At 39.1% G+C, this 242,118-nt stretch overlaps 14 protein-coding genes across 20 annotated transcripts; 12 read left to right on the top strand and 2 right to left on the bottom strand.

The window, feature by feature from the left end:
- Positions 1-2,095: 2,095 nt before the first annotated feature.
- LOC101741298 (treacle protein) lies at positions 2,096-49,618 on the top strand. 3 transcript variants are annotated; one of them, XM_062675015.1, is made up of 27 exons: positions 2,096-2,399; positions 18,444-18,549; positions 21,988-22,187; positions 23,621-23,729; positions 24,013-24,121; positions 24,303-24,422; positions 26,215-26,347; positions 28,567-28,645; positions 29,791-29,932; positions 30,506-30,611; positions 31,404-31,530; positions 32,441-32,555; positions 33,195-33,407; positions 33,929-34,055; positions 34,274-34,336; positions 34,541-34,653; positions 35,491-35,600; positions 36,629-36,729; positions 37,232-37,376; positions 38,711-38,890; positions 39,786-39,980; positions 40,525-40,696; positions 40,989-41,092; positions 41,575-41,601; positions 42,513-42,592; positions 44,613-48,021; positions 48,386-49,618. In XM_062675015.1, the coding sequence occupies exons 2-27, from the start codon at positions 18,449-18,451 to the stop codon at positions 48,444-48,446; spliced, it is 6,441 nt and encodes a 2,146-aa protein (XP_062530999.1). In that variant the 5' UTR covers positions 2,096-2,399; positions 18,444-18,448; the 3' UTR covers positions 48,447-49,618. The 3 variants fall into 3 exon arrangements, with proteins under 3 accessions (XP_062530999.1, XP_021203890.2, XP_037874685.1); XM_021348215.3 differs by having other exon boundaries at positions 33,186-33,407; XM_038018757.2 differs by lacking the exon at positions 41,575-41,601 and having other exon boundaries at positions 33,186-33,407.
- An 845-nt stretch (positions 49,619-50,463) lies between these two features.
- Positions 50,464-62,311, bottom strand: LOC101739960 (dipeptidyl peptidase 3). 2 transcript variants are annotated; one of them, XM_004926466.5, is made up of 14 exons: positions 62,188-62,311; positions 61,779-61,900; positions 61,188-61,340; positions 60,258-60,485; positions 59,245-59,371; positions 57,876-58,164; positions 57,545-57,798; positions 56,315-56,457; positions 55,211-55,322; positions 54,316-54,448; positions 53,375-53,498; positions 52,252-52,399; positions 51,279-51,452; positions 50,464-50,663 (listed from the first exon to the last, which is right to left on the bottom strand). In XM_004926466.5, the coding sequence occupies exons 2-14, from the start codon at positions 61,896-61,898 to the stop codon at positions 50,503-50,505; spliced, it is 2,166 nt and encodes a 721-aa protein (XP_004926523.1). In that variant the 5' UTR covers positions 61,899-61,900; positions 62,188-62,311; the 3' UTR covers positions 50,464-50,502. The 2 variants fall into 2 exon arrangements, with proteins under 2 accessions (XP_004926523.1, XP_004926522.1); XM_004926465.4 differs by having other exon boundaries at positions 61,989-62,303.
- A 1,973-nt stretch (positions 62,312-64,284) lies between these two features.
- On the top strand, positions 64,285-92,699 carry LOC101741434 (rho GTPase-activating protein 39). Its single transcript, XM_038018823.2, has 22 exons — positions 64,285-64,429; positions 64,616-64,706; positions 66,546-66,638; positions 66,826-66,954; positions 68,122-68,255; positions 69,017-69,140; positions 69,797-69,902; positions 72,988-73,097; positions 73,933-74,031; positions 74,732-74,868; positions 76,023-76,178; positions 77,107-77,249; positions 78,316-78,435; positions 78,947-79,102; positions 81,487-81,767; positions 82,235-82,411; positions 83,189-83,394; positions 84,262-84,454; positions 84,960-85,091; positions 85,394-85,634; positions 86,453-86,607; positions 87,310-92,699. Exons 1-22 carry the CDS (start codon positions 64,416-64,418, stop codon positions 87,532-87,534), a joined length of 3,222 nt encoding a protein of 1,073 aa, XP_037874751.1. The 5' UTR covers positions 64,285-64,415; the 3' UTR covers positions 87,535-92,699.
- Positions 92,700-92,993: 294 nt separating this feature from the next.
- Positions 92,994-95,995, top strand: LOC100862779 (putative gustatory receptor 28a). The gene is made up of 4 exons (XM_012690655.4): positions 92,994-94,028; positions 94,112-94,180; positions 94,681-94,770; positions 95,310-95,995. The coding sequence occupies exons 1-4, from the start codon at positions 93,018-93,020 to the stop codon at positions 95,370-95,372; spliced, it is 1,233 nt and encodes a 410-aa protein (XP_012546109.1). The 5' UTR covers positions 92,994-93,017; the 3' UTR covers positions 95,373-95,995.
- A 5,813-nt stretch (positions 95,996-101,808) lies between these two features.
- Positions 101,809-109,810, top strand: LOC101737133 (putative gustatory receptor 28a). The gene is made up of 6 exons (XM_062675099.1): positions 101,809-101,835; positions 103,348-104,358; positions 105,744-105,812; positions 107,281-107,370; positions 108,510-108,587; positions 109,748-109,810. Exons 1-6 carry the CDS (start codon positions 101,809-101,811, stop codon positions 109,808-109,810), a joined length of 1,338 nt encoding a protein of 445 aa, XP_062531083.1.
- Positions 109,811-115,212: 5,402 nt separating this feature from the next.
- Positions 115,213-131,202, top strand: LOC101745455 (cytochrome P450 4C1). The gene is made up of 10 exons (XM_038018716.2): positions 115,213-115,572; positions 117,700-117,789; positions 120,855-120,965; positions 121,512-121,697; positions 122,369-122,565; positions 124,622-124,694; positions 125,136-125,337; positions 126,238-126,389; positions 129,062-129,247; positions 129,492-131,202. Exons 1-10 carry the CDS (start codon positions 115,416-115,418, stop codon positions 129,668-129,670), a joined length of 1,533 nt encoding a protein of 510 aa, XP_037874644.1. The 5' UTR covers positions 115,213-115,415; the 3' UTR covers positions 129,671-131,202.
- A 102-nt stretch (positions 131,203-131,304) lies between these two features.
- Positions 131,305-137,385, top strand: Gr67 (gustatory receptor 67). Of its 2 annotated transcripts, XM_062674826.1 has the most exons (3): positions 131,305-132,437; positions 133,465-133,533; positions 137,323-137,385. In XM_062674826.1, the coding sequence occupies exons 1-3, from the start codon at positions 131,397-131,399 to the stop codon at positions 137,383-137,385; spliced, it is 1,173 nt and encodes a 390-aa protein (XP_062530810.1). In that variant the 5' UTR covers positions 131,305-131,396.
- A 12,086-nt stretch (positions 137,386-149,471) lies between these two features.
- On the top strand, positions 149,472-165,412 carry LOC101741719 (cytochrome P450 4C1). Its single transcript, XM_038018717.2, has 10 exons — positions 149,472-149,690; positions 151,817-151,906; positions 154,971-155,081; positions 155,343-155,528; positions 156,210-156,406; positions 158,771-158,843; positions 159,284-159,485; positions 160,388-160,539; positions 163,463-163,648; positions 163,893-165,412. Exons 1-10 carry the CDS (start codon positions 149,534-149,536, stop codon positions 164,072-164,074), a joined length of 1,536 nt encoding a protein of 511 aa, XP_037874645.1. The 5' UTR covers positions 149,472-149,533; the 3' UTR covers positions 164,075-165,412.
- A 156-nt stretch (positions 165,413-165,568) lies between these two features.
- On the top strand, positions 165,569-172,879 carry LOC119630266 (putative gustatory receptor 28a). Its single transcript, XM_038019069.2, has 4 exons — positions 165,569-166,649; positions 167,683-167,751; positions 169,645-169,734; positions 172,817-172,879. Exons 1-4 carry the CDS (start codon positions 165,609-165,611, stop codon positions 172,877-172,879), a joined length of 1,263 nt encoding a protein of 420 aa, XP_037874997.2. The 5' UTR covers positions 165,569-165,608.
- Positions 172,880-175,928: 3,049 nt separating this feature from the next.
- On the top strand, positions 175,929-183,856 carry LOC110385252 (cytochrome P450 4C1). The gene is made up of 7 exons (XM_062675098.1): positions 175,929-176,007; positions 179,595-179,635; positions 179,752-179,821; positions 180,531-180,732; positions 181,684-181,835; positions 182,808-182,993; positions 183,221-183,856. The coding sequence occupies exons 1-7, from the start codon at positions 175,929-175,931 to the stop codon at positions 183,394-183,396; spliced, it is 906 nt and encodes a 301-aa protein (XP_062531082.1). The 3' UTR covers positions 183,397-183,856.
- Positions 183,857-187,893: 4,037 nt separating this feature from the next.
- On the top strand, positions 187,894-199,251 carry LOC101741867 (cytochrome P450 4V2). The gene is made up of 10 exons (XM_004926478.5): positions 187,894-188,146; positions 188,639-188,728; positions 190,759-190,869; positions 193,843-194,028; positions 194,574-194,770; positions 195,385-195,454; positions 196,762-196,963; positions 197,496-197,647; positions 198,394-198,579; positions 198,804-199,251. Exons 1-10 carry the CDS (start codon positions 187,990-187,992, stop codon positions 198,977-198,979), a joined length of 1,527 nt encoding a protein of 508 aa, XP_004926535.1. The 5' UTR covers positions 187,894-187,989; the 3' UTR covers positions 198,980-199,251.
- Positions 199,252-203,401: 4,150 nt separating this feature from the next.
- On the bottom strand, positions 203,402-208,519 carry LOC119630238 (uncharacterized). Its single transcript, XM_038018940.2, has 3 exons — positions 207,716-208,519; positions 206,675-206,737; positions 203,402-204,285 (listed from the first exon to the last, which is right to left on the bottom strand). Exons 1-3 carry the CDS (start codon positions 208,038-208,040, stop codon positions 203,402-203,404), a joined length of 1,272 nt encoding a protein of 423 aa, XP_037874868.1. The 5' UTR covers positions 208,041-208,519.
- Positions 208,520-213,060: 4,541 nt separating this feature from the next.
- On the top strand, positions 213,061-225,261 carry LOC101740190 (cytochrome P450 4V2). The gene is made up of 10 exons (XM_004926467.5): positions 213,061-213,314; positions 213,426-213,515; positions 215,216-215,326; positions 216,064-216,249; positions 219,267-219,463; positions 220,153-220,222; positions 222,773-222,974; positions 223,307-223,458; positions 224,234-224,419; positions 224,644-225,261. The coding sequence occupies exons 1-10, from the start codon at positions 213,158-213,160 to the stop codon at positions 224,817-224,819; spliced, it is 1,527 nt and encodes a 508-aa protein (XP_004926524.1). The 5' UTR covers positions 213,061-213,157; the 3' UTR covers positions 224,820-225,261.
- A 9,194-nt stretch (positions 225,262-234,455) lies between these two features.
- Positions 234,456-241,614, top strand: LOC101742018 (cytochrome P450 4C1). Of its 3 annotated transcripts, none has more exons than XM_062675013.1 (11): positions 234,456-234,734; positions 235,318-235,421; positions 235,566-235,655; positions 237,575-237,685; positions 237,967-238,152; positions 238,310-238,506; positions 238,988-239,057; positions 239,548-239,749; positions 240,295-240,446; positions 240,636-240,821; positions 241,055-241,614. In XM_062675013.1, exons 2-11 carry the CDS (start codon positions 235,334-235,336, stop codon positions 241,228-241,230), a joined length of 1,458 nt encoding a protein of 485 aa, XP_062530997.1. In that variant the 5' UTR covers positions 234,456-234,734; positions 235,318-235,333; the 3' UTR covers positions 241,231-241,614. The 3 variants fall into 3 exon arrangements, with proteins under 3 accessions (XP_062530997.1, XP_062530998.1, XP_037875026.1); XM_062675014.1 differs by having other exon boundaries at positions 234,456-234,757; XM_038019098.2 differs by lacking the exon at positions 234,456-234,734 and having other exon boundaries at positions 235,091-235,421.
- Positions 241,615-242,118: the final 504 nt, after the last annotated feature.

Genomic DNA, 242,118 nt, shown 5'->3' with positions numbered 1-242,118 from the left:
GATGTTTCACATCTGCCAGGCGTCCCGTGACGGCTCACATTTCTTTTAATCACTATGTATGTACAATTTTGAGCTATTTAGTAAAATTTACACTTTAATTACTTGAAAAACGTAAGATTCTATGTTACATTGATAAACAAAAAAATACAAATCGAAATATTCTACTACTTTTTTTTTTTTTTTTTTTTTTTTCCTACCTAAGCTGATAGCCCTGGCGGCTATTTCAGCGTAACCTAACTTTAGTAGGTGAGCTCACGGGGCTCAAACCTGACGATGTTGCTAACACGAACCCTAGCAAGAGTCGTGCTTCGCAGAATCTACCACCGGATCGGAAGCGCGACCCACTGAGAAGATCCGGCGAGAAACTCAGTGGGCTGTGTCTGAGAGTTAATTTACTCGTCGAGCCGTTCGTCGCAAGCGACGGGTTCGACGAGAACGGTGACCGGTGCTTGAAGTACCTAAAAGCACCGTTAGTGGATCAGGAGGATCCGAGATGACGTGTTTAGGGCGACGTCGACTGCTTTCCATTCTGTCCGCAGGATCGGGAATGTAGTTACCGGCGGCCACGATGAGAGGGTTCTCGTGTCGTGCCGCTTTATCGAAGTGGCGCATGGACGCCGACTGAAGATACTTACTGATGGACTCTAAGTCCAGGTCGTCATGGAGGTCGACGTTCCTGACGAACCACGGGGCTCCGACGGCTATCCTGCAAAAACGGGATTGAATAATTTGAAAGGATTTTAAGTGTATGCGGGCCGCGTGAGCGAACACTACACTTGCATAGGTCATGACGGGGCGTATGCAAGTTTTGTAGAGTGTCACCTTATTTCTAAGGGACATTTTACTTCGCCTACATATCATCGGGTAGAGACGTCCTAGGATGAAGGCGGCACGATCGCGTACCGTCTTGATGTGGGGGCGGAATGTCATCCTACTGTCGAGGGTGACGCCTAAATATTTGACCTTCGGGGCCCACGGTATGGGCTGGTCGAACATCGTGATTGGGCGAACGGCGGGGGCGGGGGTATTGACGCGCCTAGTCGGGAGGGGGATGCTCAGCGTGGTGTTCGGAGGGCGACCCCTTTTGAAGAGCACCGCTGTGCTTTTCGTGGGGTTAATGTCGATGCGCCACTTCCGGAACCACTGTCCCATGGTGGTAGCCGCGGTCTGAAGTCGTCGATGAAGCAACGCCTTCTTCCTACACGAGTAGTAGATGGCGGTGTCATCGGCGAAGAGCGCCAGATGGGTCTCCGGAGACCGGGGTATATCGTTGATATACAAACTGAATAGTAACGGGGAGAGGGCGGAGCCTTGCGGGACTCCGGCTGTGACGTGACGGGGCCGGGAACGCGTTCCCTCGACTCGATATCGGAACGATTCTACTACTAGCGACCCGCCCTCGCTTCGCTTCGGAAACATTAAAACACACATGAAACAAAAAATAAAAAATAAAAAAATAAATAAATAAAGTAGCCTATGTTCATCAGGGACAATGTCAGCTTCTAATGTAAAAAGAATTTTTCAAATCGGTCCAGTAGTTTCGGAGCCTATTCGAAACAAACAAACAAACAAATCTTTCCTCTTTATAATATTAGTATAGATATAGATAAGTAACAACCAAATAAGTTAATATTTAATAAGACATCTACAATGTTTTGAGAATTTGAGAAAGTTGTAGAATATTCTTTAAATTATACGCATAGATGCCTATTTATTGCTATTTTAAGATAGCTTATATACCTGAGTTACTTAGGGATAATTTTAGGCCATCAAAAGGTATTTCATATAGAAGTATGGAAGGGGCTTTAAATCCTATCTTTCATATTTAGAACAACTACGTATTTTCGCATGTTTCTTGCAATCTTTATGATTTATGGATTTGTAATTTTTTCAGCCCTGGTCAATAGGGGTTTGCTCGTGGCCTTAGAATATAATTACACACAACTTGTCAGTTGTCAACGTTTTTGCCTTTTCGACTTCTTTTAAAGTTCTATGCTAGCGTCACCTGTTGAGTTACCTCTGTATTATTTGTATGCGCCATCTATGAAGAGGCTATGAATATAAAAAGATGAAAAAAAGATGTCGTTAGTAGTTCTAAAGTGAAAGTCTCGATGTATTTTCTAAAAATAACACCAGAGTTCGTTCCAAGCGCTATATTTAGTTTTTAGACATTTGACAAAAAAGATGGCAGCGAGTGCTGACTGCTGTGACTGCTGTCCTTCGGTTATATTGCGAAAATGGCGCATTTTGTGATATTTTCACACAAAAATATAATTTTAAGTGCAAATTTGTGTAGTGCTGCATTGTGATGAAGTGTTATTATACATGAATGACAGTGAACTCGTGTGTAAATAAGACAGCGACTTTCTTCTGGATATTGGATTACACATAAAATAAAGGTATTTATGCCTCCTACGCAGAAATCATTGCATGTTTAAGTGTTTTTATGTGAACATAGCTATTTTATGTCAGAAGAAGGTTTCGGGAAATATAGTATCGCATAAAATATTACATAAGAACGTCAACTTATGAACGTGGTTGTTGGTGTGGTGTCCGGGAACTTTAATAGAGAGGCATATGTTATTTTCATATATCGGAAAGTATTCTTAGTGTACCGAGTCAGTGTTATAAGTATTCCACAATACGTAGCTTCGATATCTCGGGTGCCTGTATGACATCAGCAGGCAATGCCCAGTGCTGTAAACTGCTGAATTATGATTCATCCGGCGGTGTTACCACCACCTCTAAATACGGGCGCACTATGCTTCAAATTTAATTAGAAAGTATAATGAAAACAATGTATAAAATAGGTCAGCAAACTGTAATGATAAACATTAAGGTGTCTCTTACCCACACATGACCTTTTTCCACTGGTACATAGCTTAAAACAAAGGAAAACTACATAACTACGATTAAATTCCTAAATTTACCTGTTTGAAGTTATACAAGAATTTTTTAAATCAATTTATAGCTTAAGTATTACATTTTATTTCAGAATCTATATTAATCAACGAGTTAATAAGTTCAGTTCTCAGTTCAGACTAAATGTTTTAAATTTTCACATTAAAATTTCTCATTGATTACTTGAATAATAAATTCACTCATCATACCCTTGTGTACATGAATAATTGAAAAAAATGATGATTTTAATTTATAAAAAAAATATAAGAAGAAAAACAAATATTTTTCTTAATCAATTAAATTAACACAATAAAAAATATTACTTCAATGTATCATGGTAAATTTGTCTAAATACAGAATATTGTAAAATCACAAATTTACTGAGGGATTCAGTAAATTTTCATGTTATGTACTCAAAGAATAGGAGTATATTTAGAGTACTAAAATAAATCTGAAAGTAGGTCTGCTGTTTTTCTCAGTAGATAAACATTACATGCAACTAAATGTAATATTGGGTCAAGTTGAATTGTTCTGAAAATGGTTTTGGTTTGTAAAGTTAAATACACATCTAGAATGCATGGGTTTTAAAAATAGTAATTCTTAACTTGAGTACCTTATATAAAACTATGTAATGTGACATATTCTGTCATAACACAATTAACACATTTGTTCACATAGTCAAACATAGGCACCCTCTATAAATATGTGGTCTAAGACTTGGTTCAAACCAGGAGTCGAAATAATGTTTCTAAGTAACCAACCTAACATGTGTAACACACATTCATAAACTAATGGGAAAGTACAAAGTCAAAACTGCAATATGTATTTATAATTTGTGTAATAATGAGTAAGGTGGATTTATTTGAATTGTTAAGGAGATCATCCAATGTCTTTGTGGAGTTTCATCAATCACAATTTAGGGCAATGGATCTTTGATGAGAACAGAGCCTGTACAAAAGATAATTGTAGTATTTTCTTCAGTTTTTACCATCACTGCTAAATTTAATTGCACTGCATCAATATTGTATTAAAAAATACTATTATCCGTTATCTGGTGAATCTCTTAGTCACCTTTCATAACACCCACGACAAGAAATAGAAATGATGCTATTCTAGGTTGATACCACTCAGCTAATGATCATATAGGAGTTCATATGAAGCTGTCATTTACATTGGGTGGATTTTATTTTGGTGGTTTCTTGCCGTGGTACCAGACAAACAATGACTTTATCTATGATAAACACATGAACAGCGAAAAAAAAAACTAGATTTTGTATCTAATGTCTAAATAAAATCTTCATCAATTTCGGTACAAAAAAAATTTTTTTTTCCCTACCTATTCACTGGTAGCCTAGTGGACTATTCCAGCTATATTCCAGACTGGTATATGAGCTCACGGGCTCAACCTGAGAGTATTCGCTAACACCAGCCTTAGCAAGAGCAGTGCTTTGCAGAATCTACCACTGGATATTATGTTATCTACAAAAATAGTTTGAGTCCGCACGGGTAGGTACCTCCGCCCCGCCTATTTCTGCCGTGAAGCAGTAATGCGTTTCGGTTTGTAGGGTGGGGCAGCCGTTGTAACTATACTGAGACCTTAGAACTTATATCTCAAGGTGTGTGGCGCATTTACGCTGTAGATGTCTATGGGCTCCAGTAACCACTTAACACCAGGTGGGCTGTGAGCTCGTCCACACATCTAAGCAATAAAAAAAAAATATTAAGATAAGAAATATTTGTTACAATGATTCACTCTTACAGCCATTTATTTATTTGGAGATTTTCTAAAGTCGTTGAACTAAAATAGATGGCTAAAATGAAATTGTGTACACAGCTTTCTTCTTTGTGGAAAATGTTCAGAGTAATGTTTTAATTCATAAACCAGACAGCATTACTTACATACTTAATAAAATGGTTTTTTGTTAGGTTAGGTTTTAATATTAGAATGATCTTATGAAGAAACTGCAAGCACATGTATAGATACAATAGAACAGTATTTGATGATAAACAAACAGTTGCATAGAAAAAAATAAATAATCAGGATAAAAGAATGTACAAAAATACTGAAAATTATTTAATTCCATTAGTCAAATGAGAAACATAAAAACCACCAGTAATTATGCAAATTCGATTAACTCTGTATCTATGATAAGGGAGAAGATAAAGAAGACTCAAAACTTGTATGTTTTTTCTGAGTAAGTGATCCACGGTTTTTTAAATTACTTTTTTCGATAGCTACAGCTACAGGCTTAATATTTATTACACGATATTATCCTTTCATTGTGGTAGTCATTCGTGAACATGTCCTAGGTACGCACTTCCAGAGAAAATTTTGTGCTTGTCCCTGGGATTCGAACCTAGGCATAGTCGCATCGCACCATTCAAGTACACCGGATCTGTCTATCTTTAGACTCCGATGGCCCCTCCTTAATTAATTGCGATCGTAATTAAAAACTAAAAATAATGAAATACGTACTCAACAAATGTTCACGATTGACTTCCACGGTGAAGGAATAACATCGTGCAATAAAAATCAAAACCCGCAAAATTATAATTTGCGTAATCACTGGTGGTAGGACCTCTTGGGAGTCCGCACGGGTAGGTACCACCACCCCGCTTATTTCCGCCGTGAAGCAGTAATGCGTTTCGGTTCGAAGGGTGCGGTAGCCGTTGTAACTATACCTGAGATCTTAGAACTTATATCTCGAGGTGGGTGGCGCATTTACGTTGTAGATGTCTATGGGCTCCAGTAACCACTTAACACCAGGTGGGCTGTGAGCTCGTCCATCCATCTAAGCAATAAAAAAAAAAAAAAAAATGTAAAGTAAACAATTAGTCTGAAATATAGGAGATAGTAACTGTATTCAAAAATATAGTTTATCTATCTATATCTATATATATAAAAATGAAACCCGTTTTCCGTTGTCACGACATAACATGAAAACGGCTTGACCGATTTGGCTAATTTTTGGTCTTAAATTATTTGTGGAAGTCCAGAGAAGGTTTAAAAGGTGGATAAATATCAAAATGCTCGGAATTAAATAAAAATAACAATTTTGTTTTTCCTTTGATGTGTCCCCCGTCGGACGGATTCCTTTTGTTTGTTTTATGTTTATTTTATACAAAAGTTTAGGTCTTTTATTTATCGATTGAGGCAGTAGGAAGTCTGCCGGGTCAGCTAGTATTATATAAAAATGAATTGCTGTTCGGTAGTCTCGCTAAAACTCGAGATCGACTGGACCGATTTGGCTAATTTTGCTCTTGAAATATTTGTGGAGGTCGAGAGAAGGTTTAAAAGGTTAGATAAATGTGAAAATGTTCGGAATTAAATAAAAATAACAATTTTGTTTTTCCTTTGATGTGTCCCCCGTCGGACGGATTCCTTTTGTTTGGCACTACGAAGTCTGCCGAGTCAGCTATTATATAATAAAAAATCTTTGGAATACAATTATTTAAAATGTACAGTTTTATGTAAGATTTAATAATTTTACAAAATGTTTCAAGATTGTTACGAGTGATTGACTATACTATAATACTGAGAGTTGAACTCCTATTTCAAGGAGGGTAACCACTGGTAACCACTTAACAACAGGCGGGCCAGGAGCTCGTAAGAAAAAAAAAAGACCATGAGAACAAAAAAAATATGTAAATATTAAGAAAAGGTAACCCTGACGAGCTTAAAGCGTAAGACTCCTGTGCTATCTGCGTGTTTTGTTAGTTATACTAGATCGAATGGTATGAAACGTTTCAAGCGAATCGCGGGCAACATAAAGAAATTTCTTAAATCTGGCTTACATCCAATACAATACTGTCTTCTCTCATAAGATTGACAGTACGCGCAATACGACATGATTCCAATGTTTGTTTCAATATCAAAGTATTTGTTGACCCATTTCGTGAACATCGCAACGCATTCAATAAAATGTTTACGGGTGGAATTAAGGCTTGTCAATTGGATTGTACTTAAACTGGATTCGGAATTTCGTATATTTACAATGAATATCAAATTATCCGACATACGTGTTCTATATAAATTAGTACGTTAATATATACGTTTCAAAAACTATTACAGTTTTCGTGTAATAGTTACTGGTGGTAGGACCTCTTGTGAGTTACTGGTGGTAGGACCTTGAGTCCGCGCGGATAGGTACCACCGCCTGCCCATTTCTGCCGTGAAGCAGTAATGCGTTTCGGTTTGAGGGGTGGGGCAGCCGTTGTAACTATACTGAGACCTTAGAGGGCTCCAGTAACCACTTAACACCAGGTGGGCTGTGAGCTCGTCCACCCATCTAAGCAATAAAAAAAATCGTAGTTCACGGACTGAGGTCAAAATAGTAAACGTAGTTTTAATTATGTCTGCGACTCGCGAAAGCCGAAAGAAGTACTACATTTTAATTCTGTAAGCAGTTTAAACTGTCAAAATCGTAAAATAAACAATAAAACAAGAGCTTGATTATTTTTGATAAATTTCTAATTGATATTTTGATTATTTAAAAAACTTTAAATAATGTCTCAGTAACAAATTTACTGAAAATTAAGTAGTGGTTTTGGCTTGAGAAACCCAACTCTACACCATCTATCTTTCCAGATTTGTGCACTTTCATAGACGCAAAAAAGTTAATAAGCCAATAAAGTTAATAATCATAGTTTTATACACGAAATATACTAAAATAAAAAAATTAGATAATTCACTCCCAAAAACCTCAATTTTTCAGTTTGTTTTCGTAGTGTTGCGAGTAAACATAAGTATATTAAATTTCTAGTACAGACAGAAGACGGTGAGATATCAACTAATATATTATATTGTTCCACATACAATTAAATATGCCAGCTAACTCTGGTTATAACCCCCCTTCGTCTAGTATAAATACTTCTCCAGTACTGACAAGTAATCATTTTGTACTATATTTTATACGGACACATACACTATACGTATAATTTTTTTTTAACCAACACCTAAAATAGTTTATCCATCCATCCACCCAGGTTATTTAATTTGTAAATGAACCAAACCAAAAACTCTACAAGGTAATGTACATAAGAATAACTTTATGTCTGAAATTATTAAATTTAGATTGAGGAAATCATATCCACGTATTGCAAATTTGTAAATAAGAATGTTTGAATGTATAGAAATAAGACTGTTTAAAAGACAACATAAATGGACTTGTCATTAACTTGAACAATCGCTGAATAATTGCAGTTGATTGTTTAAGTTTGATTTGTAGGATTAACCTTGTTTATTATTTATTCATATCAATTATATCAATATAATATTTGTAATTGTGGCAAGTTTTTATTTCAAAGAGTATAACCAAATTGTCTGATAAAGAAAAAAAAATATGGCATTTAATGGAGGAGTATTAGGAGTAGTTCGAAAATACCGTAAGCGCATACCTTTAGATTTGTATTATTCATGAAAAATACACGACAAATTGTGACGTGACACGTGGCAAATTCATGTAATTGTGTAATTTCGCGACAAAAATTCATATCTGCCGAAATGAAGTCTGTATCAGTGTTACAATATTTTTAGCAACGGCTTAATAATTTGAATAAATAAAAAAAAAATACAAAAGTGGGTTGGAACGATCGACACAGAATATTAAATCTAAGACAAGTGAACGCTGCGCGCGCTTCCAGCAAAAGTGATCCGAGGTGGCGTGATGTCCCCGCTGGTCGGTCGGTTGCCCCTCCAGATGACGAGTTGCCCCTCCAGATGACGTCACGAGTCCACGTGAGTGCTCGTCGTCAATGGCTCCGCCCATCGACTTTGACTTAAGAGGAAGTCGCCTCTAATACGGCCTCTCCTGACTGGTGGACGTCCACGTTCACCTCGATGTCATGACGGTCTTCAATCTCTGACGATGCAGGACTCACTGTGTGCACAGCGTTGCTATCGGGGTGTTCTATGATATCGTCATAGAAATAGATTGTTTGCATTACAATCATGATTTTGGTACCATGAACCATTAGTAAAAGTTAGTAGTTCTTGTGAGCATTTTACATCACATTTCAGTGTGTTCATGTATAGTAGGCTCTTGTTGAGTTACGTTAGATGTACTGACGACACGGCACTGTTACCATATCGGGTGTATAATATACTGTGAGAGTAAAGTCTGGTTGACATGGCCAAGTTAACATGTCAAGCTAATACACTCGTAACGTGAACTGCGTTACCACGTCACACCTTTACGTGAACTTTGTTACCACGTCATAACATATACGTGAACTAGGTTACCACGGTACAACATCTACGTGAACTATGTTACCACGTAAATCTCTGCGTGAACTATGTTACCACGTTACAACATCTACGTGAACTATGTTACCACGTAAACCTCTGCGTGAACTATGTTACCACGTTACAACATCTACGTGAACTACGTTACCACGTAAATCTCTGCGTGAACTATGTTACCACGTTACAACATCTACGTGAACTATGTTACCACGTAAATCTCTGCGTGAACTATGTTACCACGTTACAACATCTACGTGAACTATGTTACCACGTAAATCTCTGCGTGAACTATGTTACCACGTAAATCTCTGCGTGAACTATGTTACCACGGTACAACATCTACGTGAACTATGTTACCACGTAAATCTAAAGGCATGCAGTCAACCCCAAGAATGTTTGACATTACGCGTCACTGGTGACTCAACTAGTGCCTGAACCCTACGAGGACTCGGCCTAACCTGACCTCCACCAAAAATTAAATCAACTCGTGAATCTGTAGACTAGCGTTCGCGAGTCAACCAGAGGGCCCATTATGCCCCGTATCATTATTAAAGTTCCGAGTTTGTCAGTCAGACCTCTGACCATCTTAATACAGAGCAACGATCTCCTGGCGCACTCGACGTATGAGGCAAAGCAATCTGATGCTAATTGCATAGCATTATAAAGAATATTGGCATACTCTAACTTTCGCGGACACAACGGCTTAAAGTCTTTTACGAAGTTACCCCACGTCCGGTCACTAGACAATCACACGTGTAACCAAGTACGCTCATCACTCTTAAGACAGCCCAAAACTCGTGACAAATACTCAGTGCCTTCCCAGTTAAGGATCTAGTCCATTCTACTTCCTTACACAATGTGTCTATGTATTGCACGGCAGGGTAAAACTTAGAAATAAAGTAACCATGAGCTCGATCTGAATTTACGAATCTAAAGGATTCGGTTAACTTCCGTGCTGATGTGGTAGTTGCCTTTTTATTGTCACAACGCGTGGTGGAACTATTTTACATCTATTCTCAAACGCGGGTACAATCGACACGGCGATGGAACAACACGGCGTCCCGTTTGCATGATCACCGACCTGGACAGTCGAACTGTTGTCTAATTGACGTATTGATGGAGTGTGCCGACTAGTAACATTTTGAACCCTTCGAATGTTATTTCCACCCATCGAGACTGAGCATTCAGTCTCCAGCATGTTCTATCGCGTCAATAAAAATAGACCGTAAGGTCGGTTGTGATAAAGTCGTTGAGCTAGTTACTTGGTGATTTATTACATTTCATAAGAGGGTATCCGACAAAAAAAATCTACTTCGCACCAAGAATCGATATCATTAACGCTGGGGTCAAAATTAGAAATATAAAAATGGTTCGACCTTACTTTGGACAGTGCACTTAATGCTCCGATGATCCTGTCTGTAGCGTCGTACGCGCGGGACTCTGACGGCGGCGGTGATGTGATTCCCAACGCCACCACGGGTCCGGCGCCACCACCGTCCGCGGTCGAGGGACGTGCGTCTTCTATCTGCGACCCTAGCGGGCTCGACTCACGCGCAACGTTCACATTTGAGTTTTAAGCAATTAAACGCGCCAATATTATTCTCCAATATTGGTCTCGAACATTCGGCGAATGCGAGCGTCCTCCTACCCTGCTTCCAGTTACACGTATATCGGTCATTACGTTGTTAATTTAATGCAAATTTTAAAAATAAACTGTACGCCAGGATAACCCAAAAGCGGATAGGGCACAAGCCCTATCCCACTTCTGATTTTAGCAACGGCTTAATAATTTGAATAAATAAAAAAAAAATACAAAAGTGGGTTGGAACGATCGACACAGAATATTAAATCTAAGACAAGTGAACGCTGCGCGCGCTTCCAGCAAAAGTGATCCGAGGTGGCGTGATGTCCCCGCTGGTCGGTCGGTTGCCCCTCCAGATGACGAGTTGCCCCTCCAGATGACGTCACGAGTCCACGTGAGTGCTCGTCGTCAATGGCTCCGCCCATCGACTTTGACTTAAGAGGAAGTCGCCTCTAATAATATGTATATCACCATAATTTACATGGTTAACCTTTTTTCCCTGTCTAATCACTCGTATCCTAAGGGGCTATTCCATCTACGCGCGGATTGGTATATAAGCTCCCGAGGCTCAACCTGGAAGGACTTGCCAACACTATCTCAAACAAGAGCAATGCTTTGTTGAATCTACCATCTGTGAAAACCCATGAATGCGACCCACTGTGAAGATTCTTTGGGAAACTTAGTGGGCTGTGTCTGGAGACTGGGTTGCCTGTCGAATTGTCTCATTCGACGAGTTCGAGAATAATGATAACTGGTGCTTGGAGTATCTAAAAGCACCGATAGTGGATCAGGAGGATCCAATAGGACGTGTGTGGTTAACTATAATACGTATAACGCTGCACCGGCCTACCCATATAGATGATATAAAAGCAACCGGCTGACCGGGGTTCGTACCCAGCATGTATCGATCATAACTCTCGCTTTAATACCAAGAATACAATATGTTCCACGCTCGTATGATTTAAGACAAAATGCAGTGTTGAGTCAGTATCATGGAATTATATTCTATTTTTGTTTCATACAACGATACCGTGTTCTAGACTCTGCCAAATTATAAACTTTTACGACAAAAATATTCTCTCAAAACTGCGTCATTTTACTTGTTTGCGTTAATGCAACATAGACAAATCGCCGCCTATATTATTAAGCTTTTTAGTGTATAGTATAGCTTTTAAGTGCCGCAAAGTACCAGCGCATAAATACAAAGTCCGGTAACATTTTAATTCTAGCTGAATTACACAAAGCAATAGCGCAAGGCTATTGTTCTTTTGCCTAAGCTATGTTATATAATTATAAGCGAAGGGGGATTGAAAAAAACAACTTCGAGTTATAAAAAACTGTATTTAGTTTTGCTTTTCATATTGAGCGGTGTTTCTGCAAGCAGTGTTATTGACCTCGATGTCGCATTATAAAGAAGCGTGAAAACGACACAGCTTGGTAAAGAGATACATACTAAATTACAAATGAAGAAAGATCACGTACAACGACCATCCCATCGACATAGGAGTCGCTTCAAAATATCTACGACACGCCTGGTTCGTGTTTAAGAACCTCACTATAGTGATCACTCTCGAGTTCCGATATTCTTTTGATGTTTCCAGACTTCCTCCTAAGCAGTCGCAGAATATCTGTACTAATATATAAATCTACAGTGGTTTTTACGGATTTTCCATTATAACTACTGAACCATGCATCCGATTGACTTAAAACTTGGTATTCATGTAGAAAATACATGTACTTAATGGATAGGCTCATATTTATATGAGTGTTGGACTCCCTAATAATAATGACAATAAATAATAATGTTAATTTTAAATGCCCAGCGAAGTGGACGGATACAGCTAGTTTAATTATAAAGTTGCGTTATACCAATATATATTGTGACAGGTTGACGAAATCGAATCGACAGTTTTGGGTTGAGGGTAGTCTTAAAACTTTTAGAGGTAGTGAATTTCCGGCGTTGTTTGTTCTGAAGCCTAAAGTTAAACTAGATAAGGGTATGACTAGCGGCTAGACCACTAGGTTTAGGTTCAATTACCATATTTTAAAATTGTTTTGAAAATATCGCTTATTGTTACGTTTTAATATTTTGCGACCCGAAAAATGTTGCTTGGGCCTAAACCGCCTGAATCTAAATGTATAATACATTACTGATTATGATTCCTTATTACTTAAAATATAAGTATTTTTTACAAAAACGTTGTTTGATGAATCTGATTTGTAAATAGTAAGCTCCGTAGTCCGTAGAGGCAAGTGCGAATAGTTGATTGGAGGTTATTCAACTGTTTGAGGACCGAAATAGCGTCGATCGCTGCCGCACGTTCTGTGTCCACGGATCGCGGGCTGATGACGCTCGCACCATGTCGTACCAGTGCCGGACGACTAGCTTCCGGGATACACTTTGAATTGAACCACCGCTATAACGTAAATGATTAGTAACACTCAAACTAAGAATATTTACCATTTGATCGTTCAATTGAATGAGGATCTTTTTTCGTACTTTTCACTCAGTTCTTAAAAGGGTTAAATAGTTCTTTGATGCTTCGTTTCTTCTATATACGAATTTACGAAGTTACGGCATAATCGTCAACAATAATGAAAAAAACCATCTTAATCTTTAAGAACCCAATAGTACATATTTAAAATAGAAAACCACTAATATATGACTTAGCGCATCTGCATGGTTCGTAATGTATTAAACAAAATATTTTATGCCGTGACTAGTTACATCTATTATTGTAAAACTTTGCCAATAAAAATAAAAATACATCGATTATCGTAACGTCAAAATGTTACTGATGATCGTATTTGTGGTCGTCTTTATGTGATTACGGCTGCGGTCTCCTGGTTCCGTGCCGGGCGGAGACGGCGGCGGAGCGGCTGCAATGCTCCTCGCTGTCGAGAGTCGAGGTTGAGGGGTGGGCGCGCGCACGAATCGCGATATTTATAGAGGCGCCGAGACGCCGGCCCCACACTATCCCACATGTTAATTGGCTACATGGGCCGCATTTTTCTCTCAGCGTGACCGTTCTCGCTCACACGATGCCGGCTAATGCCATCGGAGCGGATGCTTCCGACCGACAAACATTGACATCCAATGTAACTGCCCTAGTTTTTGATTCGGTTAAAGCAAGGACAATGCCGGCTTACACGTTTCTGTGTTACACGTGAAAATAGTCACGATGACAGTTCAAGATTATATGAACCATTAACGAAAAGCAGCACATTAACTTTTTCAGTTCTGAAGGAACGAAAGATTAATATCAAAATTTTGTAAAAAAAAACAGTATCTTCCGGCAACCTGAGTTTTAACTTTCTACGGAAAACTTTTTATTGGTGCTGATGGTGACTGAACTTACGGTTACTAAAGCCTACAGATAAATGTCGCTAACCTGACCTGAAACCGCTGAGACAAAGTTGGAATCTCAATTTAATATATAAGACTGAAAATCGAACGTATGACAATAGCACAAAAATAGCAGGATGTTATTACGAGTACCAATACGCGAGGACTGTTACCAGTAATTACGCAGTTGGCGTTTTATCTGCCTGTCTTTGATCGTATTATTACCAAATTAAGATTAAACCAAACATAATAAAAATCAATGAAATACTTCGGTCCCAAATCATATTTCGAGATATCGAGAATGTCAAAGGGAAGATCTTTCACCAAGTGGGTGATATTGCTTGGTAGACCAACGAGCGACGATTTGGATGTTGTAATTCGGAACTTGTATGGATGCAAGGTTGGGGAGCGATCCTCCTAAGAGGTCCCCGCGCGTAGGGTGCGCATGGGGTATGTAGGTCCGCAGACGTTGGGAGCGGACCGGCGGCCCTAGGAATGGAAATTAGGGCCTACTCCTAAATGACTCCTGGACTCTCGCCCAAGCGTCCGATCCCCCCCGAGGTCAAAACCCAGGTGAAGTAAGAGAATTACCGCGGCAAAAACTTGAAACAGACATCGCAGCTCACCCAAGGACGACCGGCTGACGGAGCCTTCGAGGCTAATCGAAATTGCCCGACCAGTCAATCTTTTTTCAAAGATTTTTTTCCGAACTCTTTTTATTTGAAATACTTGTAGATAATGTACAGTTACTTTCCGAAAAGGCTTTTGAGTTCTTCAGGATAGAAAAAGTCTTGACCGATCGTCAAATATATATTTTTTATGTGAAGTAGATATAGGCCATATTTTTAGTATCGAATTTAGCCCCGGTAACAACCGTTTGGCAATTGCAGATCTCTGGTAAAATGGTAAAAAGCTGCTGCACATTCTCTGATGAATTCTTAGATGACTAAAGAAAAACAACTCTCTAATTTTCGATAATGCCAACAATCAACATCATTTTAAGGCGCGAATACATTTTGGCAAATAAAAAATTACTTACATATAAAGTTTGAAAAAAGAAAGAAATGATACTTCAGATATACCTAAAAGTTGAAGAAAAGAAGAAAATAATTGAAACTACAATTTTATCGAGTCGCCAAGGTGAATGAAAATAACAGGAATGAGACGAGAACGATGAGTCAATGTCAAATAGTGAGATCTGAATTGTTTTGTGGTATTGTTCGAGATATGCTTAGAGACTAAAGATCTGGAGCTGGGTATTTTTCAGCGAGAATTAGTTGCCAAACATCGACGTCATTGATTTAAAATTATATACATAGTCAGTTCAGGGAAAATTAATCATTAAGGTCTGCTCTATGTGCATTATTCCTGGATTTTAGAGCAATTCGTTCTCTCTATTACTCCGTAGCAGTGTGTGTCTTCTTCCCTTCTTTTTCTTATATTAAGTACTAGTCATAAGAAATGATGCAAGCTACCAATTTCGTATTAATTTCATACCCGATCCTGTGGACCGAATGGTAAACAGTCTACGTGGCCCTAAACACGTCATTATGGATCCTCTCGATCCATTAACGGTGCTTTTAGGTACCTCAAGCACCGGTCACCGTCCTCGCCAAACCCTTCGCTTGCGACGAAGGGCTCAACGAGTAAATGAACCCATAGACACAGCCCACTGAGTTTCTCGCCGGATCTTCTCAGTGGATCGCGTTTCCGATTCGGTGGTAGATTCTGCGAAGCACTGCTCTTGCTTGGGCCAGTGCTATCAACACTCCGGTTTGAGCCCCGTGATCTCACCTACACGTCAAGGCGAAGCTGAAATAGCCTCTCAAGGCTAAGGAGAATAAAAAAAGTATCAATGCTATTCATGCTATTCCGTTTAATCCCACCTACAGATCCAGGCTGTGTTGTAGTGGTGCAGGCATAGATAAACGCTTAGATGGGCCGTGATCTCGGAAAATATGTATAAACATCCTAATATTAAATTTCAAAAACTATCATTGAATTTAATCTCGTGCCATGTATTCAATGAGTAAAACTAAACTGTTAAACTGAAAATACAACTTGGCCTCGTATACCGACGAGGCCGCTTACAAACCAGAGATCATGGTTGCATGGTTAATAATTATAACCAATGACCATGGATAATAATTCAGTATATCATTCTAATCTACACGAACATAGTGTCCAAGGTGGAGGTTTTATTAACTTACTTATCTCGAAATTAGAGACATAAGATCCAAGGGTCGTAAGGCCATCAAAACAATGCCAAAGAAAAACTGATTTCAAATTTCGAAATTAATTATTTCAATGTCTCATTCATTGCCTTTAATATGTAATTAAGACAAGCTACCATTGAATGGACATATTAGGACAAGTTTTAGTTTAGTTTGCAATCTATACTTATTTTATATTTTCCAAAACGAACTTAAATTATTAAACATAACTACGTAATATATTTTATTTAAGAAAATGTTTGACCGGTTCGTCTTCCGTGCGTTCGTGTTCAACCGTGTAAGTTGAAACTACATTATTATAGTTTTTTTTTGCATTTGAAACCACAGTCGATCTTTTGCACGTCATTTTTTTTTATTTTCACGGAGTTTAGCTCAACGAAGCGTAGCGTTATTTAATTAGTTTTGTATGAAAATGAGGTATTGCGAGTAAAATGGACAACAGGATATTGAAATCGACAATAACAGTTCTGTAATTGTACATGCATTAAGTTAATGATAGTTTTTTTTTTTTTTTTTGCGACAGTTTTATTTCAATTCTTTTCGTGTATTGGGCCTCACTAGTCGACTTGCATTGCACGACGATTTCTATGATATTCAAGTTGAGCGATCATATAATGGTTACAATACAATACTAAAATGGCATACCTACTTTTTTTAGTATAATGTTTCTTGGTTCTTAGTAGAGTGGGCGAGACATATATTAATAAAGCTCTAAAATCAGAGTCGAGAAATGAAGTCGATTAATTAATTGATCAAAAGCTGACTAACATCTTTCTTTGTATTTTTAATGATTCCTGGTTATTTTCAGAAATAATTTGGTGTTTGACTTTTCCCCGAAGAACTTTGATTTTAGTTGGAGATCGTTGTGCTACTTTAAGTTTTGTGCTATGAACGTGGCTGAGTATTTTCGTCAACCGACTGAAAATGTAGGCGGTTTTACGACGATTTTATCTAGTTTTGCGAATCTGCAAATCAAACATAATTACATTCAGTTTAGTTTTGAAATTCCTGTATCTAAGCGTTGACAGTATCCAAAAGTAGATAGCAGACTTGTCATAGATAGAAAGTCACGGACCACATAGCATCACAACGTGAATGGTGACCTCTACCTTGAGAGAGAAGTCGAAGCTTCAATTGCATTGTAAAATGGCTGACTGCATTGCGATCAAAATAGGCTGAATAGTGGTACCTATTAGAGTAACAGAGTACCATTAGTAAATTCTGGTTGGGAATCGCCCATTTTTCGGCGCATCCCTTAGTCGCCTTTTGCTATACCTTCCTACTTTAAAATACGGGGTGGTGCTATTCCATGACGATACTACATTGTCTGGAATAGTCATAGCAATATCAATAGGCTGTATTGGCCATAACTTCGAAAACCTAAGATAATACTATAATGTGTGAGATTCATGGCAAAAATAGATAGTAAAAGATTTCTTGTCGTCGAGATTATTTCTAAAAAAAAACTTTAATTTCACTTTCGCATCTGTTCCGATGGAAAGTTGCCTTCCCACGTGCCTAAGGTTTCAATTAGACCGTTTGATTGTTTGTTCTCGTAATGAATAATAATGTATCTCGTACATTCTACCAGCCTCAACCTCCGCGGCACTGATTAGCATTCACCCTTGTTACATTAAATTAATGAACAGGTGAGGTCCCTGTTGGCGTGAAAACTGTATCGTTTGCCAGTTTATATACAAGCTTGTCTGATGGACGATGACACCTACTCCGACACTCGCTGCTCGGCAACGTTTAATATCTGAGAGAGCTCTTCCAAATTCGAAAAATATGCGATGATTCCCGAAATTTGGGATATGTTTTTTTTTATTTTTTTTGCTCGTGAATAAAAATATTATGCGTGTTTCGCCATGTGTTTTGAACAGAGCGCGTACGATTACATTTTTTTTATGTTTTTTTTAAAAAAGACATGTTTTTAAATCGTGTGTAGATAATTCGTAATCTGATCACGAACTCTCACTCAAGGCAGATATTTGAGTTTATGCAATGAATAAATTGTAAACTTTTCGTAAGAATCAACAATTAACGAACACTGTTTATTTTATCCTTTCCTTTATAAATAATTTATGAATGAATAATTTATTCTATGTAAGTGAATGTCTAACTTGTTTGTTGCAGTCACAATGGTAGTGGGCGAAAATAAGCGCACCGCCAATATCATGGACGGGATCGAAAACACCGGCGACGTGCGTATGCACGACCACCGGCTGAGGCTCAAACAAAGGTAACTGACATATAATACATATGTATATTGTTTAAAGATATACTTCCTGAAAACTATAGCGGTCGAACCCCCGAGTACGCCTACCCGTCCTCGTTATGAGGCAAAACTCTGGGCCAAAAGAAATCTGACACAAAAAATTCGGCAAACGTATATAAGTATTTTACTTTTATAGATTAAAACGTGAACGCCGTTGCCAGCCTTGAGTGGCCGAAATCTCAGTTCCACTAAGTCAGCGACCCTTCTGCCCCTCAGACCGGAACACATGATGTCCAAATTTTCTTAAGAGTTGTGTTAATGTCCAGATAGGAATTCTGAGTAGGAGTGAAGATTGTAGAATGTACTTAAAACGAGAAGGCCATAGTCGTGGCCTCTGGCGAGATTAGCTAATAAATATTGTTTTCCGTTTATGTTAAGGTGGCCTCTTAGTATGTTATCTTGTATATTTTGAACTAATTTTTAATTCTTGTGAAATCAAAATGCTATCAGATTTCCACTACGATTTACTTTCTAAACTCAACACAACTTTGGCCAATAACTAAGCGTTGTAGCAATAAAATAACGCTGTCTATTAAAGTGTAGGTGGTAAAATAATGATACCTGTAAATTATTTTCGCCTCAAATAGAACTATTTACATTCAGCGGGATTTGTTTGCATTGAAAGTAAGACACTCGTGCAATCGATGGATAGGAGACGACGCCGCCGTCGGCCTTTTTAAACAATATTATTTTAGAAGCACACCGAGCTACGCCTCTGCGTTTGTGTGGATACGTGATGGCAGTGACGTCATCAACCAATGACCGACATTAAGGTGTCGGATCATTCACCTTCCTACACTCGATTTTTCGGAAGTCGTAGGAGGAAAGGTTGATTGTTACATCATTTTAGATTTTAACTTGGGTGTCAATTGAATATTGATTCGTATGTTTGATACTGACTACTATATTCGATAAATTTAGAAGCGGAAATGAAATAATCTACGTTTTCACGAAAATTATGAAAGTATTCATCGGTCGTCATTTTTAAAAATAAAATGGTATATGTAAAATAAAACTTTTGGGCCCGATGTACACTTTCCCACTACGCGTCTGTCAATTCAGTGCTCCCGTTTTTGTAGATATTTTCGTGCTCAACATAATGTCGAAATGGTAACATGACCTGAAATATCACAACAGAAAAGTTTTGTAAATCAATCATACCTACATAGTCTTTGATTAATGTCTGACGGCTGGTGAATGTGACCCTGTGTTTGTATGTTACCAAATTCCTGATTTACAATAGCCATGCGATATCAGTTTGTGCGCGTGGGTAAAGTTCGATGTTATTTTTTTGGTACAATTCATACGAGTTTTTGGTTTAAAAGCCCTAAGCTAGAACCTAGCTAGGTTCTCTTCATTTCTATTAGGTGCACAGAGGTGTATTCCAAGTACCCTAAAGATGCTAACTCCGATCGAGAATCAAAGTGTATGCCTTACACCAGCAGTCGGGTCAATAACCAACATTGACCAACGAGGTGATGTAGTATTTAGGCATCACGGCAGCTTACGCAAAGAAGATTACTTAACGAAAAATCTTCTCTTTGTAAAAAGGAACACAAACTATCAAGTTCCTTATAGTTTTAATGTAAAGTCATGCGGGTAGGTACGACTGTTCTGTTGGTATCTGCTGCAATTACATTACGGTTTGAATACGGCAATCTTTCTAAATACACTTCAAATTACATATTATTTCTGCTCGCGTCTTAAAAATAGGACTTCGATTAGATCTTGAGGTTCACTTGACATCTGGAACGTTCCTTCCTAATATCAGTATTCATAAGACGATGCAAAGTTGCAACAATAACTCTCATTTTACATTCGAATTGTGTGTTAAGAGAACTAAGATACATTTTCAAATAAAAAACGCTTTGAGTTCGTAACATAAAACCGTGTCAGGAAAACGTGTGAATACGTTAGCATGACGCATTGATTTTCTTAAATGTTTTGAACCTCGACGCTAATCTTTCATGTAAACTGTACAGTTTTAGTCGCGATGACTTTATATATTAGCGTTCAAATCGATTTAATTTAGCAAGTCCTTTTCATTTCGTTGCTGATTCATAATACTATTGAGTATATTGTTTGATATGTATGCCTGATACTACCAAGTGCATTTGCTGCATAGTAGTCAGTAACTACAAAAGTGTAATAATAGTTACAATCCTTAATGTACTTACTAGTTTAAGCACGTGTTATTAGCGAATACGCCGTCTGCTCGTTATATGCTAAAAATACCTTAAATACGATATAATCAGGAATAGACATCTACAGTCAAACCTGGGTAAGTGAGAACTGGATAAGTGAGAAAACTCTATAAGTGAGAGTAATAGCCAGGACCCGTAATTTGAAGCTCCCAAAACCTCTATTAGCGAGAAACAGAAACCTCTGTAAGAGAGAGTCGTTTTTCCCTCATGGACCTCCGTAAGTGAGACTGCTACTTATCTATACCTCTATAAGCGACAGTCGAGCTTTATTTATTTTTATTATTTCAGAGGAACAAATGACAAAATAAATTACAAATTTAACATCTGCTATTTTATGACTCATTCTTAACTTTTGTGAAACTTCCTTCCATTGTTTTTGTATTGTTTTCTCGTCAATATTGAACCTTTTCTATTTCGTGGAACTAAATAACGTTGTTATTTTATCGCATTCTTTTCGAATGGACACGTGTACCTGTGTACCGTCCTGTTTTTCAGACTTACTCAGTTTATCGTTAATTAATTGCGAAGGAAAGTTCTGTTCTGCATTATGTCAAAACGAAAAATTAAAGTACTGTCATTAAGTGATAAACTTAAAATAGTGAATGCGTTTGAATCCCGAAAATCGCGAAATGAAATTCAGAGGGAGGGAGCATTAGCGAGAAACTCGGGTTAGTGAGAAACCTCTATAAGCGAGAATGAGATTGTGCTCCCTTGAACACTCGCTTATCCAGGTTTGACTGTATATGTTTACTAGCATATACTAGCCAACGTACAAGCTTAAACGCAACTGTGAGCAATGACGAGGGCTTCACTGTGCAAACATATACGACAAAAAAAACCACACACAAAGACACACACACACACCCACACACACACACACACACACACACACACACACACACACACACACACACACAAAGACACAAACACACAAACACACACACACACAAACACACACACACACACAAACACACACACACACACACACACACACACTTATTGGTATGCGCCTGATCTAAGACCTTCTGCAGTATGAGCATAAGCGCGAAAGATTTCTTTGACGCAAGATTTATTTTCTTGGAAATCAAAAAGAGAAATACCGAAACATTTCTGGAAACTTCCGTTATTCATATTTACGGCTAACTTTACGTAGTGTATCAAGCTAAAAGTTGTTCTTAAACCTAAATGTGTTCCACAGATTTGACATAGTAAGAAAATTAGGACAAGGCACGTACGGCAAGGTGCAGCTCGGTATCAACAAGAAGACCGGTCAGGAAGTGGCCATTAAGACAATAAAGAAATGCAAGATCGAATCTGAAGCGGATCTGATTCGTATAAGAAGAGAAGTACAGATCATGTCGTCGGTCAGACATCCAAACATTGTACATATCTATGAAGGTACGGGAATGTAATTTTATTGGTCGTAGAACATTCCGCCACAGATTGTTATTGTATGAAGCGCTTTATTTAACAGTTGTTTACCTGTGGCTGATTTAATCATATTTTAGCGACGACTAGCGCGGATCGGAAGTACAATCTGATTTAGAAGATTAGACCTTATTCAAATAGAACAGTAGCGTACAGTTTATGTCAATATCAGTTAGGACATTTACAATAGTTTCTTAGAATTGAGGAATTGCTCGTGGCTCAAGTGATCTTGCAATTTCACCAAGAGTTTTCTAACTATTCTAAATCAAATTAGGTGAACAATTGGCATATATATTCACTTTCATTCTAAAAAGTTTATGAAAATGTAAAATTATAGTGTATGGATCAATTCTAAGCACAAAAATAAAGACAGTAACAATCGTATGCTTCTTAGAATTCACGCGACTGATGCTGTGTTTACGACTCGTTAAGTGCACTACGGTTCAAAGAACTTTATCAAGGAGGATTGGATATTTTTATTACAAACAAATTTTCACCTAAGCCACGCTTCTGATTCAATAGATTATATTGTTACTATTGTTTGGATCATTAAAGTTTTTTCGGGATATAAAAAAGGGCATTTTAAAAGTACTGCAAATGTAACCGTTCCCTTGTTATGTTGCTCGTCTGTCGTCAATTTCTATAATAACCTAAACTTTCGGCGTATGATTCTGCTATGAAATTGTTATTTTTAGTAAAAGAAATAGAACGGTCGATTTAATTTGAAATTAGAGCTTTATATTTAGGTGCATTAACATTTCAAATTCTGTCAAGTCTGGAACTATTATTTGCATATTGATTGGTGATAAGTGTAAATATTCGTGAATCACTGAGGTTTTTGTCTGTTCATTGACCCTACGATCATTTACTGTAAGCCAATACCGACCAAATAATCACAAAAAAATCGTTTCACAGTCTTCGCGCTACCGTCTTTATTTCACTAAACGCTATTAGCAGAATTGTGTAGCACATTTTGAGGCCCGCGCGGGCCAATGCCTACCGTCCCATTGCCTTATTATATTACTGTAGTGATATGCAGCACAGAACACAACACTTGGTATCGAGTGATCAACGAGACATTGATGGAGAAATTGAAATGTGAATGACGTCACCCATCTTTAAACATGAGATTAAAGTCTCCAATCTATAATTTAACTGATGAACCGCCCTTCAATCTGGAAACGTATGATCGTATTGTGGGGAAGTTCGTATCTAGGGATGCTAGCGTACTGTTTGAAATCCTACCACAGGTGTTAATGTTATAATTTTTTGTTGTTATTGTTTCTTTTGATACTGATTGAACTGTGATTCGAATTTTAATTTGGATTTATTATGTTTTTTTTTATCTTAGCCAGCTTGAATGTAAAGTGGCCTTAAATAAAATTAATCCTTGACATTTACAGTATTCGAAAACAGTGAAAAAATGATCCTAGTGATGGAATACTGTTCCGGTGGCGAACTGTACGATTATCTCAGTCAGAGGAAAGTGTTACAAGAGGATGAAGCCCGAAGGTGTGTGACATTCTTTAATAAGTAAATGCTTGTGAAAAACTGTTAGTTCTACTAGTTATTGGGATATACTTCAGCAAATTAAGTAAAACTAGTTTCTCGGTTTTCCGGATATAATGTCATTTCAGATACAGATCCTTCAATAAAGATCATATTGACTTATATGTCGCAATATCCGCCTACTGCTGGCAGCTATGTTGTTGTCTGCACTGACGACGACTAAAAGCCGTGATCTTCTTGTCTTATGATTATTATTATTGTTTATAATTTTTCTTTTCTTTAACAGGCTTTTCAGACAAATCGCCACTGCGGTGTATTACTGTCACATTCACAAAATCTGTCACAGAGATTTGAAATTAGAAAACGTATTGTTAGACGATACTGGAAGCGCTAAGGTACGTCCAGAGTAATCGCATTTGATTAACATAACCCACGATTTTTTCATATTGTTTCAAATATTTTGTCGGTTGTGGATTGTGAGTAGCTCAGAAACAAATGAATGAGTCAATCTGAGTGTTTGGGTTCTCGTCGTGATTGTGCTCTTTATTCATTTTACGATTCGTTAAATTATTTCAGATCGCGGACTTTGGTTTGTCGAACGTTTTCAAAGAAACGTCTCTGCTGTCCACGTTCTGCGGGTCACCTCTGTACGCGTCTCCTGAAATCGTCAAAGGAACACCTTATATCGGGCCCGAGGTAACATTTCGTTCTTATCGCGATAAACGAGCTATAATTATTTTTTTATTGCTTAGATGGGTGGACGATCTCACAGCCCACCTGGTGTTAAGTGGTTACTGGAGCCCATAGACATCCACAATGTAAATGCGCCACCATCCTTGAGATATAAGTTCTAAGGTCTCAAGTAGAGTCATAACGGCTGCCCCACCCTTCAAATCGCAACTCATTACTGCTTCACGGCAGAAATAGGCAGGGTGGTGGTACCCACCCGTGCGGACTCACAAGAGGTCCTGCTACCAGTAATTACGCAAATTATAATTTTGCGGGTTTGATTTTTATTACACGATGTTATTCCTTCACCGTGGAAAGCAATCGTGAAAAATTGGTACCCGCCTAAGATTCGAATACCGGTGCATCGCTCAACACGAATGCACCAGACGTCTTATCCGTTAGGCCACGACGACTTCAAAATGACTTTCCATGTATGTTGGCATAGTATTATATGACAAATCGCGGCTTTACATTCCGAAAACATATTTAAAATCCCGTCTGAAATACGGAACCGGGCTAGTGTTATCAAGGTCACCAGGTTAGAACCCCGTGAGCTATTCGTTCAGTGAATCTAGTATAATCCCTCGAGGTCACTGGAATAGGTAGGAAAAAAAACGGCAGCAGTAGCAGCTAGTAACGTGACCTTTTTAGTGGTAATTTATGGGATGCTATATCACGCTGGGAGATGAGGGCGATTAAATACGTATGAAGTTCAATCCCAATCGAAACAGAACTTGGAATCCACACGTTTCCCAACTATGTCCTGTCCTAATATCGTGAAAACAGTACATTTCGTCGTCTTCTCTCTAAAATATATTTTAGTTCACTAGATTCAGATTAGAGCTACTAACGCTCTTTTATAATTCTAATAAAATCACAACCTACGTGAAAACGTGAACACAAAAATAGAATCGATGACAAACTTTGAATATTCTCCAAAAGTATTCTTGATGTACAGATAAATATCATTTCATAAATTAATTTTGTTGGATAGTTTGCAATTAAGAAACTAATATTTATTCGGCTTCCGCGAGTCGGAGGCATGTTTAAAAATTACTTTAACGATTGAATTGAAATGAAGTCTGAAATAATAAATGCGATACTCAACCGTAAAATGAGTGTTAAATAAAAAATACATCGCACCTTTAGAATTAATTGCTGAGTGGTTTAATTCAAAATTCTTGTTTTTCGGTAAACGCCAAAAATGTAATTGAAGAATTATAATTTTGCAGTTTGGATTTTAATACTTTAAGCCTTAAAGCGCATACCTTAAAGTTTAAGGGTATACGCTTGAATTGAAAATGACGGAAATTGTACTTTTGACCTTTTCTAAATAAAATTTAATTTTTAATTTCAAAATGTTTATTTAATTTTTATATTTTAATTTAAAAAAATATATTTTGTAAACTCTTAAAATATATGTTTATAAGTCGTTGAAAATATAAAACTTATTTTCTTATTTTTTTTAGCCACTTCAATCTTAAAGGTGCGACATTTCTTTATTACAATGCTCGAAGCAGTCAGATGACTTTAATAACCTTATTATCACATATTTACAATTTGTCCTGTTCAATCAATGATACTAATATTAGTATCGTCCGTTTATATATACGGAGGTTTTAAACAAGATGGTGACGTCATTAATGTTAGATACCAGCTTCGCGCATTAAAGCAATAAAAAAAAAAATAAGGGATATATTTTTAAGATCATTCGGTATATTGGTCCGATGTATAAATCAATCCTGTGTTTGTTGATCAGGTGGATTGCTGGTCTCTAGGCGTTCTCCTGTACACTCTAGTCTACGGAGCCATGCCGTTCGATGGCTCCAACTTCAAGCGGCTGGTCAGGCAAATCAGTAACGGAGACTATTACGAGCCCAGGAATCCTTCGAGTGAGTATCATGTTGTTAAATTATCACCAATAAATAGGGGTGGTTTAGTTTTAGCGACCTAGTTAGGGACTAGTTGGGAGGTTAATATTACAGTCAGTTGGATAGGAGCGAAACTGTTTTAGACGTAGCCGGTCTAAGAATCCGAGTCGGCGTCGTAATGGATAATCTGTGGTCGTCAGGTGAATCTGTGTCGATTGATGCGAATGTAACGTTGGAGGACTTTTTGGCGGAAACGCGAGGAGTGAAGTTGTGTTTGTTTTATTTTGTCTATTTAGTGTTTCTTCAGGTTTAAATGTGTAATAACGGTGGTTTATTAACTGTTTAGTATCTGTGAAAGTGCACAAATGTGGGAAAATGAAACAATGCCCTTGGACGTAACTTCTCGGGATCCTCCAAAAAGTTCACTGAAAAAATCTCAGTAAATGACCACAATTTCACTGAGATTATATTTCATCCCATATCATCTCATCTCATTTCAATTATCTTCATCCCAGTTGATTAATGTCTTGATTAATTAATCATCTTCATTTCATTTCACTCCATATTGTCATTTTTCATAAATATAAGAATATAAATTAAAATAAGACATGACTTAAAGGTCTTAGTTACCAGGTCATAAAATCCCTTAAAAAAATATAACGTTAGAAACAACCAGAATTATTGGTAATATCGTACACCCTAAGTACTAGCGTCTTCCCGCGAACCAATTTATACTCAGTTCCAATTTCAAATTGGTCTGAGGTGTATATAGGCGTTTTCTCTATAATTTATATGCATTTAGGTGTTACAAATTTAAAAGGTCGAAAACGAATTTGTCACATCAGAACCTTGATCCGAAAAAGAACTGAGTTAGTTGTCAAGAAGTTCGTTAATATCGAATTGAATAGTTTCTGATAGGAGTGGGTGATATAAATCGTATATAGATTCAATATCTATATATCGCACCAATATCGTTGAATCCGATATCGCCCCGCACGAAATCTATATATCGATATCAGCCGATACACGATATTGCTCGATGTGATGCGCATCGGCATATCGTACCGATTCGTGAATATCAGCGATATTCGTTTGGTTCGTATCGAATCGGCCAGAGTGAGTGAGCGCACGATAGGGATATCATGTGATGAATGAAACAGAAACAGGCATTATCCATACAATTGTAAACCTTATATTTAAGTCCATATGTCTGTAGATTATTCTTAGCGTATCAGCAGGATACAATTAAGGAAAGAAGTTTCAACTTTCGACCCTAACTTGAATGCAGTATAGCCTATTTGCATCGTTGAATTTAATTTCACGCGCTTTGACCTTGAACTAGAATTTTTGGACAAGTGTTTATAAATACTTAAAAGTTTTTTGTGTTTGATTTTTAAAGTACACATTTTTCTATTTTTAGTTGAATCCAAATAATTGAGTTTATTTCTTGTGTTTGTATTAAACTTTTGAAATCTACACTCTTTTGGTATATTTTGTAATTTTAAATTAAGACACAAAATACTAAAAACTGAAAATAATGTAGCCAGTCCTAAGCCTGGTAAAAGCATGAAGGAAAGTTTTTTTGATATTTTTATTTTCATGTTCTTTTTATTACTTTAAGATCATATTATAAATTGATATCAGAAAACCAACCGTATAACGTTGACTTAAATCTATATCTATTATGATATTATATCAGCGTATCGTTTCAAATCTCAAATATCATGAATCGAGAAAATCTACTAGCATCCATCAATATATAGATTCAGAAAATATATAGATTCAATATCCGATATTGATCCTCGATATATAGATACGATTCGATACGCGGCAAAACCGATATTACCCACTCCTAGTTTCTGAGTTCAAATTTTCGTAATATATCAGAAACTTGATATGGCCCGCGGTTTCACAAACGCTACATATGTTATTTAGAAAGCACGAAATCCGTTGAATTTTCCCAGTATGAAGAGTAACACTTTCTAGCCCAAAAACTACCATTTGTAGATTCTTTGAGAGGTAAAATCACGAAACGGTGAACGCACTGTCGTATTTATTATATTAGATATAACCGGTGTTGCCCGGGTCATGACGTTTACCATGATACAAAGTGTTTTGTGTAAATACACGTTATCTATAACATTTCATCTAAACTTTAGTTTTATAAAAGTATATAGTTTACATAGATTAGTATTATTGGTTTCAAGTAGCGATTTGTAACGTTATATGGTTTCATTCAGGTGCCTCGCCCTTAATCCGTGATATGCTCACGGTCGATCCTTTGAAACGTGCTGACATCGCCTACATATGTGATCATCCGTAAGTAATACAGTTAATTTAATTTTATATGTAGTAAAAAAGTGTACGTGGAGGGATGAGTGACGTCACTAGTGTGTTCAATAGAACACTAGTAAGATGAATGCCGAATAGATGGCAAGTTTAAAAATAATTATAATTGCATATGTTTTATATATAATATATAGGTACATATACATTCATTTTACTGTCTAAGGCTACCTACGTCACTGGTGCGACAGTACGAATGCGAATGACTAGGATGGAATACTATCAATGAAGTTCAATGAACTAATGAATGGATAGTAAAATAATGTGTCCATGATTTAAGTGAGATTTTTTACAATAAAAAAATGATAATAACTTTGCTATTTAAAGGTATTATGAGATTCTTTCGCCACACATATGATAATAATGTCTTCCCTAATATCGTTTTTTCGCATTAAAAGTGTATGATTTCGAAATTGAGTTAATATGCGGAATCACTTAGTATCACCAGTGTTTTTCTCATAAATACTGTCAAAAGAACGTAGTTTTTTTTTTGTTTACCTATATTTTGACTACTATTAACAAAATTAATACATAATTTTATCTTACTTGAAAAGACATTTAATGTATCTGGTAAAAAAAAAAAAAACAATTGCAAAGATGATTAATATTAAAAATATCACATGTTAAACCTTTAAAATACTCTCCTGTAAAATTAGTCATTTTTGAGATTATACAGCTTTAATGCGAGAAGACGATATGTCCTTAAAGTTTTTGTACTAGTTAAAAAATAATGGTGTATAATAAATCAACTTACGTCACCTGATCTTGTCTTGACCTTCTGTCGTATTGTGCATTTTCATTGAGCTATTTTCATATTGATAACCAAACCGGTCATCGTTTTCGTCGAACCCGTCGCTTGTGACGAAGGGCTCGACGAGTAAATTAACGCTCATATACGCCCACTGAGTTTCTCGCTGGATCTTCTCAGTGGGTCGCGTTTCCGATCCGGTGGTAGATTTTGGGAAGCACGGCTCTTGCTAGGGTTCGTGTTAGCAAGGTCGTCAGGTTTGAGCCCCGTGAGCTCACCTTCTAGTTAAGGCAACGCTGATATAGCCTCTAAAGGCTATCAGCTTAGGTAGGAAAAAAAGGAAAGAAAAAGATGAACAATTGTTGGACAGGTGGGTGAACACTGGCTGCGAGACGTCATGCCTGGAGATGGCTGAAGCGCTAGCCGCCGAAACTCCAGTGCGTTTGGATCTGCTGCTCTCGCTGGCTCCGGCTGCTCCTTCTAACTCCAACTCTGTTATGGTTCCGGCTGAGGTATCACAGCTATTCATATATCACTACATAGTATAAAACAAAGTCGCTTTCTCTTGCCCTTATATTCCTATATCCCTATGTATGCTTAAATCTTTTAAACTACGCAACAAATTTCGAAGCGGTTTTTTTAGTAGATAGAGTGATTGAAGAGAAAGGTTTATATGTATAATAACATCCATTAAATAGTGGAGAAATCAATAATAAATCACAGTTTCCGAAGCGAAGCGAGGGCGGGTCGCTAGTTTATTATGTATTGAACAAAAAGGTAATGGCTACTGACTGACCCCTAGGCAATAGGAAAAATAATACACACAATTAAAAATTGAATTGTTTCTCTTCATGTTTCTTTTAATTAATAAATTAATATTGCACATTAGTTCGCTCAATGTATGTTCCGAATACCAAAATTAAATATTAAAGTTGATGATTTTGAGCTTTGATTACAAGAATATTAATGGTTGTACTCTATTGTAGAAATAAAGTGTAAAATGATACGAAATACATATTGATTTTCCTACGTTGTGGTTCATGCACTGCTGACTACTTTCAGACTAATTTATTTTTATGTGTCAGGCCGAAATGGGTCCGGAAGAGAGCTGCACCGACCTGACAAGCTCGACGTCGATGGCCCTAGAGCCCAGCAATTCCGCTGAAAAGAGAATCCTTGAATTGGTTGCAGGTAGAAGATTCTTTATAAAAACTTACAGATTTTAAGCTTTAATTAATTTAATTTTTAAGCTAAGCTTTAAGCTTGGATGTGGTATTGTTTCTAAACATTTGACTATACAGTACCCGCCGATAAATATTGCACATCGTCCTTTCGAAAGAGACAATCGGCATTGTAGAGCGTCATCTCCGTCGCACTAAACACTAGCAGTCCGGTGTCCATTAAGACCTTGAACAGCCACTGACAAACGTCACATAGGTAGTGTGAGACAGAGATAATGCTCTACGAAAAAAAAGAAAACAAAAGAGGGACCTTCATTTAAAAATAACGTTATAACATTTTCATCTGGATTGGGTGTTTGAATGAGCCGACAATAATGAAGCACCAGCATGCGAGGTCTGTGTCTACCAGAAATTCGGCGCGCTTTAAAGTTTAATAGTCGATATGTCTGTATTATATAATGTTATATAACACAGGTACAATGTAAGTAGCGTTACCTAAACATTGAGACATGAAGTTGTTGAAGTCTCAATTAACTGTGTAACGGATGTCCTATTCGTAATAGATATAGTCTTCATGGTACTTAAAAGTGTTTTGTTAGTTAGATACCATATGATCGAAATTCAACCATTTTGATTGAATAATTATGTTATTTAATTTACTTAATTTTGCCTCTTGGTCTATATATTAAATAAATAAGAATAATAATACCGTTCGAAATCATTCATAAAATTTAGTATCTCTTGAGTGGTTAGTAAATAAGTGCAGTCCAAATAAGATGTTAATATCTTTGTAACGATATAGAGGGCGGTGAAGACGCAATAAAACCATCGCCGACGAGAACAATAGTTTCTGCAGGGGAGAACAAACGGAAATTGGAGCTCGCCATGTCTGCTAGTGGACTACAGCGGAAGAAAGAGAGAGTGCCGAGGTAAATATACTTTATGGAAAAATTATTATCAATAAACGAAAAATAAGAGAAATATATATTCGCGGTTCATTTACATCTTTAAATGATTCTAGTCTACCTGGTGACTGTCTGGAAAATATAGTTATATAGTAGCTGATAAGAGCGCCCAATGTGTTTAATGTTGCGCATTTATGTTGATTTTGTATTGGTGTTACAATAAAGCATACTCTACTCGAACTACAAATCGCTGGTAATTCAGATTAAAGAAAAATTCCGAAATGAATTTCCTGGCCTTCTAATCTTAATTCTAATCTTATCCTAATCCATAGACAAGACAAATGAAAAGATACGAAGAATCGTAATCGTAAAAAAGGTCAGGGCAAGCGGGCAGCGGCTCTCAACCTTTTTTTACTAAAGGACACACTGAGAGTCTTTCACCTAATGTAAGAGTTATTTCTTGTCTCAAACTATAAAACTTGGGATGTTCTATGGTATTCCCCGCGCGCAATTTCGTTTCTTTCTTGAAACGAGACTTTAGGTGTTTGTAGGACACGTGTTACAAACAATTACCATCGTTCAATGACCTTTGTACGATAACTAGTGATCTTCAGTAAATAAATTTTTTTTTTTATTGCTTAGATGGTTGGACGAGCTCACAGCCCACCTGGTGTTAAGTGGTTACTGGAGTCCATAGACATCTACAACGTAAATGCGCCAACCACCTTGAGATATACGTTCTAAGGTCTCAGCATAGTTACAACGACTGCCCCGCCCTTCAAACCGAAACGCATTACTGCTTTACGGCAGAAATAGGCAGGGCGGTGGTACCTACCCGTGCGGACACACAAGAGGTCCTATCACAAGTACATTCTTACCCCACTCATAAGATACAGAGCGTAGTGACTTTAGAAGATTGTTAATGTGCTCACAGCGCGGCAAGTATCGCGCCCCCCGGCGGCTCGGTGCCGGAGGAGAGCCCCGAGGCGCAGGACGCGGCCACCACGCCAACACCCCCCGACGAACCACCCCCACTCCTCGCTGACGAGGTAAATTAATTTTTAATACGCTTTGATTAGCTTCAGACGTATGTCTGCTTGTATAGGAATCTTTGAACATTATTTTGACCCCCTTCAAAACGTCGGATTAACTCGAAATTTGGTATACTTAATAACGACTGATGACAATTCAATATAAAAAAAATAATGAAAAAAAATATATTGAAAACCTTGAAATTCAACTAAAAAATGAAAAATAAATAATAGTTTACAAAAACTAACAAAATACGCTTTTATAGAAAATCCAACTAAAAAATAGAAAATAAAATTTGAATAAATTTGTATTAAAAATAGTGTAAGAAAAAATGATTTTATTGTAAAAAAAGCGTGGGCTGCATGATATCAGTAGTACGCTTTTCTACAATAAAATCATTTTAAACTATTTTTAAATCAAATTTATAAAATTTTATTTTCTATTTTTTAGTTGGATTTTCTATAAAAGCGTATTTTGTTCGTTTTTTAAACTATTATTTATTGTTTAAAAGATCAACTAAAATTTTGTCGGTTTTTCCCTCAACCAGCAGTCACTTTTGAGCTGAGTTCAATGCTGCATCCAGACCTGGCTCATTCAGGAATAATTATAAAATATAAATTAATCAGGTCGTAAACTTATGTTTTCAGTCGGTACAGCCATCGCTGAAGTCTTCGGCCACCATGACGATAACGCCCACACCAGTAGAGCTCGTAAAAGACCTGACCAAGGAGATCATCAGGGACGCTCCGAAAGACGAAGAGAAGGACAAGTCTGGGGCGAGGCCACGGGTCGTCATCAAGAAAAAACCTTCACCGACTAAAACGGTTGAAGAGAAACCCCCGCCGCCTGACACTGTTGAAGAGCTCAAGGTTTGCAATATAAATCTTTGCACTATATTTAGAAGTACAACTTGCTCGTTTCTTCTTTTTTTCTCGTTTTTGTCAAACGAATTGGGAATTGAGGAATTGTTTGAGATGATACCATCATCTCTTTTTTACCATCGCACCGCCCGCCACCAAAGTAGAGTTCATCCATACTACCTGGAGTCACTGCGGTCATCCACAGTGCGTTTCCAGAGATTTTTTTTGCCACGTACCATCCGGCTATGGAATGAGCTCCCCACCACGGTGTTTCCCGAGCGCTATGACATGTCCTTCTTCAAACGAGGCTTGTGGAGAGTATTAAGCGGTAGGCAGCGGCTTGGCTCTGCCCCTGGCATTGCTGAAGTCCATAGGTGACGGTAACCACTCACCATCAGGTGGGCCGTATGCTCGTCTACCTACAAGGGCAATAAAACTAAAAATAAATTGTGCTATAACAAATCGGTTCTAATTTATCCAATGTTACAAAAGTAACCTGAAATATGATGAACACCTTGTTATTTTACTAGTTAGCGGAACAAGAGGAGCCGAAGTCAAACGCAGTAGCGTCGGCGGCCGACAAACTCACTTCTCTGAGCATCGCGCAGCAACCTGCGAACCAAGCTCCCGCTAAACCTAAGAAACTCTCAATACCAGGTCTGTTTGTTAAAGCTTATGGTAAACATTAGTTTAAGACTATGCTGAGTATGATCTGTACTCAGTACTTTTGATAGCGCTACTTGACGAGTGTCTTCTTGTCGTCTTGTGTATATTCTTAAAATTATAGTTAGTGTATGTAATTCAGATTTTTAACATTTTATTTATTATTTGTTGATTGATAAATGGTTAAAATCAGTTGTATGTTCGTTTGGCAGGTGGAAATGTCGGTAACTTCAAGGAACAATTCGAGAAACGGGCGAATTCTGTATCAAAGCCAGGTACTTTATAATTATTTTGCGATTAAAAAATTCTACCCACCTTTTAGTAAATCCATTTAAAAATATTCTTCACGCGATAAAGTCCGTTCGTACCGAGCGACGAGGACACGATACTGCAGGTCTCTCATATGAATCCAGCATTGAATGAGCCAGTCTTCTCGACCAGCTCTGTACTCATTAACTATAAAGCAAATTCATTTACAGTGGTATCGAAGATCGCCAAGCCCAAAGCTCAAAGTGAAGACCGCGAGCTTTCGAACAAAACTTCAGACAATGGCACTGTTCGACTGCAACAGATCGGAATTGAACCTGCACCGGTAAACATTACTACTCTGTCCTTGCCAGACCACTAGTTCCAGTTGCAAACTTATATTGAATTTGTCTAGTGTAATTAAAACGATAAATCACAGTAAAATGACTTCAATTCGGTTCAATCAGTTCTATATCAAGAATTTTGCTAAACATTTTATTTACAAAAAAACATAAATTGTGCCGGTCGCCGTCCTCGCGAAAGCCGTCGCTTGCGAGTAAGGGCTCGACGAGTAAATTAACCCACAGACACAGCCCACTGAGTTTCTCGCCGGATCTTCTCAGTGGGTCGCGTTTCCGATCCGGTGGTAGATTCTGCGAAGCACGACTCTTGCTAGGGCCAGTGTTAGCAACATCCCCGGTCTGAGCCCCGTGAGCTCACCTACACATCAAGGAGAATCTGAAATAGTTTCTCAATGCTTTCAGTTAGGTAGGAAAAAAAAGTGATACAAGCTGATTAATGAAACAGCAAGAAATACACTAAACGCATTACTGTCAATCAAATATAACTCGTAGTATAATTGAGGCCGTCACCACCCATAATTCATATTTATGCTTATGTATAGCGATTTATTTAAAACATAATAAATTTTGATGCAAAATCGTCCCATCCCTAGTTTCAATCCATAGATAACAGATGACTTTGTAAACATTATTTTATCGCGTATTTTTTTTTTGCCTACGAAGTATTGTACAGGTAAATTCGAACCTCATTATCTCCATACTAAATATGGTAAACTTAGGCCGTTTGCGCTGACGGCCTCGATTATGCTTAGTTGTCCAGCTAACAACTAGTATAAGGTTAGTGTCAATAATTGTATAGCTTACCCTATTGTGTGTTTCAGTCTCCGATCGAGCTGGAAATGAATCGGGGCGGCGTGAAGAAAACCGAGAGCGAACCGACACACGGCGCGGCCGCGGTCGACCCCTCCGTGCTCCTCAGCGACGCTAGACGGTACGCCGCCTCCAGATATCACTTATATATCACTGGTGGTAGGACCTCTTGTGAGTCCGCACGGGTAGATACCACCACCCCGTCTATTTCTGCCGTGAAGCAGTAATGCGTTTCGGTTCGAAGGGTGGGGTAGCCGTTGTAACTATACTGAGACCTTAGAACTTATATCTCGAGGTGGGTGGCGCATTTCCGTTGTAGATGTTTATGGGGTCCAGTAACCACTTAACATCAGGTGGGCTGTGAGATCGTCCACCCATTTAAGCAATAAAAAAAAAAATAACTATCTATAAAAAAAATCTAGATTTTTGCATCTAAGCAATAAATAAATAAAAACGAATATCCCAATATACATTCGAAAAGGCAATCAACTTGATGCATTGACCCCTGTCATGGACGTCAATAATTTCAAATAATTGTAAATAGACATGCTTTAACAAAAACCGACTTCAAATAGAAAAAAAAGATATTCCAAAACAAATTAATATACACTAAAAACAATAATCAGCGAAATCGGTTTCATCTACTTGTCGCGCACGTACTTAATGCAAATTTAAGACTTATATGGTTTTCTCATGGATACCATTATCAGAACAGGACTAAATTTAAATGGGACAACACGGGATTCTAATAAAAAAGGAATCACCAAAATCAATTCACCCAGTAAAAATTATGAGGTAACAAATATTTAAAAAAAATATGCAGTCGAATTGAGAAGCTCCTTCTTTTTTGAAGTCGGTTAAAAAGGGGATGAAAGGTAGCTGCTACATCATCGCTGCTGACCACTCAAATATCTCTTGGCCATAACTCGTTTGAGAACGGATGTGTTCTAATCTAGGGAAATACAATTTATAGTAGGGACTTTATTTTAAAATTTATCTTTGCGTTATGTGCCGTGATTTTTTTTTAGTTATGTGGTGTTACTATTTCATTAAATATTAAGTTCTTTGTTAATGAAAATAGGATCAAGGCAAAATCGTATGAGATCTTGTGAATTTATACGATTTTTTTTCTTTCTTGTATTCATACAGAAGTCTCCAGAATTCCATGGCGAAGCTTGTGGAAGAGAAAACAGGAGAGGAGAGTCGTCGTCGGGCTGCGCGCGATATTATATCGTCCGCCATCCGCACAGGTTAGACTTTTGATGACAAGATTTACAATAATAATAATATCTATACAAACTACGACCTAGGGGTAAAATCAAAAGTTCTTCCACCGAATGCGGGCCATTCCACAAGATGAACAGGTTGAGAATGAGCTGCTACCTCAAATATAAGACTATATTACTAGTATTATTTAAGTGTGGTTTTACCATAAACAAATTAAATATTTTCAATTTATTACATTAATATAATGTTATTTAAAAAACGAAAAGACGACAATAATTTTTAACTCTGTAAATAAAGAAAGTTCATTCAAAAAAACTTACCCTAAGCTTAAACAAAAAGAATCATAATGCCTGTTTTAACACGAAAAAATCACCCGCTTCGTTTTTCGGGAAAGCCGTTATAACTGTTTTGTTATTACTATTAATACTGTTCGTTTTTTTGGTGTGGGGTGACTTAATCAAGTGTGGCAGTAAAAATAATATTAGAAAGTTCTCTGAATATTTATTATTCACGTGTGTAATACAGGCAAGCCTCCGGTGCCTTACGGGCGCTCGTCGTCGGCGGGCGTGGCGTCGCTGGTGTCGCCGCCCGGCACCCCGCCCGCCGCCGCCGCCCCCGCGCGCCTCTTCCGCACCGAGGCGCACCACCAGGTCGAGGATCATCGCAACAGGTACTACACACGCCATACGCGGTATTTTTTTTAGGGATTTTACGACCTGGTAACCAAGACCTTTAAGTCATGTCTTATTTTAATTTATATTCCCATTTTTATGAAAAATGATAATATGGAGTGAAATTAAATGAAATGAAATGAGATGATATGAGATGAAATATAATCTCAGTAAAATGGTGGTCATTTACTAAAAAAAATTCAGAAGTCTTTTTGGAGGATCCCGAGAAGTTACGTTCAGCGGCTTTGTTTCATTTTCCCACATTTGTGCACTTTCACAGATAGTAAACAGTTAATAAACCACCGCTATCACACATTTAAACCTGAAGAAACACTAAATAGACAAAAAAAACAAATCACACAACTTCACTCCTCGCGTTCCCGCCACAAGTATTCTGTCCCATTCTCTCGCAAGCTAAATCCTATGCGTATTTTTTTTTTCTTATCACCATTTTGCCAAAGAACTACTAAATTCTAATCATTCGAACAAAATGTTAACTAATTTTTATAAGCATTTAAAATTTAGCTAAGGCGCATATCTCTCGTTATTCATCCAATATGGACTTTTTACGACAAATAGTCGTACCAAATTTAGTAAACGAATCTAGATTTCCAAGTACGTTACTTTGTCGATTAAGTTACCAATCTCAGAGTTTCTAGTTTAATGACGCAATCATCTGTAATAATGTATGTTGAGCTAAAGCAAAAATTTATAGTTTGTTCAGAAATAAAGAGGCAATAATTTATAATTCATAAAATGCATGTTAGAAATTTTCATTTTTCAGAAACACACTCGTCTATGTCACAAGTTTGTGTTTTCCGTAGTTCAGTGAGATAAGCCCCATAAATATTTAAAAAATAATACAATAGAACGAAAACGTGTCCCGTTAAACACGAGGTTCACAATATACATTTGATAGAAGCGTCTGTTGTCAGTTGAATTTAATAAACATTAGTCTAGAGCGGATTTAAATTATTAATTATGGTAGGTTGGCTGAGTATCTCGAAATATGACGGATCGAAGCTTATTGACACACGCCTGTATTGAAATTATTTGAATTCGATTTTATTTGAACTAATTCATGAATAATAAATTAATAAATCTGAATAACAAATAATAAAAACGATTTCGAATAAAATTCGCTTCATAAGGCCTATAGTAAATAGAACAATACTGTAGGATGACGATTAGGAAGGATGAGGTTGTTTGGAAATTGTATTAATGCAAAATGATTAAAATGACGTTAGCGCCACTATTCAGGTTTCTAACATTTAATTTCTACTCTATTATATGACACTGTCTCAATGTGATTAACAAGGATTAATAATTTCAGGGGTGTATCGGTGGAACGTATTATCCCGATTCAAGTGTCGCCGGACGAGCCTCCTACCTCTCCACCCCCCGCCCCGCCCGCGCACCACACACCTCACACCCCCTCTACGCCGTCGGCCCCCACCACACCCTCTGCCCCACGTCCCGCACCACGAGCTACCACTCCTCAAACACCACTCAGGTACTTATAAAGTTTTCATTCAATTAAATATATAGAACTCTTTATTAAGAAACCACAAATCTATATATATAAAAATGAATTGCTGTTCGTTAGTCTCGCTAAAACTTGAGAACGGCTGGACCGATTTGGCTAATTTTGGTCTTAAATTATTTGTGGAAGTCCAGAGAAGGTTTAAAAGGTAGATAAATATGAAAATGTTCGGAATTAAATAAAAATAACAATTTTGTTTTCCTTTGATGTGTCCCCCGTCGGACGGATTCCTTTTGTTTGTTTTAAGTATATTTATTAATTGAGGCACTACGAAGTCTGCCGGGTCAGCTAGTAAATGAATAAATTTAAAAACTTTGGCAATAAAAATATGTATAAGAAATGAATGAATGAATGAAAATTCTTTATTGCACAAAATGTTATACAAAGGCGAACTTAACGCCATGCAGGCATTCTCTTCCAGTTAACTCTCGTTGATGAAGTGAAAGATTCAAGAAGTGCGTAGCTGTGATAAAGTTAATACATGGCGATCATTTAAAGAATTATAGTAGACATGAGTAATATGAACACTGGGTGAACTAACGCAATCCTTACAGGTACACCATCCTGCCTCTTTCTGCCGAAGTCATACGTTTCGATTTAAAGAACGGGATAGCCGTTATTCTATGAGATTCAGACTTACACCTCGTATCTAGAGTTGGATATCGGCAATCACATTCTTTTGTCCATGGGACTCGTATCCACTTCACACCAGGGCAAAGAAACAGCGACCTTTTTCAGGTCATCATATACGTAAGATATTATTTAGCAATTGAAGTGGTTTCCAGAATTTATTCAATCAAAAAATTTGGTAATAAAAATTAGAATGCTTTGTTACTGATCTGGATAATAATTTGGTACAATTTAGGCGACTAGCATCAACCGAGTCCAACGTGAGCGAGGCCTGTTCGAGTCCAGGCGAGCCCATCAAGAAGTCAGCCCGGGAGTTCATCATCCCCATCGCGGTCGAGGGCAAGGGATACGTTACCCCGCGACAACGGAGCCTCGAACCGGAACAGTCGCAGACCCGACTGCCGCGGAACACCAAGACGCGCAGGCTCGGGTAACTACAACGTGACCATCATTATTTCTATCCTTATCACACTAGTGACATGTTACAATATATTGACTATGAATTGAGTATAATTTAAAATAAAATAAAATAAAACGGTGCGCGTGCAACTTGGTGCACGTGAATGAAGTGAAACGTCTTTTTCCAAGTGTATTATTGTGTTTTCTTCATGTTTCATCCTTATATCAGATTGCTACGACATCTTCAACATTTATATTATATATATTTTAAATTATAGATAGAAAAATATACCCGTGACGTCCAATATTTTAATGAAGTTTTTTTAAATACATCATTAAAATATTGGGCGCCACTCGTTGCTAACGCTCGCGCTGGCCTGTAACAGGTAGACTACGCGCATGCGTTCGAGTGCCACGCATTCACTCTCGCTCTGTCTCTTTCTAGTAAGGTAGCGTTACACGTTTAACGCAACCTTGTTGGAAGTCGCATTAAAAGTTTTACTTCAAAAAGAAATAATATGGTTTACAAAGATAATATGATTTAGAAAAAATTTGATTGTTCTTTGTATTTGCAGGAGCCTGGTGAGCGGCGGCGAGTCTGAGGAGGAGGACGAGTCCCACATGCATCGCCTGCGACCCAGCCGAGCCGCGCGGGCCGAGTCCGTCAGCTCTGGGGAGGAGGACGAGGAGGACGAGGGCTTCCATCTCCTCACCGCCGAGAACCTCTTCTCTACCCTACTGCACAGGGTAAAAACATTCATCTCAAGAGCTTTTAAATTACCAAAACATTTTATTTTTCAAACATGTAACATCAAAGAATATAAACAAACGTTTAAACAATTTCCTTTATAAACACTCCTTAGACTCCTTATGTTAGGTTATATAACTGCTCGACAAATCGAATTTTGCGATATTTTGTGTTAGTCTCCTGTCCCCCGCCCCTAAATTCCCCCCATACAAATCCTGAAATCCGTTACCCGATATGGTCATTCTAGTCCATCCCGGGTTATATAATACATAACTGTATATTTGTTTTCAGGTACGTGCCCTCACCCAGCGCTTGAACGGCGAGGAGGGTCCCGGTTTCCCGCAGCACACACACTCACTGTTCAATAACTTGCATCAGTCGCCGTTCTTCAACAGGTGAGATATTCGAACGCTGAATAATCGAGTGGCTTCACGTTTACACTAAACACTGACACGTTTTAATATGGAATAATTGTAAATAATACCGAGGTATTCCGTCTTAAAGACGCGAACAGTAAATTTTCCTACTCTGTATTTTTTTCCATTCGTTCATCATACGACTAAAATTCATTCAAAGCAGAGTTTCAAAGTTGATTTTTGTTTTGAGTTAATAAAATAATAAAGTTTCTTGTGGTTTTGCTTTTAATTGTTGCCGCTGTTTGAAGTCGAACCCCATTGTGTTTTTAAAACATTGATTCGACTTCACATGGGAAGCTCACTATTCATTTTACTCATCGTATAGGTACTTTATTAATTCAATAATCATTACTTTCTTGTTTCATTCATTTAATAATTGACACTGAACATGTTCAGAAAAACATTTAGATTTAAACTAAATTTATATATAATTTTTTTTTTTTTGTATTTTACGCATGCAGCCCCCACTTACCAAGGCGAAATTTGTTGTGAGTATAACTTGATTGTTTTTTTTTTCTCTACCGCTCAACTATAAATTTATTTAAAATATAAAGTAACTGTTTAAACTTGAGAAAAAAATTTTTCATAAGACGTCATAAAGTAGTGAGTGAATGACAACGAATGAATGAGATTCAAATTTGTTCAGTTTAAATTTATTTTGCAAGCAGCACTCATAGACATGTGGAAAGTGAAAGGAGTGTATCAGAAACGTAAGTTATAAATATTATTACGTATATGTCGATTTCTGTGCAATTATTTTTTATTCCAATTTTACTACAAAAAGCCGAAAACGTTTCTCATTGATTTTTTTAAAGATTTAAAATTAACTTACTAAGTATAAAAGTCAAATGATACAAGATTGTAGCGATCGATGATAATTATAGATATCAATGAAAAAGCAATCGACTAGCATTGTCTTTGACCTGTCAGTATTATTTATAAAACGAACTTATACAAAGGTGATGCTGTATGTTTCTACCTATTCCTGCCATGAAGCAGTAATGCGTTTCGGTTTATATAAGCATAATAATATTATGACTTGAATTCGGTCGACAGTAAAGCAATTAGTGTATTTACTTACTTCTGTATCATTAATCAACTTATATCACAATTTGTTGTTATTGTAAATAGAATGATTGCTAAAATTCTTGATGGTTCTTTATATGAATTGATTGAACCGCATTGAACTGTACTACTGCCGTTGTACTGTACTCATATCTGAATGCAGGTGGTGGCATTTACTTTGTAGACGTCTATGAGCTCCGGTAACCACTTAACATCAGGTGGACCGTGAGCTCGTTCACTCATCGAGGCAATAAAAAAGAAGGTTCGCCATTCACGTGTTTGATCCTGCATCTAACTATGAAGTAACTTGAATGATGTATGTTTCCATGTACAGACGGGAAGGCTGGGGCGCTCGGGACCTCCACGCCGACTTCGACTCCATGTTCAACAAGTCCCGGCAGTCGATGCCGCGAGGTGAGCTCACACGTGATCACACACGCTTACCGCACGCGGGGAAAACGTGGCCGATACACAGCACTGTTCGATATTAAATACTATGCACTCGCATTATATTATGTATCTCGTATACAGTTGAAGTTGTTAGTGGAACGGGAGTTTTTTTTATTTTTATTGCCATTAAGATACCAGTTTTGACTTATAAAGCTCCGTCTAAAGTAATGCTGTACATTCTATAGTCTTTCTGAGTACCTATCAGATCAGTTTTGTTGTATCTGGATGACAATTTAGATGTTGAATTAAATCTTCTCATATATCATCTGAAAATCCAATAAGTCGATCTAAAAATGATCGGATACTTGAATAATAGAGTTATGTAATAATGTTTACTTAAAATGTTACAGGTTTAAAAAAAAATTGTTTTTTCTTACATACAGCATGTTGCTATAACGAAATAACGAATTTTTACATTTCATTTAAAAAAGTTTAGATATCATTCGAAATCCGTATTATGGATACCGTTTATAGATATTAAATGTATGCAATTATAGCACCGCAAGTACACAGCTACCTCCGCTCAGCACGGGCTGCGAGACTCACAAGAAAGCTAGCTTCTGCGACTTAAAACAAATCAATTAACTATCCATCACCCATCACGCCGCGTCCGAGCGAGCGACCATCGCCATTAAACAGGTCGCGTCGTGTATTCGCGACGTTTTCCACCGGCCAACGTTTAACAAACAATGTTTGATAATGACTAATGACTCGAAACAGTCTGTTATATACATCGTGTGTTCAGTACATTAACATTTGTCTTTTTTTTTAATTTAATTAATCAAGTAACATTGTTTTTTTTCTCTTGCATTGTAGTGTTAATTTCGTATTCAAGTTGCATTCTTTGTGCAGGTGTTGACTTTCTCCTACCCGCTAACACTAGCAGGAAAATGTTGCGTTGCTCTGAGTTATGTTATTATAAATTACAGTTTTCCGTAGCTATTTGAAATTGCATGATTAGTAAACTATACAATACAAATTTCACATATCGCATCTCCAATGACGAAATCATTTCTGTACAGTAAGCAAAAAAGTAACACTTGTTTTTTTTTTCCAAAAAAATATAGTAATAACTATAATCTCGCCAGTTCGTTGACCGATTGACAGTTAATTAATTTGTTTAGAAAGTATATATTATTATATATAAAGCATAAATTCGTAGATAGTGGATGTGGTAGCGTTCGACGTGTGCTGGGAACACGTATGGACACGTATCAGTATCGGTAGAGATCATGTCACGAGTCATACGCTATTAGCTCGGTGAGCGCTCGGGCGAACAACTTACCTGCAGCCAGACCGCGGTCTGCGGGACGGGAGGGGAGGGGTAGTACTGCCGGGTGACGGGGAGGGGTCGGGCCAGGGAGCGGGGGGTAGCGGGGCTGCGGGGAGGAGCCAGAGAAGCGGTAGTGAGGTTGTGTTGGTGTGGTTGCAGTTGGGTTGCGCGTTACACTGCATGCTCCGACCAAATCTTCACTTCACAGCGGCACCAGCGCCAACCACAAATCTACCACAAACGCCACACAGGAATAGGTACTAAACTATGTTTATTTCTCTTCATTTATGTGTTTTGTGTTGAGCACCGTGCGCCGCGTCCGTTTGCCAGAATAGAGATGCCTCTATTATGTGAAATATCGCTGAAGTCATCGTTTAGTATGCATTCTGGTAATTCACCGTTCTTTCAAAAAGCAACATTTTAATGCATTCTTTTGTGATTTGGTTTTGCCTATTTAAAGCTTCCGTTTTAATCTAATTCGACTACCTAGCATTCGGCCCTCGTAGTTAACTATTAACTTTTAACCGTTCACCGCAACGTTCACATCGACATCCTAGTGTGTCTTTATGACACGTTTCTGATCAGTAAATTTAGTTGAAATTGAATTCACGCTCATAAAATTTAAAATGTAAAAGTATCACCCCTGTAAATACATCATCCCGGCGAGCGTTCTGCATGATCGAAACGTGTGTTTTTCGATTTAAATTTCAGGTAGCACTAAGAAGTCCAACAAACACCGAACGAAGGCTCCCCAAAACGAAGAAACGACCGAAGAGAGCGGCTTAGACCTTTCGGACCTCGACTTGAGCTCGATTGAGTTTTCGGAAAAGGAGATGCGCGCGCTGTCCGGTCTCACGCCGGCGCTGTCCCGCCGTCTGCAGCGGCAACTGCTCGCCCACCTGCCGCCCGCCGCCGCGCGCTCCCTCCGCCGCACGCTCTCTCTGTCCGCACCCGCCGCGCCCGCCGCGCCGCCCACGTACGCGCGCAGCCACTCCGCCGCCGAACACGATTCCGAGACGCGACCTCCACCAGAACCAGAACCCGAACCCGAACTAGGGGAGAAGCCGGCGGACGTCGCGCGGCCCCAGTCCTCGACGTTACCGCGGCCGCGACGGCGCTCCGTGTCGCGCGAGCCCACTCCGACCAGCCCTCCCGTCGCCGACCCGGAGCCGGACTCGGGCCGCCGCGACCGCCCGCTCCTCAGCAAGTACCTGTCATTGGACGAACCTTACGCGTCGGACGGCTGCAGCATTCTGTCGGATCCGAGCTACGTGGCGGCGTACGGGCCGGCTCCGCGCCGACACTCACTCCGCCTCACTGGAGACCAGCCCCGGAAGCGATACTCTAGATTCTTACGTTCTGATTTTTTCGATTCGCCGGCGGACGAGAGCGTTTACGTTAAACATAAAAAAGAGAAAGAAATGGAGACCCAAAAAATACTTCGAGAAATTCGAGAAAAGAGGAGATCGCAAGAGGTGACGTCCCCGAAAGAAGGGTACGATTTACCAGAGGCCTCTCTTTTGTCGCGAGAAGATTCCCTCGGGTCCCGAAAAAGTCTTTCACCTATTAGCGTGCTGTCAAACAAAGACCGCAGTAGGTCCGCAACTCCATTCTTCCCCATCCTGGACAACATTAAGGAAACCGCCGCCGACGCATCGTTAACATCGAGAACGCAAATTCCGGGTGACCTTAAGCAAAAACCTCGTTTTGATGAAACTTCAATTAGTAAAGAATCGAGACTGACTAGACCCAAGAGCTATCCCATCAAAACATTAGACTCGATTGATGAGCCAGATGAACATAAGGTATCGGAGAACATAGCTAACAAACAGAATGAAAGTGTAGATCGAACCGCTTCTAAAGAATCTAAACTTATCAGACCAAAGAGCTACCCCGCCGGCAGCCCGTCTCCCGAGAAAGTGTACATTAGTCGTAATTTAAAAAAAGACGAAACGAAAACTGTGAAGGACGAAGCACCTGCTGATTTGAAATCTGATGTGGAAGTCAGTTTTAGTATAACTTTGCCTAAAAAGGTAAAAACTGATCCTTCGACAAAGACAGAATCGGTCAGTAACAAACCTTTACAAATGAACGTTAACGCTGATGGTAAAGGGGCCACAACAGACGCGGCAAGTAGCCTGATTATAAAGAAGTATCAGGTAGTCAAGGAAGATAACGTTATTAATCCTGAAAGCAATGATAAAAAAGTGAAAAATGGCACTATTGTACCCAACGCCAGTTCAAATGAAGTTGCTGTTAAATTAGAAGATATAATCAAAAATAAATCATCGAACAATGTCCAAAAGGGGGACTCTAATAAATCGATTGAAAGTGATTCCGGTGAAAAGAAAACTACCACGAAGAAAAAGATAATACGGAAAGTTTCTTCGAAAACAAAGACTGATATTGCAAACAGCCAAGACACGGGTGAAGCTAAAACGACTACCGAAAAGAAAAAAGTTACCAAAAAAGTAAAAGAAAAATCTGATGAGGATTCCGTGAAAACCACTATTCCTAAGAAAAAATCTGTTCTGCAATCAATAGGTCATAAACTAGAGAAACTGACCACAAACAAATCTAGTTCTCCCGAGAAAACGGCGGACACCACTACAGCCAGTGATAAATTAAATCGTACAAAATTAAGTAGATTGCAACGAGAGCAGTCTGTGCCCGTGAGTGCCGAGCCTCCCAATGAATCCAACCTCATTAAAAGAGCAGTTACTTTGACCGATGTAGCGGCTTTAGACAGTCCAAATACAAATAACAAAACGACAGTCTCCAAGGTTTTGGGTCTGTTTAAAAAGTTCGAATCCAAAGATAAAACAAAACTTTTGGAATCATCGCAAAACAAAAAGTTGTTCGAAATTGATGAAAACGGTCACAATAACGACTCATTGAGTTCAACAGTCTCTGAAGCTATCGACAAACCGCGCCGGCCGACTTCCTTACTTCTGAACGGTCTGGGTCGCAAGAATAAATGTGTTCGAACGTCCAGCGACAGTGTTACTGCGCTGCCAACCGAAGACGACGATCAAACTGTACTTAAAAAAGAATACGACCCCAAACACAGAAACAGTTTAAAATTAGATTTCTCCAGATTGCCAAGAGTTAAAAAAATAGTTCCTACCAATCCTGTGATAGAACCGCAAATAATCAATTTTTCCTCGAACGACAACGAAACTGAGAAAAAGGATGCACATATGAAATACAACCTTCTCAACAAAGAGATTAGCACAAACGTTGACAACGCCAACACACTGAGCCGCAGTCGATCGAGAAGCAGGTCAACGGTTTCAAACTCTGATATTAAATCTGACAATAGCGGCGATATTAAATCGATATCCAAAAATCCAGCATCGCCCTCCGACAATAACACATCTTCTGTCCATCCGCTGCGTAGTACGGAATCTGTAACGCCAGAAACCGAGGACATCGTCGATAGAATACGACGAAAGAGTTTTTATTCGAGATTCAATGAAAAGAAGCAACGACGAAAAAGTAGTTTGGTCGGGCCCGGAGCCGCCGAGTACGATCCGATCGCTCGGATACACGCCGCCCCATCCGACAACAAGTACGACGCGTCGCCCTCCTCCCCGGCCGGCTACGATATATCCCCGGGACTCTCCATATCATCAGATCTATCTCCCTCCACGGACCGGTACAGATCGCTTCTCAGCGAAATGCCCGTCAGTCCTAGGAGTAGCCGATTTGATAGTAGCGGACTTAATGATAATAAAATTGATACGTACAGATCTCTCGACCGTAACGACTTTCGGAAATATCCGAGCAGTCGAAGTTACTTAGACTACGAACAGCCGCTGTCGTTTGGAGCTTCTAGATATTCCAGGACGAAATCGTTATTGGAGAACTCGGAGGGACCAGACGATGCCGCGCTCGCGCACTCGATCAGAGATCCGCATAAATACAACAGAACCCTGTCCATGTACTCGCCCGGCAACTATGCTACATATCGGCCCATGAGGACGCGTAATCCCGCGATCATGTTGAAAGAGAGCGAAAAAGAACCGAGCCCCGAAAACATACTGGATAAAATAAGACAGAGGAAAAAGATTTCGATCAGTGTGACCAGAAAACCCGACGAAAAGGAAACACTACCAAGGTGTGTATGTTTTTGTTTTAAATGTCACGTAAATAATTCTCTATAACTTCCGATAATAATACAGTTTACCATGTGCACGCTTCACGCTTTCTATTAAATTTTACCGCACTAATGCTTCGTCCTCAAAGTGTACATTGTCCGACGTTCATGTACAGCGGTCAAACGTTACAATCAGTATGTAGATAGCTTTAATAAATCACTCGACAATTTCGTACCACATCCAGGTCTTGATATCATTGTATACATTATTCAGAAACATATTCATGCGTAGTAGATTCATTCAATAAGCAGCACTTGCCGCGACACAGACAAGGACGATGACGTCACTATGTAAGTTATAATTCTGGTACGTATTTGTTTTCAGATCCATTGTCCCATCTAAAGGCGAAGGCGACGGTGCAGAATGCTCTGAGAAAGTTGGCTGAGAGGAACTATTGATTATAACGAAAAGTAATTTGATTTTTCGAGTTACTCAGCATTTGTTAGGATTCACTAAAATAAACACGAAACAAACCTTGTTCTTTTGATCATGAAGCCCATAGAGGTAGTTTGACTGTATCTATTGTAATCTTGCCAAAACCTAGATCTTAGACAAAACAAATTAATAATAGTCTCGTCACCGAATCGATGCTTATCATAAGACTGCAAGTCTGGAAGCAGAAGTATTGTTTAGAATCTCAACTGGAATTTAATAGGATTTGAAAGTATCTGAGATTTTTTATTATGAAATCTCACGATTAGAATGTAGCACGCGCATATTAATTTACGACGAATGTAGAATTAATCAATTATCTTTGTAAGCTTACTGACGCTAACTCGGGCTTGTTTCGATAGCTTTTTAAGCTGGACAAGTTTTTGTAATGACAAAGTAAATGTAATATTTTGCCGAGTGAACTTTTTTAGGTGTTTATTGTATATTGATTCTTACGTGCCTTTATAAAAACATAAGTGACTGGATTTGTTATAGTCCGCATTACATGGAAAGAGACAGAGTGACACAATTTTAGTGTTTGCACAAATACGTATTACTCAATTTTTTTATTATTATTATAATTTTTCATAGTTGTATTATTATTGTGTATTTACATTTTTTTTATGCGACAATTCAATTTTAAGTTTGAACGTTTATCTTAATTTAAAGTATTGAATGCTAAGTCAGATCGTAACAGTAATCGAATAGAAAGGTGCTTAGATTTCGTTAGGTTTAACTATTTGTAGTACTGACTCGTTATAGACTCACACAAGGTATGTATAGGATTGCGTTTGTCTACACTTTTAGCTAACTACGCCGTATTCGTTTCTCACGACCAGTATTCTGTATACAAAATTGTATAAGCGAATATATTTTTGCCTTTTCTGAATATCACAAAGAAAAGCCTAACAAAAAACCTTAGTGATTTTAAAAAGCAATGTTTTATGAATTTGTCGTTTATTTTGACTTATTTATTACATTTTTTTAGAATTCAAATTATTTATTGGTGTGTAATGATTTTAATATTTGTCTGTTAGTTCACACGTGACGTGATGACGATGTATGTTAAATATTCATTACACACGTTTTGTATTGAATGTGAATAATAAATTATATAGTTGCGAACGATGTCTTTTATTTTAAGAAATTTGACGATATATATTATCATTACACGAACCGAGTGTGGGCGACAATGTAATTGTTTTCATTTTTTATTTCTTTATCCCGGCTATTCTTGTATTTCGAATAGTTCTTGGCAGCATTCCCGTAGCGGCTTCGTCGTTGGAACCAGAGCAGTCTCGACTTCGTTTCATAAATAATCAAAACACAGTTTATCATGTGACATTATTATGGAATCAAAATAACGTTATTATTATTAATCGACCTCAAAAAAGGAGATTGTTCTCAATTTAACTGTTTTTTTCTTCTGTGTTACTTTAGAAGTTTTTATAGATGAAGCGATTTTAATGCTCCTTTTTTATTTGACAGTGGATGTTTTTCATTTGTCACATAAATTTTATCAATATCTGACCAGTAGTTTTTTGAGTTATGGTTAATAATTCATATATTATTGACATCGATCAGATCAATTTATTTTTATTAAAATATAAAATTTTATTGGTGTAGATGGGCAAACGCGCCTGTATCCCCCGTGGTGGTGTATACTCGATCCTAAAAACGTGTTATGAATTCTGTCACAGAGAAAGAAAGAAGTTTTAAGAAGTTTAGCTCAATAATCTACTAAATCACTATCACTACATAGTATAAAACAGTCGCTTTCTCTGTCCCTATATCCCTATGTATGCTTAAATCTTTAAAACTACGCAACGGATCTTGATGCGGTTTTTTTAATAGGTAGTGATTGAAGAGGAAGGTTTATATGTATAATAACATCCATTAAATAGTGGAGAAATCAATAATAAATTACAGTTCCGGAAGTGAAGCGAGGGCGGGTAGTAAAACATAAAAAATAGCATTACAATATTTATTACTAAACGTGGTCAATAAGTTCACGCAGCAGTTAAAGGTTCAAGATCAGCAAAATATTTGCTATTCTCTTTCGCTAACTTCTCCAGAATGTCGTCGACCTTCGTGTTGGGGAACCTGTCCACCCACGACGCGACCATGCCCTCAGCCGTCGCCGGGTAGCGCTTTAGCTCGACCGCGTCGCCTGGAATATATACATTATATATCAACTTTTTGTACGCCCATAACGGTAATATTCTGCATAAATATAGATGCCCGAATCATCAACTTTTGTATTATTGAAATAAAATAAAAAGATGGCACGGTTGTGATTTGAAATTTTATGAAATGATACCAACATACATCTATAGGACCTAGCTCGCGGGTGAATGAAATAAAATACTAAAGATTACTTCAATTGCGTGTGAATAGCACATGTTTTTTTAAATTTAAGGTCACCTGATTTTGCCGCCTACCGCATAATGTACGGCTCTACGATATATTTATCATTTCGCAACGTGCAGTAGGCTCACCAGTGCTCACAGTTTGTGAACTGTTGCCATTTTTACTGGGATATGGTTGACTTAATTAAACATACTGTGTTGCCTTAGTAACTCTGTTGGACTTGCTTCTTTTCTCTCGAAGAATGAAATAAAATCAAGTCTTAAGCTGTGTCGCCAAAATGTTTTGAAGACGTTTTTACAAACTAAGTAATCGTATGTTTTCAATGGATATTTCTTTACAAAGTACTTATTTTTGGATTGATTTTCTACTTACATCTATGTTGTGTGTACAGATTTTTTTTAATGAATAAAGTTACCCTTGTGGAAGGTGTTGGGCTGAACGAAGATGTTTCTAGGCTGTTTATGCATTAGAACGATATCTCTCCAGCGGCCCCAGGGCTCGTCGAGACTGCTGTACTTATTGAATAGTTTTTCGCCCGCACTAAAGTCACCGGTTGCCTTTATCGTTTGAAGTTTCACCAAGAAATCGCCTGCAAAAGATTACAAGAAATACACTTATGTATACTCAGTGTGAAGCGATCTAATGCGTGTTCTGTATTTGTGCCAGATTGTAGGTGAGTTAATGCGATGTTCGTATTTATCTGAAAGACATATTACATTTATGTATATACATTATATATTGTGTACGTACATATGTATTTACGGTCTATTACTCTGTCTTGGCTACAGTTAAATTTCAGGCATTTGGCTATTACGCCAATGTAATCCCATAAAATAAATCGCAAAGCAAAACCGCTTTATTAGTGTGGAGACGAGCTTACGCGGCAAATACTATGAACAAATCTAATAACTGCAATCGTACGGTGTAATGTAGAGTTATTGTATACTATTGTATTGTTATTATATCGTCGCTGTCAAACCAAAATCTGCTATGTGCAAAAAATCTATTTTGAATTAACGAGTAAAAACATTTTCGTATAAAATTTTATATGAAGGTGAATTTTTAAGAATCAAATGTAAGCTATAGATAAATATTAAAGCTATAATAGAGGCATAAGTTTTTTTTTATACGGTAGATAGGGCTGTGAACTATACGAAAAAGTCAAAAAGTAAAAATCTAAAATTGCACATAGCATATTTTGGTTTTCTCGCCGGATCTTCTCAGTGGGTCGCGTTTCCGATACGGTGGTAGATCCTGCGAAGCACGGCTCTTGCTAGGGTTCGTGTTAGCAACGTCATCAGGTTTGAGCCCCGTAATCTCATCTACTAGTTAAGGCGACGCTGATATAGCCTCTCAAAGCTATCACCTTAGGTAGGAAAAAAACCTACCAATGATCTTCTTGCCGTCGGTAGCGAGACGATCCTTTTGTAGCGTCAACAGGAGATTCTTCCCGGGCTCGGACTCCTCGACGGTGAGCAGGCCGCCCCCCTCCAGCTCCAACAGACGCATGATCACGAAACGTGCGCGGGCGTGCGCCTGGATATTAAATATTACAATTAACTTTACAATTTTTTTTATTGCTTAGGTGGGTGGAAGAGCTCACAGCCTACCTGGTGTTATGTGGTTACTGGAGCCCATAGACATTTACAACGCAAAGACGCCACCCACCTTGAGATATAAGTTCTAAGGTCTCAGTATAGTTTCAACGGCTGCCCCACCCTTCAAACCGAAACGCATCACTGCTTCACGGCAGAATATTTTGCTATTCGATAGTAATAATTTTAAGGATCTTTGTCACTCTTCTTCTCTGTTACACTGTTGACAGAGTGGAGCATTGGAACACTGGTCACCGACCTCGGAAGGGCTCGGCGAGTAAATGAACCCATAGACAGCCCACTGAGTTTCTCGTCGGATCTTCTCACTGGGTCGCGTTTCCAATCCGGTGGTAGATTCTGCGATGTACTGCTCTTGCTAGGGTTCGTGTTAGAAATACGTCAGGTTTGAGCCCCGAGAGCTCACCTACACATTAGGGTAGCGCTGATATAGCCTCTCAAGGCTATCAGCATAGGTAGGAAAAAAATGGAACTAATATTACAAGCTAACCTTCCCACAAATTCCCATGGGGTCGTATCAGAAGATGATCAGTCGTTTTAGTGATCGATTAGTGATTTAAACTCAGATTATATTATCGGAGGTTACGTCGAATTTGCTTAGCACAGTAAGAACAAGAGCAGACTAGTTCAGGGCCCACCTAATGTAGTACAAGGGCGCACAGACAGACATCACGAAAGTCGAAACTCTGAGATGTCAACAACTGCCCTACCCAACGAACCAGAACAAATATCTACTACACAAAAAATATGAAAAATTGTAATGGAAACCAGACAACATAAGTTCATCGATTAATGTAACATCTCTCAAACAATTACAGTTTGATTTGTCCAAACAAACATCACATCAACTAATTTTTAGTCACTTTTGTAATATATTTTTTTCATATAACACACTAACCTGCAACCAAGTCTTAGTGGAGGGTTGGTACATTTCGGTCGCCTTAGCGGCTCCGTTCCACAACAAGCTGAGCCAGTTAACGTATGTGACGTCTTCGGCTTCTTGTCCTTCGTACCCGAAAATTCTAGAAGGAACGACAAAAACTTAGTACCTTTAGTTTCTATAGTGAACCTTCTGTGATATTTAATGTCACTTCCAATTATAAGCTACCAGTTATTTACCGCCAAAACGGAATTGTCGCGGGATTGAGATCGACTAACAGAATTGAAGACATGAATGGATGACGGGTATATTTTGTTACAATTTGTTAATTTTGAGAAAACAGGCACCACATTTTTGTTACTTGTACTTTTTCTTCGTACGTAACTCCTTCATCACATGCAATTTCCAAAAATAGCCTTTAAACCCGGTGTTTTAAGGTCTAATATGGTTTATAATCACATACCTTCATTCAATGTAAAAACTCAAAAATCTTAAAAATTATACTTAGCCCTTTGATCCACTCACGTCTTCAATTAATGTATTAATTGCAATATATGTATTGCTATATTTTAAAAAATCCTGCTACTTATGGATGTAGTTTAAGCAATGAATGTATAATTAACAGAATGCGCATAACAAAACCGATACGCATTGAAACTAGAGTTTATTGTATTGTTCCTATATTGTTAAGGATTGGTCCAAGAAACAGCATTGACTTTTGAATGTAATGATACTATTTAAAAATGATGCTCCAGTTTCAAGGGTACATAGCTCAATTTTACCCGCCTCTATTGAAGCAGCTTCAGTATTGGCAGGACATGACATTGACAAGAATATTGGATGCTCTACTATTCTAATGACACCCTATGTTTACCAAAAAGTAGTATGTACCAAGATTTTCCCACTACTGGCAATACTAACGTTTACTAACAGGTATTGAATTGTAACTAGTAAATTACTTAAGTATCTCTGGTACCAAAGAGAGGTACAGTCCGACGGCTTCAGCGCGACACTCTTCGAAGGCGGACCCCAGGGTTGTGAACTTGCTGTCGTAGGTCTCACCTTCACTGTACCAAGATTCTATACCTTTATCTGCAACACACAAAAACAACATTACTAATATAATATGTATATTGATATAAAATATAGAGAAGGGAGCCCCGGTGAGGTGTGCGTTAGCGCCTCATAGTGCGGTCCACGGGCACGGCTCTCGCTTCCGCTCTCATTTGCACGTTATTGAGTTGGATAGCTGGTTAATAAATAACATGGTAGCGGCGTCATCATTACATTGTTTTATGCAAATGAATTAATGAGAATAAATCTTTGTATTAAATATTGTAATTTTAACACAATCATAGTTATAACGCTATATAGTTGTTTAATTCTATTCGGTGATATCGAAAGGACCAAAAATATATAGTTAGACGATGAGATAAGAGTTAACATAATTTATTCTCTGCTTATCAACAGATCTTTTTTAGTGGCAATTAATGACGAATTTTATCAATAAAAAATGGACATTTGCCAAAAAAAAATTTCAAATGTCATATCAATATAGCTTAAAAAATATATTTTTCATTCTAGTGATAGATACATCGTTATAATATTATATGTTTAATTAAAAAGTTTAATTAAAGTGAATATAGAATCTAGATCTTCAGTTGTCAGTGGTTAAGGAGAAAATTCAATAGCTTGGTGAACACTATTTTTAAATTCAATTAGATTTAATACAGTATCATTTTAAACTTCCAAGGTGAAAGTTTAATGTAGTGTTTTTGCCAAGTTTAAAGTTTATTATATGGATATTTTAATGAATTGAACTCGCACATAAAAAAATAAAATAAAAATAATTACCAGTCAGAGGGTTTTTGACTTTTTCTTTATCAAAATTGAACGTTCCATCTGCATTCTGTCGCAACAGCTTGCCGCTTCCGTGTCCTAATAGCTCGTGAAGTCCTACTTGAACCTGGTGGAACATACGATACGTCACTACAGAATTTAATTTCATATTATAATACAATATTTATTATTATACATTAATAATAAGAGTTGAGTCGTCGTGACCTAAAGGATAAAACGACCGGTGCATTCGTATGTAGCGATGCAACAGTGTTCGAATCCCGATGACAAGTACCAATTTTTCTAATCAAATACGTAATTAACAAATGTTCACGATTGACTTCCACGGTGAAGGAATAACATCGTGTAATAAAAATCAAACCCGCAAAATTATAATTTGCGTAATTACTGGTGGTAGGACCTCTTGTGAGTCCGCACGGGTAGGTACCCCCGCACTACCTATTTCGGCCGTGAAGCAGTAATGTGTTTCGGTTTGAAGGATGGAGCAGCCGTTATACTATACTGAGACATTAGAACTCATATCTCGAGGCGGCATTTACGTTGTAAATGCCTATGGGCTCCGGTAACCACTTAAAATCAGGTGGGCCGTGAGTTCGTCCACCAATCTAAGCAATAAATAAAAAAACATAGGAACGCGACTATGGCCTCCTCGTTTTAAGTACATTCTACAATCTTCACTCCTACTCAGAATTCCTATCTGGACATTAACACAACTCTTAAGAAAATTTGGACATCATGTGTTCCGGTTTGAGGGGCAGAAGGGTCGCTGACTTAGTGGAACTGAGATTTCGGCCACTCAAGGCTGGCAACGGTGTGTGTACTTATGTATGAACGTAAGTTTTCCTTATTTGGCGAAATCTTTACCAACTTTATAATAATAACTACTCTAAAAAATCATAATGCACACAAAATGTTAAATATTGATCTTTTTTTTTTCACAGTCAAACTATGCTCCTTCAGAACCAAGATACTCACGCCCACGAATTATCCAATAATCGAGACATTTTTCAAACGCTTTTTCCGGAACCGATTTCAGTTTTCACCGCGAATTCTCCTTTGTGTCTTAAAAGAAGTATTAGCTAAAAAAAAACCGCTCACCTCAAAGGCGGAAACTCTGTATTTCTCCAGTAGTTGCTTGTCGGCATCAGACAGGAACGGTATAGTGTACTCCTTGTACGCGGCGGGGATCACGTTGCCCAGAGACACGTTCTTGAAGCCTTCGTTTTGACGGATTTCGTCATCTGAAACAAGGACCAACGAGCTATTTTTCTATGCATTGTTAACTACCGTCAATTATTTTTTTTAAGAAATTCGTATGCCTGTAGTTTTATTAGAACTCTAATATTCAAGGAAGCTTCATCAATTTCAATAAATTTATAAGGAACTAGCTGTACCCGTCCGCTTCGCTGGGCATTTAAAATTAATATTATTATTTCTCACCCCCACAAAAATTGTCATCACGCCCCCACAACTAACTGGTGTAGGGAGTCCAAAACTCATATAAATATTAGCCTATCCATTAAGTACATGTATTTTCTGCATGGATACCAAGTTTCAAGTCAATCGGATGCACGGTTCAGTAGTCATAACGGAACATCCGTAAAAACCACTGTAGATTTATATATTAGTATAGATACATAAAATACGACGGAAAAGCATCAGTGACGTGACACTTTTTGGTTGATTTGATTTTTGAAATTTGTTAAACACACACATATATTATTAGGTTTACACAATCGAACTGGCTATTTGAAAAATTTAAAAACTCAGTTGCACACATCACTTCATCATGTAGGATGTCGTTTAGGGATAAAATAAGCGACGAGTTATTAGTGTAGCCTAAGTTCATATATTAATAATGCACTACATATGACAATACATGCGGTGGTCTGTTCAGTTTTTTCTGAAACTGTCGGAATTTATAATTTTTCATTTGTGATTTGAAATCTAAATTATAAAGATTTCACAAAATTAATAGATTTTTGTTATTTAATGTCCGGTTGCTAAAAGTGTGTAATACACGATTTTCTCTTCTCATAATAGAGTAAAGTCGTAAAATTCTTCAAAGTGCTAGAGCACTTTAAGCCATCCAGTCCAGTGGGTCTCAGTTGAAATAACAACAAAGTTCTATTATGTAAAACTACAAGTATCAACAAGTTAATGTCAGTTCTTGTTACGAATAGCTTGTACTTTCGGATTCTTGTTTTTCAAAGGCATAACTTATTCACAAATTTCGCCTTAAGCTTTCTATGACATATTGGCAATTTAATGATATTGTTAAATGATATAGTCGCTCGTCTGTCAGATTGAAAAAAAAAATAAACTCACAATTAGGAATATTGATTCCCGCAGGTATACCACTGCCGGAAAACGTTAGAACGTCCAGACTCGTGAAATCGGGTCGCAGGAACGAATCCTTTTCTAAGTCTTCACCCCAGGGCAACAGTTTAATGAACCTCTCAGCGCCATCGACGAGACTGCCGAACTTCTTGGACATCTCCTTGTTGACCATCGCCACGAAACCCTCGAACTCACCCCGCTGACCACTTGGATCACGATATGTCTCAATGAAACCTTGATATCTAAGAAAAAAAATAGATAAGCTACTTTGATAACAGCCGTAAAAATATCAAACAACATTTCCAAAACTCATACTCACGTCTCAATAATAGGTCCCTTATCTCTTATCCAAAATCTGCTTCCCTCTTTATGCTCACTAAGATCGCCTTCTTTAAAACTTTTAACATAATGCAAGAGCATGTTCTTCTCATTATCATTTGTTGCGTACTCCTGAGCTGTGGTTAGATGTTCGTTCACAATCTTCAGTAAGGGTGAGTAATCGCCGCGTGTCACTTGGAAATAAGCGCCTTTGTACGATTCTTTATCCATCGTTAGGGGTGGTTTTGACGATGTTTCGACGCTGGCAAGATGAATGGTGTATAGGGGTACTGAAATAAAATAATTTATTGAAATCAGTGAATCACAGATACATATAATTCATAATTTATTAACACAGTTAAAGTACTTTAGCTGTCGACAATTTCACCGTCGTCAACAGATCATAAGAACGCTAGAAATGTTTATAAGAAAAAAAATTTTTTTTTCAAACCCTTAATAACTTGTTAAATATAAGTATATTTATTTGTTTGTATGTAGCTGAATCTTTGAAAGCCCTTTTCATCTACTTCAAGACACCTTCTTAACTGGAAAATTTACACTCATCAAATGAACAAGGAAAATACAGCAATTACATATATATATGACTTTGTTACCGTACCCTTATACATTTCAACAGAATAATTATATAATAATATATATTTGTTGTTTTTAAACTACTGTACTGCGCTGTGGACCAAATTGCGCATCTAAACCATTCTCGAATCCACAACAAATACAAACGAATTCATCAATATTGGTCTAGCCATCTAGTGGGAATTCACTAACATACACACAGGCAGAAGAATTATATAAATTAAGACTAGCGGAGCCGCCAGACGTTGTCCTGCAAAAATTCATTCGAATCGATCCAGCCGTTTAGTTGCAGTATAGATAAATAACCTAGATACCGATTGCACCGCCATCTTCTGGGCTGATTTGTGAATCTAAGCCATCCAGGGCGCTACCCAAATGCATACAAAAAAATTCATCCAAATAGGTCAAGCGCTTCAGTGACACTCACGCGTACAGTACAATCTATCTTCTATCTATATACATATATAAAAATGAATTGCTGTTCGTTAGCCTCGCTAAAACTCGAGAATGGCTGGACTGATTTGACTAATTATGGTCTTGAATTATTTGTGGAAGTCCAGAGAAGGTTTTAAGGGAGATAAATATGAAAATGCTGGGAATTAAATAAAAATAACAATTTTGTTTATCCTTTTGGACAGATTCCTTTTGTTTGTTTTAAGTTTATTTTATACAAAAGTTTAGGTCTGTTATTTAGCAATTGAGGCACTACGAAGTCTGCCGGGTTAGCTACTTATATATATAAAGATATATCTATTGATGATATTAAGTGTACTTACAGCCGTCATCAGCAACAGTTTTGAACGTACGACAAATGTACGCCTCTATGAGTTTAGTTTTCATCCAATCGTTAACGAGATTCGAATCTTCTTCGGTACAGTTGCTTGAGAAATATGTTGTTACCCCCTGTTATTAATAATTATTTTAAAAATATTTCTACATAATCACTATGACAGTCTGATTATGGTTTAGTTAGGTGCCTAAGAAATATCCGATATAAATCAATAGATCCAGACAATTTTTCTCTCAGCAGTAAACTTGGGATTAAGACAGCCACTAGATAACAAGTCTAGTGTTGGTGATGTCAAGTGTGACTTATGTTTAACTTCATATGTAGTTTAAGTTAGGTGTTTTTTTTTTAATAATTAAAGTGACAGAAATCCACAACTTAGCAGTCAGACATCAATTACTAAATCGAACTGATTTAAAAACATAATTTAGCATATCTTTTATTTTGTAATTATATTTCTTTCATATGCGTTTTCATCACCGAAACCTTCCTAATTTCCTTTTGTTGAAATTTGTGTATTTTTATATGAATCCCTGCATAGTTTGGAATAACATTTAGATATATCCATAGATGGCACTGCAATCAGATTCAACATTTTTCAGAGCAGTCTGCTGGGTCCATTGAGGAGTTGTATCATTGCATTGTTGTTATTTTGAATACAAATATCTAATGTTGAATAGTGTGTTTAAGTAATAGATAAGGTTTGGTTTGATTGGTAGAAACTATGACAAAGTTAGTGACCACTATCATTATAGATAATAATTGGGCAATAAAAATGGTGGTGAAATTGCAATTTATAAACCACTTTTAAGTTACGCAATAAAAACATTAAATAAAAAGCAAAATATCCAAATTATTAATTAGTGTTCCTCTTATATGAAAAAAGGCACTTGTAAACAAAGTTTTATTGGATCAACAAATTGAAGCAATTTCTTTTGTGATTTATTGTACAAAAACACATAAGTTATGGTTTTAGGAAAAAAATATATGAATACTAATTACCTTATTAGCTAAACCAAGACTGGTTAATCTGGGTGCAAGCCCATAAATGGCATTTTTAGTATTTTGCCATAACTTTAGTATGTGCGTATTGTCATTTTCATATGCTTTAGATGCCTTTAAAATTAATTCTAATGATTCAGCTGGTAAATTTGGAATGAACTTTGTATCACCAAAACCTTTATAGTTACCGCTGTTGGCAAATAGACCTCCTGCATAGACGAGAAAAGCCTGTGAAAGATATACAGTTGCATATTGTATTATTATAACTTGATAATTATTAAATAAAGAAAGGTTTGCTTTTATTCTTATTGCAAGACCTCTAACATCTCTTAAGGAACAATACTGATCATAAGGTGACCGAACCCATGCCAAATGACAAATGCAAGCCAACTCTTTCTTAATTGATTATGAGTTTGAGTTAATTCACCCAGCTTTGCTTATGTGCTACCCTTGATAAAGTTTGGCTTCTATCCAAAATAATAGGCACCGGCTCAATTTGAGAGAATTTGCTAACAATAGACGTAAAAAGAGCAGTGCAGTGCTTCGCAGAATTTGTCACCGGATCGGAATCGCTACTCACTGAGAAGATTCTGTGAGAAACTCAGTGGGCTGTATCTATGGATTAGTTCACTCGTCGAACTCTTCGTCGTAATCGACAAGGGCGGTGACTGGTGCTTGACAGGCCCAAAGCACTGAGAGTGAATCCGGGGGATCCGCCAAGACATGTTTAGGATGATGACGGCTTTGTGCTGCCACATCACAGTCGGATAAGGTTGAGATGCATAATTTCTTTGACTTCACCAATATCTATTCTAATATTCAAGTCTTGATTTAACATTACTATACTGAATGTAAAGTATTTATTACTTACAGCCTTATAGTTGTACTGTCATTTTTATACTAATATCAAAATTATATATTTTAATTTACCTGAAAATCATCTTCAGATACACCAGATTTCAAAGCCGATTGTTTAAGATTCTCTAATGGCTCAGCCACAAAGACTCTATGCAGCAAGGAGAATATCTTTGGTGACTCAGGACTGGTCTGTACCAATACTATAAGTCCACCGTTCCATGCAGCCTGCAATAAATATTATTATCGGGTTACAATGCATTTTTTGCTATTGCTTAGATGGGCGGACGAGCTCACAGCCTACCTGGTTTTAAGTGGTTACTGGAGCCTTTAGACATCTGCAACGTAAATGCGCAGCCCACCTTGAAATTTAAGTTCTAAGGTCTCAAGTATAGTTACAATGGCTACCCCCCTTCAAACCGAAACGTATTACTGCTTTACGGCAGAAATAAGCGGGGCGGTGGTACTACTCGTGCGGACTCACTAGACGTCCTACAACCAGTATTGAATATATTAATTTCTTTCATATTAGTATTATTCTATGGAATTCATCTGACTAGTTCAAATATGAAAATGTCTTAAGGACAATAATTTTATTTCAAAAAAACAGTCGTATTAAGAACCTCCTCCTTTTTTGATGTCAATTAAAAAGTAATGTTCACTTACCTGACTCAAATAATGAGCATATAATTTCTCATTCGTTGTTAGATTATCAAAAGCCTGCGAACTATCCAACTCCACGAATCTTTGGTTATTTGGCAGTAAAAAATTTGACTTGTCTTCCATGACTGTGAACAATTTAAAAAAAAAAAAACTATACTAACCAAACAAGCAATGCATATTAATAAATATATACCTACTAAGAAAACTACTGACCATTAACTTTTTTCGGCTGAGTGATTTTATTTTGTTGTACACCTGAAGAACAAATTCTATGTTTTCCATTTAGTGAATCAGCAATTACAAGACGCCGGCATTTTGCAAGGTTAATAGTCAGATTCCGAATCATTGAACTTTTATGTTATAAATAAATAGCAAAACAAGTTAAATAACCTCGAATTTGTGTCGTACTTACTGATTTTTTACGTTCTTTGTGTACAATATTTTATTAATTTTTAACGTAAAACTTTGGCTATTCTGCTTGCCAACACAAATTGAGTGACAGTCATTTCACAGATACACATAATATTTAACAGATTTTTTTAAAGAGATTTTATGATCTGGTAACTTAGACCTTTAAGTCATGTCTTATTTTAATTTATAGATAATCATATTTTTATGAAAAATGATATTATGGAGTGAAATGAAATGAAGATGATTAATTTGAGACACTAATCAACTGGGGTGAAATTAAATGAAATGAATTGAGATGATATGGGATGAAATATAATCTCAGTAAAATTGTGGTCATTTACTAAGATTTTTTCAGTGGACTTTTTGGAGGATCCCGAGAAGTTACGTCCAGCAGCCACCAATAAACCACCATTATTACACATTTAAACCCGAAGAAACACTAAATAGACAAAATAAAACAAATCACACAACTTAACTCCTCGCGTTCCCGCCAAAAAGTCCTTTATCAAACAGACTTAGTAGACTGGCATAGAAAAAATATAGCAGAGAAAATTGTTCGAATTCATTCTTCAGCTGAATAGTTTTAGCCAATGCACAGATTAATATATCAGTTATGACAATGATCTCAAAATTTCCTCCGATTCGGATGCAAATAAAAATTGAATGAAAGCCGATCAGAGATTCCCAACTGATTTGAGCAATTTTTTCCAAAATGAACTGATACCTCAGATCCCCAAAGCCATATTACAATAAAACCCTATTTCTAGTTTCTCTCTATCTCTATTTTCGTTTAAGCCGACCTCTGGGAAAGTGATTTGGTGAGCATGTGTTGGCTGCGTATATCGGCTTAAAAAATGTACCTACCTGCCCACAAGACCTGATCTTCAGCCAAGTTCAATGTGAAGACATGGGATAGATTATATTTTTTGGCCGCGATGACTTAATTGTAAGTAAGTTAGTACTGTTTTTATTTTTACAATCAGTGGTTTCGTTTTTGCCATTGCCGGTCCCAAGCCCGGATGAGAAAAGAGGAGGGTTGGCGTCGGTATGCCACCTACCTAGTCGTAAAAAATATAAGGCCGAGCTACGGGCGGCGGTCAACTAACCCGAAATAAGGCCTCAGTAGCCCAGAGGAACTAAATCGCCTCTAAAATTCTGCTATGGAAGGACGCGGGAACCCACCACTAGTAATTTTCCCAAGAAAACCTTTACGTATGAATGAGCTCTAATATTGATGTGAGGACGTTGGATTATCCGATTAACAACCGGCGTCAGTGGGTACCCGGGCCGACTGATGTGAAGTATGCTACCGAAGTTTCCATTGAGGTTTCTAGCCAGGCCTCATATGGAAGGAATGCTACTGGCCAGCACCAAGTCATCATGAACAAATTACCCATTCGGAAAGAACACCTCATTTCTACGTGGAACGTTCGAGGATTATTTAAAGGTCACGACCCTCAGAACTGAGGAATACGACGCACGCAGGAGGAGGAGAGGTTTCGTTTTAAATTTTAATTTTAGAGTGCAGACGTCACAACGAATTTTCGAGGAAGGCAACGGTTTTCTCAGTTCGATTCTCCCTGAAGAGCAACTATGATAGCTTGGTAATTGCTCGAATCTGATTTTGGAATATTTATGTTGATTATAATAACTGTCTTGATAAAATTGCATGGTGGGTGGCCTAAAAACTCATATGCTACTTGAAATAAACTATTAGGGAAATAAAGATTGCATTCGTGTTCTAGTAGTACCTATATTTAAAGCGAAAGTTAATAGTTTTAAGAAGTAAGTAGAGTATGTTGTTATGCGGTAAATACATACTATGTTCATGAATTTACTTTAAGAAATAAAAATATAAATTGCTTTGGCTAACTAAGAAAGTGCTACAAAATCCCTTGATTTGTCAAATTTGTATTTTTTTTTACGTACAGACGTTTAAAAAAACATCGCTTTTCTATGATAATAATGATACTTTGTAGCAAGTTGCGTTCATCTAGAGTTGATAGATAAAGAGATATTTTATTTTCACATTTTTTTCATATATTCATTATCTTGTGCCTAGTAATCGGATTATTTCATTTTTAGCCTGTGCTAGCAACCCTAATTCAATGAAGTAAACATTCAACATGGATGGTTTTGATTTCTTCGTTCCCGTGCTTTAGGTCCTATTCTAATTTGTTATAATGCTTAATTAAAATGAATTAAAACGTCATTGTTTAATTTAAGAAAATGTCTTCGGAGAGGTAACTCTTTTACTTATGTATCGTGTTAATGTTGATTAATAGCTTCCGATACCCCTAGTTTGAAAGTTGCAAAATCAATAAAGTGTACGGGAATCGCTAATGTCACGCCCTGAAACTGTGTCAGGTAGCTATTGCGGTGTGCTGTAACAGTGATAAAGTGTGTTTGTTGGCGATGTTTTATTCTAGGGTAGAATGGGTGGAGATAATCGAGCCGAAGACAAAGGAGCATATGTATGCTAACCTCACCACTGGGGAATGCGTCTGGGACCCACCTGAGGTAACACATATTTGATAAAAAAACGGTACCGGCAGTGTCACTTCCTGGATTGCAATTTAGCCGCAAACCGGCGCCTCAATGTTATTACTCAATTAATTCATATGCAAACAACTGCAACAGTTTATGAATGCTTATACCATTTGAAATATACAAGAAATTCAGTCAAACAAATGCCTAAGGAAGTGTAAAATAAGAATAGCTTATGTTGTGAAAGTACAGTACATAAATTAATTGTTATTAGATTGACTTTAATTAAAGAAATTGGTAAAAAAATATAAATTTTAATTGAAATCACCAAAAGCTGTTTTTGTTTTCACAATAATATTAAATAATAATGAAGAATTCTGACAGTGAACTTTTAATATTTGATAGGAATTGACAACTGGAATCAACTGGAGTTATTGCATCAATTATATTAGGAAATGGAAATGTTATTAAAACAATATAAATGAGATATTGGAACTGTGTTTCCACAAGTTATGATAATTGTATTCAATGATTTAAACTATTTTCACTCACATTTATTTCAGAATTTAAAGGCAGCACAAAGACAAATGTTGATAGTGATATTCATCATATTATTATGTGCTATGTAGTACTGTACACCCCTTACTTTTTTTCCTATTTATAGAGAAGTAGTTTTGCTAAAATTAACAAATCAAGTAATATTTTTGACATGCAAGTAAAATTGTGCAAAATTGTGTTTGTGCACAATTGTGTGAAACACTAAAATGATATATCTTCTTACCCTACTTGCCATATTCCCCAGATGTTGTGCTATATCATTATTTATTCTGTTCTTTGACACATGGTCTGGTCAATCAACAGTGGGCTTAGTGTGAGTTTTTTAACATTCTTGATAGTGCGAAAGTTAACTCGAATTTGTATGGAGTTGGAACGTTTGCCTACATTTGCCTCTAGTTCCAACTGTATTCAACTTGGAACTGTACTGAACTGTATTCTTTTACGCTATTGAGAATGTTAAAAAACTTACACTAAGCACACTGTTCCACTCATTTACAGACATCAAATAATGGTTTAATTTGTGGATAGTTTTAAAAGAACCCTTATTCCTTCGAGGTATACACCCTCTACCCGAAAGATAGGAATAAATTCTGACTAATTATGAGCAATATTTTCAAATATTCATGTGTAATTATTATTGCACAATCAATTTGCATTGTTATAAAAAAAAAAGTCCGAACCTATTTGTGGACCTTATTTAGTAGATTTGAGACTTTTAAAGTGATGACAGCAAATACTTAGTGCTCTTTATGTATTTTTATTTTATATTTTTATTGCCCTTGAAGGCAGACGAGCATATGTCCCACCTGATGGTGAGTGGTTACTGTCGTCCATGGACTTCAGCAATGCCAGGGGCAGAGCCAAGCTACTGCTTACTGTTAAAATATGCTCTAGTAACCCCTCACCACATGAGCTATGAGAATTTTAAAAATTAAGACTATGTTTCTGGTGTTTTAAGCGATTATTGTCCATACTTAATTCCATTAACATATCACAAATATGGATTGATTGAGTTCAAACCATTAGTTATTTGGTTGGCAATTTGAGTTTTCGTGACGATCGCTCAGAGGAGCAATTAAGTAAGCTAAAATAACTTCAAAACTGTTATGTTATTCAGAGCACCATAAATTATATTAGGTTGAGCGGGTTTGTGTTTGCCAATGCCAGGATTTTAATATATTGCCATTCCTTTAAAGTATTCTGTATCAAACATTGTCTCTGTGCTCCTTCCTCAATTGTGTTTTTTTAATTAAAAGTTCAGTTCATTTTCAGTTTTAGTGCTTGTTCATATGATTATAAAATGATACTTTTTAGGGAGTGAAAGTGAAACGCACCGACTCATCACAGTGGTGGGAGCTCTTTGACATCAATACACATAGATTTTATTACTATAATGCTTCAACACAGGTTTGTACAATGCAACATAGAAATAAATTTGATTATAATTTATTTCGAATATTCATCTCTTATTTATTAATTTATATTATTTATTAAAATGTGTCTTAAAAATTTTTTATCCAAGAATAATTGTAAAGAGAAAGCTGAAAATGAAATGTTTGATTAGTTTCTCCTAACAGCATTAATTATTTTACAGACAACTGTGTGGCATAGGCCAACTGATTGTGACATAATACCATTGGCGAAGCTTCAAACATTGAAACAAAACACGGACCCACAGAAAAGGCGAGAAACATCTACACAAACAACCCAATCTGCCCCACAGGTATTACTTAGACTAATTTATAGATATTGATTTGTAATACTAAAGAGTGAATACATATTTTGTCTAGAACAAGATTAACTCTTTGACAAATCAAACAAGAGTATGTATGTTGAAAGGTGTTAAAATGTAAATAAAAGCCAAATACAGCACTCTCAGTTTCAGCTTATGATCAGTATTATTAATATATTTCAATCATCTGTTATATCAGCTGGAACAGTTTATATTATAAGTATGTTGACTACATTGCAGCTGCTGTTGGATAATTGTTTGAGAAATAGGTAACTAGCTAACTAGGTCAGGATTCTCTAAGAACTTAGGTGCGTAATAGAATTTTATCTATGTTCACTAAACTGCTGTGATTAAAAAACGATTATAAATAAAGTGTTTCAAACATTATTTTATAATAATTTTCATTATTTTTATTTTTATAAAACAACTAGCGGCCCGCTCTGGCTCCGCTCGGGTCTTTAACAAAAATTACAACGATATTTGAGGTTCTTTTATGTTTTTAAAATAAAAGAACACTTATTGCGACATAACTATAATAGTTAGACATATGCTGTCGCGACACTTTTTATAAATAATAATGTGTTCTACAAAGTCGTAGTACATTATTTTATTCTATCATCACACACATAGCTTTCGCAGGGCACGTGATGTCAAGAATATTTCAGATACATTTTTTACACCCTGGGTTACATTATTGGAGTTTTAGTAAGGATCCCTAATTTTTTTCAAAAAAGATTACCTAATATGTTGTTCGGGAATAGTGTAGCTTCCAAACAGTGAAAGAATTTTTCAAATCGGTTCAGTAGTTTCGGAGGCTATTCAATACAAACAAAAAACCAAATCTTTCCTTTTTATAATATTAGTATAGATTAGTATAGATAATTACAAACACTTTATTTTTGTAAGATATGAATTTTATAAAGTTGATACAAATATAAAATTACTTTCATTAAGCCTGTAAATGAACTCAGAACCCTCGAGATTAGATCATTGCCGCCTCTCACTTAGAAACGTGATTTCCAAAACATGGTTGTATTGTAATTATCGGTACCTATCACTCTTCAAACTGGAATTCAAAACTATGGCGCAGAATCTTAAGTTAATCTTAAGTTTGGTAAAAGATAAGTGACATCATAGTAGTTTTAACTTTTTCGCCAGACGTCGTTGATAGAACCTACAAGCAGCAATGGAAACAGTACATCGGCAACCGCCAGCAAACTTTCACCTGGAAACCTGAAGATTGTTACACAGACGAGTCCCGTAAGGACGAGGCGAACTCATTACCATCATAGGTACCTATATTGTTTATTGAGCTTTAAATGCCCACTGCATTTAAATCTTGCATTGGAATTTGTTAGGTGTATCTCACAATACATACATTACATTATAAATTACTAGCGACCCGCCCTCGCTTCGCTTCGGAAACTAATTTATTATTGATTTCTCCACTATTTAATGGATGTTATTTTTAGGATTAGGATTAGGATTATTATACATATCGACGCTTGAAAGGCAATCGTGACTAAGCGACAATAACTGCTTTGTACATAAATGATAGGCAATAAGCATATTCGATGCGCAAAAAATATATATTTATAATTATGTTTATAATTAATATATATATACATATAAATATATATTATATAAACAAAATATATTTCTAGGTCTATTAAAATCATTTCAATCCTACACCTAGATTCGTTAAAATCGATTTTTTTTTCCGGTATTTCAACTTTAAATTAGTCTACTGTAAAGTTCACGCATTGTCGCTTTGTCACGTTTGCCTTTCAAGCGTCGATGTAAACCTTCCTCTTCAATCAATCACTCTATCACTCTATTTATTAAAAAAAACCGCATCACAATCCGTTGCGTAGTTTTAAAGATTTAAGCATACATAGGGATATAGGGACAGAGAAAGCGACTTTGTTTTATACTATGTAGTGATAATTGAACATTCATCGATTCATCAAGGTCAAAATTAATTTTGATATTGCTTTTAACCTTCAAATAGAGAACGTAATTTTTGAACGACTAATTATGTTTTCGTTCACAGGAATAGCGGTGAAAGCAGGCGTGGTAGGTTAAGTGAAGATGGTACGAGCCAAATATGCCGGCACACTGACTCCGGTCGGTCTTCCGACAGCAGCATCAGCAGTGCACAGCAGAGACGGAAACAGGTAAACCGACAAAACAGGCCTTGCTATTTTAAAGGTACGATACCAAAAAGTTGAGGTAAAGTAAGGCAGTGCGTACTCTAGTCAGTGAACATTGTGAATGCTGAGACTGTGATTTAAGTTTCTGGTACGTCACTAACTACTCACAGTAGTACCCCATAGACACAGTCCACTAAGTTTCTCGCCGGATCTTCTCAGTGGGTCGCGTTTCCGATCCGGTGGTAGATTCTGCTTTTGCTAGGGCCAGTGTTAGCAACACTCCGGTTTGAGCCCCGTGAGCTCACCTACACGTCAAGTAGAAGCTGAAATAGCCTCTCAAGACTATCAGCACAGGTAGGAAAAAAAATACAGTACATCCGGCTCCGGTAACCACTTAATACCAGGTGAGCTCGTTCACCCATCAAGGCAATAAATAAAAATAAATGCGTTGATTGAGGAGCTTAAAATTGCGTATGAATTCTTTTCGCCGTAGATCATCGTAATTGTAATTTCAACCTGATTAACTGTAACCTTTCCTGAGACAAACGGTGCTAAGTGTTAGACAGACAAGGGTTCCGTTGGTTACTTTTTGTGAAAGTTAAAACCTTACCCAATGAACCATAATAACAGGTAATAAGGTTCTTAATGCTGTACTTAATTGCATTTTTATTTTAAATTAGGAACTAAATGCGGCTGCCTGCAATCCTCCGATATGCACACCACAGTTAAGAAAACGTAGCAGCGCGACACCTGCTCACGAACCAGAGAAGTGGTCGCAACATTCAGGTATGTACGTGTACAACAGCTGATTTGTCGTACAACATTACGAGAACAATAATCGGAATAATAGGAAAGCTTAATGTAACAAGAAACAAGAATGTTTAATGGACAGTATTATACAATATAGTGACATTTTTGTGGGCACCCTAAATCTCTAGTGAATATTATTTGTATTTTGTAAATTTGATATGACATTGATAAAATTACATATGTTGTGTACTAAATGAAGAATTTTATTGTTATCAGAAAATGAAACATAAACTATACATCTGTTAAGGGTAGTTAGTAGTCATTGGTTAACCACAATCAATGACCTCTTATCATTGACAGGTTGATAAACGCGTTAAAAGTAAATGTGAAAGTTTAAGCATAGTATAATTGACGTTACAAAATGATTAATAGCCAATTCATGTTGAAATTACAACATGTTTGTTGATTCAAAACTTCGAACGAAAATTCGTTTCCTTAGCTGATGACATCTACTACCCAAAGGTTTTACTCATTTGGACGAATTGAGGGGGGTCTTATGATTTTAGTAATCATACTGTATGCGGATACGGTTCCCATATAGCTATAATACGGTACGACAGATGGAAGTTCTTAAGGTGTTAGTTGTTTTTGTTCCCCCGGGGTCTGCTTCAAATATCTGCAGACCGTCAAGTCTCACGTACTCCGCGTGCTCCCAAGGCGTGAAAATCGCGTATGAGGTTCGGCCTCATGCCCGAAAAAAAAAATTGTTCCGTAGACCGGCGTTCCAAATGGAGTCTGATGTAATTATTAATTACCAAAACTTGCCTGCATTTTTGCTGTTGTCTTGGAAGTCATCTATAGGTACATATAAATAAAATTGAAGTGTCTGTTTGTAATATTTAAATAACCGCTTTTTACTACATGCATATAAATATATATGCGGTACAGACACCAAAATATATTTTTTTATAATTTTTGTCTGTCTGTCTGTCTGTTTGTTCCGATTAATCTCTGAAACGGCTGGACCGATTTTGACGAGACTTTCACTAATAGGTAGCTGATGATATAAGGAGTAACTTTGGCTACTTTTTTAGACAAGCTTCGCCCTGCGGCGTCACCCGCGGTACGACTATAACCGCAGGACTTAGCTATCAATCATAAAATTTAATGCTTCCGAAGTGAAGCGAGGGCGGGTCGCTAGTCGCTAATATGATGACGACCGTGAACATCGCTGGTGAAGTACAAAAGTAATATCGAGTTTAGCTGAGCTGTGTTACCTGATGCTTACAGCGTATTTAATACATAATTTGTATAGATAAAGAAATGCAGTTTGCAATGTACCTAACTAACGTGTGCGCTGTTTGTACCGGTCATCGTTCTCGTCGAACCCGTCGCTTGCGACGAAGGGCTCGACGAGCGAATTAACCCACAGACACAGCCCATTGAGTTTCTCGCCGGATCTTCTCAGTGGGTCGCGTTTCTGATCCGGTGGTAGGTTCCGCGAAGCACAGCTCTTGGTAGGGTTCGTGTTAGCAACAACGTCAGACTTGAGCCCCGTGTGCTCACCTACTCGCCCGGTTACGCTGAAGTGATCTCTCAAGACCATCAGCTTAGGTAGGAAAAAAAGGCTCTTTATAAAACATTCGCTAAAACATCACAGAACATTACGAAACTGTTATCTCGAATTTTATCCCACAGTCACAAAGTACACTATGATTTCTTATCGCACGGCACCTGAATCACAATGATGTCACGCCCGCAGTAATCTAATGACTGAAATTTGATTTATCACTATACAGACTACATTGCATTCTTAAACATTGCTCCCTAAGTAGGTCTTGAACTTTGTTTAATGTAAAAAATTTTTATGGATACTCTGAGCTTATGGGTCTTTGCTTTAACCGTTTCAGTTTTTAATACAGGACTTTCTGACAGATTTAAGATTAGAAGAAAAAAAAGATTATAAGACGCCCAAAAGAAGTATTCAGGGACATTAAATAAAACTGGGCAAGCGTCTTAATGATGTCTCACTACTAAAAGTGAAAAGTCGTGTTAGGATGTACCTTTAACGGCAAAACACAATGTTTTTTTTTATTGAGTGTAAAGGGCGAATAAAAATGTCATACATATTATTATAAATTAATACGTGAAGCAAAAACTTTGTATCCATTTTTACGAAAATTGCGCGAACGGAGGAGTATAAAATTTTCCACACTTATAGAGAATATAGAGAAGTGCACAATGCTAATATTTTTTTAAAATAATGCATAAAAGATACATTAAATCAATAAAGAAAACATTACACACACTACATACCATGACAATGTATTTGACGCACACACGCATGCATATTATTTATTGTCAAACTTTTGTTCTTGACGTCTGTGGTCAAATTGAGAATAGATTAAATATTGTTTGTCTTTATTAATATTTTTTATAGTGTAGCCTTGGCGAAATTTGTGATTATAGAAGTATAAAATACAATCATAATAGTGTACAAACTTACAATTCCAATTAATTATAGTCGAATTTCGACTACTGCGGGATCTCTAGTACATATAAATTAATCAAACTTATTTTGGTGGAAAATTACTGGAACACGCTTTTACGATTTTCTAGAAGCGCACGGCTCACAACTAGGAATATAAATAAAATTGCTTACATACATGCGTTTGTCGAATGAAAGTTATTATTATCTAATCACATAACAATGTGAAAATTCCTAGCCTCCAAATTCATTCAATTCATTATGTTTTATTACACTTCACGTAATATTTACATTGGCGCATTTAATACCTAAGGCATTCTCTACCACTCAACCAAAAGTAATGCAGAGTAAATAATGGTAGGTCCATTGACATTTAACTTAAATTACAAATAGATGCATACCATACATAAGGGTAAATACATATACATATATACACAAATATATACACATATACATACATAAATGCATAAATGGTTTACACAGTATTTAAAGGATTAACAAAAACTTAATAAAATCATGACAATTCCGCTAACTTCTCCAACAGCATTGGCCGAACCCTTAACTTGATCACGCACTTGTCAGTAATGGTTTTCCTATTTCGAGATTTATCTATTCTGAATGTTTTAATTCCAGGTCTGAACAGAAGCGGCAGTTTTATATCGCCCCGTAAAGACGCGTCAGACGACTCGATGCACGAGAAATATTTCAAGTCAGTCGAGAGCACACCGTTGACGAGACGAAAGGTGAATATTCATTGCTCATATTCCAGCTTAAATTAGGTCCTAAAGCACAAAAATCAGAAGGATAAAAAAGCCGCTTGAAGACAACTGTCGCCTATGTCATTATTAGCTTTACAAATGCATAATAATATGTTGTTAATTTTTTGTCAACTCTTATTAACACAATTCACGTAACATACATTAAACTTTGAGGAAACTGAAAATTAAATTATACATGTCTAACATCGAACCTGACAAATCTTACTAAAGTAGGTACAAACCCGTGTCGTCATGAATGTGAGAGAATAATTGCTTGTGGTACTACAATTTGACTCCTGATGTCAATGAGCGAAGGTAATCGCTCACCATCAGGTGGGCCGTATGCTCGTCTGCCTACAACTTTAACAAAAAACATTTTCATTAAATACAATTAATGAAAGTATGTTGAGTTTTAGTATAGTGCTCAGTACTTGGTGCCATATTTAAACGTGCTAGTTTCAAAGTAATACTCAGCTGAACGAATAATCTTTTATATAATATTATATCGAGGGGTGAATTGGTTTAAGCGGCATTTCGCTTAATACGCAACGTTCATCTTTGTAACGAAAGGTTCGTTCTATTTGGTATTAGTATCAACAATTCGATTCCTTTAACTTCTTCTTCAACTTCAATTGTATTGACCCCATTCAAATAGTGGATTTTTTGTCATGATATTTTTTCTAAAATTTAGCTACAAATGTAAAAAAAAACTCCTGTAAAGTTGCAAAAATGTCGCTTAAACCAAATAATCTTTCACCCCTCCATATCTACTGTAATGTACCTACTTTGTTTTTCAATATTCTTGAAATGCTTGGTACAGTTGAAACAACAATCCGGTGGCGGCTCGTCATGTGATTCTGCGTCTCCTCAGAGCCCCAGCAGTCCATTGCAGAAACCACAGCCTACGCCATTTTTGCAGGTGACTTCTTCGATAACATTTTTAATGAGTGAGATCACAAAGTACAACGCTGTGTTGATTTTGTTAATTCTTAAAAAAAATGTAGAAACGTAATTTTTAATGAAACTTTGAATACTTTATTAAGACACGCTGTATACAGCGTTGTATACAGCGCTGTATACTTTCATAAAAGTGTTTACTTAGCCTTAGGTCAACGATCCTGTATGTGATCAATTATCAAATGAATTTTTAGACGTACTTTTTACATGTTAGTTCTTTACGTATGACGTTATTTAGGTTCAATTAGGCGATGACTGTTGGCTAATCATAGATCGTTTAATAATACAAAACTGTTAGCCATATATAAAACATTTTATACGATGTGATTGGTATCTAGAGGAGCGATATTATTAAATATGTGATTTAACCCGATCCATTAACGGTGCTTTTAGGTACCTCAAGCACTGATTACCGTCCTCACCGAAACCGTCGCTTGCGACGAAGGGCTCGACGAGTAAATTAACCCTATACTACTGCCTATTTCTGCCGTGAAGCAGTAATGCGTTTCGGTTTGAAGGGCTGGGCAGCCATACTGAGACCTTAGAACATATATCTCAAGGTGGGTGGCGCAATTATGTTGTAGTTGTCTATGGGCTTCAGTAACCACTTAACACCAGGTGGGCTGTAAAAAAAATGTTAATTGCTGTGTTAATGTTTCCAGACAACATCGGCTCGCCCCTCCCTGGTGTCGTCGATATCGCTGGCGACGGAGGCGGCGGGCGGCGCGTCGCGCGTACTGCACAGCCTGGAGCGGCCGCACCATCTGTCGCGACACTCCAGGGAGCGGTACTCTGATAGGTATGTAGCCTCTATGTCGTTGTGTTTAGAACATTTATAGCTTGGGGGCAAATAGTCGCCAACTCTGGTAGGAGTTAGTTACACTATATAACCCAGCGGTCGGGGAACTTTTTTAATTATTACCCCAAAATATTTTTGTGTAAGTTGATATTACCCCATGGCGAATAACAAAAAAAAAAACGAAATCGCTACTTTTTAGTATATATTATAGTATATATTATAGCACCCATGATAATTTGAAATCACAACGATTCTAAAGGAGTTTCACTTAAATATAAACTTTTTACTCACAAAAGTTTAATTTTTACCCCCAAAATTTTATTTTACTCCATTTGGTGTAACTTACCCCGGTTCCCCGACCGCTGATATAACCCGTCTTTCGGTTTCCATGTTTGAAAAAATGGTCTAGTATTGTCTAAATTACGTTTTGTCATGAATCTATGGCATTATGAAGAAATGGAGGGAAGGTTTGTTAAGGAGAATAAAATCTATGAATAGTGCAAATTACACATGTTTATGAAGACTTTAGAGTATAGTATGTGCAAAGGAATAAATAATTTAAATTATTAGAAGAGTATAGTGTAATGTGAACAGTGATACTGTTACGGCGGTAAGAGTAACGCCATCTATCGCCGAATAATCGAACGAATATCAAAGAATCTAGTAGCATCTAGAAAGCTCGAGAAGTACAACGCCATCTATTGTCAGATAGTCCGCTATCTGGCACAACACTCGAAATGTGTGGAATATTCTCGATAATTCTAGAGATGTGGTATCGGCTATAAAAGCGTTGCAGAGATGGCACGCAGTCAGTAATCGGAACTACTCGAAGCGAAACAGCGAACGGATCACCTGAAGCGAAGCGGAAGAAGGGAATTGAGAATTTGAAAGTGTTGTGAAGTGTTCTAAGTGTTGAATACAGCTTTAATTTAAACTTCGGTAGAATTTTATTTATCCCGAACCCCAGCGCGTAATAATACCATTATTTAATTTCTGTATTTATTATTCAATAATTATAATGATTGTCGATTATGAAATTAAAAACGTTTATAAAGTTCAGCCGTGAAGCAGTAGTAATGTCTAACGCGTTGCAAAAACATGTTACTTTCGTTCTTTTTATGTGTTATGTTTATATGAAAATTTGTATATTCCAGACATTTAGACAAGGATCGTTTGGCGGAACTGGAACGGATGGACCGCTATCCTGAGAAACAGGCCGTCTACAGCGTCGACAAACCCTTCAGACAAACCAGCTTAGATCTGCGGCACAATCCAGCGGCCAATTGGAATCCTTCAAGGGAGTTCACCAGGTACAAATTATAAGTTACCACTTATTTTGAAGCCCTCCTGCTATTCATTTGTTTTGAATGGATATGTATAACCACGTTTTTTGGTTTTATATTTTATTTTCTATTAGGACGTTTTGTAAGCATGCACGGGTAGCTACCGCCGATCTATCTATTTCTGCCGTGAAGCAGCTATGCGCTCAATCTGAAAGGTGGGACAGATAAACAATACAATTGAAACCTTGACCTTATGTCGGAAGTTGGGTGCGGGTATTCTCGATGCGATGTCTATGGGATCCGGTAACAACTCTAGACCAGGTGGGCCGTGAACGCATTCAGTGTTATGCCCCCAAAAAAAACCCCATTTCTTATTTTTACTTTCGCAAACCCCATTTCGGGACACACCAGTAACTGCATACCTATAACTAATTGTTTAAACACTTTGCCGTCCGCCAACACCACAGTGGTGTCGTGAGCATCTTTTGCATTCTGTTAGTGTTTTGGTAAGGTAACAATAAGCTACACATTGTATTTATTTAGGTATGTGTATCTTGAAAATTTTTCTGAAAGTAACGAACAGCGTTGAGAACTTATGAGAACTAATGATGAGATTAGTAAAAGTTAACAATTTGTAATTATCCGATAATGTCGAGAACAGCCTGCGACAAGCCAAGTAATCGGAATTAATTACAAGACATGCGGACGGCAAGGTCTTAATAAATAAACAGTTAACTTTTCTGTTGTAAATTTAAAAAAAAAACCTGATTGTAAACTGCGGTATCGTTTTGAATTAAACACGATAAAGTTACATTTTAATTGATATTTGTAGGGTAGTTATTGTTCCTTATTCCGTTAGGTTAGAGGCCGGTTAGCTCACCTACTAGTTTTGTGAATCTTGTCTAACTCCTCGAGGTTCCTAGAATAAGTAAAAAAAAAGTTCCTTTTTTCATAGACGCCAACAAGCCGAACCCGAGCGCTACACTTCCAGCAAGACATCGGTCTCGTCTGGCGGCAGCAGCAAGCATCGCTCGCATGAACCCCATCATAACTACATGAGGCTATCGTCCGCTAATGAACAGGACAATATTGCAGCAGGTCAGTCGAAATTTATACGCAAAATGAGTTCAGTCAGAGATCAGAGATCATAATCATTTCTTTTTTATTGCTTAGATGGGTGGACGAGTTCATAGCCCACCTGGTGTTAAGTGGTTACTGGAGCCCATTACGACGTAAATGCGCCACCCACCTTGAGATATACGTTCTAAGGTCTCAAGTATAGTTACAACGGCTGCCCCACCCTTTATACCGAAGACGGCAGACATAGGCAGGGTGGTAGTACCTACACGCGCGGACTCTCAAGAGGTCCTACAACCAGTAATCATCCATCTCAGCCTGCTAAACATAGGCCTCTCCAGTCAAACTCCAGTGAGGCCATACAGCTGCCACCTACAGTGATTTTCACAAGGCGATTCATGATCAAACAGTTACAAAGATTATAAAATAAGCTGATAGATTAAATAACTCACATTAGGAAAATAAACTTTTGAAATTTAAGCGTTTGAATTTGTGCCTTCGTTGAGAATGCACTTCGCATTGTCTCTTTCTCGGAAAGCGAGATTTGTTATCGAATTTTTCAGTAATTTTGAACATTGACGTCATAGTGCATATGCCATAAAACGCTATGTTATTAAGTGTTGAACTTGTAGGTAGTAGCAAAGTTAGGCAGCGGCTTGGCTCTGCCCCTGGCTTTGCTGACGTCTATGAGCGACGGTAACCACTTACCACCAGGTGGGCCGTATGCTCGTCTGCCTATAAAGGCAACAAAAAGAAAGAAAAACTTAACATTAGACAATCAATAAGTCAAAAACGGCCACAGGCAGCTCTGTGAACACTGGAATTAATATGCTGTTTTAATTATCTCTCTTTGTATAGGCCAGAAGGTAGATGGACTGTCTCTGTACATTTAAGATACTGTTAGTGTCAACCACGTCTAATAATAATGTAGGTAAATAAAAAAAAATGGAGACAAGGTGTACTCAAGAAATAAACGAAATAATGCAGCTGTGTGAACAAGTTCAAGTTCATATTATTTTATTGTGTTGTAGTACTCCATATGACATCAAACTGTTACTCAAAATACGACATCCGTCTTTGATTTCAGTAAACTACAAAATGAAATGCGTAAGTCTAGAGCCGCCGCTGACAGAGCCTAACGTTCAGAAACACAATCAGAGAATGGAGAGAACCTCAACGCCTAGTTCGAAACGAACAAAAACGAGGCGTAAGTGATTCATGTCTATTATATAAATTTAGTGCTTAAGAAACATTGTAGAGGTGTTATAATAGAATGCAGGTAGCGATGATTTAGGTGCATCGGATTTTGACAAAGACAAGACCGAAAATTCTGATATCTTCTAATATGTCGAGTAGGTATACAATTCAGTTTTTAGTAGGCAGCGCCTCAGCTTGTACCCTTAGCATTGCTGATGTCTATTCGCGCCGGTGACTACTTACCAGCAGGTGGGTTGTATACTTAACTATAATGGTATAATGGCGATCAAAAGTCATCGGTGCGTCGTTATATTACATAATAATAAATGAGTATCTTCAACCTTTCGCCATATTAATTCTTAGAAAATGCTACAGTGACTTTCATTGCTGTGACTAGTGCTATGCAAATTTAATGTAGTAAAAACCACTATAACTATAAATACTACAACTATACTACAATACAAATATAAATACTAACAAATACATCTAAATCACACTAAATGCACATTTAATGTAAATAGGGCATAAGCGACCAGTGGAAGTCGAAGAGCCAGGACTTGATGGTGAAGATGAGGAAGACGAGGGTGGCTCGCCCCTCTATTGCAACTGGGATCTACGAGGAATGCAGCATTTATTGCCTCTACAAGATTATATCATACAACAGGCTAAATTATCTAGTTAGTATCCGAGTACCTAATATAAGCCGCGCCAATAAAGAAACGAATCTAAAATGGCGGCGGCCATCATGCGCTCTCACTCTAAATTATTGCTGTCCTTAATCGCACACGGCGCGTACTGCATGCAAAAAAAATATCAGTTCTGGCTTTGTTGTTGAGTTCGAGTTTTTCACTTTTGAGTTGTGCGACTTAGATGACTGGCAGCAAAAGTGTCTATGCAAGTTGCACCCCAGATGAGACACCTCCCCTTCTGCCAGGGCATAAAGTAAAGTAAAGTACATTCTCATTTGTTTTTAAGTTATTGCATAGATTTTATCGCGGGCCTTGAGCGCGGCGATCGAATCATGAAATTCCGTAACGAAAAAAACCTTACACCCCTCACTCCGCCTACCATGTAGCTCGCGTTCAACACATTCACACGTTGCGCTTGTGTAGTGTTGGTGAATAAGCGCGTGGCATGACGTCACACTGCATGCGCGTCATGATTTGTATTACGTAGTCCTGTGTCGATCGCGATTGACAGAATCTTTTTGACCCGATCTCGACCCATACGCGTGTGATCGGGTCGTCGGTGTTTGAAAGATTCGATCACCAGGTGACATCACAAACGAAATTGGACTTTATTTGTGGAGCATTACCGTAGCTTGTTGCTTAATTAATCGATTATTTCGTGCATTCAATCACGAAATGACGTAGCTATTAAAATATCTTCTATCTCTTCCGTTTAAGTACATACATACAATCCTGTTCACGCAGTGCACTCTTTCTTTATTGTGCGTTGCATGATTGTATCCAAAATAAACCGGATTGCGCAGGATCTTTGGGGTCGCACGCGATTTGTCAATCGCGGGACTGGATTTTAATTAGAATGAATGAATCCAATCATTGCATCGGTGTCTCGTTCTAACGTGAGAACGAGAGATCGATCGCGCAATCCTTCAGTCATTTATATTATAAAATAGATACATACGAACTGTGACTGAAGTGATTGAATCTTTATAACCCGATCACTATTCAAACGAATGGATTATGATCGACCCGAGTTATAGGAACAACTGACCGAAACAGGTCTAGCCTTATGTTATTGAACCTCGCCATGCGAAGTGCCAAAAACTTCTAAGTAATACGTACTTAACACATTTGTGTTCACGAATATCTCAGTATAAGTGACGAAAGGCTTTTGTATTTTTCTTTGTCACGTGTCTATAGCGCGTTTTAGAAATACATACAGCGCCATCTATTGACAACAAACAAAACCTTTCTCAGCCTTACCTTGGAGACATAACAATATAATGATTTTTTTTTATAACAACAAGAATATTATGATAATAATTGTATATGTTGGCACCTCAAATATTTCATTACACAATAATAAAGATATAAATTAATTCGGATAACTTCCGAACTGACAGTAAATGAAACACAATGTGCTATTGGTAATTTTCTAAAACGGATACTTAAATTTATTAATCTACAAATATAAATATACCTACATATAAACTTGTTTAAAGTCTATGAAATATATCAAATATATACTTTATTTGTTTAAAAGCGTATGCGAATTAAATATTCGCGTTGTTTTGTAATATTCTTATTAAAAATAAGGGAAATATTTTTATTGTTTCATACAAACTCAAGATATTTTATTTCAATATATTTTCAGAACATTCAAAATATAATAAAATTATTATACAATTGCGTCACTAAATAACATTCGCGGACAAATTTCAAACTTTAAAAAATAATAATTTATAACAAAATATGGGACCACCATTGACGCGGTATTTTCCAGATATTTAGAAGATATCAAGTCTCAAACTTATGTTTCTTATTTCAGTTACCATAAACCTATAGTTTCAATGATAAATATTCCTGAATAACCTACATGTATTGTAAGATAATAAAAATATTTTGAACAATATTAACTTCTCATTTATTTAATAAAAGAAAAAAAAATTCTTATCGGTCACCACGCTCAAAAAGTGTAACTTGAATTAATATCAAAGAAAAACAAAGGAAAAAAATACTGCATAAATAAAATAAATGAATAATTATAATTACATAAGTTGATAAAAAATGCTATGCAATAGCTTTACCGCGGCAGTCTCCGAGTGCCACACGTCTTTTTTTTTATGTTTTTTTACATTAAACAACTTTTTCTTTTTATCTTCGATAGAGTAATTTTCGATTCGTTTCTTTATTGGCGCGGCTTATACCTATACGGTGAGGAGAGATGTAATCTGCGCAAAAAGCGTCACTGTACCCTCTGATTGATTTTGCTGAGTTTTGTTTAAATCTAAATAGCTAAATAGAATCTAATAGAGTATTATTGATACTTCCGCCAAAAATAGATCCTGTAAAAATGTTAATATATTATTTTAAAGGTAGAGGACGTTATGGTGGATCCGGATCGGACAACGAATCGAACTCGTCTCGTTCACGGTCCGGTTCGGAATCGCGTTCTCTGTCCGGCCACGAACCGGACAACGAGTCTTCGGACGGTGGCGCCCGTACTCCGGACGACGACGACGGTTCCGGCGTGTACCTACCGCACACGTACGCACATCGACCTGCCGACGTAGAGTATATGAACCATGGAGTCTCTTATTATAATACGTTTGTCGGGTTTGATAGAGACCGACAGACGTCACCTGGTATACATAGGGTGAGTTAACATATTCACGAATATTGAAATTCTATGTATTTGTCAATTTCATTATAAGCAATACCTTTTTCTGTTTTTCCTACCTAAGCTGATAAATAGCTTTGAGAGGCTATTTCAGTGTAACCTTAACTAGTAGGTGAGCTCACGGGGCTCAAACCTGACGACGTTGCTAACACGAAACCTAGCAAGAGCCGTGCTTCGCAGAATCTACCACCGGATCGGAAACGCGACCCACTGAGAAGATCCGGCGAGAAACTCAGTGGGCTGTGTCTGTGGGTTAATTTACTCGTCGAGCCCTTCGAGGAGAACGATGACCGGTGCTTGAGGCACCTAAAAGCACTGTTAGTGGATCGGAAGGATCCGAAATGACGTGTGCCTTAGCAATACCAATATTTTATCAAATTTAGAAAAATGCAAATTCTTTTTTGTTGATCTGCCATTAATAGAATTTTATATTTCTCGTTCAGACGTCATCGCTAGGAGGCGGTGCTACAGTCCCGGTGGACCCACCGGCCGGGGCGCCCGCACTCTACAGTCCGGTGCGGGCGCATCCACACCCGCGCCCGTCGGTCCCGCCCGAACAAGACATCGAGATATTCGCCAAAGACAACTTAAATTTCAACAAAGGCATATTTAGAAGGAAGGTTTGTACCATCTTATTTAAGCCTGTTGCTTGTTGTTGGCGATCGCAGTACAGCAAATGGCTCGCTCGTAATTTTTTAAGTACTAAATTCAATGAATACAATTTATTTTGTTGTTTTAGTTAGTGTTTATAGAGCATCTAGATATTAGAACGTAGATCTCGTCATCCATTTCGAGCCTTGCTGTAGAAATCTCAATTTTCAGTTATCCCAAATTTTCGAACCGGAACACATGACTTCTTAATACTTGATTTCATAATTGACTTCATAATAGAAATAGGCAGACTGTACTCACCCGAGTCGGCAAACAATACTTCCCGCCTACTTACAATCTTATGTGTGTTATATGTTGTGACGTGACAACGACTTATAATTCGATGGAGCCGGCTGCACGCACTAAAAACATGACTCATGCGGCGTTACCTCGCTCTGAGGCGTTCTATTTAAGGCTAGAAGTGCAAGCGAGAGCGCGCAACGAGCGACAAAGAGGCACAATCGGCCTCCGCGTTCGGCAGCGTTCGACATCTGTCTCTCCTACTTGAGTGAGCGATGCATCCGCGTGGACAGCTGCTATACAATAATACATTTACATGTTTTCGTCAAGTATGAACTTCAGTGAAAAGTGAATGTGGTGTCAATTGTTTATAGCAACGATAATTGCGATAATTGAAAAATGAAACCATTCCATCAGTATTTTCTTATGACGTTGTCACGTTCAACTATCGTCAGTAAACCGACTTTACAGACAACCGTTTTTTTTAAAATGTATTTTCATTTTAGGCTTCTGTCCGCGATATGTTATCGTGGACCTCGTCGTCAATTAGCGCTCCTATGGTGGGCGCCGACTGGGACAAAGCGCACAAGAAGGCAGCCATAGACCTGTTCAGGCTCGTGCAGATCTACATGGGCGACAGGAAGGCCAGGCCGGGGATGACACTCAACTCTGTAGCTCAAGACATCCTGCACGCTACTTTTGCTAATGAAAAGTAAGTTTTATGGCTCAGGTTTTTGGTTGGATTTCATTTAAGAGATCATCTGAGACAGGATTATATTTTTATTAAAAATAAATATATGTGTTGACAGCTTTTAACTTCCAATTGAGTTTTCGTTCTCATATTTTAAAGCGGATATCCATCCACATTGTAATGTTTGAGGGTTTCGGTAACCTTTTTTTTTCTATCGACTTTACACCAGCTGGACAATGAACATGTTCATTCATCAATGAAAAAAAGTAATTGTAAAAGTAATTAAAAAGTAATTTTGAAGTCGTCGTGGCCTAACGAATAAGACGTCCGATGCATTCATGTTGAGCGATGCACTGGTACCAATTTATCTAATGAAATACGTACTCAAAAATGTTCACGATTGACTTCCACGGTGAAGGAATAACAATATCGTGTAATAAAAATGTAATCTGCAAAATTATAATTTGCGTAATTACTGGTGCTAAGACCTGTTGTGAGACCGCGCTGGTGGGTACCACCACCCTGCCTATTTCTGCCGTGAAGCAGTAATGCGTTTCGGTCTGAAGGGTGGGGCAGCCGTTGTGACTATACTTGAGACCTTGGAACTTATATCTCAAGGTGGGTGGCGGCATTTACGTTGGGGATGTCTATGGGTTCCAGTAACCACTTAACACCAGGTGGGCTGTGAGCTCGTCCACCCATCTAAGCAATAAAATATATATAAATAAAAACACTATGTGGACAATGAGCGCATGTTCACTCATCAATGCAAACAGTAATTGCATTGTCCTATGAAGTCTGTTACCCACTCTATCTGCGACTATAAATATACTACGACAAACATCTCTTTCGTAGATTTTGAAATAAAATGTATATATTTTTTTACAGACTCCGCGACGAGCTCTACGTGCAGCTATGCAGACAGACAACGGAGAATCCACTACGCGATTCATTGCTGCGCGGCTGGGAGCTGTTGGCGGTGTGCTTGGCTTTCGTTCCGCCATCGCCTGCGTTTCAACCCGCCCTCACCAATTACGTCAACAGGCATCGAGACCCAGCGTTTGCCGATGCTTTTCCTGAGGTACATCCAAATCAAATCAAATCAAACTTTATCAGCTAAAACACGATTTACAAAGTTGTTGATAGTTATTTTATGGAACAGCGTGTTTCTACCAGGTCGGCATTCAAATATTATTCAAAATTATTTACATTAAATGCAGTCAGTAAATATATTAATTAATTAAAATATCAAACAATAAAATAAATTAATTGAATAAGAATTAGTTATTTATGTCATAAAACGAAAACAAAGAACAGAAAGAAGCGAATTTAAAATTAACATAATGAACATATAAAACACAATGTAGTATTCGAATTGCGGTATTAAATGGTAAAAATGTCCTATAACACATGGGTAGGCTGCATCTTAGCTGTGCCATTAACTACGACCATAAGCGACGGTTACCGCTTACCATCAAGCGGGCCGTTTGTTCATATGCCTTTGAAGGCATTAAAAAGAAGTAAAGGGAGAAAAGATATCGCTAATAAACTTGTTATTTAAAACGGATGTCCACTTCTTTTTCTAGGTGGGCAAATGGCCCATTCACGTTCAAGTATCACACTATGCCGGCGTTGCCTGTAAGAGATTGGAGAGAATCAGTTTCGCAGGAAAAAGGCAGCCAAGGAAACCGACGACAGAAGATATTGATCAGGCCAGAGTAAGTTTATAATTAAATTACATAATATTTTTGCAATGCTGTAATACGAATTGAAACTTCGTGTCTTTGATAAATATATTTTTTGGGGTCCATTGATAATGACCTAATTGTTAATGATTAAATCCAACTAATCGTAAATGCTTATCGGAGTCCATAGGCAGCTTTATGTGAATGCTACAAGCATTTTGTAGTTTTAACTCTCTCTTGCAATGGTGCAGTGTCGAATCCTTTTCGATGATACTTTGGCACATAAAATACGCATACAAATTTATATTTTTTTTAATAAATTTTTATCTCCACAGATACAAATATTTCGTCAGTCGATGTTCGGAAACACCCTATCAGAGGTGATGACGTTACAAAAAGAAAGGTTCCCTAATAGACAACTTCCCTGGGTTCAAGTGGCCCTGTCCCAGCAAGTTCTATCGTTAAACGGCAGAGAGACCGAGGGCATATTCAGAGTCTCCGCGGATGTCGATGAAGTCAACGCTTTGAAGGCGAAGATCGATAATTGGGAACTGCCTGACGCCTCTACTCTTACAGGTATTTTTTTTTATCGCACCTGATGCGTGAACAAGCTTACGGCCCTCCTAATCGTAATGTTAAATTTTTTACAAGTCTATAGACATCAAAACGTGAATACCACCACGTACTTTGAGACGCGAAGTCGAATCTTCTAATTAAATTGCGGCCTATAGGATGGTAGTACCTAACCAAATGTACAATAAACTGTAGTTAAGTCGTCTTCTGTTACTGATATCGGGTTATTTTCATTCGAATGTGTTGTCATCATATCCCTTTTGCACTGAAAGCCTGGTAGGGACTGACTCAAAATAAACAAATAGTACGTAATAGTAATAATTAATATAGTGTTTGAAGTGACCGTAGCAAGATAGTGTTCGAAATTCAACAAATTTTAATGGTCTATATTCGTAAAATTACAACACGACAGTTACTGTTGGTAGGACGTCTTGTGAGTCTGCAGGGGTAGGTCCCCCCCCCCCCCCCCCCGCCTATTTCTGCCGTGAAACAGGAATGTATTTCGGTATGAAGGATGGGGCAGCCGTTGTATTGTTAAAAGTGAGACCTTACAACTCATGTCTCAAGTTGGGTGGCGGTATTTACTTTGTAGATGTCTATGTGCTCCGGTAACCACTTAACACCAGGTGGGCTGAGAGCTCGTCCATCAATCTAAGAAATAAAAATAAATTAACAATGCAATTAATGTTAATATTAAATCTGACTGAAGTGACATGTTTTTGTAGGCGATGTTATATATTCTCCTGTTCAATGGCTAACTTCACAAACTTCATATTTTACTTTCATCTATAACGCATATGTAAATAAATGTTTGTTTTCAGACGCACATGCCCCGGCTAGCTTATTAAAGCTTTGGTACAGAGAATTGTATGAGCCTTTGATCCCGGACGTGCTGTACGGCTCGTGCGTCGCCGCCGGGACTGACTTTATAGCGTGCACGAGAGTTCTACATCGATTGCCGCCTTTGAACCGACTAGTGAGTTTGACTTCTTTATATTGCCGTCTATGTATATACATATCGAAGGGTGAAAGGCTATTGAGTTTAAGCGACATTTTGCATAATACTTGTCATATTTTATCTTTGTAATTAAAGGTGCGTTTTGTTTGGCGTTAGCATCAACAGTTCGATGTTTATAATTGAACTTCAATTAAGTTTACTCCATTGAAATAACTGAAGAAGATTTTTGTTATGTTGTTTTTTCCGAAATTTAAACTTCAAATGGCTCTTCTGTAAAGTTCTATTAATGTCGCTTAATCAAAATAGCCTTTCACCCCTAGATATGATCTATAAATCCTCGGAACCCGCGAGTTTTGGTATTATTAAACATGTAATAAGAGTACGCGTAGTCTCAAGAAAGTCTTATTAAATAAGAGCTAAATAAATTCGGCAATTTCGGCAAAATCTAATCTTAATTCAGACGAACATAAACCTGTTCAAGATGTCATCCCGCGTCATAAAACCGGTCGATCTGTTGCGGTAGGCAGCGGCTTGGCTCTGCCCCTGGCATTGCTGAAGACCATGGGCGACGGTGACCACTCACCATCAGGTGGGCCGTATGCTCGTCTGCCTACAAGGGCAATAAAAAAAAAGCCTTTCACTCCTCGATATCTATAAATCCTCGAAACTCGCGAGTTTTGGAATTATTAAACGTGTAATAAAATTCGATGTTCTTTGCAGGTACTAACCTACCTCATAAGTTTCCTACAGCAGTTTACCGCCCCCGAAGTGGTCAGTCAAACAAAAATGGATTCAGCTAATTTGGCCATGGTGTTCGCGCCCAACTGTCTCAGGTGCACGTCGCAGGACCCGAGAGTGATCTTAGAGAACGCACGAAAAGAGATGACCTTCCTCAAAACCCTGATCACGAACTTGGACACGTCACACGTACAGGACATGCTGTGACCGACGAATCTCAGTTATTGTAACAATAACAACGGTAGCGAAATGACTGATTTCTAGTGATCTATATTAATATATATATTCGTTTCCTAATGTGGTGTTCAATGCAAAATCGATTTCGATATCGAGCCGCAGATTCGTCTTCAAATGAAAAAAAAAATTAAGACAAAAGACCAAATCTAATCAGATAAAAAATACTATAAGAAGCTATTAGTTCGACTAAAACATCGATAAATCACTTGACGTGGTCCATCACTATTGTGACGTAATAATGTCAGGTGTACGTGACGTTTAGCATCCATAGTTTCCTGGCCACATCGAATTAATTATAAAAAAATATATACATATACAGATATCATACATACTTGCAGAGGAGTCTAGTCTTTGTAATTGCTGTTGTAGTGTATGTATGGTATGAACTGTGTACCTCTCACATTTTAGAATTACAGTGACCCATCTAACAATATTTTGATCACGCCCCTTTGGTGTAGCGCATCCTGAAAGCACCTCTCAAAACGTAACTTCGAAACTGCGCATACCACTACGCAATGTGTTCACAATTGTTCACGGTCGTCATATCAAAATTTTGAAATAATTCATGGAATGACAAAATCGCCTTATCCACGAAAGCAATAAAAAGTTTTTAATATATTTATAAAGTACTATAAAATGATTATCAGAGGTGTTGTGAGATCGAGTAGTAAGTACTATATAATATATATCTATTGCTACTTCTACCAATTCCAGAGCATAGTGCGAGATATTTTTGGCTAGTACCGAGTAACTGAATCATGGATTACTTCAATAATAAAACTTACCGGTTTCATCTTCACTCTCTCAACTGACTCTATATATAATATAGCTGCCCGCTCCGGCTCCGCTTGGGTCTTTAACAAAAATTTGAACGACGTACTATAATAGTTAGACTTAAGCTGTTGCAACACTTTTTGTAAATAATAATGTGTTCTACAAAGTCGTAGTACATTATTTTATTCTAAAATATAATCAATAGTTTTCGCAGGGCACGCGACGTAAATAATATTTTAGGTGATTTTTTACACCTTGATTCGACCAATCGATTCAGTAGTTTCGGAGCTTATTCAATACAAACAAACAAACAAATCTTTCCTCTTTATAATATTAGTATAGATGATTTTGATTTCAATTCGTTTTTGCATTTTAGGCATTAGAAGACTAGGAAAAAGATAGTTGAATTTTTGAAACTATATCGGTAATCGTAAAAAAACCTCATGTGTTTTTAATTTCGAAAAATGTATTTGTTATAGATGTGTCACTGTAATCCTGAAACTCTGATACACAAGAAAAAGCAGCTAGCTTCCTTTCAACGTATTCGATTCTCTTACGTGTATATTGTAAATTATTTTAAAGACTATTTTTTGTACGCTATATTATTATAACTATGTAATTTTATTTGGTTGTACCCAAAGATATTTAATGGTATGTGATTATTTTTTTTATAAATTCTAATAATATACATGAGCTTTACAAAAGTGTATATGATTATAATAATGTGATTTCGGGGCGATTGTGTAAATTTTGCTGAGTTTTTTTTTGTTTCGGGGTCTTGTTAGTGAACTGGGACGAATGTTTTTTTTAATGGTTTTAGTTATGGTTTGTGACGTTAATTTTTGTGTGTATCTCTATGATTTTATTCAAAATAAAAATTTTTTTTAGATTTGAGCCTCCACCATCTGTTTAAGTTTAAAAGTCATACAAAACCTTTTAAATAGAAAATTACGGACTTCAATGTTCTTTTTACTCTGAGATTCTCAAGGCACTCGAATAAAAGGCACCTCTTATACAACAAGAGACAATATTTATTTTAAAAAAAGACTAAAATGATATTATTAATTGGAATAAGAATTGCCATAATAAAATTTTCGTTTATACAATCAAACGTTTAGATCGATGATTGTGGTTGGCATTTTTATTTTGTATGGGGACAGGCATCATTTTGAACCAAATGCTATACAAAATACATATAAAGAAAATTTTAAAGTATAAAAACGTTTGTATCCTATTGAGTAAGAGATTTTGTACAGAACTGTTGACAATGTAGTAACAATTGAGATTTTGACCTCATGTTAGTTGTGATTAGGGTTCCGATAACCACTTGACACCAGTGTGCTTAGTGCGAGTTTTATAACGTTCTCGATAGCGTAAAAGTTAACTCAATTTTGTATGGAGTTGCCTAGGTTTGCCGCTAGGGTCGCTGTTCTAACGTCATATAAATTCGAGTTAACTTTTACGCCGTCGAGAACGTTAAGAAAACTCGCACTAAGCGCACAGGTCAATAAATAAATATTATATAATTTGTTAATTTAAAGCTTTCAATAGTATTGCGATCTATAAACAACGTAGTCACGCATTCGTCTCAGCTCCTTCAAGGCTCAAGTGTCAATTAAATGTAACAATTTAATTAAGTTAGCATACTGATCAACCTCGGTTACGAATCATCGACTGAATAATTCTCATAATTCATAAAAATTGTAATAGATGGCTTTCATTGTAGAAACGACTTTCTTTCCTTCCAAAATGAATATATAGATATATATCAAAAGTGTGAATAAATCCTTGTGTCCTTAGTAAAATAGTGGAGATGAAATATTAAATATATATAATGAATTAGATCTTTACGAAAAAAATCAATTTAGTGGACACAAGATAGAAAAAATATTTTCTGATAGATTCAATTGATAATGTTTTAAAAATCTTGAATAGCGTAATCTCAAAAAAATTATGAATAGCCTCTTTTAATTCTAAAAAACTTTCAATGTAAAATGTTCCTCAGTGCTTTACGGTATTCAGATTTATAATGTAAAAATTTTGTAGTTTCTGCTCTTTCAATAATAGGAAAATCGATTAAAGTACGCGTAGTATAGAAAGTCTATTAAAATAAGAGCTAAATAAATTTGGCAATTTTGGCGAAATCTAATCTTAATTCAGACGAACATAAACCTGTTCAAGATGTCATCCCGCGTCTTTTAACCGGTCGATCTGTTTGTATACTACGGGCACAGCGGTAACAACGGTATTAAGTGCAGAGGTTACTTTAAACGATAGTAATCTTAACTAGAATCGAATGAAAACCCAAATATAATATTATTATCAACTTTAAATACGTTCGATACAGACAAAGGTCGTTGAGGCCACTAATCAGTGTGCTTAGTGCGAGTTTTTTTTAACGTTCTCGATAGCGTAAAAGTTAGCTCATATTTGTATGGAGTGGGATCGTTTTCGTACGTTAGTCGCTAGGGGCGCTGTTCCAGTTGCATACAAAATTGGCTTAACTTTTACGCTCTCGAGAACGTTAAGAAACTCGCACTAAGCGCACCGAAAATCGTATCGTGCTGTATACCTCGAGATGCGTCGAAGTCGAAGTGTATGGGATTTAATATCATACGGATGATAAAGTGACTGTTTCCGAGGCTACGAATGTTTTGCGTCTGAAATAGGCAGAATAGTGGTATCTACCCTTGCACGTTCACAAACAAAGTTAGATTTGACAGTGAATTAAATATGAATAAACATAAAGCATCTCTTTTGATTAAAAAAAAACAAAAAAAAAAACATTTCTATATATCAAATCAAATCAAAGGGTGGGGCAGCCGTTGTAACTATACTTGAGACCTTAAAACTTACATCTCAAGGTGGGTGGCGCGTTTTACGTTGTAGATGTCTATGGGCTCCAGTAACCACTTAACACCAGGTGGGCTGTGAGCTCGTCAACCAATCTAAGCAATAAAAAAAAAAGAAATTTATATTTACTTCCTTGCCAGAAGTAAAAGCAGCGCTAATAAATAAATAAACGTGCATTATTACCGTTCGAAGTTTTTCATAGAAACATTTTGCAAGTACAAATAATTTTGGTTAGAGAACATCATGAGAAACTAAAATTATAATTCGCTGTAAATTAGCTTGTTTATTCGAATTTAACGAGCCTGTAAAAAATAACGAAGCCACATCCGTAACCTCAACCGTTTGTTCATGCAGCAGTCACATTAGATAATGATTTATTAAATAATCATTTTGCGCAAAACGTATCACATTGAGGAGATATTCGAAAAATAGTATCGGAAATAAAAGGTTTTATGTTTCAAGGTAAAAAAAAACGAAATTTTAAACAATAGTGACGCAATAAAAGATAATTTAATTATTTTCGTTAATAAAAATCAAAACCTACTTAGCAGAAAACGGTTAATTCTAGTAAAATTAGGCTAGTTAAGCTTCCCATTCCATTTTTAATGAAAATAATAGAATTATTACACGTTGTGTTACGTCACTATTCGATAAACAAAGAGCAACGTTGCTTCAAACGCAATGTTCGTTGGCGGGAAATGATCTCAAAAATTCATTCTTGTTAATGCAGATTTATTTTGTATTTTTTTGTTATTTTATCGCATTTTTGAAACATTTTTTACGATTCGTCAAAGGTGTTACAGCCAACTGTTCATGTTGTATCCGAGAAATTAACATTCGCACAATCTCTTAGATATTGTTCTTGCCTTATCATTTGGAAGATTTACACCGATGTTACCATGAAACAATACGTGCCATAGACAACAAAAACGGTTTTCATTATGTTGTGGTGGGTTTTTTTCTTAATTCTTTTTTTAATTTAGAACGTAGTTGCTAGCTTGCGTAGGCTTTACATATTTGGCGCTATGGAACGTAATTTCGGCATGCGCTTTAGTATACAATAATGTTATAAAACATTTTTATCCAAGATATTGTAGGTGATAATAAAAAGCAATATAGAGCACAATTTATTTTTCTGTGTAAATTTTTTAGCTAATATATATTATAATACTATAAAATTGTTAAGCATGCATTTATATAACTAATAATATGATCCTCAATTATAGGAAATTATATAAGTGCTCCTAAAAATTCGCATTATATAATATTATATAGTGCTTAAATATTCCAAATAATAAAGAAATATAATCAAATACAAACAGATATAATAAATAAATATAAAAATAAATGAAAAATTAAATTCTCTATGTAAATAAATAATACGCCTATTTTTTTTCTTGTTATTCGTGACAATATGCGTATGATGTTCATAATGTAGATTTATCAATGTAAATGTGAATGATGTGGAATAAACTATTGATTATCCATTGGATAATTGCGAATACCAAGCTTTTGTTTCATTTATTTAATTTTTAAAGTGCCTTTCAGCTATTAAAATACCAATTTTATTATATTTACGTATATCCAATTTTAATCGTACGACATGAAATGCGTGACTATAACGCGTGACTATAAGCGTTGAATATAACGACGTCACTTACGAATAATTTGTAAAAAAAAATTCGGGTGTCATCATTTTAAATTACATAAACGCATCGACAAATTGTAGTTTATTAAAATAATTTTAGTTGACAACAATTGTGGTCGCTCGCTTAGACCGTATGACGCGTATATCCACAGAAAATTAAAACTACAGTAAAATAATAATGAAACGTAAATTAAAGAAGTTTTTTCCGAACAAAGAATACAATAATATAGTTGAAGCAACTCATTTGTGGAAGTTAATTAGGAAACTGACGGGTTTGTCCGTTTTGACTCTGGAGAGTAAAGAGGGGAATCGCATTGAAACACGATTCAGTTCACTCGGTTTTGTGTTCTTCTTGCTGTGGTTCACAATATATTTTTATTGCACCTATAAAGCGCACAATGAAGATCAAACGATATTGAGAAATATATACAGCACGAAGCTCCAACGTTACGGAGATGATTTCGAAAGGATCACCTCTATCATATATGTTCTTTACTCAATGTGGAAACTCCCGTTTCAAATTAGCGGCAACCGTCTATTACTACAAGAAATTGTAGATATCGATAAAGCTATTGAAAGCGTGGGCGTAACGATTGATTACAAGAAAAATGCAACTTTTGCGCTATTTATCTATATCGGTCAAATTGCCACGTACCTCTTTCGTTTATTCTGTGTGTGGGGATGTCTTGGAAATTTGAATTCACCGGTTCCCGTAGAAAAATTGTACCAAGACATATTCACTGATGCCTTGTCCCTTCTCCTCACCTCACAGTACTGTTTCTCTTTAGTTATATTACGTGATAGATGCAGATATATAAATAAAATTTTATGTGGGATTGAAAATCGTGAGTCGTCGAGATTGAGGCTGTTCGTTTATAGTTCTATGCCTGGTGCAGAAAAAGATATAACCTGTCGGAAGATTAAGGATTGCTCTAAGATCTATGGAATGATTTATAAGGCGGTAGAGTCGACTAATATAACGTACGGTTTTGCCTTAGTGCTGACCATGCTGTTATATCTGATCTTCATAATTTTATATATGTTTTACTTTATGGAGGCAACCGCAGCCGGCCTGTTTCTAGACACAAAGAAGTACATTGACTTTTTGATATGCGTTTTATCAGAATTATTGCATGCGATGTTGATTATATTTTTAAATATTTATTTTAGCGAAGAGACAGTAAAAGAGGTTGGTACAGCGAAACAAAAATTAACATTTCACACTATCGATCTAAATTTAATAAAGATTCGAATTGTTTTTTTTTTTTGTAGACAAGAACAACGTCGTTCGTAATTCATGGTATAATTAACAGTGATTTTAACACTCAAGCAAAAACTGAGGTAAGATAAGGATAAAATTAAAGTAGAATACAGATAATATCTAAACATTCAAAGATTATACAAATCTTTTTGTTTAACTATTGATTATTTTGTTTTGTTTATCATAGTGATGTTTTAATTAAATTAATTATAACGATTCACAAATTACATACAATTGAGAAACTTTCCCGAAGTGTCAGTAATTTTAATAGGTAACATTACGTTGAATCACCAGCTTTTGATAGTTTTAATTTGGATCCTATGTTCCTATAGCTATGATTTGCTGTAAGACAACGCAATATTGTGAAGATGTGATATTTTGTCATTAAACAGTCTGTTACAACCTTATGACGGTTTTAACAATGCAATGCCAGCCACTTTGGGGCAAGCGATTCAAGTCTCAATTATTGCATTGCATACTTGTATTGCATAATTGTAAATTTTCGATTAAGTGCGTCATGTTTTTTTCAAGGCGTACAAAAGAGACTTATGCGATATTAAATGAAGTCTTTTCATTTTAGGCTATCCACTTTTCAACTCAACTTTTGCATCAGATACCGAAATTCACCGCAAGCGGTCTAGTTGAACTTAATTATTCATTGTTATACGAGGTTTGTGATTTTTTATATTTAATTTAATTAGAATATTGTGTAGTTGATTCGTATTGTGATTAAAATGTGGCTTAATGAATTGTGATTTGCGGAATTGTCGTACAATTGTGACATATTTTTAAATCTTTAGGTGGGTGGCGGCATTCTCGTTGTGACACCTATGGGCTCCGGTAACAACTTAGCGACAGACGGGCCGAGAGTTTGTTCACCCATTTAAGCAATAAATAAGGGATGGTTTATTTTATTTTATTGCTTAGATGTGTGGACGAGCTCACAGCCCACCTGGTGTTAAGTGGTTACTGGAGGCCATAGACATCTACATCGTAAATGCGCCACACACCTTGAGATATAAGTTCTAAGATCTCAGTATAGTTACAACGGCTGCCCCACCCTTCAAACCGAAACGCATTACTGCTTCACGGCAGAAACAGGCGGGGCGGTGGTAGCTACCCGTGCGGACTCACAAGAGGTCCTACCACCAGTTGTATCATTATGTCTCTTAAGCATGACGGTGAATTGTTTCTTCATTTTTATTTCAGGGAGGCAGAATGGTGTTCACCTATCTAATAATAATGCTGCAGTTCGTGACCGAAAGAAACTAATCAAATGTGAACAAAAAATTGCAGTTACGAATACTGTAATAAACAAAAAGAATTCTATTATAAATTGCATATCATCATAAACTAGAAATATAGGGGCTATTCAATAATTACATAATGACGATTTTGGTTAATTTTTACTCTGCTATCTACGTGTAAACGTGAAATTTTATATAGTTTTCCTAAAATATTAAATGTAATTAGAAATTGATTAGGTACATAAATAATAAACATAATTTAAAAAAAAATTTAATATTTTATTTTACAAGATAATTATTTTGATTATACTGTTTTTCGAACTACAAGTAAAAAAGTAAGCAATTATCTAAAGGCTTTAATGTTGCAATTAAAATTTAAAATTAAACAGTATCAGTTGTTAGCCTTAGCCAAAGGTTTCTGGCAAACAAACAGTAGAAAATTCGAGTTTGAGATGTGGATATAGACTGAGAATGTAGATTATCAAATTTAAAACATTTTCATTTGATTTCCTAAATCCGCTAGTAATACTAATAATTACTATTGTCAATATTTGTTTCTTCTATCACTTCTTAAATTCATATTAGGTAAAAACCTACCATATATTATGCATGTAAATTAGATATAATAAAGTTGTAGAAAATAAACAATTTCATTTAAATTGTCGTTAAGTTTGGGTGGTATCCACATAAAACAAAGGTAGGGAAAGAAAGAAAAAAAATCGTGAAGAAAATGAACAATCGTGAACAAAACTACATTACGTTCATTGAATCGGTTTGTGCGTCACTTATAAGTTCTTATGGGCATTATGTCAGATATATTTAGACACTCTCCGAATTTTGAGTTCGACTTTCAATCTAGCCCATACACATAAACCAGTGAGTTTCTCCCCGGATCTTCTCTGTGGGTCGGGAACCCGATCCGGTGGCAGCGAAGCACTGCTCTTGCTAGGGCTAATGATAGTAAGTTCTCCCGAGTTGAGCCCCGTGAGGTCAGCTACCAACCCCCTTAGGCTAAAGTAGGTCAAATCAAGGTAGGTCAAGTAGGAAAAAACTCTCAGAAAATAAAACTTTGTGGTTCATAAAAAAGGCGCTCCATATTCGGTGTATTTCTTTTTCGGCTGGTTTCTATAACTTTTTTTTTTTTTGGTCAGGAGGAAATCGCCGTCTTCCGCCCTCCACTGGGGATAGAGGGCGGAGCATGTCAGAGTCGAACTGACTAAAACCTCCTGTCGCTCAACAACCAACGTCCAAGCCTCGCATGAGACAGAACTCATGAAGAGGTAAAGGGGGGAAAGTGAAGCGTTTAGTGCGGAGCACATCTCTCCCATCACCCTCCCCCTCAGGACGCCGGACCGGCGGTCGTCGGCGCCACGACCACCAGCCCTCTCGGTCGGCAGGCTATCCGAAGCCCGCCTAGATGGCGCCGGTTAAAGTGGACTATCCTACGGAATACCCCGCTGGACCAGAACCAGCGTGAGTCGAGGATAGCCGGCCTTCCATCACCCGGATGCTCTTGCGTAAAACGCGTGCAGAGCAGCTTGCACGTTGTCTTCTTAGGCCCCCCTCGCCGGTCCCCAGACCGACATCTGAGGGGGGACCCGAAACGCTTAGAGGGCCAGGGCTTGGGCGAGATCCGCCTCCCTGGCCCCCGCTCGACGGCGGCGGGATTGTGCGTCTCTCACGCGCCCCGCCGCCTCCTTCTGCGAGATGGTGCACTCGCAGAAGTCCAGCATCGCTTTCCACGACTCGTCGTCGCCAAACATCGATGCCATAACACTCGGCAACGACAAGTCGTTTCCTATTTTTGCGACGAGGACACGGCGCCACCCCTCCCATGTGGGGCAGGCGACGAGCGTATGCTCTGCCGTGTCCAAGTCGCAATCACAATGGTGGCACTCTGCCGTCGGCTCGGCTCTGATCCGGTGCAGGAACTCACCGAAGCAACCATGCCCAGTGAGCACCTGCGTGAGCCGGAAAGTGAGGCGTCCTCTGTCACTATTCACCCAATCCACAAGGACCGGACGAATCCATCAAGAGAAGGCAGCTTGGGAACGAGTTTCCCTGGCCCTTAAAGCCAAAAATATCAATTTCACGAATGCCCGTAACCTCGCGAACGGCATTCAAATTAAGGTTCGAACATCCGACGACCATAGGGCCCTCTCTTCTTACCTCCGTAAGGAGCGTATAAGTTTCCACACATATACGCTCCAGGAGGAGCGCGAACTCCGTGCCGTTATACGTGGCATCCCTAAAGAGTTGGATGTCGAGCTCGTCAAGGCCGACCTTCTCGAACAAGGCCTACCGGTTAACTCCGTACACCGCATGCACACAGGCCGCGGAAGGGAGCCATATAATATGGTTCTCGTCGCCCTCCAGCCTACCCCCGAGGGTAAGCAAATATTCAACATCCGAACGGTCTGTAGCCTTTCCGCAATCGCCGTCGAAACCCCACACAAGAAAGGCACACCTAGCCAGTGCCATAACTGCCAATTATACGGGCATTCTTCCCGTAACTGTCACGCGCGCCCCCGATGCGTCAAGTGCTTAGGCGATCACGCCACGGCCCTATGCACTCGCGATCAAAAAACCGCGACGGAACCGCCTAGCTGCGTCCTGTGTCGAACACAGGGTCACCCCGCAAATTACCGCGGATGCCCCCGAGCCCCGAAAATAAATCGCCGCGTCGCCCGCCAAAACCGCCTCCGAGCTTCCGGCCCAGACATCAAAGCCTCGGCACCTTCTGTGTCGCAGGCTAAGCCAGCGTTCGTTCCGGCGCCGGTGCCCAGTGTCTCGGCCTGGGCGAAACCGCTGCCGTACATGAACACGGCTACAACTCCCTCCTCCGCGATTCGTCCCGCCCCCGCGACTCGACCCTCTCCCGCGACTTGCCCTCCGACCGCGTCCGACAATCTCGCTTTAGCGATCGACTTCTTTCAGTCGATCAACTTTGAGCGCGTTAACGCTTTGGGCGACGCCATTCGCTCTGCCTCCACTGCACAACACTTTATCGCCGTTGTGCAAGAATACGCCGACGTATACGCGTCATTAAATACGTACGTCCTCCCCTCACTCCGCCGGTAATCAATGGCGTATATAAGTAGAATAAAGCCCCTATCCGTAACGATAGGATTTTTTAACGCTTACGGTCTCGCAAATCAGCGTGATCAGGTTTCTGACTTTTTGCGTGACCATCAAATTGATATCTTTTTAGTGCAGGAGACCCTACTTAAGCCCGCGCGCCGTGACCCTAAAATCGCGAACTATAACATGGTCAGGAACGACAGGCTCTCTGCTCGTGGTGGTGGCACCGTCATTTACTATAGAAGAGCCCTGCATTGCGTCCCGCTCGATCCTCCCGCGCTCGCTAATATCGAAGCATCAGTGTGCCGAATCTCACTGACGGGACACGCGCCGATCGTTATCGCGTCCGTTTATCTTCCACCGGATAAGATCGTTCTAAGCAGTGATATCGAGGCGCTGCTCGGCATGGGGAGCTCTGTCATTCTGGCGGGCGACCTAAATTGTAAACACATCAGGTGGAACTCACACACCACAACCCCGAATGGCAGGCGGCTTGACGCGTTAGTCGATAATCTCGACTTCGATATCGTCGCTCCGCTAATCCCGACTCACTACCCGCTAAATATCGCGCATCGCCCGGATATACTCGACATAGCGTTATTAAAAAACGTAACTCTGCGCTTACACTCGATCGAAGTAGTTTCAGAGTTAGATTCAGACCACCGTCCCGTCGTTATTAAGCTCGGTCGCGCTCCCGATTCCGTTCCCGTCACGAGGACTGTGGTGGATTGGCACACGCTGGGCATCAGCCTGGCTGAATCTGATCCACCATCGCTACCGTTTAGCCCGGACTCGACCCCGTCTCCTCAGGATACCGCTGAAGCCATAGACATCTTAACGTCACACATCACCTCGACATTAGATAGGTCATCGAAACAAGTTGTAGCGGAGGACTTCCTTCACCGCTTCAAATTGTCCGACGATATTAGGGAACTCCATAGAGCTAAGAACGCCTCGATACGCGCCTACGACAGGTATCCTACCGCGGAAAATCGTATTCGAATGCGTGCCCTACAACGCGACGTAAAGTCTCGCATCGCCGAAGTCCGAGATGCCAGATGGTCTGATTTCTTAGAAGGACTCGCGCCCTCCCAAAGGTCTTACTACCGCTTAGCTCGTACTCTCAAATCGGATACGGTAGTAACTATGCCCCCCCTCGTAGGCCCTTCAGGCCAACTCGCGGCGTTCGATGATGACGAAAAAGCAGAGCTGCTGGCCGATACATTGCAAACCCAGTGTACGCCCAGCACTCAATCCATGGACCCTGTTCATGTAGAATTAGTAGACAGTGAGGTAGAACGCAGAGCCTCCTTGCCACCCTCTGATGCGTTACCACCCGTCACCCCGATGGAAGTTAAAGACTTGATCAAAGATCTACGTCCTCGCAAGGCTCCCGGTTCCGACGGTATATCCAACCACGTTATTAAACTTCTACCCGTCCAACTCATCGTGATGTTGGCATCTATTTTCAATGCCGCTATGGCGAACTGTATCTTTCCCGCGGTGTGGAAAGAAGCGGACGTTATCGGCATACATAAACCCGGTAAACCAAAAAATCATCCGACGAGCTACCGCCCGATCAGCCTCCTCATGTCTCTAGGCAAACTGTATGAGCGTCTGCTCTACAAACGCCTCAGAGACTTCGTCTCATCCAAGGGCATTCTCATCGATGAACAATTCGGATTCCGTACAAATCACTCATGCGTTCAACAGGTGCACCGCCTCACGGAGCACATTCTTGTGGGGCTTAATCGACCAAAACCGTTATACACGGGAGCTCTCTTCTTCGACGTCGCAAAAGCGTTCGACAAAGTCTGGCACAACGGTTTGATTTTCAAACTATTCAACATGGGTGTGCCGGATAGTCTCGTGCTCATCATACGGGACTTCTTGTCGAACCGCTCTTTTCGATATCGAGTCGAGGGAACCCGCTCCTCCCCACGATCTCTCATAGCTGGAGTCCCGCAAGGCTCTGTCCTCTCACCCCTCCTATTTAGCTTATTCGTTAACGATATTCCCCGGTCGCCGCCGACCCATTTAGCTTTATTCGCCGACGACACGACTGTTTACTTTTCCAGTAGAAACAAGTCCCTAATCGCGAAGAAGCTTCAGAGCGCAGCCCTAGCCCTAGGACAGTGGTTCCGAAAATGGCGCATAGACATCAACCCAGCGAAAAGTACTGCGGTGCTCTTTCAGAGGGGAAGCTCCACACGGATTTCCTCCCGTATTAGGAGGAGGAATCTCACACCCCCGATTACTCTCTTTAGTCAATCCATACCCTGGGCCAGGAAGGTCAAGTACCTGGGCGTTACCCTGGATGCATCGATGACATTCCGCCCGCATATAAAATCAGTCCGTGACCGTGCCGCGTTTATTCTCGGTAGACTCTACCCCATGATTTGTAAGCGGAGTAAAATGTCCCTTCGGAACATTTACAAAACTTGCATAAGGCCCGTCATGACTTACGCGAGTGTGGTGTTCGCTCACGCGGCCCGCACACACATAGACACCCTTCAATCTCTACAATCCCGCTTTTGCAGGTTAGCCGTCGGAGCTCCGTGGTTCGTGAGGAACGTTGACCTACACGACGACCTGGGCCTCGAATCTATACAGAAATACATGAAGTCAGCGTCGGAACGGTACTTCGATAAGGCTATGCGTCATGATAATCGCCTTATCGTAGCCGCCGCTGACTACTCCCCGAATCCTGATCATGCAGGAGCCAGTCACCGTCGACGCCCTAGACACGTCCTTACGGATCCATCAGATCCAATAACCTTTGCATTAGATGCCTTCAGCTCTAATACTAGGGGCAGGCTTAGGGACCCCGGTAACCGTACTCGTCGAACTCGACAAAGAGGTCGACGTGCAACCTAACCCATGCATCAGCCCGCTGAGTTTCTCGCCGGATCTTCTCAGCGGGTCGCGATTCCGATCCGGTAGTAGATTCATTCGCGAAACAATTGCTCTTGAGTTGTTAGGTCTCCTTCGGAGGCGCTCGGGCAGTTGTTAGCAAATCCCACCCCTCTTGGCTGAGCCTTTGCTCGCCCACCTGTCCTGGTGAAACTGGAAAGGCCTCCGGGCCACCAGTAATCCTTCAATCATAAAAAAAAAAAAAAAAAAAAAAAAAGACTCTTATGGCCGATATATCGCGCATCCCCCGTGCTGTCATCCGCATAGCAATGCATGCCATCGATAGACAGCATGTCATTGATATACAGGATGAAAAGCGTGGGGGAGAGCACCGAACCTTGTGGAACGCCAGCGTTAATGGTCATGGTATCAGAGCAGTCACCGTCTGACCGTGACAACGACCGTGATGCTCCGCCCATCCAAAAAGCTAGCGATCCACTTGCAGAGACCCTTGGGGATTCCGTAAGATGGTAACTTCGATAGATGTGCCCTATGTCAGACCCTGTCGAAGGCCTTCGCGACATCAAGGCTCACAGCAAGAGCCTCGCCCTTGCTCTCCAAGGCTTCAGCCCACCTGTGAGTAAGGTATGCAAGAAGATCGCCAGCTGAACGACCATGACGGAAACCGTACTGTCGGTCACTGATCAGCTGGCGATCCTCCAGATACTTCAGAAGTTGTATATTTATTATTCGCTTCATCACCTTGGAAAGCAAGGAAGTTATCGCGATAGGCCTATAACTCGATGGGTCCGACCGGTCACCCTTCTTGGGGATAGGGTGGACGTGGGCGGTCTTCCATGAAGACGGAACCCTGTTAGTGCAATAAGAGAGGCGATACAAACGCGTTAGCGCAGGTGTCAGCTCAGGGGCGCACGTTTTCAGAACCACTGCAGGGATGCCGTCTGGCCCGCTCGACTTATGGACGTCCAGGAGTCGGAGCTCCCGCCTGACTGCACACTGCGTGAAGTAGATCTCAGGCAGGGAGCTATCACACCGGGGGATGTTCGGTGGTGTGGCACCCCCGTCGTCCACGGTCGAGTTCGAGGCGAAGAGTTTGACCAGAAGGTCAGCCTTCTCTTTCGCACTATGGGCCAAACTGTCATCCGACTTGCGCAGTGGTGGGAGACTAGACCTGCAAAAGTTTCCTTCTGCAGCTTTGGCGAGCGACCAAAAAGCACGGCTCCCAGAGGGATAGCTATTTAGTCGCTCGCCAACTCTAGCAACGTGCTCCGACTTCGCCTTGGCAATAACCTTCTTGTAGGACCTGGAAGCGGCGTTATATTTCCGCCTTTCCTCTGAGATGTTAGGATCCTGACGTCTTCTGGCATTATCCCATGCCACGTATGCGGACCGCTTGAGGTGTGCAGCATCCCTGCTTGCATTGTTATACCAGGGTCTACTGCGACCCCCAACGGGCACCTCAGAGGTGCGGACGAGCTCACAGCCCACCTGATGTTAAGTGGTTACTGGAGCCCATAGACATCTACAACGTAAATGCGCCACCCATCTTGAGATATAAGTTCTAAGGTCTCAGTATAGTTACAATGGCTACCTCACCCTTCGAACCGAAACGCATTACTGCTTCACGGCGGATATAGGCGGGGTGGTGGCATATACCTTTTTATGCATGGTATTTGGTGATCTGCATTTCAGTGTAGCTGTTAATATTTGGTAAACGTTTCCGGCACGCATACACTATAAAATTCCAGCTCGATGCTGTATGTACATATTATCATGTATTTTTTTGTTTTGAATAATAAATGTAGATTATCACACTTAAAACATTTTCTTTTAATTTCCTAAAAGCACCATCACTATTATCTAATTATTATAATTTCTCAAATTCATATTAGGTAGATATATGTATGTATTATACATGTAAATTAGATGTAATAAAAGTAAAAATGAAACAAACAATAGACATTTAATTTAACTTATCGTTCTTTGAATTTTGGTTAATACCCACGTAATACAAAATGTGAGAAAGAAAAAAATATTTTAACAAGCTGCTAAGCACCCGAAACTATAATAATATCGTCGAAGCGTTGCTACCTTCTGATCGTATAAGGAAAATATCTGGAGTTTCCGTGGTATATCTCGCTGTCAACTCTGAAAATCGTATCGTTACTAAATTTAGTTTCATCGGTACAATATTCTTTTTATTCTGGTATATTTTATATTTTTATTGCACGTACAAAGCCCATAGTGAAGACCAAACGATTTTGCGAACGATATACAATACGAAATTGAAGCGTTATGGCGATGACTTCGAGAGAATAGCTTCAATAATCTACGTCACTTATTCGATGTGGAAGGTCCCGTTCCGTATGAGTGGAAACCAAGTTTTTATACAAAGGATTGTAGATATCGATAGCGCAATAGAAAATATGGGCGAGGCTGTGGACTACAATAAAAACGCTAAAACAGCTCTCGTCATTTCGATCGCTCAACTCGGTGACTTTCTTGTTCGCATGTTTTGTATATGGCTATCATTGGAAAATCTAAGCGTCATTGTTCCAACTGAGAAACTATACCAAGTCGTCTACACTGATGCACTTTCTTTTGTTATAACTTCACATTATTGCTTCTCTTTAATAGTCTTGAGAGGCCGATACAAATATATCAATAAAGTTCTTAGTGAAATAAAGACTCGTAGTGCTTGGGAGTACAAAGTTTTTGTCCGTAACAAAGTGGCCCCTGACTTGGAGAAAGTGCAGAGGCTTCAAGATAGAATTGTTTGCGAGAAGATCAAGGCTTGTGCGAGAATCTATAGCATGTTATACAAGGCAACGGAAGCCATAAATCGAATGTACGGTACAGCTTTGGTTTTGACCATGCTGTTGTATTTGGTATTTATAATATTGTACATGTTTTATTTCATGGAGGCTACCGCTTCAGGGTTGCTGTATGATATAAAGAAGTATGTGGATTTCTTGATTTGTGTCTTTTGGCAGATGTCGCATGCTCTCAGCATTATTTGCGCAAATGTTTATTTCAGTGAATCCATTACGCGAGAGGTATGTAAGTTTTAATTTAATTCATTATGCAACGAGGCAAAAACTTTTCGTTTTTAATTTAGCGAGCGATAATTGGTGTGCGCGGTATTAAATGTAAATGTGTGGTGTATGTAAATGAGTCTCAGATGTGTGTGAGTGTATATGTAGTAGCTCATAATATCACTACCCTCCAGAGACGCGGGCGATAATAATTTGGAAACCGGACATGTCGCCAAATTTTTCTAATGAAATACGTACTCAACAAATGTTCACGATTGACTTCCACGGTGAAGGAATAACATCGTGCAATAAAAATCAAACCCGCAAAATTATAATTTGCGTAATTACTGGTGGTAGGACCTCTTGTGAGTCCGCACGGGTAGGTACCACCGCCTCGCCTATTTCTGCTGTGAAGCAGTAATGCGTTTCGGTTTGAAGGGTGGGGCAGCCGTTGTGACTATACTGAGACCTTAGAACTATATCTCAAGGTGTGTGGCGCATTTACGTTATAGATGTCTATGGGCTCCAGTAACCACTTAACACCAGGTGGGCTGTGAGCTCGTCCACACATCTCAGCAATAAAAAAAAAAAAAAAAAAACCCTTGCTTTAGGTAGTGCCAATGCATTTTCTGTGGGAGCTTGATGAATTCATAATTGCCCACGAATCTTCTGTAAGGAACCCTCTTCAGCTAAGACTAAGCTGGTTTGTGGCGGTCTGTAGTAACGATTATCAGTTTACCCTTGTTCAGTATTTTAAATTTTTTTTCGTGCCGTTCCAAAACCTGGTGTGGTTCTGTGAAAGCTGGCAGAAATAGAGGACGCGAAGAGTCGTCACGTAGGTAAACGCGGCGTTTCTCCTTGAAAAGTTTGCACCTTTGTTTATTATGCCGTAGGGCGGGGATCCGCTGTAGTTTTTCGGCGAAAGAACTTAATTGAGTAGTGAAGTGGGTTACGACCATTGTACTGGGTACGGTTTGATTGACAAATTTACCGGGGAGATTTAAATCTCCTAGAGGTTTGTCATAGAGCAATCCGGCGGGTGAAGCCTGTAGATCCTTTTTAAATTGATGGGCATTGCAAAGGAGTTGATGTGGCGTTAGCTATCATATAACACAAGATATTTGGCATATATACAAGTTCCGAACAACAAAATTCGGACCATCAGTCTACCGAGAAATTTCACCGGCTCGGTGGAAGATCTTCCCTTTGTCATTATTCCCAAAGTGGCAATGAAACAGGGATTAGTGTGAAGATTTAATTGAAAAATATTGTGAGAATATTATTATTAGTACGGACGATTGGGAAATATACATTGATAGTTTAATAAGCTATTCTGAAGTAAGATTACTTGATTAAAATGATTACAATCTAGTCATTATATCTAGCAATTATATTTTTTTTTACAGACGAAGAATACTTCTTTCGTGATTCACGAAATAATAAATAGTGATTTTGACTCAGAAGTTAACACAGAAGTACGTATATATTTTACGTTACAAGTAGCTTTCCGTAGCTTTCAATGGACCATTCTTTATAACCACAGGGTTAAAACTAATTCTGTACCGAATTTCGTAAACATAGGTTCAGTAGTTTTGGAATGAAAAACGTAACAGACAGACAGAGCTACTTTCGTGTTAATAAATTATAATTAATCTGCTAAATTTAACATCAAGAAGATGAATTTGTTTTTTATTTATAGCATAGTTTGCGAGAAGGCATTGTTAAAAATAATATTTTTTCCTAAGATGAGTAACAAGTTCACCGTCTATTTAGTGTTAAATAGTTTCTGGAGACAATGATATCGAAACGTTAATGCCATCACACGCCTTGAGATATGAGGTCCATCAAACCGGAACGCATGTCATCTTGGTGGTAGTAGTGAGCAAGAGTGGTAGGTATTCAGGCGGGCTTAAATGTATAACTGGATAAAGACTGGATAATTTTTTTTTTAAATTGAGTTGTTTAGAAATTATATTTAAATACGAATTACATATTGATAAAATGATGAAATATGAATAATATTTTTCGATCATACGGACAGAATAATAAAAAAAATATGAACTGGTTATTTAAAGAAAAAAATCAAAATTATCGATAAAGTTGATTATGAAAAACACGAATAAAACAATATTTTCTGAAAATAAATCGTAGCTAGATCGATTTATCGCCCCCGAAATCCCGTTTTTTTTTATAGCTTAGGTGGATGGACGAGCTCACAGCCCACCTGGTGTTAAGTGGTTACTGGAGCCCATAGAAATCTACAACGTAAATGCGCCACCCACCTCGAGATATAAGTTCTAAGGTCTCAGTATAGTTACAACGGCTACCCCACCCTTCGAACCGAAACGCATTACTGCTTCACGGCGGAAATAGGTGGGGTGGACTCACAAGAGGTCCTACCACCAGTGATTACCCAAATTATAATTTTTGCGGGTTTGATTTTTATTACACGATGTTATTCCTTCACCGTGGAAGTCAATCGTGGACATTTGTTGAGTACGTATTTCATTAGAAAAATTGGTACTCGCTTGCGAGATTCGAACACCGTTGCATCGCTACATACGAATGCACCGAACGTCTTATCCTTTAGGCCACGACGACTTCGACTATGTATATTAAATTTTATGAAAATTGTTGAAGCCGTTTCCGAGATTCAGATTATATGTATATTTATATACAAGAATTGGTCGTTTATAGATTTAAGATACATTCTAACACCAGTAATTATGCATATTTATAACTTTTTTGGATTTGTTTTTTATTGTATGATGTTATTTCTTCATTGTGAAAGTCGTTTGTGAAACACGTGTGTAAGTTAAATATCTCCTTAAACTGTGATCCGTACTCCGGTATAGTCTCATTATTTGATACGCATACTTTCGGCATTTTATCCCTAAGGCCGTGATGATTTATAGCAAATTTAAGAGACAATTATTGTTGTAGGCGATGCGTTTGTCGATGCAACTTCTACACGAGGTTCCTAAGTTTACCGCCAATGGCCTTTTCGAATTAAACAATGCTCTATTGTATGAGGTAAGGAATTACATTTTACTTGTAATTTATTTATGACAAAAGTAGTAGTAGAGTAATTACTGTTGAATCTGATACAATGGAGACTTCGACCTCTTGTTTTAAGTTGGGTGTCGGGATTGACGTTGTATTGCTGTAACGTAGCCGGGAAATCAAGGCGTAAGTAAATATTTAAAAGTCTCCGAACACATTCTCTTTTTTCCAGTAGGTAAACAAAATTATTATTAAATTCTTAAAAAAAATTAATAAAGTCTGATTTTAGTTGTTAATTACATTGTATTTTTAAAATTGATTTAAATGAAATGCTTCAGTTATTGTTACGTTACCACTGTTACAGAATGATAATTTTGGTTTTAGTGATAAAATAGTTAATCGCCCAAAAGTATTTTTACTGGTGGTAGGACCTCTTGTGAGTCCGCGCGGGTGGGTACCACCACCCTGCCTATTTCTGCCGTGAACCAGTAATGCGTTTCGGTTTGAAGGGTGGGGCAGCCGTTGTAATTATACTTGAGACCTTAGAGCTTATATCTCAAGGTGGGTGGCGCATTTACGTTCTAGATGTCTATGGGCTCCAGTAACCACTTATCACCAGGTGGGCTGTGAGCTCGTCCACCCCTCTAAGCAATAAAAAAAAAGAGTATTACGGATAATAAATTGCTTTAAGTATTGCAAGTCAAACTGTTATTCTTTCTGCAGAAAGAAGAAATATGGTTTCGTAGCATTGAGAAATGCTACTATACATTTACATAGGTATATGTTTTTCAGTAACCAGACCCGGTTAATTCAAGGTCGGGTCACGAAAAATACACTATAGAGCTACAATATGCCTTCGACTTAAGAGATTTTTATTGTACAAGAGAAAATCCCCACATTCCCCATCCGCCGCGTGGGTGGGGTATGTGTGAGTTGAATCTTACCAAAAATCCCTTTTTTCCGGGCCGGGGGCCGAACCCTCTACGAGGTCCCCGCGCATAGGGGGCGCGCGTCTGCAGAGGTTGAGAGCAGACCGCGGGTCCAAGGATGTTTAAGAGCCCTACCCACCAAACGACTCCCTTTGCACTCTCTCACCCGACATCCTATTTCCGCCCGGGGTCAGAACCCAAGTAGAGTAAGGGGGTTCTCACGGTCAATATTACAACCAGACTCGCGGCACAACCCCTGGGACGCCTGACCGACGGGTCATCGAGGCGATAGTCAACGACTCTACGTCAGCCGTCTCGGTACGGCACCCTGACAGGCCGAAACGCCATACACCGCCAATCGGTTGCTCTTACACAACAGTTCCGTGGAACTGCTGCCAGCGCGCTAGAGTGCAGACATCACGCCGCGCAGCCTCAACCCCTCAGGTCGCCCCGGCCCTGTCTCAGTCTTTACCGAGGGAGGTCACCTCCTACAGGGGCCGCAGTCGGGCAAAAGTTCTTCTCCGGCCCCCGGCTCGGCGGCGACAGATAGGTGCGGAGAGGGATGATCTCTCCCTCTCTCGTTCCGCCGCCTCCTTCTGCGACATGGTATACTCGCAGAAGTCGAGCATCGCCTTCCAGGGCTCATCGCTGCCGAGCCGAGATCGTAGCCACGACGGTCGGTCACCAAAAATACCTGCCGCTCACAGCCAGCACCCTATCTCGAACAGGACCGGAGCCCAGTCGGGGTCATTGAGACGGCGGGATAGGGTTGGCGCAGGGAATATTACATTCCTCCCACCGTCCCCCAGACGGCGCAAAAGCGGCCGCCGGCGACACGACCACCAGGTCCTTTCGTCGATGAGCTGGGAGCCCACCTTGATGGTGCCGCGTTGCACCTTCCCCCAGAGCGGACGGAGGAACACGGTCTACCATCACCCGGCGTCCTATTATAGGCGAGCGAGCCGAGCACGCCACCTTACGTCTGGGTCCCTCCCCGCACAAACCCGATGGAGCCTGAAGCTCTTAGGGGGCCTGGTCACGGATGGGAGCCCCCTGCTCGGCGGCGGCGGATTTCTGCGATGTGAGGAGAGTTTTGCCTCACTCGCTTCGCCGCCTCACAGCGACAAGTCCAGTCCTATCTTTGCGACCAAGACACGCCGCTGCACCTCCCAAGCGGGGCAGACAGCGAGGGTATGTTCCGCTGTTTATAGGTCGTGTCCACTATGTTAGCACCTCGTCGCCGGCTCAGCTCCTATCCGGTGCAGATACCGAAGCATCCATGCCGGGTCAGCAACAGCACCAGACGAGATTTAAGAGTAAAATTTTTAGAAGTAGGAGCAGTTCTTTGTTTCAGATCGAAAAATCTTTGTAAAAATAGACGTGGAACTTATATAGCGGGGTGGATAAGGGCATTCGTTCCGGTAGTCTGTGTGTGAGTCTCCCCGTCAATAATAAGTCAAGAACTGTTTTTTTTTCAGGGGGCCCGTTCTGTGTTCACGTACCTTGTCATCGTGCTGCAGTTTGTCACCGACAGGGCTTGAAGTGTACGCTATTAATTTAATATCTGCGATTAAAATATTACAAATGCTTAAAACATATTGTTATTTAAAACACCTAAATTATTCCTTATTTATATGGCATACAGAACAAGACATCGTCCACTTGATGCTTAGGAGTTACGAGTATACGAGAATAAATAAACAAAACAAAGTGCGTGCATTTTTAAATATCATTATGTATTTGTGTTTTTTGAACAAGCGTGACAGTAAAAAGTTCCAAATCAAATTATGAAAATTACAAAACATTCTGGTTAAATATTCATACAATAGAATTGTGTGTTTACCTTCAACTATCCAACATTAAAAACTGGTTTTCAAGGTGACGCTCAATTTTTACTTGTCTAAGGAAGGTAATGTTTTTCGGATATATATTTATGTATGTAATTGTATATAATCAAGTTAAATCTGTTGAGAAACAGATGAGAAACTGTAGTCAACAGACACTAAATATGTTGTTTATGATTTAGTCTTAGAGATAATAATAATACTGGTCGTCTTGTACGTCTTTTGAGTTCGTACGGGTAGATACCACCACCCTGCCTATTTCTGCCGCGAAGCAGTAATGCGTTTCGGTTTGAAGGTGAAGGTTGTACTGTAAAAACTGAGACTTAGAACTATGTCTCAAGGTGGGTGGTGGCATTTACGTTATAGATGTCTATGGGCTCTGGTAATTACTTAATACCAGGTGGGCCGTGAACTCGTCCAGCCATCGAAGCAATAAATAAATAAAATGTTGGTCCTAAGCAAATTTTAAGATCATACCCTCAAAGAGAGCAAACGGAATCCTAGGATCACTTTGTTTGTTTGTACAACAATAAAGATTTTTTTGTCAGGATAGATATATTAAATCTTAGTATTTTTTTTTTTTTTGTATGGCTTAGGTGGGTGGACGAGCTCACATCCCACCTGGTGTTACTGTGTTAAGTGGTTACTGGAGCCCATAGACATCTACAACGTAAATACGCCTCCCACCTTGAGATATAAGTTCTAGGTCTCAGTATAGTTACAGCGGCTGCCCCACCCTACAAACCGAAACGCATTACTGCTTCACGGCAGAAACAGGCGGGGTGGTGGTACCTACCCGCGCGGACTCACAAGAGCTCTTACCACCAGTAATTACGCAAATTCTAAGTTTGTGGGTTTGATTTTTATTACACGATGCTATTCCTTCACCGTGGAAGTCAATAGTGAACATTTGTTGAGTACGTATTTCATTAGAAAAATTGGTACCCGCTTGAGATTCGAACACCGGTACATCGCTCAAAACGTATGCACCGGACGTCTTATCGCTTAGGCCACGACGACTTCTAAATCAGTATCAAATGCTAATGGCTAAATGGCGGACGAAAGTCATAATAATGTCAACCTTCTCAGTCAAAGAATTCGAAAGATATAGCCATATTTTGTTATTCATAAAAACTCTTTCCATTGACCCGCTGAATTATAGAACTTTAGCAAAAGGCAAAGTATTCGAGCTTACGCAGAGGAAAAAGTTAATTTTTTTTAAGTTTTCTCAGTTGTACTATGGTTATGTTACATGGTTCAATAAAAAATGGTTTTTATTTATATATTTTTTTGGTGAGATGGGTGGAAGAGCTCACAGCCCACCTTGTGTTAAGTGTTTACTGGAGCCCATAGACATCTACAACTAAAATGTGTCACCCACCTTGAGATATAAGTTCTAAGGTCTCAGTATGAGGACATGCAGTAAGATCGAGTGGACACATCTGTCCCAATTGTCTCTTGACGGGATAAACGTCCCGCTTAGTGACACCGTTAAAAATCTTGGTGTTATGATTGACCGCAGTTTGTTATGGGGACCACAACTGATGTCAGTTAGTCGCAGACTATTTTTCTCTGCGGGTTCCTTACGTAGATTGCGTAATTTTCTTCCAACATCTACTAAAATTGCACTTGCACAGTCTCTGTTACTCCCTATTATTGATTATGCCGACGCCAGCTATCTCTCTCTAACCGAGGCCCAGCTAAATAAACTTGAGCGTCTTCAAAATTTTATCATGAGGTTTATATTTGGTTTACGTAAATATGACCACGTCTCTTGAGTATCGAGTTAAGCTCAAGTCAAGTCAAGTCAACTCGAGTCAAGCTCCTATTCGTTATCGCCGGAATGTTCATATATGGTCTGTTCTTTACAGTGTCCTGTTTAATTCCTCGTCCCTGCGCTACCTTCTGGAACGTTTTGATTTCCTACATACTGCAAACTCCCATTCACTTAGGTCATCGGAGAATTTAATGCTGAAGTTTCCGGCTCACGGGACGTCATTTTATGAACATTCCTTTACGGTTGAAGCAGTCCGTTTATGGAATTCACTACTCTTAAGCATCAAACAATCGTCCTCGCCGGAAATTTTCAAGTTCAGATTAAAATCGTATTACCTTGCACAATAATATGGCTCCTACAATATAACAAGTTGCTACTTATTTTGTATTTACTTGCATCTTTTTAGTATTTATTTGTATTTAATCGTATGTTTTTTCTAATGAAGTACGTACTTAACAATTGTTCACGATTGACTTCCACAGTGAAGGAATAACATCGTGTAATAAAAATCAAACCCGCAAAATTATAATTTGCGTAATTACTGGTGGTAGGACCTTTTGTGAGTCCGCACGGGTAGGTACCACCGCCCTGCCTATTTCTGCCGTGAAGCAGTAATGCGTTTCGGTTTGAAGGGTGGGGCAGCCGTTGTAACTATACTGAGACCTTAGAACTTATATCTCAAGGTGGGTGGCGCATTTACGTTGTAGATGTCTATGGGCTCCAGTAACCACTTAATATCAGGTGGGCTGTGAGCTCGTCCACCCATCTATGCAATAAAAAAAAATGTAAATCTTATCTTATATTGTATTTATTTTTCACATGTGTATATAAGTATATATTTTTATGTAAGTTTATTGAGATATAGCGCCGTCCATGCCATGCAAGGTTGCCTGGAAGAGATCGCTTTCAGCGATAAGGCCGCCAACTTATGTCACCGTCTATTATTTGTTTTATAATGCTTACTCTGTACATGTGGTGTTAAATAAAGAGTTAAATTATTATTATTATTATTACAACAGCTGTCCCACCCTTTAAACCGAAACGCGTTACTGCTTCACGGCAGAAATAGGCAGAGCGGTGGTACCTACTCGTGCGGACTCACAAGAGGTCCTACGACCAGTGATTACGCAAATTATAATTTTGCCAGTTGATTTTTATTACACGATGTTATTCCTTCACCGTGAAAGTAAATCGTGAACATTTGTTAAATACGTATTTCATTGGAAAAATTGGTACCCGCCGGCGGGATTCAAACACCGTTGCATCGCTAGATACGAATGCACCGGACGTCTTATCCTTTAGGCCATGACGACTCCAAGCGACAGCTAAAAGCTGAATATTAGCGCTTTTTATCGAAATTGAAACAAATCTCTCTATCTTTTCGTGTGAACAATAAATGCATATTAACTCGAGCAAATTGTTTTTAAGAAACGAATGAGTTAGCAGCCTTTGGAAAGAAATATAGAGCCTCAAAAGTCTAACTCTAGGATTTGTAAGCCTTTCTTTACGACGGATTACAACCTGTCGTTTTATTTCTCTTAGTCGTGATACAAGAAAAAAAAGGGTGCGTGTACTTCTTCTGTACGCGCGTAAGAAGTTATACTTTATTTTTATTAAATTTATTTCTTTTTTTTGAAATATTAAATAATTAATAATAAATATTTAACGTTAATAATTTAATAATATTTAGTATGAATTATATTAAATAATAATTTTGTCATTTATATTACTAAAAATGAATGCTAATAACACTTTTTTTTGCGAGTGTACATGCGCGAAAGTTCACCTGCGGCTATATTCAGACTCGCCAAGTTACGTCAGTCGTATTGTAATGAGCGATTTAGTGGGCAACTTCATTTCTGTTAATTTTGTGTCACGGTGCGCGTGCATCGTAAAATTTCACTCTCATCATTTTTTCATAACGCGCCTAAAGAAGTATAACTTAAAAAATTTGAGAACATAAGTAGAGTAGAACATAAAGCTAATGTTCGACTTCTGTGAGTCCACCATTTCATAGAAGGATGCGGCGGAATGGGAGAGACCCGGCAGACTAGTTCTGGCCCAGCGGGGTATCCCGGAACACCAGCGGCATCGCCCGGGCGGCCTGGAAGGGCCGCCGTACCGCGGAGACCGACGTCGTTGGTCGTCGACTATCGCCTCGACGACGGTCAGAGTAGTGGGAACCCCCCTACTCTGACCGGGTTTTGACCCCGGACGGAGATCGGACGTCGGGTCGGGTGTAAGAGTGCAGGGGAGTCGTTTAGTGGGTGGGCCCTAAAATTGCTTGGGCCCGCGGTCTGCTCTCAACACCTGCAGATCGTTGAGTCTCACATACCCCACGCGCCCCCTAGGCGCGGGGACCTCGTAGGAGGATCGGCCCCCGGCCCGAAAAAAAAAAAGCCTCTCAAGGCTCTCAGCTTAGGTAGGAAAAAAAAGCAGCCGAGCCGGGAGTCGGAGAAGGGCGTTCGTCCACCTTCGACCCCTGTGATTTTTTTTATTGCTTAGATGGGTGGACGAGCTCACAGCCCACCTGGTGTTAAGTGGTTACTGGAGCCCATGGAAATCTACAACGTAAATGCGCCACCCACCTTGAAGGTGAGGCCCTTGATGTGAGGAAGCAGTCTCCTCTCAGTGATGGTCACAGGGATGACCTAAGGGAGTTGAGGCTGCATCGCACCCTACTGCCACTCTAGTGCGCTGGCACCAGGAGGATGTGACGATGCGTCGGAGGATGTGGTCCGCGGAGCAGTTCGCGTTACCGTCGTCGCAGTCGTCGCTGGATGTACTGTGGAAGAGCAAACCGGTTGGTGATGTATCGCGTTCCGACCCAACAGGCTGGTCCGAACCCAGCGGGGTATCCCGGAACACCAGCGGCATTGCCCAGGTGGTCTAACGGGCTGCTGTAGCGTGGAGACCGGCGTCGTTGGTCGTCGACGATCGCGTCATCGACCCGTGGGTCGGGCGTCTTCGCAGGGCGTCGCGAGTCTGGTTATAGCGTTGACCGCGGGAACACCCCTACACTAACCGGGTTCTGACCCCGGTCAGAGATCGGACGTGGGGTGAGAGAGTGCAAGCGGAGTTGTTTGGTGCGGTAGGGCCCTAAAATATCCTTGGGCTCGCGGTCTGCTCCCAACATCTGCAGACCGACCCATATACCCTGCGATAAAATATTATCATATTCGAATTGACCATTTTTAGAATATGATTTCTTTATCATAGGTACATATTATGTCTACTACAAAAATAATCTAATCAAGAAAATGTGTTGAAAAAGTGAGTTTTTCAAAAACTAGACATCTTGTGCTTGTTATATCGATATTTTATGTTAAGTATAGTTTTTGAGACGCATGATGTTCAGTTTGACTAGTTTTTAAGTGCTGCAAGTTTCGTGTCGACTTCGGAAGTCGGATAATCGTTGTTGCGAAACAATACTATAAATGAGAGATCTTTCCTTAGGCAATTTTATAACCCCGGCTTTAACCAAAGCAGACGTACGTGCGTTATGTAAAAACGAATTATAGGAAAATGATTGCACTCCTTCTGATATTAGTTGGGCTCGGCTGGGTTTTAGTGTTCCGGTACAGACGGAGGAATATGTATAAATTGGCAGCGGCTATCCCGACTCCTGACGAGACAAACCTGTTAGTTGGCGTGGCCCACAAAATGATGGGTAACACAGAGGGTAAGCATTTTTTTTATAAAACCAATCCGACCAAGCCTTGTGACTATCGCAATGTAATATATAAAAACACTCTCCGGATTAACCGGATTAACTCCGGTGTACTCCTGACGGATTTTTTATAAATTTGTTTGTGATCGCTTAGTGAATTTTACGATATTTCATCCCATACAAATGGTCTATACGAAAAAGTACTCGAATGCAACCGAGTTGATTGTACTAAATGAAATGCACTGATCTGAAACGCCAATACCAGCTGTACAAAGTTTCAACATAATCTAACAAACATAGAAATTCACATTTTATATTAAATATAAAACAAGAGGAAAAGTTATTAGAAGATAAGATAACGAATCTAAAATATAACAAACATATTGGGTTTTAAGCGGACTGTACGCGATAACAAGCTAATTATAAAAAAAATGAGATTGATAGATTAAAGAAGACTGTGCACTAACTTGTTCAGCGTTTTCCTTGTAGACTTCAGTCTGTTGCCCTCTTCTATCTCCGCTTGAAAACTTTCGATGACAGAGGTGATCGCCAATTACAATGCGGTTGGCGATTATGTATCTTACTTTCAAACATGCGAGACTACTCAAATAAGTAAATGCGAATTTGGTAATTACTTTTATTTTAGCAGCGGTTTATGCGGTTACGATTTTTTCACTTTTCAACTTTTGGCGGCAATTTTAATAGTGTCACAGATAATACATTATTATTGTGTAGCAGTCAAATAAGGATTTATAGACTACTTACCTATACCTATATTTTATAATATCGTAACTAATTGGTGTTATCACATATAAAATTGATCTGTGTAGTAAGTCTTAGTAATGTTGATAGTATTCGTTCCTGAAACGCTAGATCGTTAATTACATTTTCCAGAACTTTTGAGAGTTCATTACACAATTTTAACACTGTTTTTTGTTAAATAGCGTGTAAATTCGTTTATTTATTATTCCATTCGTTCATTCAATTCAGTGCAAGATTGGAAACGGATTTTTTTTAATTAATCGAAAAATTCATTCTACTTTCATCATTATATTTATGTATTGTTTCTTAGACAAGGTTATAAAATAATAATAAAAAATGGTTCTTTATTTTTTTTGGATTAGAGGTTTTAGTGGCATGTAGTATCTTTATGGCAGCAATAACATAGATCTACAAGGTTGTAAAAGTAAATTAGTCAGTGGCGTCAAGGTGTTGAAATCTAAAATCATTTTAGCGCAGGTAATGTCATTATAATTTTACTTTTAATGAGTTGAACTACAATAATTGGAATATAAGACATAATTGTTCTAGTGTTTTGTAAGTCATGCACGTATGTACACATAAACTTTTAAATGTATATATGTACATATTTAATATTTATGTATTATAATATGATTATGATTTATGCATTTCTTATATTTACATTTTATGTAGTATACTCGTTTAGTAAACAAACTTTGTTTAATAAATTATAAAGTATCTATTTTAACTTTAATTGATCAACAAATGCACCAAGGACGTTCTTTTCTGCATCACCCTTGATTGATTGGCAGATCATGTCTTAGTCATTAAGTCCTCTAATGTGTTTTAAATCAATGTGCATGAAATTTAATAAATAAAGTAATTAAAAGAGAAAATTGAAAAAAGTTGCCTACGGCTCACATCGTGTTAAGCGGTTACCGGTGTCCATTAATGCGGAGTCAAACCGTGTATGCCATCACCTATGTTGAGGTATAAAAAGCATCTATTAAAAAATAATAGTTAGACGCTTCAAACCGTCGTTTAAAACCACCGCCCAAGATTCTTTGGCTGAGTACCTATTACTTCACGATTCCAAATAGTAACACACACACACACACACACGCACACACGCACACACGCACACACGCACTCACACTCACACTCACACGTACGTACTACATTCTTACAGATCGCTCTTCCTGGTTAACTTAACAAGTTTTCCTACCATAAAAGCCAGGGAATATTGTTATTGTATACCTCATAAAAAAGCCATGTATATTATTATATTAGTGTTAAGAATTCTTGTACGTGTTTGTATTTTAAGAGAATAAATATTATTATTATTATTAAAGTATACATACGACGACATAATTTCAAGTCCAATATTTGTTCTTTTAGAAATAATGTCGTCACTTCAAAGATACAGCTACGATTCCATGAAACACAATGGCATAGTGACTATGTGGTTGTTTCACATTCTTTACTTTGGTGAGTTGAGTATTTTTATATAAATAGGCAAAATACTTAGTACAACTTTCCATTTAATTTATCGACCGATATCCTTTTTTTCAGTACATTTTGAGAAGGTTAATGTTAACGAAATTGGGAAATAGTATTTTTTGTGTTAGATGTGGTTATGAGCAGACTCCATGATTTTGTTACCTAGCCAATTTTATTGGGCTTAGCAGTTTTTTTTGTAGTGATCAATAATGGTTCAGGGCGTTATCGGAAGTGAGATGATTAAATAACACAACTGGTTAATCGGAGCGCTTATTCGCGACTGAACGTAAAAAGTAAAAAGCAAAGGAGATTGCGGGCGCAGCCGCATGTTATGACTACGAACAATTTTGTTTACATAACAAACTGTGTTCCTACAAGCTCTTCGATTCCGGCATACCTCTGGTGTTCTAGCTTTCATCACCTGGTATTTCATTGTTAATATTTAACAAACCAAACAGCTAATTATCATAAAATATGTATACGTACCGCATGATTATGGGTTTACAAAGGGTGCTAAATAAATAGTGATAATGCGATACAATCTCCTTGGAAAGAAACAAAATTACTAGCAGGCATAGTCGAGATGTTAGTTAAAATGTAATTAAAACTATCAATTTGCTTTTGTTTTTTAAAAATAGCAGACATATTTTTTTTGCGTCGGAACGTGGTCTTTTAAAATTTAAGTTCGCACGGTAATAAAGTTTCTTTGCTTGTAAAATTTTACTACGGAGCTGGTAAATCAAGATTTGAGAGCAACATTATGGGTTCATGCTCCTTCACACTTTACGGTTGAGCGTTTGTGTGCTGAGTTCAAGCGAGGAAGAACTTCAATTTTTTCCCCTACCTATTCGCTGGTGGCGTAGAGGACAATTCCAGCTACGCCCAGACGGGTAGCTCACGGGCTCAACCTGAGAAAAAATTCTAACACTAGCCCTAGTACGAGCAGTGCTTAGCAGAATCTACTACCGGATCGGACACGGAATAGATAAATAAGGTTGGAAAGGCCTTTGCTCTAATTTTGTATTAGGACCCACGGAATAGATAAATAAGGTTGGAAAGGCCTTTGCTCTAATTTTGTATTAGGACCCGTGTCGCCGCTTCATCCCTACTATTTTAATTTCTACACATACACATACTATGATTACAAGTATTTCGCATACAACAAAAACACCCACACATAAATCTCAGGACAGATATTCGTTCGCAAACTAGCACAAAACTCCCGTAGGCATACACACTCACACATGCAAAAAGGCAATAAAAATGTTCATACACGCTAGAGCTTGATAAAACCGATATTCTTTATCGATAAATTATCTGATGAATGAATGGAGAAAATGAAACATGAAATAAATATTGAAAAAAAAAACTATTTTACTTTTATTAATTACAAATAGTCACTGTCGCTGGAATAAAACGTATTTGTTAAGCAGTTGGCGCTTGCTATTAATTGCGAATGAATTTTTCAAAACTAAGTGTATTCTGATTTTTTTATGGTAAAATCATTTTCAGTAAAATGTTTAGAGCAAATAGTACTCGCCTTTGTCTCCAGTTTCCACTACCTGTCACGTCAATCCATTGTTCCCTGGCGTCAGGTTCTTTAGGAAACCTAAAATTTATAATTTATTGCATAAGTCAAATAGCATTTTACTCAGATTTTAATACGTCTTAGACAATATAGTAAATACCCGTAAATGAGAGGTCTACATGTCCCTTTATATTATACCTTCACATTAATTCAATGATAATAATACATCTTTGTTTTACTCAAAATACGCCTCACTAAGAATATACTAGGTATCATAAATTAAATATAAAATAATACAAAAATTATCCATGTCAAATATAAATATAGTCGCGAATTCTGTCGATGATTTTATTTTACCACATGGTCACCTCACTATCGACAAACTAGCGCCGTGCACCACGGCCAATCAGGGCAAAGGCCGAAATTTCAAAGATTGAAGTGTAGAGAACGCAATGCATGTAGTACATTGGAAGCGGACTTGGTCATTGCGTTCATTGGGCGAGTACACATCGCGCAATGTATGCTATTTATAACTTGTTGCAATTATATTGTTAATGTTTGGAATTTCATAATGCTCAGTATATTTTTATGTTTTAGACAAATAATATTGTAATTAAATGGTAATTTCGACTTACCGATCGAAAGATATACCTCCTCGCTCTATACTTGAGGTCTGACTTTTTGTTTTACAAGTTATAATTGCACAACACGGCATTATAAAGCGGAGATCTGTTCGCCCAAGTAGTCCGAAGCGCACTAAACGCGGTGAATGAAAGAATCGGTCGAGTTATGATTGTAGAATCATAACTGTGGCACGCTTGCCCCGCCTGCATTACCATTCCAACCTTATTTATCTATTCCGTGGGATCGGAATCGCCACCACAAGACATTATTTCGGGCGACGACGGCTTTTCGTTGGTCCTTCGCCTGTGTCGGATAGAAGGTAGCTTCTGTTAACGACGATCCCAGCACGGGACGCCCTACATTGGTAGTGATTGAACAAATGATTTAAAATTTTGAAAACGTTGTCTTGGCGGATCGTCACGGTACTGTTTGTTTTCTAGCAGAAGAAATGAAGTCTTCTATAAGAACTGTCCATAATGTTATTTATTTATTATTACGAGATATATATTATTACGAGAAGGACCAAGAGCTCTTTCTTTTTTCGGGACTTGACGATCTCAGATGATCTCAGTGGGCTGTGTCTGAGGGTTAATTTACTCGTCGAGCCCTTCGTCGTAAGCGACGGGTTCAATGAGAACGATGACCGGTGCTTGAGGTATCTAAAAGCATCGTTAGTAGATCGGGAGGATCCGAAATGACCTCGATTTCCGCTGTTGCCGTACAGCTGTTCGCACAGATAATGCGTCGGCTTAATCAATTTAACACTGTAATTTTTTGGTTTAGATTAATTTGTTTTTCATCAAGAATTAGTTTAGATGTCAGTTGTTGGTAGAAATAGAATTAGAAGATAAGGAGAATTGATTAGAAGAATTTTATGCAAATCTTTTATTTATTTATTTAGTGTCATCAAATCCTTTTGACTTGGAGGTAATTCTGAAGACCTGCTTGGAGAAAGACGATTCACATAGATTTTTTCGACCGGGGATAGGGAATGGCGGCATTTTTGCACCAGGTACGTTTGTTCAATTTGTATGTCTCAGAGATTCATTCATACTTCATATAATATTTTCTACCAGTCTAACATATTTATTATTATAGTGTTATTTATTCTTAGTTTTCGTTAGCTTGTCTCAAATACGTGTTGACAGTGTCATCTCGTTGGCTCATTTTTATATGGATACTAGCTGACCCGGCAGACTTCGTAGTGCCTCAATCGATAAATAAAAGACCTAAACTTTTGTATAAAATAAACTTAAAACAAAAAAAAGGAATCCAACCGACGGGGGACACATCAAACGAAACAAAATTATTTTTATTTAATTCCGAGCATTTTCATATTTATCTACCTTTTAAACCTTCTCTGGACTTCCATAAATAATTCAAGACCAAAATTCGTCAAATCGGTCCAGCCGTTCTCGAGCTTTAGCGAGACTGACGAACAACAATTCATTTTTATATATATAGATTGCTTTAAAATTATTTCATTTCATTGCTACGAGTCTTGTATAGTATTGGTGAGTTCGTGTAATACATTTGTGTGTATAAAATGAAATTTTAGTGTCGATATGGCGAAGACGTCGAAAAATTATGGTGCCAGCGTTCAGTCCGAAAATAGTTCACAGTTTTGTAGGAATAATCTCTGAGCAAAGCGAGAAGCTTGTTTCAAGTTTGAGTAAATGCGTCGGCAAAGGGATGTTCAGCTCTTGGCCTTTTCTAAGCGCTTACACATTGGACTCTGTTTGTGGTAAGTTACAGCTTAAATTCAATTGACGAATATTAAGACTCCTTAGTTAAGGGTCGGGTTTTATATACATATTATATTAAAGTTTCCTTTTTTATTGCGTTGATGGGCGGACGAGCTCACAGCCCACCTGGTGCTAAGTGGTTACTGGAGCCCATAGACATCTACCATGTAAATGCGCCTTGAGATATAAGTTCTAAGATTTCAAGTATAGTTACAACAGCTGCCCCACCCTTCAAACCGAAACGCATTACTGCTTCACGGCAGAAATAGGCAGGGTGGTGGTACCTACCCTACCCGCGCGAACTCATAAGAAGTCCTACCAGCAGTTTCTCAAATGATACAGTTTTTTTGCCGCTTTCATTTTTATTATACGTTGTTATTCTTTCACAGTGGAAGTCAATCGTAAACGTTTGTTAAGTACGTATTTTATTGGAAAAATTACTCGTGATAATATGAGTCTGAACGGATATGTACCACCCTGTCTATTTCAGCAGCAAAGTAATAATGTATTACGGTTTGCAGGGTGGGGGGCAGTCGTTATTTAAAAGGAATGACGACTTTCTAATATTTCAGGGCGATATTATCCTTACAGTTCCAGTAATCACTTAAAAGTAATTGAGGCCGTTGGACTTTTTAGAGATAATAAGATTAAAAATACGTTTTCATTTTAGAAACAGCAATGGGCGTGAATATCAATGCACAAGCAAAGGCTGAATCAGAGCTCTTGAAATCTATGAACCGTTTTCTTAACGTAATCTGTGAGAGGATGTTTCATGTATGGCTGCATCCGGATTGGCTTTTCAAACAGTTTCCTGTGTTCAATGAGCATCAGAAGTGTATTAAAGTGTGGCATGAATTTATTGACCAGGTAAATTTATTGATGTGTTCGTACTTAAGTATTTTTTTATTATAGTTTAAGATAAAACTCATTTATCAACTTTGTACCCCCTTTTTACGAAAATTGCGCGGACGGAGGAGTAAGAAATTTCTCACACTTATCTATATCTATATCTATACTAATATTATCTATACTAATATTATAAAGAGGAAAGATTTGTTTGTTTGTTTGTTTCGAATAGGCTCCGAAACTACTGGACCGATTTGAAAAATTATTTTTCCATTAGAAGCCGACATTGTCCCTGATGAACATAGGCTACTTTTTTTTTTATTTTTCTTTTTTTTTTGATTTCATGTGTGTTTTAATGTTTCCGAAGCGAAGCGAGGGCGGGTCGCTATAGAGAATATAGTGAAGGAGTGCAGAATGCTAATCATTTTCTTAATTAGGCATAAAAAATTCATTGAATCAATAAAGAAAACGTTACACACACTACCATATATTTGAAACAACACATTTACACACACATATGCTCTGTGTTTATTGTCAAAAATTTGTTAATGTTGAAAGTCTGTGGTCAAATTGAGAATACAATAATATTGTTTGTCTTTAATATTATTTGTCTATAGTGTAGTCTTGGCGAAATCTGTGATTATAGAAGTATAATAATAGTCTATAACAATAGAATCATAGTAGTGTACAAACTTATTTATAGTTTATTATATTATTAGGAATCAGAAGAAAAACCATTAATAAAAATAACAATTAGCACAAGCTTACAGAGACTTAAGACAATGACTCACGCACACCATGTCCACGACTACCTTCTCTCACGAACGCCGCCGATCGAATGAATGTTTCGAGCAAAGGCGTTGCTATTTATAGGCACTGTACCCTCAATATTATTATAAAATTCGTGTTTTCTAAATTAACACTTAAAGTCTTTGAACGATGTTCTCTCGACGAATGTCAACCGACAAATGCGCGGGTGACGGAGCTGCGCGCCGGTTTTATACCCTTTTTGTAGGGTATTCCTTACTATATACTATTATATTTATTATATTAGTATATACTTATTTATTTACTTATTTAGATTATAGTCGATTTTCGACTACCGGGGACCGCTAGTAATTAATAAACTGTTTAACTACCAAATTTTGAAGTGACTCACTAACTCATAGTACCTAAGTAACACGCTGCTGTTACGCTGTCACTTAGAAGTTTTTTTGAAGTTTTCGTTTACGGATACCAGACCGATGGGGTATCGGATCAGGACTTCAGATTTATCTCGGACTCCGGCGTCTGCGAAGATACTACATCTTGAGAAAGGCGCGTGGGTCATCTTCCGAAAACTGCCCTACGGGACGAGTACCGACTAAACTTCACGAATACTCTTGCTCGACGTCCGATTGCCGCCAAAGACAGAACAAGGGCAAGGTCGTCCCTAATTTCACGGTTAACACTGTGTAGAGAGAGGGAGAATAGTCTCATTGAATCGTTTACCCGTATCCATTAGGATAAGCCTTTGGGCACTCTCCAAGGGCGAAACATACCGGTATTTGGGCATGCACAAAATATAGGTATTGACGTTGTGGTCTTCAAACAGGCTGCATGCGACGTGTTTTATGAACGTCTGACAAAAGTGTGTAAAAGCCTTTTGTCGGGTGTAAATAAGACATGGGCGTTTAGCGGCTGGCTGATGCCCGTTCTTATGTGTACCTTCGGCGTGCTCGGGTGGACTCAGACCGAACTGAACGCTCTGGATAGAAAAATCGGCGCAACTGGAATAGCCTCTCGACCGTAAAATGCCAGCAGACGTCAATGTCGTTACCATCAAAACAGAACTAATTATAATTTTGCGATAGAAATAGGTAAGACGTACATATCAGAGCACGCCATAGCAGTTGATCACACGTTAGTTCATGCTAGTAATTAGGCAAGTTAAAATGTGCTAGGCTTACCCGTCTAGAATTGTCAGTAAATATTAAAGATAAAGCCACAAAGAGTGCTCACTACATTAAGGTCACGAAAAAAAGCCTAGACCATGACGTTCAGAGTTTTATCATTTAATTTTATGTTTGATTTTCAGGTAATTCAGAGTAAAAGAGAAGAGTTTCAGATGGAGAAGATTTCTAAAGATCTAGAAGTGGATACTCATTATGGTAGGTACAGTATATACAATTTACAAAACAATTTAACAATTTTTTTACACAAAGTGGAAAATTGAGTGAAATATTTTTGAAGTACGTAAACTTATACAGATTTTAACGTTGGTATTCATGAGATTGTTTTCAGTATACAATGGAATGCTGTAATATAAATTTCAACATCATTTCTTGAACGTCATAAGGCAAAGAACTTGAAAATTATTCTAAATTAAATATATTCATGGAAATGCCAAAACTATTCTACCCGTGAGGCCTTACAATACGATACACCACCAGTAAATATAGGCTGGTGACCGCAGTACGCTGGTTTGATAATTAAAAAACACTGTGTGCTTAAGCAAACAGAGGCATTCACAGTGAGCTGTCTATTAGTGCCAGATCAGATTTGAATTTACTCATCTTAGATAGTAAAAAATCAATTTCCTCTTCTCCCAGATTTAGGGTCACACAAAAGTAAGACACTCCTGGATCTTCTGATTACGTTTTCTGGAGACGAAAAAGGTTATACTAATGTCGAACTACGAGAAGAAATGCTAACATTGACAGTGGCGGGCACAGACACATCGGCAGTCGGTATTGGATTCACACTGGAGCTTTTAGCTAAATACCCTAAAATACAGGAAAACATTTTCCAAGAGTAAGAAAGATACTGTAACTTATCTTCTTCTTTGTATTGAGATACACGTTTTTTTTAAAATATTCATACGTCTGTTTAAGTGGTCAAACTGACTATATTATATCGGTGTATCTGCTATTTTATCCTTTAAGCCACCAAAGCTTTGTATTTACTTTTGCTATAATACTATAAATAAATTTCGCTGAAGTATCTAAACATTATAAACTAAAATTTAAACGGCTCACACCGGATTGCCAGCATTACAGCGGCTACGACGAGCACACGGCGGGGCACGAGGTAGTGCTCTTCTTCCCTCTCGTAGTCGTCGCCACCCAGTCGGGGGTCGGACGGGGGCGTTCGTCCAGCTCCAGCCAGTTTCTTCCCGGCAATTGTCACGGGGCGACAGTTTGTGTTGCTGTCGTCGCCGTGACGCTGAACGGAGTGTGGAAGAGCAACCCGGTCGGCGGTATATCGCGTTCCGACCCGGTAGGATGGTTCTGATCCAGCGGATCAGTTAGTTGTAGTGTTGACCGCGGGAGTCGTGCTGCTTTGCCCCAGTTTCGACCTCGGGCCCTAAAAATGTCCTTGGGCCCACGGTCTGCTCCCGTCATCTGCAGACCGTCAAGTCCTATTATATTTCGAATTAAGGGATAAAACAGCACTTTATAGGGCAATGCGAATATATGAATAGCCACCATGCCTGCTTGCCGCGAAGCATTAATACGTTCCGGTGCCCTCGTATTATGCAATTGAGTAGATCTTACATTAAGTGTCAAGGTGATATCATCACGTCAATGCCGTGATGATCATTGAATAAAAGAGTTCTAATTGAAGCAACAAAAAAACTTATTTGTAGTTGAGTTAAAGAAACACATACATACATACGTACATACAACGGTAAATTAATAATTTTTTTTTTAGATTGTACGGAATTTTCGACGGTTCGGAACGTGCCTTAGTTAAAGAAGATTTAGAAAAGATGAAATATTTGGAAAGAGTCGTGAAGGAATCTCTCAGATTATTCCCTCCAGTTCCGTTTATCATAAGAAAAGTTTTAGAGGATACGAGACTGCGTAAGTACTCAAGCGTTGTTCTTTCATCAATAGCTATTTGCGGTGGTACGGCAAAGCGCATCTTTTTCTTTAAACTTGAGGAAGGCAAACGTAAGCATGGCGGACAACTCTTGAGGTACAAAGATATGCTTAAGTGTCTCATGAAGAAGTGCGGCATTGAGCCTTTTGAGTGGGACTAAACAGCTGCTCGGCGACCAGAATCGAAGAGTAAAAAACAACTATTACCAACCTGTCCGCATTATGCACAAAGGCTTAGGAATAAGATCGGCTATGTTAGCCACAGACGAGCACACCGTGACAATTACGGACGGAGTAAAGATGGAGACGGAGATAAAAACGGATCTGAAATGATCTCCGGGGCCGAAATCGGCAATGGAGGAGCTTTATTATTTGCAGTGGTAATTTAGAATACCAAACGGCAAACTAGAATTAAAATCAAATCAACTGTCCGGTGTATTCGTATCTAGCGATACACCGGTGTTCGTATCCCGCAGGCGGGTACAAATTTTTCCAATGAAATACGTACTCAACAAATGTTCACGATTGACTTCCACGGTGAAGGAATAACATCGTGCAGGTAGTAAAAATCAAACCCACAAAATTATAATTTGCGTAATTACTGGTGGTAGGACCTCTTATGAGTCCGCACGGGTAGGTACGGCCGCCCCTCCTGTTTCTGCCGTGAAGCAGTAATGCGTTTCGGTTTGAAGGGTGGGGAAGCCGTTGTAACTATACTGAGACCTTAGAACTTATATCTCAAGGTGTGTGGGGCATTTACGTTGTAGATGTCTACGGGCTCCAGTAACCCCTTAACACCAGGCGGGCTGTGAGCTCGTCCACACATCTAAGCAATAAAAAAAAAATCGTGTCATTACCTCACATTTTTTCCTATTTTAAATTTCAGTATTTTGTAGTTACGATAACTCTGATTGAAATAACGCTAGGACTGTGTGTTCTGTGTACATATTCAGATTTTTTCCTTCGGAAATTTCAAGGTTTTCACAAATGAGAGTTGACTTTAGAGCCAGGCAGGGTGCAGACGTTTCTGAACCAAAAAAAGAGGGCACTTCGAATGTAATCCGAGATAATTTCAAGGAATGTGGTGTTTTTTTTTATTGCTCTTGTAGGCAGACGAGCATACGGCTCACCTGGTGGTGAGTTTGTACCGTCACCCATGAACTTCAGCAATGCCAGGGGCAGAGCCAAGCCGCTGCCTACCGTTAAGTACTCTCCACTAGCTTCGTTTAAAGATGGATATGTCATAGCGCTCAGGAAACACCGTGGGGGGGGGATCTCATTCCAAAGCCAGATGCTACGTGGCAAAAAAGACCTCGAAGACCGGAAGCGCACTGTAGATGAACGCAGTGGCTCCAGGTAGTATGGATGAACTCTACCCCGGTGGCGGGCGGTGCGATATTAAAAACGAGATGATGGTATCATCTCAAACAATTCCTCAGATCACTCTCCATGGAATATACGGTACAAAATACAGAGGGAGCCGAAGTCCCTCCGCAGACCCAGAGGTTCCAAACGATCCGTGAGAATGGGATTATCGACAATCCGAACGGCTCTCTTCTGTATGGAGTCAAATGGAAGGAGCTGGTATTTGGGAGCCTCAGCCCAGAGATGGGAGCAGTACTCCACGCGAGGCCGGACTTGTGCTTTATAAAGCAAAAGTCTTTGTCCAGGCGTAAAGTACCGCTTGGCTCTGTTGAGCCAAGCATTCAAGCAATGGGAAAATGCCAACTTGGCTTTGCCTTCCAAATTACTCCGAAATTACACATCGCTCGAAATGTCGACCCCAAGTATCCCGATAATCTCGGAAGGTTACAGGGATACTCCTTGGAATTGCAGCGCCATGACAATGGGATCCTTCTTCGCAGTGAACGCGCAAACTTGTATCTTCAACAGGTTGAATTCTCTCCACCCAGAAAGGCCCGCCAGAAAGGCCCTGGGGGTTGACTCGCCCCAGAAAGTTTTCCACTTCAGACACAAGTTTTCCTAGCTAGCGATCCACTTGCAGAGTCCCTTGGGGATTCCGTAAGATGGTAGCTTCGACAGAAGTGCCCTATGCCAGACCCTGTCGAAGGCCTTCCAGATATCAAGGCTCACAGCAAGAGCCTCGCCCTTGCTCTCCAAGGAAACCGTACTGTCGGTCACTGATTATTCGCTCTGTCACCTTGGAAAGCAAGGAAGATATCGCCTGGTGGCTACAGCTCCACCCGCGCGATCTACCACGGCCTCTAACACTAGGAGCAGGCTTATGGCAAAGAGTTGACGTGCAACCTAATCTATACATCAGCCCGCTGAGTTTCTCGCCGAATCTTCTCAGGGGGTCGCGATTCCGATTCAGTAGTAGTAGATTCATTCGCGAAGCAATTGCTCTTGAGTTATTAGGTCTCTTTCGGAGCCGCTTGGGCAGCTGTTAGCAAATCCCACCCCTCTTGGCTGAGCCTTTGCTCGCCCATCTGTCCTGGTGAAACTGGAAAGACCTCCGGGCCATCACTAATCCTTTCTTCATTAAAAACATCACATTATATCTAAACATCTTTGTAAGTAGCTATGGTAGGTCACTAATTGTTTCTCCTAAATAAATTTGAGGTTGTATTAGTTTGTAATAAAACAGTTTTATGTAATAGTCAATAATAATAGTGTTTTTCTCTTATTTTAAGCATCTGGTAACGTTTTGCCTGCCGGTTCAGGAATAGTGGTTTCTATCTGGGGAATACATAGAGACCCAAAGTACTGGGGTCCAGAGGCGGAACACTTCGATCCAGACAGGTTTCTACCGGAGCGTTTTAATGTCGAGCACCCGTGCTGCTACATGCCGTTCAGTAGCGGCCCTAGGAATTGTTTGGGTGAGTACTGTGTCCATACCACGACCAGATATTTACGAGCCTAGAGCCATATATTCGAGGTCAGCCTTCCCTTTTTTACAGGATAAACTGTTGAAATTGCTTGCTATTGCATGTTGACAGCTATTTACGCTTGGATGAACTTACTGTTTCCCTTCAATTACTTTTTTGTAATAAATAGTTTTGAACTTAATATTGCTCGTATGAAGCGACAACGCGTTAATTGGTTCGTTTTATATTTTTGCAGGTTATCAATATGCAATGATTTCGATGAAGGCTTCTTTATCTGCGATATTACGTAGATACAAGGTAGTGGGTGAACCGGAGAAAGGTCCTGTTCCTCGAATCAGGGTAAAAGTGGACATCATGATGAAGTCAGTGGACGGATGCCAGGTGGCTTTGGAGAGAAGGCCGACCAAATTATAATATATTAAAGAGAAAATTTGTTGCTGATATTTCCAATAGAACATACTTCATGTCTGAAATATATTACATTCATTGAATCGGTTTGTGCGCCACTTATTCGTCCTTATAGTCATTATGTCAGACATATTCAAACACTCTCTGAATTTTGAGTTTGACGTTCAACCTAGCCCAAACACATAAACACTGCGTTTCTCGCCGGATCTTCTCCTGTGGGTCGCGATTTCAATCCGGTGGTAGCGAAGCAATGCTCTTGCTAGGGCTAATATTAAGTTCTCCTGGGTTGAGCTCAGCTACCAACCCCTTAGGCTACCACCAATCAAGTAGGAAAGAACTCTTAGAAAATAAGCCTTTGTGATTCATAAAAAAGGCGCTCATTATAAGCCGAGTATATCACATTGGAATGCTGATATCACGAAGCATTTGAATTATACAAGAACGATATATGGAAGCATCCAATCTTATATTACTAATCCTCCCACATCGTGGCCTAAAGGATAAGACGTCCGGTGCCCTCGTGTTGAGCGATCCACCGGTGTTCGAATCTCAGGCGGGTACCAATTTTTCTAATGAAATACGTACTCAACAAATGCTCACGATTGACTTCCGCGGTTAAGGAATAACATCGTGTAGTAAAAATCAAACCCGCAAAATTATAATTTGCGTAATTACTGGTGGTAGTACCTCTTGTGAGTCCGCACGGGTGGGTACCACCATCCTGCCTATTTCTGCCGTGAAGCAGTAATGCGTTTCGGTTTGAAGGGTGGGGAGCCGTTGTAACTTTACTTGAGACTTGGGTAATAGTTTTAATTGAATTTTATGCTCAGCACTATGCTTACTGTGCGAGTCACCTCTAGAGTGCAAAGAGTTAGTATGCAGGATATTCAGGAATTAAGTCTTGAAATTTGTAACTATACTGAGACCTTAGAACTTATATCTCAAGGTGGGTGGCGCATTTTACGTTATAGATGTCTATGGGCTCCAGTAACCACTTAACACCAGGTGGGCTGTGAGCTCGTCCACCCATATGAGCAAATTAACATAACCTAAAATCCCATTACCATACCCAATTCCATTCTAACTCCTAGTTATTATGTGGCCCAGTGTTAATATAGCGTTTCCTGTGTAGGTGACATTTTCTTTATCTACAATCTTCAAACCCCTGCTAGTACAATTTCTTTGCTTCTTATCGTCGATTACGAGAGATGCAATTAAATATGCTTTAGTGAGTTTTCTGTTACAATTGAACGATCACAGATGGTTTTGTATTTTTGTTTTGTTCGTCTTGTCATATGGTTTGCCTTGTCGTATATGTATTTGCTAATTTAGATAACTTTTTTATGATACCAAACCATAGGGCCCGGGCATATACCTTTATGCATGGTATTTGGTGATCTGTATTTGAGTGTAGTTGTTAATATTTGGTAAACGTTTCTGGCACGCATACACTATAAAATTCCAGCTCGATGCTGTCTGTACATATTATTATGTATTTTTTTGTTTTGAATAATAAATGTAGATTATCACACTTAAAACATTTTCTTTTAATTTCCTAAAAGCACTATCACTATTATCTAATTATTATAATTTCTCAAAATCATATTAGGTAGGTATTTGTATGTATTATACATGTAAATTAGATGTAATAAAAGTAAAAATGAAACAAACAATAGACATTTAATTTAACTTATTGTTCTTTGAATTTTGGTTGATACCCACGTAATACAAAATGAGAGAAAGAAAAAAAAAATTTAACAAACTGCTAAACACCCGAAACTATAACAACATCGTCGAAGCGTTGCTACCTTCTGATAGTATAAGGAAAATATCTGGAGTTTCCGTGGTATATCTCGCTGTCAACTCTGAAAATCGTATCGTCACTAAATTTAGTTTCATCGGTACAATATTCTTTTTATTCTGGTATATTTTATATTTTTATTGTACGTACAAAGCCCATAGTGAAGACCAAACGATTTTGCGAACGATATATAATACGAAATTGAAGCGTTATGGCGATGACTTCGAGAGAATAGCTTCAATAATCTACGTCACTTATTCGATGTGGAAGGTCCCGTTCCGTATGAGTGGAAACCAAGTTTTTATACAAAGGATTGTAGATATCGACAGCGCAATAGAAAATATGGGCGAGGCTGTGGACTACAATAAAAACGCTAAAACAGCTCTCGTCATTTCGATCGCTCAACTCGGTGACTTTCTTGTTCGCATGTTTTGTATATGGCTATCATTGGAAAATCTAAGCGTCATTGTTCCAACTGAGAAACTATACCAAGTCGTCTACACTGATGCACTTTCTTTTGTTATAACTTCACATTATTGCTTCTCTTTAATAGTCTTGAGAGGCCGATACAAATATATCAATAAAGTTCTTAGTGAAATAAAGACTCGTAGTGCTTGGGAGTACAAAGTTTTTGTCCGTAACAAAGTGGCCCCTGACTTGGAGAAAGTGCAGAGGCTTCAAGATAGAATTGTTTGCGAGAAGATCAAGGCTTGTGCGAGAATCTATAGCATGTTATACAAGGCAACGGAAGCCATAAATCGAATGTACGGTACAGCTTTGGTTTTGACCATGCTGTTGTATTTGGTATTTATAATATTGTACATGTTTTATTTCATGGAGGCTACCGCTTCAGGGTTGCTGTATGATATAAAGAAGTATGTGGATTTCTTGATTTGTGTCTTTTGGCAGATGTCGCATGCTCTCAGCATTATTTACGCAAATGTTTATTTCAGTGAATCCATTACGCGAGAGGTATGTAAGTTTTAATTTAATTCATTATGCAACGAGGCAAACTTTTCGTTTTTAATTTAGCAAGCGATAATTGGTGTGCGCGGTATTAAATGTAAATGTGTGGTGTATGTAAATGAGTCTCAGATGTGTGTGAGTGTATATGTAGTAGCTCATAATATCACTACCCTCCAGAGACGCGGGCGATAATAATTTGGAAACCGGACATGTCGCCCAATACCCTTGCTTTAGGTAGTGCCAAAGCATTTTCTGTGGGAGCTTGATGAATTCATAATTGCCCACGAATCTTCTGTAAGGAACCCTCTTCAGCTAAGACTAAGCTGGTTTGTGGCGGTCTGTAGTAACGATTATCAGTTTACCCTTGTTCAGTATTTTAAATTTTTTTTCGTGCCGTTCCAAAACCTGGTGTGGTTCTGTGAAAGCTGGCAGAAATAGAGGACGCGAAGAGTCGTCACGTAGGTAAACATATGCGGCGTTTCTCCTTGAAAAGTTTGCTCCTTTGTTTATTATGCCGTAGGGCGGGGATCCGCTGTAGTTTTTCGGCGAAAGAACTTAATTGAGTAGTGAAGTGGGTTACGACCATTGTACTGGGTACGGTTTGATTGACAAATTTACCGGGGAGATTTAAATCTCCTAGAGGTTTGTCATAGAGCAATCCGGCGGGTGAAGCCTGTAGATCCTTTTTAAATTGATGGGCATTGCAAAGGAGTTGATGTGGCGTTAGCTATCATATAACACAAGATATTTGGCATATATACAAGTTCCGAACAACAAAATTCGGACCATCAGTCTACCGAGAAATTTCACCGGCTCGGTGGAAGATCTTCCCTTTGTCATTATTCCCAAAGTGGCAATGAAACAGGGATTAGTGTGAAGATTTAGTTGAAAAATATTGTGAGAATATTATTATTAGTACGGACGATTGGGAAATATACATTGATAGTTTAATAAGCTATTCTGAAGTAAGATTACTTGATTAAAATGATTACAATCTAGTCATTATATCTAGCAATTATATTTTTTTTTACAGACGAAGAATACTTCTTTCGTGATTCACGAAATAATAAATAGTGATTTTGACTCAGAAGTTAACACAGAAGTACGTATATATTTTACGTTACAAGTAGCTTTCCGTAGCTTTCAATGGACCATTCTTTATAACCACAGGGTTAAAACTAATTCTGTACCGAATTTCGTAAACATAGGTTCAGTAGTTTTGGAATGAAAAACGTAACAGACAAACAGAGCTACTTTCGTGTTAATAAATTATAATTAATCTGCTAAATTTAACATCAAGAAGATGAATTTGTTTTTTATTTATAGCATAGTTTGCGAGAAGGCATTGTTAAAAATAATATTTTTTCCTAAGATGAGTAACAAGTTCACCGTCTATTTAGTGTTAAATAGTTTCTGGAGACAATTATATCGAAACGTTAATGCCATCACACGCCTTGAGATATGAGGTCCATCAAACCGGAACGCATGTCATCTTGGTGGTAGTAGTGAGCAAGAGTGGTAGGTATTCAGGCGGGCTTAAATGTATAACTGGATAAAGACTGGATAATTTTTTTTTTAAATTGTGTTGTTTAGAAATTATATTTAAATACGAATTACATATTGATAAAATGATGAAATATGAATAATATTTTTCGATCATACGGACAGAATAAAAAAAATAATATGAACTGGTTATTTAAAGAAAAAAATCAAAATTATCGATAAAGTTGATTATGAAAAACACGAATAAAACAATATTTTCTGAAAATAAATCGTAGCTAGATCGATTTATCGCCCCCGAAATCCCGTTTTTTTTTATAGCTTAGGTGGATGGACGAGCTCACAGCCCACCTGGTGTTAAGTGGTTACTGGAGCCCATAGAAATCTACAACGTAAATGCGCCACCCACCTCGAGATATAAGTTCTAAGGTCTCAGTATAGTTACAACGGCTACCCCACCCTTCGAACCGAAACGCATTACTGCTTCACGGCGGAAATAGGTGGGGTGGACTCACAAGAGGTCCTACCACCAGTGATTACCCAAATTATAATTTTTGCGGGTTTGATTTTTATTACACGATGTTATTCCTTCACCGTGGAAGTAAATCGTGGACATTTGTTGAGTACGTATTTCATTAGAAAAATTGGTACTCGCCTGCGAGATTCGAACACCGTTGCATCGCTACATACGAATGCACCGAACGTCTTATCCTTTAGGCCACGACGACTTCGACTATATATAGGTATATTAAATTTTATGAAAATTGTTGAAGCCGTTGCCGAGATTCAGATTATATGTATATTTATATACAAGAATTGGTCGTTTATAGATTTAAGATACATTCTAACACCAGTAATTATGCATATTTATAACTTTTTTGGATTTGTTTTTTATTGTATGATGTTATTTCTTCATTGTGAAAGTCGTTTGTGAAACACGTGTGTAAGTTAAATATCTCCTTAAACTGTGATCCGTACTCCGGTATAGTCTCATTATTTGATAAGCATACTTTCGGCATTTTATCCCTAAGGCCGTGATGATTTATAGCAAATTTAAGAGACAATTATTGTTGTAGGCGATGCGTTTGTCGATGCAACTTCTACACGAGGTTCCTAAGTTTACCGCCAATGGCCTTTTCGAATTAAACAATGCTCTGTTGTATGAGGTAAGGAATTACATTTTACTTGTAATTTATTTATGACAAAAGTAGTAGTAGAAAAATTACTGTTGAATCTGATACAATGGAGACTTCGACCTCTTGTCTTAAGTTGGGTATCGGGATTGACGTTGTATTGTGTTGGTCTCCTGTAACGTAGCCGGGAAATTAAGGCGTAAGTAAAAATTTAAAAGTCTCCGAACACATTCTCTTTTTTCCAGTAGGTAAACAAAATTATTATTAAATTCTTAAAAAACTGAATAAAATCTGATTTTAGTTGTTAATTCCATTGTATTTTTTAAATTGATTTAAATGAAATGCTTCAATTATTGTTACGTTACCGCTGTTACAGAATGATAATTTTGGTTTTAGTGATAAAATAGTTAATCGCCCAAAAGTATTTTTACTGGTGGTAGGACCTCTTGTGAGTCCGCGCAGGTGGGTACCACCACCCTGCATATTTCTGCCGTGAAGCAGTAATGCGTTTCGGTTCGAAGGGTGGGGTAACCGTTGTAACTATACTGAGACCTTAGAACTTATATCTCGAGGTGGGTGGCGCATTTACGTTGTAGATTTCTATGGGCTCCAGTATACATTTACATAGGTATATGTTTTTCAGTAACCAGACCCGGGTAATTCAAGGTCGGGTCACGAAAAATACACTATAGAGGTACAATATGCCTTCAACTTAAGAGATTTTTATTGTACAAGAGAAAATCCCCACAGTCCCAATCCGTCGCGTGGGCAGGGTATGTGTGAGTTGAATCTTACCAAAAATCCCTTTTTTCCGGGCCGGGGGTCGAACCCTTTACGAGGTCCCCGCGCCTAGGGGGCGCGCGTGTGCAGATGTTGAGAGCAGACCGCGGGTCCAAGGATGTTTTAGAGCTCTACCCACCAAACGACTCCCTTTGCACTCTCTCACCCGACGTCCTATTTCCGCCCGGGGTCAGAACCCAGGTAGAGTAGGGGGGTTCTCGCGGTCAATATAACAACCAGACTCGCGGCGCAACCTCTGGGACGCCTGACCGACGGGTCATCGAGGCGATAGTCAACGACTCTACGTCGGCCGTCTCGGTACGGCACCCTGACAGGCCGAAACGCTATACACAGCCAATCGGTTGCTCTTACACAACAGTTCCGTGGAACTGCTACCAGCGCGCTAGAGTGCAGACATCACGCCACATAGCCTCAACCCCTCAGGTCGCCCGGGCCCTGTCTCAGTCTTTACCGAGGGAGGCCACCACCTACAGGGGCCGCAGTCGGGCAAAAGTTCTTCTCCGGCCCCCGGCTTGGCGGCGACAGATAGGTGCGGAGAGGGATGAAGTCTCCCTCTCTCGTTCCGCCGCCTCTTTCTGCGACATGGTATACTCGCAGAAGTCGAGCATCGCCTTCCAGGGCTCATTGCTGCCGAGCATCGTAGCCACGACGGTCGGTCACCAAAAATACCTGCCGCTCACAGCCAGCGCCCTATCTCGAACAGGGCCGGAGCCCTTTCGGGGTCATTGAGACGGCGGGATAGGGTTGGCGCAGGGAATATTACATCCCTCCCACCGTCCCCCAGACGGCGCAAAAGCGGCCGCTGGCGACACGACCACCAGTTCCTTTCGTCGATGAGCTGGGAGCCCACCTTGATGGTGCCGCGTTGCACCTTCCCCCAGAGCGGACGGAGGAACACGGCCTACCATCACCCGGCGTCCTATTATAGGCGAGCGTGCCGAGCACGCCACCTTACGTCTGGGTCCCTCCCCGCACAAACCTGATGGAGCCCAAAGCTCTTAAGGGGCCTGGTCACAGATGGGAGCCCCCTGCTCGGCGGCGGCGGATTTCTGCGATGTGAGGAGAGTTTTGCCTCACTCGCTTCGCCGCCTCACAGCGACAAGTCCAGTCCTATCTTTGCGACTAGAACACGCCGCTGCACCTCCCAAGCGGGGCAGACAGCGAGGGTATGTTCCGCTGTTTCCAGATCGTGTCCACTATGTTAACACCTCGTCGCCGGCTCAGCTCCTATCCGGTGCAGATACCGAAGCATCCATGCCGGGTCAGCACCAGCACCAGACGAGATTTAAGAGTAAAATTTTTAGAAGTAGGAGCAGTTCTTTGTTTCCGATCGAAAAATCTTTGTAAAAATAGACGTGGAACTTATATAGCGGGGTGGATAAGGAAGGGTATTCGTTCCGCTAGTCTGTGTGTGAGTCTCCCCGTCAATAATAAGTCAAGAACTGTTTTTTTTTCAGGGGGCCCGTTCTGTGTTCACGTACCTTGTCATCGTGCTGCAGTTTGTCACCGACAGGGTTTGAATTGTACGTCATTAATTTAATATCTGCGATTAAAATATTACAAATGCTTAAAACATATTGTTATTTAAAACACCTAAATTATTCCTTATTTATATGGCATACAGAACAAGACATCGTCCACTTGATGCTTAGGAGTTACGAGTATACGAGAATAAATAGACAAAACGAAGTGCGTGCATTTTTAAATATCATTATGTATTTGTGTTTTTTGAACAAGCGTGACAGTAAAAAAGTTCCAAATCAAATTATGAAACATTACAAAACATTCTGGTTAAATATTCATACAATAGAATTGTGTGTTTACCTTCAACTATCCAACATTAAAAACTGGTTTTCAAGGTGACGCTCAATTTTTACTTGTCTAAGGAAGGTAATGTTTTTCGGATATATATTTATGTATGTAATTGTATATAATCAAGTTAAATCTGTTGAGAAACAGATGAGAAACTGTAGTCAACAGACACTAAATATGTTGTTTATGATTTAGTGTTAGAGATAATAATAATACTGGTCGTCTTGTACGTCTAGTGAGTTCATACGGGTAGATACCACCACCCTGCTTATTCCTGCCGCCTTTCGGTTTGAAGGTGAAGGTTGTACTGTAAAAAGTGAGACTTAGAACTATGTCTCAAGGTGGGTGGTGGCATTTACGTTATAGATGTCTATCGGCTCTGGTAATTACTTAATACCAGGTGGGCCGTGAACTCGTCCAGCCATCGAAGCAATAAATAAATAAAATGTTAGCCCTAAGCAAATTTTAAGATCATACCCTCAAAAAGAGCAAACGGAATCCTAGGATCACTTTGTTTGTTTGTACAACAATTAAGATTTTTTTGTCAGGATAGGTATATTAAATCTTAGTATCAAATGCTAATGGCTAAATGACGGACGAAAATCATAATATTTGGTAATTTATTTTTATTTATTAGATTGGTGGACGACCTCTCAGCCCACCTGGTGTTAAGTGGTTACCGGAGCACATACTGGTTACCGGAACACGGAACGTCTGCCCCACCCTTCGAACCGAAACGCATTACTGCTTCACGGCGGAAATAGGCGGGGTGGTGGTACCTACCCGTGCGGACTCCCAAGAGGTCCTACCACCAGTGCGGCTGTGAAATATCAAAACCCAGTATCTGCATAAAACTAAATTTTACAGGAGAGCCGAAAAACAATTTCATATCATTTTTTGTAGATACTAGGTTTCCGACTTTGTGTAACTTCGTTTTTTACAAATTTTTGGGGGTTTTTGCTATCCTAATATGTGGAGAATGGTCTACAAGGTCGAAAAATGCAAAAACACACTTTTTTTTAAATTTGTCAGATACTAGGTTTTGAAATTGGACAGCCGAGTGATTACGCAAACTATAATTTTGCGGGTTTCATTTTTATTACACGATGTTTTTCCTTCACCGTGGAAGTCAATCGTGAACATTTGTCGAGTACGTATTTCATTAGAAAAATTGGTACTCGCCTGCGGGATTCGAACACCGGTGCATCGCTACATACGAATGCACCGGACGTCTTATCCTTTAGGCCACGACGACTATAAAATTGTCTCTTGACGGGATAAACGTCCCGCTTAGTGACACCGTTAAAAATCTTGGTGTTATCATTGACCGCAGTTTGTTATGAGGACCACAACTGATGTCAGTTAGTCGCAGACTATTTTTCTTTTCTTTTTTTTCTTTTTTTATGATTGAACGATTACTGGTGGCCCGGAGGCCTTTCCAGTTTCACCAGGACAGGTGGGCGAGCAAAGGCTCAGCCAGGAGGGGTGGGATTTGCTAACAGCTGCCCGAGCGCCCCCGAAGGAGACCTAACAACTCAAGAGTAGCTGCTTCGCGAATGAATCTACTACCGGATCGGAATCGCGACCCGCTGAGAAGATCCGGCGAGAAACTCAGCGAGCTGATTCATGGGTTAGGTTGCACGGCGAACTCTTTGTCGAGTTCGACGAGTACGGTTACCGAGGTCCCTAAGCCTGCTCCTAGAGCTGAAGGCGTCTTGTGCAAAGGTTATTGGATCTGATGGATCCGTAAGGACGTGTCTAGGGCGTCGACGGTGACTGGCTCCTGCATGATCAGGATTCGGGGAGTAGTCAGCGGCGGCTACGATAAGGCGATTATCATGACGCATAGCCTTATCGAAGTACCGTTCCGACGCTGACTTCATGTATTTCTGTATAGATTCGAGGCCCAGGTCGTCGTGTAGGTCAACGTTCCTCACGAACCACGGAGCTCCGACGGCTAACCTGCAAAAGCGGGATTGTAGAGATTGAAGGGTGTCTATGTGTGTGCGGGCCGCGTGAGCGAACACCACACTCGCGTAAGTCATGACGGGCCTTATGCAAGTTTTGTAAAGTGTCACCTTGTTCCGAAGGGACATTTTACTCCGCTTACAGATCATGGGGTAGAGTCTACCGAGAATAAACGCGGCACGGTCACGGACTGATTTTATATGCGGGCGGAATGTCATCGATGCATCCAGGGTAACGCCCAGGTACTTGACCTTCCTGGCCCAGGGTATGGATTGACTAAAGAGAGTAATCGGGGGTGTGAGATTCCTCCTCCTAATACGGGAGGAAATCCGTGTGGAGCTTCCCCTCTGAAATAGCACCGCAGTACTTTTCGCTGGGTTGATGTCTATGCGCCATTTTCGGAACCACTGTCCTAGGGCTAGGGCTGCGCTCTGAAGCTTCTTCGCGATTAGGGACTTGTTTCTACTGGAATAGTAAACAGTCGTGTCGTCGGCGAATAAAGCTAAATGGGTCGGCGGCGACCGGGGAATATCGTTAACGAATAAGCTAAATAGGAGGGGTGAAAGGACAGAGCCTTGCGGGACTCCAGCTGTGAGAGGTCGTGGGGAGGAGCGGGTTCCCTCGACTCGATATCGAAAAGAGCGGTTCGACAAGAAGTCCCGTATGATGAGCACGAGACTATCCGGCACACCCATGTTGAATAGTTTGAAAATCAAACCGTTGTGCCAGACTTTGTCGAACGCTTTTGCGACGTCGAAGAAGAGAGCTCCCGTGTATAACGGTTTTGGTCGATTAAGCCCCACAAGAATGTGCTCCGTGAGGCGGTGCACCTGTTGAACGCATGAGTGATTTGTACGGAATCCGAATTGTTCATCGATGAGAATGCCCTTGGATGAGACGAAGTCTCTGAGGCGTTTGTAGAGCAGACGCTCATACAGTTTGCCTAGAGACATGAGGAGGCTAATCGGGCGGTAGCTCGTCGGATGATTTTTTGGTTTACCGGGTTTATGTATGCCGATAACGTCCGCTTCTTTCCACACCGCGGGAAAGATACAGTTCGCCATAGCGGCATTGAAAATAGATGCCAACATCACGATGAGTTGGACGGGTAGAAGTTTAATAACGCGGTTGGATATACCGTCGGAACCGGGAGCCTTGCGAGGACGTAGGTCTTTGATCAAGTTTTTAACTTCCATCGGGGTGACGGGTTGTAACGCATCCGAGGGTGGCAAGGAGACTCTGCGTTCTACCTCACTGTCTACTAATTCTACATGAACAGGGTCCACGGATTGAGTGCTGGGCGTGCACTGGGTTTGCAATGTATCGGCCAGCAACTCTGCTTTTTCGTCATCATCAAGCGCCGCGAGTCGGCCTGAGGGGCCTACGAGGGGGGGCATAGTTACTACCGTATCCGATTTGAGAGTACGAGCTAAGCGGTAGTAAGACCTTTGGGAGGGCGCGAGTCCTTCTAAGAAATCAGACCATCTGGCATCTCGGACTTCGGCGATGCGAGACTTTACGTCGCGTTGTAGGTCACGCATTCGAATGCGATTTTCCGCGGTAGGATACCTGTCGTAGGCGCGTATTGAGGCGTTCTTAGCTCTAAGGAGTTCCCTAATATCATCGGACAATTTGAAGCGGTGAAGGAAGTCCTCCGCTACAACTTGTTTCGATGATCTATCTAATGTTGAGGTGATGTGTGTCGTTAAGATGTCTATGGCTTCAGCGGTATCCTGAGGAGACGGGGTAGAGTCCGGGTTAAACGGGAGCGATGGTGGATCAGATTCAGCCAGGCTGATGCCCAGCGTGTGCCAATCCACCACAGTCCTCGTGACGGGAACGGAGTCGGGAGCGCGACCGAGCTTCATAACGACGGGACGGTGGTCTGAATCTAACTCTGAAACTACTTCGATCGAGTGTAAGCTCAGAGTTACGTTTTTTAATAACGCTATGTCGAGTATATCCGGGCGATGCGCGATATTTAGCGGGTAGTGAGTCGGGGTTAGCGGAGCGACGATATCGAAGGCGAGATCATCAACTAACGCGTCAAGTCGCCTGCCATTCGGGGTTGTGGTGTGTGAGTTCCACCTGATGTGTTTACAATTTAGGTCGCCCGCCAGAATGACAGAGCTTCCCATGCCGAGCAGCGCCTCGATATCACTGCTTAGAACGATCTTATCCGGTGGAAGATAAACGGACGCGATAACGATCGGCGCGTGTCCCGTCAGTGAGATTCGGCACACTGATGCTTCGATATTAGCGAGCGCGGGAGGATCGAGCGGGACGCAATGCAGGGCTCTTCTATAGTAAATGACGGTACCACCACCACGAGTAGAGAGCCTGTCGTTCCTGACCATGTTATAGTTCGCGATTTTAGGGTCACGGCGCGCGGGCTTAAGTAGGGTCTCCTGCACTAAAAAGATATCAATTTGATGGTCACGCAAAAAGTCAGAAACCTGATCACGTTGATTTGCGAGACCGTAAGCGTTAAAAAATCCTATCGTTACGGATAGGGGCTTTATTCTACTTATATACGCCATTGATTACCGGCGGAGTGAGGGGAGGACGTACGTATTTAATGACGCGTATACGTCGGCGTATTCTTGCACAACGGCGATAAAGTGTTGTGCAGTGGAGGCAGCGCGAATGGCGTCGCCCAAAGCGTTAACGCGCTCAAAGTTGATCGACTGAAAGAAGTCGATCGCTAAAGCGAGATTGTCGGACGCGGTCGGAGGGCAAGTCGCGGGAGAGGGACGAGTTGCGGGGGCGGGACGAATCGCGGAGGAGGGAGTTGTAACCGTGTTCGTGTACGGCAGCGGTTTCGCCCAAGCCGAGACACTGGGCACCGGCGCCGGAACGAACGCTGGCTTAGTCTGCGACACAGAGGGTGCCGAGGCTTTGATGTCTGGGCCGGAAGCTCGGAGGCGGTTTTGGCGGGCGACGCGGCGATTTATTTTCGGGGCTCGGGGGCATCCGCGGTAATTTGCGGGGTGACCCTGTGTACGACACAGGACGCAGCTAGGCGATTCCGTCGCGGTTTTTTGATCGCGAGAGCAGAGGGCCGTGGCGTGATCTCCTAAACACTTGACGCATCGGGGGCGCGCGTGACAGTTACGGGAAGAATGCCCGTATAATTGGCAGTTATGGCACTGGCTAGGTGTGCCTTTCTTGTGTGGGGTTTCGACGGCGATTCCGGAAAGGCTACAGACCGTTCGGATGTTGAATATTTGCTTACCCTCGGGGGTAGGCTGGAGGGCGACGAGAACCATGTTATATGGCTCCCTTCCGCGACCTGTGTGCATGCGGTGTACGGAGTTAACCGGTAGGCCTTGTTCGAGAAGGTCGGCCTTGACTAGCTCGGCATCCAACTCTTTAGGGATGCCACGTATGACGGCACGGAGTTCGCGCTCCTCCTGGAGCGTATACGTGTGGAAACTTATACGCTCCTTACGGAGGTAAGAAGAGAGGGCCCTATGGTCGTCGGGTGTTCGAACCTTAATTTGAATGCCGTTCGCGAGGTTACGGGCATTCGTGAAGTTGATATTTTTGGCCTTAAGGGCCAGGGAAACTCGATCCCAAGCTGCCTTCTCTTGGAGGATTACCGGGGGAGGGGTCTGGGTTTTATTTTGTGCCACCGGACGCGGCGACGGAGTGGCACGGGCTGGAGGCGCAACGGGAGTCTGAGGGCGGGGGCGCGACGCGTTCGCGGCTTTGCTAATTTTAGCGGCCGCGGGAGCTCGAGACTCCGCGGCACGCTTCTTACCCTTTTGTACCAGGGTGAATCCACGAATACCGCGAATACAGCGTCCATGATCGCTGAGTGCCCAGGTGGGGCGGCCCCGGGTCTTGAAAACACTCGCCTTGCGGCGAGGCCCCAACTTCTCGGACCTGAGCGGTTCTATTGAACACAGGTGGCGATGCGGCACGATTACTACAGGACAAAGAAAAAACACAACAAAACGGAACTAACAAAAAGAAACAGAACAATTAAACACTTCCAGGAAAACAGTTTGTCGGCAGATGTACCACGAACACAGAAACAACAAAAGGAAACAAAACAAATAAAAACTTCCAGGAAGAGCACTTAGTCGGCAGATGTACCACGAACACAGGCCGCGCGAACAATGGCCGGGCTAACAAAAGCCGGGCGATCGAGTGGTCGATGAGCACGTCCGCACGTGACGGGTGCCTCTATCGGAATCACTATTTTTCTCTGCGGGTTCCTTACGTACATTGCGTAATTTTCTTCCAACATCTACTAAAATTGCACTTGCACAGTCTCTGTTACTCCCTATTATTGATTATGCCGACGCCAGCTATCTATCTATCTCGATCTAACCGAGGCCCAGCTAAATAAACTTGAGCGTCTTCAAAATTCCATCATGAGGTTTATATTTGGTTTACGCAAATATGACCACGTATCTGAGTATCGAGTTAAGCTCAAGTGGCTTCCTATTCGTTATCGCCGGAATGTTCATATATGGTCTGTTCTTTACAGTGTCCTGTTTAATTCCTCGTCCCCGCGCTACCCTCAGGAACGTTTTGATTTCCTACATACTGCAAACTCCCATTCACTTAGGTCATCGGAGAATTTAATGCTGAAGCTTCCGGCTCACGGGACGTCATTTTATGACCATTCCTTTACGGTTGAAGCAGTCCGTTTATGGAATTCACTACTCTTAAGCATCAAACAATCGTTCTCGCCGGAAATTTTCAAGTTCAGATTACTACCTTGCACAATAATATGGCTTCTATGATATAACTGTACAAGTTGCTACTTATTTTGTATTTACTTGCATATTTTTAGTATTTATTTGTATTTAATCGTATGTAAATCTTATCTTATATTGTATTTATTTTTCACATGTGTATATAAGTATATATTTTTATGTAAGTTTATTGAGATATAGCACCGTCCATGCTAGTTTGCTTATTACTCTCCCTGCAAGGTTGCCTCGAAGAGATCGCTTTCAGCGATAAGGCCGCCAACTTATATCACCGTCTATTATTTGTTTTATAATGCTTACTCTGTACATGTGGTGTTCAATAAAGAGATAAATTATTATTATTATTATTATTATTACAACGGCTGCCCCACCCTTCAAACAGAAACGCGGTACTGCTTCACGGCAGTAATAGGCAGAACGGTGGTACCTACTCGTGCGGACTCACAAGTGGTTCTACGACCAGTAATTACGCAAATTATAATTTTACCAGTTGATTTTTATTACACGATGTTATTCTTTAACCGTGAAAGTAAATCGTGAACATTTGTTAAATACGTATATCATTACAATTTTTTTTATTGCCTTTGTAGGCCGACGGGCATACGGCCCACTTGATGGTGAGTGGTTACCGTCGCCCATGGACTTCAGCAATGCCAGGGGCAGAGCCAAGCCGCTGCCTACCGCTTAAGTACTCTCCACTAGGTTCGTTTAAAGATGGATATGTCATAGCGCTCGGGAAACACCGTGGAGGGGAGCTCATTCCATAGCCGGATGGTACGTGGCAAAAAAGATCTCTGGAAACGCACTGTGGATGACCGCAGTGGCTCCAGGTAGTATGGATGAAATCTACTCCGGTGGCGGGCGGTGCGATGGTAAAAGCGAAATGCCGGTATCATCTCGAACAATTCCTCAGAGCCCTCCCCATGGAACATACGGTACAAAATACAGAGGGAACCGAAGTACCTCCGCAGACCCAGAGGTTCCAAGCTATCCGAGAGAATGGGATTATCGACAATCCGAACGGTCCTCCTCTGTATGGAGTCAAATGGAAGAAGCTGGTATTTGGGAGCCCCGGCCCAGAGATGGGAGCAGCACTCCATGCGAGGCCGGACTTGTGCTTTATAAAGCAAAATTCTTGGTCCAGGCGTGAAGTACCGCTTCGCTCTGTTGAGGACTCCCAGCATTTTGGACGCCAACTTGGCTTTGCCTTCCAAATGACTCCGAAACTGGACATCGCTCGAAATGTCGATCCTAAGTATCCCAAAAATTGGTACCCGCCGGCGGGATTCAAACACCGTTGCATCGCTAGATACAAATGCACCGGACGTCTTATCCTTTAGGCCATGACGACTCCAAGCGACAGCTAAAAGCTGAATATTAGCGCTTTTTATCGAAATTGAAACAAATCTCTCAATCTTTTCGTGTGAACAATAAATACATATTAACTCGAGCAAATTGTTTTTAAGAAACGAATGAGTTAGCAGCCTTTGGAAAGAAATATAGAGCCTCAAAAGTCTAACTCTAAGTTCTGTGAACCTTTACGACGGATTACAACCTGTCGTTTTATTTCTCTTAGTCGTGATGCAAGGAAAACATTTGAGAACGTAAGTAGAGCAGAACATAGAGCTAAATTATTTTATATACCTAGTCAGGTCATAAGTATTGTCACACAGTAAAAACTTTTCTTTTAGAATGCTGGCCACAAAAAAGTTTATTGAATTCGAATGTCGAATTGTTCATTAAAATAAAAATGTATACTTTTAGAATTTTACTCATTTTTAAATATGGAGTGGACGCTTAAAGAAGACCGTGTTGCAGTTATTGCGTTGCATCGTTGCGGTTACGCGCCAATTCAAATTTTTAACATACTGAAAAATTTGAATATAACCAAAAGATTCGTTTATCGTACCATCAAACGATACAATGAAGACTCTAGTGTAGATGAAAGGTCAAGAAGTGGTCGCCCTCGGTCTGTTAGGACTCCAGCAGTGATAAAAGCTGTGAAGGCGCGAATTCAAAGAAATCCCAAACGTAAGCAGAAACTGTTGGCCCTTTAGATGGGGTTAAGCAGAACCACGGTGAAAAGGGTGTTAAATGAAGACTTAGGGCTTCGGGCATATCGAAGAAAAACAGGACATCGTTTGAATGCTCGTCTAATGGACCTGAGACTGAAGAGATGCTGCGCTTTGTTGAAGCGGTACGCGGGAAAAAAATATCGGCAAATTCTTTTTTCGGATGAAAACATTTTTACCGTAGAAGAGAGCTACAACAAACAAAATGATAAGGTGTACGCACACAGTAGTGAAGAAGCAAGCAACCGTATTCCGCGTGTCCAACGAGGTCATTTTCCATCCTTGCTCATGGTATGGTTGGGAGTTTCTTATTGGGACTTAACAGAGGTACATTTTTGTGAGAAAGATGTAAAAACGAATGCAGTTGTGTATCAAAATACAGTCCTGACGAACCTTGTGGAACCTGTTTCTCATACCATGTTTAATAACAGGCACTGGGTATTCCAACAAGATTCAGCGCCAGCTCATAGAGCGAAGAGCACACAAGACTGGCTGGCGACGCGTGAAATCGACTTCATCCGGCACGAAGACTGGCCCTCCTCCAGTTCAGATTTGAATCCGTTAGATTACAAGATATGGCAACACTTGGAGGAAAAGGCGTGCTCAAAGCCTCATCCCAATTTGGAGTCACTCAAGACATCCTTGATTAAGGCAGCCGCCGATATTGACATGGACCTCGTTCGTGCTGCGATAGACGATTGGCCGCGTACATTGAAGGCCTGTATTCAAAATCACGGAGGTCATTTTGAATAAACTTTAGTGTCATAAGAATCTATGTTTTGTTAAGTTCATTTTGGTATATGAATGGTTACATAATGAATAAACTTGTTTCAATTATTTTACATTAAACATGTGACAGAATTTATGACCTGACTAGGTACAATAAAAAAAAGTGTGAAATAAAATAAGTTATGAAATGAAACGAAAAACCTTGATTACATTAAAATACAAACTAAAAAGCGAAAAACTAGCTATTTTTAGTAAAGGAATTGAAAGGGATTAGGAAACAGGAACGCATTTATGTATTGTGGCATAAATGGGCACAGAGAAGTAAATAGTGATAAATTAGTTCTCATACCGATATATTAAATGTTCTTTCAAGTATGTAACTTTAAAATAAAAAAATTCGGTCTGCATTGTCTTTTCCATCATTTTAATGATAATGTTTGATTAGTTTTAATAGGACACCAAAAACAAAATAATCGAAAAAGTTATAATAGTATTTAAATTATAATATAAATATATTAAAAATTATTTATTATACAAGCCATGGTGTCAATTATAATTAACCGTTATACTTTCATTCGCGCTCCAATCTCCGCGAGCCGTGGTCTGGCCGCCTGGCGAACCCCGCCTACGAGCGACGAGCCACTGAGGCATCTGCCTGGTCCTCTCGGACTGGGTGAATTGCGACCGAGGATGTGTCACCTTCCGGGCAACGTAGGTATTCACGGAACATGACTGTTTCAGCCGCTACCTGCATGTAGTCGCCCCGAGGGAGCCGACGCCGAAGTGCCAAAAGTGCAGTGGCTGCGACTGGATACGGCGGAGCACACGCTTGCAAACTGCCCCGCTTTCGGCGTAGGCCACGTCCTCGTCACGAAGACAGGACCGGACCTGTCGTTGTCAACCATCGTGACTACGATGCTCGGTAATGACATGTCTTGGCAGGCGATGCTCGACTTCTGCGAGTCCACCATCTCGCAGAAGGAGGCGGCGGAACGGAAAAGGGGGAGCTCTTCTTCCCTCTCGGCGTCGTGCCACCGCCGCCGAGCCGGGGGTCGGAGGAGGGCGTTTGTCCAGCTACGGCCCCTATGAGGAGGCAGTCTCCTCCCGGTGATGGTCACAGGGCGACCTATAGGGGTTGAGGCTGCGCCGCATGCTACCGTCACTCTAGCGCGCTGGCACCAGGAGGATGGGACGACGCGTCGGCGGCTGCGGACTGCGATGCGGTCCGCATTTTCGTCGTCGCTGTCGTCGCCGAACATACTGCAGCATTGCCCAGGTGGCCTAGCGTGTTGCTGTAGCGCGGAGACCGGCGTCGTTGGTCGTCGACGATCGCTTCATCGACCCGTGGGTCGGGCGTCCTCGCAGGGCGTCGCGAGTCTGGTTATAGCGTTGACCGCGGGAACACCCCTACACTAGCCGGGTTCTGACCCCGGTCAGAGATCGGACTCCAAGGACGCCCAGCCGACGGAGCCTTCGAGGTAAATCGAAGGCTCTAAAACGTCGGCCGTGTCTGTACGGCAGCCCGTCAGGCCGCCCAGACGGTGCCACTGGTGTCTCGGAATACCCCGCTGGACCAGAACCAGCCTGCCGGGTCGGGACGCGATACACCGCCAACCGGTCGCTCTTTCGTATCTTCTTGGCAGCGCGCTAGAGTGCTGGTAGCGCGCCGCGCGGCCTCTACCCCCTCAGGTCGCCTCTTGACCTTCACCGGGGGGAGGCCGCTACCTACAGGGGCCGCGACGTACGGGCGTATTCCCGCCTCCGGCCCCAGGCTCGACGGCGACGGATCGGTGCGGAAAGGGAAGAGCTCTCCCTCTCTCGTTCCGCCGCCTCTTTCTGCGAGATGGTGGACTCGCAGAAGTCGAGCATCGCCTTCCAGGACGCGTCGCTGCCGAGCATCGTAGCCACGACGCGCGGCAGCGAGAGGTCCTCTCCTATGACCGCGACGAGGGCGGCGCGCTGCTCGTCGAATCCAGAGCAACGACCCACATACCCTGCGATAAAATATTATCATATTCGAATTGACCATTTTTAGAATATGATTTCTTTATCATAGGTACATAATATTATGTCTACTACAAAAATAATCGAATCCAGAAAATGTGTTGAAAAAGTGAGTTTTTAAAAAACTAGACATCTTGTGCTTGTTATATCGATATGTTAAGTATAGTTTTTGAGGCGCATGACGTTCAGTTTGACTAGTTTTTAAGTGCAGCAAGTTTCGTGTCGACTTCGGAAGTCGGATAATCGTTGTTGCGAAACAATACTATAAATGAGAGGTCTTTCCTTAGGCAATTTTATAACCCCGGCTTTAACCAAAGCAGACGTACGTGCGTTATGTAAAAACGAATTATAGGAAAATGATTGCACTCCTTCTGATATTAGTTGGGCTCGGCTGGGTTTTAGTGTTCCGGTACAGACGGAGGAATATGTATAAATTGGCAGCGGCTATCCCGACTCCTGACGAGACAAACCTGTTAGTTGGCGTGGCCCACAAAATGATGGGTAACACAGAGGGTAAGCATTTTTTTTATAAAACCAATCCGACCAAGCCTTGTTACTATCGCAATGTAATATATAAAAACACTCTCCGGATAAACCGGATGAACTCCGATGTACCCCTGACGGATTTTCTATAAATTTGTTTGTGATCGCTTAGTGAATTTTACGATATTTCATCCCATACAAATGGTCTATACGAAAAAGTACTCGAATGTAACCGAGTTGATTGGACTAAATGAAATGCACTGATCTGAAACGCCAATAACAGCTGTACAAAGTTTCAACATAATCTAACAAACATAGAAATTCACATTTTATATTAAATATTAAATATAAAACAAGAGGAAAAAGTTATTAGAAGATAAGATAACGAATATAAAATATAACAAACATATTGGGTTTTAAGCGGACTGTACGCGATAACAAGCTAATTATAAAAAAATTAGATTCATAGATTAAAGAAGACTGTGCACTAACTTGTTCAGCGTTTTCCTCGTAGACTTCAGTCTGTTGCCCTCTTCTATCTCCGCTTGAAAACTTTCGATGACAGAGGTGATCGCCAATTACAATGCGGTTGGCGATTATGTATCTTACTTTCAAACATGCGAGACTACTCAAATAAGTAAATGCGAATTTGGTAATTACTTTTATTTTAGCAGCGGTTTATGCGGTTACGATTTTTTCACTTTTCAACTTTTGGCGGCAATTTTAATAGTGTCACAGATAATACATTATTATTGTGTAGCAGTCAAATAAGGATTTATAGACTACTTACCTATACCTATATTTTATAATATCGTAACTAATTGGTGTTATCACATATAAAATTGATCTGTGTAGTAAGTCTTAGTAATGTTGATAGTATTCGTTCCTGAAACGCTAGATCGTTAATTACATTTTCCAGAACTTTTGAGAGTTCATTACACAATTTTAACACTGTTTTTTGTTAAATAGCGTGTAAATTCGTTTATTTATTATTCCATTCGTTCATTCAATTCAGTGCAAGATTGGAAACGGATTTTTTTTAATTAATCGGAAAATTCATTCTACTTTCATCATTATATTTATGTATTGTTTCTTAGACAAGGTTATAAAATAATAATAAAAAATGGTTCTTTATTTTTTTTGGATTAGAGGTTTTAGTGGCATGTAGTATCTTTATGGCAGCAATAACATAGATCTACAAGGTTGTAAAAGTAAATTAGTCAGTGGCGTCAAGGTGTTGAAATCTAAAATCATTTTAGCGCAGATAATGTCATTATAATTTTACTTTTAATGCGTTGAACTACAATAATTGGAATATAAGACATAATTGTTCTAGTGTTTTGTAAGTCATGCACGTATGTACACATAAACTTTTAAATGTATATATATACATATTTAATATTTATGTATTATAATATGATTATGATTTATGCATTTCTTATATTTACATTTTATGTAGTAACAAACTTTGTTTAATAAATTATAAAGTATCTATTTTAACTTTAATTGATCAACAAATGCACCAAGGACGTTCTTTTCTGCATCACCCTTGATTGATTGGCAGATCATGTCTTAGTCATTAAGTCCTCTAATGTGTTTTAAATCAATGTGCATGAAATTTAATAAATAAAGTAATTAAAAGAGAAAATTGAAAAAAGTTGCCTACGGCTCACATCGTGTTAAGCGGTTACCGGTGTCCATTAATGCGGAGTCAAACCGTGTATGCCATCACCTATGTTGAGGTATAAAAAGCATCTATTAAAAAATAATAGTTAGACGCTTCAAACCGTCGTTTAAAACCACCGCCCAAGATTCTTTGGCTGAGTACCTATTACTTCACGATTCCAAATAGTAACACACACACACACACACACGCACACACGCACAAACGCACACACGCACTCACACTCACACTCACACTCACACGTACGTACTACATTCTTACAGATCGCTCTTCCTGGTTAACTTAACAAGTTTTCCTAGCATAAAAGCCAGGGAATATTGTTATTGTATACCTCATAAAAAAGCCATGTATATTATTATATTAGTGTTAAGAATTCTTGTACGTGTTTGTATTTTAAGAGAATAAATATTATTATTATTATTAAAGTATACATACGACGACATAATTTCAAGTCCAATATTTGTTCTTTTAGAAATAATGTCGTCACTTCAAAGATACAGCTACGATTCCATGAAACACAATGGCATAGTGACTATGTGGTTGTTTCACATTCTTTACTTTGGTGAGTCGAGTATTTTTATATAAATAGGCAAAATACTTAGTACAACTTTCCATTTAATTTATCGACCGATATCCTTTTTTTCAGTACATTTGAGAAGGTTAATGTTAACGAAATTGGGAAATAGTATTTTTTGTGTTAGATGTGGTTATGAGCAGACTCCATGATTTTGTTACCTAGCCAATTTTATTGGGCTTAGCAGTTTTTTTTGTAGTGATCAATAATGGTTCAGGGCGTTATCGGAAGTGAGATGATTAAATAACACAACTGGTTAATCGGAGCGCTTATTCGCGACTGAACGTAAAAAGTAAAAAGCAAAGGAGATTGCGGGCGCAGCCGCATGTTATGACTACGAACAATTTTGTTTACATAACAAACTGTGTTCCTACAAGCTCTTCGATTCCGGCATACCTCTGGTGTTCTAGCTTTCATCACCTGGTATTTCATTGTTAATATTTAACAAACCAAACAGCTAATTATCATAAAATATGTATACGTACCGCATGATTATGGGTTTACAAAGGGTGCTAAATAAATAGTGATAATGCGATACAATCTCCTTGGAAAGAAACAAAATTACTAGCAGGCATAGTCGAGATGTTAGTTAAAATGTAATTAAAACTATCAATTTGCTTTTGTTTTTTAAAAATAGCAGACATATTTTTTTTGCGTCGGAACGTGGTCTTTTAAAATTTAAGTTCGCACGGTAATAAAGTTTCTTTGCTTGTAAAATTTTACTACGGAGCTGGTAAATCAAGATTTGAGAGCAACATTATGGGTTCATGCTCCTTCACACTTTACGGTTGAGCGTTTGTGTGCTGAGTTCAAGCGAGGAAGAACTTCAATTTTTTCTCCTACCTATTCGCTGGTGGCGTAGAGGACAATTCCAGCTACGCCCAGACGGGTAGCTCACGGGCTCAACCTGAGAAAAAATTCTAACACTAGCCCTAGTACGAGCAGTGCTTAGCAGAATCTACTACCGGATCGGACACGGAATAGATAAATAAGGTTGGAAAGGCCTTTGCTCTAATTTTGTATTAGGACCCACGGAATAGATAAATAAGGTTGGAAAGGCCTTTGCTCTAATTTTGTATTAGGACCCGTGTCGCCGCTTCATCCCTACTATTTTAATTTCTACACATACACATACTATGATTACAAGTATTTCGCATACAACAAAAACACCCACACATAAATCTCAGGACAGATACTCGTTCGCAAACTAGCACAAAACTCCCGTAGGCATACACACTCACACATGCAAAAAGGCAATAAAAATGTTCACACACGCTAGAGCTTGATAAAACCGATATTCTTTATCGATAAATTATCTGATGAATGAATCGGGAAAAATGAAACATGAAATAAATGTTGGAAAAAAACTATTTTACTTTTATTAATTACAAATAGTCACTATCCCTGGAATAAAACGTATTTGTTAAGCAGTTGGCGCTTGCTATTAATTGCGAATGAATTTTTCAAAACTAAGTGTATTCTGATTTTTTTATGGTAAAATCATTTTCAGTAAAATGTTTAGAGCAAATAGTACTCGTCTTTGTCTCCAGTTTCCACTACCTGTCACGTCAATCCATTGTTCCCTGGCGTCAGGTTCTTTAGGAAACCTAAAATTTATAATTTATTGCATAAGTCAAATAGCATTTTACTCAGATTTTAATACGTCTTAGACAATATAGTAAATACCCGTAAATGAGAGGTCTACATGTCCGTTTATATTATACCTTCACATTAATTCAATGATAATAATACATCTTTGTTTTACTCAAAATACGCCTCACTAAGAATATACTAGGTATCATAAATTCAATATAAAATAATACAAAAATTATCCATGTCAAATATAAATATAGTCGCGAATTCTGTCGATGATTTTATTTTACCACATGGTCACCTCACTATCGACAAACTAGCGCCGTGCACCACGGCCAATCAGGGCAAAGGCCGAAATTTCAAAGATTGAAGTGTAGAGAACGCAATGCATGTAGTACATTGGAAGCGGACTTGGTCATTGCGTTCATTGGGCGAGTACACATCGCGCAATGTATGCTATTTATAACTTGTTGCAATTATATTGTTAATGTTTGGAATTTCATAATGCTCAGTATATTTTTATGTTTTAGACAAATAATATTGTAATTAAATGGTAATTTCGACTTACCGATCGAAAGATATACCTCCTCGCTCTATACTTGAGGTCTGACTTTTTGTTTTACAAGTTATAATTGCACAACACGGCATTATAAAGCGGAGATCTGTTCGCCCAAGTAGTCCGAAGCGCACTAAACGCGGTGAATGAAAGAATCGGTCGAGTTATGATTGTAGAATCATAACTGTGGCACGCTTGCCCCGCCTGCATTACCATTCCAACCTTATTTATCTATTCCGTGGGATCGGAATCGCCACCACAAGACATTATTTCGGGCGACGACGGCTTTGCGTTGGTCCTTCGCCTGTGTCGGATAGAAGGTAGCTTCTGTTAACGACGATCCCAGCACGGGACGCCCTACATTGGTAGTGATTGAACAAATGATTTAAAATTTTGAAAACGTTGTCTTGGCGGATCGTCACGGTACTGTTTGTTTTCTAGCAGAAGAAATGAAGTCTTCTATAAGAACTGTCCATAATGTTATTTATTTATTATTACGAGATATATATTATTACGAGAAGGACCAAGAGCTCTTTCTTTTTTCGGGACTTGACGATCTGCAGATGATCTCAGTGGGCTGTGTCTGAGGGTTAATTTACTCGTCGAGCCCTTCGTCGTAACCGACGGGTTCAATGAGAACGATGACCGGTGCTTGAGGTATCTAAAAGCATCGTTAGTAGATCGGGAGGATCCGAAATGACCTCGATTTCCGCTGTTGCCGTACAGCTGTTCGCACAGATAATGCGTCGGCTTAATCAATTTAACACTGTAATTTTTTGGTTTAGATTAATTTGTTTTTCATCAAGAATTAGTTTAGATGTCAGTTGTTGGTAGAAATAGAATTAGAAGATAAGGAGAATTGATTAGAAGAATTTTATGCAAATCTTTTATTTATTTATTTAGTGTCATCAAATCCTTTTGACTTGGAGGTAATTCTGAAGACCTGCTTGGAGAAAGACGATTTACATAGATTTTTTCGACCGGCGATAGGGTATGGCGGCATTTTTGCACCAGGTACGTTTGTTCAATTTGTATGTCTCAGAGATTCATTCATACTTCATATAATATTTTCTACCAGTCTAACATATTTATTATTATAGTGTTATTTATTCTTAGTTTTTGTTAGCTTGTTTCAAATACGTACTGACAGTCTCATCTCGTTGGCTCATTTTTATATGGATATTGCTTTAAAATTACTTCATTTCATTGCTACGAGTCTTGTATAGTATTGATGAGTTCGTGTAATACATTTGTGTGTATAAAATGAAATTTTAGTGTCGATATGGCGAAGACGTCGAAAAATTATGGTGCCAGCGTTCAGTCCGAAAATAGTTCACAGTTTTGTAGGAATAATCTCTGAGCAAAGCGAGAAGCTTGTTTCAAGTTTGAGTAAATGCGTCGGCAAAGGGATGTTCGGCTCTTGGCCTTTTCTAAGCGCTTACACATTGGACTCTGTTTGTAGTAAGTTACAGCTTAAATAAAATCACGAATACTAAGTCTCCTTAGTTAAGGGTCGGGTTTTATATACATATTATATTAAAGTTTCCTTTTTTATTGCTTTGATGGGCGGACGAGCTCACAGCCCACCTGGTGTTAAGTGGTTACTGGAGCCCATAGACATCTACCATGTAAATGGGCCTTGAGATATAAGTTCTAAGATCTCAAGTATAGTTACAAGAGCTGCCCCACCCTTCAAACCGAAACACATTACTGCTTCACGGCAGAAATAGGCAGAGTGGTTGTACCTACCCTACCCGCGCGAACTCACAAGAAGTCCTACCACCAGTTTCGCAAATGATACAGTTTTTTTTGCCGCTTTCATTTTTATTATACGTTGTTATTCCTTCACAGTGAAAGTCAATCGTAAACGTTTGTTAAGTACGTATTTTATTGGAAAAATTACTCGTGATAATATGAGTCTGAACGGATATGTACCATCACCCTGTCTATTTCAGCAGCAAAGTAATAATGTATTACGGTTTGAAGGGTGGGGGGCAGTCGTTATTTAAAAGGAATGGCGACTTTCTAATATTTCAGGGCGACATTATCCTTATAGTTATATGTTCCAGTAATCACTTAAAAGTAATTGAGGCCGTTGGACTTTTTAGAGATAATAAGATTAAAGATTCGTTTTCATTTTAGAAACAGCAATGGGCGTGAATATCAATGCACAAGCAAAGGCTGACTCAGAGTTCTTGAAATCTTTGAACCGTCTTCTTAACGTAATCTGTGAGAGGATATTTCATGTATGGCTGCATCCGGATTGGCTTTTCAAACAGTTTCCTGTGTTTAATGAGCACCAGAAGTGTATTAGAGTATTGCATGAATTTATTGACCAGGTAAATCTATTGATGTGTTCGGACTAATGTATTTTCTTTATTATAGTTTAAGATAAAACTCATTTATCTATATATTAATACGTGAAGCAGAAACTTTGTACCCCTTAAATTGCGCGAACGGAGGAGTATGAAATTTCTCATACTTATAGAGAACATAGTGGAGGAGTGCAGAATGCTAATAATTTTCTTAATTATGCATAAAAAATCATTGAATCAATAAAGAAAACGTTACACACACTCTCATATATTTGACACAACACATTTACACACACATATGCTCTGTGTTTATTGTCAAAATTTTGTTAATGTTGAAAGTCTGTGGTCAAATTGAGAATACAATAATATTGTTTGTCTTTAATATTATTTGTCTATAGTGTAGTCTTGGTGAAATTTGTGATTATAGAAGTATAATAATAGTCTATAACAATAGAATCATAATAGTGTACAAACTTATTTATTTACTTATTTAGATTATAGTCGAATTTCGACTACCGGGGACCGCTAGTAATTAATAAACTGTTTAACTGTTTAACCAAATTTTGAAGTGACTCACTAACTCATAGTAAGTAACACGCTGCTGTTACGCTGTCACTTAAAAGTTTTTTTTGAAGTTTTCATTTACGGATACCAGACCGATGGGGTTTTTTTTTTATTGCCTTTGTAGGCAGACGAGCGTACGGCCCAACAATTCCTCAGAGCACTCCCCATGGAACATGCGGTACAAAATACAGAGGGAACCGAAGTCCCTCCGCAGACCCAGAGGCTCCAAGCGATCCGTGAGAATGGGATTATCGACAATCCGAACGGCTCTCTTCTGTATGGAGTCAAATGGAAGAAGCTGGTATTTGGGAGCCCCAGCCCAGAGATGAAAGCAGTACTCCACGCGAGGCCGGACTTGTGCTTTATAGAGCAAAAGTCTTTGTCCAGGCGTGAAGTACCGCTTCGCTCTGTTGAGGACTCCCAGCATTTTGGACGCCAATTTGGCTTTATCTTTCAAATGACTCCGAAATTGGACATCACTCGAAATGTCGATCCCAAGTAAAATCGGATCAAGACTCCAGATTTATTTCGGACTCCGGCGTCTGCGAAGATAATTCGAAGATCTTGATAAAGGCGCGTGGGTCATCTTCCGAAAACTGCCCTACAGAACGAGTACCGACTAAACTTCACGAATACTCTTGCTCGACGTCCGATTGCCGCCAAAGACAGAACAAGGGCAAGGTCGTCCCTAATTTCACGGTTAACACTGTGTAGAGAGAGGGAGAATAGTCTCATTGGACCGTTTACCCGTATCCGATGGGATAAGCCTTTGGGCACTCTTCGAGGGCGAAACATACCGGTATTTGGGCATGTACAAAATATAGGTATTGACGTTGCGGTCGTCAAACAGGCTGCATGCGACGCGTTTTATGAACGTCTGACAAAATTGTGTAAGAGCCTTTTGTCGGGTGTAAATAAGACACGGGCGTTTAGCGGCTGGGTGATGCCCGTTCTTATGTGTACCTTCGGCGTGCTCAGGTGGACTCAGACCGAACTGGACGTCCTGGATAGAAAAATCGGCGCAATTGGAGGGTCATCTCCATAGGATGGTCCACCCAAAGTCCTCGGCCTACTTAGCACCAAATTTATGCATAACAGTGGGGTGTGCAGTCTCAGGGAATATTTCCTATCGAGAGCTGACAGTGTGATGCACAGAGATATCATGGAATGCGACAAAGGACTGACCCTGTTAGCCCTGGCTAGAGACGGGTGGCAATCACCGGCGGTACTCAGTACCTCTGACCGTGAGGCCATAAGGAAAGAGAAAGAGCTGCACGGACGCTTCATTCAGGATCTACATGAGCCCCACGTGGACAAAGAAGCCTCCATGCACTGGCTGCGATTCGGTGACCTCTTTGGAGAAAACGAGGGTTTTGTCTCGGAGACTATGTAGAAAAATAAATTATTAAGCTATCGTATAGGTTGTGTATTGTAGGGACGGACTTTGCTTCGGTTGTGAACGGTTCGACTGTAAAAATAAATATTAACACTTAGTTATTATTTAAAATTAGTCATAATAATGAAGCCTCTCGACAGTGGAATACGAGCAGAGGTCAATGTCTTTACCATCGAAACAGAACTAATTATAATCTTGCGATAGAAATAGGTAAGACGTACATATCAGAGCACGCCATAGCAGTTGATCACACGTTAGTTCATGCTAGTAATTAGGCAAGTTAAAATGTGCTAGGCTTACCCGTCTAGAATTGTCAGTAAGTATTAAAAATAAAGCAACAAAGAGTGCTCACTACATTAAGGTCACGAAAAAAAGCCTAGACCATGACGTTCAGAGTTTTATCATTTAATTTTATGTTTGATTTTCAGGTAATTCAGAATAAAAGAGAAGAGTTTCAGATGGAGAAGATTTCTAAAGATCTAGAAGTGGATACTCATTATGGTAGGTACAGTATATACAATTTACAAAACAATTTAACAATTTTTTTACACAAAGTCGAAAATTGAGTGAAATATTTTTGAAGTACGTAAACTTATACAGATTTTAACGTTGGTATTCATGAGATTGTTTTCAGTATACAATGGAATGCGTAATATAAATTTCAACATCATTTCTTGAACGTCATAAGGCAAAGAACTTGAAAATTATTCTAAATTAAATATATTCATGGAAATGCCAAAACTATTCTACCCGTGAGGCCTTACAATACGATACACCACCAGTAAATATAGGCTGGTGACCGCAGTACGCTGGTTTGATAATTAAAAAACACTGTGTGCTTAAGCAAACAGAGGCATTCACAGTGAGCTGTCTATTAGTGCCAGATCAGATTTGAATTTAATCATCTTAGATAGTAAAAAATCAATTTCCTCTTCTCCCAGATTTAGGGTCACACAAAAGTAAGACATTCCTGGATCTTCTGATTACGTTTTCTGGAGACGAAAAAGGTTATACTAATGTCGAACTACGAGAAGAAATGCTAACATTGACAGTGGCGGGCACAGACACATCAGCAGTCGGTATTGGATTCACACTGGAGCTTTTAGCTAAATACCCTAAAATACAGGAAAACATTTTCCAAGAGTAAGAAAGATACTGTAACTTATCTTCTTCTTTGTATTTAGATACACGTTTTTTTTTAAATATTCATACGTCTGTTTAAGTGGTCAAACTGACTATATTATATCGGTGTATCTGCTATTTTATCCTTTAAGCCACCAGAGCTTTGTATTGACTATTGCTATAGTACTATAAATAAATTTCGCTGAAGTATCTAAATATTATAAACTAAAATTGAAACGGCTCACACCGGATTGCCAGCATTACAGCGGCTACGACGAGCACACGGCGGGGCACGAGGTAGAGCTCTTCTTCCCTCTCGTAGTCGTCGCCACCCAGTCGGGGGTCGGACGGGGGCGTTCATCCAGCTCCAGCCAGTTTCTTCCCGGCAATTGTCACGGGGCGACAGTTTGTGTTGCTGTCGTCGCGGTCGACGCTGAACGGAGTGTGGAAGAGCAACCCGGTCGGCGGTATATCGCGTTCCGACCCGGTAGGATGGTTCTGATCCAGCGGATCAGTTAGTTGTAGTGTTGACCGCGGGAGTCGTGCTGCTTTGCCCCAGTTTCGACCTCGGGCCCTAAAAATGTCCTTGGGCCCACGGTCTGCTCCCGTCATCTGCAGACCGTCAAGTCCTATTATATTTCGAATTAAGGGATAAAACAGCACTTTATAGGGCAATGCGAATATATGAATAGCCACCATGCCTGCTTGCCGCGAAGCATTAATACGTTCCGGTGCCCTCGTATTATGCAATTGAGTAGATCTTACATTAAGTGTCAAGGTGATATCATCACGTCAATGCCGTGATGATCATTGAATAAAAGAGTTCTAATTGAAGCAACAAAAAAACTTATTTGTAGTTGAGTTAAAGAAACACATACATACATACGTACATACAACGGTAAATTAATAATTTTTTTTTTTAGATTGTACGGAATTTTCGACGGTTCGGAACGTGCCTTAGTTAAAGAAGATTTAGAAAAGATGAAATATTTGGAAAGAGTCGTGAAGGAATCTCTCAGATTATTCCCTCCAGTTCCGTTTATCATAAGAAAAGTTTTAGAGGATACGAGACTGCGTAAGTAGTCAAGCGTTGTTCTTTCATCAATAGCTATTTGCGGTGGTACGGCAAAGCGCATCTTTTTCTTTAAACTTGAGGAAGGCAAACGTAAGCATGGCGGACATCTTCAAGTACAAAGATATGCTTAAGTGTCTCATGAAGAAGTGCGACATTGAGCCTTTTGAGTGGGACTAAACAGCTGCTCGGCGACCAGAATCGAAGAGTAAAAAACAACTATTATAATGGTGTGCCAACCTGTCCGCATTGTGCACAGAGGCTTAGGAATAAGATCGGCTATGTTAGCCACAGACGAGCACACCGTGACAATTACGGACGGAGTCAAGACGGAGACGGAGATAAAAACGGATCTGAAATGATCTCCGGGGCCGAAATCGGCAAAGGAGGAGCTTTATTATTTGCAGTGGCAAACTAGAATTAACATCAAATCAACTGTCCGGTGCATTCGTATCTAGCGATGCACTGGTGTTCGAATCCCGCAGGCGGGTACCAATTTTTCTAATGAAATACGTACTCAACAAATGTTCACGATTGACTTCCAAGGTGAAGGAATAACATCGTGTAGTAAAAATCAAACCCGCAAAATTATAATTTGCGTAATTACTGGTGGTAGGACCTCTTGTGAGTCCGCACGGGTAGGTACCGCCGCCCCTCCTGTTTCTGCCGTGAAGTAGTAATGCTTTTCGGTTTAAAGGGTGGGGCAGCCGTTGTAACTATACTGAGACCTTAGAACTTATATCTCAAGGTGTGTGGTGCATTTACGTTGTAGATGTCTATGGGCTCCAGTAACCACTTAACACCAGGTGAGCTGTGAGCTTGTTCACATACATAAGCAATAAAAAAAAAAACATCGTGTGAATACCTCACATTTTTTCCTATTTTAAATTTCAGTATTTTGTTGTTACGATAACTTTGATTGAAATAACGCTTGGACTGTGTGTTCTGTGTACATATTAAGACTTTTTCCTTCGGATTCTTTTTTTTTTATTTTTTATTTTTTTTTATTGCTTAGATGAGTGGACGAGCTCACAGCCCACCTGGTGTTACCCACGTGGCCCACGACTTCTAAAATTTCAAGGTTTTCACAAATGACAGTTGACTTTAGATCCAGACAGGGTGCAGACGTTTCTGAACCAAAAAAAGAGGGCACTTCGAATGTAATCCGAGATAATTTGAAGGAATGTGGTGTTTTTTTTTATTGCTCTTGTAGGCAGACGAGCATATGGCTCACCTGGTGGTGAGTTTGTACCGTCGCCCATGGACTTCAGCAATGTCAGGGGCAGAGCCAAGCCACTGCCTACCGTTAAGTACTCTCCACAAGCTTCGTTTAAAGATGGATATGTCATAGCGTTTGGGAAACACCGTGGGGGGAGCTCATTCCAAAACCAGATGCTACGTGGCAAAAAAGATCTCGAAGACCGGAAGCGCACTGTTGATGAACGCAGTGGCTCCAGGTAGTATGGATGAACTCTACTTTGGTGGCGGGCGGTGCGATAGTAAAAACGAGATGATGGTATCATCTCAAACAATTCCTCAGAGCACTCTTCATGGAATATACGGTACTAAATACAGAGGGAACCGAAGTCCCTCCGCAGACCCAGAGGTCCCAAACGATCCGTGAGAATGGGATTATCGACAATCCGAACGGCTCTCTTCTGTATGGAGTCAAATGGAAGAATCTGGTATTTGGGAGCCCCGGCCCAGGGATGGGAGCAGTACTCCACGCGAGGCCGGACTTGTGCTTTATAAAGCAAAAGTTTTTTGTCCAGGCGTAAAGTACCGCTTGGCTCTGTTGAGGACTCCCAGCATTTTGGAAGCCAACTTGGCTTTGCCTTCCAAATGACTCCGAAATTAAATATCGCTCGAAATGTCGACCCCAAGTATCCCAATAATCTCTGAAGGTTGCAGGGATATTCCTTGGAATTGCAGCGCCATGACAATGGGGTCCTTCTTCGCAGTGAACGCGCAAACTTGTGTCTTCAACAGGTTGAATTGAACTTGTCTCAGAGAGTTTTCCACTTCCGACACAAGTTTCGATCGTCTCTCTTGCACCACGCTTCGAGAGAGACTCTGATGCCCAATATATCGCGCATCCCCCGTGCTATCATCCACATAGCAATGCATGCCATCAATAGACAGCATGTCATTGATATACAGGATGAAAAGCATGAAGTAGAGCACTGAACCTTGAGGAATGCCAACGTTAATGGTCATGGTATCAGAGCAGTCACCGTTTAGAACCACTGTGATGCTTCACCCACCCAAAAAGCTAGCGATCCACTTGCAGAGTCCTTTGGGGATTCCGTAAGACGGTAGCTTCGACAGAAGTGCCCTATGCCAGACCCTGTCGAAGGCCTTCCCGATATCAAGACTCACAGCAAGAGCCTCGCCCTTGCTCTCCAAGGAAACCGTACTGTCGGTCACTGATTATTCGCTCCATCACCTTTGAAAGCAAGGAAGATATCGCCTGGTGGCTACAGCTCCACCGGCGCGATCTACCACGGCCTCTAACACTAGGAGCAGGCTTATGACAAAGAGTTAACGTGCAACCTAATCTATACATCAGCCCGCTGAGTTCTTTGCGGGATCTTCTCAGGGGGTCGCGATTCCGATTCAGTAGTAGATTCATTCGCGAAGTAATTGCTCTTGAGTTATTAGGTCTCTTTCGGAGGCGCTTGGGCAGCTGTTAGAAAATCCCACCCCTCCTGGCTGAGCTTTTGCTCGCCCATCTGCCCTGGTGAAACTGGAAAGACCTCCGGGCCATCACTAATCCTTTCTTCATTAAAAACATCACATTATATCTAAGCATCTTTGTAAGTAGCTATGGTAGGTCACTAATTGTTTCTCCTAAATAAATTTGAGGTTGTAATAAAACAGTTTTATGTAATAGTCACTAATAATACTGTTTTTCTGTTATTTTAAGCATCTGGTAACGTTTTGCCTGCCGGTTCAGGCATATTCGTTTCTATCTGGGGAATTCATAGAGACCCAAAGTACTGGGGTCCAGAGGCGGAACACTTCGATCCAGACAGGTTTCTACCGGAGCGTTTTAATGTCGAGCACCCGTGCTGCTACATGCCGTTCAGTAGCGGCCCCAGGAATTGTTTGGGTGAGTACTGTGTTCATACCACGACCAGATATCTACGAGCCTAGAGCCATATATTCGAGGTCGACCTTCCCTTTTTTACAGGATAAACTGTTGAAATTGTTTGCTATTGTATGTTGACAGCTATTTACGCTTGGATGAACTTACAGTTTCCCTTCAATTACTTTTTTGTAATAAATAGTTTTGAACTTAATATTGCTCGTATGAAGCGACAACGCGTTAATTGGTTCGTTTTATATTTTCGCAGGTTATCAATATGCAATGATTTCGATGAAGACTTCTTTATCTGCGATATTACGTAGATACAAGGTAGTGGGTGAACCGGAGAAAGGTCCTGTTCCTCGAATCAGGGTAAAGCTGGACATCATGATGAAGTCAGTGGACGGATGCCAGGTGGCTTTGGAGAGAAGGCCGACCAAATTATGTTAAAGAGAAAATTTGTTGCTGATATCGTCTTCTCGCATTAAAACTGTATAATCTCAAAGCTTACTAATTTTACAGGAGAGTATTTTAAAGGTTTAACATGTGATATTTTTAATATTAAACATCTTTAAAACATTAATTTTTAATTTTTTAACCAGTTACATTATCAGTATTTTAAAGTAAGATAAAATTATGTATTAATTTTGTTAATAGTAGTAAAATATAGATTAACTAAAAAATAAATAAACTAAAAGTAAACTACGCTCTTTTGACAGTATTTATGAAAAAAATACTGGTGATATCAAATTATTCCGCATATTAACTCAATTTCGAATATTTTTGGAATTTGTACACTTTTAATGCGAAAAGACGATATTTCAAATAGAACATTTCATGTTTGAAATATTATATTACATTCATTGAATCGGTTTGTGCGCCACTTATTCATCCTTACAGGCATTATGTCAGATATATTCAAACACTCTCAGAATTTTGAGTTTGATGTTCAACCTAACCCATACACATAAACCACTGCGTTTCTCGCCGGATCTTCTCCTATGGGTCGCGATTTCAATCCGGTGGTAGCGAAGCAATGCTCTTGCTAGGGCTAATGTTAGTAAGTTTTCCTGGGTTGAGCTCCGTGAGCTCAGCTACCAACCCCCTTAGGCTCCCACCAATCAAGTAGGAAAAAACTCTTAGAAAATATGCCTTTGTGATTCATAAAAAAGGCGTTCATTATAAACCGAGTATATCACGTTGGAATGCTGATATCACGAAGCATTTGAATTATACAAGAATGATATATGGAAGCATCCAGTTTTATATTACTAATCCTCCCACAAAACAAAGTAACATAATCTAAAATCCCATTACCATACCCAATTCCATTCTAACTCCTAGTTATTATGTGGCCCAGTGTTAATATAGCGTTTCCTGTGTAGGTGACATTTTCTTTATCTACAATCTTCAAACCCCTGCTAGTACAATTTCTTTGCTTCTTATCGTCGATTACGAGAGATGCAATTAAATATGCTTTATGAGTTTTCTGTTACAATCGAACGATCACAGATGGTTTTGTATTTTTGTTTTGTTCGTCTTGTCATATTGTTTGCCTTGTCGTATATGTATTTGCTAATTTAGATAACTTTTTTATGATATCAAACCATAGGGTCTGGGCATATACCTTTATGCATGGTATTTGGTGATCTGTATTTGAGTGTAGTTGTTAATATTTGGTAAACGTTTCCGGCACGCATACACTATAAAATTCCAGCTCGATGCCGTGTGTACATATTATTATGTATTTTTTTGTTTTGAATAATAAATGTAGATTATCACACTTAATACATTTTCTTTTAATTTCCTAAAAGCACCATCACTATTATCTAATTATTATAATTTCTCAAATTCATATTAGGTAGGTATTTGTATGTAATATACATGTAAATTAGATGTAATAAAAGTAAAAATGAAACAAACAATAGACATTTAATTTAACTTATTGCTCTTTGAATTTTGGTTGATACCCACGTAATACAAAATGAGAGAAAGAAAAAAATATTTTAACAAACTGCTAAACACCCGAAACTATAACAATATCGTCGAAGCGTTGCTACCTTCTGATCGTATAAGGAAAATATCTGGAGTTTCCGTGGTATATCTCGCTGTCAACTCTGAAAATCGTATCGTCACTAAATTTAGTTTCATCGGTACAATATTCTTTTTATTCTGGTATATTTTATATTTTTATTGCACGTACAAAGCCCATAGTGAAGACCAAACGATTTTGCGAACGATATACAATACGAAATTGAAGCGTTATGGCGATGACTTCGAGAGAATAGCTTCAATAATCTACGTCACTTATTCGATGTGGAAGGTCCCGTTCCGTATGAGTGGAAACCAAGTTTTTATACAAAGGATTGTAGATATCGATAGCGCAATAGAAAATATGGGCGAGGCTGTGGACTACAATAAAAACGCTGAAACAGCTCTCGTCATTTCGATCGCTCAACTCGGTGACTTTCTTGTTCGCATGTTTTGTATATGGCTATCATTGGAAAATCTAAGCGTCATTGTTCCAACTGAGAAACTATACCAAGTCGTCTACACTGATGCACTTTCTTTTGTTATAACTTCACATTATTGCTTCTCTTTAATAGTCTTGAGAGGCCGATACAAATATATCAATAAAGTTCTTAGTGAAATAAAGACTCGTAGTGCTTGGGAGTACAAAGTTTTTGTCCGTAACAAAGTGGCCCCTGACTTGGAGAAAGTGCAGAGGCTTCAAGATAGAATTGTTTGCGAGAAGATCAAGGCTTGTGCGAGAATCTATAGCATGTTATACAAGGCAACGGAAGCCATAAATCGAATGTACGGTACAGCTTTGGTTTTGACCATGCTGTTGTATTTGGTATTTATAATATTGTACATGTTTTATTTCATGGAGGCTACCGCTTCAGGGTTGCTGTATGATATAAAGAAGTATGTGGATTTCCTGATTTGTGTCTTTTGGCAGATGTCGCATGCTCTCAGCATTATTTACGCAAATGTTTATTTCAGTGAATCCATTACGCGAGAGGTATGTAAGTTTTAATTTAATTCATTATGCAACGAGGCAAAAACTTTTCGTTTTTAATTTAGCGAGCGATAATTGGTGTGCGCGGTATTAAATGTAAATGTGTGGTGTATGTAAATGAGTCTCAGTTGTGTGTGAGTGTATATGTAGTAGCTCATAATATCACTACCCTCCAGAGACGCGGGCGATAATAATTTGGAAACCGGACATGTCGCCCAATACCGTTGCTTTAGGTAGTGCCAAAGGATTTTCTGTGAGAGCTTGATGAATTCATAATTGCCCAGGAATCCTCTGTAAGGAACCCTCTTCAGCTAAGACTAAGCTGGTTTGTGGCGGTCTGTAGTAACGATTAACAGTTTACCCTTGTTCAGTATTTTAAATTTTTTTTCGTACCGTTCCAAAACCTGGTGTGGTTCTGTGAAAGCTGGCAGAAATGGAGGACACGAAGAGTCGTCACGTAGATAGACATATGCGGCGTTTCTCCTTGAAAAGCTTGCTCCTTTGTTTATTATGCCGTAGGGCGGGGGGGATCCGCTGTAGTTTTTTGGCGAAAGAACTTAATTGAGTAGTGAAGTGGGTTACGACCATTGTACTGGGTACGGTTTGATTGACAAATTTACCGGGGAGATTTAAATCTCCTAGAGGTTTGTCATAGAGCAATCCGGCGGGTGAAGCCTGTAGATCCTTTTTAAATTGATGGGCATTGCAAAGGAGTTGATGTGGCGTTAGCTATCATATAACACAAGATATTTGGCATATATACAAGTTCCGAACAACAAAATTCGGACCGTCAGTCTACCAAGAAATTTCACCCGCTCGGTGGAAGATCTTCCCTTTGTCATTATTCCCAAAGTGGCAATGAAACAGGGATTAGTGTGAGGATTTAGTTGAAAAATATTGTGAGAATATTATTATTAGTACAGAAGATTGGGAAATATACATTGATAGTTCAATAAGCTATTCTGAAATAAGATTACTTGATTAAAATTATTACAATCTAGTCTTTATATCTAGCAATTATATTTTTATTTTACAGACGAAGAATACTTCTTTCGTGATTCACGAAATAATAAATAGTGATTTTGACTCAGAAGTTAACACAGAAGTACGTATATATTTTACGTTACAAGTAGCTTTCCGTAGCTTTCAATGGACCATTCTTTATAACCACAGGGTTAAAACTAATTCTGTACCGAATTTCGTAAACATAGGTTCAGTAGTTTTGGAATGAAAAACGTAACAGACAGACAGAGCTACTTTCGTGTTAATAAATTATAATTAATCTGCTAAATTTAACATCAAGAAGATGAAATGTTTTTTTATTTATAGCATAGTTTGCGAGAAGGCATTGTCAAAATAATATTTTTTCCTAAGATGAGTAACAAGTTCACCGTCTTTTTAGTGTTAAATAGTTTCTGGAGACAATGATATCAAACGTTAATGCCATCACACGCCTTGAGATATGAAGTCCATCAAACCGGAACGCATGTCTTCTTGGTGGTAGTAGTGAGCAAGAGTGGTATTCAGGCGGGCTCAAATGTATGTATAACTGGAGAATGACCGAGCTTTGCTCGGCTTTTTTTTAAAATTGTGTTGTTTAGAAATTATATTTAAATACGAATTACATATTGATAAAATGATGAAATATGAATAATATTTTTCGATCATACCGACAGAATAATAAAAAAAAATATGAACTGGTTATTTAAAGAAAAAATTATCGATAAAGTTGATTATGAAAAACACGAATAAAACAATATTTTCTGAAAATAAATCGTAGCTAGATCGATTTATCGCCCCCGAAATCCCGTTTTTTTTTATAGCTTAGGTGGATGGACGAGCTCACAGCCCACCTGGTGTTAAGTGGTTACTGGAGCCCATAGAAATCTACAACGTAAATGCGCCACCCACCTCGAGATATAAGTTCTAAGGTCTCAGTATAGTTACAACGGCTACCCCACCTTTCGAACCGAAACGCATTACTGCTTCACGGCGGAAATAGGCGGAGTGGACTCACAAGAGGTCCTACCACCAGTGATTACGCAAATTATAATTTTTGCGGGTTTGATTTTTATTACACGATGTTATTCCTTCACCGTGGAAGTCAATCGTGAACATTTGTCGAGTACGTATTTCATTAGAAAAATTGGTACCCGCCTGCGGGATTCGAACACCGGTGCATCGCTACATACGAATGCACCGGACGTGTTATCCTTTAGGCCACGACGACTACAAAATTGACTCTTGCCGGGATAAACGTTCCGCTTAGTGACATCGTTAAAAATCTTGGTGTTATCATTGACCGCAGTTTGTTATGAGGACCACAACTGATGTCAGTCAGTCGCAGACTATTTTTCTCTGCTTACGTAGATTGCGTAATTTTCTTCCAGCATCTACTAAAATTGTACTTGCACAGTCTCTGTTACTCCCTATTATTGATTATGCTGACGCCAGCTATCTCGATCTAACCGAGGCCCAGCTAAATAAACTTGAGCGTCTTCAAAATTTGATCATGAGGTTTATATTTGGTTTACGCAAATATGACCACGTATCTGAGTATCGAGTTAAGCTCAAGTGGCTTCCTATTCGTTATCGCCGGAATGTTCCTTTTTCGGAACGCCTTTAGGCCACGACGACTTCGACTATATATATTAAATTTTATGAAAATTGTTGAAGCCGTTTCCGAGATTCCTTACATACAAGGACCTATACCTATACCTATACCTTATATACAAGAATTGGTCGTTTATAGATTTAAGATACATTCTAACACCAGTAATTATGCATATTTATAACTTTTTTGGATTTGTTTTTTATTGTATGATGTTATTTCTTCATTGTGAAAGTCGTTTGTGAAACACGTGTGTAAGTTAAATATCTCCTTAAACTGTGATCCGTACTCCGGTATAGTCTCATTATTTGATAAGCATACTTTCGGCATTTTATCCCTAAGGCCGTGATGATTTATAGCAAATTTAAGAGGCAATTATTGTTGTAGGCGATGCGTTTGTCGATGCAACTTCTACACGAGGTTCCTAAGTTTACCGCCAATGGCCTTTTCGAATTAAACAATGCTCTGTTGTATGAGGTAAGGAATTACATTTTACTTGTAATTTATTTATGACAAAAGTAGTAGTAGAAAAATTACTGTTGAATCTGATACAATGGAGACTTCGACCTCTTGTCTTAAGTTGGGTGTCGGGATTGACGTTGTATTGTGTTGGTCTCCTGTAACGTAGCCGGGAAATCAAGGCGTGAGTAAAAATTTAAAAGTCTCCGAACACATTCTCTTTTTTCCAGTAGGTAAACAAAATTATTATTAAATTCTTAAAAAAAATGAATAAAATCTGATTTTAGTTGTTAATTCCATTGTATTTTTTTAATTGATTTAAATGAAATGCTTCAGTTATTGTTACGTTACCGCTGTTACAGAATGATAATTTTGGTTTTAGTGATAAAATAGTTAATCGCCCAAACGTATTTTTACTGGTGGTAGGACCTCTTGTGAGTCCGCGCGGGTGGGTACCACCACCCTGCCTATTGCTGCCGTGAAGCAGTAATGCGTTTCGGATTGAAGGGTGGGGCAGCCGTTGTAATTATACTTGAGACCTTAGAGTTTATATTTCAAGGTGGGTGGCGCATTTACGTTCTAGATGTCTATGGGCTCCAGTAACCACTCATCACCAGGTAGGCTGTAAGCTCGTCCACCCATCTAAGCAATAAATAAATAAAAAGAGTATTACGGATAATAAATTGCTTTAAGTATTGCAAGTCAAACTGTTATTCTTTCTGCAGAAAGAAGAAATATGGTTTCGTAGCATTGAGAAATGCTACTATATATTTACATAGGTATATGTTTTTCAGTAACCAGACCCGGGTAATTCAAGGTCGGGTCACGAAAAATACACTATAGAGGTACAATATGCCTTCAACTTAAGAGATTTTTATTGTACAAGAGAAAATCCCCACAGTCCCCATCCGCCGCGTGGGCGGGGTATGTGTGAGTTGAATCTTACCAAAAATCCCTTTTTTCCGGGCCGGGGGCCGAACCCTCTACGAGGTCCCCGCGCCTAGGGGGCGCGCGTGTGCAGATGTTGAGAGCAGACCGCGTGTCACAACAAGACAAGAGGGGTCGTCGTACCCCCTGACGGGGGCACGGAACGGGCCTCGGGGCAAACCCCACTGCCCGGAACGAAGCTCCCTGCCACACAGGGCAGGGGTGAAATTATGCAGGACGGGATGAGGGGGGCTGTTCGCAGCGTGCTCGGCACACTCACATCGACAAAATGAGATAAATACTTATATATAATACGATGGGCTTGTTTCTCCTGGGTGGAGTGATGCCCGCGGAGGAGTCTCCCCGGCGCCGGCTGCTGTCCTCTGCTCGATTTTTTTTTTTTTTTTTTTCCTCTAACTACTAACTAAAACTAACTAAAACTAGACTACTAATACTAACTATTAACTACTAACTATTTACAAAATGTACAAAACAGGGACAACAGTCAGCACCGTGGGGCCCGCCACCGGCCCCATGCCGCGGCCCCACCTCTACAAACCAGAGGGGGAGCCGCGGCACTGGTTTGGCGCTCACCCGCTAAGGGCTCCCCAGAAGGGGAAGACCGTCGCGGGGAGGGACCGACGTAAATCCAACCAATCCACCCAAACGGGCGGTAGAAATGGGTCCCCATATGGGGGCACCCCAACAATGTGGGGGAGAAATGGCGAGTGTGGACAGCTCAGTCCCATGGGGGCACTCATTATGAGCACTCCGATATCACTCCGGTAGACCGCGGGTCCAAGGATGTTTTAGAGCCCTACCCACCAAACGACTCCCTTTGCACTCTCTCACCCGACGTCCTATTTCCGCCCGGGACTAGAACCCAGGTAGAGTAGGGGGGTTCTCGCGGTCAATATTACAACCAGACTCGCGGCGCAACCCTTGGGACGCCTGACCGACGGGTCATCGAGGCGATAGTCAACGACTCTACGTCGCGGCGTCGGCCGTCTCGGTACGGCACCCTGACAGGCCGAAACGCCATACACCGCCAATCGGTTGCTCTTACACAACAGTTCCGTGGAACTGCTACCAGTGCGCTAGAGTGCAGACATCACGCCACGCAGCCTCAACCCCTCAGGTCGCCCCGGCCCTGTCTCAGTCTTTACCGAGGGAGGTCAACTCCTACAGGGGCCGCAGTCGGGCAAAAGTTCTTCTCCGGCCCCTCGGCTCGGCGGCGACAGATAGGTGCGGAGAGGGATGAACTCTCCCTCTCTCGTTCCGCCGCCTCCTTCTGCGACATGGTATACTCGCAGAAATCGAGCATCGCCTTCCAGGGCTCATCACTGCCGAGCATCGTAGCCACGACGGTCGGTTACCAAAAATACCTGCCGCTCACAGCCAGCGCCCTATCTCGAACAGGGCCGGAGCCCAGTCGGGGTCATTGAGACGGCGGGATAGGGTTGGCGCAGGGAATATTACATCCCTCCCACCGTACCCCAGACGGCGCAAAAGCGGCCACCGGCGACACGACCACCAGTTCCTTTCGTCGATGAGCTGGGAGCCCACCTTGATGGTGCCGCGTTGCACCTTCCCCCAGAGCGGACGGAGGAACACGGCCTACCATCACCCGGCATCCTATTATAGGCGAGCGTGCCGAGCACGCCACCTTACGTCTGGGTCCCTCCTCGCACAAACCTGATGGAGCCCGAAGCTCTTAGGGGGCCTGGTCTCGGATGGGAGCCCCCTGCTCGGCGGCGGCGGATTCCTGCGATGTGAGGAGAGTTTTGCCTCACTCGCTTCGCCGCCTCACAGCGACAAGTCCAGTTCTATCTTTGCGACCAGAACACGCCGCTGCACCTCCCAAGCGGGGCAGACAGCGAGGGTATGTTCCGTTGTTTCCAGGTCGTGTCCACTATGTTGGCACCTCGTCGCCGGCTCAGCTCCTATCCGGTGCAGATACTTACCGAAGCATCCATGCCGGGTCAGCACCAGCACCAGACGAGATTTAAGAGTAAAATATTTTGAAGTAGGAGCAGTTCTTTGTTTCAGATCGAAAAATCTTTGTAAAAATAGACGTGGAACTTATATAGTGGGGTGGATAAGGGCATTCGTTCCGGTAGTCTGTGTGTGAGTCTCCCTATCAATAATACGTCAAGAACTGTTTTTTTTACAGGGGGCCCGTTCTGTGTTCACGTACCTTGTCATCGTGCTGCAGTTTGTCACCGACAGGGCTTGAAGTGTACGTTATGAATTTAATATCTGCGATTAAAATATTACAAATGCTTAAAACATATTGTTATTTAAAACACCTAAATTATTCCTTATTTATATGGCATACAGAACAAGACATCGTCCACTTGATGCTTAGGAGTTACGAGTATACGAGAATAAATAAACAAAACAAAGTGCGTGCATTTATAGATATCATTATGTATTTGTGTTTTTTGAACAAGCGTGACAGTAAAAAAGTTCCAAATCAAATTATGAAACATTACAAAACATTCTGGTTAAATATTCATACAATAGAATTGTGTGTTTACCTTCAACTATCCAACATTAAAAACTGGTTTTCAAGGTGACGCTCAATTTTTACTTGTCTAAGGAAGGTAATGTTTTTCGGATATATATTTATGTATGTAATTGTATATAATCAAGTTAAATCTGTTGAGAAACAGATGAGAAACTGTAGTCAACAGACACTAAATATGTTGTTTATGATTTAGTCTTAGAGATAATAATAATACTGGTCGTCTTGTACGTCTTTTGAGTTCGTACGGGTAGATACCAGCACCCTGCCTATTTCTGCCGCGAAGCAGTAATGCGTTTCGGTTTGAAGGTGAAGGTTGTACTGTAAAAACTGAGACTTAGAACTATGTCTCAAGGTGGGTGGTGGCATTTACGTTATAGATGTCTATGGGTTCTGGTAATTACTTAATACCAGGTGGGCCGTGAACTCGTCCAGCCATCGAAGCAATAAATAAATAAAATGTTGGCCCTAAACAAATTTTAAGATCATACCCTCAAAGAGAGCAAACGGAATCCTAGGATCACTTTGTTTGTTTGTACAACAATAAAGATTTTTTTGTCAGGATAGATATATTAAATCTTAGTATATTTTTTTTTATTGCTTAGGTGGGTGGACGAGCTCACATCCCACCTGGTGTTAAGTGGTTACTGGAGCCCATAGACATCTACAACGTAAATACGCCTCCCACCTTGAGATATAAGTTCTAAGGTCTCAGTATAGTTACAGCGGCTGCCCCACCCTACAAACCGAAACGCATTACTGCTTCACGGCAGAAACAGGCGGGGTGGTGGTACCTACCCGCGCGGACTCAGAAGAGGTCTTACCACCAGTAATTACGCAAATTATAATTTTGCGGGTTTAATTTTTATTACACGATGTCATTCCTTCACCGTGGAAGTCAATCGTGAATATTTGTTGAGTACGTATTTCATTACAAATATTGGTACCCGCCTGAGATTCGAACATCGGTGCATGGCTCAACATGAATGCACCGGACGTCTTATCGCTTAGGCCACGACGACTTCTAAATCAGTATCAAATGCTAATGGCTAAATGGCGGACGAAAGTCATAATAATGTCAACCTTCTCAGTCAAAGAATTCGAAAGATATAGCCATATTTTGTTATTCATAAAAACTCTTTCCATTGACCCGCTGAATTATATAATTTTAGCAAAAGGCAAAGTATTCGAGCTTACGCAGAGGAAAAAGTTAGGAAATTGTAAGTTTTCTCAGTTGTACTTGGTTATGTTACATGGTTCAATGGTTTTTATTTATTTATCATTTTGGTAAGATGGGTGGAAGAGCTCACAGCCCACCTTGTGTTAAGTGGTTACTTGAGCCCATAGACATCTACAATGTAAATGCGTCACCCACCTTGAGATATAAGTTCTAAGGTCTCAGTATAAGGATATGCAGTAAGATCGAGTGGACACATCTGCACCAATTTTTTTTTTATTGCTTAGATGTGTGGACGAGCTCATAGCCCACCTGGTGTTAAGTGGTTACCGGAGCCCATAGACATCTACAACGTAAATGCGCCATCCACCTCGAGATATAGGTTCTAAGGTCTCAGTATAGTTACAACGGCTACCCCACCCTTCGAACCGAAACGCATTACTGCTTCACGGCGGAAATAGGCGGGGTGGTGGCACCTACCCGTGCGGACTCCCAAGAGGTCCTACCACCAGTGATTACGCAAACTATAATTTTGCGGGTTTCATTTTTATTACATGATGTTATTCCTTCACCGTGGAAGTCAATAGTGAACATTTGTCGAGTACGTATTTCATTAGAAAAATTGGTACCCGCCTGCGGTATTCGAACACCGGTGCATCGCTACATACGAATGCACCGGACGTGTTATCCTTTAGGCCACGACGACTACAAAATTGTCTCTTGACGGGATAAACGTCCCGCTTAGTGACACCGTTAAAAATCTTGGTGTTATCATTGACCGCAGTTTGTTATGAGGACCACAACTGATGTCAGTCAGTCGCAGACTATTTTTCTCTGCGGGTTCCTTACGTACATTGCGTAATTTTCTTCAAACGTCTACTAAAATTGTACTTGCACAGTCTCTGTTACTCCCTATTATTGATTATGCCCAGAGGCCCAGCTAAATAAACTTGAGCGTCTTCAAAATTTGATCATGAGGTTTATATTTGGTTTACGCAAATATGACCACGTCTCTGAATATCGAGTTAAGCTCAAGTGGCTTCCTATTTGTTATCGCCGGAATGTTCATATGTGGTCTGTTCTTTACAGTGTCCTGTTTAATTCCTCGTCCCCGCGCTACCCTCAGGAACGTTTTGATTTCCTACATACTGCAAACTCCCATTCACTTAGGTCATCGGAGAATTTAATGCTGAAGTTTCCGGCTCACGGGACGTCATTTCATGAACATTCCTTTACGGTTGAAGCAGTCCGTTTATGGAATTCACTACTCTTAAGCATCAAACAATCCTCCTCGCCGAAAATTTTCAAGTTCAGATTAAAATCGTACTACCTTGCACAATAATATGGCTCCTACGATATAACTGTACAAGTTGCTACTTATTTTGTATTTACTTGCATATTTTTAGTATTTATTCATCGGCCGATCATACGGCCCACCCAATGATAAGTGGTTATCGTCGCCCATGGACTTCAGCAATGCCAGGGACAGAGCCAAGCCGCTGCCTACCAAAAAGTAGTTGAAGCCGTCCAACTTTTCAGAGAGAATAAGGTTAAACATACATTTTCATTTTAGAAACAGCAATGGGCGTGAATATCAATGCACAAGCAAAGGCTGACTCAGAGTTCTTGAAATCTTTGAACCGTCTTCTTAATGTAATTTGTGAGCGGATATTTCATCTATGGCTGCATCCGGATTGGCTTTTCAAACAGTTACCTGTGTATGATGAGCACCAGAAGTGTATTAAAGTGTTGCATGAATTTATTGACCAGGTATTATATTATTAATATATATACATATATATCTATTTTCTTTTTTAACTACTTAAGCTACTCATTTATAATTATAGACTGATTAACTAGCGAATTTTCAAGTGACTCACTAGCTTTAGGAGATATCGCCGCAGCTGCAAGAGGAGAGCCGTTCGGATTGTCGATAATCCCATTCTCACGGATCGTTTGGAACCTCTGGGTCTGTATTTTGTACCGTATGTTCCATGGGGAATGCTCTGAGGAGTTGTTCGAGATGATACCGGCCTCTCGTTTTTAGCATCGCACCGCCTGCCACCGGAGTAGAGTTCATCCATACTACCTGGAGCCACTGCGGTCATCCACAGTGCGTTTCCAGAGGTCTTTTTTGCCACGTACCATCCGGCTATGTAATGAGCTCCCCTCCACGGTGCTTTCTGAGTGCTATGACATGTCCTTCTTCAAACGAGGCTTGTGGAGAGTATTAAGCGGTAGGCAGCGGTTTGGCTCTGCCCCTGGCATTGCTGAAGTCCATGGGCGACGGTAACCACTCACCATCAGGTGGGCCGTATGCTTGACTGCCTACAAGGGCAATAAAAAAAAAAGGTGCAGTTTGTCGTAGTCACATAGTAGTTTTGTTTGGAGAATACATTTAGATGCTTGTGCTTAGCCGAGTCGTCGCTGTCACAGTTGTTGCACTCTATCGTTGGTTCATTCCGGGTGACACTTTACTGATGCTGGCCGAAGCACATAAGCCGGTGAGCACCTGAAGGTGAGACGCCCTCGGTTGCTAATCGCCCACCGCTTCCGTGAAACTTTATTTTTTTATTTCGTACACGGGCCAATGAATTCACGGCCTATCTGCTGTTAAATTGTTCCCGGAGCCTTTATACTGCACAACGTGAAAGCCGCCACTCACCTTGAGACATGACGTCTAAAATTGAATTGTGTAGTGTAACGTCTGTCCCTCCCTTCATTATTACTTCGCAGGAGAAATGTGCAGGGTTGTGGTACCTGCTCGTGCAGGCAGAGAAGACGCCGTTCCAACAACTGCATAAACAGAGCTGAAACGTACTTTCAGTCAGAAGTCGTCGTGGCCGAAAGGATAAGACGTCCGGTGCATTCGTTTGTAGCGATGCACCGGTGTTCGAATCCCGCAGGCGGGTACCAATTTTTCTAATGAAATACGTACTTAACAAATGTTCATGATTGACTTCCACGGTGAAGGAATAACATCGTGTAATAAAAATCAAACCAGCAAAATTATAATTTGCGTAATCACTGGTGGTAGGACCTCTTGGGAGTCCGCACGGGTAGGTACCACCACCCCGTCTATATCTGCCGTGAAGCAGTAATGCGTTTCGGTTTGAAGGGTGGGGTAGCCGTTGTAACTATACTGAGACCTTAGAACTTATATCTCAAGGTGTGTGGCGCATTTACGTTGTAGATGTTTATGGGCTCCAGTAACCACTTAACACCCACCTAAGCAATAAAAAAAAAAAAAAATTTTAAGATTTAATATACCTATCCTGACAAAAAAATCTTAATTGTTGTACAAACAAACAAAGTGATCCTAGGATTCCGTTCCGTAACACCAGGTGGGCTGTGAGCTCGTCCACCGACCTAAGCAATAAAAAAAAAAACAAGGTAGCTGTTCTGCATCATATGTATCTTGAGCGCGCTTTTGTGCTGACCTTTAAAAGAATTGCAGTTTTTTAGTAAAATTAATAAATGAGATCTCTTAATGCGTTTGCGACGTCACTTACTTGCTTGGTCAAAAGCAATGGTGCGTTCGGAAGAGAATTGCGTTTTTATGTACAACTTTGATCCTTAAGGCTTTAAACGTATATGTTGTGACTGACCTTGAATCATAGTTTTCAACACGACATCGCCAAAATGAGCTCCGGAAAAGAACTGTTACTATCGTATTGGATTTATACATAACAACTTAGTCTGGCCATAAATACTGTTACAATTTAAAATAAACAAAATATTACATTTGAATTTGGAATCTGTCATTTTTATATGATTGCTCATTGAGTTTTCTCATTTTGGCGCCAATACATTGTACAATATTTTGCGATATTAAAATGGAGTGAGGTGAGAAAGAGAACCGAATCGCTGTGATTGCATTACACAAAGTAGGTATGGAGCCAAATGCAATTTTTAAAACTCTCCATACGCTTGGTATTAGTAAAATGTTTGTGTACCGGGCTATTAATAGGTGAAATGAGACCTCCTCTGTTTGTGACAGAAAAAGATCTGGCCGTCCACGTAGTGTTCGTACGAAAAAGGTAGTCAAAGCAGTAAGGGAAAGAATTCGAAGAAATCCTGTCCGAAAGCAAAAGATTTTACATCGGGAGATGAAGATAGCACCTAGAACCGTGTCGCGTATTTTAAAAGATGACTTAGGACAGGTCATTTCTTAACTGATAATTTAAAAGAGAATAGGGTGGTAAAATCGAAACAACTACTGAAGCGGTACGCAAAGGGAGGTCATAGGAAATGTTTGTTTACGGACGGGAATTTTTTTACTATTGAGCAACATTTTAACAAACAAAATGACCGTATTTATGCTCAAATCTCTAAGAAAGCTTCCCAATTAGTCGACAGAGTGCAACGTGGGCACTATCCGACTTCAGTGATGGTTTGGTGGGGTATTAGCTATGAAGGAGTGACTGAGCCATACTTTTGTGAAAAAGATATCAAAACATCGGCACAAGTGTATCAAGATATAATTCTTGAGAAGGTAGTGAAGCCCCTTAACAACACCATGTTCAATAATCAAGGATGGTCCTTCCAGCAAGACTCGGCGCCAGGTCATAAAGCTCGGTCTACGCAGTCTTGGTTGGAAACGAACGTTTCGGACTTGATCACAGCTGAAGACTGGCCGTCGTCTAGTTCCGATCTTAATCCGCTGGATTATGATTTATGGTCAGTTTTAGAGAGTACGGTTTGCTCTAAACGCCATGATAATTTGGAGTCCCTAAAACAATCCATACGATTGGCAGTGAAAAATTTTCCCATGGAAAGAGTGGGTCCTTCTATTGATAACTGGCCTCAACGTTTAAATGACTGTATTGCAGCCAGTGGAGACCACTTCGAATAAGCTTTTTATACTTTAAATTGTTTTATATTTATGTATTAAACTAACACATGTAAAAGTAATAAATGTTATTTGCAATAGATTTTTTTTTCCTTTGTCTCAGTATTTATGGCAAGACTAGGTATATATATAATATAATAGTTAGTATATATAATATTTCAACTCTGTTTCGGTTGTAAACGGTTCGATTGTAAAAATAAATACTAATATACGCTTAGTTATTATTCAAAAATAGTCATAATAATAAAGCCTCTCGACAGTGCGGCGCGAGCTGACGTGAATGTCGTGACCATTTAAACAGAACTAATTATAATTTTGCGATAGAAGCAGATAAGACGGACATATCAGAACACGCCCTAGCAGTTGTTCACACGTCAGTTCACGGTAGTAATTAGGCAAGTTAAGGTGTGCTAGGCGTACCTGCCCGAAATTGTCAGTAAGTGTTAACGATAAAGCAACAAAGAGCGCTCATTACACTAAGGCAACGAAAAAAACCCTAAACCACAGATGTTCAGAGTTTTATCATATTATAATTTTATGTTTGATTTTCAGGTAATTCAGAATAAAAGAGAAGAGTTTCAGATAGAGAAGATTTCTAAAATAGAAGTGGATACTCAATATGGTAGGTACAGTATAGTATATACAAGTTATAAAACAATTAAAGTCATCATTTTACTCAATGTCGAAAATTGAGTGAAATATTTTTTAAAGCAAGTAAACGTATACAGCTTTTAACGTCGTCAGTCATGAGATTGTTTTCAGTAAACAATGGAATTATGTAATATAAATTTCAACATCATTTCTTGAACTTCACAAGGCAGAGGACTTGAAAATTTTTTCTAAATCAAATTAATTCATGGAAATGCCAAAACTGTATTCTATCCGTCAGGGCTTACAATACGTTACACCACTAGTAAATATTGGCTGGTGATAGCGGTTTGATACTTAGAAAACACTGCTGCTCATTCTCCTGTGTTAAAACTGAAGACATGGGTACGCGGATACGGTTTCAGAAAGCTTCTGGCACTTTTTTATAATTGGCAGTATCATAATATTTGTCTCTTAAAATTTACCTAATTACCCATTTCCAACACCCACTGTTCGTAGAATATTTTGTTAGCTGGTGTTGGAGGTCTTTCAGCCTGTCAACTTCTATCACAAAGAAATCATTTGTTCAGTTTTGAAGGGACAGTCTATCTACAATGCAATTGAGATATCAATCTTATGTAAGTAAGCAAACAGAGGCATTCACGCCAAGCTGTCTATGAGTCTCAGGTCGGCTTTGAATTGACTCATCTTAGATTGTAAAAGTCAATTTCCTTTTCTCCCAGATTTGGGGTTATACAAAAGGAAGACATTCCTGGATCTTCTAATCACTTTTTCTGGAGATGAAAAAGGTTATACTAACGTTGAATTACGAGAAGAAATGCTAACATTGACAGTAGCAGGTACAGACACATCAGCAGTCGCTATTGGATTCACACTGGAGCTTTTAGCTAAATACCCTAAAATACAGGATAAAGTTTACCAAGAGTAAGAAATATACTGTAACTTATCTTCTTCTTTGTATTTAGATACACGTTTTTTTTAAATATTCATACGTCTGTTTAAGTGGTCAAAGTTACTATTATATCGAAGTATCTGCTATTTTATCCTTCAAGCCACTAGAACTTTATATTTACTTTAGCTATAATACGTTAAAATCAATTTTATTAAAGTATCCAAACATTATGAACTAAAAATGAAACGCTGGACAAAAAACTGCTCAAACTGGAATGCCACCATTGCACCCTGCGACGAGAACACGGCGGAGCACACGTTCGCGATCTGTCCCGCTTTCGAGGAGCAACGCCGCATCCTTATCGCTATGGATAGGACCAGACTTCTTGCTCCCGATTGTCGTGGCAACGATGCCCGGGAGTGATGACTTCTGTCAGACTGTTCGGACCCGGCAGGATGGTTCTGACGCAGCGGGTCAGTTGATCGTAGTGTTGACCGCGGGAATCGTGCTGCTCTGCCCCGGTTTCGACCTCGGGCGAAAATCGATAAGGGGAATCGTTTAGTGGTTCAGGCCTTAAAAACGTCCTTGGGCCCACGGTCTGCTCCCGACATTTGCTGACCGTCAAGTCCTATTTCGATTTAAGGGATAAAACAGCAGGTATAACTATACTCATATAGGGCGATACGAACATATTATTATGAATAACCACTATGCCTATTTGCCGGCGAGCATTAGTACATTCCGGTTTGAAAAGTGGGATAGCCCTCATATTATGCAATTGAGTAGACTTTTATTAACACTCAAGGTGAGTGGCGGCATTGGCGTGATGCTGTTTCTGGACTCTGGTAACTACATAACACCGGATGGGCCGTGAGCTCATTGAATAAAAGAGCTCTAATCGAAGCAACAAAAAAACTTATTTGTAGTTGAGATAAAGAAACACATACATACATACAATGGTAAATTAATATATTTTTTTCCAGATTGTACGAAATCTTCGACGGTTCGGAACGTGCCTTAGTTAAAGAAGATTTAGAAAAGATGGAATATTTGGACAGAGTCGTGAAGGAGTCTCTCAGATTATTCCCTCCAGTTCCGTTTATCATAAGAAAAGTTTTAGAGGATACGAGACTGCGTAAGTAGTAGTCAAGCGTTGTTCTTTCATCAATAGTTATTTGCGGTGGTACGGCAAAGCGCATTTTTTTTTCTAAACTTGAGGAGGGCAAAGATGTGCTTAAGCGCCTCATGAAGAAGTGCGACGTTGAGCGTTCGAGGTGGGACATTGAGTCTTCTGAGTGGGAGTAAACAGCCGCTCGACCGGAATGGAAGTCTTTGGTGAAAGCCAGAGTAAAAAACTTTGAAGAGAAACGCTGCTCTAAAATAGATGCTCGTCGCGATGAACTGAAAGTAAACCCGCCTTATGCCATCTCTTACAACTATTATAATGGTGTGCTCACCTGTTCGCAATGTGCAATAGCGTTTAGGAATAATTTGGCTATGTTACCCACACACACGAGCACACCGTGACAATTACGGTCGGAGTAAGTAGTATGTAGACGGGGATATAAACGGAGCTGAAATGATCGCCGTGGCCGAAATCGGCTAAAGAGAAGCATTGTTATTTGAATATTAGAATACCTCAAGACAACCGCCCATACATACCGCCCGCCTATTTCTGCCGTGAAGCAGTAATGCGTTTCGGTTTGAAGGGTGGGGCAGCCGTTGTACTGTTAAAAGTAAGACCTTACAACTCATGTCTCAAGGTGGGTGGCGGCATTTACGTTGTAGATATCTATGGGCTCCGGTAACCAGTTAATACCAGGTAGGCCGCGAGCTCGTCCACCCACCTAAGCAATAAAAAAAAAGAATTATATAGCCAGGCCTTTCATGAATTAAAGCTTCAGTTTGAAACGAATATACATACATATTATTCATCCATGAGTTATTTTCTCTCTAATTACTCGTACATCGGTACATCACCTTATACCTAAATATGTTTGTAAGTGGCTATAGTAGGTTACTAATTGTTTTTCCTAAATGAATTTGAGTTTATATTTGAGCTTTTAATAGTCACGATTAACAATACTGTTTTTCTCTTATTTTTTAGCATCCGGTAACGTTTTGCCTGCCGGTTCAGGGATAATGGTTTCTATTTGGGGAATTCACAGAGACCCAAAGTACTGGGGTCCGGAGGCGGAACACTTCGATCCAGACAGGTTTCTGCCGGAGCGTTTTAATCTCGAGCACCCATGCTGCTACATGCCGTTCAGTAGCGGCCCTAGGAACTGTCTGGGTGAGTACCGTGCTCATAACTAGAAATCCACGACTCTAGAGCCTTCGCGCTTAACCTTCTCTTTTCCACGGAACAAGGAGTTCCTTGTTGTTGTGTGTTGACACTTATCTATGCTTGGATGAACTTACTTCCTATCAATTATTATTTTTATGAATAGTTTTGAAGTTAATAAATATAGCTTGTATGAAGCGATAACGCGTGAACTGATTCGTTGTATATTTTCTCAGGTTATCAGTACGCAATGATATCGATTAAAACTTCTTTATCTGCAATACTGCGGAGATACAAGGTAGTAGGTGAACCGGAGAAAGGTCCTGTTCCTCAAATCAGGGTCAAACTGGATATCATGATGAAGTCAGTGAACGGATGCCAGGTGGCTTTGGAGAGAAGGCCAACAAAATAGCATCGGGCCAACATGTACAGTCGTAGATTGTCAACGTATAGTTAAAACGTAATAGTCGACAAGTACTTAAATATGGTATATCAAAGCAAGTCTTAAGTATACCTATATTTACAATGCAAAAAATCCTAATCGCCAACGTACAAATAATGCAAAATATAGGGTTTAAATAAGTTTTTTTTGAGTCTTCTTAATAATATAAGTTGTTTTTTCGAGAGGTAATACTTTGGTGTTTTTAAAATGGTATTAAGTTTATTCAAATTATTGATTCATGTTATTCTATTCAAACGTTTCATTAGGTACTGACAAATATAAATATATTAACATGTAAATTTATGTAACGATGTATAATATTTAAATCGTTATTTAATGACGTATTATTGTACCATTGTTATTGTACTGGACAATATAATAGAATAGCGAATAAATAAATATTTTTTAATGCGTGAACATCATTCTTTCGGATACGATAGTTTTTTTTCTGCCAGTGTCCCAATGACGCAATGCACCCGTGGGTCATGCTTTTTTATTACTTAAATGGGTGGACAGCTCTCGGCCATCTGGTTTGAAATTGCTACTGGAGCCTATAGAATCTAACAGCATAAATGCAGCCACCTATTATATCTTGAGACATGAGTCTCAACTTTTACAGTGCAACTGCTGCCTCACCCTTCAAATCGAAACGCACTATTGCTTCTCGGCAGAAATAGGGAGGGTGGTGGTATCTACCCGTGAGAGATCATAAGACGCTTTATCATCAGTAATCAAGGAGCCACGTGGAAGTTGTATGGAGTAATATTACTTAAAGAAGACTCGCCACTCGTTCACTAATCCAAGCAGTTAATTCCTATGCCGGAAAAGAAGACATTCGGATACATTCAGTTGCCGTGGTTATTTGCTTGTCTATGCCCTATATTTCTCAGAGCATCACTTTAGAACGTTTCGACCGATTTGGCTTTGTCATTGTGTTCATAGTAGACAGAACTTAGCTTGTATGATTTCTTTAAAGTCCACGAGATATGTCGGAACTATCAGTGATAGCCACACACAATTGTGAGATTAATTTTAATGAACATAAACATAAACTCTAAAGAATTTAAAGATTTTCTACCATTTTCAAATGGCCTTAATGAGAGGTTAAATCAAACTATAATTAATAGGATCCGATGTAAAATTAATGAAAATAATAAAAATATTGTACGGACATCACACAGAAGAAAGTAGAATCGAACCTCTATCACATTACAAAATAATCTCCATTGTTAGTCTACTTAAACAATTACACGTAATTATTTCCTTCTGAGGTGTAAAGAACAACCTTTATTATTTAAAGTTCTTTACTTTTTAAAAAATTATTTTTCCTCAGTGTGATTCAGTGCCGTGGAGTGAAGTCGATCATTCAGTAAAAAAGAGCTGTTTTGTATAGTTTATTAATACTGTTTACTGCTTAATTAAAAAAATAAACATTCGCGTTCAAATCCTCCGTCACCACGGTATAATAGGGTTTTGGTGGTGCGTTCGATGGCTTTTACGATTTCGTCGTAAAAGACCCCGCAAACTTCCTCAGAGTATGTCGATGTGGGAGTGTATGCCTGTACAGCTTATCACGAGTATCCGCTGTTTAATTTTACTACAAGATACGCAGCCCGCACCGATACACTATTGACTTCTGCAATATTGTTGACAAGGGATCTGTGGACAAGGAAACCAACGCAGCTCTGCGAGAGCTATTCTCCTTCCCGATAAAAGAGCATGTTTCCTGAGGTTACGATTCTGAAACCCTCCTCCTCTCTTCGAATTTCCGATAATCCAATAATATGCCATATTATTGTGCTCAATTTTCTTTATAGCTCATCGAGATGTTTAACATGCAGCAACATTCTGCAATATCCAGGTATACGCGTCAAGTTACAATCGTTTATGGCAGCTGGATGGCACCGTGGGATTCTTAGCACCCCTTGCCCTACTGTGGCCACTGCCGTAACCAGGAATAGTGGGGCTGCCCAGGACTGGGGCCGTTCATTTTGTGCATTGTCCATTAAGAGGGTTATGTCAATAGTCACTACGCTTGGCAGGCGATTAGGTGAGCGCATTACTAGCCTTTTCTCAGGGCATGCTGCTGCCTATGTCCGGATATGTTTTTATACATAGTTTAATATGGATGGTTATACCGACATCTGTCGGTCGCCAGGGTTTTGTCCGTTAGCTAACAGGGCGCACCACGAGCAGGTGAGATTGGCTATTAAGTAGCTGTGACTCCATTGCTACTCCTTGCACCCACCCAGGTACGTACAGTCGTCGTGGCCTAAAGGATAAGACGTCCGGTGCATTCGTGTGTAGCGATGCACCGGTGTTTGAATCCCGCAGGCGGGTACCAATTTTTCTAATGAAATACGTACTCAACAAATGTTCACGATTGACTTCCACGGTGAAGGAATAACATCGTGTAATAAAAATCAAACCCGCAAAATTATAATTTGCGTAATCACTGGTGGTCGGATCTCTTGGGAGTCCGCACGGGTAGGTACCAACCACCCCGCCTATTTCCGCCGTGAAGCAGTAATGCGTTTCGGTTCGAAGGGTGGGGTAGCCGTTGTAACTATACTGAGACCTTAGAACTTATATCTCGAAGTGGGTGGCGCGTTTACGTTGTAGATGTCTATGGGCTCCAGTAACCACTTAACACCAGGTGGGCTGTGAGCTCGTCCACCCATCTAAGCAATAAAAGAAAAAAAAATACACATGATGTAATAAGCATGTAGATAACATGTAGGTAATAAAGTTGCAGAAAAAAAATGCTTTAAATTTCGTTCATTGAGTTTAGGCGGTTTGTAAAAAAATTAATACTTTGACAAAATGGTAATACGTGAAAATACAAAATAATCGTAGAATCGTTGCTACTTTTTGATGGTATAGGAAAAATATTTGGAGTTGGGCATACATAATGATAATAGAAAATGCAAGAATAAAATGTATAGAGAACGCTGTCGTCCATTCTCCGGTGAAACCCTTAGTCGCCTTTAGAAACACCTGTGGGAAGACATCTAGAACCAGCTACACCACACAGCCCAATCTAATCTAATCTAATCTAAATGCCTAAATATGTGCTTAACTTATGTATTTATCTACAATGAAACAAGACATTTTATTCCTCCTTTTTCGCAGTTTGCAACCTTACGTACATTACGCAAAATGTACAAACATTTTGCCTACATACATTTCTTAACTTTGCAGCTCTCCTTGTATCGTAAACTGAAAGACACCAGAATTCGTAAATATTTCAACTAGGATTTATACTTGGTCTTCGTATTTAATAGTTACAAATTTTTTTTTAATTAATATATATTTTGATTACTACACCATGAGGTTTAGAATCTTGGATGAAGGTTTTGGTGCTTTGAAGCTCATGTTGTGGTCAAAAGCAGCGTGAACATAACCATCGCGGCGTGGAATATTTAATAAAACTTGCGTACGTTCTGTCATGATCTATGCAAGCGTAGTGTTTGCTCACGCGACCCGTACACACATCAACTCTCTCCAGGGCATCCAATTCCGTTTCTGCAGGATAGCTGTGGGAGCACAGTGGTATGTGAAGAATGTATATTTTTACGACGACCTAAATATATTACTGATACGTAAGTATTTTAAGGTATAGGCGCGACACTAAAACCCTCTCATCGTGGCCGCTGCTAATTACTGTTACGCACTGGGGCTCGGGATATATAACAAATCTACTGAAGTACAAATAAAAATTTGTATTAACATTTAGGGCACTTAACGAACACTTTAAAATTCTCAATTCACTTCTTCCGCTTCGCTTCAGGTGATCCGTTCGCTGTTTCGGTTCGGGCAGATCCGATTACTAACTGACTTCGTGCCATCTCTGTAACGCCTTTGGAGTCGATCACTAGATTTATCGAGAACATTTTGGACAAGGCGAGTAGCTTTGATGTGTGTTTCCACTATCTGACAATAGATGGCATTGTACTTCTCGAGCGTTCTCGATGTTACTAGTTCCTTTGATTTTCGTTTCTGCTATTCGGCGATAGATGGCGTAACTCTTAGCGGTGTAACATTAATAACCCGACCGCGATGGGGCAAAAAAGCCGCTGTCGCCCGAAACATGTCTTGTCAGATCGCCCGGATTCACACTTTTAGGACCCTAAAGCATCGGTTACCGCTCACGTCGAACTGGTGGACGGGCGAACTAACACATAGACCCAGTCCACTGAGTTTCTCGTCGGACCTTCTCAGTGGGTCGCGATTCCGATCCGGTGGTAGATTCTGCGAAGCACTGTTCTTGCTAGGGCTAGTGTTAAAAAAATCTCTCAGATTGAGCCCGTGAGGTTGCCTGCCCCTCCGGGCGTAGCTGGAATAGCCTCTTAGGCTACCAGAGAATAGGTAGGGAAAAAAAAGTTAATACAATACAGAGGTGGAACGAAGGTCGAAATCGTTTATGTAAAACAGGCATTTATAACCGAGAATTCACATACTTCAATTACACTATTAAACGAACTTTATTCAAAGTAGTCGTACGTGAATTGCGTAAAAGTATTTTTTTGGTTTTTATAGTAGTCGCTACATTTTTAGTAGAAAATGATCGTGATTTTACTGATAGTACTTGTCCTCGGCTGGTTTTCGGTGTTCAGGTACAGACGAAGGAATATGTACAAGCTGGCAGCAGCAATCCCAGATGTGGACGAGCGAATACCATTATTAGGTATCGCCCACAAATTCACTGGCAACACAGAGGGTGAGTTTTACTTGTAAAGTGTCCCAGTTAGTGCTGTATTTTGTTAATGCTACAGACTTTTTTGGAACGAAGTTCCTTATGGGACAATGCGGAGGAGTACTCTAACCAAGAAAAAACGTCCGTAACGTAAGATTTTTTCTATTTAGTTTGTTATCAACAGACGTCGCTGCACGTAAATTCAACAATTCCTGAATCGCGGTGACGAGATGTTATAGACGAGACGTTCTCGTATTTCTCTTCCTAAATTATACTTACCTGGCGTAGGAGATACCGCGATCATGGAGGCGGTTCCCCCAGGGCGAGGCTGCTCCAATGTATACCCGAATAACTATTTTCTTTATACCTCGAATAGAACTTAAAATTAATATTTTTATAATGAGGAACTTCGTTCCTATCCGGTGTCCCACGACACCACACATATTTTTTTTCCAAAAATTATTTTCTATTTTATTTTTCAATAATGATCTATTAATACATTTACTATTGTTGTAGAAATAATGACGGTACTTCAAAAACACAGTTATAACTCTATGAAGCATAACGGCCTAGCGAAAGGCTGGTTGGGTCACGTTCTTTATTTTAGTAAGTTGATGCTTATACTCTGTTATTCTAATAGGAATACTATTAGCCTATTATTAGCCTATTAGCCTAGCTATTAGCTATTTTAACGGCCGTCTGGTGCAGTGGTAAGTGACATGGTCACTACACAAGGGGGTTGCAGGTTCGAATCCCGCCAAGGGAAGATATTTGTATGATAAATATAAATGTCTTTTCCAGGGTTATGGATGTATATTAAATATATGTATGTGTATAATAAAAATCTTACATTTATTTCCGTTATCTGGTACCTGTAACACAAGTTCTTTACGAACTTATCACGGGACCGGTTAACGTGGCGTGATTGTTAGTAAATATTTATTTGTTAGTAAAAAATATTTGTTAGTAAAATATTTATTTATTAGCATTTCACACAAATATTCTATATATGTATGTATATATAATTTATTTTATGAATTATTTCATTTAAATGTTGTCGTATTTCCGCGCGTTCTAAGCAGACCTTCCACATGGCCACGGCTCGAACGTAATATGGTTCTAGCTCTTTTGTCCGTAGATCTTGTAGGTTTGTATGATACTAACTTGTCTAATGCTGACATGTTTTGTTTGTCACTTGTAGCAGATAGAAAGGCTATTTTGGAATATCTAAAAGTTGATTTAGTCCGATGAGTATTATTATTATAACAATATGTGCATATTGTGTTGCTTTTTTTTTATCTAAACTTAAATTTCTAAATTTCTCTTTTTTCATTTTCTACTTATATGTAATTTTGATGGTGGAAACATGTTTGTTTAGTGATTTAACAATTTTTTAAAATATTATATGTTTATTTTCTACTGTTGGTTTCCCAAATAAATAAGTTTGTTCTGGTTGGAAATGTGAGTTCAATTATTATTTTCTTTGAGAATATGCTTGCTCCTATCACTTAGATTTATAATGACGATATGTCATGGCTGCACTTTTGAATATAATGTTAAACATAAACTACAGTTGTGCATTTCTTCCTTTTAATAAACAGAAAATGTCTTATCTATAATTTCATAAGTTTAATACTATATAGTACTATTATCTATTTGTAGTAATATATTCTACAAATAAATTATATATTATACTATACTTAAATTTCGTTTCCGATGCAGAAGCGGATTAAATCTATTAAAAGCAACATCAACTTAAAATCATTATCATTTTACCTAATGTTTTAGCATGTTTGCTTGGAAATATGGATGGATACTAATCATAAACCATTATGATTATTTTGATATGGGCAAAAGCTTGAATAGCGTTACAATTCTGCTTAATTTGATTTAGTTATGAAATCGAGATGATACCGGCATCTCGTTTTTACCATCGCACCGCCCGCCACCGGAGTAGAGTTCATCCATACTACCTGGAGCCACTGCGGTCATCCACAGTGCGTTTTCAGAGATCTTTTTTGCCACGTACCATCCGGCTATGGAATGAGCTCCCCTCCACGGTGTTTCCACCAAGCTTCAAACGAGGCTTGTGGAGAGTATTAAGCGGTAGGCAGCGGCTTGGTTCTGCCCCTGGCATTGCTGAAGTCCATGGGCGACGGTAAACACTCACCATCAGGTGGGCCGTATGCTCGTCTGCCTACAAGGGCAATAAAAAATAAAATAAAAAGTTAAACGGATTTTAGAAAAGTTTACTCTTTGCTTTAGAGTGTAAGGGCAGGTTGCGTGACATCATTGGATACCTCATAGAAGTAGTCTAGTGCTTAAATCTAACAATACTGGCGGTAGGACCTCATGTGAGTCCGCACGGATAGGTACCACCACCCTACCTGTTTCTGCCGTGAAGCAGTAATGCGTTTCGGCTTGAAGGGTGGGGCGGCCGTTGTAACTATACTGAGACCTTAGAACTTATATCTCAAGGTGAGTGGCGCATGCGTTGTAAATGTCTATGGGCTCCAGTAACCACTTAACACCAGGTGGGCTGTGAGGTCGTCCACTCATCTAAGCAATAAAAAAAAACCAAATTCATATTATGTTATCATTCTAGAAAAACAGTTTTCCGTTTTTTTTATGTTTAGCGTTATTGAACCCTGTTGATATGGAGGTGGTTCTCAAGACATGTTTGGAGAAAGACGATTTACACAGATTCATGAGAGTTGTAATCGGTTACGGCGGAATTTTCGCACCAGGTATGTTTGTACAATAGATATCGTGTTACGTATTTTTGTTTTTGTTGCTTCGATACATCGGAGCAATATAATAATTTCTTCTCACTCATCGTATTTAATTTTCAACACTAATTTTCTTTATTTTTTTTACCAAATAAGGTTGTTCACTTTCCTTTGTGACTTTATCAACTAAGCCTTTTCAGTTACTTCATTATCTTGGTAATCAGTTTTAATTACTTATAACAATTGAAATACAAGATATTGTAATTCATTTTACCGACATATACACCGTGATAATTGTCAAAAATACGTTTGAAGGTAATTCAGGACCTGCATCGATTTGCACCATATTAAATCAGTATCATTTAAATACGTCTCTGCACAGTTTTCCATCAGGTTTGAAACAGATGTCCATGATTCAATCGACTGTGCCGTGAGAATTGTAATCCTCAAAAAGAAGAGAACGATTGAGGAGGCGAAGCAGGAGGAGCTAAGTGTAATGGTCCACATAAAACGGCACAAAATCAAGATGTCCTCCTGTATTTTGTTTGCAATTAAGATTACTTAGGCATAATAAGTCTGACAAAAAAATATTTGATTTATTGAATTTACTGAACTTATTTAGTAAAGCGCAATGACTTAAGGCGTAACAAAAAGTAAGAATACTTCTGTATTGTATCAATCAGTTTCGATATATTATTATATATTACATATATTAAAGTCCTACGGTACTAATTTTATTCTCTACCATGAAGTTGTTCAAACTTTGGACAAAGTGGAATTTTGATGGCACATGGTTTGGTAAGTACGGTGGATGGCGCAAAACTTTCAACTCTAGCTCTTGTAGGTTAGAGACCGTCTGTTGTGCGCGGACAAGCGATAAGCCAAGTCTGGCTGGAGATTCAGAAGCTCCTCTATTATGTGTCGTCCCAGTAAACATCCACGGTAATGCGGGTGTCATTTGGGAAGAAGTTATGATGAATTATATTGACATTAGACAACGAAACAGTGAACATGATAAATGCTTAATGCGTTCGTCGCGCTGGAAATCGTTCAATTTTCAATTCGTGCAGTACCCACTTATAATTTTCTAACCTTATTAATTTGACGAAGATACACCAATAGTGTTTATATAATTTGAATAATAAGGCCATGTCGTCAGCGAAAAAGGCTAACTGGGTTAGCGGTGACCGGGGAATATCATTATAAATAAGCTAAAAAGGAGCGGAGAGAAGACGGAGCTTTGCAGAACTCCGGCCTTGAAAGGTCGCGAGGAGCGGGTCCCTAGACTCGATATCGAAAAGAGCGGTTCGACAAGAAGTCCCGTATAATGAGCACGAGACTGTCCGGCACACTCATTTTGAATAGTTTGAAGATCAAACCGTTGTGCCAAACTTTGTCGACCGCTTTTGCGACGTTGATGAAGAGAGTTCCCGTGTTTCTACAGGTTTACGTCGGTCAATCCCAACGAGAATGTGCTCTGTGAGGCGATGCACCTGTTGTATGCATGAGTGTTTAGAGTGGATCCCGAATTGTTCATCGATAAGAATGCCCTTGAATGAAATAACGTCTCTGAGGTGATTGTAGAGCAGATGCTTGTATAGTTTGCCTAGAGAGATGTAGAGGCTAATCGGGCGGTAACTGGTCGGATGGTTTTATGATTTACTGGATTTATCTATGCTGAGAACGTCCGCTTTTTTCCACACCGCGGGAAAGATGCAATTCGTCATAGCAGGATGGAAAATAGATGCCAATATCACGATGAGTTGGGGGGGTAAAAATTTGATAATGCGAGGGGCCTTGCGAGGATGCAGGTCTTCGGTGTTGTCTCTTCATCGGGGTAATGCCTCCGAGTGTGGCAAAAAGGCTCTGCGTTCGACCTCGCTGCCTACTAATTTTATTTAAACGGGGTCCACGGATTGAGTGCTGGAGGTACACTGGGTTTGTAGTGCGAGAGAGGGCATTGTTACTATCGTATCCAATACGAGAGTCTCTGGCCTCTGTGAGGCAGTCTCCTCAAGGTGATGGTCACGGGGCGACTTGAGGGGGTCGAGGTTGCGCCGCACGCTACGGTCACTAGCGCGCTGGCACCCGGAGGATGGGACGGCGCGTCGTCTGCTGCGGATGCCGAACATACTGTGGAAGAGCGACCCGGTCGGTGGTGTATCTTGTTCCGTTTTTCTTACCCAGCGAGGTATCCCGGAACACCAGCGGCATCGCCCAGGCCGCCGTACCGCGGAGACTGGCTTTATTGGTCGTCGACTATCGCCATGACGACCCGTCGGTCGGGCGTCCTGGGGGTGGCGCCGCGAGTCTGGTTGTAGATTGATCGCGGGAACCCCCTACTCTGAGCGGGTTCTGACCCCGGGCGGAAATCGGACGTCGAATGTAAGAGTGCAGGGGAGTCGCTTAGTGCGGTAGGAACCTAAAAATATCCTTGAGCCCGCGGTTCGCAATCGCGGATCAGTCCCACATACTCACGGGCCCCCTAGGCGAACGTACGACCTCGTAGGAGGTACGACCCCCGGCCCGAAAAAAGAACAAAAATGGGTAAATTTTTTGATCACGCAAATAATCACAAACTTGATGACTTGGATTTCTTAGAGCTCTTTGTGTAGCATTGCTACTGTGATAGAACTCGAATTCCATAATTTCTCGTTGTTTTTTATCCAAATTGCTGAAACAATAAAACACGTGTAGTGAAAACAAAACACTAATCAATAAACATTGACTGAATTTTAAAATTTAATTCTAGTTTTTCAAAATTGAAATTCATTTGAATTTAGAATTGATTGCCAGCCATAAATAAATTACTTTTCAAAGGTCATTATCGTAAAACGACAACATCATGGGTAGACAAATTATTTTCATTCTAAGACTTACACCTATGCAGAGTGATTTTAGTTTCTAAAATCCCAGATAACCATTATATTACGATTATCAGAATAGCTTCTACATCATTCTCAAATAAATGTTTATCGCATTAAATTTTAGTGTCCATTTGGCGAAGACGTCGGAAAATTATGGTGCCAGCGTTCAGTCCCAAAATAGTTCAGAGTTTTGTAGGAATAATCTCCGAGCAAAGTGAGAAGCTTGCTTCAAATTTGGGTAAATGTGTCGGCACAGGGAAGTTCAGCTCATGGCCTTTTCTAAACGCTTACACATTGGACTCTATCTGTGGCAAGTTACAGTTTAAATTGAATTGTTTTATACTATTTGATATGAGGTGAGGTATCTTTAGAAGCAATTAAATCTGTTCTACTATTTGTAGAAGCGGCAGCTTAATGGCACAATTTAGTGTTAAGTAGTGGAATTCGTATTAATGTTATTGACATTTTTGAAGTTATACTTCTTTAGGCGCGTTATGAAAAATTTATGAGAGTGAAATTTTACGATGCGCGCGCACCGTGACAATTTAACAACAAATTAACAGAAATGAAATTGCCCACTAAATCGCTCATTACAATACGACCGACGTAACTTGGCGAGTCTGAATATAGCCGCAGGTGAACTTTCGCGCATGTACATTCGTAAAAAAAAGTGTTATTAGTATTCATTTTTTAGTAATATAAAATATGACAAAATTATTATTTAATATAATTCATACTAAATATTATTAAATTATTAACGTTAAATATTTATTATTAATTATTGAATATAAATAAAAAAAGAAATAAATTTAATAAAAATAAAGTATAACTTCTTGCACGCATTTCTTTCTTCAGAAACGGCAATGGGTGTAAAAGTCAATGCACAAGGGGATAATGATTCAATTTTCTTGAAATCTTTGAATCGTATGCTTAATATTGTCTGTATGAGGATATTTCATTTGTGGCTGCAACCGACCTGGCTATTCAAGCTTTTTCCTGTCTTTCATGAGCACCAGAAGGGTAAAAAATTGCTATACGATTTTGTTGATGAGGTAAGTAGAATTAAAATGTTTTATTGGTTCCGAGTTTAGGGCGAGGTCGAGACGGCGAGGTTAGGCCGTTTATTCAAAGTTGGTTTTTATGCCACGTACTGAGACTGAGATGGGAGAGGAACCGCACTTAGCCTGTTCTAAAACCAAGCTTTCTTTCTCAATGGGACTGGTTTCGGCACAAGAGCTCTCTCTCAGTAATAGAGACAGCTCTCAGTAATAGAGACAGCTCTCAGTAATAAAGACAGCTCTCAGTAATAAAGACAGCTCTCAGTAACAGGCGGATGAGCCGCTAGGATCCGGCGCCGCCTCCGCTTAGCCCATCTGACCTAGTAAATTAAAGTTCGATCTTATACGCTTAATATAGAGAGGGAGACGATTATTGATATAGTGTGGTATGGTATATAAAATAGTTTGAAAAAAGAAAAATATTAAAGTGGTAACCACTTACCATCAGGTGGGCCGTATGCTAGTCTGCCTACAAGGACAATAAAAGAATAATTTATACCTATATTTACAATTTATGATATTGCAATAAATATGCAAGATTAGATTGAAATTGATGTCGCGATTTCTACTATCCCGCGATCACCGCTACAACCAATGTTTATTTATAGGCAATACAAAAAAAAAGAGAAGAAATTAGGACAGAAAATAATTCTGGCACAAAAGTTGATTATAAGTATGGTACGTACACTGCTGCTTATTTTTTCCCCTACCTAATCGTTGGTAGCCTAAGGGGCTATTTCAACTACTCACGGAAGCATTCATTATTATCATTTGAAATGAATAAAATTATTTTTCAAGTACCCTATTAATACAATTAATTCCTGACTAGTTATCTAGTCTTCTAGCATGTTAAAAAAATGAGTTGTTGATTTGGTGAATAAACTCATGGTCCACCTGTCTTTAAATGGTAATGAAACCCATAGAAATCACAACATGAGTGCCGCGACGTATCTTTAGCCCTAATGTCATTATATAGTATTACGGTTATTACACCAGCAGTACCAGCTTTCATATAAAAAATAATCATCGAAATCGTTTAACCTCGAAAAGTTCCGAGTATACATTAAAAATATACTCAAATTGGAAAACCTTCTCCTTTTCTCATGTCGACTAACTAATAGAAAAGTATTGGAAATCTCAAAACTGTAACGGTAGTAGGACTGCGTTCAAAATAAGCAAGGGCATTTGAAATAACCTGTTTTTTTTGTTTGTAAATTTAACTACGCTTGTTTCTCAGTTAATATTTTCTACAAACATCAAAAGTCAAACAGTTTGTTTAAGGTAGTGTTTGTGTTCGAACTTTTGTGACAAAACCAAACTACATACATAGTTATATTTAATAATACAAAATGTTAGCTCGAACTGTGACTAATCATCTCGTTCTTTGGTTAAGTTTTCGTCTCATGAATTCAGAATTGTATGTTTTAATAATTTTTCCATCGACAATTTTTGTACACGGGTGAGAAACTGAGGATTTAAGGACTTCGATGTTTCGAGTCGAAACATTCGTACTCAAAGCACTGTCAATTAAAATGACTCATAATAAAATTTCAATAGCCCTAATACATTTTAAGAATATACAATTTCATGGGTACACCACGGAAGGTGTCTATGTAATGATCAATTAACCTTTAGTATGAAACTGATTATTATTATCTCTATATATAAAAATGAATTGCTGTTCGTTAGTCTCGCTAAAACTCCAGAACGGCTAAACCGATTTGGCTAATTTTGGTCTTGAATTATTTGTGGAAGTCCTGAGAAGGTTTAAAAGGTAGATAAATATGAAAATGCTCGGAATTAAATAAAAATAACAATTTTGTTTTTCCTTTGATGTGTCCCCCGTCGGACGGATTCCTTTTGTTTGTTTAAGTTTATTTTATACAAAAGTTTAGGTCTTTTATTTATCGATTGAGGCACTACGAAGCCTGCCGGATCAGCTAGTAAGTATTAAATAAATATATAACTATGTTGATTTCCACCAGACTTAGGATCATACAAAAGTAAGACATTTCTTGATCTCCTCATTACATTATCTGGAGCTGAAAAAGGTTATACTAACATTGAACTACGAGAAGAAGTGCTGACATTGACAGTAGCAGGCACAGATACGTCTGCAGTCACCATTGGATTCACACTAGAGCTGTTATCAAAATATCCTGAAATACAGGAAAAAGTTTACAAAGAGTAAGTATTTTCGTAGTTAGGTGTGGTCTGATAATTCTTATGAATTTATCCAGTTATTATTTAAAGGTACAAAACCGCTGGATATCGTTAAATATTGCTTCACAAGAATGTGCAATGACACAGGCAGTATAAAACGACATCAATAAATGTCGTACAAATAATAATAATAAAGTTTTTTTCTTTTTGTAAGATCCTGGCGATGTTTGTTCCAGAAAACGAAAAGAATTTACGTTTTTAATCTATACATATAAATAAAATTGGAGTGTCTGTTTGCAATATTGAACTTTCACTGATAGGTAGCTGATGATATAAGGAGTAGCTTAGGCTACTTTTTTTAGACTAGCTTCGCCCCGCGGTGTCACCCACGGTACGACAATAACTGCGGGTAACATCGCGGGACTCAGCTATCAATAATAAAATTTAATGTTTCCGAAGCGAAGCGAGGGCGGGTCGCTAGTTGATGCGTAAATTTTTATTAGACGTTTCATATTCTAGTTTATAAGATTCCTTTTGTACGATGTACTCTTTGTAGATTATGCGCAGTGTTCGGCGATTCGGAACGACCTTTAGTTAAGGAAGATTTAGAAAAAATGAAATATTTGGAGAGAGTTGTGAAGGAGTCTCTCAGATTATTCCCTCCAGTTCCGTTTATTATAAGAAAAGTTTTGGAAGATATTACGCTACGTAAGTAGATGAAGACATTTATTTTTTCGTCACAAATAGACTAAGAATAGATTGACTAGCATCACTCTCACTCTTTAGTTTTGAAATAGAAATAGATACGGCGAATTCATTATTTGAGGATTGATAATGCAGTATTCCCATTATAGCGTTATTTTTCTTTATTAATATGTTATTTTCTCGTTTCTCGTTCTAAATACCACTGAACTAGTCGTAAATTTTAACAGTACATATTTTAGTTTTTCTCGGTTCCTACTGTTTCTTACAATCCGTTGATATTACAATTTCTCGCATGAAAAAAGTACTAAAAAGTATTCTAGTACTTACACAAATTAATGTAGAACTGCGATTAATTAAATATTAATTTAACTTTACAAATCGAATGATTTCATTTCTATCTGGTGAAAGTACTCTGTAATTAATGTTTGTAGTTGTAACCATGTTATCGTCCAGGTAAACTTAAAAATTTACTTTAGAATTTGTCCTTTTCCTTGAGAGTGTTTTTGATGTGGATGAGATCCAATTATTGTTTGGCGGACAGGGACTTTATGGGTATTACAACATCAACACCGTCTGTGGAAAACAAGGTCGAAGTCGTAAGCTTTTTATTTATAAAAATACAGCGGAAGTCCTTCGCGTACACATAGCTGTACATAGCAAGTAGCTGTCCTAAGATCGACCAGAATAGTCGCAAGACTGGTTGAAAAATGTTCTTCAGCTCATTAATGGTATTAATCCCTTCATTTTAGCATCCGGTAACATTTTGCCTGCCGGTTCAGGAGTAGTGGTTTCTATCTGGGGAATTCACAGAGACCCAAAGTACTGGGGTCCGGAGGCGGAATACTTCGACCCAGACAGGTTTCTACCGGAGCGTTTTAATGTCGAGCACCCGTGCTGCTACATGCCGTTCAGTAGCGGTCCTAGGAATTGCCTGGGTGAGTACCGTGCTCATACCAAGATATCCACGTCGTTAGAGCCTTTGCGCTTAATCTTCTCGTCTCCACGGAACAAGAAGTTCCTTGTTGTTGTGGTATCTTGACAGTTGCTTATGCCAGTGTTCAAGTTAACATATCATTTACTATTTTTTTAAATTTAATGAAATTAATTTTGGTTGTATGAAGTTGTAACACGTGAATTGGTTCGTTTTATATTTTCGCAGGTTATCAGTATGCAATGATTTCGATAAAGACTTCTTTGTCTGCGATACTGCGGAGATACAAGGTAGTAGGTGAACCGGAGAAAGGTCCTGTTCCTCAAATTAGAGTCAAACTGGACATCATGATGAAGTCAGTGAACGGATGCCAGGTGGCTTTGGAGAGAAGGCCAACAAAATAGCATTGCGCGAACATGTACAATCGTAGATTGTCAACGCACAGTTAAAACGTAAAAATAGGGAAGTTATTATGGTATACCAAATATATTATACATGAAAAACATTTCTAAATACTTTTTAAACCTAGGATTTTTAAAAGTTTTTTTTTTTGAGTTTTCTTAATAATATAAGTTGCTTTTCTGAGAGGTAATAATTACTTTGGTGTTTTTAAAATGGTACTAAATTTATTCAAATTATTGATTCATGTTATTCTATTTAAATGTTTGATTAGGCAGTGACAAATCCGTACACGGCGTGAATACATTGACAAGTCGAAAATGCATACTTTTCAGGGCAGCCATTTTTAAGTTTACATATTATTGGTAAATCTATTTTCTTATCCTTTTATATAATTTTTATGCGTATTTAAGTAATTTCATCGGAATTTTCACACAGTGTAAGTATAATAATCAATTAACGTTTTAATCAAGAAAAAAATTACATATCAAGTTGCTCACCGACGACTTGTCAATTTATTCACTTAAGCAATTTATTAAAATCCGTGAAAAGTAATAAGATTGTTTACATAAGAGATTTAAAAAAAATACATAAATATGTAATAGCCATTTGATGGTGGTTGGATGGTGAGATGGGATGTGATGGGATGGTATGGACATGTGAGACCTTAGAACTTATATCTCAAGGTGGGTGGCGCATTTACGATGTAGATGGCTATGGGCTCCAGTAACCACTTAACACCAGGTGGACTGTGAGCTCATCCACCCATCTACGCAATAAAAAAAATGTGCTGAGACGAAATGAAAATGAGGTTGGTAAGAGAGTGTTAACTATAAATGTGGAAGCATATAGACGAAGAGGTAGACCTAAGATGAAATGGATGGATTGCGTGAAAGACAATATGTGTAAGAGTGAGCGAAGAAAAGCTATATGAGAGAGGAGTATGGAAGGAGAAAACAAGTTGCGCCGACCCCAGGTGACTGGGAGAAGGGCAGGAAAATGATGATGTAATAATAAGCCATTTGAATTGATCAATCTCGAACTAAAACCCAAAACTTGTACTTAATTTTATTTTTTATTAATTAAAAGAAACTGAAATTATTCTGCTTCTGGAATTACTATCATATTATTCTTTCTGTTCTTTTCCGTTTCCCTCTAAATCAGGGTCTTCAGTATCTAAGTCGTGGCATTTTTTGGTGGGTTGTCAGTCTTTATGTTTTTATAAAAATCGTGAAATGCTGTGTCTATTAAAGGTAATAAATCCACCAAATTCTTCTCTTTTCTGCACTTACTGGCAAGATGTCTTTGGAGACAACTTCTATCTGGACGTTATAGACGTTATGTCTATATTATATTTGCTCCTTTTCTGAAAGTTGATTACCTTAAAAGAGCTTCCATTGTCAAATCTATCTTGAAACGTATTTCTCCAATAGGTTTTTTGTATTGCAGCCATTTTACAGTTTGCCGCAAGAATTTATCTTCGGAACTGTCTTTTTTAAAACGTGAATGGCTCTTTTTTCGAACTTAATTTAGGAAATTTTCGCACTTAATTGGTACAATGGCATATGCGTTATTAATATTACAAGATCTTATGAGTTGCACCCAGTCATTAAAATAGATAGTTAATTTTAAGTCGCCTTTTCTGTTTGGTTCTCTCAATCAAGGCATAATCCGAATCATACATCATGTGAATCACAATCCAAGAAACTTGTGATTAATAGTTTCTAGCGTTGGATACACATGAAGTAAATACATGAACATCATTGCACTCGTATTATTTTTGTTTTGGCCTCCATATGTATCTGAATAAAATGTGACCTGTAAAACTTTTGAATCTGAAGAAAATGCCACAGACACGACGCGATTTGACGAGCACCGATGGTTTCGTCCTACATGTAACATGTAGCCTTATTAGTTGCTAAATCATGGATTGTGAGATTGTAGGACCATAGCGGTCGTTTATAAAAAGAAACAGAAGTTTTAAGATAGGGGGTGGGTAAGCACTGCTGAAGATCATATGTATATGTTCGACTGGATAAGTTGCACTTTGCTTCATCTTTATCCTTTCTTTTTTCTGAATATTATTATGCTTTTTTATGCCGGTAATAACTTGACAACCGAATATGTATAGTCGCGAACACAATTATGGGCTATGTGAATAATTGATCATCTAAAGGTATTCTGTTAGTTCATTTAATTATGTGGCGTAAATAACTTAACGTGTTGAGTTAATTAAATAAATAACACTAATATGTTTAGATATATCTAAATGTCATTATGTTCTCGTTGGAAACAGAGTTGTTTAGTAATTCACAAGTGCGATATCCCAAAAATACGTGAGAGAATCGAGTTACTCATTTATTCCCCATAAAAAACAAGTAATCTGGACGACAATTCTGCTATAACTTAAAATTTGATATTAGTCGACTTGTCAAGTTATTCACGCCATGTACGGAAATATTAATATCCTAACATGTAAAATGTCAACGATGTATTTAAATCATTATTTAATCACGTATTATTTTATCATTGTTATTGTATTAGACAATATAATACAATAGAGAATAAAGTAATTAATAAATATTTTTTAATGCACCAACATCATTCTTTCGGATACGATAAATTTTTTTTGCCAGTGTCCCAATGACGCAATGCATCCGCGGGTCATGTTTTTATATTGCTTAGATGGTGGACAGCTCTCAGCCATCTGGTTTGATATGGCTACTAGAGCCTATAGAGAATAATAACATAAATGCAGCTACCTTGAGACATGAGTCCTGAGTTTCAACTTTTACATCGCAGCTGTTGTCCACCCTTCAAACCGAAACGCATTATTGCTTCTCGACTGAAATAAGCAGGGTGGTGGTACCTACCAGTGGGAGATCATAAGACGCTTTATCATCAGTAATCAAGCAGTAATATTACATAAAGAAGACTCGCCACTCGTTCACTAGTCCAAGCAGTTAATTCCTATGCCGGAAAAGAAGACACGCGGATACATTGTCATTCAGTTGCCGTGGTTATTTGCTTGTCTATACCCTATATTTCTCAGAGAACGGTTCGACCGATTTGGCTTTGTCATTGTGTTCATAGCAGACAGAACTTGTATGATTTCTATAAATTATAATAAAGTATAAAATAAATACTAGTATATACTTATAAGCAAATCGAATGAACTTTAACGTATTCGTTTTCTCATTCACACGGCACGATGTCCTGATTTTTATCGAATAGCCACCAAACAAGCGGTTAGTACCTACCTGATTTTTTTTACCTCCTATCCTTGAAACGAGTAGGCGAGCTCACGTGGCTCAGCCTGGCTAGTTTGCTAACGCTAGCCGTAGCAAGGGCAGGCCTTCGCTCAATTTACTACTACTACTACTTCGCTGAAACTGAGTGGGCTGTGTCTGGTTTTTAATTTACCCATAAAGTTTCTCGCCGGATATTCTGAGTTGGTCACGTTTCCGATCCGGTGGTAGGTTCTGCGAAGCACTGCTCTTGCTAGGCTTAGTCTTAGCAACGTCGTCAGGTTTGAGCTCCGTGAGCTCACCTACTAGTTACGCTGAAATGGCCCCTCAGGGACATCAGCTTAGGTAGAGAGAAAAAAACTCGTTCAGATGGTGACAAATTATTTACAATGGTAAGGTTTCAGGGGTAGATCAAATTAAAAACATGGTAGAAATAGGGCTGCTATTATTTTTAGAGCATATAACGAGGCTTTCATTTAACTATTTGTCAGCAATTATTCCACGCTTTCAAGTTTCCAGGATGGGTGTCGTGAGATAAATTCGTGTAGAATGGTCTCTTGAGGACCTAGTCTCATGGATTGAGTGTCGGTCTGTCCCATACACCGTTATTAAAACCAGAAGATTGAATAAGAAGAAAAAATAGATGTAAAAACCGTCTGGGAACCGAGGGGTACAGTTGTTCAATCTTTTTGTGATTGTATTGATTGATTGTAGATCTTCACGACGATCTTAAATTAGTACCGAACCTAAGTATCTTAACGAAGCGTCAGAACGCTACTTTGACAAAGCGGCGCGACACGAAAACCCTCTTATCGTGGCCGCCGTTAATTACTTATTCGACCGCGACGGGGCAACCCAGAGCCGCTGTCGCCCGAAACATGTTTTGTCGGATCCCCCGGATTCACTCTCGGTGCCTTTAGGTCTCTCAAGCACCGGCCACCGTCCTCGTCAAACTCTTCGATTACGACAAAAAGCTCGGCGAGTTCTATTAATCAACCGAGTCTGTTTTTTTGGGCGAAAATAGTCTGTCTCGAACTGCTCTGGGGTAAACCGGTGATATATAAAATAAAAGAGTGGACTGTAGTATTTGGTAAGTTTATAAAAAGAGTAAAACAAGATAAACAAGTAAGTGTCGCGGGCGGCGTTGCTGCACGAAGTGACGAAGCCGGTGTCAATCCGCTACCCCGCGCCGCTGTCCTCCTCCCGGCGCCCGCGCCGCGCGATCGTCGATGTCCGTGCATCGACAGACTGCCCGGGTTGAAGTATGTATGGGTACTTCAATGAAGAGGGAGGGGGCAGATGGAGTTGAAGCCTCGCCACCACGGTCCCCGTCCTCGTCTTGACCTCTGCGACCCGTGTGATGCCGTCGCTGCCCGGATACGTCTTGGTAATGCGGCCCAAAGGCCACAACAGTGCCGGTAGCGTCCTGTCCTTCACAAGGACTAGCGTCCCTGGTATCAAGCTCCCTGTAGAGGTGGACCATTTAGATTTCTGCTGCAGCAGAGTAATGTATTCATTAATAAAGCGCTTCCAAAAATGCTGCCTGATGAGTTCCACTCGTTGGTAGCGCTCCAAGCGCGTGATGTTGCCGTCGGTAATCTGCGGGTGCGGAACTGACGTGAGCGGTCGTCCAATCAGAAAGTGAGCAGGAGTAAGGGCAGTTAAATCTAACGGATCAGAGGAAATAGGAGTAAGTGGACGGGAATTTAGAATGGCCTCAATTTGACATAAGCACGAAGACATTTCTTCATACGTGAGGTGAGTAAGACTGAGGAGTTTTTTGAGATGGCCTTTAGTGGCCTTAACCGCTGCTTCAGCCAGACCATTAAAATGAGGGGAATAAGGTGGAGAAAAATTAAAATCTATGCCTTCTTGAGACATGAATGACGCAATGTCTGAGTTTGAAAGGACGCTTTTGAGTTCGTTGCAAGCACCAACAAAATTTGTCCCATTGTCGGACCATATGCTGCGGGGCTTGCCTCGACGAGACACGAATCTTTTGAGAGCAGCTATGTACGCGTCCGATGACAATGCGGTGACGAGCTCGATATGAACAGCTTTTACTGCAAGGCACACAAAAATGCATAAGTATGATTTTACTAATTTACAGCCTCGCCCTTTACGATCAGCGATCAAAATTGGCCCAGCATAATCCGCACTACAATTCAAGAAAGGAAATTGTAAATCAGTACGAGTTTTAGGTAATTGACCCATGATGGGTTGAACATTTTGTGCTCTATACCTAAAACATTTTAAGCAGTTTCTGACGACAGTCTTAGACAGATTTCTGCCTCCTAAGGGCCAGTAACTCTGGCGTATGTGAGTTAGTAAGAGCTGTGGTCCAGCATGTAAGAGATGCAAATGTTCAAAATGGAATATTAATTTAGTCAAAGCGTGTTTACTGCAAAGAACTATAGGGTGTTTTATATTAAAGTCATATGGGGAGTTGTCAAGCCTACCACCAACGCGTAAAATTGAATAACTATCTATAAATGGTGTTAATGAAATAAGACGACTGCTACGTGGTAGGGACTTCCCTGATTTCAATATAAAATATTCTTCGGGGAACATTTGAAGTTGAGCATTATGTATAATGAGATTTAATGAGATTTGTAGTTCTTCATTAGAAAGATTAGCTATATTTTTATTTGATTTGTTTTTAAAGTTATATATCGCTCTAAGTATGTAAGCAACTACTCTTTGTAAATAGCGTAAATTTGAATATTTAGTAATAAGATGATGAATTATGGAACTACCATGAGTTTTATTAGTATGAAGCGTATCGACATTACTACTAACTACATGACAAACTACGTCTGGTAGATCTTGTTTCATATTGGGTTTTTGTGGCCAATATTCTTGTGATTTAAATAGATAAGACGGGCCCGACCACCACAGCGAACTGGTGCTGATAGCATCAGCCTTCAGTCCACGGGAAACAAGATCCGCCGGGTTGTCCTTCGACGGCACGTAGCTCCAAGTACAACCAATCGTACTCTCTTGAATTTCGTTGACTCTGTTGCGCACAAAAGGCTTAAGTTGATTAGGCGACGTCGACAACCACGCCAATACAATTGTGGAATCGCACCAGAAATAAACGTTGTCTATACGCATGGTTAGAGAGTCACGAACTTTGGTACACAGTCTTGTAGCTGCTAACGCTCCGCAAAGCTCAAGTCGCGGTATTGTGGTGGGCTTAATAGGAGCTATGCGACTTTTTGAAGCCAAAAGTCGTACGCAAATAGACCCTGAAGCTTTAATTGAACGGATATAAAGACACGCACCGTAAACCTTCTCTGAAGCGTCGCAAAAGACATGAATTTCGTTATTTGTCGAGTCACTACATGAAATAAATCTAGGTATCTTCAGCTAATTAAGAGAAGATAAAGTACTAGTAAAGGAAGACCAAAGATCCCTAAGTTCTTGAGACACTACGTCGTCCCAGTTGTACTTGTCGATCCAAAGTCGTTGCATGAGAATTTTTGCTTCGACAACGCACGGACTTACCAGGCCTAGTGGGTCGAAAATTTGACTTACAACCGACAACACGTGATGCTTTGTAATTTTACTACAGATGTCAATATTAATGGAAAAAGAAAGCATATCAACATTGCAACACCATTGCAAACCTAATGTTTTAGATGAAGTGTTGACGTCACTATTTAAGTCTAACATATTTTCAGTGGAAGCGTCGCCACGTTCTGACATTATTGCTGATAAGATACGAGAATCATTTGATTTAAATTTACGTAAATGAAATTGAGCTGATGACAAAGTATCAATCACGCCTTTACACAACTCAATAGTACCTGAGAGGGTGCTATTACCGCTTAAAAGATCGTCAACGTAAAAGTCGTGAATTATTGCATGTTTGACGTCTTCACTTACAGCTGACGAAGCCAGACTGGTCAGGCATTTCGTGGCTAAGTAAGGCGCTGATGCTGTTCCATAAGTCACCGTGTTTAAACAATATACTTTGAGGGGAGCATTGTGATTATCGCGGCAAACAATGCGCTGAAGAGATCGCTGCCAGGGGTTTAGGCACAAGACCTGAAACAATCCAACCTAATTTCGTTTCGTGAAGTGTAGGTTGATTCTTACCTAAATCGATGGTATTATGTAATAATACTTGCCAAAAGATTTCAGCCCCTACAAGTATATCTACGACTGACGGAATGTTGAATGTAGGGTCAGCTAGATGTAGACCCGAAGGCAAAGGGACATGAGTTCTAGGTATGAAACGCGAAGGCAATACTTTTGTTACCTCAGGCAATATTAGACAACCTAAGCCGACTGTATAATTACCGTAATAGGACTCGAGCGTGAGATTACAAGACTGTGTACTATAAGAGGTCTGATTGTTTATACCGGTGATTGTAGTGGAGCTAGTACCGTGTCGTGACAGCCCAAGCTTGGATGAAAAGGCGTCTGTGACAAAGTTGGCGGTACTACCGTTGTCCAGCAAAACTCGGGCGGGGTGCTTAGTGCCATCGGCACCACGCACTCTCACCATAGCTGTGGAAAGCAATATAAAAGAAGCTGTATTACTGTGTTCAAAATTGGCTGAAAAAGCAACATTATCAGCGCCTGGCATGGGGTTTGACGCTGCGCTTCGCTCAGGCTCTGAATGTAAAAGGGTATTGTGTCGTGCTTTGCAGTACTTGCAATGGGATAGCTTGCACGTTCTATCAGTATGACCTAAGCGTAAGCAATTCATACAAACTTTAAAATTCTTTGCCTTTTCAATGCGCACCTCAGTAGGTAAGCTCCTGAATGTTTCACAGGTGTAAAGCAAGTGATTTTCATTACATAATGGACATTTCGAATGATTTGATTGAATTTGATTGCTATTAGATTGTATGATGTAATTTGTAGATTTGTTATTGTAATTATTGTTATTTGTTTCTTTAGATTTAAGGTTGATTTTACTATTTTCTTCTATTTTTTCAAGTAGGTTAATTTGATTTTCAATAAAAAAAATAAATTGATTTAAAGTAGGGGGCTCTGAAAGTTTGTTACGATGCTCCTCCCAGTATCGGCTTGTGCTGCTGTCTAGTTTCTGTGAGATCATAAAGATGATTAATGTGTCCCAATGTTCAGTTGGCTGCTTTAAAGTTTTTAATGCCCTAATATTTTTATTTGTGACATCAATAAGGTAGCGCAAGCTTTTACTGGACTCTTTGGAGCACGGTGCAACACTAAACAACGCTTGAACGTGGTTGTGTATTAACAGCTGGTCCTTGTCGTACCGCTGACATAGCAAGTCCCAAGCGTTATTGTAATTTTCACTGGTAAAATCTATATTTTTAATAACTAAAGCCGCGCTGCCGCGTAAACAGGACCGAAGGTAATGAAATCTCATAATATCATCATTACATTTATTATTATGGATGAGGGAAATGTAGGTATCTTTGAATTCGAGCCAACCCTGAACGCTACCATCAAAATGTGGCAAATCAATTTTGGGCAATCGAACATTTGTGTGTACCCTACCTGAACCTTCTGAGTTGGTAGTTGCTGAAAGCAGGCTTCGCGCCAGTGCCACCGTAGGATGGTATTGGTCCTCGAACTCACACCGGGATTTAAAGTCGTCATCGGGTGCGTCCAACAACGTCTCGATCTCCGTCTGTAACTTGTCGAAGTCGTTGTATAAACACTGAATACGCTCATAACGTCCTTCCAACTCAAAACGTTGTAAGTCGGTCAAGCTAGAAAAACTACTAAGAGGTTTAATATAATTTCTGAAAATAGTAAGTTTGGCTTTAATTGCACCTCGTCGCTTAATAAGAGTATCTAAATCCTCAGAATGTTGGCTCATAATGTATTATAATAAGCAAAATAAACAGAAATAATAAGAATAATGAAATAAGAATTAAAGAATAAGAATGAATTTTGATTGTAAGATGAGGGTAGTTTTTATTTTGGCAAATTGGAGGCGAAAATTAGGTAAAAAATTGAATGCGCTAAACGGCAAAAATATGAGGGAATAAAGGTTGTCTAATTGGAACGAACTCACTCAGGTATGCAATCCGTCCAATATTCCGAAGTCCAATATTCACGACTCCTTGCAGCTTCAACGTAGTGAACAGTAAAACGTCCGTTCGTTTTTAAATGGCCAACCAACGCCGACAGATTGTTGTACAGGTTTTATTCCGGTGAGTTTTAAGCTGACAAAACTAAAGGACCATGTCTCGAACTGCTCTGGGGTAAACCGGTGATATATAAAATAAAAAAGTGGACTGTAGTATTTGGTAAGTTTATAAAAAGAGTAAAACAAGATAAACAAGTAAGTGTCGCGGGCGGCGTTGCTGCACGAAGTGACGAAGCCGGTGTCAATCCGCTACCCCTCGCCGCTGTCCTCCTCCCGGCGCCCGCGCCGCGCGATCGTCGATGTCCGTGCATCGACAAGTCACTCGTATTTATAATAGAAAGTGGGCGTAGCTTCGTCATGAATTCTCTCGAATACCATCTTAAGCAGTTATTGGCATGCGTAACATGAAGGAAATGGTGAATTTTAACTATTTTTATTATAATTATCTTCTATCAAGAAATAGTCTATCTAATCAATATTGATTAAATTTACCCGGTTTTTCTAAAAACATATTTCTAAATCTTTTAAATCATATATTTCTCTCCAGGTCTATTCCAGCCTCTTGGAAAACTAAATTAATAATCCCAATTCTAAAATCAGGGAAGGATCCGTCTCAATCTGGTTCATATAGACCTATTGCTCTCTCCAGTGTGCTAGCTAAAATTATGGAACACCTGATAAAAATTATTTGGGATGGATAGTTGAACACAGGTCTATTCTCCCTAATAGTCAGTTTGGCTTTAGACGAGGCTACGGTGTATTGGACAGCCTGAGCCTCCTCACTTCAGATATCCGCGTTGCATTCTCTCAAAGCCGTCACGTTATATCAGTTTATTACTTTATTACTAGATATTAACTCTGCATACAAAATAATTTCCCTCCTAAGCCATCTCCTTTTAGTTCTACTATTTCAATTCGCTCAACTGACTGAAACGTTGGCCAATTAGATATTAGCGTCATAAAACTATACACCCTCTTGTCAACTCGTATAAGAACCTGCAAAATTTAGCTTTTCCAATTTCCCAAATTTATAAATAACCCGTCTCCTTTTACCTTTTGACTGCCTTGTATTTGGCCCCACAACTTTTTTGAATATTGGGATTTATAAAGACTCTCCAGGTGCCAATTTACAATTTCCAAACATAGTCCAAATACAACGGCCTGATCATAGCATAGATCTGCCCATTAAGGTCGGCAAGTAGACAGATAAGTAATTACGTACCTAGTTTAAATTTCGCAACAAATTTGAAATTAAGTTTCATATTGCAACGAAAAGAATACTAAATACCTGAACACACATGTATATTATGAATCTATACTAATATTATAAAGTTGAAGAGATTTTTTTTTTGTTTGAACGCGCTAATCTCAGGAACTACTGATCCGATTTGAAAAATTCTTTCACTTATCGAGGAAAGCTATAGGCAATATAACATCACGCTAACACTAATGCAGGCGGAGCACCAATAAATAATGTTTCAAAATCGGAATCTTCAAAGGCTTTGTCCTTTTTGAGAGCTTCCACTGCGTGCGCTGCGGAAACGGTTAAAGTTTCGCTAAAGTAATGTATGAGAAAATTGTTCCCATTTAAAAGATCTAAAAAAAAGTGCGCGACAGCATAATTATGTATTAGGGTCGGCTATAACATTTTTTATGCTAAACAAATTTGTTCTAAAATAAAACATTTTTTGTGAAGGTGTTTTTATAAAGATGATATTAATCCCTATCCAAATTATTACGTTATTCATTACAACATTGAAACACTAAAATCACTTCAAGATAGGCTTTGACAATTATAGAGCTTTCTGGATTTATTCAAGATCCCATCATCAGATCTTTATGCAAACAGGACCATTAGGGAAGTTTACCCTTTCATACAAAAAAAAAAAAAAGAATTATCAGAATCGGTTCAAGCATTTTCGAGCAATCGGTGAACATAGTACATAGATAAAAAATTATGATCGAATTGATAACTTCTTCTTTTGAATTCGGTTAAAAAGAGTGATTTTGATACCTTAAATAGCTCCTTAACATTCTATTATTCAAAAATATTTTCACTTTCTACGTAAATGAAGTCGCGGATACAATTTTGCGTTATGCCAAAGTAACTCATCGTTTAGTTTACTTTAGTTACTTCCACAGTGTCATGTCCTATGGCATTTTGCTATGGGGCAATGCGGCCGATGTAGAAATGATATTTATTCTGCAGAAAAGAGCTATACGTGCCATTTATAACAAACATGCACTCAAGGGAATCCTTGAGCGAAAATTTTAAAGAAATTAAAGTTCTCACTATGTCACTATCCCAGTAATTTTTTGAAAATTTTATGTATGTTCGTAAACATATTGAGGAGTTTCCTAAAAAGTCGGACATACATAATAGAAATACTAGGAACAAACACAAACTTGTTGTGCCGATGAGTAGGTTACATAAGATACGAAATTCATTCGGGTGTTTGTCTGTGCGCCTGTACAACAAAATCCCACAAGATGTTCAGAACCTATATATACATAGGTTTAAGAAAACTATTAAAGAACATCTGTGCAATAAAGCTTACTATAAAGTCAATGATTATCTAGAAGATTGCACAAAGTGGGAATGAGTTGCTCGCTCCAGGCATTTCAATATTGTAATAATTGTAACGTTATAATACACATTGTAAAAATGAATATTTAAAAAAAATCTAATATTTTTTTTTTAAATCTAATATTTAAAAAAAAGAAAAAAAGACATGCCCGCTGAGTTTCTTGCCAATTCTTCTCAGGACTGAGGCTAGTTCTTGTGAATTGGCGGTAGTTCTTTTGACGTTCAACAAGTATGTACTTTCATCTATGTTAAACAAAAAATTTTTGATTTGATTTGATTTGAACTATTCCACGCGGACGAAGTCGCGGGCAAACGCTATGACTGTATAAAATCTTTTATTGTAGAACACAAAAAATAGAAGTTATGTTTTACACAATAACGCGCGAAAACCTACTTACGATTTCAAGTTTTTGTAGGAATTCTTTTTACCGGTATATGATTTCGTGACGGGTAAAATCTTAAGGGAAGGACATAGTGCTGCGGTCACTAACCCGCCTGCCAAGAGTAGATGTATGATGTATGTAGATCACATGTAATAATCTTGAAAATACAATATAATCGTAGAAGCGTTGCTACTTTTTGATGGTATAGGGAAAATAATTAGAGTTTTTTATTAATAGTATGATATGATAATAATGATAATAAAAAAACGCAAGATTAACCTGTGCAGAGAATGCTGTTGTCCATTCTCCGGTGAAACCCTTAGTCACTTTCAGAGACACCCGTGGGAAGCGAGCAGCTACACCACTCAGCCCAATCTAATCTAAATGCGTAAATATGTGCCCATCTTAAGTATTTATCTACAATAAAACAAGACCTTTTATTTTTCCTTTTTCCGCAGTTTGCCACCTTACCTACATTTTTTTTATTGCTTGGATGGGTGGACGAGCTCACAGCCCACCTGGAGCCCATAGACATCTACAACGTAAATGCGTCACCCACCTTGAGATATAAGTTCTAAGATCTTTAAGTGAAATAGATGTTTTTTCTAATTGTCTCACAACTTACAGGAAAAATCGGTCGCGGATCATTTCCCAATTAAATATAAATTAATCGCAATCAATCAAATGTAATCAAATCTTAGTTATATAATGATTTTTATTTTTGTTGTTAATGCCCTGTCGATTGCACCTACAATTGACGTGACATATGCCATGAACTTTTGTCAATTGGTCAATGTTTTTTATTGATGATCACTTTGTTAGTGCTACTTAATAAATAAATAAATAATGTCTCACGTTGAGAATTTGTCGCTGGATTTTCTCAATAGGCCGCGATTCCGATCCGGCGGTAGATTCAGAGAAGCTCTACCCCTGCGAGCGCTAGTAGTCGTAAACTTTCTCAGGCTGAGCCCCGTGAGCTCGCCTGGACATTTAGTAAAACTAAGATAGCCCTAGCAATATCGTAACTAGATGGCCTTACCAAAATCGTTAATAAGTTACATGCCAAAAAGATAAGTGCGTATACGCCAATGAAATTGAAGTATGTATGCGCAATAATTTATTAAAAAATGTAATCAGGAAATCTCTTGACACTTTCCACTCTGCAGGAAGGGAGCGCAACCGAAATTTCGCTTCCGGCGTAACAAAAATATTTTTATTAATTAAATAGAAACGAAAAAAAACACTACAATTTAAATATGAAAAATCTACGGAAACAAATATTTCAACCAAATTTAAACATCATTTTCTCACTAATAATAATTTCTGAATTAATCAATGGTATGACGACTGCACGGTCATTTACACTAGGGTTTAATAATAATTAATGAAGCTCTGAATAATGGCTCATTGTGTATTTTCAAGCCCACACAGTGTTCAATGGCAGCGTGTGTGTAGAGCGTGGACTGTATTTTGTGCTGGTCGCTTCAATAATTAGATATATTCAGATAGAAGGTTATTTTTATTTTATTTTAATATAGTTACAACGCGTGTACGTACGACCTGAATTGTTGATTGATTTACCATGACTGTGTTGTCAAAATTATTATTCTATTTAAAAATTCAAAAAATTGTTATACAAACTTCATGTTTAGAATTGCTCTAAACAGCGTGAACATAACCAGGGGTGCGTGGAACATTTGATATAATACAGAGGTGGAACGAAGGCCGAAATCGTTCATGTAAAACAAGCATTTATAACCGAGAATTTACTTCAATTACACTATTAAACGAACTTTAATCAAAGTAGTAGTACGTGAATTGCGTAAAAGTATTTTTTTTGGTTTTTATAGTAGTCGCTACATTTTCAGTAGAAAATGATCGTGATTTTACTGATAGTACTTGTCCTCGGCTGGTTTTCAGTGTTCAGGTACAGACGAAGGAATATGTACGAGCTGGCAGCGGCTATCCCAGATGTGGACGAGCATATACCATTATTAGGCATAGCCCATAAATTCACTGGCAACACAGAGGGTGAGTTTTACTTGTAAAGTGTCCCAGTTACCTATATGAATTTCTTTTCAAAAATTATTTTCTATTTTATTATTCAATAATTATCTATTAATATCTTTACTATTGTTGTAGAGATAATGTCGATGCTTCAAAAATACAGTTATAACTCTATGAAGCATAACGGCCTAGCGAAAGGCTGGTTGGGTCACGTTCTTTATTTTGGTAAGTTGAATGCTTATAGTCCGCTGATAATGTGGTTTCAGGATTAGGTTATTCTAATAGGAATACTATTTGCATTTCACACAAATATTCTATATATGTATATATAATTTATTTTATTTATTATTTAATTCAAATGTAGTCGTATTACCGCGCTAAACAGACCTTCCACATGTCCACGGCTCGAAGGAAATAGGTTTCGAACTCTTGTCCGTAGATCTTGTAGGTTGTATGACACTAAGTTCTCTAATGGTGACATGTTTTGTTTGTCACTTGTAGCAGATAGAAAGGCTATTTTGGAATATTTATAAGGAGATTTAGTCCGATGAGTATTATTAAGTTTTATAGTGTAAGCTGAAGTACATAATAATATGTGCGTATTGTGTTGCTTTTTTTTTATATTTTTTGTGTAAATTTAAATTTCTAAATTTCTATTTTTTTCCTTAGTTTACTCTCTACTTATATATTATGTGATTTTGGTGGCGGAAACATGTTTGGATATTGTTTTAGCTATTATTTAAAATATTATATGTTTATTTTGTACTGTTGGTTTCCCAAATAAACAAATAAATAAGTTTGTTCTGGTTGGAAATGCGAGTATAATTATTATTTTCTTTGAGAATACGCTTGCTCTTATCACTTAGATTTATGTTGATGAGACATGGCTGCACTTTTGAATATAACGTTAATCATAAACCACACTTGTGCATTTCTTCCTTTTAATAAAGAGAAAATGTCTTATATATAATTTCATACGTTTAATACTTATCTATTTATAGTAATACTAGCGACCCGCCCTCGCTTCGCTTCGGAAACATTAAAACACACATGAAACAAACAAAAAAAAAGTGTGTGTGTCCGCTCCGACGCACGACTGGAGTTTACTGGATATAAAAAATTAAACGAAACAATACGAGAAATAGTTCTATATTACGACAACACGATACACTACAGATTATTAACAAATTAACGAGACACAAAACAAACGACTAACAAATATATGAAAATACAATAATGAGAGAAACGCGCGATCAGTACGAGGCTTTGTGGCGGACTGCCGGCGCAGGCGCATAACGCATTTCGTGTGACATGCTAGTACGATTTTGGTCCCCATAATTTTCATACCCCGGGCCTATATATGTAAATCGATTCTAAAGGAGTAAACTCCAATAAAAAAAAGTAGCCTATGTTCATCAGGGACAACGTCGGCTTCTAATGGAAAAAGAATTTTTCAAATCGGTCCAGTAGTTTCGGAGCCTATTCGAAACAAACAAACAAACTTTCCTCTTTATAATATTAGTATAGATATGCTACAAATAAATTATATATAGTACAATGCCTAGAATTCATTTGCGATGCAGAAGTCCGCTAAGGCTTATAAAAACTAGCATCAGCTTAAAATCATTATCATTTTACCTATTGTTTTAGCATGTTTATTTGGAAAAATGGTTGAATACTAATCATAAACCATTATGATTATTTTGATATGGGCAAAAGCTTGAATAGTGTTACAATTTTGCTGAATTTGATTTAGCTAAACGGATGTTAGAATAGTTTAGTTTGTAAGGAGGGCAGGTTGCGTGACGTCATTGGGTACCTCTTAGAAGTAGTCTAGTGTTTAAATTTAACAATATTCATATATTGAGCGTCTTAAAGCAAACTTTATTATCTTTATAGAAAAATAATTACCTGATTTTTTTTAGCGTTATTGAACCCCGTTGACTTGGAGTTAGTTCTCAAGACATGTTTGGAGAAAGACGATTTACACAGATTCATGAGAGTTGTAATCGGTTACGGCGGAATTTTCGCACCAGGTATGTTTGTACAATAGATATCGTGTTACGTATTTTTATTCCTGTTTTAATTCCTATTTTTTAAAATTTAAATTCATTTGATGTCAGATTTTTTTTTGTTGCTTTGATGAGTGGCCGAGCTCACGGCCCAACTGGTGTTAAGTGGTTACTGGAGCCCATAGACATCTACAACGTAAATGCGCCACGCACCTTGATATATAAGTTCTAAGGTCTCAGTATAGTTATAACGACTGCCCCACCCTTCATACCGAAACGCATTACTGCTTCACGGCTGAAATAGGCAGGGAGGTGGTACCTACCCGTGCGGACTCCCAAGAGGTCCTACCACCAGTAATTACGCAAGTTATAATTTTGCGGGTTTGATTTTTATTACACGATGTTATTCCTTCACCGTGGAAGTCAATCGTGAACATTTGTTAATTAGGTATGTATTTCATTAAAAAAATTGGTACCGAATTGGATTCGAACACCGGTGCATCGCTTCAACACGAATGCACCGGACATCTTATCCTTTAGGCCACGACGACTTCAAATTGATTGCCAGCCATAAATAAATTACTTTTCGAAGGTCATTATTGTAAAACGACAACATCATAGGTAGACAATTTTTTTCATTCTAAGACTTACACATGTGCAGAGTGACTCTAGTTTCTGAAATCGCAGATAACCATTATATTACGATATTAGAATAGCTTCTACATCATTCTCAAATAAATGATTATCGCATTAAATTTTAGTGTCCATATGGCGAAGACGTCGGAAAATTATGGTGCCAGCTTTCAGTCCCAAAATAGTTCAGAGTTTTGTAGGAATAATCTCCGAGCAAAGTGAGAAGCTTGCTTCAAATTTGGGTAAATGTGTCGGCACAGGGAAGTTCAGCTCATGGCCTTTTCTAAGCGCTTACACATTGGACTCTATCTGTGGCAAGTTACAGTTTAAATTGAATTGTTTTATACTATTTGATATGAGGTGAGGTGTCTTTAGAAGCACTTTTACTATTTGTAGAAGCGGTAAATTTATAGCACAATTTAGTGTTAATTAGTGGAATTCATATTAATGTTATTGACATTTTTGAAGTTGGGTCATACACAAAAAGGGTAAAAAAAGTGTTGTAGCAATGTATCACCTAAAAGAGGAAATTGATGAATATTTGAAAGCATTTAAATCGTAAAGGTACTATATTACTACTCATTTTAATCGTATCTTGTAAAATATTACATTTCATAAATTCATTTTGATGGCGTTAAACTTCAAAAAATCTCTTCCTGTGGACTGTTACAAGACGAAGGTATAATGTTTGAGCCATGTTTAAAAATAGTTAAAGTACCCTATGTATTAAAATTATTTACTTGTAACACAAACAATATAATAAAGATGATAATATTGAGAATAAACCAAATATACCGTTACTATCTGTATACAATAAATCCAATAAACTTATGGTTACATGAAATGGAGTCTTTTCTGTGGACGCGATAAAACGACACCAAATTTTTATTTATTCGACCGCATTAAGCTTGTGTTTTTAACTGTTAGCATCACTAAATAGTGGCCATTCCGGCATTTGATATTTTGTTGTTTCGATTCCAGTGCGAGTGAAAGTATATTTTTTATTCCAAAACACACATAAACGTAAAAGATCAAGTGTTCTTTCCTGTTCCAATTATAGACATGTAAATATTATCTATAAAAATGTATATTTATTATTTTTATATGAGCATTTAGTACAAGTAAATGAAAAGCATGTTACTTGATTTCTAACCTCAAAGTTAACTTCTTTGCGCAAGAGTTTTTATAAAACATCTTTTCTGTGGACATCTTCCCTGTGGTCACGATGTCCACTGAAAAGACTATGTCCACAGAAAAGGGGTAAGAAACATACCTTAGTTGGTCTATGTAGAGAAGAACTAAAAAAATAGTCGAACCGAGGGCCTACTCCTTTTTTAAAGTTGGCTAGAAAGAGGCTTGATTTTGGCAACATTTGATTAGCAATAAAAAAAAATATAAATCTAATCAATGTATTTACATTGTATTTACATCCTCTATTTAGAGGAAACGAAAACATTTTTTTATTTCTATTGATTTCGTTCAGGGGGTTCAACCCTTGGGGCGTTGGTCCATATCTTGCTTCGAGAAAGCTGATCTAAAATTCAACTCTAAGAAGAAGAAAAAAAACAAAGAAAGAAGTTGAGCATGAGACGCACACGTGCTAAGCTGAGCGGAGCAGAAATTGAAGAGATAAAAAAACAAGACAAAGAAAGATACAAGAAAAAGAAAGCTGAAGGTCTAATTAAAATTATAAAAGTCTACACTCTCAGGCAGCAAAGGAACATAGGAAGGGTTGGAGAGAAAAAGCGAAAATAAGACGTGAAAAGAAAAACAGCAAAAAGCTAAGGCTACTGATTTGATTAGTAACACTTCATCTTTAAGTTCAGCATATTTGGCAAGATCTCGTGTTAGTGTAGGTAATGTTATTAGAGCTTGTAACTTGCGACGACTTAAAGCAGAGAATAAGTATTTAAGAATAAAAATTTCAAACATGGATTCAGGCTTAGTTAGATATCGTTTGCAATTATCAAGATTAAACAGAAAACAGAAGAACAAATCGTCAGTTAGAGCAACGTATAGACAGAAAAAAGAAAATAGTGAAGAAATACAGCTGATATGCATTGTTTTCATTATCGTCTAGGTCAAATAAATTTGCAAATGAAGACATTGAATTCGTTTCGGGCCTCACATGTTCTAGATTCTGGGTCAAATACTCCTGAAATAGACTATTTATCTGTACCTAATTCTCCTTTTATACCAGTAACACCCAACGCATCTACGCTATCAATATCACCTAATTTCTCAGACAGGTTTACTCCAGATTATGATATTATATATGATCGAGAACCACGTAAACCTATTAAGCGGGCACTGTGTATATTATATTTTGATAGTGAGTCCGATTGCTCCATAAGTTTTTCATCAAAAAAATGATGGCCATCAACTCCTTTACAATATTCAGACAATTCTGATAGTTCTCTGGAAATATTTTGAAATAATTAAAGTCCTTAAATTTCATTACATTGCATATTAAAATTCATTAGCTATCTAAAGAATTATATTATATACGAGTAATATACCATGGCTGTAAAATTATTATAATTCGATATTTGTTTTGTTTCATAAGTCCACCGAAGGGATTTTCCTTTCTATAGACATTATTATTTTATTTTTTATTTTCCAATTAATGTGATCATGTTGACATTTTATTTGCGTTTCGGTATTCGTTTATACCAATGGCTACACGTGTTTGATTATGTTGTCTTCATATATTTTAGCTTACGCTGCATCACAGCTTTTCATCTCTTGTAGACCAAATCGTCTCTTCGGTGGTCCCCAAAAATATAGAAATTGCGATTATGCCAAAAATAAGACATATTGATCTCGGTTACAGTGATTAAAAGATTGATGATAAATAGTTAAATAATAAATAGTTTGTTTCGCACTAATTCTGAGATTTTTTTGTTGCTGCACTATTTTGTGCTCTATTTGTGTATGACGCAGTTATACTTCTTTAGGCGCCTTATGAAAAATTGATGAGAGTGAAATTTTACGATGCGCGCGCACCGTGACACGAAATTAACAGAAATGAAGTTGCCCACTAAATCGCTCATTACAATACAACCGACGTAACTTTGCGAGTCTGAATATCGCCGCAGGTGAACTTTCGCGCATGTACACTCGTAAAAAAAAGTGTTATTAGCATTAATTTTTTAGTAATATAAATGACAAAATTATTATTTAATATAATTCATACTAAACATTATTAAATTATTAACGTTAAATATTTATTATTAATTATTTAATATTAAAAAAAAGAAATAATTTTAATAAAAATAAAGTATAACTTCTTACGCGCGTACATAAGTACACGCACCCTTTTTTTCTTCAGAAACGGCAATGGGTGTAAAGGTCAACGCACAAGGGGATAAGGATTCAAATTTCTTGATATCTATGAATCGTATACTTAATATTGTCTGTATGAGGATATTTCATTTGTGGCTGCAACCGGCCTGGCTATTCAAGCTTTTTCCTGTCTTTCATGAGCACCAGAAGTGTAAAAAATTGCTACACGATTTTGTTGATGAGGTAAGTAGAACTAAAATGTTTCATTGGTTCAGGCCGAGACAGCGATGCTAGGCCGTTTAATCAACGTTGGTTTTTATGTCACGTATTGAGACTGAGATGGGAGAGGAACCTCACTTAACGACCCTCCTGTTCGAAAACCAAGCTTTCTTTCTTATTGAGACTGGTTTCGGCAAGAGAGCTCTCTCTCAGTAACAGAGACAGCTCTCAGTAACAGGCGGATTAGGGAGCTTAGCCCGTCTGACTTATTAAATTAAAGTTCGATCTTATACGCTTAGTACAGGGAAGGAGACTTTTTACATTACGATTATTGATATAGTATGGTGTGGTATTTAGAATAGTTTCAAAATAGGAAAATATTAAAGTAATGAAAATGACAAAGGTTGACGAAAAGATCTTCCAACGAGCCGGTGTCCTTGCTCAGTAGACCGACTGTCCGAATAATATTGTTCGGAACTAGTATGTTGTAATAATATTGTTATATTATAATAATTTAAATTTAAATTTTCGGTAGGCATCGGCTTGGCCCTGCTACTGGCATTGCTGAAGTCCATTGGCGACGGTAACCACTCATCATCAGGCGGGCCGTATGCTAGTCGGCCTACAAGGGCAAGAAAAAAAAGATATTATAATAATATGCAAGATTAGATTGAAATTTACATCGCGATTTATAAACAAACGTTTATTTACAGGCAATACAAAAGAAAAGAGAAGAAATTGGTACGGAAAATAATTCTGCCATAGAAGTTGATTATAAGTATGGTAAGTACACTGCAAATCATTTTTTTCTCCTATCTAATCGCTGGTAGCATAAGGAACTATTCCAACTACTCACGGAAGCAAACATAATTATCACTCGAGATGAATAAAATTCTTTTTCAAGTACCCAATTAATACAAATAATTCTTGAGTAGTTATCTAGTCTTCTAGCATGTTAAAAAAATGAGTTGTTGATTTTGTGAATAAACTCATGGTACACCTGTCTTTAAATGGTAAGGAAACCCATAGAAATCACAACATGAGTGCCGCGGCGCATCTTTAGCCATAAGGTCATTATATCTATAACGGATCTTACACCCTTCGAAGCGGAACACATTACTGCTTTGTTGCAGATATATCTAGGATTGCGGTGTCGACCCATGCGGGCAGGGTCCGTTATAATACGTCCTACCACCAGTAACACAACAAAGCCAAGTTTCGAAAAATTATACCTAGTCTTGCCACAAATGCTGAGACAAAGAAAAAAAAAAACTATTGCTAATAACATTTATTACTTTTACAGTGTGTTAGTTTAATACATAAATATGGAACAGCTTAAAGTATAAAGAGCTTATTCAAAGTGGTCTCCATTGGCTGCAATACAGTTCTTTAAACGATGAGGCCAGTTATGAATAGAAGCACGAATTCTTTCCATGGGAAAATTTTTCACTGCCAATCGTACGGATTGTTTTAGGGACTCCAAATTATCATTGCGTTTAGAGTAAGCCGTACTCTCTAAAACTGACCATAAATCATAATCCAGCGGATTAAGATTGGGACTAAACGATGGCCAGTCTTCAGCTCTGATGAAGTCCGAAACGTTCGTTTTCAACCAAGACTGCGTAGACCGAGCTTTATGACCTGGCGCCGAGTCTTGCTGGAAGGACCATTCTTGATTATTGAACATGTTGTTGTTAAGGGGCTTCACTATGTACCTTCTCAAGAATGGTATCTTGATACACTTGTGCCGATGTTTTGATAACTTTTTCACAAAAGTATGGCTCAGTCACTCCTTCATAGCTAATACCCCACCAAACCATCACTGAAGTCGGATAGTGCCCACGTTGCACTCTGTCGACTAATTGGGAAGCTTCCTTAGAGTTTTGAGCATAAATACGGTCATTTTGTTTGTTAAAATGTTGCTCAATTGTAAAAAAATTCTCATCCGTAAACAAAATTTTTCTATGACCTCTTTGCGTACCGCTTCAGTAGTTGTTTCGATTTTACCACCCTATTCTCTTTTAAATTATCAGTTAAGAAATGACCAGTACGTCTTTTATAGGCTGCAAGTCCTAAGTCATCTTTTAAAATGCGTGACATGGTTCTAGGTGCTATCTTCATCACCCGAGATAAAATCTTTTGCTTTCGAACAGGATTTCTTCGAATTCTTTCCCTTACTGCTTTGACCACCTTTTTCGTACGAACACTACGTGGACGGCGAGATCTTTTTCTGTCACAAACAGAGGAGGTCTCATTGCACCTATCAAACACCCGGTACACAAACATTTTACTAATACCAAGCGTATGGAGAGTTTTAAAAATTGCATTTGGCTCCATCCTACTTTGTGTAATGCAATCACAGCGATTCGGTTCTCTTTATCACCCCACTCCATTTTAATATCGCAAAATATTCTTCATTGAGTTTCCTCAATGAAGCATGAGAAAACTCAATGAGCAATTCCAGATTCCAGATTCCAGATTCCATGATTCCAGATTCAAATGTAATATTTTATTTATTTTTAATTGTAACAGTATTTATGGCCAGACTAAAACCGTATTTTGTTCGTTTTTTAAGCTATTAATTATTGTAAAATTAACCACGCTTGTTTCTCTGTTAATATTTTCTATAAACATCAAAAGTTATAAGTTTTTCTAAGGAAGTGTTCGAACTTTTGTGCAAAACCAAACACATAGCTATATCTAATAACACAAAATGTTTGCTCGAAGTGTGCCCAATCACCTCGTTCTTTGGTCAAGTTTTCGTTTCATCAATTCAGAATTGTATGTTTTAATAATTTTCCCACCGACATTTTTTGTACAGGATTTATGGACTTCGACGTTTCGAGAAACATTCGTAGTCAAAGCGCTGTCAATTCAAAATGACTCATAATAAAATTTCAATAGCTCTAATACAGTCTAAGAATATACAATTCCATGGGTACACCACGGAAGGTGTCTATATAATAATTAACCTTTAGTATGAAACTGATTATTATTTTTTATTTCTGTATATAAAAATGAATTGCTGTTCGTTATTCTCGGTAAAACTCCAGAACGGCTGAACCGATTTGGCTAATTTTGGTCTTGAATTATTTATGGAAGTCCTGAGAAGGTTTAAAAGGTAGATAAATATGAAAATGCTCGGAATTGAATAAAAATAACAATTTTGTTTTTCCTTTGATTTGTCCCCCGTCGGATGGAGTTCTTTTGTTTGTTTTAAGTTTATTTTATACAAAAGTTTAGGTCTTTTATTTATCGATTGAGGCACTACGAAGTCTGCCGGATCAGCTAGTAAGTAACAAATAAATGTATAACTATGTTGATTTCCACCAGACTTAGGATCATACAAAAGTAAGACATTTCTTGATCTCCTCATTACATTATCTGGAGCTGAAAAAGGTTATACTAACATTGAACTACGAGAAGAAGTACTGACATTGACAGTGGCAGGTACAGACACGTCTGCAGTCGCCATTGGATTCACACTAGAGCTGTTATCAAAATATCCTGAAATACAGGAAAAAGTTTACAAAGAGTAAGTATTTTGGTAGTTAGGTATGGTCTGATAATTCTTATGAATTTAACCAGTTATTATTTAAAGGTAAAAACCGCTGGATATCTTTGATTATTTCTTCACAAGAATATGCAATGACATCTTATAGGTAATATAAAACGATATCAACAAATGTACAGATACTTGTATTATTGATGACGTACAAATAATAAAAGCAAATTTTTTTTCTTTGTGTAAGATCCCGGCGATGTTTGTTCCAGAAACCGAAAAGAATTTACGTTTTTAATTGATGCATAAATTTTTATTAGACGTTTCATATTCTAGTTTATAAGATACCTTTTGACTCTGTGTAGATTATGCGAAGTGTTCGGCGATTCGGAACGACCTTTAGTAAAGGAAGATTTAGAAAAAATGAAATATTTGGAGAGAGTTGTGAAGGAGTCGCTCAGATTATTCCCTCCAGCTCCGTTTATTATAAGGAAAGTTTTGGAAGATATTACGCTACGTAAGTAGATGAAGACATTTCTTTTTTCGTCACAAATAGACTAAGAATAGATTGACTAGCATCACTCTCACTCTTTAGTTTTGAAATAGAAATAGAGACGGAGAATTCATTATTTGAGGATTGATAATGCAGTATTCCCATTATAGCGTTATTCTTCTTTATAAATATGTTATTTTCTCGTCACTCGTTCTAATTACTACTGAACTACTCGTAAATTTTAACAATACACATTTTAGTTTTTCTCGGTTCCTACTGTTTCTTACAATCCGTTGATATTACAATTTCTCGCATGAAAAAAGGACTAAAAAGTATTCTAGTACTTACATACATTAATGTAGAACTGCGATTAATTAAATATTAATTTAACTTTACAAATCGAATGATTTCATTTCTATCTGGTGAAAGTACCTCTGTAATGTGAATAGCATGAGCCTACTTAGGAATTAATGTTTGTAGTTGTAACCATGCTATCGTCTAGGTAAATTTAAAAATTAACTTTAGAATTTGTCCTTTTCCTTAAGAGTGTTTTTGATGTGGATGAGATCCAACTATTGGTTGGCGGACAGGGACTTTATGGGTATTACAACATCAACACCGTCTGTGGAAAACAAGGTCGAAGTCGTAAACTTTTTATTTATAAAAATAGAGCGGAAGGCCTTCGCGTACACAGCTGTACATAGTAAGTAGTAGCTGTCCTAAGATCGACCAAAATAATCGCAAGACTGGTTGAAAAATGTTCTTCAGCTCATTAATGGTATTAATCCCTTCATTTTAGCATCCGGTAACGTTTTGCCTGCCGGTTCAGGAGTAATGGTTTCTATCTGGGGAATTCACAGAGACCCAAAGTACTGGGGTCCGGAGGCGGAACACTTCGATCCAGATAGGTTTCTACCGGAGCGTTTTAATGTCGAGCACCCGTGCTGCTACATGCCGTTCAGTAGCGGCCCTAGGAATTGCGTGGGTGAGTACCGTGCTCATACCACGATATCCACGTCGTTAGAGCCTTCGCGCTTAACCTTCTCCTCTCCACGGAACAAGAAGTTCCTTGTTATTGTGATATCTTGACAGTTGCTTTTGCCAGTGTTCAAGTTAACATATCAGTTACTATTTTTTTTAATTTAATGAAATTAATTTTGGTTGTATGAAGTTGTAACACGTAAATTGGTTCGTTTTATATTTTCGCAGGTTATCAGTACGCAATGATTTCGATAAAGACTTCTTTGTCTGCGATACTGCGGAGATACAAGGTAGTAGGTGAACCGGAGAAAGGTCCTGTTCCTCAAATTAGAGTCAAACTGGACATCATGATGAAGTCAGTGAACGGATGCCAGGTGGCATTGGAGAAAAGGCCAACAAAATAGCATTGCGCGAACATGTACAATCGTAGATTGTCGTTGACACAGTTAAAACGTAAAAATAGGGAAGTTATTATGGTATACCAAATATACATGAATAACATTTCTTAATACTTTTTAAGAATTACGTTTAAGTTTAGGCGCAAAACGTAGGATTTAAATAAGTTTTTTTTTTGAGTTTTCTTAATAATAAAAGTTGCTTTTTTGAGAGATAATGAATACTTTGGTGTTTTTAAAATGGTACTAAGTTTATTCAAATTATTGATTCGTGTTATTCTATTTAAATGTTTGATTAGGCAGTGACAAATATTAATATCCTAACATGTAAAATGTCAACGATGTATTTAAATCATTATTTAATCACGTATTATTGTATCATTGTTATTGTATTAGACAATATAATACAATAGAGAATAAAGTAATTAATAAATATTTTTTAATGCACCAACATCATTGTTTCGGATACGATAGTTTTTTTTTTTGCCAGTGTCCCAATGATGCAATGCATCCGCGGGTCATGTTTTTATATTGCTTAGATGGTGGACAGCTCTCAGCCATCTGGTTTGATATGGCTACGAGCCTATAGAGAATAATAACATAAATGCAGCTACCTTGAGACATGAGTCCTGAGTTTCAACTTTTACATCGCAGCTGTTGCCCACCCTTCAAACCGAAACGCATTATTGCTTCTCGACTGAAATAGGCAGAGTGGTGGTACCTACCCGTGGGAGATCATAAGACGCTTTATCATCAGCAATCAAGCAGCCACGTGGAAGTTGTATGGAGTAATATTACATAAAGAAGACTCGCCACTCGTCCACTAATCCAAGCAGTTAATTCCTATGCCGGAAAAGAAGACACGCGGATACATTGTCATTCAGTTGCCGTGGTTATTTGCTTGTCTATACCCTATATTTCTCAGAGAACGGTTCGACCGATTTGGCTTTGTCATTGTGTTCATAGCAGACAGAACTTGTATGATTTCTATAAATTATAATAAAGTATAAAATAAATACTAGTATATACTTATAAGCAAATCGAATGAACTTTAACGCATTCGTTTTCTCATTCACACGGCACGATGTCCTGATTTTTATCGAATAGCAACCAAACAAGCGGTTAGTACCTGATTTTTTTTACCTCCTATCCTTGAAACGAGTAGGCGAGCTCACGTGGCTCAGCCTGGCTAGTTTGCTAACGCTAGCCGTAGCAAGGGCAGGCCTTCGCTTAATTTACTACTACTACTACTACTTCGCTGAAACTGAGTGGGCTGTGTCTGGTTTTTAATTTACCTACTCAATTTCTCGCCGGATATTCTGAGCTGGTCACGTTTCCGATCCGTTGGTAGGTTCTGCGAAGCACTGCTCTTGCTAGCCTTAGTCTTAGCAACGTCGTCAGGTTTGAGCTCCGTGAGCTCACCTACTAGTTACGCTGAAATGGCCCCTCAGGGACATCAGCTTAGGTAGAGAGAAAAAAACTCGTTCAGATGGTGACAAATTATCTACAATGGTAAGGTTTCAGGGGTAGATCAAATTAAAAACATGGGTAGAAATAGGGCTGCTATTATTTTTAGAGCATATAACGAGGCTTTCATTTAACTATTTGTCAGCAATTATTCCACGCTTTCAAGTTTCCAGGATGGGTGTCGTGAGATAAATTCGTGTAGAATGGTCTCTTGAGGACCTAGTCTCATGAATTGAGTGTCGGTCTGTCCCAAACATCGTTATTAAAGCCAGAAGATTGAATAAGAAGAAAAAATAGATGTAAAAACCGTCTGGAAACCGAGGGGTACAGTTGTTCAATCTTTTTGTGATTGTATTGATTGATTGTAGATCTTCACGACGATCTTAAATTAGTACCGAACGTAAGTATCTTAACGAAGCGTCAGAACGCTACTTCGACAAAGCGGCGCGACACGAAAACCCTCTTATCGTGGCCGCCGTTAATTACTTATTCGACCGCGACGGGGCAACCCAGAGCCGCTGTCGCCCGTAACATGTTTTTTCGGATCCCCCGGATTCACTCTGGGTGCCTTCAGGTCTCTCAAGCACCGGCCACCGTCCTCGTCAAACTCTTCGATTACGATAAAAAGCTCGGCGAGTTCTATTAATCAACCGAGTCTGTTTTTTTGTGCGAAAATAATCACTCGTATTCATGATAGAAAGTGGGCGTAGCTTCGTCATGAATTCTCTCGAATACCGTCTTAAGCAGTTATTGGCGTGCGTAACATGAAGGAAATGGTGAATTTTAACTATTTTTATTATAATTATCTTCTATCAAGAAATAGTCTATCTAATCAATATTGATTAAATTTACCCGGTTTTTCTATAAAAATCTTTCTAAATCTTTTATATCATATATTTCTCTCCAGGTCTATTTCAGCCTCTTGGAAAACTAAATTTATAATCCCAATTCTAAAACCAGGCAAGGATCCGTCTCAATCTGGTTTATATAGACCTATTGCTCTCTCCAGTGTGCTAGCTAAAATTATGGACACCTGATAAAGATCATTTGGGATGGATAGTTGAACACAGGTCTATTCTCCCTAATAGTCAGTTTGGCTTTAGACGAGGCTACGGTGTATTGGACAGCCTGAGCCTCCTCACTTCAGATATTCGCGTTGCATTCTCTCAAAGCCGTCATGTTATATCAGTTTATTACTTTATTACTAGATATTAACTCTGCATACAAAATAATTTCCCTCCTAAGCCATCTCCTTTTAGTTCTACTATTTCAATTCGCTCAACTGACCGAAACGTTGGCCAATTAGATATTAGCGTCATAAAACTATACACCTTCTTGTCAACTCGTATAAGAAACTGCAAAATTTAGCTTTTCCAATTTCTCAAATTTATAAATAACCCGTCTCCTTTTACCTTTTGACTGCCTTGTATTTCGCCCTACTACTTATTTGAATATTGGGATTTATAAAGACTCCCCAGGTGCAAATTTACAATTTCTAAACATAGTCAAACTACAACGGCCTGATCATAGCATAGATCTGCCCATTAATGTCGGCAAGTAGACAGATAAGTAATTCCATATCTAGTTTAAATTTCGCAACAAATTTGAAATTAAGTTTCATATTGCAACGAAAAGAATACTAAATACCTGAACACATGTCTATTATGAATCTATACTAATATTATAAAGTTGAAGAGTTTTTTTGTTTGAACTACTGATCCGATTTGAAAAAATCTTTCGGTGTTAGATAGCCCATTTATCGAGGAAAGCTATAGGCTATATAACATCACGCTAAGACTAATGCAGGCGGAGCACCAGTAAATAATGTTTCAAAATCGGAATATTCACAGGCTTTGTCCCTTTTGAGAGCTTCCACTGCGTGCGCTGCGGAAACGGTTAAAGTTTTGCTAAAGTAATGTATGAGAGAATTGTTCCCCTTTAAAAGGTCAAAAAAAAGTGCGCGACAGCATAATTATGTATTAAGGTTGGCTCACTATAACGTTTTTTATGCTAAACAAATTTGTTCTAAAATAAAACATTTTTTGTGAAGGTGTTTTTATAAAGATGATATTAATCCCTATCCAAATAAATACGTTATTCATACAACATTGAAACACTCAAATCACTTCAAGATAGGCTTTGACAATTATAGAGCTTTCTGGATTTATTCAAGATACCATCATCAGATCTTTATACAAACAGGACCATTAGGGAAGTCTACCTTCCGCTCGATCCTCCCGCGCTCGCTAATATCGAAGCATCAGTGTGCCGAATCTCACTGACGGGACACGCGCCGATCGTTATCGCGTCCGTTTATCTTCCACCGGATGAGATCGTTCTAAGCAGTGATATCGAGGCGCTGCTCGGCATGGGGAGCTCTGTCATTCTGGCGAGCGACCTAAATTGTAAACACATCAGGTGGAACTCACACACCACAACCCCGAATGGCAGGCGGCTTGACGCGTTAGTCGATGATCTCGCCTTCGATATCGTCGCTCCGCTAACACCGACTCACTACCCGCTAAATATCGCGCATTGCTCGGATATACTCGACATAGCGTTATTAAAAAACGTAACTCTGAGCTTACACTCGATCGAAGTAGTTTCAGAGTTAGATTCAGACCACCGTCCCGTCGTTATGAAGCTCGGTCGCGCTCCCGACTCCGTTCCCGTCACGAGGACTGTGGTGGATTGGCACACGCTGGGCATCAGCCTCGCTGAATCTGATCCACCATCGCTCCCGTTTAATCCGGACTCTACCCTGTCTCCTCAGGATACCGCTGAAGCCATAGACATCTTAACGTCACACAACACCTCAACATTAGATAGATCATCGAAACAAGTTGTAGCGGAGGACTTCCTTCACCGCTTCAAATTGTCCGATGATATTAGGGAACTCCTTAGAGCTAAGAACGCCTCGATACGCGCCTACGACAGGTATCCTACCGCGGAAAATCGTATTCGAATGCGTGCCCTACAACGCGACGTAAAGTCTCGCATCGCCGAAGTCCGAGATGCCAGATGGTCTGATTTCTTAGAAGGACTCGCGCCCTCTCAAAGGTCTTACTACCGCTTAGCTCGTACTCTCAAATCGGATACGGTAGTAACTATGCCCCCCCTCGTAGGCCCCTCAGGCCGACTCGCGGCGTTTGATGATGACGAAAAAGCAGAGTTGCAGGCCGATACATTGCAAACCCAGTGCACGCCCAGCACTCAATCCGTGGACCCTGTTCATGTAGAATTAGTAGACAGTGAGGTAGAACGCAGAGTCTCCTTGCCACCCTCGGATGCGTTACCACCCGTCACCCCGATGGAAGTTAAAGACTTGATCAAAGACCTACGTCCTCGCAAGGCTCCCGGTTCCGACGGTATATCCAACCGCGTTATTAAACTTCTACCCGTCCAACTCATCGTGATGTTGGCATCTATTTTCAATGCCGCTATGGCGAACTGTATCTTTCCCGCGGTGTGGAAAGAAGCGGACGTTATCGGCATACATGAACCCGGTAAACCAAAAAATCATCCGACGAGCTACCGCCCGATTAGCCTCCTCATGTCTCTAGGCAAACTGTATGAGCGTCTGCTCTACAAACGCCTCAGAGACTTCGTCTCATCCAAGGGCATTCTCATCGATGAACAATTCGGATTCCGTACAAATCACTCATGCGTTCAACAGGTGCACCGCCTCACGGAGCACATTCTTGTGGGGCTTAATCGACCAAAACCGTTATACACGGGAGCTCTCTTCTTCGACGTCGCAAAAGCGTTCGACAAAGTCTGGCACAATGGTTTGATTTTCAAACTATTCAACATGGGTGTGCCGGATAGTCTCGTGCTCATCATACGGGACTTCTTGTCGAACCGCTCTTTTCGATATCGAGTCGAGGGAACCCGCTCCTCCCCACGACCTCTCACAGCTGGAGTCCCGCAATGCTCTGTCCTTTCACCCCTCCTATTTAGCTTATTCGTTAACAATATTCCCCGGTCGCCGCCGACCCATTTAGCTTTATTCGCCGACGACACGACTGTTTACTATTCTAGTAGAAATAAGTCCCTAATCGCGAAGAAGCTTCAGAGCGCAGCCCTAGCCCTAGGACAGTGGTTCCGAAAATGGCGCATAGACATCAACCCAGCGAAAAGTACTGCGGTGCTATTTCAGAGGGGAAGCTCCACAGGGATTTCCTCCCGTATTAGGAGGAGGAATCTCACACCCCCGATTACTCTCTTTAGTCAATCCATACCCTGGGCCAGGAAGGTCAAGTACCTGGGCGTTACCCTGGATGCATCGATGACATTCCGCCCGCATATAAAATCAGTCCGTGACCGTGCCGCGTTTATTCTCGGTAGACTCTACCCCATGATCTGTAAGCGGAGTAAAATGTCCCTTCGGAACAAGGTGACACTTTACAAAACTTGCATAAGGCCCGTCATGACTTACGCGAGTGTGGTGTTTGCTCACGCGGCCCGCACACACATAGACACCCTTCAATCTCTACAATCCCGCTTTTGCAGGTTAGCCGTCGGAGCTCCGTGGTTCGTGAGGAACGTTGACCTACACGACGACCTGGGCCTCGAATCTATACAGAAATACATGAAGTCAGCGTCGGAACGGTACTGCGTCATGATAATCGCCTTATCGTAGCCGCCGCTGACTACTCCCCGAATCCTGATCATGCAGGAGCCAGTCACCGTCGACGCCCTAGACACGTCCTTACGGATCCATCAGATCCAATAACCTTTGCACTAGACGCCTTCAGCTCTAGGAGCAGGCTTAGGGACCTCGGTAACCGTACTCGTCGAACTCGACAAAGAGTTCGCCGTGCAACCTAACCCATGAATCAGCTCGCTGAGTTTCTCGCCGGATCTTCTCAGCGGGTCGCGATTCCGATCCGGCAGTAGATTCATTCGCGAAGCAGCTACTCTTGAGTTGTTAGGTCTCCTTCGGAGGCGCTCGGGCAGCTGTTAGCAAATCCCACCCCTCAGAATTATCAGAATTGGTTCAAGCATTTTCGTGAAATCGGTGAACATAGTACCTACATAGATAAAAAATTATGGTCGAATTGAAAACTTCCTTTTTTTAATTCGGTTAAATAGGGTGATTTTGGTACCTTAAGTAGCTCCTTAACATTCTATTCTTCAAAAATATTTTCACTTTTTACGTAAATGAAGTCGCGGGTAAAATTTTGCATTATGCCAAAGTAACTATTCCACGCGGACGAAGTCGCGGGCAAACGCTATTACTGTATAAAATCTTTTATTGTAGACCAAAAAAAAATTTAAGTTATGTTTTTCACAATAACGCGCGAAAACCTACTTACGATTTCAAGTTTTTGTAGGAATTATTTTTACAATAATTACGTTTTTATTATAATGAATTGAACCGGTATATGATTTCGTGACGGGTAAAATCTTAAGGGAAGGACATAGTACTGCGGTCACTAACCCGCCTGCCAAGAGTAGATGTATGATGTATGTAGATCACATGTAATAATAATCTTTAAAAAAAGCATTAAGTTTCGTTCAATGAGTTTGGGTGGTTTGTAAAAAAATACATTACATATTTTGACAAAATCGTAAATACATACGTGAAAATACAATATAATCGTAGAAACGTTGCTACTTTTTGATGGTATAGGGAAAATATTTAGAGTTTGCTATTAATAGATGATATGATAATAATGATAATAAAAAAACGCAAGATTAAGCTGTGCAGAGAACGCTGTTGTCCATTCTCCGGTGAAACTCTTAGTCGCCTTCAGAGACACCCGTGGGAAGCTAGCAGCTACACCACACAGCCCAATCTAATCTAAATGCGTAAATATGTGCCCATCTTATGTATTTATCTACAATAAAACAAGACCTTTTATTTCTCCTTTTTCGCAGTTTGCCACCTTACCTGCATTAAACGAAATATACATTTTGACTACTTTTTCTTGCTTTGTAGTTCTCCGTCTATCGTAAACTGAAAGACACCAGAATTGGTATAATAGTCCATGCGAAGATGCCATATATACCTAGTCAGATCATAAATTCTGTCACATGTTTAATGTAAAATAATTGAAACAAGTTTATTCATTATGTAACCATTCATATACCAAAATGAACATAACAAAACATAGATTCTTATGACACTAAAGTTTATTCAAAATGACCTCCGCGATTTTGAATACAGGCCTTCAATCTGCGCGGCCAGTCGTCTATCGCAGCACGAACGAGGTCCATGTCAATATCGGCGGCTGCCTTAATCAAGGATGTCTTGATTAAGGCAGCCGCCCAATTCCAAATTGGGATGAGGCTTTGAGCACGCCTTTTCCTCCAAGTGTTGCCATATCTTGTAATCTAACGGATTCAAATCTGGACTGGAGGAGGGCCAGTCTTCGAGCCGGATGAAGTCGATTTCACGCGCCGCCAGCCAGTCTTGTGTGCTCTTCGCTCTATGAGCTGGCGCCGAATCTTGTTTGAATACCCAGTGCCTGTTATTGAACATGGTATGAGAAACAGGTTCCACAAGGTTCGTCAGGACTGTATTTTGCACAACTGCATTCGTTTTTACACCTTTCTCACAAAAATGTACCTCTGTTAAGCCCCAATAAGAAACTCCCAACCATACCATGAGCGAGGATGGAAAATGATCTCGTTGGACACGCGGAATACGGTTGCTCGCTTCTTCACTACTGTGTGCGTACACCTTATCATTCTGTTTGTTGTAGCTCTCTTCAACGGTAAAAATTTTTTCATCCGAAAAAAGAATTTCCCGATATTTTTTTCCCGCGTACCGCTTCAACAAAGCGCGGCATCTCTTCAGTCTCAGGTCCATTAGACGAGCATTCAAACGATGTCCTGTTTTTCTTTGATATGCCCGTAGCCCTAAGTCTTCATTTAACACCCTTTTCACCGTGGTTCTGCTTAACCCCATCTGAAGGGCCAACAGTTTCTGCTTACGTTTGGGATTTCTTTGAATTCGCGCCTTCACAGCTTTTATCACTGCTGGAGTCCTAACAGACCGAGGGCGACCACTTCTTGACCTGTCATCTACACTAGAGTCTTCATTGTATCGTTTGATGGTACGATAAACGAATCTTTTGGTGATATTCAAATTTTTCAGTATGTTAAAAATTTGAATTGGCGCGTAACCGCAACGATGCAACGCAATAACTGCAACACGGTCTTCTTTAAGCGTCCACTCCATATTTAAAAATGAGTAAAATTCTAAAAGTATACATTTTTATTTTCATGAACAATTCGAAATTCGAATTCAATAAACTTTTTTGTGGCCAGCATTCTAAAAGAAAAGTTTTTACTGTGTGACAATACTTATGACCTGACTAGGTATTATACTGTCAAAAAAGTATCGGAATTGAATGATTTGTTTATGATTCATATTTTTTTTTCGTATTGTTAGATTATCACAACTTTTTATTTTATTGCACAGTCCACCTGGTGTTAAGAGCTTACCGGAGCCCATAGAAATCTACAACATAAATGCCGGCACCCACCTTCAGATTTGAGTTCTGAGGTCTCAGTATAGTACAACGGCTGCCCCACCCTTCAAACCGAAACGCATAACTGCTTCATGGCAAAAATAAGCAGGGTGGTGGTACCTACCCGTGCGGACTCACAAGAGGTCCTGCCACCGATTTTTATTACATGATGTTATTTCCTTTACCGTGGAAGTCAATCGTGAACATTTTTTAAGTACGCATTTCATTCGAAGTATTGGTACCCGCTTGCGGGATTCGAACACCGCTGCATCGCTAATTGCAAATACGCCGGACGAATTATCCTTTAAGCCACGACGACTTAGAACTGTTTTTCATTTTGTCATCGGGAGTTTGAGTTGCATCTGTTATTTAGATCAAACACAATGCTGTTTTTAATCATACCATATCTAGTGTGTATTTAGTGTGCAATGGAATTTGATAATTTTAGCTAAGGGAAAAATATTGCTACTAGATTTATACTTTATTTTCGCCTTCAATATTCATATATATTTTTGAAGTTATACTTCTTTAGGCGCGTTATGAAAATTTATGAGAGTCAAATTTTACGATGCGCGCGCACCGTGACACAAAATTAACAGAAATGAAGTTGCCCACTAAATCGCTCATTATGATACGACCGACGTAACTTGGCGAGTCTGAATATAGCCGCAGGTGAACTTTCGCGCATGTACACTCGTAAAAAATGCTACCAACAAAACAAAAATGGAACCTCTGTTAGTGGCGCATGTTGGCACGCACGCCGCCTCTGTTCACTGTGTATTTATATTTATAATATTTATCCAGATGCTTTGAGTTTCTACATTTAAAACATGTGTTTTCATTTTGTTTTCATTATACAAGTGCGAATTTTATATGTGCGTTTGATTGATAATCAGAAGTGATTTAAATTGAATATTTAAATCAATACTAATTAATATTAGAAAATATTTGTGAAAAACTGCGCTCATCAACCTTCGTAAGTGCTCCAATACAATTAAGGTTAACTATCCGTATGTATTATTTAGTAATATAAATGACAAAATTATTATTTAATATAATTCATATTAAATATTATTAAATTATTAACGTTAAATATTTATTAATATTAATTTAATATAAAAAAAAAAGAAATAAATTTAATAAAAATAAAGTATAACTTCCTACGCGCGTACATAAGTACACGCACCCTTTTTTTTTTTAATGCATTCATGTTGTGATTACCTCACTACGATTTACATTTGAAGATCCTGGATAAAGTTTTCTAAGAGGAAAAGGGTTATAAGATCATGTGGTGGTCAAAGGCAGCGTGAACCATCGCAGCGTGGGCTATTTAACATAACTTAGAGGTGTAAGGAAGGCCGCTATTGTTCACGTAAAATATACGTATATAACCGAGAATTTACTTCAACGACACTATTAAACGGATCTTATTCCAAGTAGTCATACGTGAATTGCGTAAAAGTATTCTTTTTGTTTTTAAAATAGTAGCTACTTTCTCAGTACAAAATGATCGTGATTTTACTGATAGTACTTGTCCTCGGCTGGTTTTCGGTGTTCAGGTACAGACGACGGAATATGTACAAGCTGGCAGCGGCTATTCCAGATGTGGACAAGCATATACCGTTATTAGGCATAGCCCACAAATTCACTGGCAACACAGAGGGTGAGTTTTACTTGTAAAGTGTTCCAGGTAGAGGTAATATTGTGCGGTATTTTGTTAATGCTACAAAGACGTTTTTTTTTTCAAAAAATATTTTCTATGTTATTTTTCAATAATTATCTGTTAATATCTTTATTATTGTTGTAGAGATAATGTCGGTACTTCAAAGATACAGTTATAACTCTATGAAGCATAACGGCCTAGCGAAAGGCTGGTTGGGTCACATTCTTTATTTTGGTAAGTTGAATGCTTGTAGTCCGCTGTTAGTGTGATTTCAGGATTAAGTTATTCTAATAGGAATTGCAGTTGAAGTACCTCGGCCTCATACTGGACAGTCGTTGGACCTTCCGTGTTCACTTTCAGAACCTGGTCCCTCGTTTGTTGGGAGTGGCCGGCGCGTTAAGCCGGCTTCTTCCCAACATCGGGGGGCCTGACCAGGTGACGCGCCGTCTCTATACGGGGGTGGTGCGGTCAACGGCCTTATACGGGGCGCCCGTGTGGGGCCAGTCCCTGGCCGTGGGGGTAGCGAAGTTGCTGCAACGGCCGCAACGCACCATCGCGGTCAGGGTCATCCGTGGTTATCGCATCATCTCTTTCGACGTGCGTGTGTACTGGTTGGGACGCCGCCTTGGGTCCTGGAGGCGGAGGCGCTCGCCGCTGACTATCAGTGGCGGGCTAACCTTCGTGCCCGGGGCGTGGCGCGTCCCAGCCCCAGTGTGGTCACAGCGCGGAGGGCCCAATCTCGGCGGTACGTGCTGGAGTCATGGTCCAGGCGGCTGGCCGATCCTTCGGCTGGTCGTAGGACCGTCGAGGCGATTCGCCCGGTTCTTGTGAATTGGGTGAATCGTGACAGAAGACGCCTCACTTTTCGGCTCACGCAGGTGCTCATTGGGCATGGTTGCTTCGGTGAGTTCCTGCACCGGATCGGAGCTGAGCCGACGGCAGAGTGCCACCATTGTGGTTGCGACTTGGACACGGCAGAGCATACGCTCGTTGCCTGCCCCGCATGGGAGGGGTGGCGCCGTGTCCTCGTCGCAAAAATAGAAAAGACTTGTCGTTGCCGAGTGTTGTGGCATCGATGCTCGGTGACGACGAGTCGTGGAAGGCGATGCTCGACTTCTGCGAGTACACCATCTCGCAGAAGGAAGCGGCGGGGCGCGTGAGAGACGCACAGGCCCGCCGCCGTCGAGCGGGGGCCGGGGGGCGGATCTCGCGAAAGCCCTGGCCCTCTAAGTGTTTCGGGTCTCCCTCACATGTCGGCCTGGGGACCGGGGAAGGGGGCCTAAGAAGACGACGTGCAAGCTGCTCTGCACGCGTTTTATGCATGAGCATCCGGGTGATGGAAGGCCGGCTATCCACAACCCACGCTGGTTCTGACCCAGCGGGGTATTCCGTAGGATAGACCATTCTAACCGGCGCCATCTAGGCGGGCTCCGGATAGCCTGCCGACCGAGAGGGCTGGTGGTCGTGGCGCTGACGAGCGCCAGTCCGTCGTCTCGAGGGAGAGGGTGATGGGAGAGATGTGATCTGCACTAAACGCTTCACTTTTGCGTTTTCATGAGCTCTGTCTCATGCGAGGTTTGGATGCTGGTTGTTGAGCGACAGGAGGTTTTAGTCGGTTCGACTCCGACATGCCCCGCCCTTCATCCCCAGTGAAGGGCGGAAGTCCGGCGATTTCCTCATGACAAAAAAAAAATTCTAATAGGAATACTATTTGCATTTCATACAGATATTCTACTTGTGCAAGTGCTCTGTCTGTTTGAAAATGTAAGTTTAATTTATAAAGACAATTAGACATACGGATACGATGTTTGCCATAGCCACACTTTTTTAATACATAGGTACTAAATGATAAATTACTTAACAATAACTATACTGAGAATTTAGAACTTATATCTCAAGGTGTGTGGCACATTTACGTTTTTCAATGTCTATGAGCTCCAGTAAACACGAAGTGGGCTGTGCGCTCGTCCACACATACAAGCAGCATCCCTACTGGGTTCATTATTATCAGAGCCTGCTACGACTCCCAACAGGCAATTAAGACAAAATAATGAACAATTCGATCTCCTAAAGAACGACATGTCTATGTCCGCATAGACATCAGATTGTATTATTGTTCTAGAAAAACTAAGATCTCTTTTTATAATGTTTAGTTTTATCGAACCCCGTCGACTCGGAAGTGGTGCTCAAGACATGTTTGGAAAAAGACGATTTACATAGATTTATACGAGCAATTATCGGTTACGGAGGAATTTTTGCCCCAGGTATGTACACATCGGTACTGATGAAAATTAATTTTAATCATTAATCTGTTTTACATTTCTCCATCACCATCTACTTTATCTAAAAACTGTTCTTTTAGTGAAAACTTATAGCTTTGTAAATACTGACTCCTTAGAAAATATATTCTAATTCTATAGAGACTCACCTGTGCAGACTGACTCAAGTCTCTGAAATTACTGATAGGTATTATAATTATTATATTACGATGCTAGAATAGCCAATATATCATTCTCAAGGAAATGTTTATTGCATTATATTTCAGTGTCGATATGGCGGAGACGTCGAAAAATTATGGTACCAGCGTTCAGTCCCAGAATAGTTCAGAGTTTTGTAGGAATAATCTCTGAGCAAAGCGAGAAGCTCGCTTCAAATTTGGGTAAACGTGTCGGCAAAGGAATGTTCAGCTCATGGCCTTTTCTAAGCGCTTACACATTGGACTCTGTCTGTGGTAAATTACAGTTTAAATTCAATTGATTTATATTATGTGCTATGAGTTACGAATATTAAGAAGTAAATAAATACTAACACAATAACTAAGTGCGATAAGCTAATTTACAATTTAGTTTTAATTTAGTGGAATTTGTATTGTTAATTTTTTTCTTCAGAAACGGCACTCGGTGTAAAGATTAATGCACAAGGAGATAAGGATTCAAGTTTCTTGAAATCTATGAATCGTATTCTTAATATAGTATGTATGAGGATATTTCATTTGTGGCTACAGCCCGTTTGGTTATTCAAGCTTTTTCCTGTCTTCAATGAGCACCAGAGTTGTATTGAAATGTTACACGATTTTGTTGATAAGGTATGTTAAACTAAATATTTAATGGGTTGTAGGGCCGGATCACACTTCACTTGCTGGGACTGTGAGATAACATGGGAAATAATCCTTCTGTTCTAAATCCCAGCGTTCAGGGTTCCATAAGACGGGCTTCGGAAAGAGAGCTCGGCCTTCAGTAACATGCAGATGAGTCGCCGTGAGCTCAGACTTATTATACTAGGCTAACCTTTTGATATTATATTTCTAGAATAGGCAGACAGATTCTTCACATTATGATCATTGGTGGTTTCGGTATATTTTCGGTATTTATTATTTGTCTGTTTGTTTGTTTATTATTTGTGTATTAGAACAGTCTGACAAAAAGTCAAAAGTCGAATAAAGTTCTGTTCGGATATTTTTGTTCGAGATTAGTATATTAAAATAAAATGCAAGATTGATTTGAAATTGATATTTCGCCTTCTTCTATTCTCTGAAATCTTCCACTTCACCGCTTTTTTATTTACAGGTAATACAAAATAAAAGAGAAGAGATTAAGAGAGAAAATAATTCAAAGACTGAAGTTGATTATGAATATAGTAAGTAATGTAAATACTTAATACATTTCTCAAGTTCCTATACGATACAGGTAGTTCATGAGTGGTTTATCTTATCTTCTGGTATGTAAAAATGAACGTTTGTTGATTTGGTTAATCACGAAGCGGAACGCATTACTGTTTTGCTGCAGAAATAGACAGATCTGCGGTATTGATAAGTGCAGGCTTATATTACGTCTTACCACCAGTAAATGCCGGTTAGCGATGGCAGTACGCTACATACTCAGGAGATACTGCTGCCCTTAATCCATTACTCACCTTTAATGACACTTCTAGAAAGAGATGGATATATGCTGTCCTATACTGACAAAATAAAGCCAAATTTCAGTCATTTTGAGTTCATTAGGGTCAACAAAATAATATTAGTACTCTAACATAAACGAAAACCGAGTTCAATAAATAAAATGTTTTACAATAATTCAGTATAAAACTGTGAATATAAACAAATATATAATCATGTTAATTTCATCAGATCTAGGATCATACAAATGTAAGACATTTCTTGATCTCCTCATTACATTGTCTGGAGCTGAAAAAGGTTATACTAACATTGAACTACGAGAAGAAGTACTGACATTGACAGTAGCAGGCACAGACACGTCTGCAGTCGCCATTGGATTCACACTAGAGCTGTTATCAAAATATCCTGAAATACAAGAAAAAGTTTACAAAGAGTAAGTATTTTATTTTTATTGAATTATATGTTTTATTAGGTTGGTGTACCAACGCCACTTGGTATCAAGTGGTTACTGGAGCCCTAAGACATCAATAACGTAAATGCCCACCCTTGAAGCATTCGTTCTAATGCCTCAGTTTTTACGGTACAATAGCTGCCCAACTCTTCACATCGAAATGCATTACTGTTTCACGGCAGAAACAGCAGGGTGGTAGTACTTTCCCCGCGAGGGCTCACAATACGCCCTGTACCCGTAAATTTCTTCTGATGACTTTATTCAGTTATTATTTAAAGATCCAAAGCTTTAAATTATAGATTATATTTTTATTGGCCACCTAAGATAATATACTCGATTTTAGCAGATATCAATAAATGTTTATGATATTGCGAAATAAAATTTTTCTTCTTTGTGTAAGATGCCGCAAACGTTTGTTTCCGAAATTGAAAAGAATTTATATTTTTGATTAGTGGAAAGATTTTTCGTAGATGTTTCACGTCTCTATAATATTATACCTTCTCAGATACCATTTGTAATCTTTGCAGATTGCGTGAAGTGTTTTGTGATTCGGAACGTCCTTTAATTAAGGAAGATTTAGAAAAAATGAAATATTTGGAGAGAGTTGTGAAGGAGTCTCTCAGATTATTCCCTCCCGTTCCGTTTATTATAAGAAAAGTTTTGGAAGATATGACACTACGTAAGTAGACGAAGACATTTATTTTCTTATTATCATGATAACGTTATAGATTAATGATAACTCATGGTAGAGTAAGAATAGATCTTCTGTCGCAGAAGTAGAAGTAGCCGTCTTAAGATCGACCGGAATAATCGCAAGACTAGTTGAAAAATGTTCTTCAGCTCATTAATGGTATTAATCCCATTTTAGCATCCGGTAGCGTTTTGCCTGCCGGTTCAGGAATAGTGGTTTCTATCTGGGGAATTCATAGAGACCCAAAGTACTGGGGTCCGGAGGCGGAACACTTCGATCCAGACAGGTTTCTACCGGAGCGTTTTAATGTTGAGCACCCGTGCTGCTACTTGCCGTTCAGTAGCGGCCCTAGGAATTGTCTGGGTGAGTACCGTGCTCATACCAAGAAATCCACTGCGCTAGAGCCTTTGCACTTAACATTCTCCTTTCCACGGGACAAGGAGTTCCTTGTTGTTGTTGCATGTTGACAGTTGTTTATACCAGTTTTCACGTTAACATATCAGTTACTTTTTATATTGAATAGTCTTGGAATTTTGCTTGTTTTTTGCTTGCTTGAAGCCGTAACGCGTGAATTAGTTTGTTGTACATTTTCTCAGGTTACCAGTATGCGATGATATCGATTAAAACATCTTTGTCTGCGATTCTGCGGAGATACAAGGTGGTAGGGGAACCGGAGAAAGGTCCTGTACCTCGAATCAGGGTCAAACTGGACATCATGATGAAGTCAGTGGAAGGGTGCCAGGTTGCTTTGGAGAGAAGGCCAACAAAATAGCAACGCGCGAACATGTACAATCGTAAATTGTTAACGTACAGTTAAAACGTAATAAAAGAGATGTTATTATAGTATACCAAGGCAATTATAAGCCGATGATAAGCCGAGTGAATTCGATACCACTGGGAAAAAAATTAGGCTACCTTTCATCTTATTCTCTGACACGACATAAAGTGTAATTCACGCAGGAGAACCTGCAGTCAGAATGCTTATTCTAAATTTAATTGTAGCTTAAGTATGCCTACATTTTTAATGCAATAAATCCTAATTTCCAATGTACAAACAGTATTGTATGATCACTAAAGTTAAAAAAATACAAAAAAACACAAGATGACATGAACGATGGTCTCAATAAAAGGCGACATAATATATGAAAAAAAAAAAGATTTTTTTTCTTCTGCCACTACCCCAATGACACAATGCATTCCTCGGTCACGTATTTTTATTGCTTAGATGGGCGGACGGGTTCACGGCTCGCCTGATTTTAAATTGATACCGGAACCCATAGAAATCAACAGCGCCAGACATGATTTCTAAGTCTGAACTTTTACAATGGAACGGCTGCCCCACTCTTCAATTCGAGACACATTATATGTAACTATAATAATTACTCAAAAATGAATCACTACGCCACTGGTCCGAGCAGGTAATTGCTATACCGGAAAAGAAGACAGAACATTCAGCTGTTGAGGTTATTTGCTTTTATTTTTACCGTTCTATGACTAGAAGGTAAGCAATTTTCATTAAATCTGAGACTCATTAGAATGGTATTCATACCCTTACCTTTCGCCTTTTACGTGATGGAAGCATTAACATGTGCAAGCTGACAATATGCTCTACTACAAAACGTAGTTGATAATGACGTTGGCAAAGTTGCTTTTTTATCGT

Source organism: Bombyx mori, chromosome 22, assembly GCF_030269925.1.
Source record: "Bombyx mori chromosome 22, ASM3026992v2".
Lineage (NCBI taxonomy): Eukaryota > Metazoa > Arthropoda > Insecta > Lepidoptera > Bombycidae > Bombyx > Bombyx mori.
Note: the sequence above shows the minus strand (reverse complement) of the source record. Positions and strands in the feature narration are given on the sequence as shown.

Coding starts and splice junctions, on each gene's coding strand:
- LOC101741434 (XM_038018823.2), top strand. Junction 68,256..69,016: donor CGAACTCATTACCATCATAG/GTACCTATATTG, acceptor TTTCGTTCACAG/GAATAGCGGTGAAAGCAGGC. Junction 73,098..73,932: donor CACCGTTGACGAGACGAAAG/GTGAATATTCAT, acceptor TGCTTGGTACAG/TTGAAACAACAATCCGGTGG.
- LOC101745455 (XM_038018716.2), top strand. CDS start 115,416: ATGATTGCACTCCTTCTGATATTAGTTGGGCTCGGCTGGGTTTTAGTG. Junction 120,966..121,511: donor TGGCGGCATTTTTGCACCAG/GTACGTTTGTTC, acceptor ATGAAATTTTAG/TGTCGATATGGCGAAGACGT. Junction 124,695..125,135: donor AGAAGTGGATACTCATTATG/GTAGGTACAGTA, acceptor CTCTTCTCCCAG/ATTTAGGGTCACACAAAAGT.
- LOC101739960 (XM_004926465.4), bottom strand. CDS start 62,121: ATGATTCGGAATCTGACTATTAACCTTGCAAAATGCCGGCGTCTTGTA. Junction 56,458..57,544: donor GGGAATCAATATTCCTAATT/GTGAGTTTATTT, acceptor TCCTTGTTTCAG/ATGACGAAATCCGTCAAAAC. Junction 55,323..56,314: donor ACAGAGTTTCCGCCTTTGAG/GTGAGCGGTTTT, acceptor ATGTTCCACCAG/GTTCAAGTAGGACTTCACGA.
- LOC101741719 (XM_038018717.2), top strand. CDS start 149,534: ATGATTGCACTCCTTCTGATATTAGTTGGGCTCGGCTGGGTTTTAGTG. Junction 159,486..160,387: donor CAGGAAAACATTTTCCAAGA/GTAAGAAAGATA, acceptor TTTTTTTTTTAG/ATTGTACGGAATTTTCGACG. Junction 163,649..163,892: donor CGGCCCCAGGAATTGTTTGG/GTGAGTACTGTG, acceptor ATATTTTCGCAG/GTTATCAATATGCAATGATT.
- LOC100862779 (XM_012690655.4), top strand. CDS start 93,018: ATGAAACGTAAATTAAAGAAGTTTTTTCCGAACAAAGAATACAATAAT. Junction 94,029..94,111: donor GCGAAGAGACAGTAAAAGAG/GTTGGTACAGCG, acceptor TTTTTTTTGTAG/ACAAGAACAACGTCGTTCGT. Junction 94,181..94,680: donor ACACTCAAGCAAAAACTGAG/GTAAGATAAGGA, acceptor TTTTCATTTTAG/GCTATCCACTTTTCAACTCA.
- LOC101741298 (XM_021348215.3), top strand. CDS start 18,449: ATGGTAGTGGGCGAAAATAAGCGCACCGCCAATATCATGGACGGGATC. Junction 23,730..24,012: donor CAAGAGGATGAAGCCCGAAG/GTGTGTGACATT, acceptor TTTCTTTAACAG/GCTTTTCAGACAAATCGCCA. Junction 33,408..33,928: donor ACACTGTTGAAGAGCTCAAG/GTTTGCAATATA, acceptor TTATTTTACTAG/TTAGCGGAACAAGAGGAGCC.
- LOC101741867 (XM_004926478.5), top strand. CDS start 187,990: ATGATCGTGATTTTACTGATAGTACTTGTCCTCGGCTGGTTTTCGGTG. Junction 188,147..188,638: donor ATTCACTGGCAACACAGAGG/GTGAGTTTTACT, acceptor CTATTGTTGTAG/AAATAATGACGGTACTTCAA. Junction 190,870..193,842: donor CGGCGGAATTTTCGCACCAG/GTATGTTTGTAC, acceptor ATTAAATTTTAG/TGTCCATTTGGCGAAGACGT.
- Gr67 (XM_062674826.1), top strand. CDS start 131,397: ATGAGAGAAAGAAAAAAAAAATTTAACAAACTGCTAAACACCCGAAAC. Junction 132,438..133,464: donor GTGAATCCATTACGCGAGAG/GTATGTAAGTTT, acceptor TTTTTTTTACAG/ACGAAGAATACTTCTTTCGT. Junction 133,534..137,322: donor ACTCAGAAGTTAACACAGAA/GTACGTATATAT, acceptor TTTTTTTTTCAG/GGGGCCCGTTCTGTGTTCAC.
- LOC101742018 (XM_038019098.2), top strand. CDS start 235,265: ATGATCGTGATTTTACTGATAGTACTTGTCCTCGGCTGGTTTTCGGTG. Junction 238,153..238,309: donor CACATTGGACTCTGTCTGTG/GTAAATTACAGT, acceptor TTTTTTCTTCAG/AAACGGCACTCGGTGTAAAG. Junction 238,507..238,987: donor TACACGATTTTGTTGATAAG/GTATGTTAAACT, acceptor TTTTATTTACAG/GTAATACAAAATAAAAGAGA.
- LOC101737133 (XM_062675099.1), top strand. CDS start 101,809: ATGGTAACTTCGATAGATGTGCCCTAT. Junction 101,836..103,347: donor CTTCGATAGATGTGCCCTAT/GTCAGACCCTGT, acceptor TATTTTAACAAG/CTGCTAAGCACCCGAAACTA. Junction 105,813..107,280: donor ACTCAGAAGTTAACACAGAA/GTACGTATATAT, acceptor TTATTGTTGTAG/GCGATGCGTTTGTCGATGCA.
- LOC101740190 (XM_004926467.5), top strand. CDS start 213,158: ATGATCGTGATTTTACTGATAGTACTTGTCCTCGGCTGGTTTTCAGTG. Junction 219,464..220,152: donor TACACGATTTTGTTGATGAG/GTAAGTAGAACT, acceptor GTTTATTTACAG/GCAATACAAAAGAAAAGAGA. Junction 224,420..224,643: donor CGGCCCTAGGAATTGCGTGG/GTGAGTACCGTG, acceptor ATATTTTCGCAG/GTTATCAGTACGCAATGATT.
- LOC119630266 (XM_038019069.2), top strand. CDS start 165,609: ATGAGAGAAAGAAAAAAATATTTTAACAAACTGCTAAACACCCGAAAC. Junction 166,650..167,682: donor GTGAATCCATTACGCGAGAG/GTATGTAAGTTT, acceptor TTTATTTTACAG/ACGAAGAATACTTCTTTCGT. Junction 167,752..169,644: donor ACTCAGAAGTTAACACAGAA/GTACGTATATAT, acceptor TTATTGTTGTAG/GCGATGCGTTTGTCGATGCA.
- LOC110385252 (XM_062675098.1), top strand. CDS start 175,929: ATGGGCGTGAATATCAATGCACAAGCAAAGGCTGACTCAGAGTTCTTG. Junction 176,008..179,594: donor CCGTCTTCTTAATGTAATTT/GTGAGCGGATAT, acceptor GGTAGTAATTAG/GCAAGTTAAGGTGTGCTAGG. Junction 182,994..183,220: donor CGGCCCTAGGAACTGTCTGG/GTGAGTACCGTG, acceptor ATATTTTCTCAG/GTTATCAGTACGCAATGATA.
- LOC119630238 (XM_038018940.2), bottom strand. CDS start 208,040: ATGAGCCAACATTCTGAGGATTTAGATACTCTTATTAAGCGACGAGGT. Junction 206,738..207,715: donor TACCAACTCAGAAGGTTCAG/GTAGGGTACACA, acceptor TGCTTTCCACAG/CTATGGTGAGAGTGCGTGGT. Junction 204,286..206,674: donor CCGAGTTTTGCTGGACAACG/GTAGTACCGCCA, acceptor TGTGCCTTGCAG/TAAAAGCTGTTCATATCGAG.